General features: G+C 39.5%; 1 protein-coding gene and 1 long non-coding RNA gene across 6 annotated transcripts; both read right to left on the minus strand.

The window, feature by feature from the left end:
* Nucleotides 1-2: 2 nt before the first annotated feature.
* On the minus strand, nucleotides 3-24,971 carry CNR1 (cannabinoid receptor 1). Of its 2 annotated transcripts, none has more exons than XM_079939473.1 (2): nucleotides 24,412-24,971; nucleotides 3-2,691 (listed from the first exon to the last, which is right to left on the minus strand). In XM_079939473.1, exon 2 carries the CDS (start codon nucleotides 2,626-2,628, stop codon nucleotides 1,210-1,212), a length of 1,419 nt encoding a protein of 472 aa, XP_079795599.1. In that variant the 5' UTR covers nucleotides 2,629-2,691; nucleotides 24,412-24,971; the 3' UTR covers nucleotides 3-1,209. The 2 variants fall into 2 exon arrangements, with proteins under 2 accessions (XP_079795599.1, XP_079795600.1); XM_079939474.1 differs by having other exon boundaries at nucleotides 24,884-24,943.
* A 49,756-nt stretch (nucleotides 24,972-74,727) lies between these two features.
* On the minus strand, nucleotides 74,728-243,421 carry LOC307195132. 4 transcript variants are annotated; one of them, XR_013830723.1, is made up of 8 exons: nucleotides 243,151-243,421; nucleotides 241,557-241,645; nucleotides 132,638-132,715; nucleotides 128,729-128,832; nucleotides 117,264-117,415; nucleotides 114,039-114,180; nucleotides 100,643-100,712; nucleotides 74,728-74,939 (listed from the first exon to the last, which is right to left on the minus strand). It is a non-coding gene; the product is annotated as an uncharacterized lncRNA (long non-coding RNA). The 4 variants fall into 4 exon arrangements; XR_013830724.1 differs by lacking the exon at nucleotides 74,728-74,939 and adding an exon at nucleotides 89,274-89,808; XR_013830725.1 differs by lacking the exon at nucleotides 74,728-74,939 and adding an exon at nucleotides 92,284-92,537.
* Between the last annotated feature and the right edge of the window lie 372 nt (nucleotides 243,422-243,793).

Below are 243,793 nucleotides of genomic sequence, written 5' to 3' on the forward strand. Positions count from 1 at the left end.
CAGTTTTCTCACTTTAGGACATTACTAGAACAGTTACAGGATAGAAACACACACACACACACACACACACACATACACACACACACATTTATATTCACACTCACACACAGTATAATTTTACTGATCCAGACACTACTTCTTTTCAATTAAGAAAAAATGAAGACTGTTGTTTGGCCACCCAGGCATGAAATCTACTTAAACCTGGAATATAAGGATGCAATACTCTTCAAGAAAACAGCAATTGCACAGTGATAACAACAAACATTAAGATTGACACATGCTGTCTTAAGAGGTCCAGTAAGAGCTAAAGTCTAAAGGAAGTCGGAGGTGTCAGCCAAAGTCAACATGCAGTCTCTCTTCTGTTCTGATTGTAATCCATCACCCAACAGAACAGCTATAGTCCAGAAGATAACACAAGTCCTCGTATGAAAATGCTGGACTAAGAAATTTTTAAGTGTCAACGAATTCTGCTCAAGACTTTGGACAGTCTTCAAATTCTTCTTGTTGGATTAACAGAAAAATAAACCTTTATGGTTATTTCAATGTCAAATTTAAATAGAGATATTTGAAAAAAATATTAAGGTTTCTAAAGTTACATCATGGGCAGTAATGTTTTAAAAAGTGGTCTCATTGGCATATATCCACTGCTTATGTGCCATTGTTCTTGTAGAAGCCCACCTTGCAGTTTTGCTGGACTAGACAAATATAAATAACACATGGTAAACACTGATACACATCTCACAGGACACACTACATTTTACAAAATAGCTTTACTTTAGTACTATAACTGTTGTAAAAATGGACATCTCTGATTACTTCCGGACAAGTACATTTCACATTATAATGAAAGTTGTGATTACAAAGGCATTACTCATTTGATGGCCTTTTTCTATGGGTATTTGGGCTTCCAATTGTGTAGCCAAAGGTTCTCTCCTATTTCATTGAGACTTTGAAGGACCTTCCCGTCCCTTAAACAACAGCCTTTCTTCACCGTAAACCCCCGGAGAACTGAGTTTGAGGACCTACACTATGGAAACGTTAGAGAACTGAAAACTGATCACGGTGACAATCACCTTTTCACTGAGCGCGGTCAACTTAAAAAAATATAACCGATGAGACGACAGACTCTTCTGGGTTTTTGAGCTTTTAAAAAAAAGAGAGAGAGAGAGAGAGAATTTCTTTTCCTGTGCTGCCAGGGACGCGTCTGGCTCACAGAGCCTCGGCAGACGTGTCCGTGGACACAGACATGGTCACCTTGGCGATCTTGACCGTGCTCTTGATGCAGCTCTCCGCGGCCCTGTGGACGCTGGCTGCATTGTTGGCGTGTTTGTGCAGGCAGTCCGAGTCCCCCATGCTGTTATCGAGAGGCTGCGCGGTGCCTTCGCACGAGGGGAACATGCTCCGGAACGCATGTCTCAGGTCCTTGCTCCGCAGAGCGTAGATGATGGGGTTCACGGTGGAATTCAGCAGACAGAGCATGCTGCAGAAGGCAAACACTGTCTTAATGAGCTTGTTCATCTTCCCAAAGACGTCGTACACCATGATTGCGAGCAGGGGGCCCCAGCAGATGATCAAAACCACCAGAATCAGGACCAGGGTCTTGGCCAGCCTGATGTCCATGCGGGCTTGGTCCGGCCGGGTCACCTGCACCTTGCCGTCCTCGGACGTGTGGATGATGATGCTCTTCTGGGTACCGCGCTGGATCATGCGGACGGCGTGGCTGTGCGCCTTCCAGAGAATGTACATGTAGGCGTACACGATGAAGAGCAGCAGCACGCTGGTGACCCCAATCCAGAACATCAGGTAGGTCTCGTCGATGAGAGGGAAAATGTCTGAGCACACGGATTGCAGTTTCTTGCAGTTCCAGCCCAGGAGAGGCAGCACGGCAATCACAATCGCGATGGTCCACATCAGGCAAAACGCCACCACGGCCTTGGGCCGGGTGACGATCCTCTTATAGGCCAGGGGTCTGTGAATAGATATGTACCTGTCGATGGCCGTGAGGAACAGGCTGCCGACGGAGGCCGTGAATGAGGCTGTGACCCCACCCAGTTTGAACAGAAACACGTTGGGGCTGTCTTTGCGGTGGAACACGTGGAAGTCGACGAAGCTGTAGACGAAGATGACGCTCCCCAGGAGGTCTGCCACGGCCAGGCTGCCGATGAAGTGGTAAGAAGGCCGGCAGCGGAGGCTGCGGGAGTGGAGGATGACGCAGAGCACCAGCAGGTTCTCCAGGACCGTGAAGGTGCCCAGCGTGAGGGACAGCACGGCGATGGCTAGCTGCTGGCTGGGGTTCAGAATCATGAAGCACTCCATGTCCATAAAGTTCTCCCCACACTGAATGTTCTCGTCGTTCTCCTTGTAGGAGGACAGAGACTTGTTGTAAAACTCGGTGAGGTTCACCTGGTCTGCTGGGACTAACTGGGGGTGCTCTCCCGCAGTCATCTTTTCTTGGAAGGGACTTCCCCTGAAGGAAGTTAAAGGAAATTTCTGCGGGAAGTAACCTAATTTGGATGCCATGTCGCCTTTGATGTCTTCGTACTGAATGTCATTGGCACCCACGTAGAGGAGGTCTGTGGTGATCGTTCGGAAGGTGGTATCTGCAAGGCCATCGAGGATGGACTTCATCCCCTCTGTCTTCGATTAGGCCACACTCACAGTGACGGAGAAAGAGCCCCGCAGCAGGAAACCCTGATGGGAGGGAAAACAGATAAGCTGAATGGGGAGAGAACAGGGAGAATGAAAACACACGAACAACTCGCCCCCCGCCCCCCAAAAGAACGATGGTAAACATCCCAAATATGTCCCCTTGTGTTATTTCATTCCTGTCTCTGAACATAGGTAAAATCCTTGTCCGATTCTGTCAACAAAATGTGTCGATCCTTCAGTTAAAGAAAAGCTTCCCAGGGCATTCCCTGGTGGTCCAGTGGTGAGGACTCCACACTTTCACTACCGAGGGCGTGGGTTCAGATCCCTGGTCACGGAACTAAGATTCTGCAAGCCACACAGAGCAGCGAAAAAATAAATAAATAAAATAAAGCCACGCATTTGATCAATGTACAGAAAAATATACCATAATAAAAATAAAAACGCAATTAAGATTTAAAAAGGAAGGAAAAAAACAAGAAAAGCTGTCAAAAGTTGGTGAGGTAGGGCACACACCCAACACATCCATTTCTTTCATTATTTAAGCTCTCTGGACTTGAGTCGCTGTGTGAGGCCCGCGTGGACCTCCAGGGTCTGGTGGTCAAGCGAAAGCAATGTGTCTTGGGTGTGGCTGTGTTAGGCAGTGTCTGCCACCTGGCTTCTACTATCACACACACACGCACACGCACACACACACACACACACACAGAGTCCTGATGCTGGTGGGGAAAGCAACCACATGTCACACAATCTCTGCTCTTAAAGACTTTACTGCCTTGTCACATGCCTTGTCACACAGGTGAGCATATAACACAACCAAAGAACAACAGAGTGTGGAGTCAAGGACTGAGTCGTGTGGCCTGTGTGTTCAGTGTAAAGGCGGAGGAGGACATTGCTGGGAACTGTAGGAAGCAAGTGGCCTTAATGGGAAGATCCAGGTTCTAGCCCTGACTCCATCGGGCAAGTTTCCTCACCCAGAGAAGATGTTTGAACTGAGCCATGGCTGAGGTGAACTTCTAGAATGTCTACACCAGCCAAGAAAAATGTTACGAAGGGTAAATTTGCACTGATGCTCCCGGGAAGAACAAGATCTTTAACACTGGAAAGTAGTCACAATGGACCGTGCTTCCAGACAGCGACTTCCATGAGCAGCGAGGTGACACCAGCACACACTGGAGGACGGGAGAAAGACCCGATCATCCAGGCCTTTCCAGGTGGATGGCACTGGAAGTAAGGATGGCTGAGAGGAGAGGCCAGATTTTCAGGGCTCTTCAATTCTCAGCAAGGCAATTTGCCTCTGTTTCAAAATAAATGGCCAGAGAATTGGTGTTCCTATTTATAAATATTTGTTTAAAATGTGGCTATTGGGCTCTTTAGCTTATATATTAGAAAAACTGAGGGCAGTCCAAGATGGCGGTGTAGAAAGATCCAGAACCCCCTCCTCCCAGAGGCCCACCTAATCTACAGCTACAAATGGAACAATTCCCTCTGAAAAAGACTTGAAAACCAGCTGAATGACACTTCACAACAAACGATAAAAGGGCCACTTCAAGGTGTGTGGGAGAGGCAAATCATGATGTCGTATACCTGAAACTAAGACAATGTTCAATGTCAATGATCTCAGTATAAATAAATAAAGAAGAAATATTAGAAGTATGGAGTGATATCTACAATCATTTTAAAAATCATCAAAGCCAATATTTTACTCACTAATTGTCTTTTTGTTGTTCCTAAAAATATCACACTGTATTGAGGGGGGAAAAGATAGGCATTAGCTTGGATCCCATTAAAATGTTCTGAATCCTCCTGCTAAAATACAAAGATCCCACCTATCTGAATTAATAATTCATTTATTCATCCATTCAACAAATTGTGGTACACCCAGTATATGCCAGGCACTGTACTAGGCACTAAGAACAGAACAGTATCTGGAAAGAGCCCCTGACCACATGGAGTTCAATGTAGCAGAGGAGACAGGCTGACCCTGTAAGTATGAGAAAGCATTGTAACAGCTACAGTCAGGGACATATAGGATGCTGTGGGAGCAGCCGTCTGGGGGTTGAAGGCGGCTTCCCCAAGGAAAGGATGTTTGTGCCAAGAGTATGTAGAATTAATGTGGGTGGAGGCAGGACACGGAGACACAGAAAAAAAATTTTAATGAATACCTGAAGTGTCATGATGCGGTTTTTGTTCTGTTTGTCTGGTAATCGGAAATAGGCACAACATGCTAAATGTGGCCCAAGTTCCCACATTCTGCCACCTCTAAGTCCAGGCCACCATCACTGCTCACCAGAACCCGAGTGCCAACCACGTGGCCAGTTTTTTGTTTTTTTGGGGTTTTTTTGCGGTACGCGGGCCTCTCACTGTTGTGGCCTCTCCCGTTGCGGAGCACAGGCTCCAGACGCGCAGGCTCAGCGGCCATGGCTCACGGGCCCAGCCGCTCCACGGCATGTGGGATCTTCCCGGACCGGGGCACGAACCCGCGTCCCCTGCATCGGCAGGCGGACTCTCAACCACTGCGCCACCAGGGAAGCCCTGGACTGATCCCCTTTTGATCACTTGCCAAATAAATAGCTGCTGCCGTGATCTTCATAAAACAGGCGGCTGATTACGTCACTCCCCTATTTCAACCTCTGTGCCCTAAAGACCAAGTTCAAGTTCATTCACGAGGCTTCCCTTTCAGGCCCATGCTCTCCAGACCATCCCACGCAGCTCTTCTCTCTGCCATCCGTGTCAGCCCAGCTGAGGGCCTTTCAGATCTGACCCTCACTCCCTTGTGCCCAGAGCTCTCCACATTCTGTTCTCCCTGAGCAGGAAAGCTCTCTACCTCCATCCCCACACCCATAGGATGAAGTCCAGTAAAAGGCTTCCTTCCCAGGGTTGTCTAGCCCCTGCCTGTCTCTCCATCCCTCCTCTCGCCATTCCTGGACTCGCCACTATACCGGATAATTTGGTTCCATGAACACACCGAATCCATTGCTTTTCAACTTGGTGCTCTTGCTTCCACTGCTTTGCACACTCCTCTGAGCAAACACCCTTTCCCTTCCTCCACCTGGTCAACTCCTTCCCCCAGTTTGATGTAGCTCCTCTGCTCCCATCATACCCTCTTTGGGGCTCCTAGAATAGCCAGATAGAGTTCTACCATGGTGTCCATGGTGTTTACCAAATATTCTAATATTTCTCCGTGTTTGCATCTGTTTTGCCCCTCCCTCCCACCCACTAGGTAGTAAGCTCACTGAGGGAAGGAATTTTATTTATCTTAGTGTTTATTCATAGCATTTAATATAATGCCTAGTGTATAGCAGGGGGCCCTACATAAGCTGGTTGATTGACTATAGGTATTTCAAAAGAGAAAAAAAATCCCTTTCCTATTCAAGGTGGGGGAGGGAGTCACCCAATCATAATGGGAATAAATAAGCATGTAGCTTGAATCAGGGTATCTATCCTAAATAGATGCCCGATCCATTCGTGCTAGAAAAATGCTCTATTTAGATGAGGTAACTGACATTGTAAATGAAAGCTGCCTGTGTAGTGATTACCTAGCCTAAGTACTCACGGAATGAGCCACATGACCCAGCCGACTTTGGCTAGATAGAGGTGAAGGAGAATACGGGCAATATGTTACCGGATGGTGAACAAAGCAAGCATGACAGGTGAGTCAGGAGGGCACCCTTGGCTCCTGCATGGTCCTCTGGCCCTTTCGCACGGTCAGCATCGCCTGCAATGACAGTTCGGAGGCACCGCCGAACCGAGGGCCCCGAATCGTCCACGGCTAACTTCTGGCATCACTCAGGAACTAACTGCTTCTTCTCTGAGCCGGTTCTGCACACCCTCCCACACTGGCAAAGGGCAAGGCACACAAGGGCTGGGAACTGCTCAGCCAGAGGCAGGAACACTAGTGCACAGACCACACACGGACACCCAGTGTCCACTGAGAGTCTGGTAAAGCCCAGCCAGGTGTCCCGGGGAGGTTGTCTAGTTGTGGAGGATATAAAAATAAAGGATGCAGAAATAGAAGACTGAAGTTCAACAGCCACAACGGTTGCCCTGCGCTTCCTGGTTCCCCTATTACAATCTCTCCTGAGTCCCCAGCTCAGCCTGGCTCCACCTGTTCACGCTCAAGTGTCCTCAAGTTCCCTGTTCAGCCATCTGTCTGTCATATCCTCTCTCACATCCTCGGCTCTTCCAGAAAATGTCGTACATGTGCCCACCCCTGGGCTGTGTCTCTTGAGTCAAGTTTGCTCTTTGTGCAAACTTACATTCGCTCAACAACTCCACTTATATGGGAAAGTGTTCATGGAATAGGTAGGACACAGAAGATAGCCACAATCTGTGGGAGCCGTTAATGGTCCTGGCACATCCTCAAATCTTACTTTTGCTTCTCAACTGCCACCCATATCGAAACACACAGCTTCCTGGCCCGGGAGATGGCTCCCTGCTCCTTGAATCACGCTTGCACACCTTCCTCCTTTCCTCCTACCCCTCCCTCTGTCTGAAATACTCATTTCCAAGTTGTCTTTCTGAGATAAATTATCTTTACCTCCTTGACCTGCCCTTTGCACCAGGGAGAACTAGTCCCCCAGTTTTCCCCTCTATTATAGACCTCATCATAGCATTTATGCATAAGTTTACATATTTATTTCCATAACTAGAATGTGCTTTCCAAGCACAGGACTGGCGTCTTTTTTTTCTTATGTGACTCACTGACCTGATAACATGATAGCAGGCGTAGGGGGGATGGGGGAGGCTGGGCTCACTTCGAAATCTTCCCATGAACCTAATACAGTGGCAGTTGAATTTTATTAACTGATCCATGAAAGCCGTGATTTAATAATATATATTTGCCTTTTCTTAAAATTAGAAGAGAGAAAGGTAATTAGTTCAGTGGACATTTGGTCTGAAGATCAAAGTTTGAGCCCAACATTTCCAGGCAGCTACTGGGGCCCAGTCCATGATCTCCATCCCATAAATCATCTTCTCTCAAGTAACTAATTCTCCCTTCACACTGCCTAATTAAAACCTAATTTATCTGACATTTTGATTATTTATATTCCATTCATACAATTCAAAACGTACAAAAGGATATACAGCAAAGAGTCAACCTAACCTCTCCCATTCTGATGTTCCAGCCAACCAGTTTTCCTCCTTAGAGGCAAGAAGTTTCTTGGTACTCCTTGCAGCGATATTCCATGCATATTCAAGCAAATATATATACATTTATCCCCTCTTTCTTTTCTTTTTAACAAATACTAATATAGGTACTGTTTGGCACCTTGCTTTTCCACCTAAAAGTATATGTGAAGACAGTTCCACCTCAGTACACAAAACCTCCTCATTTAGCAGCTGCCTTGAGTATCTGTTAGATACTCATAGATGCCTCCTATGGACACAGGTTTAGCTTATTTATCATCTCTTACTATTACAAATAATGCAGCCATGTCATGTTTCACATTTCTTACAGTATTGTGAATAATCTCTCTAGTCACTCAAGCTCACACTCCACACTTACCCTGGATTCCCTCTCCTCAGCCTCTATAATCAGGTAGACCACTAAGTCTTGCTGATTTTTCCCCTTTTAAGCACATATGGAGAGCTTGTTATGTGCAGCTGGCCCTCTGAGCCTCTGATGTATATCAAATTATTTTCACAGTAGCCCTGTGAGGTAGATGCCATTATTATCTCCATTTTACTGATGAAAGGCACAGAGGGGGTAAAGTAATTTGCCATTCACACAGCTAGTAAGGGCAGAGCCAGAATGAACTCAGATATTCTGATTCTAGAGCAGTGTTGTCTGATAAAAATGGAATGCAGAAGGCTGCTGGACATCCAATATAAGATGCACATTTTTTTTGTTGTTGGTGGTGGGAATGTAAGTTGGTGCAGCCACTATGGAAAACAGTATGGAGGTTCCTCAAGAAAACTAAAAATAGCGTTGCCGTATGATCCAGCAATCCCACTCCTGAGCATATATCCAGAGAAAACTATAGTCCAAAAAGATACATGCGGGGCTTCCCTGGTGGCACAGTGGTTAAGAGTCTGCCTGCCAATGCAGATGACACAGGTTCGAGCCCTGGTCCAGGAAGATCCCACATGCTGCGGAGCAACTAAGCCCATGCGCCACAACCAGTGAGCCTGCGCTCTAGAGCCCGTGAGCCACAACTACTGAAGCCCATGTGCCACAACTACTGAAGCCTCCATGCCTACAGGCCGTGCTCCCCAACAAGAGAAGCCACCGCAGTGAGAAGTCCTTGCACTGCAACAAAGAGTAGCCCCCGCTCGCCACAACTAGAGAAAGCCCACACACAGCAACGACAACGCAACGTAGCCAATAAATAAATAAATGAACAAATAAAATAAATCTATTAAAAAAAGAAAAAAGATACATGCACCCAGTGTTCATAGCAGCACTATTTGCAATAGCCAAGACATGGAAGCCACCTAAGTGTCCGTCAACAGATGAATGGGTAAAGAAGATGTGGCACATATATACAACGGAATAGTACTCAGCCATAAAAAAGAATGAAATAATGCCATTTACAGCAAAATGGATGGACTTAGAGATTATCATACTAAGTGAAGTATGTCAGAAAAAGACAAATACCATACGATATCACTTATACGTGAAATCTAAAATATGACACAAATGAATGTATTTATGAAACAGAAACAGACTTACATAGAAAACAAACTTACAGTTACCAAAGAGGAAAGGGAGTAGGGGAGGGATAAATTAGGAGTTTGGGATTAGCAAATACAAACTACTGCATATAAAATAGATAAACAACATGGTCCTACTGTATAGCATAGGGAACTATATTCAGTATCCTGTAATAAACCATAATGGAACAGAATATGAAATATATATATATATATCAGTTATATATATATAACTGATACACTTTGCTGTACACCAGAAACTAACACAACATTGTAAGTCAATTATTCTTCAACAAAAAATTAAATTTAAAAAAATGCACATTTTTTTCACATTTTAACATCCCTGAAATTAGAGTGTACCTTATAGAGGGTATCATACTTTCGTTGTCACAGAGCCTCTCCAGCTGGGCCCCCCCCCGATGGGGTCAAGGAGATGCCCTCCCAGAGTCACCCTCCTCCAATTCCAGGAACTCCGTGGGCTTGCTCCTGGGGTCTGTCCTCCTGGAAGCCGCCGGAGGCAGCTGTTTGTGGGGGAAGCGGTGTGAGGATGGGCAGGCTGGGCCGATCACATGCGTGTGCCTGCATGCGTGTGTCCTCGTGGTGCAGTGTGGCTGGGAGCAGAAGGGGGCGGGCAAAGCTGGCTCCCCCGCACCGTCATGTTTTGCTAACTCCAAGGAGGCCAAAAATTCTAAATTTGAACCTGGCCTTGCAGGCCCTCGTGAAGGCATATTTGTCAAGGTAAGAGGCTGGAACATACTTTATTTAGTAGTTTATGAGCTTGATTTATAGCTTCAAAATATTTTTTTTTTAAAAATGGAATGCAAGCCACATAGGTAATTTTAAAATTTCCATTATCGAGGGTAAAAAGAAAAAGGTAAAAGGTGAAATTAATTTTAATAATATATTTTATTTAACTCAATACATCCAAAATATTATCCTTTCAATAGGTGGAACTAGCCACATTTCAAGGGCTTAATAGCCACATATGGCTAGTGGCGACCATATTGGATATTGACAGGTTTGGAGCTGCTTTAAACCTTTTTTTTTTTTTTTTTTTTTTTTTTGGCGGTACGCGGGCCTCTCACTGTTGTGGCCTCTCCCGTTGCGGAGCACAGGCTCCGGACGCGCAGGCTCAGCGGCCATGGCTCACGGGCCCAGCCGCTCCGCGGCATGTGGGATCTTCCCGGACCAGGGCACAAACCCGTGTCCCCTACATCGGCAGGCGGACTCTGAACCACTGTGCCACCAGGAAAGCCCTGCTTTCAACCTTTATGATACATCATTTCCCTAACCTAAGACAGGGATGCTACTATCTCCCTTCTTTCCCCCACTGATTCCAGCCAGTCCAAGCACCAGTAATGGAGAGAACACTGAATTAGGAGTTATCAAACCAAGATTAGTGTCAGACCTGTATTTGGGTAAGTAGTTACTCTTTCTAAAGCTCATTATTTCATCTGTAAAATAGGAAGGAGAAGGAGTAGGAGGATGCCTCCATCATAGAATTGTTCTGAAAATTACATGAAAAAAATAATGCATGGTGAAGAACTTAACATAGTGCCTGGCACAAAATTTAAGTCTTCAATAAATATTAATTATTATTATCATTACTTAGTATAATGGCTCTTTGCCATATACTAATAATACTTCCAGATAATGCATTGACTTAATTAGATCATAGGCTACTTATTCAATTTTTATTTTTGTCTCGGCACTTAAAGCATGAAGCAAGTATAAGATACACACATGGGTGAGGGAGGAGGAAACTTTATTGAATGTCTATTACATTCCAGGCATTTGAGAGACTCTGCATATATTCTATCGTGAAATTGTCATGACAACTCTATCAGGTGCTTATTTATAATCCCCGTGTCACAGATGAGGAAGTGGAGACCAGTAGATTTTAAATAAATTGTCCAGAATATGAAGAGCTTGTAGCTGAACCCATGTCTCTCAGACACCAGAGTCTCTGCTTTGGGACTTTATACATCTTTTAAGCATTAACAGTAACTAGGATAAAGCCATTTTGCATCTTATAGTATATTCTAGCCTTCCAGCTTCTTACAAACACGAATTATGGCATTTTGCCAATAGTAATTAAGACTACCTCCTACTAAATCGCTCTTTCCTATCCCAGCCCATCTAGGTACATCTGCCTACTGGCATGTCCTCAAGGATGAAAATTTTAGTATTTGGAAGAGGTATAAAGCTTCTTCAGTTAAGAAGAAGGATCACAAACCTTATTTCAATAATTCAAAACATGTGTGCCTGTGATTTACTCTATATTAAGATCACCACATATGTGATCACAATTTCCCATTTTAATGTGACCAAGCACTTTCATTAAAAAAAAAAAAACAGCTTGTTAAAACCTGAGTCAGGGCAGTGTGGTTACGAAATATAGAGTAACTTCTACCCAATATAAGCCAACTTTTTAATGAAAGAATACAGTTAAAAATATACATGGATGTTGTGCAGTTCAAGGATCTTAGCAATGTCAAAATGCCACTGTGCACAGGCTATTTTAACAGTTAATGGGATCATGGCAAGAAAATTGTGCTCTGCATTTCGGTAACCCTTTATTTTTACATTTGGATTACTACAGTAATGTCCACCTTACTATTATTTATTTATTTTTTTGTATTGAGAGTTTTCTTTGAGAGTTCATTAGTAATATAGTTCAGGCTTTGGGGGATGCAGCTACCATTAATTTTGTTTTTGTTTGCTACTGGGAAAATCTAATTGGAAATTTCCAGCAAGAGGTGTAGATGCACCTATTAAAGAAGCAGTTGGGTTTTGTTACCATTATAGTAAAAGAATGATTGAATGACATTTAAAGGGGATTTTCCTAGAATTCTGCTTTTTAAAATATAAGGAACATAGTCTAACGATTTAGGCTGTAAATCATGCCTTTATAACAATAATAAAAATACTTTAATATATTGAATCTATTATTTTTAAAAAAACTTCAAGTTTTAGAATAACATCACCTGTTCTTTTTGCCCACCTCTCTATGCACACCTGCTTTTCTCCATCCACTGCCTCCAAACTTATACATCAACTCGCAGGCTATGGTGTCATCAAGAAATTGTCATGGATTTGGAAGCAGTACGGAGTTTTTTTTAAAAGTCTATTCAGAGTCTGTATCTTTGTTTCTATAACCATTAAGGGTATAAAACATCCATGTTCTGATTAGGATGAACATGGAGTAGGTCCTCAAAACAAGACTTCAAATAAAGTCTTTTCTATACCAGTATAATTTAATAGCAGGCTATTTTAGACGTCATTGCCCCACTGAAGACCTTCTTTGTTTCAGAGGGACACTTCAGTAATTTAGATATTTGGCACTGTTGATTCTGGAGTCAAAATCCTTGCAGCATCTCTGGGGGAACAGGCACTAGAGAGTATTTGCTTCCTGCAGGATGTCATGTCCGGGAAGGCAGAAAACCCTCCAGAAGCATCGGAAGACCGGCGCTCCCAATATAGTTACAGACTGTATCAGCCGACCAGGCTCCTTTTCTAGATTCTAAGTTTATAAATGCTTTAAGGAAATAATCCCAAGCTCATCACGTCTAGATTGATAGACGTCCAGGATATCAAACGTAGGAGCCATAGGCCTTTTCTTAATCGTGTTGTTTTCCTTAGTTTGTTGGTTCTGTCTTGTTCTGCTTGGTTAACCTTATAAAAGAGCCTTGCGAATGGTTCAAGAGAAAGAAGGTGCCAGTGGATATATTTGTTTGTTATTTTCCATTCATTTCTGGGAACAAGTCTGGTTTCTCTTAATTTGATCAAGAAAAATAACTTGCTAATGTATTTCTATAAGTCAGTAGGGAAATTTTTAGTTGACTCTTATAACTGCATTATTTCTAAGGCACGTCCTTAATGTACACTGGCAGATCTCACGGGCCAACTTCACAACTTGATGAATGATGCTTCTGTTACAGCTGAATGGGCAACTGAGTCTGTTCTAACGCTTACCTAACCAGTTGAGTTTTGAATTATTAAAGTAGTTTGGTCACTTATTGCACCATCTTCCATAGCAAAGTCAAAGATTGACTTAACTATCCTGATAATTCAGGCAAAAATACATAATTCTTCTTCCTTGTGTTAATGTTCTCTCTCTTTCCCATACAGAAAAGAAAATTCCATTGTGCTCGTAATGCTCAGTTGGTTCTGAAAGGCTTAGCTTTTCTTATATTTTGTAACATAGAGCAGAAGTTATTAAATGTACCCTTTTCTCTGGTCTATTCTTACTAACAATATGAGTATTACATTTTTCATTAAAAATATCAATTATTATGGACCAGATAGACATGAGGACACTTATAAGGCTATATTTCTGTTCAAATTTAACCTGAAGTATGCCTAATTATTTAACATTTATAGGCTTCTTAAGGCATAAAGAATTTCAGGGCTCAAGAAATGATGCCTTTAAACTACATCAAATTAAGCACTCACTATCAGGTGAAAATGCTGGGAGGAAAACCATCACAAAAGCAAGTTAATGATACAGATGAACTGATTCCTTAGATCTGTTGACCTTTATAACCAATTCCATGAATCATTTAATGTTGCTCTGCTGTTTTGATGTTTCCTCCTACCAAGTGCCTTTGCTTGTTTGGCGCAGGGGGGAGTGGGGTAAAGGGAGATGCATTTTCTATATAAGCTGTAAAAGGAGCATAATTGAAGCAGCCTTCCCTTAAAATAGAATTTGCAAAGTTTTCAATTCAATAGAAGCCCTGGCCCATATACAAAATAGTCCATAAGATTGTCTTTATCTTGCATGAGGTTTGATCAATAAAGGCCGAAAGCAGTATGCAGAACCCAGTAGGCAGGTAATCTTGACAGTTCATTGCCAAGGACAACAGTGGTTTAAAGCGTGCCACATGTTGTCCAATGGAGCAGCATACTTTTCAGTTTCTTCATTCATCTTTCAACAAAAAGTATCTTCTCTTTGAATCCATGAACAGACACATGAAGACCAACTAAAAACAGAGTCTTGTTTCCCCGGGCTCAAATCTCAGTGACTGGGTGACTAGGATGATTAAATATACGACAGAGAGAATTCCAGTTCCCAAATATTTTCAGTTGGAAACATGTTTATGTGCCATGCATCATGCTAAGGATATGTATTATTTTTAATATTTACATGAATTAGGTGCTATTACAATTCCCATTCTACATATGAGAAAACTGAGGCTTAGAGAGGTACAGCTTTGCCCAGCGTTGCCCACTAGAGAGAATGGAGTTAGAACTTCAACCCAAGTCTGTATAACTCAATGTCCCTGCTCTCAACTTCGAGGTCCAGGAACCATTTAATAAGACAGTCTTCTTTCCACTTCTAAGGAAAGGGAAGAATCAATTTTGAGAAAGGAGGTAATAAACAGTACTTAATAATTTTACACAATGAACAACTAAAATCTGAAGGAATGCTCTGTTGACAGAAAAAGTTGCCCGTAGCACTTGCAAATCATCCTTGTCCCATGGGCTTTAGGGACAAAGTATGAGAATTAACTCTAAGCTATAAATCCTAGCCTTGGATTAGCACCTTATTTGCAATCAATGGCTGTTGGTGAGTAATAAATAAAATCTAACTTGTCTTTGCCACTAATTTAAAAAATTACGTATACATATTTTTCTTCAGTAGTCAATTATAAAGATTATGGACAGTTATGACAGTTTCCACGACACCAGCGAGGAACAGAGAGGGCACCTTCTTTAGGTCTGAATGAGACATGACTGTTGTAAGTCGACAAAAGCTTGAAACATCCATTGCCCATACGGAGCTCTTCAAACTCAAAGGAAATCACTCCACTTCCCACCGTGAGCAGGGTGGTTTTCTTAAGGCCCAGAGAGAGGATGCCACTCTCTGGTCAGTTCTTAAGAACTTGCCTGGAATCAAGGCAGAAGAAACTATGTAATCGTCATTTGGGCTCCAACAAGGGAGTGCCTGTGACTCACTCTTGGCGCCCAAATGGCACACAGCTGTGTTACTACAGCAAGGCAGCAGATGGATATAAAGTTATTGGCCCCTTACATGCTTCGTGTAACATATTTTTGTTGGGCATGTGCTCTGTGCTAAACACTGTAGACATTGTCTATTCACGTATCCCACCTGGATGATGGATACAGGTCAAGGAAGCAAGGGAAATGATTCTCCATTCCAACCAACCCATCCAATAAAGCCCATCCATCTGCCCTTCCCCTCCCACAGAAGACAGAGTTGAGTAGGATATGAATACAAGTAATAGACAGATGATACTTCATCATCAAATAGTACTGGCTTGGGTAAATTCCCTTCCTATATGTACTTTGAGGTTTTCTCCCTGGACAGATGATTGGCAATGCTGAGTCATCCCATAGCAGTCTTTCTTGTGTCTAAACCCTTCAGATCATGAAAACCTTGAGAGTAGGGACCTGTATTATATGGTCTTGAATGTCCTCTGCCTGGCATAGTGCCCGGCACAGGGTATGTACTCAATGCCTGTTTACTAAATGAATGTTGGCAGTAGAGCAGAGCTATCCTAGCAGAATGACTTTTAACTGTGAATAGTTTCCCTTGGCGTAAAGTCAGTTGATCATTAGGGAAGTAAACCTGAGTCTTGGTCTCATACAAACATCCAGCTGGAAAGAACTGTAACCAGATGTAAAAGTTACATGAAAGGCATCAACAACTGTGTATCCCAGGATCTTTGATCTCAGTATCAAATAGAAATTATATTGATGGCAAGTAGAAGTTATGGGCAAAGATCAGGTATTTACTTTCTATTCTGATCCTTCTTCAGCCTGAGTATGTACTATGAACCTCAATATTTTGCCATATAACAATGATATATAAGGAGATCTTTGTGAGATGCACAACTGTGAATGAATCCTAACTATATGTGTTGATAGACCTTTAAAGACGGTGTATGAAATTATGATTATAATGGACTTTTTCCTTCCCTCAAATGCATGCTATTATGCACTGATTTTTCCCAGATGGGTTTCTGCGTGTGTGTGTCTTCAAAGCAACTTATCAAGAGAAGTTATGTGAAAATTCAACCACTAGATGGAGTGGCTTTTATAAGCCCTCAGGAATCAATTTGTTACTCTGTTCAGTGGACATGGTTCTTGCTTTGGTTGAGCAACTTTTCCTGCTAACAACATTTTATGCGTTTTACAACTGACTTAATTTAAACATAAATAAGAAAATATGTTAAAGAGGGTTATTACTATTGCCTACAAAAACAAAATTTCTAATTGCTTTTCTGAGGCAAAAAGGCGTTGAGAAAATTTAATATATTGATAAAACTTAATTGTGAGTATTTGGAATTGTGCCTCAAGAAAGTAATTAAGAATGAGTAAAGGAAAGTAGTTATACTGAAAACAAATGACACGTTTATGCTAAGAGATGCTAAGAGTAGGAATGGAAGGTCTCAGGAGCCCAAAATCAATTCTAATAACAAACTCAACTCATTTCTATTTTATGAAACATTTGGCTTTCCAATTTTCAAATATAAAATCACCAACACAGGTCATAACTCTGTGATGAAAAAGAATGGAAAGTTATTTTCTATCATTACAGAAGCTAAAATGGAATATTTCACAAGAGAAGTTAATATTTGTTTAAATACTCATACAAATCAAGGATACACTCGTTTTCTAAATAATTCAATGTCCTTCCTATCATTTTCTCACTGGAGTAATTTTAAACATTTTTATTGTGTGTAAGTTCAAGATTCCATTTAAACATGATTTTAAAAACCTAGGTACTTACATATCACCTACTTTAATTGAAAGTCACTTAATAAAAAAAATTTTCAGTGTGTATGAACAATACAAGATATAAACAGAAAAACATGCTTTCAAGATATAAATTATAATGTACAAACAGAACTAGAAGAACTTGGTTTCAGTAATGGTGTAAAGTATGCTTTGGAAATGTAATAACAAATCGGATGCAAGTACAGAGCTTTTATGCCATTGAAACCATGAGGTAGTTCTATTATACTTAAGAGTTTGACCTTGAATCATGGTTTGTGTGCTACAACTATGTGATTTTGAACAGAGTTGAGGAAGTAAAAGTATTCAGAAAAAGTGACGTGAAGATAAAGAACTAGGAAATAAGATAGTTGAGCATAGGCTGGACATCCCAGGGTACACCTTAAAGAACAGTCTGAGAAGTCACAAGTGGTTTGGAAGAGCACACAGAGTTAGTTATTTTATAGGTCAGTGGTTCTCAAAGGATGCTCTCCAACCAGAAGCATCAGCATCATCTGGGAACTTGGGAGAAATGCAGTCTCAGGTCCGACCTCAGACCGACAGAATCAGAAACTCTGTTCCTGGGTGGGGGCACATCTGTGTTTTCACAAGGCCTCCAGGAGATTCTAAGACACTCTAAAATTTTAGAACCATTGTTAAAGATGGAAACCTGTGAAAAAGACTAGATGGGGGAGGAAAATAGAACTAGCCTTTAAGAAGAATTGAGGTGAGATAGGAAGAAAGAATATTCTATGAGCGTAGGTTTTTCGATCATTGAAATGGATGGTGAAGGAAGCCTGTTCATGATAAAGTAGTCTCCCACAGAAGATCTTTAAAACCAAGCTTTTTCTATTTGATTGGAGTAGGACACTGTAGTCTAGCCCGAAAATGAGCGTAAGGAGTGAAGAACCTCTCAAGGATTTTCAGTCTACAATCCAGAGCTTCTCTGCACTTTTTCAGGTAACTTATTTGCTAGATCTTTTGTCCAGCAAAGAAAAGTGGCTTCAAGACATAACATGCACTTACCCAGTAAGCAGACACAAATTAAAAACTGCATACCATTTTCTCTTAATTCTATTTACAAAGTCTATGTAAAGTTTGATAGGACTGCTAACCATGTCTATCAACACCGTTGTGAAGGAACCCATGACTACTGAGCATAAAAGAACAGGAAAAAAGTAAAAGTAAGTAACACTCCAGCTTATTTCCTTTTTAAGCTGGAAATGTTTCTATTTGTTCTTCTTTTGCCAAAACCATAAAATAATGTATCACGGGAGGTGAACCCAGAAAATGACGAACTAAAATGGAAATTTTGCAGTAGGCCCAAGTAATGCAAATCTACTGCAAATTATCTTACAGAGTTACCCTGGTAATTATGCAATTTGTACTGCTTATAGCTGGCAGGGATCTTTCAAAAATACCTACAAGTTATAAATATATGGAAATGTATCCCAGAGCACTTAAATATATGACTCTGGGCAGACTGTTCCCTCTCTAATTATTTCATCAATAAAAATGGATCATAGATTACTCATAATTAGTTTCCTTAGCCGAGGACTAAAATCATTCAAAGGTTTCCCTTTTGAAAAATTTGTATGAACTTAGATCTAATTTCCAAAAGTAGTTGTACATTTTCCAAAGCCAAGTTCCCACATAGACAAAGATACAGATTCCTTTGGACAATCTTTTGCTTACTTTAGTTATGAGTTAAGTTGTTTAATTTTTTTCTTTTTATTTTATTTTTTCCTTTTTCTCCACATGCATATCGCTTGTTCACCACAACTTGTACAAAAGCTAGAGAAAACATTTACAAATTCTGGTAGCAATGCATTAAAATGAGTTGAAAATATGGTCCATTTAAGAAGTAACACTGGAATAAACCAAAATACACAGATCACAGTGGTATTAAAATAAGCTCTCTTACAAAGAATAAATCAAGTTGATTTATTTTTAAATATAGCGGGGTTAAAAGCAAACAAGAGTGACAAAGGCACACTACCTATGGTTTTGGTTCACTTACTATATTAAAAACATCTTTTTTAGCCACCTGACCAACAGCAATCAATGTTATAAAATTTCCTAGTACAACTGTCCAATGTGAAAGTAGAATTTTTTTTTAAAGCATACTGGAATTTCTCACCAATTTAAATGTAAAACTCCTTTTAACTCAATTTACAGAACTCACATTGACTCCAATTTTCTTCTCTAAATATATGGTCTCAGAACGAATAAAGAAATGATAAAGGAAAGAGGGGAACCCTCCCATTTCAACATAAACTTTGAAAAACATTATTTCCTAATAATATTTTATTTTAATTATATTTAAATATACTACTGACATACACAGTTTGTGAAAGCATTTGCCAGTATATTCAACTCCCACAACAGATTGCTTGGCATGTCTTTGAAAAATGCTTCTGCTTTTCCTTAAAAAGCAATAGCATGGAATTTGCTAGTGGGAATAAAGAAATAGATATCACACTGTCAAATTTTGGAAACTATGCTGCACTTTACCTCCTGAAGTTAAAAAAAAATTTTAATGCTATTCAGAGTTTATAATGGTGGTAAGGAATCATGCCAAAGGTATCAAATTTCTCTTCAACGAATCCAAACTCTAAACAATTAGGAATCCAAATGTGAGTGGAAAAATAAGACATCAGATAATAAAATATCGTACTCCTAGGGAAAAATGATTTGCCATCTGTGTTAGGAGAAAAGGGAACTTAAATCCCTTGTTGCATTCAAAAATGCAAAATTTATTTTAATAAATTTATTCAAAAATACAGACTATAATGCAATAACAGCGCAGGGGGTTAAAAAAAAAAAAGAGCTGGCTAAAAAAACACTGATTCCCATCAGACCAATCTCAACTGGCATGTTCAATAAGAAAAGAAGAGAAAAGAAACAAAGCAAAACTTTTGAAAGCCTTCCTAAAGTGCAGGTGTGAACATTTCTCCAGTTGGGGCTAAAACAGAATTCACGGTACTTTGAAACAACTGCTATGACTCTACCAGGCCTATTTGCTCAGGTTTGGGGTGTAAACAATTCTTTCCTCAAAAACCCATACGAACACAACTCTGAACCTCAGAATTCCATGCTCGCTAAGTTATGAAATTAACCTGTCCAAATGAAACTTTCAGAGGATATCCCAAAGTTATAATCTATATGGAAATAATAATTCCATATAGTCTATATGGAATAATCTATATGGAAAGTACTTCAAATATATGGAAAATAGCTATAAAAACTAGATCAAGAATATATTTGTAATCTCAACTGCCCTAGAAAAACTGTTATAATGAAATGTACTTTATTTTCCATAAGGCACTCTGTTCAGTGAAGAAATATGACCCAGGATTTTCAGTAAATATTTTATGTTAATAACTAGAGGTAATCACACTGATTACTTTATGTAATGGCTTTGACCTCTGATTACTGATATGTCATAAACATATCTATTATCCATGCAAGCCTGTTTGAGATAGAAGTTCATCTAACCTCAAACCGTTTGAACAGCACCAAGGGAATCACTGGAAAACGACTAAAACAGCCTTCCCCTTTCCCCCTCACGAATTTCCTATAGTTTTAACTTAGTTGTGATAGCATTATAATGTGTTATATCCAACAAATATACCTATACTAACGTGTATCTTGTGACACAGTAATAACCTTGTATATCTTCTCCCAACTTTCTTCCAAAATTAATAACCAGTCAGCAAGATTGGTGAAAACTGTGTTAAACACATCCATCGGTGTTTATGAGAAAACTATCATCGAATGTGGTTCTGCCCATCCTAGCATCTTTGCAAGCTTTTTAGAACACAGGACACTGGAACAGATTTCCACTATCCTGGAAAATAAGAACAGCCTTGTTTTGATTCAAGCTGGATACTTCCTTTTGCCTTGAGTTTTCCATGTCCTCTGCATAGCTGCCTTGAATCTGGACGTTTCCCCAAATTTGTAGTATTTATTTAAAATCTGAATCATATGTTCAAATATATCAAGGCAACATGTCTCAGTTTTTATTTCGGTCTTGATATATGTCTTTGAAAAAGTTTCTTCAGACATATTTATAAAAGTGTATTTATATATCCTGGTCATCTTAAATGATGCAGTATATAACTTGACATTTTGTAAACTCTGGATGACATTATTTCTTTTAGTCCAGAAAATATTTGGGAGAAATCTGAGTTGATCTGTAATATGTTGTAAAGTTAACCTAATCTAATCTAAGAATATACAGATTGGTGAATTAAATGGTTATCAAAACATTAAACAGCAATTCAGTTACAAAGTGTTGAACCCTCCAGTCCCTCAAAAACAGCATTCATGTGGTTATAATATAAGGTTAACATCATCATGAGCACAGGATTAGGAAAGAGCTGGAGATTCAGGGGGGAAAATAGGAAGTTAAAATTTTGCCAACACAAAATACATCCATTGGTTTGGATTGCCTCTTATTCTTTAACTTCTCGACCAACTTTCAGTAAAAAAAGCAAAATCAGCAGAGCTTTCAGCCCCTCAAGATATAGATATGCAATATATAAACCTGTCCTGGCATAGTTTTTCACAACAATGTTAGGTCCAGGTCATTTCAGAGTCAGAAGCAGAATTATAAATAATTTAAACCCAAAGGCTGTCTTCACTCTCCTTTGTTAGTTCAATTAGAAAATGATGAATACAAAAATAAAAGAGACAGACTTACACTGGTGGAGACAATGGCATCCCTTTAGAATGAAAGAGGAATGAAAGCTCTCATCTGAGCTAACATCATTACCCCAAGAATAACAGTCAGCAAACTAACAGACAGGCTCCATCTTCCTAAGCAAATTCAAGACCCTATAACCAAATCTCGTTTTACTCATCATGTGTTGTTAGGTATTTCCAAATTTGATTTATTACTCTTTTTTGCAGCATTCCTGGAGAGCTAATTATGGGAAATAATCCCTCTCCTTATTAGGCCAACTGTTTTCTGGGAAGAAACATTTGGTAAGCCTGGTGAACTATAAACTGCTATTATAAGTTCCATTTCATAACAGTTTATTCTAATACAGCCGAGAATTCCAATTCTAATTCCACATACTAATGTGTAAGACAACCTAGGAGCTTGTCTAAATATCCTGGTGGTTCAGATTAATTCAGTCAAAGCAAAGAAGAATGTCACATGATTGTTTTGAGTGAGTTTTTCAGGCTTTGCCTTAGTAATTAATAAGGTGACACCGCATACTAAATACATATCAACACAATCACTGGGACTGCTTCTTTCTTGAGAAAATAGGTAAACCGATTCAAGGAGTTTTCTTTTGGAAGAGACTGTGATAGGCCACAAATGTAGTGGTTCTTCTGGAGAATTTCATTCCCAGCAGTTTCGTCTTGGTAACATTTAACAATTTCACTATTTTAACATTTTGAAATGCCAAAAAGAACACACTGATCCTGCAGCTAGGCTTATTAGAGAAGAACAATCTCACAAGCGAGACAGAGAGGCATGTGGTCCACTGGGAAAAGGGTAACAGAAAAAGAAAACAGTGGATAACAAACAAAGCCAAGCACTACTCCAACGTGAGATCAGATTTTTCACTAGAAGGTGAAACTTCACACACCAAAGTAAATAATATCACCTAGGGCTTGTTTAAGGGACTAGGCATAACATTCTTTTTATATGCACAGGTACTGATGCTATCTATTAAAAGTTGGGGGGGGTGTCATGAATATAATTTGCCTTCCTAACAACGAGTATGCAAGCATAGTAATTTTATTTTTGAAAGGTCAAAACTGAGCAGTTGCCCCCTATGGCATCATGTTACCCCCAGGGAGACTAAGGAACACAATGAGACCTTTCCCCATCAGACACTTGATACCTACCTCAGCCAGGATTGCTCCCTGCCAGGAGTGGGAGACATCTTTGGAACAAAAAGAGTTCGTTTACAGTAAGTTCTCTTGATAACCTAAAAATGGATTTGTTTTTAAAAACCATGTCCAAGCGTCTTGCCCAACGGTGGTAACGGCTATTGTACCTACAGAAACCGCCTGCAGTATGCAACGTTTAAAATTCTGGAGGTGCGTGGATCCTGTTCAAGTATGGATAATCAGAAAATAATCTGTCTCACTTAAGAAACTATACGTGGCCTTTTATTTTGAGAACACGGCTTTTAACTGAGTTAGAGAGCGGGGGAGGGGCAAGGAGTACCAGGAAAAAAAGGACAGAGAAAAATCAATCAGTATATCTTCTCTTGCAAACTGTCAGTAGGGTGGGATTAGAAAAGCAACACCTTAAAGCAGATAAAGTCCTATGGGAACCTTAAAGGTTGGTTGCTCTGAGCTTCTCAATATTCTGCAAAATCGATTGATGGCAGTGGTCACCCACTGATAGAGTTTCCCCAGAGAGATTCCATTTCCCCCATTGTTCAAAAGATACTAACTTGGTCTTAAAAATGAGAAGAAGTTATGGGACCCACTGAGATATATTTCAACACCTTTAAAACCAGTAGATCTGTCCTAATTTCTTATTGGATTAAATGCCCGAGGGTGCTAATACATCGAGAAAGCAACAACAAAGGCAAGAATAGCACTTATCTGAAGGAAAATAAAAAACATGGGAGACACAATGATTAAAAGGTGACTAATTTTTTTCTCATCTGTTTAATTAAAAACTAAAATCAGAAACATGCATGTTGCTTCTAAACTTTCAAACGACCAAATGACAGTTTCTCACGTCTGTCATAGCAAAACACATTTTCATTCAGGAGCTGATCCGTTTGTGATTGTGAGCCTTGGCCAGAAATGTCTCTTAAAAACACAACGTCAACTTTTTTCATCTAACAGCTAGTTCTGAATTAAAAGGTTCCATCACTTCAAATTGAGATATCAGCTAAATGCTCGTTCATTTTTCCTCAAAGAAGAGTGTTTCCTGTAGCTATATTTTTATATGCAAAAGTTTATTATTTGATATACATTCCTTTATATGACATTTAATATTTGACTTTAGACAGTTTTCAGGTTTGGTGCAGAGATCGATGTATTTCTCCGGGAAGACTTAGTTGATGATATGGCTTAGAAGCATCAAGTACCAACTCAAGCGCCCGTTTTTCAAACATGCACAATTACACATTTTCCACAAACAGACGTCAGTGCATACAGAGAGCCAGGTGCACACACATTCAATAACTAGTAAATGGTAGAAACCTCCAGAAGTAGCACAGACCACAGTTAACAGGCTGGGGCTCTACGGCTTAGTAAACACCGATGCACAATTCGCTCACACGGAATAAGAACTCCACGAAGGACACTTGGGGACCACACTGGTCAGCACCCGAGGGGGCGGGAGGCGGAAGAAGTATTTACAAACGCAACTCTGCCAGGTCTTACCCTTCGCATCCCCCGGTCCTCGCGGGAGAAGCTCCCTCGGCACCTCTTGCCCAGCGCAGGGCTGCTTCTCTGCTAGAACGAAACGTCCCCGCCCCCCGCCCCGACTCTACGGAGAGCTCTGCCGGGAGCCGAGGCACCCCGCCCGGGCCAGGGGAAGGCACTGGCGCCGCGGGAGCCGAGCAGAGGCGGAGGCGGAAAAGAAGTGGAGCAGGAAGGGGTGGCCGAGGGAGTCGCGAGAGGGAGGCGGCGCCGGCGCGGGGATGCGGGCGAGGCCGGGTGGGGTGGGTGGAGCGGGGTGTGCCTCCGTCGGTCGGTCAGTAAGTCGGTCGGTCCGCGCAGCCCGCGCGCCGGCGTCCCCTGCCTCGAGCGCCCGCCCGCGACAGAGATCGGGATTGGCGCCCCCTCCGTCCGCGAGCCTCACCCCTTCCCGGGGCTCTTCGCTGGTTCCTCCCGCTCGCCCCGCCGGGCCCACCGTTTTCCGCCAGCCCGGGCGCCCGTCGCCTGGTCGGTTCGTGCGGTCCCTGCCTCTCCCTCCGCTCGCGCTCTGTCTCTGGCTCCCTCTCGCTCCGGTCCCATTTATGAAGCGCGGTCCCATCACGTGTTAATGAGCCTTTGTCCTGCCCTGGCAGCAGCGGCGGCACAGACACCGCCGAAGGAACTGTGCGGGGAGGGACGGGCGCGCGGCGCCCGTGGCTCCAAACTTTGCTGGCGCTGGGGATCCGCCGCGGCGCCGGCCCCGGGGCCAGAGGGGACGAGCCTCTCCGGGCCGCGTCACCTACTTCTCTTCCTCCTCCTCCGCCGCCGCCGCCGCCGCGGTCCCCAGGGCCCCCACCGCCATGACCTGGCTCTCCTCCCGGATACCCTCACACCCTGGCCGAGCCAAGAAGGGGCTCGTGCCTGTGCCGTCCCCGACCTCGGGCCATTAATCACACGCGCCCCGGCAGCGCCAGCACCTTGTGCGGGGGTCACGTCTGGGCCAGCGGGCTGAGCCTGAAGGGAAGGGGGGACCTGGGGAGGTGGGGGCCGAGGCGGCGGCGCACCAGGACCGGGGATGCGGCCTCCAGCCCCCCCCCCCGCCCCGTTCCAGGCCGCCCCCCGCGGCGGCCGGCCACGAACCGGGCCCGGGGGCAGGCAAAGGCTGGGGACCGCACCGCGCAGCCTCCGATACGTTTGCTACCTGGCGGCGGCCACGCGGCCACCTGTCCTCCGCCCTCGGGCACCGCCTGGCTTCGCGCCGGGCGCCGCCACCAGCCCCCTCCATCCCCGCCCGGCGTGGACCACTAGGGCGCGCCCCACCCGCCCGGCCCCGGCTGCAAACAGTTGGGCTCCGTAGGCGGCTGGCTCTGCGCCTCCCTGCCCGGCGCGCCCCCTCCCCAGCCGCCCGGGGGACCCGCTCCTTGCACCTTCTAGCTGGAGGAGGACGCCCCCCTCCAGGGCCTGGCGGGGGGCGCGCGGAGCTCGGGGGCAGCCGCCTCAGGCGCCTGGGGATCCTCGGTGCGCCCGGCGGCCGCGGCAGGAATTAGGGGACATGCTCGTTAATTGGTTCCACTATCAGCCGCCGTCTGCCTCCTGTGTGCACGGATCAAACCTTAATTGGTCTTTACATTTATCATGGTGAATTGCGAACCTACAAACAAGCCCCAGCCGTGGCTTCAGCAGAAAAGGCGCTCCCCCTCCCCCCGGGGCCCGGGCAGTGTTGCTGTGGCAGCGACCCTGGTTATTTAGACATCTTTATCTCTCTGGCGTTGGGTCGGGGGAGGACTTCATGGTTTCCACCTGATGGATGGAGCCATGTCAATCCTTCCCCAGGAGCCCCGCTGAAAACTCTTGGTTCAGTTCCCAAACTCTCCTCTCTGTGGCCACTTCGGGGTTCATCTTATGACACCCCGCTGGGCATCTGGCAAATTCTGCCCCAGTCTTCATCCCACACTCGCTCTGGTACCGACCTTCACTCTCCTCTTGCCCGAGCCCAGAGACCAACAGCAATCGACACATATCTGGGCCCCATATTTGGACTACGTGGTGAGAATCCGGAAAAGCCAGCCTCGCAAGGAAGGGAGGAAAATTGGTGCGGAGGAAGCCCAAGGATGGTGAGTCCAGAGTCCTGGAGGAGAGAAGGCTGTTGAGCGCCTTTTGGGAAAATCAGGCCGAATCCTGGAAAGGCACAGAGCGCCGGTGAAGTCTCTGAAAATCCCCCTAGACTTCTTTAGGTTAGAAAAAGTATTTTTCATTTCTCCATCAGAAAAATGACCATTTGCGATAGAGTTCACAGCTGAAATGATCAATTTCTACTAGGTAGGTAGATGGAATAAGTTATAAATAAAGATCTGATGGACCCATCAGTCGATGGAGGTTGGGTAGATGTGGGATTAAACCTGATGCCTCAGGCAGACTCTGCTCGTGCCAGAAGAAGCCATCTTCAACCCACTGGCACTGCGGACACAGCTCCACCTAGAGATTTACAAGGGGGGGTGGGAGGCGCTTCAGCATCTGTTCCTTTTTTTTTTTTTCTTTTTAGGGGTCATGGTTGTTAATTTTACCTTCACCTCACACCCTTGGCAGGAGGAAATATTCGCCAAGTTTTGCCCCCCTTGTGACCTTACAGACTCTAATTTCCCAGGTGACCCGGTGACTTGACAAGAAATAACTTCAAAGTCTGCCACTTCCTGGTAGCATAGGTTCAGATGATCACTGGTATTCAAAAGAGAGGATCTAGGCAGATCTCCTTCTGGCTATGATGAGGTCATCTTTCAGGTGACAGGAAAAGCTAGGGAGCTGGGCTCCTGGAGGGCTTTTAGGCAATAGGATTTCATGTGGGTGCTGCCGTCTTTCCCTGTAGCCTGGCAATCGATGCTCTTGGGCTGGCCGAGGTTTTTAGCATCCCTCGGATACACAACACTGACACATCCTGGGGGTGCCCCTTATAGGGCATTCTCCCACTTACCAATCTACTCCTTGGTGCTGAACATCAAAAATCTAAGGGTGGAAACCATTTACAACCTATGGAAGGAATTCTGTGGAAATCTCATATCTCAGCTCACCCACACCGACTTTTGCTTTCTCCTAAAGAGGAGCAATCTAATTACCTTAATTATCTCTAAGTCATCCTAAATCTCTTTTGATTGATGGGGGATCTCTTCTGAATTCTATGAAATTCCAAGCAGAAACCTGGGATCCAAAATGACTTGAAGTCTATTTGTTGAGTGACTGGCTGAAGTGACCTGTGGACAGAGACACTCATTAAGAATCTAATCAAGTAGTGACTCCAGCAGCTATAACTGTTTAGCCTGTTAGTCTGTTGTTGTTCAGGGCGAGGGGAAGGCTGGAGCCTGACAGCTGGTGAATTGTACTGACTTTCCATTTGGAGCTCAAGGATAACGCTCAGTAATGGAGTCAAAATTTGACTTGTGACCTGGCATTTTATCACCGTGAGTGAATGCTTTGTTGAAACTGAGACAGTTATTATGTTGCTTAGAAAATACCTTTCTTGTGGACATGCTTGTAAGTCTTTAAAATTTAAAGCCTGTCCTGGGCTCATCAAGGTGTTGGACTGTCAGTCAAAGAGTGGCTCTACTTTTCCCTTGGAGCTGGAAGATGGGCAGACAGCAGACAGCGTGAAAGCAAGATGCTCCTTGGTGCCTCGGAGTTCACATTTGGCAAGGATCACGTTTATATGGGAGGAAGTGATTTAGTTTCCACATGTGGTTGGCCAGCCACTGTCCTCATGAGAGAGTCAGCAAGCATGACAGATGCAAGCTGTCAGCATTCTTTTGGGAACATTATGTTGAAGACACACATATATTTAACCTAAGACATTGAATGGTCCTTGGTCATCACAGACCTAGGTTGAATTTGAACCCATGACCTTCTGGGGAAAGACACTGAGAGCCCCTTAGCGGGCTTCACTAGTCCCTGCATTGCTACGTGTGAGGCTGTCTGGTTTTTTAGTTTCTTATCCTTTTAAAATTAGAACAGGGCTCTATGATGAGCCAATTTACTGCCGTTCTGTGTAATTTAGGTTATTCACTCAGTGCAATGTAGAGGATGAGAGCACAGTTCAGGCTGCATATTTCAACTTCAAAGAAAAAGAGATCTCCATTAATTTCTGCCAAAGTATTGATAGTTATACTGGACATAGAACATTAGAGAAGCATGTTCTGCCTCCCTGAGATAGATGCTGATCCGAAAGGAGCCGTACTCCACAGTTTCTTTTTTTGCTTGTTTTGGTTTGTCGTACCTCTCGCCCACTCCCTAAAGGAGTGATCTGTTGGGATTGATGAGTAATGGTTTCCTGGTTTGGGAAGTGGAAGCAAAAACATCACTCTCTCTTAGAGTTTGGGAGTTCTGTCTGAGTTTGGGCTTCATGTGGTTGGTTTCTTTGTTTTTGTTTTTAGGGTTTTTTTTTTTTTTTTTTTTTTTTTTGTATTTTCAGTGTGATGCTCACACCACAGGATTGGAACGCTCGGTGATTAAAGACATTTTCAGAATGATGTTATGACGACAGGATTCATTCTCATTCGGCACGTTGCTTTAGAGTTCGACAGTTATTATTGGCTCTCCTTCGAAGCATTAAAGCAGTGTGTTTTTCAGTGGCTCTGCATTGTGAGATGGGAATTTATTCTTCATTCCCAATGTAAAGGGTGAGTGTGAGTGAGCCTGCAGACTGGGCTGGGTATCTGTCATCCCAAGCTTGAGATCTGAAATGTGCACTCATGAGATGCTCAACCAGTGATGCAAGCAACCGAAAGACCCTCCCGCGCCACTTCTGTGTGTTTCTCAAGAGCTACAAGCTGGTGATGGGGAATGACATTCTTTTTCACTCCACCATCAGAAATTAAACTTTATGATATATGCTGTAGGTGGAGGAGCTGGTTGCCAGGGTAGGAAATGAAGGGGTGGGGAAGGAAGGATGATGGGCTTCTTTGACCTTGGGGGACACTGCATTATGTTAGGCACAAAGAAAATCACTGCCGTGTCTCGGTGATCTTTCCATATAACTAAACACATGCTCGTTAGGGCTTTTTTTTTTCACCTTCTCACCTTCTTTCATTAAACCCCACTCTTGAACGTCCCAGCTGAGAAGCAGCAAGGAAGGCTGAGAAATGACAGGAAGGCATTTTTCCTTTGTCCGTATGTTTTGTTTTGTTTTTCATCACCAAGCAGAGGATCGGTAATGAGGAGATAGATCATCCTTTCATTTCAAACCATATGAGGAGTTCGTTCTAACGGATAATAAATAAGCACATAGTGCAAATAAGGGGAGTGAGAAAACAGGTTCATAAAGCTTTTGTTCCCCCCTGATTAAACTCTTGCAAAATAGTCATCAAAACTCTATGATTAGGGAGGGTGGGAGGGAGGGAGACGCAAGAGGGAAGAGATATGGGAACATATGTATATGTATAACTGATTCACTTTGTTGTAAAGCAGAAACTAACACACCATTGTAAAGCAATTATACCCCAATAAAGATGTTAAAAAAGAAAACAAAAAACTCTATGATTAAAAAGGCTGCAAACATTATATGTCTAAATGTTTCCTTGTGAAAAAAATAGGGCAAGCAGCAATATTATCGTATCAAAATATGGCAAATAATAGAAAAATAGTGCTAAAAATATGTACACCTTAAATAGTCACTTGACCTGCCTTCTGAGTAAACTCTCTTCTCAGTGTTCTTCATGGTTCTTTCAACTTCAGGTGGGAACTTAGAAGAAAAAACGACTATCTGTCTTGGGTTATGAGGATTAAAAGAAATAATAAACATAAAACTCCCAGGCTGGTGCCTGGAATTTAGGCTCTCAATAAACGACAGCTGTTTTTCTTGCTCTCACTACTATGTTATATTGTAGCTGCATCTGTATTCACTATCTGGAGAGGACCAGAGTATGGCTGGAGGCTCTTTAATTCTCAAACCAGAGGGCGGGCAGCTGATTCGTAAACAAAGTGTGCACCTTTTGAGGGTTTCTTGGGGCTCAGCTGACACTTCTTTGCTGTTGCTCCCATTCTAAACAGATGCCGCCGGTTATCTGCTTTCTGCGGTGGTCTGGATGTACCGATACCCAGAGAGGTCCCCATTAGCCACTGCCTGCAGTTCACCAGCTTTTTCTTGAAATGCAGCTGCCAGTAAAAATGAGAATTGGCAAAAGCCAATGGGGTGTATGATTAGTCTGTGGGTTTGTTGTCTTGTCCGTTGAATCCAAAACACGTTAAACAAACAGGTACAGCTCAGACTTTATTGTTTCAACAGCACTGAAGAATTGAAAGGATCCTACTGTCTTCTAATTTCAGGTGAGATGGGAGACCAGAACATCTTGCGGATGTAGATTTGAATCCAAAGGTATGGCACCAATGACCCAGACTATCGCTTACCATTTCTAGACCTCACTTTTCTATTCTGTGAGATGCGAGTACCACTAATTTGCCTAAATTCTTTTACACTGTCATTGAAAATGGCTAACAAGACAATAAAGGTAGAAACACATTGGAAAAAACTTAAAGAAAAATTCACTGAAAGATTTTATCACCATTGATAATTTATCTGATATAATGGTTCACTGATTTCTCAGTTGTATAAGATTACACAGAATATTTTAATTATTCTGCTCATGTCGAGAGAATATAATAAATAATGAATCTTAGAGCTGCGAAGGCATTGATTTTGTATCTAAGCCCCAGAGAAGAGGATGTAGTGTGCTAATAACCAAGTAGAAGACTCTTAGGCAAGAATACTGGACAGAGGTAATAGATAATTATGTACATTGAAAGGAATTTCAGTCCCTGGCATGATGGTATGTCTCTCTATGCTGGTGAATTGACTGATCCACCTGTGCTTATCGCTACTGCTTGCTGCAAATTGTTGCCCACTGGGGGTCACTTTTTCCAGTCAAGGGGATATACTTTCCTTATGCTTAAAAATCTGGAAAATGTGCCATTTATTACTCCTATAAAAATATAACTTTCCGGGCTTCCCTCGTGACGCAGTGGTTGAGAGTCCGCCTGCCGATGCAGGGGACACGGGTTCGTGCCCCAGTCCGGGAAGATCCCACATGCCGCGGAGCGGCTGGGCCCGTGAGCCATGGCCGCTGAGCCTGCGCGTCCAGAGCCTGTGCTCAGCAACGGGAGAGGCCACAACAGTGAGAGGCCCGCGTACCGCAAAAAAAAAAAAAAAAAAAAAAAAAAAAAAAAAAATATATATATATATATATATATATATATATATATATATATAACTTTCCTCAAAACTGGTTGCTGAGTGTTAAGGCAGTATAACTAACATCCTCCCTAGAGTAGGGATTGAGTAAAATAAGAGTAACTTCATCTCCATGTAGTGTGTGGTTTTCAGGCATCAGAAGAACAACTGGAGGGGTAGAAATCTCATATGAGAAGTTAATCTAAAAGCTGTTAATAATTTGCCAGATATGATCCAATGTATCAACTCAACAGTCTAGAAAAAGAAATCATGTGACAATTTTATACTGTCAAAGTTATTAAAGAATATAAAAGGGTAAAATGAACCATCAGTAAATGGCATTTTTAAAAAAGCTTCAGTTCTGAAGTTTTCTATCATGATCTGTTATGAGGAGAATCCCAAGTCAAGGCCATGCCTCCACTGCTCTGTCACCTTCTAGAGGAAGGCTTTCATTTCCCCTTTCTCTAGTTCTCTAATCCTTTAATAGACATTTTTGTTAATAAGGAGTCTGTTGGGTGGGTAGGTGGGAGAGATAAGAAAGGAAAAAGAAACAAGGAAAAAAGAAACAGGAGGAAAGTAGAAAATAAGAAAGATTTCTCGACAATATCAATATCTCTTAGAGTCCCTTAAATAGTGAAAATGAGAAATTTGCAATGGTCTGTGAAATTTGTGATCTGACGCTTTGCCTAATATGAAGCTGGTAATAGTCCTCAGCTTTCACAGGCAGCCCCAAGGGTGACTTTGGAGAATTCCTGGCATATTCCGTGTAAGCAGCTCTTAACTAATTCATTTCTGCTCTAAGAGACCTCACAGGAACGAACTGGTCTAACAATAACCCTGAAAGTGAGAGCACACTGAGGTAAAGTTGGACATTTCATTTTATTTTATTAAGAAAATGATTCAAAGACAACACAATGTCAAGATGACACCTTTTAGTGACATTACAGTAATACGTTGGGTCTAATGTACTCAATGGGTTGGGTCACTACTCAAGCTGATCATTTCATTCTCAGCCTTTATTATTATTTTTGAGTAAAAATGGCATTCAAAAAACTACTGTTTTCATAAAAGTGAAACATACTCATTAGAATGAAAAATTATGTGATAGAAAGTACAAAGTCAAAGTCCGCACCTCATACCCCAATCTCCCAACTCTTCACTCAAAGGCATTTGCTGTTAAGGGTGATATATATCCTTCTATCCATTGTTTGTATATAGAATTGCTTGAGTGAATGAAAAGACAAAGTCCTAGGAATGGAATTTTGGAGTGAAAGTTTTGTGTATTTCAAATGTTGAAAGAAAATGTCAACTGTAACCTAAGCCTTTTAAATGGACGTGATCAATCCATATAAACGCACAGCTAGAGTGAAGTGAGAACTCAGTCTGGCCCCATCTCTCCAACAGCTTTGGGCCAGCTCAAAGATGGTAGATGAGTACTGCCCTGCAGAGGCTTTGGAAATTTGTAGGAGAAAGGGTGTTCTGTTGTCACAATGATTGGGAGGGCGGAATAAGGGGCTGGGACATTAGACATGCTGCAGTGCATAGGGCAGTCTCACCAAATGAACAATTGTCCTGTGTCCCACACAATCTACAAATGTTTTAGTGGGCATTCATGTTGATGAAGAATCTTTGTTATCCTGGGCCCAGAGCCTGGCTACATTGTACATATAAATTCATCCACAGTTTTTTTTTTTTTTTCCTTTGTTGTGTTTTCAATATACATTGAATTTTCCAGGAATACAGCCACGATGTGAATAGACAGTTAAACGTTTTGGAAAGTTGCGTCACTGTGGCATTTTAAGTCCTAAACCAACATATTTTTATTGGTCTCTATTTATAACTAGTGCGTTCACAGTGATTCTATTTGTAATCTGACTATGCTACCACTATACCCAAGTTTATACATAATGATATATATGTTTATTTTATAAATTACTTGCCTTTTGGTTCCTTTTATATTGTGTTTAGGGTGTGATGTTCATTTTTTTTTAAAGTATGTGTATAGTAAATTATACTATCTATAAATTCTATTTCACTTTACTTAAGGTTATACTACAAAATATTTGTCATAAAAAGAGGCACTGTGTCTGCCAGGGATGGAACCCACTGTGCTGGGGAACATTCACATTCCCTGGTTCAAGAGGGACCTGCTGGCCCATTTGGCGTCTGAGCTTGCTTAGGCTCTGGGATCCCTTCTTCACCCTCCAGGCCCCTGAACCCACAGGAAGTTAGTTACTCCAATCCTACACAGCAGCTCCAGTGAACCAGCCCAGCCAAGACGGTTCTGCCCAGCCCTCTCCAGAGGGACCGTGCAATCTGTGGGCAGAAGAGCTTCTCTCTGTTTCTAGGAGAAAGCAAACTGGCTAACCTAGTGACCGTGAGCATATGAAAAGGAGTAATAACATGAAGATGCTCGCTCACTGCCCTGAGACCCGCCCAGTATGTAGAGAACATGTGTCACTGGTCATCCAGGGGACGAGAGGCTGCATAGATCAGTGAAAATTCTCTCCACTACTAGAAGTAGGTGGGTAGTAAAATCTTCATAAGCGAGCAGAGAATTGTTGTTGCTATTGTTATTCTTTTCAATTGGAAATAGTGCCATAGATTTTTTTCTCATTATAAAAGTAATAAATGCTTATTGTAAAAAATGTAAAGTATGAATAATAAAATTTAAAGTAATTCATAATCTGATTACCCAGAAATGATCATTAATATTTGGAGCATATTTGTCTAAACTGGTTACTCGGACCCTATACATAAGTATTTGTGTGTATTTTACAAGTATGATTAATATCATACAATCTGATTTCACTTTAAATGGAATACATCACCTAAAAATACATCCTCGATATTCATGTAATTATATATGCTAATGCTACTAACCTTACTGTGTTACTTTTTTCCTTTATGGCTGCTTAAAGTTCATCTCATGCTAATGATACTTCTAAAAATATTTATCCATGTTTGTCTTTTAATTTCCCTAAAAGCACATTTAAAAAAAAAAAATTATTTATTTATTTTTGCTGTGTTGGGTCTTCGTTTCTGTGCGAGGGCTTTCTCTAGTTGCGGCAAGCGGGGGCCACTCTTCATCGTGGTGCGTGGGCCTCTCACTATCGCGGCCTCTCTTGTTGTGGAGCACAGACTCCAGATGCGCAGGCTCAGTAGCTGTGGCTCACGGGCCTAGTTCCTCCGCGGCATGTGGGATATTCCCAGACCAGGGCTCAAACCCGTGTCCCCTGCATTGGCAGGCGGATTCTCAACCACTGCGCCATCAGGGAAGCCCAAAAGCACATTGTTAGTGCAGAGACAATTCCTTTTTATTTGTTACACTCCACTAGAACATAGCTGTCATATGTGAGTAGGAAACTTGTAACCTCAAAGCCTAGAATAGAGCTTGCTAGGTAGGTGCTCAATAAAAGTAAATGAATTAAAATATGTATCCACCCATTCCCCCCAAAATAAGACATTGCATGTCTTATATAGGAACCTAATGAAACACATTTCTTTTATCTCATGTAAGACAAAACTCTTTTGGAGTCATGAACAAAATTCACATTGTATGGAAATGTTATGATTCCATCTGAGAGAGTTAAAAAACCATGGTGTGGAATGAGACTGAATAGTCAGGGTGGCAGCACCTCGATGCGGGCTCCGTGGGCTGTGGTCTGACCCTTAGCTCTGCATGAGGAACACCAGCTTGTCCTTAGGTCCTTAATTGATCTAGATCCCTAAGAGATGCTGCCTTATGGTAGCCAAACTCGCAAGAGACTGATGTATGTAAGCTAAAATGACAACGAATGATGAGAATGCACACTTGTGATTCTTCTCATCAGCACAGTCTCTTTCAGAGCACAGGAAGTTAAATTACTATCAGAAGGGAGCTGGTAGGCATGAGAACCTAGGAAGGAGGTTTGGTGACCTTACCAGCCGCTGTCATGAAGCTAAGGGAGCCTAAAACCGCCACGTCCATTACAAGAACCTACTGATGGAGTGAAACAGCCCTGTCAGCTACCCAGGGCACCTCTCTCCTGGACCGCATTCAGAGAATCCCCTCTCGTTCAGACCTCATACAGCTGCCTCACTTCCTGGTAGTGGAAAGAGAATATATGTGACATAAGTAAATGATGAAACATTAATAAAATAAATGCTCATGAACATAACTACCCAACTTAAGAGCCAATTTACTTTTTAAAATGTCTATTTGTAACTCCTTTCCCTTCCCATACGCCGTCTCCCCCATCAGAGTAAATGACATCCTGACATTCGTATTATCATGCCTTGCTTGTTTTCTTCTTAAATAAATTTAAATCACATATTTATCACCAAAACTACTGTTTTCAGTATTTATAGAAATATGGTACTGTAGATTGCATATTTCCCTCAGTATTATGTAGACAAAATTTATCCAGCTTGGTTTTTTTAATAGTTGTATTTATTTTTACTTCTGAATAGTATATCTTTGTATGAACACACACCCCAGTGATTTTAACTGTTTTCTTTTGAAGGATGCTTGTTGCTATAAACATTCTTGTGCACGTCTCCAGGTAAGATATAAGAGTTTTTCATGGATAAATATACCTAAGAATGGAAATGCTGGGGTATAGTGTATGGACATATTTGACTTGTGTTTATAATGCCAAATTATTTTCCCCAAATGCCTGTACTCTTCACTCTCCTATATTCAGTGTAGAATACTTCTGCTTGCTTCACATCACCATCAAAACTTGGTGTTGTCAGATTTTAAATTTTTTTCTAATTTAGTAGTTGCACTTTTTAAAAAGTTTTTATTTTATATTGGAGTATAGTTGGTTAACAATGTTGTATTAGTTTCAGGTGTACAGCAGAGTGATTCAGTTATACATTTTACATGTATCTATTCTTTTTCAATACATTTTGATATTAATATGACTTTTATTGATTACCATTGAAGTTGAACATATTTCATATGTTTATACACGTATCTATTCCCCCTTTTGTGAAATTCCTGTCCATGTCTTTTGCTTATTTTTATTGTATATATAGGATGTAGTTTTTTGTTTTCTTATTGATTTGTGGAAGAGAGAGAATGAGCGTGAGAAAGAAATTGATTCTGGATAATCGTGTGGTATTGGTTACATGTGTTGCAACTATCTTCTCCCATTTTGTAGCTTGGCTTTTTACTTTCTTTACAGTCTTTCAATACATAGAAATTCTAATTTCATCCTTCTACAGGAATGTCTTGGCTATACTTCATGCTTTGCTTTCCAATATAAATTTTAGAATTAGCTAGTCAATTTTCTCTGTGTACCTTGTTGAGATCTTGAAGGAATTACATAGAATGATTAGTTTAGGTAAATTTCTTCCTGGGTATTTTATTGCTACTATAAATGTCTCTTTTTTCAAAAAATTACTTTTTCTGTGTATTTATAGAAATGCAGTGAATTTTATATATTGATTGCATATCCCGTCACTTGGCTAAACCTTCTTATTTAGCCTAGTAATTTGTCTGTAGCTTCTTTTGGATTTTCTATGTAGACAATCATATCATAGGCAAGTAAGGGTGAATTTGTTTTTTTTCATTTCCAGTCATTCTGCTTTTATTTCTTTCTCCTATTGCCATACCATCTAGGATTTCCAACTCAATGTTGAATGGAAATGAAGTCTTCCTCCTTGCCGCAAACCTAGTTCCAATCTCCAGAAACAATGATCATTTGTTGTCTCCTATCTTTAAAGATATTTTATACATATAAATGTATAATCTTACTTCCTACACCACCTTGATCTTATTGTTTATGTGATTCTTCACCATGCTTTTTTATTTAATAATAGATTGTAGAGATTTTCCTTATTAGCAATCGTAGCTTTATTTTTATGTCTACCTATATAATTTCATTAATTTCTGCTCTTATCTGTATTAGCTCTTCCTATCTACTTTCTTTGAATTTACATTTTTCAACTTCTTTACAGTGGATACTTAATCTCTTAATTTTCCAGTCTTTTTTTTCTAATAAATACTTTAAAGCTATACAGTTCCTTTTTTTAAAAATTTATTAATTTATTTATTTTTGGCTGCACTGGGTCTTCATTGCTGCACGTGGGCTTTTCTTTAGTTGTGGCAAGCAGAGGCTACTCTTCGTTGCAGTTTGCTGGCCTCTCATTGCGGCGGCTTCTCTTGTTGCGGAGCACGGGCTCTAGGCACGCGAGCTTCAGTAGTTGTGGCACATGGCCTCAGTAGTTGTGGCTCACGGCCTCTAGAGTGCAAGCTCAGTAGTTGTGGTGCACGGGCTTAGTTGCTCCGTGGCATGTGGGATCTTCCCCGACCAGGGCTTGAACCTGTGTCCCCTGCATTGGCAGGTGGATTCTTAACCACTGCGCTACCAGGGAAGTCCTATACAGTTCCTTTAAAGCACATGTTCAGTGTATCCCATGGGCACTGATATGTTGCTTTCATTTTCTATTATTTCTATGTGTTTTAAAATAAATTTACATTTTTATTTATTTTTTGCACTATGAATTTTTAGAACATTGTTTACTTACCAAATACAAGAATGGAGAGTTTTAAAAATTGATCTTTTTGTTATGGATGTCGAACTTAATTGCATTGTTTGTGGTCAGAGAACCTGATTATATGACACAAGTTCTTGGAAATTTATTGAGTCTTGTTCTATGGCTGAGAACATGGTCAACACTTGTAAATGTGGTAAATAGTGGGCACATTGTACTATATAAGTCCAAAAGACCAAGCTTGTTAATTTTGGTGTCCAAGTTTTCCATAGCGTTACTAATTTTTTGTCAGCTTGTTTTGTTAATAATTGAGAGAGGTGTGTTGAAATTTTCCACTGTGATGATGGATATATCAGTTTCTCCCTAAAGGTTTCTCAATTAAAAAAAAATGTATTGTGCTAAGAACACTTAACATGAGGTCTACCCTCTTAACAGATTTTTCAGTGCACAATACAGTATTGTAACTTAGGCACAATGTTGTACAACAGATCTCTAGAACTTAATCATCTTACATAACTGAAACTGTATACTTCTTGATTAGTAATCCCTTATTTCCCCTTCCCCTCGGCCCTTGGCACCTACCATTCTACTCTCTGCTATTGAGTTTGACTATTTTAGATACTTTATCGAAGTGGAATCATGCACTATTTGTCCTTCTATGGCTAGATTATTTCACTTACACGATGTCCTCAAGTTTCATCTGTTGTCACATATGGCAGGATTTCCTTCTTTTTTAAGGCTGAATAATGTTGCATTTTATGTATATACCACATTTTCTTTATTCATCTATCAATGGACATTTAGGTTGCTTTTTGGTGTGATGGTAGATGGGACTGTTTCCTTAATTTCTCTTTCTGATATTTTGTTGTTAGTATATAGAAATGTAACAGATTTCTGTATATTAATTTTATATCCTGCAACTTTACCAGATTCGTTGATGAGCTCTAATAAGTTTCTGGTGGCATCTTTAGGATTTTCCATGTATAGTATTATGTCATCTGCAAACAGTTTTACTTCTTCCTTTCCAAATTGGATTCCTTTTATTTCTTTTTTTCTCTGATTGCTGTGGCTAAGACTTCCAAACCTATGTTGAGTAAAAGTGGCAAGAGTGGGCATCCTTGTCTTGTTCCTGATCTTAGAGGAAATGCTTTCAGCTTTTGACTGTTAAGTATGATGTTGGCTGTCGGTTTGTCATATATGGCCTTTATTATGTTGAGATATGTTCCCTCTATGCCCACTTTCTGGAGGTTTTTATTATAAATGGATGTTGAACTTTATAAAAATCTTTTTCTGCATCTATTGAGATAATCATATGGTTTTTATTCTTCAATTTGTTACTGTGTTTATCATATTGATTGATTTGCAGATACTGAAAAATCCTTGCATCCCTGAGATAAATCCCACCTGATCATGGTGTATGATCCCTTTAACGTATTGTTGGATTCAGTTTGCTAGTATTTTGTCGAGGATTTTCGCCAGTGATATTGGCCAGTAATTTTCTCTTTTGTGTGATATTTTTGTCTGGGTTTGGTATCAGGGTGATGGTGGCCTCGTAATGAGTTTGGAAGTTTTTTACATGAAATTTTTATCAATTTTTATATGACTTTTAACCCCACAGATTGGACAGCATCATTATTGGTATTATCATTTTATGTGGACAATATCAGTCTATATTTACTAATATATTTACTGATTTCTTTGTCCATTACTTATTATTTTAATAATGTAGTATTTTCTTTTGTCCTGAAATACACCTTCATTTAGACTTGTACTATGCCTGAGTTCAAGCCCTGGAATTGGTATTTACTTGCTGCATGACCTTGGCCCTTAATATCTCTGTAAAATGTGGATAATGATAGTGGCTACTGCACAGGATTATCTTGAGGATCAATTGGTTAATAAATAAAAGGAACTTGGCACATAATAAGTGTTATATAAGTGTTAGGTGTAGTTTAGAAGTTAACTGTTCCTTTATTGAAAGTCTGCTTGTGAAAACTTTCTCAGTTTTTGTTTGTCTGGAAATATGTTTACTTTGCTTTCATTTTTGAAAGACAGTTTTCTTGAAAGATAATCTAGTTGAGTACACAATTCACTTTAAAGGTAAATTACACTGACACCGGCTTCCATTTGCTGTTGAGAAGTATGCTTTGTCTAGTTGCCATTCTCTTTTAAATGATTACTTTTAAGGTGACTTTTAAGATTTTCTATTTTTCTTTGATATTTGTATTAGTCAGAGTTCTCCAGATAACAGAACTAATACAATTATAGGAATTGGCTCATGTGATTATGGAAGCCAAGAAGTCCTATGATCTGCCATCTGCAAACTGGAAAGCTAGGAAAGTCAGTGGTCTAATTCAGTCCGAGTCCAAAGGCCTGAGAACCAGAATGTGAGGGTGGCTATGATGTAAATCCTGGTCCAAATCTGAAGGCCCAAGAACCAGAAGCATCAGTGTCCAAAGGCAGGAGAAAATCATATCCCAGCTGAAACAGAGAGAGTAAGTCACCCTTCCTCCACCTTTTTGATCTATTAAGGTCCTCAATGGATTGGATAATGCCCGTCCACATTGCGAGGTCCGCCTGCTTCATTCAGTTCATGAATTTAAATGTTAGTCTCTTCAGGAAACATCCTCATAGACACCCTCAAAAGTAGTGTTTTACCAATTATCCGGGCATCTCTTAGCCCAGTCAACTTGACCCATAAAATTAACTATCACACTATTCTACACTTTCGCTACATTGCTTCTAGGTATGGACTTGTTTGTTTATTTATTCTGTTTCAGTCATGCCTTCTCTTTTTCTGGGCTCATGTCTTTCATCAAATCTGGGAGTTTCTCCAACATTATCACTTCAAATATTGCCTGTCTTCTGTGATCTCTGTTCTCTCTGTCTGGGAGTCTAAATAGATGCAAGTTAGACCTTCTTATTCTATCCTCCAAGTCTCTTAACTTCCCTTTTATATTTTCCAGCATTTTGTTTCTCTGTGCTGCATTCTGGGTAATCGCCACAGATCTATATTTATGCTAAGTCATTTTCTCTTGAGCCGTGTCTAATCAAAAGTGTAGCTCATTTATATTTGTTTTTATTTATAATTTTCATCTAGACATTGTATTTAGTTCTCCAAGTAATACCTGGTGTTTTGGACAGTTCCTTTTTCTTTGCTCGTTTTTTATTCCACTTCCATTACTTAAACATATTAATCATAATTGTTTTACATCTGTTGCCTAATAATTCTAATATCTGAAGTCTTGGATGGCCGGTTATCTTTTATACGTTGTTTCTGCTCACTTTCACTCACTGTACTTTGTTTCATATGGTTTGTTTATTTTTAATTGAGAGCTCATATTCTGTAGAACTTAATCTGAGGAAATTTTAAGGACCTAAACTGAAGATACTTTCCTTCACAGAGGATTTGTTTTAGCTTTTGCCTTTACTAGAGGCCAGGGGATGCTACTGATTTAGATCTACTTTAATCCTCTTGTAAGGTCCTGGCTTAGTATGAAAATCTTGAGTTCTGCTTTCTCACTCTGCAGGATGTCTAAGGCTCAGTCTTCAGACCTTAAAGTTAATACCCTCATATGTAATATTCTCCTATATATATGATAGATATATCTCTGTCTATCTATCTATCTATGGAGAGAGAGGTCATTTTTCTTCAACTTATGCTGTGTAATTGGTGCTTTTTGTAGTTTTAGGTATGGAAAGAGAATTCAAGTGCCAGATATATATGGCTTACTATACAAGGTGCTAACCATAGCCCAGACTCCCATATTTTCAGAATGAACTTAACTACTGTGTTAAATTACATAATTAAAATATTATTCAGTTGCACTTTAAATATTTTTCAGTCTCTCTCTCTCTTATCCTCCAAAGATGATTTATTACTGTTTACTTTCTTTTTACATAATGTGAAAATCCTTTCTCCAAAATGTTGACTACCTATAATATTACCATAAAACTCTAAAATTTAAAAAAAGAATTAACCAACACCAAAATGTCAGCTCAATCCACCAGAATGCAAGTTCCATTTGTATAGGGTTCTGTATGTTTTGTTCTTTTTTTTTTTTTTTTTTTTTTTTTTTGCGGTATGCGGGCCTCTCACTGTTGTGGCCTCTCCCGTTGCGGAGCACAGGCTTCCGACGCGCAGGCTCAGCGGCCATGGCTCACGGGCCCAGCCGCTCCGCGGCATGTGGAATCTTCCCAGACCGGGGCACGAACCCGCACCCCCTGCATCGGCAGGCAGACTCTCAACCACTGCGCCACCAGGGAAGCCCTGTTTTGTTCATTATTTTAGTCCCTGCTCCCACAACAGGGCCTACAAGGTTCTCAATAACACTGAATTAATGAGTTGGTGCATTCTATAAGGAACCTCTTCGTTCTTTTGCAATTATGGGGAGATGTGATCTAGTTACTGTCATTGAACCGTGCAACTATGCTTACATTTCAAAGGTCAAAAACCTTTTTGTATAAACTTTTATTTAAGCCTAATCTGCTAATCTACTCTAATGGTCATGAAGAATCAGTATGGTGCTGGATCACTGTTCAAAGAGTTATATTTCAAAGAGTTATGGCTATTTTCCTAAATGAGTATGATCTAGGAATCATGAAATCCCTCTTATGGCATTTCATTCTTGATACTGGTTTTTGTTTTGTTTTGTTTTTCAGTCTTCCTATTACAAATCAACTCTGTTATTCTTGTTTCTCTTCTAAAGCAGCGTAAAAACTGAAAGTCCTCCTGTTTGATGGCATTGATAAAATGGCATTGTATTGTTTAGGGGGGTTTGGTCCATTACCTGTGTTCCAGAGGGCCCTAGAGTGTGTCAGGCAACTCTCTCTCAGCCTATACCGTAACTGGTACTTTTTGCAGTTTGTTTACTGCAAGGAGAATGCACATAGCAGTGGACTAATGACTTTACAATGTTCTCAGCCTGCTGTGCTTTATCAAAGGTACATGTTTGAAAGACTGGTTCTCTATCCCTATGGTAGGTAACATATTTCACGGATTATCACTTAAATCAAAAAGGTCCGTATAGGAGTACTGATTGATTCCAAAGGAAATGGAAAATAACAACACTTTTCCTGTGTGTCTACATTTATTTATCCACTCAAACTCAAGGACTCTTTACTTTTTCAACTTCTTCTTCTTGTTTAAACTCACGTCCTTTTGTTCCCCCTTCGGTACAGCCAGAGATCATTCGGGTTATTTATTTATTTTTTTCTCATTCTTGAAATGTTTCATGTTCTTTACCTTCTAACTCAAAGAACATTTTGTTTAAAATTAATACAGCACATGAAATTATAATAATAACCAGAACTAAAATTTGCATAGCAACTTCACAGTTAAAATGCACTGTTGTCCCCTTCTTTTGAGTTAGATAAGGCAAATTTTTCAGATAAGAGAACTGAGACTTTGCTTAAATGACACACCCAAGTCATATGGCTAGATGCTGGAAGTGGGACTTTGGTTCTACTCTCACAAATCAGTTTGCTCTTTTCTTGACACCGTCGTGCCTCCCATGGCCTATTTGCCAGTCAGATGATTCATTTTCATATTTGTTCTCTCCAAGTACAGAGAGAAAGAATATTGATTCAGGACTTAGAAAACAATAGCATTTTAATAAAAATGACACTTTAGGACTTCAAAACATTAAATTAATCTTTTCTTTAAACCCACAATTTTGTAGAGTTGACAGTGTGTTAAAATAAAAAAGTTTGATTTTTTTAATATGGAAATTTCAGTGACCACTTTTAAAACTCTAGAACTTTGAACTCATTCACTCCAACCATCTAAACTGTTTTTAACCCAATATTGTGCTCGTAGTGCAAGGAGAAATAAAACATGGTTTCTGGCAGCAACTCAGGCTCCAGGTCACTTCTGACTCTCTCCCTGCTGGATTCTGCTGGTATCTTCTGAAGCCCCTTTTCCTTCATTTTTTTAATCCAGACCCTGATGGCCCTCTGAATGAAGGATCTGGACAGAAACTTACACCAATCTCTGATAGAACCTAACTTAAGTTTTACTTAATTGTAAGCCAAAACTGGGAAGCATATAGCACCCTCTGAATGATGAGTAAACAGAGAAATATCATTGCCTACAAAGATATTTTTAAACCAAGGAAAAATAGGGGGTAATCCAGCTCAGAGAACTGCCATTTTCAGTAAACTGCTTTGAAAAATATTTGGTTTGTCTTCTCATTAAGATTCAAGAGAGATTGTATTTATGTAAGTTGAATAAATAATTATGAAAACCTGAAGTAAGGAAGGATTGCTTGAATTTGAAAAACACAACTGCTAAATTTAAAAGAGACGGAAGCAGCCAATAGAAGGAGAGTATTGCAGGAAATCAATTAGTGAAGTAGAAAGAATTTGCAAAACTCTCCCAGAACACAGAAGAAATAGATAAAAGATTAAAGTGACGATGGAAATAGTGAAAAAATATGGGGAAAAGATCACGGAGATTCAACCAAGGGATATAGAATTCCCAAAGCAGATAACGGAATAGATGGACCAGTACCAAGATCAAAGAGTTAATGGAAGAAAACTTTGCTGACCCAAAGAAATTCAGTCTAAACATCTAAGGATCAAAGTATGGATAATATTCCAGTCAAATGCCATAACAAAACAACAATACTCAATAATACTTGACAACTTTCCTTCCCAATAAAGGTATGTAAAAATTCTAGGCACTTTCAGTTACCCCTCCCCACCCCCAATACACACACAAAGTAAAACCAACAACAGCACATCAAGTTATCTACTGTGTCGGTATGATCACTGTAGGAAACAGTAACCACTTCTGATGGTTCAGTGAAGAGACTTTAATAAATATTCCACTTACAGAGAGGATTCAAGGTACAAAAAAAGGAAGGTGAAACACCCGGATGTTAGCAATAAGGGGAAGTTTTCAGTACCTTGGGCTGAAGAAGCCAGGGGAGAAAGTGGAGTTAGCAGAGTCCAATGAGCTGGAACCCTGAAGGAGGGGTTCTCAAATTGCAAAGGGACAGAGCTACTACCAGAGATGCTGAACTGAGCAAGGGGGGAATGGGGAAAAGCTAACTTTGACCTCTCTCTCCCCTCCTACCTTCTGATTTCCTGCTGGTACCTCCCATTTGCCAAACTCTATCAGGAGCAAGCCAACAAGAATGCCAACAGGGACAGAAGACAGCTCTCAGAAAACAGTGGTCAGAAAAGGTAAAAAAAAAAACATGGAATGGACAAAGAGGAAGGGTGAGGATGTGGGGAAGGCGAATAATAGGTATATTTAACAAGAATTAAATGCTAGTCTAATCAAGAAATATCCAGTTAGCTTTGGGGGAGAAAAAGACTATAGTACCATGGATTCTAATTCCAATTACTTTGTTGTTCATGTGTGAATGAAGTGAAAAAATAGTCAAGGATAAGCAGGGATTTAGGGAACCTTCTAGGAGATTCATGGAGTACAAGACAGACTCAGTCTCTGCTTTCAGTGAGCTCATAGTCATATTAAAACAAATTTGTAATAAACAGAGCGATGTGTTGAGAAGAAAAACATTTCTACCAACTTAGGTCAGACTAGTCAAGGGCCTGCAAATTAACTGATGACAGAAAGATTAACAGCAGGGAAAAATTACTATGCATGCAAGAGTATCCTAATAGAAATAGTAGCTCCTGGAACAGCTAAGGGTAAAAGTATATATACCAGCTTAATAAAGGCTGGAATGGGGAAGTGTTTAAGGGTTTCAAAGGATGGAGGGTTCCGATGAGACTTGTTTATACAATTTTTTTGAACGTCCTGGCGCCCAAGGTCAGTGTCTCCCTGACTGGAGACCTTCCTGGAGGTTGGCAGTGGGAGGGCACTGGGGGTGGGATGGCTGGGATTTGAGGCAGCTGGTTCTCATAAAGTTCCATCCTAGTCGGATATGGGAAATTCAGATAAGGATGTTTTCTGCATCTTTTGTAACTCAGATGTTTCCACTTTGAAGCAATCTCAATACCAGTTGGGTGGGTTGGTCCCTCTTCACTTAGCTTTGGAAGCAGAAGCACAGGATGCTATGGGAACACCCTGGCGGGGAACAACCTAGTCCAGGAGGATCAGGGAGATCTTAGCTGAAACTCCAGGTCTTGGTTGAGACTGAAGGCTGAGTAAATGCTAATGAGGCAAAGCAGTTCAGAAGAAATCTAGGCCAAGGTGTCAAGCTGTATGCACTATCAGGTTGACACTCAAGAGGGATTGAACAACCATGATAGAATTTAATTAAAATAGCCTTATTAAAAGTCCTAAGAAAATTTTCGTAGCGAGCTGTCTTAGTCTGTGTGGGTCGCTATAACAAAATGCCCCAGACTGGGTGGCTTACAAACAACACACTTTTATTTCTCACAGTTCTGGAGGCTGCGAAGTCCAAGATGGTGTCACTAGCAGATTCAGTGTCCGGTGAGAGCCCACTTCCTAGATGGCCATCTTTTCACTGAATCTCACGTGGTGGAAGGGGGTAGCTAGCTCTCCGGGGTCTTTTTTAGAAGAGCACTAATCCTACCTCCCAAAGTCCCCACCACCAAATACCATCACATTGAGAATTAAGTTTTAACATATGAATTTTGGGGGTATACCAACATTCAGATCATAGCAGGAACTGATGTCTTATCTACATTTCAGAAGCATTTACTGATCACCCATTAAGTAGGTGGCACTGAGAACACAAAAGCAAGTAAAATATACTCAATTCCATGCTTTTGACTGAGCAGCACCAAAGGGAAGCAGGTAAGCATAACACCAAAGTGCTCTGATGAGAGCTGTGTGTTCAAAGCACCATGGGAGAATGTGAAAGCTGGGAGGCACCCAACCTTCTGACGTACAAGCTGGCAAGAGGTTCGATTTGAGATCATCTTGTCCTCACAACTTGGATGCTGTGTTTAAAGGGACCCTAATAAAGTGTCACTAGTAAATTTCACATTAATATAGTCCTTGTCAATGACCGGATTTATTCTCCAAGATGTGTCAGCAAGTTGGCAATATCGACTCCACTGTGTCATTTTTCATCTCATTTCACCACTAAGAGAAATAGTGCAGCTAACACTTAAGTTTCCCAGAAATTTTAATAAGTAAAGTTACTGAGAGAATGCATTGTCAAAAAAAGTTTTTTAAGTTTGTTCAAATGAAAAGGACATTGGGAGTTCTTCAAATATTGCTACGTAAGAAATATATCCTGTATTGGCATGCATTTTAGTAGATATCATTCTTAACAATTCTTTAGGACATTGTCTACAAACTGGCATTTTCATTGGCACTTGCCATCTACCTCTACAAGGATTAAATCATGTCCTGCTGCAGCTGCTGACTTTCAACACCCCCTGTAAAGTGTTCGGGTGGAGAGCAGAAATGAGGCACTCTGTGCTCTGGGAAAAACTGGCAGAACAGGTCTTCAGATAGTTAGATATTTTCAGGAGCCCATTTTGTGAACCCAATTCTTGTATCTCCTCATATCTAGAAAAGCACTAAAATCCTTCATGATGACGTCTGCTCCTTGTGACTAGCAGTAACCTGCGTGAGACTAGCAGAAACCTTCTGCAAAAAATATGTGCTTGATTGCATGCCTTCCCCCTTCACCAGAATCACATATATACTGACCTTCCCCCCTACCTTTTGGAGCAGGTTCTCAGAGCTATGATGGGAGCAGTTTCTCCATCATAATGGGATGCTGCCTCCCTGGCTGCCGTCCTCATTTTGCCCCAAATAACACTTAACTCGCAACTCTCACATTGTGCATTTTTTTTAAGTCGACAACATATACAAAGGAAAAAAAGGCACAAAGAAAGCAAATAGTCACAAAAATGTATCTGGTACTAAACTACATATAGCCTGAAATTCAGATCAGCAATTAATTAGAACTGTTCAAAGTATTTTGCCCTTGGAAAAACAAGACATTTATTATATTTATAATTCAATTTATAATTAATACTCTTTGTATATCATATATAAAGGCATGTTTATACAATGTAATTTTAATCATTTTTATATTATTTCTCAATAAAAATTTAAAAATGTAAGAGGGCTTTGGTGTTTAATATACAGAATCTTAGCTCTCACATGCTTTCACTTCTGTGGGAAAATGTAAACTGATAAGAAATATGCTGGTTTGGCTTTAAAGTTATGATGATAGTGTGATTTTTTTGGTAGCTCTGAAAATAGCTCTCTAATGAAATATATGCATGACTGGGGCCATTAAGTCATACTTTATCTTCTTTATCTAGGCTTGTGATAAAATGTTCCCTACTGGTAAAAAAAAAAAAAGAAAGAAAAAGAATGCTGTGAATTGAAGAGCTGAGCTCTCCATCAAGGGACTAATGATTCTTGTGTTAAAATGTAAATGGAGCACACTTGAGTGCTTTAAAATTTGTGAGGGAAGACTGTGGAATTGTCATTACTTCGTCATTACTGTGGCTCCCCACAGGAGCCTTTGTAAAGGTGGGGCGGGGCGGGGGGAGGAGGTGAACTGAATCTCTAAGGGCCAGGGACTCTTCCTGCAGACTTGAGAGGTGAGGAAGAAGCCTGCAAGGATCTTAGGACTCAAAGATTCCGGGAGATAGTAAATGGCTCAGGTTAGACAGAAAGATCAAAATGAGGGGCAGAAGCCCAGGGCGACTGACTAGATGTGTGAGGCCAGGGCTGAAAAGACTATATGATTCATTTGGAAGTCAAATTGGATCAGTCTGGAGTTAGGCTCCAACTGGGAAGGACTTTATTCTTCGAGAAGAAGGAAGGGGCTCAGTAAGTTGTCTTTGGCCTGGGAAGTAAAAGTGGAATGAAAGTAGAGGTTCATGGCCCAATGGAATTATGTGTAAAAATGTGTATGTCTCTGCATTTTTCCTGGGGAGAAGCTCAGACCCTTAGAAAGTATCAGATTCTCAAAGAGAACAATGACTGCTCCTTCCTCCTTTCCTTCTTCCTCTCCAAAAACAAAAGCAAAAACAAAACAAAGTAAGACAAAAAACAAAAACCCACTGACCTAGAAATGAAACTTTACATAGGGGGAGTTCTTATCATCTAAAAGTGAAAAGTCTTCAGGGACCCCTGGAAGGCATTTATTGTTTTAGATTTGTGCCAAGAGAATTCACCCAAGATTACATTGTGATTTTTTCCCCCACTCAACCATGTTGTTTATTTCTAAATTCCCTCACCCTTTAGTGAGATTTAATTGTGCATTTGAAATGAATGTGTTAAACTAATGGAAAAGGTGGAACGAAGGCACATCTTCTGAGAAGAAATGAAAGCCCAGAGCTCAAAGATTAGACCTCCAATCTATTCCTGTACCCCTCTTCCTCCTCTCTCCACCTCCACCCCCCGTCCGGGTATGGTGCCAAAAAAAGCCAGCTTTTTCCTACCAAAGTGTCCTACCCACATTCCTTTAATCTTTACTTGTTAGATTCATTTTCCATTTTGATATACATATATTTGGACCCTTCTCCCTCTGTGCACATCTTACTTAATGTGGAGTGACAAAACCTGGGTACTACCCATGAACAAGATGTCATTCTCAGTGTGGCATTTGCTGTCCCTGACACTTTAGGTTTGCTAGATGGTTTGTGGTCCAGGCATCTAACAACTGCTCTTCGTGCAAGTTTTTCTCACTTCCAAGCCACTTTCTCAGGAGACAGGTGGCATCAGAGGCCACATAGAAATGGAAATGGTGGACGCTGAACTTGATGAGTGGGCTTCTTTTAGATTATTTAAGGATTTATTCATCTTCTATCAGGAGGGGAAATGTATACGTGTTCTCAATAGTTATGAGTTAAATGCCAAAGCACAGGCATACATTGCTGGCAGTCTTTTTAATGATAGGATGAAAAGCTTTCAGAGATGAGAAGGTAATGGTGGGGAGCAAGAGACTGTGACAAAAATAGAGACTTCATAATTTGTCTCTCCTCCACACTCCTGAATTAGAATGTATGGGAAATTGACTCTGGGGTAAAGCTATTTCTGCTCTTTTCTGCACGCATCCATTTGAAAATGGATGAAAATGCATTGTACAGATGAAAGTGCTGAAAAATTATGAGCCCCCAAATTTTAATGCACCATGCTGTGATGAAATATACAAAAAAATGAACAAGGATGTCTAAAACATATTTTACTTGATAAAAATCTGATACAACCAGGAAATTTGATACGGTTGGAAATTAATCAGCCTATTATTCTGGAAAACAAGACTAGTTAGTCTAAGGATGCAGTGATTAATGTAGAAAAAAAGCCCTTTTCCCTCTCTGGAAATACTGTTATTCAAAATAAGTTTTCCAATTTTTAAAAATGAAAATTGATACTAGGATTTTAGGTACACATATCTTTGATATGTGAAGATTTTTAAAGCAAAAAAGCTTAATATACTCCCTGAATTTTATATTTCTTACAAAGGATATTGAATTAAGTATATTTATTTTCAGTGGAATTACACTTTTCCAAAATCATTTTGTGAGGTATACACTTTTTCACTCTTCATATTTTTACCAAATGTAATTGTATATTTATTTCAGTTTAAGATGATTTTGTATTATGAGCAGTTCTACTCTTCATAAATTCATTTGTAAGATTTTGAATATGCCTTTCAACTGAAGAGTTTGTTTAAGGAGGGACCTCATATCAGAAAAACAATTGTTCAAGAGGAACTCTTTTCTCATACATTACCTCCTACTACTGTAGTTTGAAGTTTGGAAATCTTTTTTTTCTTAACATTTTAAAGTATATATATTTTTAAATTTTTTATTTTATATTGGAGTATAGTTGATTTACAATGTTGTGTTAGTTTCAGGTGTACAGCAAAGTGATTTAGTTATACATATACACATATCTATTCTTTTTCAGATTCTTTTCCCATATAGCTTATTACAGAGTATTGAGTAGAGTTCCCTGTGCTATAGAGTAGGCCCTTGTTGATTATCTATTTTATATGTAGTAGTGTGTAAATGTTAATTCCAACTCCTAATTTATCCCTCCCCTTCATCTTAAGGTTTGGAAATATTTAATAATGTCACTCTAAAAGCATATGTTAAAATACTCTGTTTTAAAAATCAGATCACTTGAGTAAAATATATGAAAAGTATTTACAATATTTGCTTATATTCTTAAGTGTATTTTATATACTAGCTCTAGCTACTAAAAAAGGCCCAGAAACAGTGACAAAACCAATAACAATGAACACCTTTAGGACCCAGATTGTGGTCTCTAAATAACCATTTCCCACTAAAACAAAGACTTGCTGGAGAAATGGTTGGTTTCATGTCAAGGAGAAGATAAGCCTGGCATATCATATGTGAAAGCCAGGAAGCTATTAAAATCTATTGGAGTTGTCTCAGAAAATCTCAGGAGCCAAGGTGAAGAGGCCTCTACACCCTCATGCAAAGATGGGATAATTGGAATATCAAATATATTAGATGCTCAAATTAAAACTCATCAAGCATATTTAAATTCTTACGTTCATAAGGACACTGAGGGGAAAACTCATCGTGGAAAGAAAACCTCACTGGTCAACTTTGAGGAGACTAGGGAATCAATTCATTATTTTGAAAACTCATAAATAAAGGGAAAGAGTCAAGCATTTATTTTGATTTTCCTATATAAACTACCACAGGGCAACCAAATGTTGGAAGAGGGTAAGTTTCTTTTTACAAAATTGCAATAAATAATTGTAGAAGAAATAACTGGATTAGAATATCACCATTTTGCAATCCCTAATGAAATAATAGATCTAGGCAATGATTATCATGAGCTGCTAACATCACAAAAGAGGCAAGCAGACATTACGTGCCTCCTGATGGAAGTCACGCAACCAATCTTGATGTATTCCTGCCAAAAATTGAACCTGAATCAAATTAGCCTCTACATACAGGTACCAAATTACAGGAAATACACACATAGGATAGGGGAACATGTTAAACTACGTCACAGGGATGCAATCAGCAAATCGAGAAATTAACTGTACAGGACAAATAAACCAAAGCTCTTTTCAATAAATAAATTGCAAGGGAAAAGGAAAGGGAGGGGCACTTATTAAAATGAATGAGATTTGAGATATCAACCAATTGCAGTGCACTGACCTTATTTGATGCTGATTCAAACAAACCATTTTAACATTTTGGGATAAAAGGAGAAATTTGAACGCTAACAGGATATTTGATGATAGCAAGGAATTACTGTTAATTTGCTTAGATGTGATCATAGTATTGTGGCTATAATTTTTTCAAGAGGTCTTATCTTTTAGAATTATGTATTTTCAGGTAAGGTTTGCTTCAAAACAATCCTGGTGGTCAGCAGAGATTGGAGGTGTGAGCAGGGTTAGAGATGAAACACGTTTGACCCTGAGTTGATGATCATTGAAGCTGGTTGCTTGTCCACAAAGATTCACTATTCTACTTTCTCTACTCTTGCATGTGCTTGAAATTTTCCATAATTAAAACCTTAACAAATATTTGAAGATTTTTCTTAAAAATTGTTTAAGTACCTTTTCTTACCTATGTATATTGAATTTAAAAAAAAATGACCAAGTAAAACAATCTCCAGAAGAGATGACTCAAGAATCTTATTTCTATTAAATAGTAAACAGTCCAAACTAAGCTTTATTTCTGAAACTCTTTTTCCTCTGCCAAGACTCCTGTCAGTCACTGTCAACCCCAAGCATTTACAGAAGGCATGTACTTTTGTACTTTTCCAAAGGGAGACAAGCTTGGTTACAAAAGCAAGCTCTGTTGCTGTGACATGGAAAGTAACCTTTTACTCTCAGGTTTTTTCTCAGGAGCTCAGGAGGTGCTGAAGAGTAAGGATAATAATTTAATAATGTACATTCACTTAACAAATGGCCATTTAGTTAGACGTCTTCAGAAGAACATTTTCAAAGGGAAATATAAATATACTAACTGAACTCAAAATTTCAAAATGTCATAAGGGAAAACTTTGTCTATATATTTATTTATTCATATATCTAACCACAAACTTTCTTTGAGAACCTATCATATTGGTAAACAGGATAAAATCTCTGTCCTCAAAGAATTCATAGTCTTAAATCAAAAAAAAAAATCAATGATTACAATTTACTGTTATAAATATTATAATAGTGTCTACCTTTTCACCATTTTGCACCTAGCAATATCTGGCACATGAAGAGTCTAAATATTTCATAGATGGATGGATGGATGGTATAAAAGAGGGATGTGGTAGGAGATAAGGCAGGAAAGAGAGAGGAAGGTCAGATCAAAAAGGGCCAGAAATACTGTGCTAGGAAAATAATCTTTATTTTGAAGACGAGGGTTTATTTGTTTTTAATAGACTTTATTTTTTAGAGCAGTAGTAGGCTCACCACAAAATTGAGAAGGAGGTAAAGAGACATCCCGTATACTTGCCTTACACATACACAGCTCCCCCGCGTTCTGTACCACGTGGTACACTACTACAATCAGTGAACGTACATCATTATCACCCAAAGTCCGTAGTTTACATTAGGTTTCATTCTTGGTGTTGTACATTCTATGGGTTTGGACAAATGTATAATGACACATATTCACCATTATTGTATCAAACAGAATGGTTTCACTGCCCTAAAATATTCTCTGTGCTCTGCCTTTTCAGTCCTCTCTCCTCTAACCCCTGGCAACCACTGATTCTTCCACTGTCTCCATAGTTTTGCCTTTTCCAGAATGTCGTATAGTCAGAGTCACACAGTATGTAGCCTTTCCAGATGGGTTTCTCTCACTTAGTAATATGCATTTAAGTTTCCTCCATGTCTTTTCATGGCTTGACAGCTCATTCCTTTTTAGAATTGAATAATACTCCATTGTCTGGATGTAACACAGTTTATTTACCCACCTACTGAAGGACATCTTGGTGGTTTCCAAGTTTGGCCCATTATAAATAAAACTACTATAAACATCCATGAGCAGGTTTGTGTGCGGACATAAGTTTTTGATCCATTTGAGTAAATATCAAGGAGTGCAACTGCTGGATCATAAGGTATGTGTAGTTTTGTAAGGAATTGCCAAACTGTCTTCCAAAGTAGCTGTACCATTTTGCTTTCCCACCAGCACTGAATGAAGAGCTCCTGTTGTTCCACATCCTTGTCAGCATTTGGTGTTCTCAGTGTTAATGGGTTTTGGTCGTTCTCATAGGTACAGAGTGGCATCTCATTGTTGTTTAAGATTGTAGTTTCCTAATGACATATGATGTGGAGTGTCTTTTCATATCCTTATTTGCCATCTGTATATCTTCTTTGGTGAGGTGTCTATTCAATCTTTTGCCAATTTTTAAAATTAAGTTGTTCATTTTCTTATTGTTGAGTTTTAGAGTTCTTTGTATATTTTGGATAACAGTCCCTTATCAGATATGTCTTCTGCAAATATTTTTTTCCCACTCTGTGGCTTGTCTTCTTATGCTCTTGACAGGATTTTTCTCAGAGCAGAAGTTTACATTTTAATGAAGCCCAGTTTATAAATTGTTTCATTCACAGATTGTGCCTTTGGTGTTATATCTGAAAGGTTATCTCCATACCCAAGGTCATATAGATTTTCTCCTATGTTATGTTCCAGGAGTTTTGTAGTTTTTGCATTTAGGCCTGTGATCACTTTTGAGTTAATTTTTGTGAAGGGTGTAACGTCTGTGTCTAGATTCATTCATTTTGCATGTAGAGATCCAGTTGTTCCAGCACCATTTGCTGAAAAGACTTAGAAGGGATTTTTTTTTTCTTTTAATTTTAGGAACAAGATGATATCTCTTAAGAAACCAAAGGAGAAACTTTTAAACGATCTTTCATTTAATGTTTCAGGGTAAAAATATACTCTTCATAATCAAATAAGGAACTAACATCAGTATTAGGCATTAAAGCAATTAAGTTGTCTATTCCATTTCTCCCAAAATGCTTATTTATTCTACTGTCCTCAAAACAGAGGTGACCTCACAGTTTCTACATGTTATAATGGGCTGAGGCATATTATTATGAATTTAAAATATATGATTCAATTAATAAAGAAACAGCCACATATGAGATTTCTAACTCAAAACAATACAAATATTTTTAAAACTAAATTACAGGAAAACTGTGGATTCACAGTATGATTGTCGCTCATAGTAACTGTTTTAAATAACAACATGAGATTTTAATTTTATTAACTAAAAATGCAAGCTATAAAAGATCATTCTTTCTAATAAATTTATTATCATTAATAACATGGAATTGTTAGTGCCACTCAGAAACTACAGTAGAAGTGCTAACTCCGCTATGCTAAGGTATACTAAGGAGAGACAAAGACATTACCATTAAATACAATTCATATGGCACCGTGATCTCAGACTGCAAAACTTAAAGTTCACAGTTACAGTTACTGTAAATACAATATAGATAAAGCTAGTTCATAACATGATCGATTCTTTCCACTAAGATTTGGGAACAAAAAGTAATATTCATTCATTGATTCAATATTTATTATGTCCCTACCACAACTAGATAAATGAAGAGACAGTATTAACGGTAGATACAAAGATATATTAGCCAGAGTTCCACTCTCAAGGAGCAAATATTCTGCAAGAGTAGATAAGAACCTACAGAAATGACTTACAGTTCGAATAGAAAATGATCTGAAGATAAAAGAGGCACAAATTCATTGCTAGAGATATCAGGGAAGAAATGAATTATTTCCAGGTGGGAAAATCAGGATATACTCCATGGAGGAGAAAATATTTGAGTTAAATCTTAGAAAAGGAAGAGACCTTATCATCTCTCACCATCCTTTCATATGGAGTCTGCTTGTTTTCCAGATGCCAAATAAATCTGTGTGAGGAGATGGGATTGGCGTCTTCTTCTTGCATCCCATTCTTGCTTCTACACCATTAGTATTCCTCCATCTTGTAAGAGCTCTGTTCCTCTGACGCTCATGCCATTGTATTTTCTACCTTACCCCCATCCTTGTTGCTGTCAAATAACAGCCTCTGGTCACTGTCTTTTAATCACTGCCAATATTGGTTCCTGGAATATTTTCCTCTTCACCCTGACTTCCTATTATCCTTCCTGGATTCAACACATACCGACAGGGCTCCTGCCTAGACTTTCACAAGTCCAGGGGATGGTATCCTTCAACATCTCTAACATTGATTATCTTTGTTATTTTGACAATTTTGACAGATGATGGTAAAGTGTCTTAAGGAAGAGGTGACATTTTCTAATTTGCACAAAGTCACCATAGTGACTAGTAGCAGGGTTGTATACGGATAATTCATTCAATACCTGGCCCCTTTGTTCTTTGACCTCCTCTCCACCAGTTACCTCAACCATCGCTACACCATACGGTCCCACAATCACACCCTGGATTTTATCCCCCACACACACAGAGGTTAGACTACCTTACAATGACTCTAGAGACCCTGTTTTCCTACTGTATCCTCCTACTGTGTTTTTAGCTCAATTACTCAAGTGTTTCTTTGCAACAGTTTTTCTATGGATACCATTAATTCCATCTCTCTTCTATATTTTTCTGTTCATTAGTTCCAGTCATTTATTCTTTCTTATCTAGCTTAGATTTCATGATCTATTCTGAGAGATCTATTAGAACTATTCTGTTACAAATACTCTCAACATTCTTGCCCTCTCTCCCTCCTTCACATTCCCTAGGGGGAAAAAAGCAATCCTGGATGAACCCAACATCTGCCTTCTCTGGACTAACACTCGTGCAAGAGTGTGGGAGAAAGCCCACAACCACTGCAGGGTTATCTCCCTCCCTAGTTCCGTAGCAGACTTCCCCTCACTCATGCAGTTTCAGCCATGCCTTTTCTTAGATCCTACAACAAGCTCTATTGCCTTTGTACATTCTGTTCCTTCTTCTTGGAATGCTTTTCCCCCAAACTCTTAGCCTGGTTCACCCTTACTTGGCCATCAAGTCTCAGCTTAATAATAATACTCATTAGTAGCTAATATTTACTGAGCACGTTCTTTGTGCCAGGAGTTTTATATAAATTAGTTCAATCTCAGTATCATTAGGAATAGATGGTGTTATCATCTTCATTTTAGAAAGGAGAAAATTAAGGATTAGAGAGGTCAAGTAACTTACTTAAGTCACACATGTAGAGAGTAGTAACTAGAATTTGGATCTGTGCTAGTTGACTATAGGGCCTGTGTATTTATGTAACCTACTATTCTCTTTCCCTGTTCTGGGCTGTCTCCTACTCTCTTCTGTTATTCCTCCACAGAGAGAGCTTCCAATGACACCCTAAAAATATTTTATAATAATTTTCTCCATTTGTAACTGTACATTTATTTACCTCCTTATGCCTTGTATTTTCATTGTCTCCTTTCTCTAACTAGACTTAAGCTCCATGTGTCCATTTCACCTTCACTAGCAACGTGCCTGGCCTATGACAACCATCAGTCAGTGTTTGTTAAATGAATGGAGAAAATTGAAAACAAGTAAGACAGAGTAGGGCACTGTGGCAGAGCTAAGCATGAACAAAGGCTGGGCAGGAAGATTTGGGACACGCTGATGTGATGACCTCATGTAGTTGGGACATAAGAGACTTTTCCACCCTGGCATCAATGAGAATAATGAGGCTAAAGAATTGACAAATACCATGTGAAACTAAAAAGTATAAGGCATCCTATCTTCCAGGGCTGAGGAGCATTTGTGAGGTCCCTGTCATTGCTGGGGAAGATGGGGACAGGTCACTCCACCCTGAGTTGTGGGCTGAAGTGATATCAGAGTTTCCTCCTTCAGCCTCCCATGGGGTCCAGCTGAGACTCAACGGCACTTCCCAAACAAGCACAGATAGAGCTATCAGGGCACAGATCGCCTCAGTGGCACCTTCTGTAGAGTAGGCAGGAAGTGTGAGACGGAGAAGAGAAGCAAGATAAGTAAGCTACAATCGGGTAAAACTTTATTACATTTGACCAAAAGTCATTTCAACACACTTAACACAGCAAAAGGAAAGTACAGGTAATCTTTAAAATAACTTACAAAGATCAAAACAGAGCAAAGCTAAAGGGAATTCTGGGTGTACAGAAAGGTGACAATTGCAGCATTAATGTTATGAGAGGAATCTTCAAGGCAATAGTATATCACCAGGTCATTTTAACTGCCATGTCTAACAAGCTTTAACTCTAAATTTTAAAGTAGCAGGTGCAAAAAGAGAGTCTTTAAAAGTTGCGTACATATTTATGTGCTACAATAAGTCATTTATCTTTTCTGATCTTTCTAAAAAGTTATCACGGTTTTACAAAGTCCTCAAGAAAACTGCAGCTTGCTACCACATATATAGGGCAGAATAAAAGGTACTGAGGAGGTGTGGGCTTCATAGGGTAAGGAAACATAGAATCAACCTGGGGTTGTAGTAAACATTAAAGCAGAGAAGACAGCAGGATGTGTCTCAGAGTTGATTAAACCAGAGTGCTCAGATTTCCACCCACATCTTGTGCAGAGCTGCAACTTGCACTGTGGAATCCAGAACTCGTCTTGGCTACCAACAATGTCTTCTGTGAGAATGAGGTCCTCAGGAGTCTAATTTGCCTTGGCTTCCAGGAGGGGTTTATGAAGAAGAGGAACAAGAAGAGTCCAGGGAAACTTAGCACAGGTCTGCCTTCCCATTGATGACACCAAATACCATGGAAGGTGGAAAGTGCTTCTGAATGCTGCCTCTGTGCTGGTGTGTGCCTGGGAGATTACATCTGGAATGCAGAAGACCCCATCCTTGTCTGACCATAGCTCCATGGTCTTATTCCTACAAGCATCTGCAACTCTTGGCCACAGGAGTGTGCTTGGCCCAGGCAGGGCAGGCCAAGTGTTGGGGAGCAAGTGCCCATGGGAGCATCCCTCAAACAATGTCAGCTGGGAGATGGTAGAGAAAATCCATCTCTCTGGGACATCACTGAGGTGTGTTGTACCCTGAAAGATTGAGCCCCATACACCCCAGCAGTCCCCTCTCACTCCTTTGTGCTGGCTTCCTTCCACCCTCATCCCTGTCTCATTTCCCCACTGCCCCCGCTCTTGCTCCCTGAGATCACCTCCCAAACAAACAGGCTGCACTTGAATCCTTGCCTCAGGCTCCACTTCTGGGGGAATCCAACCTCGGACAAGAAGCAAACAAACATGAATTTGAAGGAAAAGAAGTAGAAGCATTTGTCTTTGTAATTTTGCAAGTAGTGGTAAGGTTCTAGTGATCTGCTATAACTCTATGGTTAGAGTGTACTTGTCTTAGTCTGTTTGAGCTGCTATAACAAAGCATAGATTGGGTGGCTTATAAACAACAGAAACATTTCTCACACTTCTGGAGGCTGAGAAGTCCAAGGTCAAGGGGCCAGAAGATTTGGCTGTCTTCTCGCTGCGTCCTTACATGGCAGAAGGGATGATGGAGCTCTCCAGGGTCTCTTTTATAAGGGCACGAATTCCATTCATGAGAGCTCCAATCTCATGACCTAATCACCTCTCAAAGTCCCCACCTCCAAATACCATCACATTAGGGGTTAGTTTTCAACATATGAATTTTGGGGGGAAACTTTCCATTTCTAGCAGTACCTTTCCTTTTTCTTTTCCTTCTTTCCTGTCTTTCTTTCTTTTTCTCTGCTTTTCTTTCTTTCTTATAGGTTCTTCTTCAGTAGATTGGCAGTAACCTGTTACCAATGGAACAAAGTCAGTGTGGTATTTGTTTTGACACTTGAGGGTCAAGGTGATTTCTAGGGGTTCCTAAGTGAGAGTTTTGACAGCTGAGGACGGGGTCTCAAAAGTGATTTTGGTAAAACAAACAGAAACTTATGAAAGTTAATCAACCTTCTTTTCTCTCTCAGGTATTATCATCATTTTTGCAAATATGGAAAATAAGTCTTAATAAGGTAAAGTAAGTTAATTTTTAAAAATAGCTTTATTGAGATATAAGTTACATACTATACAATTCACCCATGTAAAGTGTACAACTCAGTGATTTTTAGTGTATTCACAGAGTCATGCATCCATCACCAGAATTTAATTTTAGACCATTTTTTGTCACTCCAAATGGACTTTGTTTCTGCAATAATCTCTGTGTGAAATCCTGAGCCAGAATGTGTGCCAGGCACTGGGTCTTGGGGGTGAACATGAAAGACACGTTCCAGCCCTCACGCAGCCTGAATCCCAGTGGGAGGGACGGGTGCTTACAAACGAAAATGGGGTAACAAGAGAATTGTAGGCTGTGGTAATAAGCAGGATGAATAAGAGCAAGAAAAATAAGGACAAAGCTTTATATTACAGAGTCAAGGACAACTTCTCTGAGGAGATAACATTTAAGCAAGGCCAAAAAATGTTAAGGATGCATCAGGTAGGTGCAGACAGGGATAAGAATGTTCCAGACTCAGAGAACAGCAAGAGCAGAGGGTGGAGAGTGGCCTGAATTGACCTTGGAGAAATAAGAAGAAGGCATCATTCCATCATGAGAAGGAATTTGAGTTTTTTTCTAAGTGCTTTGAGATGCCACTGAAATACTTAGTTTTCTTGGCAACTACGACACTACTTGCCAAGAAGTAATCTGCTTGGCAAATCTCTCTCTAAATTTGAAGGCATTCGAAGTCAAACCTAGAGGAAGCAGTGTTTTCAACTCTTTTTGTTATCTACGACTCACAGATATGCCCAGAGTGGTAGAAAAGTGTGTGGCAAAGAACTCTTAAGCTTCCACGAGGCCAGACTCCAGCCAGCTGGGTTTGTTGGAGGAACTCAGGCTGACAAGCCTGCTGGTGACTTTGCCAGGGCTCTGGGCAGGTTGGGGAGGAGCTGGGGCAACCTTCACATGCAGGCCATGGGATCCACTTTGGAGATCGAGTCCCCTCCGGGAAATGTGTGACTCCCTGACAGTTCCTTCAGCGGGGGGCAGCCCTTTCCAGAGGCAACATTTCCAGATGTTACTGAATTGGCTTTTTTTCAAGTTCCTCTGAATAGGCGGGTCAAACACATGCAGGTCACCAGGAACAGTGCTGTCACCTCCTAGAACACCCTGACCTTGACTTGGGTAGGCCTTGGTGAGGGGTTCTGCTCTGCCCTAGCTCCGATGCTCTTCTCACCCTCATTCTCGAAAAGACCCTGTCCTGGCTCTGCGGGCATTATCAGAGCATCCTGACTGCTCTGCTATTCAATGCCATGAGGCAGTGGGCAACTCACACAACTCATCTGCAGACATACAAACATATTCCAGCATGGCAGAAATAAACAAAAGAAAGATATCTCCTTGTGATCGTTTACAGACAAAAGTTTTATTAATTCTCATGAATTGTATTATTTAGCAAAGAAATGTTTAATAATTTATTCAATGAATATTTAAGGAGCACACCATTTGCCAAACACTGCAAGGCGCTGGTAAAATAAAAAAGAGTATGATTCCCACTGTCTTCTGGAAAAGACAAATAATTATGGTAGTAAATGCCCACCGTAATGGAATTAACTATAAGAGTTATGGATGCAAAAAAGCAAGGGATGAACTCTGTCACAGAAACTCAGTGATGATTTCATAGAAGAGAGTGGACTGAGCAGGGCCGTGACAGATGCGTAGGAGTTTGCTAGGTAGAGAAGTGGCGAAAGCATTTTCTGGATTTATGAGAAAGTGTACAAAGCCATGGAGACCTTAAAGGAGTCAATGTGTCTGAGACGCAGATACTTCAGTATGCCCTGGGTATGGGGCAGGCCCAGAGACAGGCAGGGATGAGGCTGGGAAGGGTGCTTGGGTCTAGATTGTTACTTTCTATGCTAAGGGTACTGCTGAAGATTTCTAAGCAAAGAGAGAAACAGGATCTGACTAGAATTTTAAGAATATCCCTGTAGCAGAAGAGGCTTAAAGTGAAGCTGGGAGATCTTAAGGAAAACTGTCACCATGGCCCGAAAGATGCCACTGTGCTAGGTAAGGCAGGTGCAGGGCAACGGGAGAAAGGGAGATAGAGACCTGGAGGGGTTAGATTGAAAGATCTCAAGAAGACTGGCTATGGAGGGTGAGGGAAGACTTGTGATTGACTAGTTTTCTGCTTTGGTGACTAAAAGTAAATCACAATACCCTGAACTAAAAAAAGTGGTAAGGGAAGAGAAGCTGGTTTAAAGAGAAAGAAGCTTAGGATTTAATAATTATGTGTGCAAACATCTGAGCACATGTGCTGTATTTAATATCTACATATAGATATTACCAAGACTTTTACATTTCGTTTGATAGTCTTTTTGGCCACCATTGATTTTGAGTTCTTTTTCTAGAAATAAAGATAGATTTGCATTGAGTCTTCTCCACTCACCTGTCCTTCTCCTTTGTAGTCACATCTGTGCAAAATCTGGGACCAAGACCAGGACTGTAATCCATGGAGGAGAAAAATCACCACAAGGGATGGACCCCCAGCCTTCCAGAGGCTTCCTCACCATCCTCTCCCCAGGGGTTAATTGACTATGGATAATATCACAAACAGTGCATTCCTATTGCCACTGGATTTTTTTTTTTAAATAAGCATTCTGCTATTTCCACATCAAAGCTTATATGAAATAAGCTGTAAGTGGGTTTCACACCATTTAAGAAGCTCCTGACATTTTCGAAGTTCCCCTGGGGTTTACAATGAGAACCTTTCTAGGAACACTGATCTCTGGGAAATGAGAGGAAAATTCCTTGCAAAATTTTGTCTAAATGAAATAACAAAAGGTATACTCAGTATTCAAACTCTTCAAAGGAATTGCATTTAAAAAAATAAAAGCGTAATAGTGGCTGCGGGTTGCAACTTGCGTTTTGCTTTTGCTTTTTTGCAGGGAGTGGGGAATTTGATGAGAAGGGATTGAGTATAATGAGCAGAAAATTGCGGGTGATCAATCTGTTATACACATTATCTCAGTGCCTAAGTGAAGAAGGGGGTGGTGAAATTATCCTTTGAATTCAAAACCATGCTAATCGTTCATCTAGATAATTTTTCCAGTGGTGTGTTTTGTTTGCTTAATTATCCAAACTGGCCATCCAGTGACTTCAAATCCATTATGAACTGCACAGCCCCCTGCTTTGTTCTTGTTGAGTAGACGAGTATTTCATCTTTCCTTTCAAACAAGGGTGTGCTTTTGATGTGCTGACTTAATACTTAGCTGTCAGAGTATGATTGAGTAAGCAGGGAGTTTACAATGTTTTATCAAGTTCTTGAACTAGGAAAAAATATTGAGAGATCATATAACGCATGCTTAGTTTGTGCTAATCGTTATTCAGGGAAAGGTCCATGAGTGTATCTGTGCTACTCATTACTGTACAAACAGCACTTAGCACAGTGCCTGGCACGTGGTAGAACCTCAGTGAACTTTGTTGAATGAGTGAAGAAATGAATGAATGAATGAATGAATGGTGACTGGCTGCTCCTGCTCTCTACACCCACAATTGTTCCAAATATTATCACCAACAAGAGATATTCATTTGTTGATTTTCTTCACAGAATATCTTAATAAGGTGAGCATATGATTTATAGTCCAAACCAGGACACCTTTGAGAGTGAAAGGGATGCTGTTAACGATTACACCAGAGCAACTGGCATAAACTGGACCATCTCAGGCAAATTGGGACATATGGTGACTCTATACACAGAGAATTACAAAACCCTGGAGGGCCAGAGAGCATTTTTCTTGCCCATATCTCATGTCTTGTCTATTTTCTTGACACCTTACTTGGCTTGATAGAATTGATCTGACCTTTTGAGCTGATTACTAAATGTTCCCTAAACTGAATCATTTTTCTTTTTTTGCCTTTAGATTCGATTTTTGCACTAAAGTGGCAGAAAATAAGTTTTACGAGGAGAGGCCAAGAGCCTTTTGGGGCACTATTGTAATCCTCATGACTAGCTGTGCTTGATACATAGTTGGCTCAAGAAATTGTTGCTTAAAAAAAAAAAGAATATAGTTCTGATTTCAAAGTGGCCGAATGTAGAATGAATAAATACTGCTCCCGTGTAAAATCCATTAAAATGATTAAAAATACATAAAAATTGAGAAATTTTACTTGACGAGGAACCAATGAAAACTTGAAAAGTGGAAAGCACGTGGTTTAAGAGGAAATTGGAAAATCACTTCTCAGAACATGTATAGGAGTAGCGAAGGAACTCTATTGCTAGAAGTGGTTAGAGGTAGAGGACAGGAAGGAGACTCGGGGCAATTAGCAAGGGTACCAGCGTGGCAGCAGCCATACACATTGACCCCCTACACGCGCACACGCACGCGCACGCGCGCGCACACACACACACACACACACACACTGCATATCTGTCTTTACCCAGGAGCAGTAGGAGCTGGGGATAGAGTGACAAGGCAGTTCTCCCAAGTGTCTACAGCATCCCAGAGGAATCAGGTATGTCTCTACCTCGCCTAGTACCCTGGCTCATTCCTCCATCACTCTCACTGAAAATAAAGCAAGCCTCTCTCTCACCGGGCTGTGCAAAGAGAGTTAGAAAGTTCAATAAAGAAGCTCAGCTACCAATAAAAAAATTCATAAGAAAGATGCGAATATTCTCAAAGTTTGAGGAACACAAACACTTTAAAAGGGTGACTTTTCTCAAAAAAACTAGAAACTAGACATATGAAAGAATTTACCCTAGTGGAAGTAGTGCAGGACTGTAACATAAGCTTATTTTTATATCATCTGGAAAATAAAGAAAAATATTGCCTTCAAAAAACTAGGATGAATGATTATGAAAAAGAACCAATTAGATATTATGGAAACACAATAAATAAACCTTTTGAAATAAAAAAATCTCAAAAGTGGGCTGAATAACAGAATAAACACAATTGAAGAGCAAATTAGTGATCTGAAAGACTGCATCAAGAAATTATCCCAAAATGTATCAAAAATGGGGGGACAAAAGCACAAAAGAAAAGTTAAAAACAAACCAACAAACATGAAGAACAGGTCTGGAAATCAACATCAATCCATTAGGGAGTCCAAATGGAGAGGATATGGAGAATGCAAGGAAACAATATTTAGTGACATAAAAGCCAAAAAATTTCTAGACCTGAAGAAAGACTTAAGTCTTAAAATTGAAAGGGCCTACCAGGGAAAAAAATATAACAACAATAGAAACAATGCTTACAAAACCCAACTCTAGACATTTCAAAGTTATGTCAAGTCTAAATGAAAATCCTAAAAGCTAGCACAGAGAAAAAAATCAGAATACCTACCAAAACATTAGAATCATATTGACACCATACTCAGCAGCAGCAGCATTGGACATAGTATTGGAACATCTTCAAAGAGCTAAGGGGAAGTAGCCTTGAGTCTCTACCTTTATATACAATGAAACTGTCACTCAAATATGAGGGCAGAGTAAAACATTTTCAGACATGTCCTCAGAAAGCATATTCCTCATAAATCTTTTCATAAGAATTACTAGAGGATATACCCCAGGAAGAAGAAAATAAATTCCAGGAGGAAACAGTTGAATGCATTAATTGTGTAATTTACAACTGATAATAAAATGACATTTTTCCTAGGGAAATCATGTTTAATTTTTTAAATTGTAAACTTGAAATTAGAATTCTATTAATATAATTTGCTCCAATTATACAATATGTCACAAGCCCATCAAGGTACACACATCAGAGGCTTGGAACCCTCTGATTAAACCAGACCATGCTCTTAGGGGAGTCCCCACTTGTCCTGATGCCAGAGAAGGGGGTGGCCAGAGTCCAGGACCAAAGCAAGATCTAAACTCTCCACATAGAAGACATGAGAACTAATGTAGCAGAGTAGCCCTGACACAGAGCCACCTCTAATATTTAACAGAGCTTCGTGAAGATCTATATTTTTAATTTCTGTCAACAACTAGTTTTTTCTCTATGCCATTTTCAAGGACTCTTCCAAGGTTAGCAGGATTTTTATAGAGTGTACATATGATAAACCAAATTGAGTATTAGCAGAATATTGAGATCCCAGAAATGCTTTGAGTTGAACTATAACTCTTTACCTAACTTTCCTCACTCTTTCCAAGTGAAGACATGAGGAGTTCTGAATTGAAACTGTATACAAGCTCCTGTGTCCCTGTCCCTTGAAGTAAAAGACTTTTGCTTTAGTCCCCCAGGTCTCCCCTGAGTCTCAAAAGGCTGGCTCAAGAGTCAATGAGGGCTTCCCTGGTGGCGCAGTGGTTGAGAGTCCGCCTGCTGATGCAGGGGACACGGGTTCGTGCCCCGGTCCGGTAAGATCCCACATGCCGCGGAGCGGCTGGGCCTGTGAGCCGTGGCCGCTGAGCCTGCACGTCCGGAGCCTGTGCTCCGCGACGGGAGAGGCCACAACAGTGAGAGGCCCGCGTACCGCAAGAAAAAAAAAAAAAGAGTCAATGATTAGGAAATGTGAAGATATAAAAACAAAGAATAGCTATTGGGCTGGGAAACTGGTAACAATTTAGACAATAAACCAGCCACATTGCAGATTCACCTAACTCCCAGTTCCCTGAAAGTTATAGAGAAAGGTCTCACACACATTCCTAAGTTATTTTTATAGGAAGCAGACCCCCACCAGAAGAAAATTGCTGACTGCAAACATGTAGACCCCCGCCCCCAGACCGGTTGAAACCAGAAGACTGGCGACGTTCGAAACTTCACCTTGATGCCAACCAGTCTGAATTGTGTGCGCTGATCACACACACTTACAGTCCCCTCTCTCACACTCCCTTTAAAAAGCCTTCCCTGAAAGTCATCAGGGAGTTTGGGTCTTTTGAGCATGAGCTGCCCATCCTCCTTGCGCTTGGCACCTGCAATAAGTGCTGTACTTTCCTTCACCCCAACTTGGCGTGAGTAGATGCGTGAGCAGAACCAAGTCCAGATTTAGTAAGAGAACGATACAATTTTTCTTTCCTTTGGGCATTGCCCCCTACTATCCAGGTGACAGATGGCCTCAAGGGAAGAGTTCTTTCTCTTAGCATCATGGTGTAAAAGCAGAAGTTTGGTAAACAAGTGTTGCTTGTAATTACTGCCCAAGTCAGTAGAATGTTAGGTTTCCCTCTCATTAATGTCATGCTGGCATCATTCCTTTGGTGGACCTCTGTTGTTTGAAACACCTGGCTCATCTCCATCATCCTGAAAGCACTGCCCCACATCTTCTCCCTTTCTCACAGCAGGAGCTGCCCTGATCCTGCCTCCCAGGCCTCAGTGATTGGCCCAGGAGATGAGCTCTTACTCTGTGGGCCAAAATTCTTGTCCAGATCTTTCTGTGCACCCCTAGAATTGAGAGAGGAGGGGGCTCTTCTTCTCTGGAAATCTGTGAGGGTGTGATCCTGGCACCAACTCTATCTCCCAGTACATGGAAGAAGAAAGTGTGCGGATGAAGGGAATGAAGCCTGAGAGACAGGGATAAGGGGCAGAGGGATGGAGTCCTGGTGGAACAGGTCCCTGGCTCCTGTGTCATTAGTTATACCCCTACCTAACCTGGATCCTGGGCCAGTAAATTCACCCTCATACCTAGCTAGTTCAAATCGACATTCTATCATTTGCAGCCAGAAAAGTCCTGTCTAGTTCAATGCCTTCCCCAGAACAGGTGCACAATAGAGGTCACTGGATCCAGAGGAGCAGGCCAATAATTACTTCAGCATGAGATCAGGCTCCGGAAGAGGAAGGTGAGTGGGCCAGAGCATCCTTCTAGGGGCACGTGTGTGGGGGCAGGGGTAGACCATGTGGGAACAATTTTGCCAACAGGAGGCAAATAACCTAGCACATGGCAGCAGCTCATGCCAACAGAGCACAGCAGAGGTGACAGGAGGTCCCAGTAGGAAAAGGTCTTTTATCCAAAAATTGAAAATGACATTTGGGGACTTCTGTTTTGAGTATTGTAGGATTGGGGACAGCTGTGAGCTTTCTATGGCTGAATATTTGATTTGCGTTGCTTTTCCTTTCTCTTATTAAGGCTCTTTTCTTACCTTGTGCCAAAATTCTTATGTGTAAGTTTCTGGGTGTAATTCCAGAGGAAAAGGAGAGAATTGATGTGCCAAACTGTTGGGCTTCCTGGTGAAGAAAGGATTCCCAGGTTTCTGGGGGAGGAATCAAGCCAAGAAGAGTGTAACCACCCAGAAGGTGATTCCAGCACTTGAGGGCACAAGAATCTCTGACCAAGGGTCACCTCTAACCTTTAGTGTGACTCTCTTTGGAGCTACATTTTGCATTCGTGACAACAACTAATACTTCCTCTATGCCAGTTTCAGTGATCATTCAAAGACTGGTGGGATTTTTATAGGAGGAATATTGTATGAATCATATAAAATTGACTATTAGAGGACAGTTTAGATTCTGGAAGTCCTTTGACTGGTCATATATTTCTTATGCACTTTTTTGCCTCCATTTCTTCATTTGTTTATAGGTGTTAATCAGCTTTGATCTGAACCAGGAGAATGGTAGAGCAATGGTTATTTAACAGGATGTTAGGATGGGACTCCTTCTGTCTCAGTTTTGAGTCAAGTGCCAATAGAAAACCAGAGTGAGTGAGAAACAAACTCGCATCTGCAGAATTTACAAAGGAAATTATAAAGAACTACTACGACTTACAGAACCCTCAACCAAATGAGAGCCATAAATAGAGAAAGTACATGAAAAGGGGAGAAAATTTGGTGATGACATTTCTTTGAAAGAGCTGTTGCCACTCTGTTCCCTACAAGAGGGAGTGAGTTCTAGCCCCATCATCTCAAGCTTTGTGGAAAAGGGTCTTATGGAATGACTTGGAGTATTTTGAAATGTGTGTGGAGGTGGGATACACAAAGACTAATGCCTGAGAAAGTTAAGGTATCCCGGTGTCAGCATCAGGAGCAGCCTGAACTTCCAGAGTTTTCTGAGCCAACAGATATGTGAGTGTTTCCTGTGGATCATATATGAGTCATATAGGAGACAGAATTAATGTGGGGTCACCTTATGTCCTGTCCAAAAGGGCCACACAGAGGGATATTCCCAGTAACAAACTGGAGGTGAATTCAGAATTCTTAGGGGCTGTAAGAGTAGTTGGAACTGGACTTCCCTAGTGGTGCAGTGGTTAAGAATCCACCTGCCAATGCAGGGGTCACGGGTTCGAGCCCTGGTCCTGGAAGATCCCACATGCCATGGAGCAACTGGGCCCATGCACCACAACTACTGAGCCTGCGCCTCTAGAACCCATGAGCCACAACTACTGAGCATACGCACCACAACTAATGATGCCCATGTGCCTAGAGCCCATGCTCTGCAGCAAGAGAAGCCACTGCAATGAGAAGCCCAGGCATCGCAACGAAGAGTAGCCTCCACTCGCTGCAACTAGAAAAAGCCCACGTGCAGCAACGAAGACCCAGTGCAGCCAAAAATAGATAAATAAATTTATTAAACAAACAAAAAAAAGAGTAGTTGCAACTGACAGCCCGGAAAAGAGCTGCAACTACCACGTGATAAAAAATGCCATCAGAGAGGGCTTCCCTGGTGGCGCAGTGGTTGAGAGTCCACCTGCCGATGCAGGGGACACGGGTTCGTGCCCCGGTCCGGGAGGATCCCACATGCCGCGGAGCGGCTGGGTCCGTGAGCCATGGCCGCTGAGCCTGCGCGTCCGGAGCCTGTGCTCCGCAACGGGAGAGGCCACAGCTGTGAGAGGCCCGCGTGCCGCAAAAATAAAAAAGTGCCATCAGAGAGGTCGACCACGGAACCTCTGAAGAGACCATGAAAACATCTTCTGGCACAAAGAGCTGGCTTTTCTCATCAGCCAGGCTCAGAGAACATGAGGCTTACAACAGTAACAATGTGAGTAAGACCTTTTCTATTCACCACTCATCTTTCTCCCCAGAGAAGGGTCACAAATTGGCTAGTAAGTGAGAATGAGGGAAGAAGAAGCCCAATGTGTGGAAAAATGGAGAAAATTCCATCCTGTCCCTCCCTCTACATTGCAGGTTTCCAGGCTCAGGCAGCTCCAAGCTAAAGAAGGGGAAAATATTTCCAGTTTAATGCTAAATTAAGTTTAGTGATTTAAATAATATCTCAGACTGGATGTTGTAACTTTTGAATTAATATTGTTTGGGGACTTCAGGTGACTCTAAAGCTGTCCATTACTTTAGAATGAGTACAAAGTCAGGGCTCTTGACCAAGTTTCCATCCTCAGGCAGGTTAGAATTAACCCCACTTAATGCATTTAAAAAATACAGTTGCATATTGAATGCACCGTCACTTAGATTTGTTTAACATGGCAGTTGAAGCAACACATATAAAACCAAACAAACGTAATACTGACTGAAATATGTGAGCAATCTTGTCAATAAGCATAAAGAGGTCATTTTAGTTATTCTCAGAATTAGTCTGGCATTCTTTCAGATGTTGTATTTATTCCTGGGCTTTACAACTTAAATCACAGTTTGCCTTTAGAAGCACGATGAGAGGACAGAAAATTAAGCCCAGGAAGAAAAGCTAGAGGACTTGGCTTATTTAACCGAGAGAAATGAAACTTCTAATGCCACCAATTCTTAAAAGTTCCGTGTCACCTAGGGTTATAAGCACCAAAGCAGTGCACCCATATGTCACAGATGAACTTTAATTACATTCCTAATATAGTGCTGCACTGAACAATCCAAAGAGCTTCAGATATGGCAATAGTGAGGAAGAAAAATCATAGAACCATCAAGTATCCACGGATCATAATTGACAGCTTATAATTAGTTGGTTGCCAACATCCATTATTTATTTATTTAGCAATTATTATATACCAGGCTCTGTAGATAAAGAGGCAGAGAGGTACAAAGTGACCAAAGAGTTAGAAAGGAATACCAAGTGGATACAAGAGGTGTGAGAGTCCCTGTAGACACTGGGACAGCCGTACAGGGGAAACTGTCTTAATCCACCTCTATTCAACTGACTAGCTAGATTGATACACCGTCTTGTTCCCTCTGCAAAACATACTGACTGAGCACTCTGAAGTGATTTCATCTAATCGCTAATATGCTATACACATCTGTTCTCATCTATTGAGTTTCTGCTGTTGTTATTGACCAAGAGTTAGTTATGTTCATTTCCCAAATTTATTTATGCTGATTATACTTATTATTGTAATGAAGAAATTAAAACAAATAATATACAATACAACAAAATATGAATATAAAAATAAGTACAATTGTTGCTTTTGAAAATGGAATTGAATGCTTTGGAAAGGTACAATAGAGGCAAGTCACTAAAAAGATCACTGTTTAATAATCCAGATTCTTAGATAGTTCTTGAAGGTTTACAACTAAATGGCAGAACGTTCCTGCCATTCTCTTAACTTTTCTACCCAAAATGCAGTGTGAATGAGCCAATTTTGTAGCTCTGTTCAACACCAAAACAGAACAAACATTGGCAGAGAACATACTGTCATCTTCTCACATAGAGGAACACCGTCAGTTGCAAAGCCATTGTCTTGGCCACCAGCTAGGAAAAGTAATACCCTCCAGAAATTCTATTATTTGTGTGCCAGTAGGGCCATATGACCATTGCAAGGCAAGTCTTTCAGCATCTCCCATCCCATACTTCATGTCAGTTCATTCATTCATTCAATTAATATTGATTGGGCTCCCACAGGGAAACTGGCAGAGAGACAATGCCTCTTACTGAATGAGCAGGAGAGAGGATCCCGTGACCCATCTGACTCCATCAGTATGCTTCAGTGGAGGAATCCTGAAAAAGGATATAGCTTGTGATATCTTCTCTCTTATGATGAAGCTCACTGTGCTGGAAGGGTTACTATCCCAAGACTGGCTTCTAGGGTTTAGCATTCAATGATTTATATCCACTCTAGCCTCTTCCTGGTGGGAGGATAGGCTTCACCACAACACAATGGAGTGTTGATTACACAGGAGCTTACACACCCCTGGGAACGGCCCCCAGCCTGACTGGTAGTGCAGAGCCAAGAAGCCCAGCCCAGGTAGTAGTAGTAGAGAGTCATCTTAGTGACTCTGAGTGTACAAAGGCACAGCTGGTTCTTATGCGTAAAGCAAATTTTATCATCAACTTCTATAGCACTGATCAATTTCTATTGAATGTTAATTTTCCATGACACTCTATGTTTATGAAATGTTGAAAAATTCTCATAAATATTCATGATAGAGGCTGTAAGATTACTGACTTTTAGTTAACTCTGTTTCTAACAGAGTTAGAAAGATGACTTAGATACATGCAGAATTATAGGTCAAACCCTTTCCAATCTCAGGAGGGGTTTTAAAGACTGAGACCTTATTCACATAGCACATATAACTTCTTTGAGACATTTTATTTGAAAAATAAATTGATATAAGGATTTGCAAATAATCTTGATAGATTTGGGAATTTAAAAATAATTCCACCTCTGAGTGTTATATGGTTCTAAATATGAAATACAATGTCTTAAATTTGGGAGATTGGGATTGACATATATACACTGATATGTATAAAATAGATAACTAATAAGAACCTGCTGTATTAAAAAAAAGAACCTGTTGTATAAAATTAAATAAATTTAATTTAATTAAAAAAAAATAGGTCCTGGGGCTTCCCTGGTGGCGCAGTGGTTGAGAATCTGCCTGCCAATGCAGGGGATATGGGTTCGAGCCCTGGTCTGGGGGGATCCCACATGCCGCGGAGCAACTGCACCCGTGAGCCACAACTACTGAGCCTGCGCGTCTGGAGTTTGTGCTCCGCAACAAAGAGAGGCCGCGATAGTGAGAGGCCCGCGCACCGTGATGAAGGGTGGCCCCCACTCGCCACAACTAGAGAAAGCCCTCGCACAGAAATGAAGACCCAACACAGCCAAAAATAAAAATAAATTAATTAATAAAAAAAAAAATAGGTCCTGAGGCTACATCCTATTTATCTCAAATCATGTGGCTACAAGTTTTTATTTTGAACAAAGATCATTAGGATAGACAAAATTAGAATGGATATTCCACCACCTCTGTGCGTTGTCTCAAGTCAGCTTTTAAAGTAGAGCAAATCAAATTGTGCTAATGTTTTCTTACTATTAATATTAATTTCAAATTCTCTTAGAGTTCTTTCTCAGTTTGTTACATGCCTATATATATAGGAATGAACTTTATTTGTAAGAACACTGGATTCTTACCAAATGTGTATTTGGTGATGGGAGGGAGGAATGAGTAGGGATAGCCAGATACTAGATACTCCTGGTGATCAGCAATCCACACCAGTTCTCTCATCTGCTCATTAATGGACTCATTCTATGCAAGTTGTGGCTTATGGAAGAGAAACAGAGGGGTTGAGGAACTCCTTTAGCTCATTCCTGACTCAGGACCTTCAAAAGAGGGATCAGAAGGAAGAGTATGCAAACACGAGCATGGACAATTAGGCTACACTTTATTCTGATGTGACCTTGCACCTCTATTTGTCTTTGCCCAGTCTCTCCTGGTTAGCCTCGTGTTACCGTGAAAATGCAAGAGTTCCTATATTTCTCCTTAGTCCCTCTTCTAGGTTCTTCCCTCCTCTGGGTGAACTCAGAGGTGCTTACTGTGGTGTCGAGGCTGTGAGGAAGCCTAGGAGGGCATGTCTGTGCATCTACTCTCCTTGAATGGAGGGGACCATTCTGGTAGGAGAAAGTACACTTGCATACACACACAAAGGACATGGAAAAGGTGATCAGGAAAACTCTAGCTAGGCAGAATTAGAGACAGGCATTTTTTAATGTGGTTGTGTGGCAGTCAGCAGTAATTGTAAGTAAAAAGAAAGAATGTATAAAACTACTGTATGGGAGCATTTGATAGCTGCCAGGGGCAGTACTACAGGTGTTACACACACAGTCACATTCTGTCCACACAATGTCCCCGTGAGGTTGGTATTTTTTTCTAGTTTGGTATTATTTTTATGGCCACAAGGCAACTAAAGGCCAGAGAGTCTACATGAGGCCCTGTAACTAAGAAAAGGAGAATCTTGACAAAAGGACAGAACAATTTGAATTCAAAATCCACACTATTGACTTATACCAGGGATTATAACTAAATGGGAAAGACTCCAAAAGCAATATTCATCCATGAAAAGATTTCTCTAATCCAAAACCATGGAGGTATTCATTAGGTTGAAACATACAATATTGACAATGTTCAACTGTCTGACTCTCAAAAGTGGCCGTTTCGTAGGGTTCAGTCTGGTATTTATAACTTCTTCTGCAGAAGATATTCATAGATGGGGGATACACTGCAAAACATATTCATATTGAGGAACCCCCTACATTTCCTATGACTCACAGACTTTTATTGTATAAAGTGAAAAGGAAAATAACCATAGCAACACAAATTCACTTAATGAAATCTATATAATTACGGCCGAAAGTTTCTATGCATTAAAAATGAAAGTTATTCCATTTGGAGGTAAAAACTGGGAACACTTTGTAATGAATGTATCAACTCTGATAAAAACTGACAGTTTGACATAGAGTAGCCCAGAATACCAAAGTAGGACAACAAAACAAGATTATCTAAACCAGGCCTAGAGAAGAGATGCTTCTCCAGCCGCTATTTGTTAGAGTTATTTATAATTTACTATGCATTTGTTCGTGACTAACTTAACTGTTTAATAACATGAATACAGTTCTTTATACACATCTTCACAATACACATCTAGTTAATTTTAGTTCATGTTTTGTCCTTATAAATTTTCAAGGTAAAAGAGTCCTTTCAAGTGCTGTGGTTGTCATTCATGCTATTGGCCAAATATGTTGCTTTTCTCTCTCTCAGACACAAGAAAATGGGAATGGCATTTCTGAGGCCCCTGTGGCTGGGTGCGCCCTGTGATTAATTCTGGCTGGTGAGTTGTGAGCAGAAGTAACATATGTCACTTCTGGGCTAAATGTTGAATTGCTGGTGTGAGACCTTCCAGAGCTCTCTTTTTCCTCTGGCATGGTGGTTGACAACATTTGATACATGGCTGCTTTCTCAGCCTAGATCCTGGGAGGGGAAGATCTGAAGTGAGGCTCTTAGCCCATCTGTGATGAATATAGACAGAAGAGACAAATAAGCTTTATTATAGTCATTAGGTCATTAGGATTTGGGGTTGCGTATTATGGAAGCATACCTTAGCCTACCCTGATTGATACAGATGTTTTGAATGACCCAACTATTCAATACATTTTTGATTCCCATTCTGAAAATTAAGATCGGGTCTATTTGGTTCGGATATTTCTACTGGTTCTGAAGGACAGACCAGAGTTACAAAATACTGCCTGAAAAGCTCATATTTCAGCATGGGTGTAGTTACCCTTTCTACCTCAAAGTAGGAGCCTTCATGTCCAATGACCAGTTCCCCAAATGAAGTACCTACTGATTGAAGCAAAGCCTTCACAAAGGTAGGAAGAGTAGAAAGCTTTATAAGAAATAAAATTTCAGAGGAAACAGAAGCTCCATCTGGGAGGGAATATTGCTCCCCCCTGCATCTACCATGGAGTCAGATGATCTCCATCCATATCTCTTATTTAATCTGCAACACTGTTAGCAGAAGAGTGTGATAACAAAGATGATGCCTAGAAAGCTAGAAGTCCAACCTAACCCATTAATATATTAGCAAGAGTTGTTCATTAACTAGAAATCCTTAGAGCCTAGAGGGAATAAAATATCTTATAAATAAATCTTAATGCAAGAAAGAGCAACTGAAGGTTCTAAGCACCGGGGGTCTACCCAAATGAACTGATCCCACACTGTGAACAGTAACACTGGAGACGTGGAGGACCAGGAAAAACTGATTTTGCTAACTTCATGATTTCACCTTGGAGAAGAGCCAGTTTTAACATTGATTCCAAATGAGGTTTTTCTTGAAAAAAAATCCCTGTAATTGGAGATGTATTATCAGTTAATGTGTTAGAAGGGGGGAAACAGCTTTTTGTTAAGATCTCTGAGTCTCTACAAATGAATTTATATATTTGCTGCCAAATATGCAGCATTTATTCCAACTGATAGAAAATTTCTGTTAAAAGGTGTAGCTTTAGGCCTGCCTCTGGAGCTTCTGTTCAGCAGAACAGCGTATCTTGTCATAATGCCTTGATACCTGCAAGTTTCAAAGTACTATTACAGGTCAGACCATGCCTAGCAATCATGTGATGAATTGGAGCATATCACAAAAAATAAAATATTTATGAAGACAACATTCATCTCAAAAAAAAGCATGGACTAAAACATGACAAACATACTTTGTTGACAAGAAAAAGTGGAGAGAGAGAAAGAGAGATTCCTTTTCTCCTCCCCACACTCACCATATCTGCCAGCAGGGATCATTGAAAGAGCTTGCCATTGCAATAGGTAATTTATGCAGCTCTTGTCACACCTCGACACTAATTCAAATTCCCTACTTGAGAATGCTGACCTTCATAGCACCAAACCAGGGAGCAGCAATCAGAAATCTCCCTTCAATCTTGCGTGGAAGAGTCACATTTAACTGTCATTTAACTGTCATTAATATAGCTTTTAGAATTTAAATTGAATAGCATATAAAATACTCCTTAACAACGGATAAGTGTAGTTTATAATTTGTTTCCTCCTTTGAATGTTTCGCTACACGATTCTGAGCCTTATGCATTGGTTTTCATTGTGAGTTCTCAGCTTTGAGGGATCGGTCAAGAAATAAGATTGTATAAAAAAACAAAGGTTAAACCTTTAGATCCTAAAAGTTTTGACTTAAATCTCATGGAATTTTTAAAAATGTATTACACTCATTTTTAACTGCCTTGGTGTAATATGTAAAATGTAATATTTTGCTGTGGCCGCCATAACAAAATACCAAAAACTGGGTGGCTTAAACAACAGAAATTTATTTTCTCATAGTTTTGGAGGCTAGAAGTCCAAGATCAGGGTGTCAGCAGGCTTGGTTTCTTCTGAGGCCTCTCTCTTTGGCTTGCAGATGGCCACCTTCCCTCTGGGTCCTCACATGGCCTTTTCTCTGTGCGAGCACATCCCTGGTGTCTTTCTGTGTGTCCTAATCTCCTCTTTTTATAAAGACACCAGTCAGCTTGGATTAAGGCCCAACCCAACAGACTCATTTAACTTAATCACCGCTTTAAAGACTGTCTCCAAAACAGTCACATTCTGACATCCTGGGGGATTAGGGTTTCAACACATGAGTGGGGTTGGGTACATAATTCAGCTCATAGCACTTAGCAAGTGTATTTCACCAAATGAAATACATTGTAGCCTTTTTTTTGATTACTCAGGATTAAGCTTTGAATGTTCATGTATTTTTCTGTGGCATTGACATCTCTAGAAAGAGTGAGGAGTAAAGGGGGTTATAAAATGTGCTTTTCAGAGAAGTCCCTAGAGTTCTTTTGTCACCTGAAAGTCCTAGGACTTTGCTATGGGCCAAATAACTAGCCCATAAATAACACAGCAATCACTAGCCACATGTGGTTATTTATATTTAAATTAATTAAACTTAAATAAAATTAAAACTTCACCTCTTCATTTGCACTGGCCACAATTCAAGCGTTCAGTAACCACCTGTGGTAGTGCCACATAATGGGTAGTGCAAACACTGAACATTTCTAAATTTATCACAGAATTCTACTAGGCTGCCCTGCTGGACTGTTACTATTGTCCTGTTGACAGGAACTCACCCCTTTTGGCTCTGTGATACCCTCAGGAGACCTTGACACAGCTGGAGTCTTGGAGAACTGCCCCCGTTTTAGCTGCTGTTTCTTTCCTTTTGTCTTCATCACATTCATCGCATTCCCTCACTGCCATTGTTTTTGGTCACTGCCTTTACTCTTTAGCACATTTTCTCCTAAATCCTCTCTCTTGCCTTTTAATTTCCTGTTGTTTTTTTTCCTTACCACCCATTTCTTTGTCTTCATCTGCTCCTATCCTTTTTGTTGATGGAACGGTGAATTTTGCTCTGAAAGGTTTTGCCAGAGAATGAGAAATCTCCTCACTTCTAATCAGTAAATGCCATTCATCATCATGTCTTTGGCCTCTCTTGGCATTTTTATTGGTGTTTCATTCAGATACATCTTAGTGTAAGTGGGCCTGTTGCCTGACAGTGGATAAGATGGAGCCACTTAGTCTGTCTGGAAAGCACAGCAATCACAGGAAGTTTCCTGTTACGCTTCTACTATCATCTCTTGGGAGGTGGGCTAGCCTAATAGTTGAGGACTTTGAAGTCAGCCTGCCTGAGTTCAAATTGTGGGGTCATCACCTGTTAGTTATTTGGCCCCGACCAAATGTCTTAACTTCGGTTTCTTCACCTGGGTTGTGTAAGATTTACAACTTCATATGTTCCTACTGCCTTGACATCCGACAGGCAGGTTCTGAGCACCCGCCCAGGTGACCAGGTGCACCAGTGTGATAAGGCTGACCCCTGTGACAGGTTCCCCTCTTGCCTCCCCTAACCGTGACCTATGATGTTCAAATGCACCAGTGAAACCCCCACTTGCCTTTTGCTCATGTACCCTACCCTGAGCCCCCAACTAACCAGAACATGAAATAACCCCTGTGTACAGGAAGACTTAATAGTTCATGATTCTTCTAGGTGAGTGTACATGAGGAGAGAGTCAAGCAATCACTTTATCTCAAGTTGACATTCATTTGATACCCACAATACACTAAAGAAATATACCTGGCATTTTGAAGTATATAATAGAAATATAAGAAATATCTTCATCTTCAAATGGTAATAGCACACTTAGGCAAAGGAAAATAACGAAATAGTGTTGAAGAGTTTATGTTTAAATGACAAAGTGAATAGTAGAGCATTAAATGATATAAAAGCTTATTAATAGAGGACATTAATGAAGTGAGGAATAGTTAGAAGTATAGTCATAAGAGTTGCTGATATGTGAGTGTACCTCAAAAATGTGTAGCATTTGATTAGGTGAAAAGAAAAAGACCATTCTTTTTGGTAGCAAAAAGTATTATGAATAGACCGCAGAGGCAAGAATAAGCCATGGCTGTCCTGGACTGCATGCAAAATAGAGGGCAGGATCACACTGAGAAATCCCAGAAGATAAGGTTTTGGGATAGCAAGTTAAAAGAGGACCTTCAATGCCAGATTAATATTTCTTTCTCTGAAAGACAAATTCTCAATAAGTCTTTACTCCAGGTGCCTAAGCATGACTCCCTGACAAAGTCATAGAAATGTTCCAAATGATTCAAAGTGCCTGTTGTAATGCAGAGTATAAGTGTCAGGTATTACAGTTTTTTAACAAGTGCCTCTTCTCAAAATTAATAGTCTGGGATAGAGAGCTGTATCTCCTAGAATATACTCTCCTTAGTAGCACCTCAGATACCAGTTAGTTTTGTCCAATTTTGCTTTATCCATCTTAACATTTCTCTTAAATTCTCATCTTTTTCAGTTTTATTTTCCTATTTGTTTCTTATCCAGCTGCCTTTTCACCATATGTCTCCCTTAGCATCTAGAGACATCCAAGGGCATTTTTAGCTCCAAACTGAAGAAATTCCTTCTCCCTGATTCATTTATTCAGCAAATATTTATTGAACACCTTCAGTGTTCTGAAAAACTAGTCTAACTGCTTGGATAGATTAGTGAACAAAACAGATAAGTCCCTACCTCAGATGGCTTTCATTTTGGTTAGTAGAGAGAGACAATAGAAGTAAACCACAAGAGATACTCATTATTATCCCATTTTGCAGGTAAAGAAACATATTCAGAGAGATACATGAATTTCCCAAGATTATACAGTTACTGAATGGTAAAATAAAACTAAAACTCTTTCGTCTTCAATCACAGTACTCACTGTGAAGTAACTGACTACTAAAATGTAGAAATACAACTTTTCAGTTGGCTTTTGGCATCTAAGATGCACATCTTTTTGCTCTCACCAATTCTATTCATTCTCTATGTCTTGGTTTTGAAATATTGGAGCTAGTTTGTTTCAAACGCTCGATGGGAAGTAGCATGAAGATCTCCAGGGTTTGAGTCTATTACTAATCCTTAACCTCTGGAAAATGCACATATTGAGAACAGGTGGTATTTTGATCTCTGATCATGAACTCATTGACCACTTAGCTCCACACTTGTCAGTTACTGGCCATCAGTACCATGGACAGCTGCTCTCCTTCCAGACTGATTCAAACAGATTTTACAGAAAATATTGCACAGTCTTCTGTTTCTTGCACTTTAAGTATCCTATGGCTATTATGACAATTGTTTAAACATTTTTCTATAATTCATCATTCAGAACATTTATTACCTCTACATTCTCAATTAGGAAGCTGCAAATAGTGCATGAGAGTCATTTGAAATTAACATTCCAAACAGAACATCTGGGGTTTTTGTTGTTGTTGTCGTATGTATGTGTTAACCAAATAGTAAAATTTACACATTCTATAGGACATTATGTTATATTTTTATTATTACACTATTTCTGTTTACTGAGCATGGTTGCCTTAAATGAATTATCAAAATATTAAAGTTCAAACAAATATTTGGATGTAGAAATCAGATGACAACGAAATCCCTTGATCTAAGTACACTCTATAAATATGAACGTTCTCAGCATCATTTCACTGGCTGGCCTAAGATTATAATTTAGGTGACTTCACTGCAGTGAGATTATTAAATAAAGCCATTGCAAAAGGGAGGCCAACTTCCCAAAGTAGAAAGGACTGTTTACAGAGAAACTCAGGAAATGAATGCAAGATAATTGGTTTTCTTCATTTTTGATTTGGTGATGGCTAGGGAATTCTTCATTATTTGTAAGTGGAGAAGTAGACTTTCATGTTGGCATTTTGATAAATGATAAGAATTAGTGGAGAGAAAGCCTGTGAATGTCAAGCAAGAACTTCTATCAGTTACTGCATGGTCATTCATTTCTGGAAGGAATGCTTTTCCAAACAACCCATGCTATGGTCTGACCTTTGTGGTTGGCTGTGGTGTGATTTACACATAGAAGAACTGATGTTTGTAACTTTTAGAATGCAGGTACACATGCATATAAATCCTTGCTGAAAGATAGGTAAATAAGCTAGTCAATGCAAAAGAAAGGAAGAAAGGAAGGAAGGAAGGAAAGAAGGAAGGAAAGGAGGAAGGAAGGAAGGAAGGAAAGAAGGAAGGAATGGAGGAAGGAAGGAAGGAAGGAAGGATCTTATCTTCCATTGTGGAGAAACCATAGTAGCAAAATGAATGAAATCAATTTTCTTATTTCTGCAGTGTCATCTAGTTTCATGTGCATTATGTGTACAACAAATGATTTTAAGTACCAATATGTGTCAGGCACTATTGAGAACAGTGTAAAAGTTGTTATATAACCTGCAAAAATGTTTTTGCAGCCCTGAAATCTGTTTCTTTCATCTACTGGTTGCTTTGATAGAGTAGACAACTGACCATTTCCAAGGCTGGTGATGCCCTTGCATACGATCAGCATCTCAGAGAGGGCCTTCAATCATCCTATAACCTAGAGGGGCAATATGACCATGAATCAGCTGTGGGATTGGGCACTAGGATGTCATGACTGTGTTTATGCACTTGAGCTTTCCTGCAAGTAGTGCCAGTGAGGACTTGTGGTGACAACTGAAAGCAGAAATTAAAGGGGATTGATCTTTCAAGCAGTTCAAAGTGTAGAAATGCCATCCATTGATTCATGGCACAGCCCCAGGGAGGGGGGCAAATATGAACAGAAGTCATTTAGAAAAAGCAAATACCTTTGACTTGGTTTGGAATAGTAGAGCTGTTTCTTCCTAGCCATGACCCTTTGACAGGCCCTAAAACTCCCTGAGGTCTTGAGACCTCAGGGAGTTTCTTCATCTGCAGTCATACCTACCTCAATACCCCACTGTGAGGATTACATAAAACTGTTTGTGTGAAAGCACTATGTAAATTCTAAATCACTCTAGAAATATCATGGGAGATAGTATATGCCTGAGAGATAAGCAGAAAGGTTAAGGTATAAATAGGACAGTGTTTCTTTGCATTTTTTGTTTCATTACAAAATGCACTGAAAATTTCAGGCCTCCGCTTTTACCACGGCTTTTAAGTGACATGCAATATGGGTGGAGAGTCTGGAAATATCAAGTCCAAATATCCATTACAAATTTTTGTCAATGCATACAGTGGAGAAAAAGGAATGAAATGATGGAAAATTCTTCTGAGTCCATTTCATTTATTTATCTTAGGCTAACAAGTGATTGCGTATAGAAATGTGTGTGTGTATCTGATGCTTATATGTGTGTGAGTGTGTGTGTATGGCTACGTGTGCATGTGTGTGGTGTGTATGCTTAAGTATATATGTGTGTCTGCTGTGTCTGTGATTTATGTGTTTGCATGGTTGTGGTATCTGTTTCTGTGTGTGTGTGGTATATGTGTGCCTGGTACCTGTGGCATGAGGGTGTGCGTGTGTGTCTTTGTATGTATGTGGGGAGGTCTTCTTGTGGGACATGTGTGTGGCAGTGTGTGTGGCCACGTCTGATGTGAGGCTCTGGAGTTGACATTTTAATTAAATTCAAATGTTCTACAGGAACAGGATTTCCATGGATCCACATCATTTTTTATTCTGGTGTCACAACTTGAATTCTACTCATTTCCCATGTCCTTGGGCCTAAAGTTGCCCTGGCCTAGCAACCGTAAACAGTCAACCTCGAAATTAAACATGAAGGTTTGACCTTTTTTCTCCCATTCCATAAAGGATGTATAAGAGCTAAATACTAAGACTGTGTGAATAAAGCCTTTCCTAAATGTTCCTGAAAAATATCCTAAACTTTTATCACCTTCAAACCAAATAGTTAATTTAATAGTTGATTTAATTCATGCAAGGGGAAAGACAACTGAGAGAATTTAGCAGACATTTGTTTAACATGTGTATTTTTCAAATTTCTACTGAATAAACATTAAAATGATACGGGGCTCTAACTTTTCTAGAAGATGGTTTCTTTTTCCATTCTCTTTCTCTGATTTATTTCCTGGAGTAAATAACTATTGATTGATAGTCTTATAGCATGAAGTAGTAAAATGATGCACTTAACACTTCTAGCACTAAAGAAAGAGTTTAAATATATTTCTTGATAGTAACCATTCCCTCTTTTATTTTAAAATTCGTATTTCTGAAAATTACATCCTTCTGATCTCAAGTGGCATCCTATTCAGCTCTCATGCAACAGTAAGCACCGAATTGAGGTAGAAAGTACATGCGCAGAGTTTATTTTTTATTAGCGATTTTTAAAGGGCACCATAGAAAGTAGTCAACAGAAAGTATGACTTAGACTGTGCATTTGTTTGAAACATTAGGCAAAGTAAATGGAGCTCCTTTACTGATTTAACCATTGTATAGACTGGTGGCTTTACCCTTATTATATCAGTATCCAAGATCATACATTCTTTGGTAACACTGTACCAGTGACTGATGTAATATTTCCAAAATCCTTGTAGCCTCAAGAAAGGTCAGAAAATGTCCTCAAGATAGACCAGCGTAAATATTCCTAGCCTAGGATTTCCTTTCAGTTATTGCAATGTATACATACACATTAATACACGTTCATTAGGAAATCAGATATTTTCTATGTGGTATTGTCGAGATGAACTACCAAAAGATCATATTCCTTTGTCCTAACGCATTGCTGATTCTGTGTGTGTGTGTGTGTGTGCACGTGTGTGTGTGTGCATGCATGCATGTTTGTTGTATTATTTCACCCTTATTCTTTACTCTGTTTTCAACTATGACTACTGCCAAAGATACCTTGGGGTCCAAACCTATTTTCCAAAACAAAACTATTTTCTATATCTTTTGATAAACAAATTGATGACTTCTATAAACTCAATAAGTACATTTTCTTCCCTTATTTAAACAACCAATTAAAGGGTTAGAACAAACACAAAAAGGCTTAACTATGGTGTGTATACTAAGGCTAACATTCTGGCTGCCAAATGGCAAAAAGCATTAGCAAGTCCCATCAATGGGACAAAATATTCATTACTTATGCCTGGTGGGCATAGATAAAGAATGCAGGCCATTAAAAAAGCTAAGTTTCCATTTTCTTCATACCAGACAGTCTAGGGGATACATCTTCCCAATTTCCTTCACTGCTCTTCAATTTTTCTTCAAAATAAAAATCTAAAGATAAATATTCATAAAACTGTTGGGAAGTGGTAAATGAAGGTAGTTTCAAATCCCAAGGCACAAGTGCAGTAATTTGTTCTGTGGTGAACGGAGCAATGACACTGGGTTTCATTTTACTCAAGTCCTTCATCTACATCTACAGATTTTATAATTTCCATGTGTTCATACTAAGAGATGCTTCTCTGATTTTTTTTTTTTTTTGCCATACGCGGACCTCTCACTGTTGTGGCCTCTCCCGTTGCGGAGCACAGGCTCTGGACGCACAGGCTCAGCGGCCATGGCTCACGGGCCTAGCCGCTCTGTGGCATGTGGGATCTTCCCGGACCGGGGCACGAACCCGTGTCCCCTGCATCGGCAGACGGACTCTCAACCACTGAGCCACCAGGGAAGCCCTTCTCTGATATTTTTAACACCTGAGGGTCACAAGTGTTTTGGAGATTACAACGTGATTATTGGTTGATTGTTAAGAACACCAGTTCTTTCTCTCCCCACCCACTTACAGTTACCCCTGAATCATGTGCACACACCTCATTTTTTTCCTCTAAAGGATCCACATGGCAAAGACAGACAAGCTACCAACTAAATCCGTTTTCCTGTCTTCTTGGGCTCACAGATCGACTGTATTTCTCAGCTTCCCTCATAGCTAAATAAGGTTATCTGACTAAATTCTGGCCAAAGTAGTGTGGGGAGAAGTGATGACACCCATACCAGGCATGGCCCATAAATACCTTCAGTGGGATCCTCCACTCTCTCTCTTTTTCCCCATCTGCTAGCTCTATTGATACCAGGTCCATCTAGGAATCTATGTGTTGAAAATGGTAGAACATTTGTCAGCCTGAGTTTCTGAATAGCTGTGTGGAGCAGAGATTCTTTTCTACCACAGATTAGACTTCATATAAACAAGAAAAAATTGTCACCTGTGTTAAGCCATTGAGATGCCAGCATTGACTGTTATAGCAGCTAATATTATCTTAACCCACACAATAGACCACACTCAAATGAAACTAATAAATGGTTCACCTAGTGCTTGGTACACAGAAGATGCTTAATAAATTGGAGTTCCTATTATTATATAAATATAGGAAAATATTATTTGACCTATCTTGATTGCACAAGCCTCTATAAGATTGCAGCATATTATAATAGTAGGAGACAGAGGCATGCAGCCACATGGGGTTCTGCTTTGCTGTCATTCATGGAGGTTTCAGAATCTATTATAAGTAAAATGGGAAAATAAATACAAATGGGCACAGTCAGGGTTAATATCCAGCCCCTTTGTGGTGCATTTTATATAGTAAGATACTAATAATTTCTTTTCCATTGCACCGATGAAAATAACCATAAATGCCTCCATTCTCCAGCCATTAGGTTGTGATGTGGTAACTTCTGCAACAGACTGTCCAGAAGCCTGAATGGCCATGGTGAACCTAGGAGCTTAATTAGAAGCAAGGGCTTCAAATACAAAAATATAATTTTATATTAGTAGCAGAAAACAGTTGTTATGGTTGACCTTTAAATCATATCTAAGTATAAGGCCCCCAACACAAAAAATAGTACATAAAGTCATAATTGAGAAAATGTCAAAATTCATAGCTTATTTTCACTTGGGAGAGGCATTTTGTCAAAAAACTGAAATACTTCTTCCGGGTTTGGTTGTGTCAGATAAGCTAAATTCACACAAAGTGAACATTCAGTGTTAAAGTTTCCTTTCTTTACAATATATTGCATTGGAAACATAGAGCAGCCATTGTTGTCTTAACACACCATCTCTGTGTGTTCAAACAGAGGTATTAGGGTTAGGGTTAAGGTTAGGGTTAGGCTATTAGACAAGAGCCTTTTTGAACAGAAGTTTTAAATGCATTGACCTATTAGACGGGAAGATTATTTTTGACAAACCAGGATTTTTCACTTAAAATAACAAAGCAATTATCCAACAGACTCTGCAGTTTGGCTATTATTTACCATTCCTTGACATACAACTGGTTCCCCAAAGGGAAGTAATACACTGTTGTTTGAATTTGTTACTATAACATGTATTGCTTTTTTGTGGTGTAAACTTTTTATTGACATGTAACACATATAGAAGAGTGTACAGATCATAAATACGCAACTTGAATTTTGCAAAGCCAATCCACCAAAGTAACCAGTACTCAGATTGAAAATAGGACATTATCAGCATCCTAGAAGCTTGTACCTCCTTCCAGTCATTAACTGCTTCGTCCCAAGCATAACAACTGCCCTGACCTCTCAAACTGCTAATGCTTTTGTTTCTTTTTGAACTTTATGTAAATGGCACCATACAGTAGCTTTAATATATATTGGCTGTTTTCCAAAGTGATTGCACCTAATTATACTCCTATCAGCTGTGCATGAGAGTTCCAGTTGCCCCCATCCTTACCAAGACTTGATAGTGTTCATATATTACTTTAATAATAATGACAATAATAAGGATGGTTTATAATTATAAATGCATCTCAGTTTGGAGGGAAAATAGGAGACAGACCATTTATAAGAAAATATAGTAAAAATCATACTCAAGACCCCAACTATTTTATTTGAATTTTTAAAAAATGTATTATGAATATGTTTACACATATAGAAAATTAGAGAAAATCATCTATATTTAATAATAGCTAACATGTTACCATAATGCTTCAACTTTTTTTGCTGAAATATTAAATTACAGGTATTAGGACATTTCAACCTAAATATTTCAGCATACATCTCTAAAAAGAAAAATTTCCTACAGAACCACAATGCTATGATGACATCCAACAAAATTTACAATTCCCTTGTAACAGCCAATATGTAATCTCTATTCAAATTTCCCTTACTTATTTAAAATATATCTTTGACAGTTGATTTATTGACCAAGGATTTACTCAAGGACCATGTGTTCCATTTGGTTGTTATGTTTCTGAAGTCCCTTCATCTGAGTCCATGCTCCGCCCCAATTTTTTAATGACAACAACTGATTTGTTGAGTCAACAAAGCCAGGTGTCCTGTAGGATATCCCACCTGCTGGATTTACCTGTTTCCTCACAGTCTCACTCAGCTTGTTCTTCTATCCCGTGGATTCAAGTAAACTGAAAGTTAGATCAAGAACGCTTCACAGAGGGGCAGCAACCTTCACATCTCATTGCCCAGGAGGCAGACACCAACTCGTATCTCACCATCAGAGATGCTAAGACTGATCATTGGGTTAAGATGGTGACCCCCAGATCTTTCATTGTAAAATTACACATTTATCCTTCCAGTCTTCAATTAATCTGGAGAATGACTCCAACTATCTTTATATTAACAAAAAAAAATATTTTAAGGAATATTAAGATTAAGATGTTCCCTGGCAAAATTGTCAGGAGTTTATCTACAGTATATGTTTCCCCAAATTTCGTCTCTTTGACCCTTCTTTTTCTTCTTCCCCAACACCTCCTATGCTCCCTCCTTACTTCCTAGGTGTATAGTGGTGCTAGAGAGAAGATGACAACTAGGTAGGAAAGGTATACCAGAAGAACTCTGGCTCTAAACTCCTAAATACAACCTCCACAGGCTGGGAAAAGATATGAACATCCTTTTGCATTTATTGCCTGTGCAGTGGTCTTCATTCTCAAGATGTTTTACAAACATGGTTTGTTGGAGCAAACCACTTTCCTTACATGTAACAATGTTCTCTAAAAATTTATTTTATAAATATGGAATGAGCTGTTAACTATTAAAGATGATAATTATTATTAATCCCACAAGAATACCACCATCTGATGGGACCAATAATGATATAAGACATAAGAGCATAAAGAGTGTTGGGTTGGGTTTTTTTTAGTAGTGTTTCCATAGTTCTGAAGAAGCCGTAGTAAGAAGACAAGATTCTGATTCTGCCAGTACACATGAGCTGCACATTCTGCCAGTACACATGAGCTGAACATTGTCTTTTCAATGCACTGTGTCGATTCTTGATGTTGTTTTATTGTCTCATGAGGCATATTACTGGGTCTCAAGGGTAGAAAAATGCTAGAAGAATATTAAGCCCAGAACATGAATGATGGACATTTACCATGTGCTGAGCAGCCTGGAAATTATTGTTTAATATTAATTTATTAGATGATTGCTGCCAAAAGGACACAATATCCATTATGTAAATGTTCAGTCATGGACACTGTGCCCCAACACTTATTAACGCCAAGCTGAATATTGAATGACGTGCATCCAGAACTAAACATGTTCAAATAGACAAGGACTTTGTCATGAAAAAGCAACACCATTCAGTAAGGAGTACATGATACCCTACAAATGAGAGAGGGTTTTTTCTTGAACAATATTAAAGGCTCAAGCCAGAAAAAGTGGGCACTGAAGGAAAAAGCAAATAATGAGGTGGAAAAGAAACAGCAGTGGGCTTCCCTGGTGGCGCTGTGGTTGAGAGTCCGCCTGCCAATGCAGGGGACACGGGTTCGAGCCCTGGTCTGGGAAGATCCCACATGCCGCGGAGCAACTAAGCCCGTGAGCCACAACTACTGAGCCTGCGCGTCTGGAGCCTGTGCTCCACAACAAGAGAGGCCGCGATAGTGAGAGGCCCGCGCACTGCGATGAAGAGTGGCCCCCACTTGCCACAACTAGAGAAAGCCCTCGCACAGAAATGAAGACCCAACACAGCCATAAATAAATAAATTAAAAAAAACAACAACAGCATTTCATTACTATACATTAGTTCACATTTTCTCCTTTTCTCCTGCCTCTATATGAACAAATGTTCTAAAGGTGCAGAGAAATTCCACGTGCAGAGGGCTTGAAATTACACTCTGCAAGTCTTTCAAGGGTTTAGAAAAGATACTGTCCTCTTTGTAATGCTATACATGACAGTAGCACTGTATAATTCACTGGTTTATCTGCTCACTTTAGCATTTTCAAAAATGAATTTGTGACCCTGTGATGCAATTTTTGTGGAGCCTTGAGTTTTATGTAGTTGACCTGACAACCTTTTATATATAGTTGCCCACAGACAACAAAGAGATTTTTCTATTTTATGAGTCTTCCTGTGGCTCTGAGGGAGTCCCTGTTACACAGAATTGCCTGCATTAGTTAAAAAACCTATACATCTTTATTTATTTATTTATTTTTTTAAAGTTAAATCTTCTTTACTATTATTATTAAACTAACAGTATCACTAAAATCTGTAAATACTTCACAAATGACTGTATTTTATCATCAAATCATTGGTTTATCTTACTCTTTGTTGATCAAGTAATATGGACAAACCCCATAAAAAGGTTTTGAGGTTATTTACACCAGCAATTTTGCAAAGTTGTAAGTTGTTATATAGTTCAGTCACCAAAACCAGATTATATAATGTTAAGATTATGACAGAGAAAAAACCTATACATCTTTAAATGACCAGTGCAGGAAGAACTTTTTGCCCCTGTTTCCCATACCCAAGGCTTATCTTTCTTTTTAGATTCTAGTACAGTGTTTAGCATGAAACAGGTGTCAGCGGAATGACTGTTGAATGAACACATGAGAAAATGTATTGCATGATGTTAATTCAGGAGTGTGTGTTCAGGGCAACTCCTAAAGCTTAGATGGCAAGAATGTAAACAATTTGGCCAGTTTAATAATTTAATAATTCCTGAGCGATTTTCAATTTAGCCCTTCAGATGATGCCTTTCAGTGGTCGGGGGGGCAGGGTGTATAAGTAGAGTGCCCTAAGGGTGCTATTTTATAATTATGTTCTTTTGCTCTCGGAAGGAAGCGCAGCATGCCTGTGGATCTCATATGGGCAACTTGTGCTTTCAGAAAACACGCAGTGACACGTGACCTAGAAGGAAAGAGCAAGCATGAGAATTTTTATTGGTGGAAGAGCTGATTAGCAGACATGGCAGATAGATGCATGACTTTGCCATGCATTTTCTGGGGAGGAGACGCCCTACCCCTGCAAACTTTTGTGGCTCTGTGTCTTACCTCCTGGAGAAGACTCTCTCTTGTGGCCTTCAGCTAGATCTCTCCAGGACTGACTGTCTCCTTCTGGTTTTGCTGAGAGCCATTCAAATCATCTGTCACAGGCCACATCAGTCCTTTAGGTCCCGATCAGCTCTCAACTTTCTAGATGGCGAATTGGCCGGGATGGGAGATAACGACAATTCCTGGAGGAATCTATTGAATACATTTTTACTATCTACTTTATTTGGGGTGTAATTCCTACCTGCCCTGTATAAACTGTAACATCCCATTAACCCTGCTCCACCTTGCCATGTTCACTGGCCCCTGGCATCCACTGCCGGGCTTGCCATCCCTTGGTCAGTGACATGCCAGGGGCTCCACAGTGAAAAGTGTGCTTACCTCTTCAAGCCCATTTGGATCCTACCAGTAACGCAGCATAAAGCGGTGTTGGATTACATGTTAGGTCTGTCCTTCATTTGTTGGTTGTGATTATAATAAAACCACCACTTTCTGGAGACCAGCCTTCCAAAATCAGTCAGGAGAAGAAGAGAGAATGTGAATATAAAGAGCCTCTGAACACCCCAAAAGAAATGATGAATTCAAGAACCAAAGGCCTAAATATTATAAAATTGCTGCACAGTAAAAGAGAAATCTCTTGACCAGTGGCCAGTGTCTCTAAAAATGAACCTTCTGATGTGAGCCCAAAAGTAAGAAGCAGTAGATAGGAGAGAAGTTGGCAGGGGGAGAAAATGGGAATAAATCAATGAAACTTAGCAGTAAATGTGGGACTGGTCAATTAGAAGTGGTGATGGTGGCCGTGAGAAGGGATCTTTTTGACCATTGGAAGAAAGAGAGCTAATGGGCAGAGAGAGAGAGAGTTTGGGGCCACTCGGGCTGAAACTTGGAAGTGTTTGAGGGGAGGGCTGGGACAATTTGTTAATCACATGGAAAAAGCTGAAAATATATCTCTACTTCACAGTATACAGAAAACAAATTCCACATGGATTAAGGACTTTAAGGTGATAGCCAACACTTTAAAACTTTTAGAAGAAAACATAGGATACAATTTTATGACTTCAGGGCAGGGAACGACTTATTAAACAAGTTATAAAAAGTGTACAGCTCTTACAGGAAACAATTGATGTTTGACTCCCTTAAAATTAAGAATTTCTGTTCCTCAAAAGACACCCAAAAGGGGAGTAGAAAGGTAAAACACCAACCAGAAGAAAGTATTTACAACACATATGAATAAAAATGTTATTCAAAAGATTTAACAACAAGTATAGCATAGGCATCACCAATTAGAATGGATGCCAACCATAAACTACAAATGCATGCATCCCAGCTTGGTATCCCTACATACCGCAAAGGATTAATAGCCGGAATATATAAAGAAGTCATAAATATATATATATATATATTACACATACAAGTAGAAAAGTGGGCAAAAGATCTAAACAGGCATTTCACAGAAGAGGGAACACGAAACACCAAAATAATGTATGAAAAGCCAGCTAACCTCATTAGTAATCATGAAAACATAAATAATAACCCACACTAAAGTCCCATTTCTCAGCCACCAGATGCAAAATTGTTAAAAAGTTTAGCCAACGGCAGTGCTAGCACGAGTGTAAAGTAATAGTAATGCTCTTTCGTGTCGATAGAAAGGTAAACTAGTCCAGTTACTTTGGAAAATAACTTGGCATTACCAAGAACATTTGGGCATGCATGGCATTCCCACTCCTAGGTCTAAACCTGGAAAAATTCTTGCCCATGTGTATTGGAGTACACTTACAGAACTATCTTTAAAGCATTGATTGTAATGGAAAAATGGAAGCAATTGAAATGTCCATTGGTATTAAAGTGGGTAAATAAATTGTGGGATTATATATTTATACAGTGGAAACTCTACATACAACAGCAGAAATGAATGAACTATGGCTACATGAAGGAGTCTCAACAGCATATCATTGAATGAAAAAGTAAGTCATAGAATATGTATATTCATTCCATTTCTAGAAAGTCAAAAGCAACGAAAACCAAATAATAACTGTATAGGGAGATGTGCAAAAAACAAAAAACAAAAATTAGTTGAAGAAACACAAAAGGGATAGTGCCTAACTCTGGGGACAGGAGGGTAGGGAAGGAGGTAGTGAGATGTAAGATGGGAACCCATAAATTGGGTGGGGAGATAGGGTGTTTTATTATTATCATTATTCATATGTGATCTTATTCAAATATACATATGTATATTCAGATATACATATATATGCACTTTAGAATGTTCACATTTAGAATTGATCACTTTTTAAAAATAAAATAAAGCAAAACAAAAAATAAAAGGGTGGTTGTAGAAAAGTGGATATAATATAAACTATTAGCCAATAAATGCATCAGCATAAAATGCATTAAAAATAATCAGAACAGGGATTCCCTGGTGGCGCAGTGGCTGAGAGTCCGCCTGCCGATGCAGGGAACACGGGTTCGTGCCCCGGTCCGGGAAGATCCCACATGCCGTGGAGCGGCTGGGCCCGTGAGCCATGGCCGCTGAGCCTGCACGTCCGGAGGCTGTGCTCAGCAACGGGAGAGGCCACAACGGTGAGAGGCCTGCGTACCGCAAAAAAAAAAAAATCAGAAGAGTAACTACCTGTGAGAAGGGAGAGTGGGAGAATCATGGAAGAATAATAGGATGGGGTAGGTACAAAATGGATTTTGTGTCTGTAAGATTTTATTTCTTTAATAAACTCTGCAGGAAATATGGGGAAACATTATGATTTTTAAATTTAGATGTGTGACTAGACTCATGCTTGATACATTATTTTCTACACTTTTCTTTGTATTTTAGTAAAAAAGAAGAATTCCATTAAATAAAAGTCAAAGCGTTGATCTTTTGGCAATTGAGCAATGAAGTCTCAATGCTTTGGAAAACTCACATATCTAGAATGACTTGATCAAGAGATCAGGAAGACTGGTGTGGGGAGGCAGACAATAGTTCTGCAGGAAATCAATCTTTCAAATGTGATATATATTTCATCATCCAATTCATAGAGTCATCAATTTAAATAAAATTGCAGTTGGTTGAATTTAAGAATTTTGTTCATTTTACACATATTATTTTGGTCCCAACAAGTCAATGTGAATACCATTTTAAAATCCAATTTGCATTATTAATTAAAATATATCACCTTTATTGGTTCTTTGCCTTATAACTAATCTTTTTTATTATCATTTTGATCATAATTTAAGACAAGTTTTTAAAATTTTTAGACCCCTTGCAGCCAGCGTGACATGCATGTCTTTAAAAATTTTATCTTAAATTGTTCTTTCTATATTTTAAATAAGGAAAATAATTTTTAGATTTGTGCATTGGGTGACTTCAGTGTTTAATGCATACCATTATATATCTATTTTTTAAAGGTTAGACTGTCTCAGCTTAAAATTAACATTCACAATTTATATGTAAAAGTTTAACATGTTTATTCACAGCTAACATAATTATTTTTAACTTAATTTAATTTCTAGTGTTGAATATTTCATTGCTTTCATGAGATACTTTAAAGGTTAGATCATTTTCAATTACTTGAAGAAATCTATTAAAAATTTGACATTGCTCTTAATTCTAAGATAAGTTTATTTGCCAACTGATGACAATTTTAATCTTTCTGTATTCAACATGGAATTAACTGGCTTGATAGAAGATGCTCAAATTGCAAATTGATTTATTAAGTATGAAATTAACATTTACTACATATCTATTAAAGTGAGCTTAAAAATATGTAAGGCAATTATTTTTAAATTATTGTAAATAAAAAGATGTAGGGACTTCCCTGGTGACGCAGTGGTTAAGAATCCGCCTGCCAATGCAGGGGACACAGGTTCAATTCCCGGTCTGGGAAGATCCCACATGCCGCGGAGCAACTAAGGCCACACACCGCCACTACTGAAACTGCGCGCCACAACTACTGACACCCGCTCACCCTAGAGCCCGCGTGCCGCAACTACTGAGCCCATGCGCCACAACTACCAAAGCCCACGCACTCTAGGGCCCACGTGCTGCCAACTACTGAAGCCTGCGTGCCACAACTAGAGAAAGCCCGCATGCAGCAACGAAGACCCAACACAGCCAAAAAAAAAAAAAAAAAGAAATGTAGACACATACCTAGAAATATATCCTTATAATGATGTTTTCCCCACCTCATGAAAAATAAGTAAAGAAAAATAAGTCTACCTGTATTGCTCTAATAAACTGACATATTTGAGTCTTAGCTTTGATCTAGGATGGGGAGAAAGTTTGTAGTGCTTTCAAGATTTGAATAAATTTATTTTACATTTCTATAAAATGTTAGTTTAATACTTTGTAACTAACTGATTTATAATTTCCAATATGCTAAAAGCATAGTATGCCATGAAATACCCCCATTTTAATTTACAGATGATTTTCTTCTTACATTTATGAGACGTAGACCATTTGCAATGCAGTGGCATTGTTATATTTCACCTTTTAATGTTTTTATGATGAAAAGGCAATGATCATTGTGTTCTCAATTTTCCATTACCAGACAGGTAATTTTATTCTGGCGTTCAAGCATTATGTCTCTTCCAGAAGTGTTGAAAAACTGTCATGTTGTACATGCCTTTTATTCTTACTAAGTCTGGCATTTGGAAACTCCAGAATATACTGTAAGTGAAGCTATTATCAAATGCAGAATCAATTCTCTACAGAAACAGATTGAGATCTGGGACAAGTGAAAGAAAGAAGACCTACCGTATGGAAATTAAAATAGCCTCTGAAAAACTCAACAATGAAGCAGCTCAAATTACACTCCCAGGCAGAAACACTGCAAATGGCTCCTGGCTCACAAAGAAAATCAATCCAAGAAGATGTGCTGATTTACATAACTGATATGGCTGGAAAATGGACATGGGGAGGACAGAGCTTTCAACACAAAAAAAAGCAGGGGAAGAATTAGATTTGTGCTAGGAGATGCATAACAGAGAAAGAGCTCTTCAGAGTGAGTGCCATGCAAAAGGGACGTGGTCTGGAGCTAGGGCGAGGGCAGCTCTGCCTGTGTCCCAGCCTGAGAGCTGCTCTAAGAAACCCCTGGTGAAAATGATGCTTTAAGAGGGATTCATTAAGCTCCGTAATGGGCACCCAGAGGTGATCATAAACTTGCAAAGAAATTCTGTCACTTAGTGCTGTCTTATTGTTATGCAATTTGCCATTCCTCTGACAGATTGCAAAAGCACACTTTGATGTCCCTTTTTCAAATTTCACTGGCTTTTAAATTGTCTGAACTGTGGAGACGCACTATAATGTATCAGCCTGTTCATTACAGTTCTTGTCTATTCACAGTTTCTGGAGAATGGATGAAACAGCCTAGAAATGGAAATATGTACGATTGTTAAATTACCCATACCGGACAGTTTGCCTGCGTCAGTAAATGTACAGGGATATATACATGTAGAAACTGAAGCATAAAGAAATTAAACACCTTCCTGGAACTTACACAGCTTTAAGAGGCTGAGCTTGGACAGCAAACAGGTATTGGGCTCCCAGTGTGTACTCTTTACCTCTACTTTCTATTACATGGGATGTTCGCAGCACCAGCCTCATTGAGCTGTTGTGGACCTTTGGTGACTCAGTGACTGTACAGGCTATCACTGCTGGGGTTGCTGTGGTCACTGTCAAGAGCACAGCTCACCCATTCTGCAAGGCAAGGCTGTAACCCATGGAACTCAGAGCCAGATGATGCCCATCCACACACCCAGCCTGTGCCTCAAGGGAAGGAAGGATGAAGCATCCCTATTGAACTTCCCTCCCCATCTGCCAATTCCCACTTCAGATCAGTCCCACCCTCCCATTTCCATCACTGTTTTTTTTTTAATTTTTATTGGCGTATAGTTGATTTACAATGTTGTGTTAGTTTCAGGTGTACAGCAGAGTGATTCAGTTTTACATATACATATACACATATCCACTCTTTTTTAGATTCTTTTCCCATATAGGTCATTATAGAGTATTGAGTAGAGTTCCCTGTGCTATACAATAGGTTCTTCTTAGTTATCTATTTTGTATATAGTAGTATGTGTATTTCAATCCCAATCTCCCAAATTATTCCTCCCCCCCTTACTCCCCCGTAACTGATTCAAAGATTCAGAAAAATCAAAAAAAAGACTACATATTCAGAAACAGAAAGGGACTTGATATAGAGCCAGTGGTCCCCCAAATTTGGTTGCACACAGTAATTACCTAGGGAGGTTGACAATAACACCTCGTGCCCAGGACCCTCACCCAGAGGTTCTGATTTAACTGGGGTAAGACCCGTGTACTAGGATTTTTTCAAAGCCTCTCAATGTGGTTCTAACATGCAGCCAAGGTTTGGAATCACTGACTTAAGACATCTTTTCTGCAATAATCTATCAGTTCATGTGATGTTAATACAGTTTACTAATTAAGTATTATAGTTTACTGATTAAATTAGGGTGCTATTTTTATGTCACTACAAGGTAACTAACCTAAAATTTACTCAGTAAAAATAACCTGGAGCTTCCCTAGTGGCGCAGTGGTTGGGAATCCGCCTGCCAGTGCAGGGGACACGGGTTCGAGCCCTGGTCCGGGAAGATCCCACATGCCGCGGAGCAACTAAGCCCGTGAGCCACAACTACTGAGCCTGTGCTCTAGAGCCCGTGAGCCATAACTAGAACCCGTGCGCGTAGAGCCCATGCTCCACAACAAGAGAAGCCACCGCAATGAGAAGCCCGTGCACTGCAACAAAGAATAGCCCCTGCTCGCCGCAACTATAGAAAGCCCGGGCGCAGCAACGAAGACCCAATGCAGCCAAAAATAAATAAATAAATAAATTAGTTAATTAATTAAAAAGTAACCTATAATCATTTGGCAATTGAAAGTGTACAGAAGGGAATGAACGCAAGAAAGAAGAATTAGAGTTTAGATTTGCTCTTTTCATGAATGCTGCCCAGAGGGTGATCCAATTTCAGATGAATAGCCCTGATACTCTGAACAGAAACTCAGCAACAGTGGACCAGGGGTGGTTTACCAAGTGAAAAATTAAAATAGAGACTTCAATGTCTAAAGATAAGGGATTGACTAAATAAAGTAAAGGTCATATTCTGAAACACCCTGCTCCCATCAAGGGGGTTATTCTGAAGTAAATACACTGACACATAAACATTCTCACAATGTGTTATTCAATGAAAAAAAAATCATATGTTCCCAAACGTTTTTTTTTTCTTTCTAAAGTAAAAATACATATCCATAGAAAAACATCTAGAAGGATGTATCCCAAAATGTTAAGAGTGGTAATTGCTGGATCCTGGGGTTGAAAGTGATTTTTTTCTTCTTCCTGCCTCTTGATATCTTATAATTCCTCCATGATACTTAAGTATGACTTGTGTAACAAAAAGTATAATTAAAAATAGAAAGCCAACTCTCTTGTTCTAATTTCATGTTCATAAAAGCGTTCTTTGGGTCTATAATTTAATGGATCTAACCCCACACCAATTTAATGGCTCTAACCCCACACAAAAGGACTATCTTAGCTGGCTTCATTCATCCAATCTCGGGTTGCTTAAAACTACCAGTATAGTTTTTAGGGTGAATTTCTGCTGCTGTCAAGATTGGGTCTGCACAAGTCAATGAACCGGGGTCTAATCCCCCAGCCTGCATGGGGGTACCTCTCTGGGAAGCTGCCTTAAAGCAGCCAAGGCGTCTCTCCTTCCCTCTTTACACACTTGATCACAGGCACGTGGCTCTGTGTGTACTTTCATTTAGAGACCTCTCTTCAGCATTTGTTCTCCTGGTTGGGCCACTGGAAGATTCAGGCCACTTCAGCATGAGGTTCATTTTGAACTAGATCTGGGCTTTGCTTTCCTGTTAAAGGAAATAGTAAAAGCAGCTAAAGACTTGCTGCTGGAAACGACACCATCAAAATAGAGAAAGCCAGCTTTCGCATCAGCAGTCTTTTATTCTGAAAGCCAGTGCCTAGTAAAACCATATCACCAACACAGAGCTTTGCATGAGATCAATATTCCATGAATGAATAAATGAATGAATGAGCAAACCAACAAACATAATCAAAAGTCATCCGTGAAGAATGAAAATGACTCTTGCCTCGTGTGGGGCAGCCCCTCAGTGAGCCAGGCTTATCTTTTTTTGCACTTTTAGATACAGACTTCTTCACAGATGAGTGACAAGGGACTCCTGTGGTTAGAAGCAATTCACAGACTCCTGGTGCCAGAGTTCATATGAGGAGCCATGTGAAAATACCTTCTGAAAGAAAAGGAAATGTGGAGAAAAACCCTTTCTCTACAATACGTGCGTTTGTGGGATTGTTGCATCATTTTCAGAAGCAGTTTTTGTGCTCTGATACATTAACATGCATTATTCTCCAATACTGACTTAGTCACCACATTCAAGAATTAGAAATATCTCCAGAAAGTCATTTATTTCATCTACCCATGTCTGCCCCTCCCCCATCTGTGAAGAAAAACACCTAGCCTCTTATACACAGGATAGGATGTCTGATTGAATCTCAAAGACTTCCCAGGAAGGAGATCCTATCATTTTTTCCTAGTAACCTTTACCAAAGTCTTATTTATCAAAGTGAAATTAAGGGTTTATTAATTTGATCCCAGGTATCATGGTTTATAATCATCATCATATGTTATCATCTTATTGAAAAAAACTAAAAATAATTTCCTTAATATGGTCTTTCTAATCTGAGTCAAATCTAAAATTAATCATCTATAATGATCAAACCTAATTTAATTAAAACTAGCTGTTCACCATCTGGTCTTATTTGTGTAAATTTAAGAATCTACCATTTCATAAGAAATTCCTTTATTTAACCAATTATGTTAAGCATAATTATTATGTAATTAATCTCAGTTCAAATTACATTTGTTGTCACTTGACAGAAAAGTAATTTATGTGATAAAAAAGCGGTTGACCAACTAATTACTCTGCCAAATTGGGGTCTTTTATCTCAGTGTCTCACCATTTTTGTAAAAAAAAGGTATTTATAGGAAAACAGTCCTTTTGAAATATGAGACTAGCTACTGTCAGGGCAAAAAAAACATAAGAAATAATATTTGGAATGAATCATCATTATGTTTTGTAGTTTTCAGACCTTTATCCAGATAAATTAGGAAGGAAAGGAAGAAATAAATGGTGGAGACAGAATACAAATTATAAAGTTAAATACAGTAAACCAAGAAAATTCATAAGGAAATAGGAACTAGGTAAGAACGTATGTACTCCCCAAAGCAAGCCTCCTGCAGGATTTTTGATGGCCACTACTTTCAGACACCGGTTTCCCTCCCTGTGATGGATAAACCTGCTAATAGAAGAGATGAATAGTTGCTGATTATGAAAAAGATACCTTTATAAATAATGCTTATTTCTATGCATTTCCTTTTGAAGACTTCCAGAAAATCAATGACACTATCCTAAGGAATCCAAAGAGTACATGTTGTTCATCTAAAATGTTATCCTATGGGAGGGAGTTTGATCCCTGAAAGAGTGGATGGATTTCTGAATGAGAAGAAACAATTGTAAAGACAAGACTGTCTTGCTTGAATACGTGCTGGGAAGAGAAACCAGAGGTTAAGGCAGAAAAAATAAAACATTTAAGCTGCAACCTTGTACTAGGTAAGTGGGGACAAAAAGGGAAGGAGAGAAGTAAGAAATTGATATGTGCCCAAATCTGAGAGACACTCTGTAAGACAAAGGAAGAACTTCTTTCTACAAGGTCAGTAAGAAGTCAAGTGTACAGTGTTTCTCTATTCGTTCCATACTTATTTTGTGCTACAAGTTGGGATAAGTGTACTGGGCATTCAAAAGTTTCAAGTTTCCATAGAAGAGGTCAAGAAGGGTTATAAAAATTTTTACCAACCTGATTAAACTCAGAAACATGGTGGAGAATTTTTTGTAACTTTAGCCCTGGTTTTAAGTCTTAAAAATTTGAACTACATGTTAGATAATAGTTTTATATCAACATTAAATCTCCTGAATTTGATAATTGCGTTGTGGTTATATAAAAGAATGTCTTTCCCTTAGGAAATATACACTGAAGTATTTAGGGGTAAATGGGGTAAAGTTTTAAAAATTAACTCCCAAATTGATCAAGATAAATATATGTAAAGCAAATATGCCAAAATGTAAGTCATTAATGAGCCTAGGTGAAGGATATACAGGAGTTCTTTGTACAGTTCTTATAATTCTGTAATTTGAAATTATTTCTGAATAAAACACTAACAAATAAAGAGGATGACCTGTAAGAGCCGTCCACCACTAAAAAACTAAAAATTCATGATCAGTGTATTAGTCTAAATCATGGAAGAGCTTTAGGTTCTGTGGTTGGAGCAGTTATTCTCACTTCCTCTTTCTCCAACCTACATCCCAGCCCCGCTCCATAGAGTGTAGTGGGCTTCCTAACAGTTCTGCTAAAACAACCCTAACAATAAAGGTATAAGCTATGAGAAAATTTGATACAAAGAACACAACAGCTGATGCTCTGTCCCTAATGGGAGCGGAAAATGTTCCATTTTTTTCTCTGAACACGCATCTCAGCGGTAAAACATAGACCCCCCACTTTTCTACCGGCTTCCGTGAAAACCAGATGGCATCTCTCGGATAGAATACTCATGACTACAAAGGTGGCATATGGGTCAGTGCCAAGATGATCACTTACACGGCATCTGCAGATGGTGGTCCACCGCATCCTGAGGCGGGAATAATGAGAACAACATCCACTTCATCATCTGCATATCCAAACAAACACCAGGGGAAAGTTAATGAAAACAGCACCAGGGCAGGTCCCAGGAGGGGAGTCGGGGGTAGGCTGGCCTACCTGAGATGAAATGAGAACTGCAGCAAAACATATGCAAAATACTGAGTTTGGCTTTTAATTGAGAATTAAGGAAGATAGATCTAAAAACGAGTGTTGCAAACTGTAAAGCACTACCCAGAAGGAAGAAATTATTTCTACGAAGCTGAAAAATGAAAACAAGTACTTCTCTCAAATGTTGCAGAAGTCAGTAAATCTTCTCTAAAATTAATAATAAACACATTTCATCAAGAAAGAGTTGACGGATTTAATATACTTTCAGAACTGAAATGGCAGTTGCCACAATGTGTACTAGTCACGCAAATGGTAAACTGAAAATGTTATTGAATGAAGCTTGATAATTATAGCTGACTGTCTTTAGTTCTGAACTGCAGTATGATAAACTAACTAGATGGCTATCAGGACCATAATAAATGATGTAATTATACATCCTCCGACTTGCCTGAAATTACACACCAAAATGCATCCTTGATTTCCAGTGCTATTTATTTTTACTTCTGATTATCAACAAGCAATTTTTGCTGGACAGGAAGAATAAAAGGATTGTTGGATGGATGAATGGGCAGATAGATGGATGAATGGATGAAGGGATGGATAGAAGGATGGATGAATTGAAGGATGGGTGGGTGCTAAAATGGATGGATGGAAAGATGATGGGTTGATAGGTGAATGCAAGGATAGAAAGATAGATTAAAGGATGGAAAGATGGATGGAAGAATAGATGGAAAGAGGCTGTGTCTAACAGCACAATGGATTTTAACAAAGCACATTTTTTGGATGAAGTACAGTTCTCAAATAATCCATTGTTTGTATACTAATAAAACTGAACTGGCAGTGAAATCATCCAAGGGGAATGGCTACGGGTTTAGCAGAGGTTCTGCTTTTGTCTCAGTACCTTTTCAATTTCCATTTTCCTTGGTTTTCTTTCAGTTACACAAATCATTTGTTCAATACAACATGATATACTGCCTTTGTGAAAGATCTATGCCTATATTTCAATTTCTTCAGTTAAAATTATCCATTCATTTGTTCATTTGACATTTTATTCAATAAATATCGAGTGCCTACTCTGTACCAGGCACTGTGTCAGGCCTGGAGATACGATGGTAAGCACACAAAATCACTCCTTCCCCCACTGAGCTTAGTTGTGGGGTGGGAGGAGAGGGGACAGGTACTAATCAAAAATTCATATAAAAGAATGCTTAGTTACAAATCTTGATAAATGCTATGAAGAAGTGGCGTATTGAAATTGAATAAGGTAATGGGTTTTCAAGAAATCTGCTTGAGACATCAATTCACAATCAATGCAAGGTTATTTTTAACTAAACCTGTCTTTGGTGAGCTGAATTTACACACCAGTTGAAATGCTAAATCGCTTCTATTTCCCAGGGCGTTATGTATTACTGTGGTGTCTTCCACGATTTCATGATGGTTTAGGCATATACTTGATTCATAATCATGAAGCTATCCATGAAAACAAATGTTACAATCAGCTAGGTCAAGTCAATATTATTGTTTCTTGCAGTGGAAAGATAATCCAAACTGTCAAATTGTATATTTGCTTTATACAAATATACAAATGTGTATATTGCTTTAATGTCTGGCCCTCCTTTTTCCCCTTGAAACTGAATCTGTGTTTGTTTTTTTCTGTCTTTTCCCACCTCACCTTGACAAGACCTCCTTTTTAAGATACTTGCTACACAAAAAGTTCTGAGAGTCCTCTCTTCTCTCCCTAGGCTTTGAGAACATGTCTGCCTGTTTTCGTCTTTTTATTTGTATTGTTTTCTGGTCCAGGCTATAGCTCATATTTCTTTCTGTTGACTTAATTTTTTTCAAAGATGACTGTCTATCCAATGTCAACTTCTCCCTTACCAACTCCAGCCCACCCACACTACTTCTTACTCCAGGATTCAGCCTACAGATTTCCATCAATACTTAAATCTGCCTTTTAATAGTGTGATGGAAAGAGCACAGGATTAAGGGTCTGGAGACTTGGGTTAAATTGATTAGTAAATCTTTACGAGTCACTTAACCTCTGTACAACTTACTTGTCAGATGTAGATAGGGCCTTTCATAGAGCTATTGTAATAAATAAGATAAAGTATATTCAAATCCTTGAAAAGAAATATGCTGGGGCATTTATAATGTAATTATTATTTGTTTATATTCCTTTCCACTGCCTTTGCCCATTTTCATTAAAGAGATTCAGCAGCCTTTAACAGAGTAGCACAGTACCGACCACATCATAGGCACTCAACAAGTATTAACTTCCTCCTCCTTCCCTATTAAAAATGTCAAGTGTCAACTCTCGTGTAGAATAAACATAGATTAATGGAGTTAGTTGCATTAATTCCCTTAAGCTATCCTCTGGATGCAATTTTTTTTCTACTGGCAGGTAGGTGTATAAATATGGCATTTGGCCATAGCCAAACAGGGTAGATGCTAGCATATATGGCACTTTTGTGCAAATATCAAGAAGATGGCTCTTCCTTCCAGCTCAGCTCTGTGCCAGTTTCAGTGTCACTAACATCCAGATGAGCCTCCTTTGTTCAGTGCACAACCTGCACAACCACAGATGGCAACACTGTAACCACCCTAGAAGCTTCTGCCATTTAGCCATCACAATAATATCATTCAGGCTAAAAATATTGGCCCAGATATTCCTAATTATATGGATCTTTCACAGACCCTTCTCTCTTACATCTGTTGACTTAAAGCCATACCATATATATACATATATATATATATATATAAGCGTCTAAGACAAGATTGTTTGTCCCATCATGGAACTTTATCTTTTGATATATTTCTCTGTCATTTTATACTATGATAGCCATCAGAATGCTGCCTTATTATTGAAACAGAATTAGTTGGAATTAACAAGTATGCCTTTCACTTGATTGTTCTCCCAAAAAGTGAAATCATCCCCTCTATTGAAACAACACAAGAATTTGCAGTGGAGGAATATTACATGGAGACCTCTAACTTACAAATCTCCCACTGAAAATATTAACTCATGTGCCTGTTTGGTCTGTGCTAAGGAAAGGAGTTTCCTACTCACTAAGATTTTGAGAGGAACCAGACCCCTTAAGTCCTTTGATTACTTCCTCTGGCCCCTCCCTCACAGGAGCTGGAGTTTCTAAGAGTCATGATAGAAACATTCCCTAATGGTTTATCTCCTTATGGAAAAAGAGATCTACCATAGAAGCTGCAAGAGTGGAAGGGATTCACCACAAGGCTTACCCTTTTCAAGAATTTATTTTCAGGGACTCACCACAACCCAAGCAGGAGGTACAGGACAAACAGAGAGGAGCTAAGGACTTCCAGTGCAGTGTGTGCTGGGGCAGACAGTGCAGTGTGTACAGGGCAGACAGGCATGTGGATATTCCAAGCAGCCATAGTCCTGATCATGTCCTGGGGACATGGAGAGGACACAGCCACTATCTGAGGCTCCAAGAGTCCTTTGTCCCAAGGACACAGAAGCCCAAATGATCCCCCAGCCTCTGAAGTCCTTCCTTTTACTACATGGCAACACTACAAAGTGGTTAGGTCCGGGACCACCTTGCAAAAGCCAATATTTCAGTCACTTTGGGTAAAGTAGTCTTTATCAGGTATGCTGGGAATTTCACCACCATTCATATCATTTTTTCTACAGGAAAATATGCCATGCATTTCAAAAACTAATTTACAAGTGGATTTCAGAGCACAACACATGAGTAAATTGGAATTTACTTTAAAAAATAATCCCCATTCAGGGTGGAATTAAATAAGCACTTGAATATGATTATGAACTTATTTGCTCTTCCTTACACACTAAAAATTCTAACTTTTGATTCTCAGCACCAAAAAAATGTTAATACTTGCATCGATAATTTAGGGTATTTTTAGTTCACGGTACCCTTTGATATCTGAAATTTTCACAACAACTGAGTAAACTAGGTGACTGTTCTTCCTATTGTGTAAGTGAGGAAACTGAAAGAGAGTTTGCTCAGCATTGTACAAGCATTAAGCGAATAGAACGGGAACTCAACCCCAGATTCGGTGGCAAATCCCACGCAGGCTGCTTCTACAACATCCCACTGTATTGCACAAACCTTCGATGGTAAGAGAGCGAGAGAAATCAGATGATGCTGTTGTCTAAAGGGAAGTCCTTGATCACTTTTTCCCACCAGAAAACTGTTAGCAGTTGCTTCATTAACTAGCTGGAAGCCTCCTTTCCTTAAAATCAACCCTTGGCTCGCTCTTGTACCACATCCTTTCCTGAGCAATCAGCAGCTTGCCTCTGATGCAGAGCTGCAGCATCTTCTGAAAGCAGAAGTATATTTTCAATAATGAACTATTCAAACCAAAAACTTCAGGCTTCTAAACAGAGTCTTAGAGCCACTTACTTCCCTTTGAGCAATATCCACATCCTTCTCTGGTTACCAACACACAACGTTAATAGAAGGCTTTGCCTCCAGCAAATGTACTCAGAGGTCACCCACAGACACGGATCCCCGTGTGAAAACCAATTGAAACAAGACAGAGGTAAATGGATTGGGAGGTGCACTGACTCTTATTAGTATGATTTTGCTTTGGTCCTGAATTTACTGCTTATTTCATGAATAATCAAACTTATTCTTAAAAATGTTCAAGGAAGGAGACTCTGTAAGCAAGTAACATACCCTATTCCATTATTTGACAGATGTTGCCGTCAACGAGCTCATCTTTACTGCATTTATTTCTCTACAAATAAAAGCAGATTTCTTAATCTTTTTATCTGTGAAGTAAGCAGATCAGAATTCTTGTTTTAAAAAGTTACTTGATAATCTTTTTTGTTTTAAATGTGAGAACCTTGATTATCTCTTTATCTCCACTGACCTTTGTCTAGCACGTAGCATGCACTGGCTAAATAATTGTTGATCGAATGAATGTTGATATTATTTATTAATTCAGTAAGTATTTATTCATGCTATACTATCAGTACATCCTATACAAGATATTGGAGTCAGAGAGAACAATAAGAAAGTTATTGTTACAGAAGCTTCAACGGAGTGGTGACAATGACAGTCAATGAATGTGAGAGGTACTGCAAAGGCAGAACAACTCTACAATTGAATCTAGAAGGGTAAAGAGGGAGAAATCCAAGACAGTCAATCTCTTTGAGCCGGGGTGACTAGGAAGACAGTGATACTAACAGCAGAGTCAGGGAACATAAAATGAGAAGCCGATCTTGTGATGGGGGAAACAATTCTTTTTTAACCCCCTTAAGCTTGAGGTACCATGGGGACATCCAGGGAGAGTGTCTAGTGGGCCAGTGTGAAGATGGAGCTGGGAAAGAACTCAGAGCAAGGCGGTGATTTGGGCCTCTCTCCACTGAGGTGTCAGACATCCTGAAATTGTATAAGATAGCTATGTGAAGGAGTGAAGAGAGAAGACAGATGGTGACACCAATGCTGAGAGGCAGAAGGAGAAGAAAGGGCCAGAGAAGGAGGGGAAACAGCAGAGCTGAGGGCCACAGAAACCAGAGGAGACAACCATGCCCTGCAGTTTCTAGTGAGCAGTGGCCAACAGGGAAATGCGTGAGAAAAAGCCCGTGGGAAAGAGACCTGGGTAGCCTTCTGCAGAGTGATCTCCAGGGATAATGGAAGCTGAAACAGAGGACAGGGAATGAATGGTGAGGATGTGACAGCAGTGTAGATTGCTCTCAAATCACTCAGAGATTCAGGGAAAAAGATAAAGGATGTCTCAGAGATGACCCCAGAAACCTCAGGCATATCCACTATTCTAAAGGTTTGCTTCTCTAATGTTCCAACATAACTTTTACTACATCCTCTTTGTAAATCTTCTTTTTAAAAGTCTCCTTTTATAATCCTTTAAAATGTTCCCCTTTTCCATTCTGTTTCCCAGCAATTGCCACATTTGCATTCCTTTCCCGTAGTATTATTCTAAAATAATTTTCTTCCTCAGCCTCACAGCCAAGACATTCTTCTGCCCTTATTATTTCTCCCCTTGAATACTGCAAGCTCCTGCTTTATTGTGTTTTTCCTGCTCCGGACTCTTTCCTATGAAACTCTGCCCACCTCTTTGGGGATGGATTCTACTTCCAATTACACCCTTCCTTAAACCTTGGCTGGGTATGTACATTAAATCCTATTCATGACCCTTTGAAGTTTAGCCTAAAAGCTCTAGAGAATGATAAAATTGATTATTGACTTTTCTAATCATTGCATTTACTTTCTACACTTTGCAGAACCAACATAATAAATATTTACTGGGAATAAAATTTAGGCAAATACAATCTCACTAATGCATCAGGGGTAAGCGCTGACCTTCCACATTTTCTGAATCATCTGTCTTTAGCGCTTAAGAATTATTTGTAGAAAAATAAGGCCACATAGTAGTATCATCTAGTTTTTAGTGTGATTTTTGTCCATTCTTTAACAAAAAATTAACTAGTAGACTATCTGAGCTAATAGAAACTTACCAGTCTATCAGTTTTGAATTTTGTAGCATAACTTGTCCTTCTTTAAAGACACAGACATGGACTGTGTATTATAGGACCAAAAAGATTGGTGTCAAATTTCTATAATTGAAATAGTTAATACTTTGAACTTTCTTTTCTATAAAAAGATAATATTCAAATTTTGCTTTTAAATAACAATCTCATTGACTATTTTGTCTTTTATAAGCACTCGTAATTTTTCTTCAGTTTTTAGGAGACTTGAAGCCAAGACACAGATAATGATGGTTAGACATAAACAACTTTGAAATATTACAGGGTCTGGAGAGTGGCTGCAGTATATTAATAAGCACAAAGGATATCTGGATTGCAACCATATTATGTAAATTCAGAAGTATTTTGTAAATTTTATCTCTGGGGAATATTTCACAAAAGGCACCTTCTCCTACTCTGGATTAGCACTTAACAATTGTAAAAGTTGATTTTCCCCTTGCAAATGACTCAAAACTCTTCTTTACTTTTGCATCCCTGGAGATAGAAAAATGTTTTACTAAAAACTCAGCTGTAGAATTTATTCCAGGCTAATTATCACTGCAAGATTTTCTGAAGAGTAACTTGCAGCCAGGTTTATCATTGCTTCATAGTTTACTGTTAGCATACACTAATGAATCTGAAATAAACCTGGTCCTAACATGTTAGGAGACAAAGCTCCATTATTACCCAGCTCTAAGCTATCATTTATTCACTGGGAAAAAAAAAAAAAAAACTTGGGAAGAAGCTTGCCAACAAACCAGATGTCACCATCAGTAGACAATTATGTTCCACAGTTTGGCACCTGGGGCCCACCGTCATCGTCCAAGGAGGAGGAGAAATAAAAAGTGGAGCATTCTGGCGGGCTCCAGATGAAAAGATTCCAAATGGCTTGTAGGAAAATGGAGGCTGAAGGGCTGCTTCTTTCATTCTCAACAAGGAGACCCCAGGACGCAGACCTGCTCTCTCCTACTTGTTGAGGATGTCTTGAGCCTGACTGACAACCCAGAGTCTTAAAAAGGCATCTGATGCTCACAAGGGCTGCCACGAAGCGGGTATGTCTGTGTGTCACACCCCGTAAAGTTTGCCACCTTGTATAGAAAACAGACTCTTTGGGGGTAGATTATCAGTGGAATCTAAGATGTTCTCTTCTTTGATAAAGTTTAAGGAATGAAAGGAAGGAGCTGTGATCTGGACCTGGCTTCCATGAAGCACCGCCCAGAACATGTGGGGCTGCACTGCATAAAACACCTTGTTAAAGCCTGTCTCATTCCATAATTAATCTGTGATTAAGAAATCAAAGATTGACACTGAGAATCTCATCAAGGCCTCCCACAGGGTCAGCTGAGAAAAAGAAAATGAACTTCCTCTTTCGAAATGTATTTCAGTCTAAGATAGAGATTTTACAATCCTGTCATGGCTCCAAATGAATACCTAGATGACCTAATACATATATCTTTCTTACTTTTATGTAATCTAAGAATTAAGTAAGTTGAAATTATTCATTTTTCTTAAATTTTTGCTAAACACTTCTTGGTATATGTATATACCAGTTTACCCTTACAGGAAAACGGCCCATCTGCCCATATTCAGATAAAAATGAAGGATTGTCACTAGGTTTATTGGTTACATCTGCACGTAAACAGAATAAACAGAATCCTGGTCAAGTGGAAACAACTTTTTCTATCTTTCCCTGCCTTTAACCAAATCCTGGATAGCACAAAATACAGTATAATTTAGTTTAAAGATTATGTTTATTGTGCTTTTCATCTATTTCCATGATCAAAATCATAGTTTTATAAATTGAGGAAATATTTTTGTGAGTTTTGAATACTTCTTAATGTTTTGTTTCAATACATCTAACCGGCCCACTTAAATTAGTCTATGAATTCACAAACAGATCTTGTCCACAAATGAACCTTACCACGTTTCCTAAACTATACTACACTTTGGGCAAGGGGGCAGATTTTCCTTTATGTATGATGTATATTGTACTAAGCATCTAGTTAATTAATAGGTATTAACTGATATAAATATATATAATACATATTGTGTAATTAATGTAAACAATATAATTAATTACATATGAATATATGTCTAAAGGTTGTTGTTCTACAGTATATCTTTCAGGCTTTCAATAATTATATTTGTTAATTCAGGATGAGGTAGCACATTAGTTTGTTGCTGGAAATGCCACGCTTTTAATGCAGTGGTTTTCAAATGCTTTGGTTTGTGAATCATTTTATCAAGGGTTAAAAACAAAACAGTGGGTCACAAGTCCCGCTATTACCATCACCTCCCACTTCCGTGCCATCAGCATCCCTCCCGCCCCCTCCCTCACCGAAACCCTCCACGAGCATTACTAGCAAGAACATCGCAGGGTGTGTAAACGATACACGAGTTATATCATAAATAATTTTCTAGTTTGTCACCGATGTGAATAAACATTATGATCTTCTGGCGACCGTCAACATTAATGTTATTGGCCTGCGTGGCACACTTGATAGATGGGAAACTGTTTGCCTAGTGACTGAAAACAACAAGCTGAGAATCAGAAGTCCCCAGTTCTATGTCAGGATTTGCACGATCACATACAGAGCCTTTCCGTGCATCTGGGTTTCCTCAGTTTACACGGAGAATCGTTCATCCTGCCCCTAATTCACAGCACAGAAATAAGGAACCGCATTCCCAGGGCAGTGGAGAGCGCTGGTCCTTCCGCAGACCTGCGGAAGTTGAGAGGGGATTAGGAACAGCTCCACAGCAGTCCCTGGGTCTTGCTGCTGAAGCCTCACGACCCCACATCTGTCTAGGCTATTTCTAAAGTGAAGGGAAAATGCCTGGAGTTAATGGCCACACTCATCACCAGCTCCATCAGAACGATTCTTGGAATTAATGGGAAAATAAAACAAGGACCGCTTTTGCTCCCCTTCAGCTCCCGCGGGAACTCTGTGGCATTCAAGGTCAAGGAGAATACTGAAGTGGGTGGAGAGTTTCTGCAAAACACTTCAAGGCCCACTGATAACTGAAAAGAACATATAATAGTACATTCAGTATTGTAAACTCTTCTGCAAAGTTTCTTGACAGAAAATGACAACTTTGTCTTGACAGACAATGACTGTGTATCTCTGATACATAGTCTAGAAGTGTAGGGAAAAGGCTAAAATAAAAGACAAAAATAGTATTTAGCCATTCATGTCAGCTTTTTAAAAATTAGTATACATAATCTTTGATTTAAGGAATTTCTACCCTTAGTTTGAAGCTCCATGGTGAATTTCTTTATATAAGTTACAATCTAAAATGCTATTAGAAGTTGTGCTTCCCTATGGCTGACTAGTTTTCGGTAGAGGAGGGGAAGGACAAAGGAAAGTTTTAAAAACCTACATGGCACTAACTATATGGTACGATGTTTTCTGACATTAAGAAGATGACTTTCTCAACTTCTCAGTTTCTTATCCTGTAAAATGAGAGTAATTGGGATAAATGCAGGGAATTCTTCATAGTATAGTGGAAAGTAGGAGAAATCAAAAGACCTGGATTTTGCTTCCTGCAACATCATCATCTGTATGTCATTGGGAAAGCCATAAACCTCTCCAGACCCTAGTCTGTTACACTGTAATATAACTGACTCATTTATTCATTCATGGGAAAACATTTGTTAGGCCCTCACTAGAGTGAGGCACTGTGCTAGGCTCTGAAATTAAAAAGCCAAATAAGATGCTTTCCTTGTCTTCAAAGAGCATGTGGCCAAGCAGGAGGTGACAGCAACATAACCAGGTACAGGAGAGAGATAGATACTCTCATGGAAAAGTTGATGGGGAACCAGGGCAACCCAGGAGACACATGGGTTAGAGTGAGCATGGAGTCGTTTCTAGGGTTGGTGAGTCTAGAATTAAGGCTTTAAAATACATAGGTTTGAGGACTGTGGTAGAGAACTGACCTGGGGGATGCCAAAGGACTTTGCAAGTGCAAGAAGTAGTAAGAAAAAAAGAATGGAGGTGTGAAAGCATGTGGCCTGCTAGGAAATCCACAGGGGTTCAGTGTAGCCAGAGGGGAAGTTAGGAGCCAGATGGTAGAGCAAACTAAAGGTTTTGGGTTTTAGTCTATGGGCATAACTATTCAACGTGGTCAAGCAGAGCAGATCTGCATTTGGAATGATAATACCAGTAACAAAATGGAGGAGATCTGAAGGGAAAATTAAAAGCGGCATGGTCTTGCCTCATCTTCCAACCATTCTAGAAAAAGCTGCCCCACCCACTGCCCCTGATAGAAGCAAATCAGCAATATTATCTACCATGTGACTCCAGCCTTCCCTGGCTATACATGATTGAACGAGGTCCAGGCACCTGATCCAAGAGTGACTTATTCTGGATCTGACTGAACTGGCTTGGAAAGAGCTGTGTTACAGGTCCCCTTTGGCCAAACACAGAAAGCACTATCATAAGTACTCATGAGGACATAGGAAAATGGGAACCCTCAAGCACTGGAGGGTAGGAATGTAAGTTGGTAAGTCTTTCTGGAGAATAAGTTGGCAATATTTAGCAAAATTAATTATGCACATATCTAGCGATCTTACTGCCGTATATGTAAAGCAGAAGATTGATGTCACCCACCAATAAATGGACTTATACAAAGTTGTTTGCTGCAGCATTATTTTGGAAGCAGGGAGTGATGTCTGTCACTATTGGGAATGGATAAATAAAATATGATAGATGCGTACACCGAAAAAGCCTGCAGCAGTCAGGGCTAGATGTATATGCGGAAACAAGAATTTTAAAAGCAGTATTGACTGAAAAAAGAAAAAAATAGAAAGAGAGCAATAATATAGCATCATTTATATATATTTCAAAAACACATACCATCCAAGGACATACGTTATATACATCAGGGTCAATGCTTTTGATGCATTTTCATTAAAAGATGGAAAGAGTGAGGATGAGAATTGAGAGAAAAAATTAAAACAAATAATTTGGCCTTGCATAAACAACTTGTGACGTGCCTGAGTATGATTAACTCAATTCCATGCACTTGAGGTCAGGAAAAAAAAGTAAAATATGAATTTAAGGAGTCATATTCTCTCTTAAGAAACTAAGAAATAAGGCAAGAATACGCATTTCTAAGAAGTTTAACAGGGACGTGATTAAGTCACGATGGGACATCAGAATGAAGATCTGCAAGTCTGCACACTCTTGCCTCTAGCCTCCAGAGCCTTCTTAAAGGCAGAACTATCCTCCAGCTCCAGTCTCCTTGAGGTCTTTCCCTGCTGTAGCTTCTGTTTCCTGAACAATCTTGAGTAGTTCTGTGTTCCTGCTCACAAAAGAGCCAAAATAAAATAAAAATGTGCACAAATATGGCCACAGTCAGGGATACCTATCAGGATTTTGCTGACAATCCAAGAAGGAAATAATGAATAACTAAGGAGAGAGGTCAGTACTGGAGATGCACATTTGGGGGACCAACAGATTACAGAAGATTATTGAAATCCTGTAAGAATAAGTAAGACCACAGTTATAAATGTAGAGAAGAGAGTAGCCTTTTAAGGACTATGTACAGAGAGAGAAACCAGCAAGAGACAAAAAGGCAATAGCTGGAGAGGGAGGGAGGGAACACCAGTATGGAAACCAAAAAAGAGAAAACAAGTGGCCGGTTTTGTTCACTGTTACACCACCAACTACGTTGACAAGTCAAAAGGTTCCATCGATCTTCCAACTGCAAGGTCATGGTGACCTTTTCCAGAGTAGTTTTTGTGCTGTGATAGTGGCAGGAGTCCACTACCCCCCGAGCCCAGGGGGTCAGTAATCAATGGGGTGCTACTCTGGCCAGTACCCAGGCTGAGGTTGGCTTACTCGACCCCAAAGGGCAAAATCCAGCCCTCCCGCTTTCCTATGATGGCACAAGGAGGAAAACAACTGAGTAAATAAAACTTAATAAGATTAAATTAAATAAAGATACTTCTAATAAAAATGAAGTCAGAATTATTTTAAGTGTAACCAGGAGGTAAAGCATTGGAGACAATAAATGTAGACTGTCCATTAAAGGATTTGGCTAGGAAAGTGGCACTTGAAGTCTAAGTCTCTTCCAATTCTGGTAGTGAATGATTATAGCTCATAAACTGTAGCTGATAAACATGAAAATGAACTTAAATATGTTAAGAACTAAAACAATCATTTACTTCTTTATTTCAGGATGCTTACTGTAAAAGGAATACATGCTCACGGTAAATTTAAGCAACACAGAAATGTATCCAGTCAAAATTAAGTTCTCACTTCCACTTTTACCCCACCCACATCTCACTCCCTAGAGAAACCACATTTTCTAGGCACATACAAACATATATGTATATGTACATAATATTTTATGAAATAGAATCAGTCACTCCATTAAAAAATATAATATGTATAGGATGAGTGATATTAAGAGTATTTTTTAAATCAGTGTGATGGGGCACCCACTAATTGGAATGGATGCCGGTGGTAAGTAGTTCGTCTGCCTGGTGTACCATACTTCCTTTCACCAGTCTCAGCAGAGACGCGGGACAGGTGGCATGGTGGTGAGAGCCATGGTGACCTCTCCACTGGAGCCATCCTCTGTGTGGTTTGGACACGTTCCTGGCTGCAGAGCCTCCCAGCTTTACTCTCTGGTTCTCTAAGATTCTTCTACGTCATACATGACATACTTTAATAAATTCCCTTTCTATGGAAATTATAGTAGTTTGGTTTTCTGCAAGCAAAAACAGAGGTATATGAAGACAATTAAAAGCCAGATTCTCACCTCATTTAAACCAAGAGTTTTGAAGACCAGGAAACTTTGTGATCTGTGGCTATCTGCAAGGAAGTGACCAAATCCCTGAGATCTGTACCTCTGTTTCTTTTCTTCTCCACATTGGCATGTGGCGGCTCTTGATTGCCAGATCCTAGTTGGAGATCGAACTGTGATCAGAACAATTATTCTGCAAAACAATTTCTACCCTTTAGCTTTAAATTTTTAAAAAAATACATATTACCTTATTTTAGATTTTCCTTTTGTAATTTAAAAAGAAAAAGCAATCGAGAAAAATAAGGTAAGATCTTCATTTGCATTTGTCTGCTCTGGAGGAAAAACCTACTCTTTCAAAAATTTTTTTCTTGATTACATCAACAAAAGGCATTCAGGACACAGTGTTTTCCCATCACTGCTTCAGGTCCTGATTATTTTTGGAGTCTCCATGAAATAGTAGTTAAAGAAAAAGTGAAGAAGGAAAATTTCCAAATTTTCTCAAACATACCAACTATGCATACCTCCCTGTTAAGAAAATCAACTTTTTAATTTTTGATGCAATGTAATACACTGAGAATTGTTCTGTATATGAAGAAAAGTGGAAGGGAACATTCCAAGGGCAGAAATATATTTCATATGTTCATTGTCTTTGGTTTTGATATATGCTTAACTGTATTGCATTCTAGAAGCAACTAATTTCCATATAAAGTGTAACTACTTTCAATTTTGCTATGTGTTGTCTGCAGTGGAGGCTTTGATTTGCGTGCCTTAGGCTAGATCAGAGCAATACATAATGTTTTTTTAAGTTCCTCTGTCATGCACAGTCCCTGAGTTCCAACGCCAATTAGAACATGGATGTTCAGGAAGACATTGCCCAAAAGGGGAGGAAATAAGACAAATGGCATCAAGAAAGGCTAGTAAATCAAAGCAAAATGATCAGAGAGAACCTGATGGCAACTGTCCTGAACTGTATGCATTTGGGCATAGGCCCACATGGATCTCGCTCTGTTTTGGTGATGACAACAGTCATTTCAAGCCTAAGAGCAGAAGGGAAATTGTGCAGGCATATCAAAGCATCTGCCGTCATTCAGTCCTTGTATGATGGTTATTGCATGCTGGTGAGGGTTTTCTTTCTGACAGTGGTGTGCACACAGGATCATTGGTTTCACGGAGGTGTGACTCGGGCAATAGCATGACACTTCACCCCCAAATATTTCCTAATGGTGTTCTTTCACTCAATGTTCCTTCAGTTCCTCTTGAAGATGTGTACTTTTGAAGCAGATTAAGGAATGCTATTCCCTGGAGGGACAAAATCAACTAGTCACACAATATCAACCTTGCTATAACCTAATGACTTCTGATTACCATTTAATAGAAAGAGCTCCAAGCTGAGAATCAGGAGACCTGAATTTTAGGCCCTGCTCTGTGGCCATGCACGTCTAGACAAATCCCTGATCTTCTTTAGGTCTCAGTTTCTTCATCTCTAAAATGATGAGATGACCATGAAGATCTCTTATGGTTTGGAAATTCTGAGTTTGTGACTAGATTATCATCCTTGTAATTTAGCACCCTGAAAGAATGGGAATCAGAAGACTTCAATTTTGATGGATTTGGGCATGAGAGAGAGAAAACAGGAGGGAGTCATTCCCAGGTCAGGAGCAAGTAGGGATTTGTTAGGGAAGAGACACGAACATTGAAAAAATTAAAATTGGAGAAGAAAACAAACTTCCCTTGCTTCTACACCTTGAGTTGTCATATATTTTTGAAGTGTTTTTCCTTTTTGATAATATAAGTAACATTGGAATCTGGTTGATTTTCCTTTTGAAAAATCTTTATTGGGTTGGATTTATTAGTATTATTATTTAAAAAAAGAAACTGTGTGTTCCCATCCTGATTATTGTGCATCCTACAAGATAATCATTGTTAACAGGTTGGAGTTTCTTCCTGCAGACTTTTTTTCATGCCTATATAATATGTAAGGAGATTGATACATATTTCTAAACTCCCCCTCCCATAACTTGGTCCTTTTCATTGAATGTTATAACAATATGATTCCTTCTTCCTATTATAAGGAATATTGCAGATGCACATCCCTGTATGTATATCTCTGACACATTTTAGTAAACTTGTCCACAGGAATGATTCCAGAAAGTGAGAATGCCAGGCTAGGCACATGCACTAAAGCACACTAGCTAGTACCTGCCTTAGCCCGGTTTCCACAGAGCTTGAGACAAGGCTTCCATGTTAGTACTTTCTGGGGAGTGTGATCCCAGGGACCAAGAATGAGAGGAGGGAGTGACATGGGGAAGGAAGGAAAGCCTATACTAAGATGCCTTATTGAGTTGTTCACTGCTGCAGGTGGCTGGTTGCTTAAATCTGCAAAGATTTCTGAGAAGCCACATGAAATGTATTTCAAGACCATCTATTTGGGCAGGGGGCTGGGAAAGAGGGAGAGGGAGAAACACTTAAGCATCAGTTCTGTCCCCCACTGCTCAGAGATTTGCCTCACAGTTTGTTCACTGCCCAGAACTTCCGGTTTGCACACGTGTTGTCCCTTGTGCTTATTCTTGTGGAGTCCTGAGTTGTGGGTCATCTGAGAAGCTCTGGGGTGGGGCACGAGATAGGTCAACTTGCACCTGAGCCCACACTGAGTCACCACCAACTGTGACTGGAATAAGATACAGGTGAGGTCAAGAAGACCAGAAGTGGTACACAAAAAGTTTCAGATACACTAACAACCTGTTACAGAAAAAGGTACCAAGTTACACTTCCACCAACCATGCCAAAGTGGCAACAATTTTTGCCTGTATGAGAGAGAACATTGGTATTGTTTCCTTTTCTTTTGCATTTCTGTATTATTGAGGTTGAATATCTTTGCATATGTATATTAGCCTTTGTATTCTGTCTTCTCTGCATTGTCTACTATTTTCTTTCTCTTTTTTCTATTGGGTTTTTCTTTCAGACCTCATTTTTTTAAACCAAGAAGACTGTTTTATGTAGTTCATTTTCATGTAACTTTGTAAGTACTCTCCTTTATAACCTAAAACATGAATGTACTGATCCCCACTTGCCCAATTTTTAACATCTAGTATGAACGGATGGCAGTATTTAATCACATACACATTTTTGTATTAGCACAGTGACTACTGTATTTTTTTCAGTATTAGAATCAGAACGCATCATCTTTCATATGTAATAGCAGGTATGGTTTTTATTTAAGGATGAATGCATTCTACTTACAAATGCTTTCCAGAGCACCACAATTTTAAGCTCCTCTTTACATTCTTTGTTCCTTCGGATAACAACTGCATATCATTTTTCTTCCTCGCAGAGAAATCTATTATCCTGTCATAGTCCAACTCAGCTCATATTTGCTACTTCTTAAATTGCTTCTGAAAGAAAACAAGGACTTTTCTATAACATGCTCATGATTTCACGTCAGATCTAATAGTGCAAATGCCACATATGATCTTGTCATTCAGCTATCAACCAACCAAGCAAGGTCTTCTTGGTTTGATCCCTTATTCTACAAATCTAACTTTTTGTTCTCCTCTGCTATTTCCATTGCCCTACTAAAGTGTTAAGTGCCTGGAGTTTCAAGTGAAGCACACTTATTGCAGTAATATTATAAAAGATAAAAACAGGAGGAGCTCCCCTATAATTTTATAAACTGTATGTGTATTTGTGTGTGTGTAATTGTAAGAATGATGAACCTGATTTTCTAACTATGGGTTAGAACAAAACACTAGAGAGAAGAATTGTATGGGTGTCATTTAAAAAAAGTAAGTACATCCAGATAGCACACCTCCTAGGCAAATCCTTCTTTGATAAACACCATCTATGACAAATTCCTTTTCCTGGTCTAAAGAAGTTGGTTGTGACTCAAGGGAAGATGACCCTACCTCCAACTCCAGGTGTAAGAGTAATTCCATCTTCCTTGCCTGTTATTGGTTCAAGAGTGAGCTTGTTTCCCAACTCTGACTAGTAAGACAAAAACATAAAGTCATGCTGAGGGGCTTCTGGGAAAAATTTCCTTTTCCCTGAGAGAGAGGCACAGAAAGTTACTTTCTCTTTTTCTCTGTGGGCTGTCATTCTGGATATTTTGCCTGATATGGCTGTACTTGGCTTGCTACCGGTTTGAGGGTGAAGCTGGTACTGAGAATAGCAGTGACGGGGCATGGAAGGCACCTGGGTCTCTAATAACATCAGTGAGTCACTGAATCAACTGCCTTTGAAAGCTGCCTTATCTCTGGATATCCTGTGAGATGATACGTTTTCTTCTTGCTGGAGCCAGCCTGAGCTGTGATTTCTGTTTCTTACAACCCAAAGCACCTAACTAAATCAGTTCCTTTCCACATTGGATCAGAGGGATGTAGGATTAGTCTGCAGAAATATCTAGGTACCCATTTTCTTTTGAGGTCCAGAGAGACCATGTACTGAAACTGACATATCACCAGGCTTACGGAGGATAGAGTCTGCAGACTTCCCAAGATAAGACCACAAGACTCACACTCTGTTACTTAAGGCCTGTGTTACCTTGAGCAAATCACTCTGAGCTTCAGTTTTCAATTGCAACATAGACGTAATCATCATAATAGATATCATTATCTATATCTTGTTATTTATCTTATATTCATATATAACATATTAAGAATTTTACATATGCTATGATTATTTCTCAATTGCAACACGGGAATAATAAAATCATGATAAAAATTATTATTAAGATATATAACAATAATAATAATAAAGTAAGAGGTGTCATAAACGTCTTACAGATTTTTTGAGAGGATCAAATAAGATAATATATGTGAAATAAATATACAAACCCAAAGCATTTATAACTTTTAATTATTAATTATAATGAAATGTTTCTTTAACTCTAAGATTTCATCTATTAAAAGGCACACTATTAAGAAAGCTAAAATGCTGCCAATTTAACTATGCCTTTACATTGTGCAACCAGCATCTTCTGGCCTTGACTTCCGTTTTCATGTATTCCAATGGATTTGACAATATCTCCTTCAGTCACCTTGGTTGGCATGTAATAGGCAATCCTTTTGTATGTATCTCAGGTAGGGATAAAAATAAAATAAAACTCAGCTTCATCTATTTGTGGGTTCTTCCTCAAGTCCCATAAAGCACTGAGCCATTGCTTTGCAAATAAATGGAATTGTGGTTATTTCTCCAACAGTGAATATTTGCTTCATCGATATCAAATTTATGCCCTACTGTTTTGTTTCCATTCATGTCTCTGTACACAAAACTTTCTATATCAATCTCAAATTATAGTATTATCTTTTAAAATACATTTAAAATGACAAACTGAACTGCACACCATCGACTGTAAGATGACAAATGTAAAGATCTGTGTCTTCAAGTTGATGAAATAGGGTATTTAGGGAATGACCACAAGAAAAACGAAAGGGTCAAGTAACAGGGAGATACTCAAGTTTTTTTCCATTGTCCGTTTTCTCAAGGGAGAAGATTTAACTAATTGTGCAAAGATGTAGAAACAAATATAGATAAATAATTTTTTTAAAAAGATTTTTAAAGAAAGATACCATTTTCCCCTCTACTAAATTACCAAACATTAAGAAAATGAAAAATATTCAATTTGGTGCAGTAAAACAGAAAAGGACGTTTCTATGCAAGTATTAATTTTTATGGAAGAGAGAGCTGAAGCCTGCCTGACATAATTTCTTTTGTACTTGAGTACCTGACAGAATAATTTATTTGACCTTAATTTCTCTCTCTAATAGAAAATACAGAAAAGTACAGGTAATGAGGTGGAGAAGAATATTAACAAATGACACAGATTCTCAGGGAGAGGACCACCTTTGGAAAGATGCTCCCACCCTGACACCATGTCCTGGGTGTGGGCAGGAGACCCGGCTTTGAAGGAAGGGAAATTACTCTTGGTGAGGCAAGGGGAGGAATTTTTTTATTTGTTCTTGAAGCTCCCTTCAAGAGGGAGAAAGTGGCAGACAGGAGAAGAGAGGGGAGGGAGAGAGCCAGAGAGGTGGAGAGCCACTGGAAGCAGGAAACCCACGGTGATGAGGGGACGCAGCACTCTAAGAATGAGGAGGACTAACGTTTGTCCTGAAGTCGTTTGTTCTTCCTCTCCACTTTCCCCAGGAAAGCCTCACTAAAGTCAGCTAAACCAACAAAGGCTTGCTGTCAGTGATTTCTGACGGCAGTTTTTGAGGAAACTGAAAAAGAGTTTCAGGACGTGTAAGGATTGCCACGTGCAGGGCAGAACAGGGGGAACACAGTTAAAGCCCAACCCATCCCAACCTGCCCCACCCCCAAGCCCCACACCCCTTTCCCAACCCCACCCCTGGTCAAATCTGCAGAAATGGGTGGGTGGGCTTTGTTCTGCCAGCTGTGCATTGGGCAGGAGGTTGATTCATTCATTCCATACCTATTTACTGATCACTGGCCAGCCGTGGGCCAGACACTCTTCTCAGTACCAGGAAGGGAGCAAAGGAGCTTCCATTCCTGTGAGAGAGACAGATAATAAATCTGATCTAAGGTCCTGTTTTCCCAACTGCTATGCAGAAAGATAAGGCAGAGTCAGAGAATACAGATTGATGGGGTAAGTGAATGCCTCCCTGGGGAAGTGAGCTTTTTAGCCTCATACAGCAAGTACAAAGGCCCTGTGACAGGAACCACCGGATTGATGTGTGTAAGAGGAAGATCTGCAAGAAGGTGTGCAGGCAAACAGAAGAAGAGAATTCTACTCTCTTAACAACTTTCCTATGTACCATACAGCAGTGTTACCTAGGGCCATGATGTTGTACATTACAGCCCTAGTACTTATTTATTTTATTAGAAGTTTGTACTTTTTGACCACTTTTCTCCAATTCCCCCATTGGTTGCAGATTATTTTCTCTGAATTATCCTGGCCTCTGGTGGCCCTTTTCAATGCCCAGTCTCATCTGAATGTCCTTCTCTTGGGTTATTGCTTTGGCTCATTTTTTCCTGTGTTCTTCCTTGGAAATATGTATCATTTGTAGGCTTCACCTCTGTTATATATCCTTCAGGGTCAGTATCTTGCCTGTGTTTCCTTTTTTTTTAAGGTTTCTTTTTAAGTTAATTTTTCTCTTTAGCTCATCTTTTTTTTTTCTTCAGAACTTACTAAAAGTTTGTAAGTAATAATTATCAGATATATTTGGTAATACTTTTTTTTTTTTTTTTGCGGTACGCGGGCCTCTCACTGTTGTGGCCTCTCCCGTTGCGGAGCACATGCTCCGGACGCGCAGGCTCAGCAGCCATGGCTCACAGGCCCCAGCAGCTCCCCGGCATGGGGGATCTTCCCGGACCGGGGCACGAACCCGTGTCCCCTGCATCGGCAGGTGGACTCTCAACCACTGCGCCACCAGGGAAGCCAAGGAGGATATCTTCTAAGGTATTCTTTATCTCACGGAGTAGGATTGGTTAGTAATTTTGATTCTACCATTGCATTTTTAGGTTCCTTTAATATGTATACTTCATCTTATCCTATATTCTTCCTGTCTAAGCCAACACCTAAGCCTGTTAGCTTCATATCAAATACAGCCATCTTTTCATTTCAACTCTGCAGAGAAACCGTATCTTTTTGTATTTAGCTTTGAGCCAAGTAAAAATATCTGGAAAAAAATTTCTTTTGCTTCTTGTGGCAAATAATTTTCAAAGATTTGTGTTCTTCCTCTTCATTTTTAGATAATGCTCCCTTTCTTAGGAGCCATGTCTTCCTCCTTTTTTGTTTTTTCTAATATCACTAACTTATCTTTTTAAAGGGGTGGGAAGTCCATATATAAATCTACCTTTGTAGGCAGACATAACCCGTGGAATGTCCCCCCACCCCAACTGGCTGCTCTCAGCCATAGAACGATTGATTTCTAGTGTACATGCGCAGCCTCTCTCTCAGTTCCGTTTATTCACAGTCTCTGGAGGGCTGGATTAAATCTGCCCCTTTCTGGAAGCTGCCCATTAGGAGAAAAAGCATTCATATGTTAAAAAAGCTGAGATTGTATTTCTTCTTTTAAAAATCACTGAACATGTAAGTTATATAATTACATGATACATTATAAAGACATATAGAAATATCCCTAAATAGAAAATATGTCCTTATTATTAAAAAGTATAAATCAAGGCCATATTTTCTGATCATAGTTCAATACAAGTAGCTATGAATAATAAACTTTAAACAAATATCTCAACCTCCATTAGGATGTCTTGAGATACTTTATATGAAAGTGTAAATCCTTAAGTACTATTCAGATGTAAAGTACAATGAGTACTATGGTTATTATTAAATATAACAAATTTTTAGATGAGAAAATAGAACTTTTAAACGGCAAGTTAGTGATGAAATTTGAGTGAAATTGGAAGGTAGCAGTCATGCCGTTTTTAACATTAGAATAACAACCCACAAGTGTGTCAACATGAGTCTGGGGTGCTGCACCCTTGTTATGCTGGAAATATAATGGATTCTTTTATCCTGTTTACTCTTGACTAATGGTTCCCACACTCTCAAGTTCCTTAGCAAAACAGAACTTCAAATTGACATCAGAACGTAACTTTATACGTAAGTTATAATTTGTGTATTAATGTAGGTTCACTAATTCTCAGGTAAGCATTTTTCTGTCTCTTTTTTTATGTCCTCATTTGAAGAACCTCTCCAGGTGTTGTTACGGAGAGACATCTAGGCTGACAGGGGCCTTCCTGACTTTTTCAGTCAATATCCTGGTGTCCACACAGATTTCTAAGGCAGCTACAAGTTGCAACTGTCCATTTCAAAACCTCAGAAGACTACGGTTTTTAAAAAGCAGCACCAACTCCTAACGAGCATTTAGCAGCACAACCATGCTGCTTATAGAGAGACACATAAAAGAAAAATCAGGCATCCATCATGATAGAGGGAAAATATTACATAACTTTGATGCATCAGAAGCACTTTTAGAAAAAAAATTTATTTTATTGAAGTATACTTGATTTACAATGTTGTGTTAATTTCTGCTTTACAGTAAAGTGATTCAGTTATACATGTGTATACATTCTTTTTCGTATTCTTTTCCATTATGGTTTATCACAAGATACTTAACATAGTTCCCTGTGCTATAGAGTAGGACCTTGTTGTTTATCCATTCTATATGTAATAGTTTGCATCTGCTAATCCCCAAGCTCTCGCTCCATCCGTCCCGCAACCACAAGTCTGTTCTCTTTCAGAGACACTTTTTTTCCCTTGAAAATCTTATATTTTTGTCCTGTGGAACCTACGTCATAAATTTTAATAATCAAACAGCAGCAACCAAATAATGACAACAACAAATTCTAAAATCACTCATTCAGAAATGCAGACCAGAAGCTAAAACGGCATCCTGGGAAAGCAACTGCTTCTATCCAAGAGCTCTGACAGCTGAGAAACAAGATCAAATCAAGAAAATACAGAAAAGTAGAAATGGCACATACTGTTTAACTAAGCACCTAGCAGACAGCTCTTGATTCTCTGTGCAAATTAAGGAGATATGAGCCAATCCACTATTAGTAATAAATATATTATTTAAGGATTCCTGAAGATCTCTTGCCCCAAGGGCCTCTGCCTCTGTACCAACTCTACTCCTTGAATGTTCTCACTGTTGATGCTTCTGCTTAAGGTACTAAAGGCTTCTGTTTAAATACAACTATATTAGAAAAAAATTATAACTCCTTCCCTCCCTCCCAGTTGTTTCCTAGAAGGGGTCATATTTTCAAAAATAATCATCCTTTAACCTCTTAGTTTATCAGGTTTGCTAGTCAGTCATCTACCAAGGACCTGAAGGAATGGATCCCTAAAGAAAAAACCTTTACATATAAAAAATCTTATTAAATTAATGCATGATGTGGTTAACAAAAATCAACAATACAGAAAGGCTTGTAATAAGAAGAGAAGCTACATTTTGATAGAGCTCTTTGGAGAAAGAAATAGTCTGGAGTATCCAGAAGGCTGCCTGAGTGCCCTATATAAGGTGAGGAGACACAAAAAGGCAATAGAGAAGTGTGGAGGTAAAATTTTACCTACTTAGCCATTTTGCTGGATGTAGCTCTGAGGGAGAGAGACATAAGGAAAGTGCATTTGTTGTTGTTTCAACTATTTGATGCAGTCTTCCCTAATTAGACCTATAAAGTGTTGTTTCACTTCTCTTACTTTCAGATAGATGTACTAATCTGTAGCAAAGTGATCTTAAGGCAGCCAGATAAGCAAGGAGAGGGCACAGAAAAATGCCCATGGTTACCTAGTGGAAGCAAGTGGTGCCCCTATTCTTATACCAGAGTAGTGTCAGCAGGGTCCAAGGGGCCACTGAGCCTCCAACCCCACCTAGAATCAGTGAGGTGGAATGAAGTAGCACAAGATGAGACTAACTGGCACTCTGCTGCCCCCATTTCCAGAGCCAGCCAGGCCCAGTGGGGAGCGGAGCCTCCACTGCCAACTTGTGTCAGCAAAATGGAAAGAGGAGAAGATATTTAGTACTCTGCTTCCTACCAGAAAGAAGTGGCACAACATTTTTTAAGCGCTGAAAGGAAAGAACAGTCAACCCTGAATTCTATACCTATCAAAAATGTCCTTTAGGAACAAAGGGAAAATCGAGACATTTTCATATGAAGGATAACTAAGAGAATGTGTTGCCAGCAGACTTGCCCTTAAAGAGGGGCTAAAGGATTTCTCTAAACAGAAAGTAACTTACAGAAGGAGAATGGGGCTTCTAGAAGGGAGAAAGAACTATGCAATGGGCAAAATCGGGGTAAAAATAATAAACCATCCTTCTCTCAGGAGTTTTCAAAATTATGAGTTTAGTGCTTGAAGCAAAAATTATAACATCATCTGAGGTGGTGCTCAATACATGTAGCGGAAATACTTAAGATGTATTTTAAAAGTGGGGAGGGTTAAGGAGCCTAAATAAAGTAAGATTTCTGCACTTAACTTGAAGTGGTAAAATATCTAAGCCAGTCAACTGTGACATGTTACATATGTATACATAATATCAAGAACAACTTCTTATAAAAACTATAAGAGATATACTCAAAAGCACTATAGATCAAAATATAATTCAGAAAAATATTCACATAATCCCTAAGAAGACAAGAAAAGGAAACAGAGAAAAGAGACAGAATGAACAAACAGAAAAAATAATTAAATGGCATACTTAAACCCTAACATAGCGATAATTACTTTAAATGGTCTAATATGACAGCCAAAACAAGATTGGCAGAGTAGATTAAAAAACGTGACCCAACTATATGATGCCTGTAAGAAACTTCTCTAAACAAAACAACATAGGTTATTCGAATGGAAAAGGATGGGAAAATATATATCATGCCAAATATTAAATTAAAAAGTAGGAGTCACTCTGTTAATAGCAGCTCAAGTAGAATTCGGAAGGAAGGAAATTAGCAAGGACAAAGGAACATTACACAATGATAAAAGGATCAATCCACCATGAAGACTTAGGGACCCTAAATATGTACGCATCAACAACACAGTTCCAAAATACATAAAGCAAAAACTGAGAGAGCTGAAAGAAAAGTGCACATGGAATAAGAATGGCTGTTATTTGGATTTTTATTATTAATTGAAAATAATGAAGTAGTAATAAATTGCAAAGTCTTCTATGGCCATGGAAGGTTTAACAAGACTTCAGCTTTCTCATCTGCAGAACTAGACCAGCAATTATGATTTGTACTAGACACAAAATGGCACATGCCTAAACCCATGTATTGCCCAACTCTTCGCATAGTCATACCTGATATTATGAATTTATACCTTTCACTTATTTGTTGAGTATTTTTGAAGCACCTGTTATGTGTTGGTGGTGATGCAGTGGTGCCAAAGGACATGGAATGAGTGCTATGAAAGCAGATAGCAGGAGGTACAGAAGAAAGAAGTAAAGAGGATCCTACAAATTACCATAAAAGAGAAATCTCTGAGGACAAGAAGGCCTTAACAACCTGGGGGGTAGAAGAAATACTTACCTGGGACAGAGAAATATAATTGTGGATGAAGAAAACAGAAAGAGGGTGAGCTTTTGAGCCCTGTTCTTTTCTGTACCCCACGTGACCTAGAGTAGTTCCCAGTTCCATTACTCCTATGGGAGAGCTAGCAGCATCAGCCGTCCAAATCACTTAGTGCTGGTGTTGAAGTGGAGTAACATCAGGTCAACCTGATTCAGGTGAGGATCTGATTGACAAAGTTGTCTGCAGGGCAACCAGCATTCCCATCTCCTCCTCTCCATATGCTCAGAGCTAGCAGATTAAATCAAAGGAGGTTATCAACTCAGAGTGTGCTATCTTAATGGGTTTAAGGGAAAGTCCATAAAGGACATGATCACTGAATAAGATGAGATCTAATATGAGTGCTGGGTACTTGAAGCTCTTTCTCCATGAGTCCATATTCCTTCCTCCTTAACCTCAACAAGGGAGATACAGGCTAGGACTTAGACTAAACCAGAGAGGACATATGCTGAGACATGTCACCTGAAAGATTGACTGATGTCACCAGAGGAACATGAGCTCATGAGAGAAAGTAACTAGACACTGGAGGATTACAGCTAACATAAAGGGATTACAGCTAACATAAAAGAAAACTCTTCCACACCAAAAAGAAATAACAAAACAGGAAGATCAAAAATTTAAACAAAACATAATCCTTACCCTTAAAAAGATAAGAAAAGATAGTGGTAAGAAAAAGTAATTACAAGAAGTCAAAAAGATGAACATGACAATATTACTTATCTTTAAAATGTCATTCTCTTTGAAAGCAAGTATATTTCTGTGAATGCAGACTTAGGAAATAATGAAATATAAAGGAAAAAGAATAAGCTTAAAATTGGTAATCTCAGTAAGATATTTATTCTATATTATTATTTACACTATTCTGACCCACTGGAACTTCCATAAAATTAATTTTAAGTGAAAAGTAAATAAATAAAATGCAAGGGTAAATATCAAGCATATAAAGCTTCAAAGGTTGCCATATAAAGACCCTTTTTAAAAACACTCTGTGAAGCAGTATCTCAATAAGATGAGAAAGAAATCTAGAAAGATGCTACAAGAGATATGGGAGCTTAAAGGAATCAAGTAACTTTAAAAATCTATTGTCTAAGAAAGTAAAGATCAAAACATTAAAAACTAAAACAAACAAATTCACAAAAAAAGTAACAGGACATCCATAACAATCCAGAGCTTAGGTTCTAGATGATAACATCTTGGAAGAGGGATTGATAGAGACACCAAAGAAGATGACAAAGTGCTTACGTGCTTGTTGCACTTGGGGAAAGAGATGATATGGATAGATTAATGGACACATTTGAGAAACTCAATTTTTTAATATTCATAAGTGTAAGTCTTAAGTAGTTAGGCAGAAACGTGAGAATGACAAAAATAGAATGTATAACTTTCAAAGTAGAAGAACGAAATTTGATCTATCCAATGGAAGTTTCCAGAGCAGGAGAAAAAAATACAGTAAATGTAAAATATGAAGTAAGGTCATAGAAATAAACAGTAATATAATAATTAAAGTAAACATAAATGAGTTAAACTCATTCTGAAAACACAGAGAATCTCAGAATGGATTTAAAAGTAAAATCCAGTAACACACTGTCTATAAAAGACATACTTTTATAAAAAGAACATAGAAAAGTTGAAAAACAAAGGATGTGAAAAGAGACACCCAGCAAATATGAAAGGTAACAACTTTAGTATGCGACGATAGAATTCAAGACAAATATAAATCATAGAGAATGACAAAGAAACATTATATTGGTAAAAGAAACAATATATTATGGGAGGTGTGGAAATAGAGACAGGAAGTGTAGATAACTCAGGAAGTTTGCCTCTAAAAGTTATGGGAGGATTGGGTGGTAGCTGGAGGGGGAAATAGGAGCATATTTTTAGTATGTAATGGTAGATGCTTCTTGAGAAGTTGACAGGACCAAACATTGGAGGAGAGATCATATTTCCACAGTAAAAGGAAAGGAAGAGGAAAAGACAGTGTGTGCAGAGGGGAGCCTACAGATTTCGTGGTAGAAGAATGTGGTCTTCTGTTTTGTTGAGCCTGGGTGGGCTTATTACCTGAAAACTAGGTTCCCCTTTTGGTGGGTGTCAAGCCAAAAGACACAACAAAGCCAAAGAGCGGGAGAAGGAAGGATTTATTATCTGCAGCAAGAAAGGAGAACCCCAGGGATCTTTCCCAAAGCAGTGTCTCCCCTAACAGCAAAATTGGGAAGTTTTAAGCTCAGGGTACATGCATATTCATGAAGGGGTTTAAGCAGAGGAGAATTCAGCACGGAACTGGGGCAAAGGTCAACAGAGTCCAAGGCTTAGATGATTGAAGTCGTGAAGGTCAACTTCATAATTCCACCCTCCACTTGGCTGAGGGCCTTAGTTCCTGCACAACTCAAAAATATGTTATTATGTATATCCGTTGAGGAGGAACTAGGACTCTGTTTCATCGCTGAACTATTGCTTCTTGACTCCTTGACTGTTTTTTCTTTGTTCCTGCATTCCCTTGCTTCCCTGAAGATCACTGATCACTGAGACCGTTTCAAGGGCAAGTCTCGTGGCCAAGCTTCGATCACAAAATGGCTTGGACCAAAAATGGCTTTTTTTTATGTCGAGAAAGCCATTGCTTGGTTCTCTTTCTCCGGGGACACCCCCATCCTATCAGCATACAGGCTTTCACATACCTTTCAGCCCGGCATTTAGCCTGCAGTCAGATGAACCCTGTGTGCCATCCCCCATACATCTATGATGTTCAAAGATGAACTCCAGGAGTCTAAATGACTATTACCTTGAACAAGAAGCAAAAGAAAGAAAGAAACATTTTACATTCTGCAACCAAAATGCTTATCACATCTCAATAAGCTCACAAAGCTTGCTTTTTTCTCTCCTATTGACATATATATTTTCCCCATTACTCTGGTCTCTCTGCTAGGTTTAAAGATTGAAAAACGGATTGTTTAAAATGCAGGCTAAGTCAAGAAGTATAAAATATAAAACCCAGATTTCCAATCCAGTTTTCAAATCCCAGAGGTGTTGCCAAGCTTTGAAAGCTTGGATATACATGCGAACTAAGCCTTTGAAACTTCTGACGTTTGCCATCTCCGATGGAAACGTCTGTCTCAGGAATCTCCTTTATTACACTGAGAATGAAAATCATCCATTACAGTAAGTGGCCTGTTGTCTTCATGAAATACACGAAGGAAATCTTGCCCAGTGAACCACAGTAATGGTGTGCCAGTGCGGAGGCACAAAAAACCAGAGACACAGACGGCTTGGTCAGGCTTCCTTAGTCTAAAAAAAAAAAAATGGAGATTTTTTTTTTTCCTGGAAACAAAAAACCAGTGCAACGTGTTGTGCCTGGAGGAGAGAACAAAGGTTGCTATTTTTCCTTAATGACGGCACTGCGTTCTGAAATTGAGCACAGCAGGGAGGAAGAGCGTGTGTAGATTTCCAAAGATATCTAAATGTTACCCAGGCATCTCCCTTATGAATGAACAGCACAAAACGTATGAACAATTTTCTTTATTTTTCAACCCCAAACAAGACATTCTAAGAAAAAGAACCCCCTCTTCCTGCCTCTCTCTGCCTTGATTTACTGTCAGGAAGGAGAGATTTGACTCTGATGGAAGTTGGGGGCTGGGAAAGGCCGACCTGCCTGTCCTGGTAACTTCTCACCTTCAATTAATTCCCAGCCTCGGGGAGTGCCTCTCTTGCTTCTCTCTTTGTTTTTATAATTGTCATTCTTGTTTGCTAAATGTATCCTTCTGTGCTCTTTACCGCAATACACTGCTTCAGGGTCATACTGGATTCCTCTATGCCAGGACATTTCACAAGTAAATCATGGAGATGGAGAAGTTCTATTTCCCAATCTTGATATTATTTGATGCATTTATAATAGACCCTAAGAAAGGAGATTTTTTTAAAAGCATTGATCAAATATCCAAAGTATAACAAAAATTAGGCAACTAGGTAACATTTTTGAAAGGATGTTTGTGACAAGAAAACTTGATCTGCATGAATTAGAGATGAGACGGAAGAGAATGGAATTTGTCAAAGTAGGTACAGAGGAATTCAAGGAAGACGTGAGTGTCCCATTCACTGCTGGATGTAAGAAACCAGAGGCTGTACCCGAACAGTGCATCAACAGCCTGTATCGATAGCTGGTGAAAAACAAAGATGAATATTCAATGCCATGTCATGACTGGCAGTGTAAACGTGGGGCTCAGAGGAGTGATTCCAGATGTTAGATATTTAAGAAAAGATGCTTTCCTTTATTTATTTATGGCTAGATCCGCAGACAGATGATGAGTTTTGTGGGAGGGAAGAAGCATGTCAAGTGCTTCTCTGAAAGGAGTGGCGGAGAGGGGTTATAAACGGTAAACGAATGAAATCCTTAGTGGTTAGGCTAAGAGAACAAATCATTCCGTCGAGGAAGAACTTAAATAGAGGTTTCCAAGTTAGGATGGATTCATTTTGCCATCATCAGATGAAATTAAATCATAAAAACATCTGTTTAGACAAGGGTGGAGTGGATAACAATGAAAATATGGAGACAGAAAAACAGGCGGATGAAGCAGGTACAAAGATCACCAAAGTGTAGGAATTAAAATGACTGGAGATTTCTAACACAGCCTGACAACTGCATTTTTGCGAAGGTCTACCGCTCCTATGGTAAGCTTCACTGTTCTCCCCTACCCCCAAAACGAGTAGGAGGGAAGTGTGAATGCCCAAGACATTCTTACAATCCCTGACAATTCTGTGACCTCTCTGTGCACAGATAGACTTCTTTTTCTCCATACTGCAGTGAGAAACTCCAGTCACGCTGAGTTTCTAACCTGCAGCTTATGTCCTCGGAATTGTGGAGTTCATATTCTAGGCTGGCTGTCTCTGACTGTGTGGGCATTCATTACGTCTATAAACCCATCTGGGGGAAGCGGGGTGACAGGGGAGATGTTTCAAATGGTGGCGCACAGAGGCAAAGCTACAGGACAAGGGGTATTTGATCTCGAGGAGGACTCTTCAGCCTAATTTGGCCTCCTAAGTTACCCTATTTTCTTTTTTATCTGTGAGGATTCTCAGATGAGGTGGACAGATGGTATATTGGGAAACAGGCTGAAAGGAATGGGAAAAAAAGTGGGTGGTACTTCAGTAGAAGGTGAAAAAGATGAGAGACTAAAGTGGACCAGATTCCCAGTCTCCTAGATATCATATGAGCAGCATCTGTTTGTTTTCAAATCAATTTCTTTCTTATTTCTTCCTCAATAAGACTTTGTAGACTGCTTTCGCTTTAGTGTTTAAGTGGAAAAAAAAAGAGCACCTGGGTTATCTAGTGCCTCACCTTAATGAAAAAAGATTGCCTTTAATATTTCCTGTGTGTTAACTGACTGCCTTTGCTCTTGTTGTGATGAAAACAGATTATCCAAAGGACCATTCCACTGAAGGCGGATACCATTGGACTGACTGTCCATTCGGATAATTCAGCCTCTCAGTTTGCCTCCAACAGAGGTTAAAACACTCAAAACAGAAGGAAAAATGGTAGTGGGGGTGGTGTGACAATTGTAGCTCCCATCCAGTGGTTAAAATTTCTCATAACACTATCACTGGAAACTTGTTTACTAGGTTTATGACAGTAATATCAAGATTTATCTTAAGGCTGAAAAATTACAATAATTTCTCTTCTTCTCTCCCAGGAAGTCAGCTAGGTAAACACTGTCATCTGCAAAGCAGATGTAACCTTCTGAAGGAGGGAAAAGCTATAGAGATGAGTATAGGACAAAGGGGCAGGCACCAGGAGAGGATGGGGCTGCCAGTTCAGCAGAGGGACCGCTCTCTCATGCCTCCCACTCAGGATGCCTCACAAGCTTGCCTTTGGTATCCTACTGGAACATGGTGCAATTACTCTGACTATGACCCTGCAAAATGGCTTAAAGGACTATCTTCGCAATACCACCCATCAATTGCATGATGCCAGAAACTACGTAGAAATCTCTCCAGTAGGTGGTCTTGTTCAGAATTGAGTTATTTTTCCAGGATTAGTTTACTCTCTGTATTCGTTTCCCAGGGCTACGGTAACAAAGTACCACACACTGGGTGGCTTAAACAACAGAGCTGTATTGTCTCACAGTCCTGACATCTCGAAGTCCAAGAGCAAGGTGTCAGCAGGGTTGGTTCCTCCCGAGAGCTGTCGGGGAGAACCTGTTCCATGCCTCTCCCCAAGCTTCTGGCAATCTTTGGCATTCTTTGGCTTGTAGGTGCAGCCCTCCAATTTCCGCCTTCACCTTCACTTGGCATTCTCCCTGTGTGCATGTCTCTGTATTCAAATTTCCCCTTTTTATAAGGAAACCTGTCATACTGGATTAGGATCCACACTATTGATCTCATTTTAACTTGATTAACTCTGTAAATACCCTAATTCCAAGTAAGGTCACGTTCTGATGTCCTGGGGGTTAGGATTCCAATGTGTCTTCTTTGGAGGACACAGTTCCATCCATGACACCACCTCAGTTAGCTGGGGATAATTCAGCTGTTTGTTTTTTTTTTCAGCCATCCTTAAATAGGAATAACCACTTGCCCCTGAAAATGAGAATACCCACCGAGAATTCGAATGTAAAGCTGGCTCTCAAACGACTGGTTCCAAATCCTTCCAGAGCTGAGCTGTGCCTCTTCTGGACCTAGGGAGCAAAGGTGAAAATGATTGGCATTAATCCCATGCCTCCTTTGCAGGTGGCTACCAGGGCTCCCTCCTTTCCAGTGCCTTGCCTCTGCTGACAATCAGAGGCGTCACGAGGGGCTGATGGTGGTAAACGTGTGTAGTATCAGCCATGGAAGACCTACCTCTCCCACCAACAATGCCACCTCCACTGTTATAGTTGTTCACGGCCCTTTCTCTTGAGGTTGGAAAGGACCTCAATATTGGTACCTTGATGGTATCAGCTCTTGGAGATGTTAAAAAATAATCCCGTACCTTCAGCTTGTTAACGCCTCTACTAAGAATATTGAGAAAACTTCCCAGGATTGGGGGTGGGGACAGTTGAGGACATCATTTAATGTGTCTCTTCACCTGGTATTACTAAGATAATGCAATATACCTCATGAGGCTCTTGAAAGCACAGCCATGACCAGTAGCCTGATAAGCTATATCTGGCTTGGACTTACAGGGAAGGAAGGTGACATCACAGAGTTTCAAAGATGATTGCACGATGGCACGATGATAAAGTGGTGTGACAACACAAAGTGACTATCTAGGCATCAGATGAGTCATCCCCTCATTACTGCACATAATTCTCCTCCTGTACTTGGGCCTCCTCGCTCAGTAACCAGAATGCTAACAAATTTGAAACAAGCGTGAAGACCTTTCCACGTGAGTGCCTGTGTATCACATTCTTATCTGTGTCCCAAGGCCAATGATTGCTGCTTTTCCTTTAGCTCTTGACCTACCAATGCTCCGCCCCACAAACACTGAAAACACCACTGTGGAGACTTTGCATCCAGCAATTCAGGGATTTGGGAAATGGGAAATCAAGATGGAAACCTCAGAATGCTGGAGGGATTAGCTATGGGGTCACAAATACTGATTCTGGCAATCACTCGCCTTTGATAGTAATATATAATCTGAGTTCACCCAACCCAATGGCAATGAGGACGCTCTGCAGACGTTCAGAGAGCTGTGCGTGTGGGTTTTGGAAACCATAGTAATAAAAGTCACTCTTCTTTATCACTGTGGGAAGAAAGAGATATTTCTTGAGAAAAATGGCAGTTTTCCACTTCAATTATTCTTTTCATGAGTCAGATGGCTATATCATGTGGGTTTTTAAAAAATAGAGAGAAAGGTAGTAAAAAATAATATTATCAAGAGAAGAAAGCATGTTTCAGCTTCATCTTTTAAAACCTGTATTGCAACTCGTACATTTTGTTTTTCTTGTAAATACAAGGCCATTATTTCTAGCAAAAGAAAAAGAATGCTATTTGTGCTGAGATTCAAAGGAAGTAAGAAGGACTGCATTGCATTGTCATTCAGTGAAAACTGGCTGCTTCTCTTGATTGACATCAAGAATTTTTCCTACAGTCTGTTACAAAGTCACCTGAAGTAAGTAAAATAGATAAGCCAGGTTCTCAAGGTGAAGAGCCGAAGGTTGAGAGTTGAGTCTGTATACTGCTGCTGTGCCATCTATTTTCACGGTACTTAGAACAGATTCAGCAGGTACAAAAAAACATACTTCTGTCTCAGTGATAAATGAAGCAGAATCAGTCATGCAAGGAAATAAAAGATAAAAGAGAGAATACAGGAGAGATGCTGGGGAACCAGGGTTTTGAAGCACGTTCATTCTGATACTTCCCCGAGGCTGCTGAAAACTCCCTGTCGCCCAGGTCACCTCTGAACACAGAGGCTGAACAATAGTTACCGAGATGTCCTGCTTTGGGAAAGGAGCTATAGTAGCTTTATTCTTCGTTCCAGTCACAGGAGAGAAGGAGGGATCACAGGGAAGCCCACGTGGTGAGCAAGTGATAACAGAAAGGCTGCACATGGCAGAGCGAGATCCTGCCATCGCTTATTATTGGCAAGAGGAAGAGTGGCTAGAAGTGGCCCTTCTCTCAGAAAAGTGCTGGCCATCTGGTGTGGTGACTGAAACTCAGAAACCCTGAGAGGCAGGTCAAGTTCCATTACTACCAGTCGTGTGATCTTGGGCAGGTCACAGCTGGTTTTGAGTCTCAGTTTCCTTCTCTAATTCATTACACTTTATTGGTGAGACTCACTAATGAGGATTTGCAGGGACACACACACACACACACACACACACACACACACACACAACAGTAGCAACAGGAGCGGAGACCACCTCATTGTTAGCTGGGTTAGTGCCTGTATCCCGTAGTAATCTGGACTGCAGCCGTGTTGCTTAAGGTCAGTTAAATTTAATGGGTCTTCTCCCCTGCTCGAAGATCAGTTCTTACTGTCATTTATTCCCTGGGGACCAGAACATGCAGGGTTTACACGTGAAAAAGAAAATTAAACTAGAGAAATGGCCAGCCTACTTCTCAAATCCAGAACTGGGCAAGCTTGTCCCACGAGGTTAGATGACAAAGTCCAGAGGTAGCATTCCTCTAATGCAAGTATCTTTTAAAACATGTTTACCCTGATCACCAGTAAGCATGGCCCGGTCAGTATGGAATTTGGAGGTGATGGAGACGGGAGATGGAAGGGGCAGGAGATTTCCCATACATTCGTATACACCTACCTACTTATCTGAAAGGACTGTGGTTGTAATAAGATCCAATGGTAAGGTGAAATGCCTTTGTAAACTGTAAAGTACTATAGAACTATCATGGGTTATTCTTGTCATCGCTGTGAGGGGCAAGAGAGAGATTTTGCTAATGAACCACCATGACAGAAACATGCCTTGACATATCACTGAGTCTCCCACTTTGGGGAATGGTAATCCAGTCTTAGTGGTGAACCTCTAGAAAAGGTTGGGTTTTCAATTCTATTGAGCAAACTAAAAGTAAGAGGTGATTACTTGAAAGCCCAGCTCCACACAACGACATTGACAGTGATATTAACTTTGACATGTAAAATTAGAGTTCTGGGACCTGGGACCTGCCCCTGAAGGGGCCCTTAAAGGAGGCTGATGCCATATACTGATAGACAACCACGGTCTGCAGAGAAATGGAAGTGATTGGTTCCTTGGATACTTTACTCTGCGGAGCAATTCTAATTTACTATTCAAATTTAAGGGTATTGAAATTTAACATTTGAATATGACATTCCCTATTATTCCCTTGGCTTTCTCTTTTCTTTGTTATCAGAAAGACTTCAGGAATTAGAGCCAATCCAAATGTTGAACCACATAGAAGTGGGTAAATGTGCTATGTCACGTCCATACGTTGGGATACCATGCAACCAGATAGGAGGTGATTGTGTTATAAGAGCGTAAGTGAGAAACACAACTTACAACACAGGGGGTAGGCTTTCATTTAATTTTAGTAAGACAAACAAAACCCACAGCTAGATGGGAAAAAAAGCTAAAAGTATATACATACACACAAATGTTAACAGTAGTTACTTACGGATATGAAATATTTATTTTATTTTCATTTTTCTCCATATTCCATATTTTCTATAAAGAATATATAGAATCACTTTATTATCAAAAAGAAATAACCATTACCTTACAAATAATACAGTTTTAAAAAGACATAAATCTGGTTGTACTCATGAAAACGTAACTTCAATTCTAAAGTGAATCTTGGCAAATGTGGCACCTCAAACCATCACACTTCTCAGATCAATTCATACTAACCTGAAAAACACATCGTCCACACACAAGTAGCCCTACAACTTGGGGCCTGATGGCTGGGTCTGAAGAGTGGCAATGAGGAGTGAGGTAACTTCTGGAGAGGCTGGGAGAAGCCTGACCTGAAAGTCTCTAGCATGACCCCAGGGAGAGCCAGTGGGGTTCTCAAGTAAGATTCTCCCTTGTGCTCTGAAAGAGCTCAGAGTATGCCACTCTACAGTACGCCACTCTGGCACAAGGGTTATTTTGAGCTGAAGGCAACTGAGAAAAAGCAGATACACGATGGGCTGTCAGTCCCTGCCCTCTTTGTTCCATCTGCCTGAAATCAGAACATAAATTCCCCTTGCGAAAGTGTCCCCTGAAACTTCCCACACTAGGAAGGGGATAAAAACCTTATCACTGGAGACAGAATGACATTGAGAAAGAATCTGCCCAAACCTTTCCAACTAGCCCTTATCTTCCACGAGTTGCCCCATATATCCGCCTTCCCACAATTTGCCAGCCCCAGAAGCTCAAAGCCCTTTTCTGTTGTCTTGTCATTTATCTACAAATAGATTGTTCTTTGCTAAGATGCTATATAAGCCCCCGTTCTAGCTGCCCCTTTGAGATGCTCATCATTGAGCTCTCCCACCTGTATGTATGATGCACGCGTTGATAAACTTCTATTTGTTTTTATCTCCCGGTAATCTGTCTTTTGTCAGTCTGATTTGCAAGGTCCCATCAGAGAACCTAAGACAGTTAGAGGGGAATAGTTTTTCCTCAAATACAGTGCCAAGATTCAGACATCCTTTGTGGAAACAATGCTTTCTTTCACATAACAGCAAGTCCAGAAATAGGGAGAGCCACGTGACTGGTTGATTTGGTCAAGAACCCAGTCATTCCACCTCTGAGCTCAGCCATCCTGTGCTGGAGGCAAGCTGACTGCCACAGCTCCAGCCACCATACCCAGACATGACTCAGTCAGGAGAACAGGTACTGTCTGACCCTGTGGCTCGCTAAGAGTGAGGAAGACTCTCAGAGCCCCTCCACCAGGCTTCCTCCCTTGCCTATTGGCCAGATTGGGTCACTGGAAAGGAGACTGGGATCACCCTCAGACCAATCAGACCCCCTTGGGGACAAGCAGCTTGCCCTAAGGCATCACGTGGCTACACGGGAGATTGCAGGATGCCTCACAAAACCAGCGTTCATTAGGAAGGACGGAAGGGTAATTGATTCTAGGTGGACCACGAAAGTGTCTCCCACGCCCCACTCAATCTGAACTATCTGGATTCTCATGGTGGGTGGGAAACTGTAAGTTTGAGGCTGAGGAGCTGGGGACTCAAGCTCCAAAGATGGATGGGAACCTGGCACTACTTATTTTACATGAAAAACTTACACATGTAATATATTTCTATTGTTAATGATTCACACAACACAGAAGAATGCAGAATAAGGCACAAAAATACCTGTGCAGGAGGTATTTCACTTGCCCTTCCAGTCCCACTCTCTATGCTTTTTCACCTGATCTCTGCTCTGTATGGGCTCTATACATAAACGGTAGTTTTTAAAGTATTTAAGCGTACTTGAAAACTATTTTCAAAAGTCATTTAAGCATTTTCCTTACAATCTTGTCCAACTTAATTAGCCTAGTAAATGGTAGATAGTGCAAATCAATCAAAAATAAACTTCAGGCTATCCCTTGTCAAATTATCTAAAATTATGAATTAATTAAATATCACATTGCTAATTTTTTCAGGTACTAGAATAAGCTACCATAATTAGAAATCCCAGAGATTTTCTAAACATATGAAAACTCTTACAAACATTTAGAACAAACGTATGGACACCAAGGGGGGAAGCGGCGGGGGTGGTGGGGTGGTGGGGTGATGAATTGGGAGATTGGGATTGACATGTATACACGAATATGTATAAAATGGATAACTAATAAGAACCTGCTGTATAAACAAAGAAATAAAATAAAATTCAAAAATTCCAAAAAAAGAATATATTGTGTAGAACAGGGAATTATAGCCATTTTCTTATAATAACTTCTAATGGAGTATAATCTGTAAAAATGCTGAATCACTATGCTGTACACCTAAAACTATTATAGTATTGTAAATCAACTATATTTCAATTTAAAAACAAAGATTAAAAAGTGGGTTGCTAGTGAAATAATAAATAAATTTAAAAAAATAAAAGCCTTACTGCTAGAAAACCCCAAACATTTCAATAGTAACAGACAGCACTGACAAATGACTTACTCCTGATATCACTATTCCACCAAAGTCATTACTCAAAATAAAATGACAAGTAACCCTTTAGCAGCAGTTAGTGTCTAGGATGACAAGGAAGAGCCTAATGAATTACCTATAGTGGCAGATGGAGGCTCATTGGCCTCCTGCTACCCGTAGCTGGGACTTGATTCCTCCTACAGTCTCTGTTTCCTCCTCTGACCACACAATGAACTCAGACTCAAGCCAACCCTATTCTTGCTCAGTTTTAAGGGACATTTAAGAAGACCCTGACCAAAGAATAGAGGCTCATGCTTAAGTCAGCTTTAAGGCTATTTTTGCTGTGACTTGTTCCTTATGATGAATTTAAGGTCCAGTTTTAACTACCAAAACTCCTGACAAAGTACCTTGGACCCTGAGGATGAGGATCTGGCCTAACTCCGCAGGCTCTTAGGTCCAGAGCCTTGACCCTGAACCCTGGTGCTCGTGTCTGAGCCCCATGGCCTATGCTACAGCCCCTTGGTGCCAACTGCCCGACTGCTCTTTACCTACCACCAGACTGCCTTCTTGTGCTCGCTCACATCCCAGGACATCCTCCCGATGCAGGTTGACCTGTGTCCTAAACATTCATCTTCTGTCTTCTTCTGGGACCTCCCCAGATCCTGCACTCCATCTACTCGAACAGGAGCATCTAGATTCCAGAATCAAGCCTTCCCTCAGTTGCTCTGTGGGCTACCACTTCAGCCTCAGGACCAGCAGATCCTGAAGACCTTCACTGATAATGCCAATCCTTTCTTAACAATTAGGCAGAATTGTTTCTACACCTGGAACCTACATCACTTTCTGTGAGCCTCTATTATAAGATTTTAACAAATGTCATTATAATCATTTACCCAGCTGAACCTTAAATGTAGGCATTGCGTTCTATTCTACCTTACGTTCCAAGTGCCTAGGCATACTTCTGAACCTTCATAGATACTCAATAAATGCGTGTAATAGTAAAGGTGAGGTAGAATAATGCCTCAACATTTTTCTCTATTTAATAGTATATTTACCATCTCCAGTTACCCAGAAGAACTATAGATCACTTCTGTGATTGGTAATCTCACATGATAAAATTTTCTCCCTCTCCTAAGCACCATGGTATCCAGGGAAAAGAAACAAGACCACTATTTCACTCCATCTAAATCTGTCTTGAATACCTGTAATGATGCCAACATTCTTCAGACCACAGTAGTAGGGAATTCAAGGCCAATGCTGCATTCTTCCAACCTACTTCAGTGCATGTGTGTTTGATATTTTTCTCTTGAGCATTCAGCCATTTTAACAATTAATTCTGGCATATGGGATATCATAGTGATGACATTAAAGCATTTATGCTAAAATGTCAACAACGCTTATAAATGATAGAAATGTGTGGTACAAAGGTGAAGATCACAGGAACGTATGATATAAAGGTTAGGACCACAGAAATGAGCCACACCTGTGATTAAATCCTGAGTCTGACTATGTAACATTAAGCTAATATGGGTTAACCTCCGTAAGACTCAGGCATGTCTTCTTCAGATGGGGACAGGATTAAAGGAAGTAATGTATTTAAAGTGCCAAGCATAGTGCTAGACCAAGCACATAGAAAATGCTTTTTAAGAAAATTAAAGCTATTGCTTACTGTTAGTAGCTATTATAAGCTTTTAGAAGCAGTGAAGTTTCTTTTCTTCTTGTCTTGGCATTTAAAATTCACAACTGTTATTGAGCACCTTACCAAATGTGAAACACTAAGCAGAACACCTTGGAGAATACGAAGCTGTGAAATGCACGGTGTCTGCCTGCTTGAGTTGATAATCCAAGGGAGGGGTAGTACATGGTTGAAGAACTACACATGAGGATGGTAAATAGGAGGTGCCCCCGAAAGCCACCAACCAGCTGCTCGGGGAGTTTAGCAGATGGAGGGAGAGGACACACATGTCTCAGAGAGAAAGGGCACTGTGTGCTCCGTGCAACGATACGCACATAAAAGGAGTCCCATAAGTGGCTGCTCTTTGCCCAACACCAGGAATGTTCTCGACTGGGGAAAAGTAGCTGCTCTGAAAAAAAGTGCCAATCTGAGTAACTTGAAGGATTTTTTTTCTGCTTCTGCTACTTATGATTCTACCACAGAGATGTTTAATTGTACGGTATACTTCCAGAACGTGTGATGGCATCCTTGCGTGTCTGCCTAATAGGTACTCATTAATTCAGCCAAGCTAAACGAACTGTAAATGCAACTGACAAGTGCTATTATCCCACTTGCTGTATTTTTTTATATTTTTCTTTTTATATCCAGCAGAAGAGAGTTTGAGGATCTCAAAACTCCTGACACTGTTCAGGGAGCCAAAGGGCCACAGATAATTAATGTGGACAGATGCTGAATCCATTTCTCTTTCACTTTTAATGTGCAGTAAAAGCCACTGGAATATCAGTCCAAAGGCTTGGATTCAACAGTCCTGATGTCCCTTAAAAGGCCTGGGATTTAATTATCCCATTCCTATATCCTCCCCTTCCTGACCTGCAGCTGGCAGTGAGAAAGCACCAGTATTGTAGAGGAGAGCTAGCTTTCTGTGCTCCTTGCCCTAGAGAGGAGTGAAGCTTCTGTACCCACATGGCTGAGTAGGGAGAGAGATGCCTTCTAGAAGTTTCTGCCCTTGGGGGTGACAATGACTATTTTAGTTGATACCAAGATCATGAACTCTGTGCTGGGTTTATATAGAATCAGAGTTTGTAAGTGACCATGTGACAAGTTTGGAGGACTCAGAGCCAGTCCCCCACCCATCTTAAAACACCAGGGCCCCCAATTACACCATTCGACATTTATTCCAGGTTCTGCATATCTTCACTTTGTAGTCCTCCCTTTAAACACCAGTGCCTCTGGGAAAATCAAAACATTGCTGCAGTATTGCTATGCTTTATCAGGTACTCGTTTGTCAGTATCCCTCTAATCATTGCCATCATGTTGTCATGATCACAGCCATCATTTACTGAGTGGCTACTTTATCCCAGGCATGCCGTATCTGGGCTAGAAATGGTGAGTACACCGAGACTTTAACACAATTTTAAAATTATTTATAGCAGTTATGGATGGAGCAGACAATTCTAAATTATTTATTCAAATTCTTCAAGCCAAGCAAGTTGTTTTTCACTGGTCAATTTCTAAATATCCAATTCCATAGACTAGCACAACATAATCTGTAATGAGGCTTGAAATGAACTTTGCGTTTTGTTTATCTGTAAATATGCCCATTATTCTGGGAATTCAGGAAGACTTCTGCCGTGGTTTGAATGTTTGTGACCCCCCCACAAAAAAAAAAAATTCATGTGTTGAAATTCTAATGCCCGGGGTGATGGTCTTAGGAGTTCGGGCCTTTGGGAGATGATTAGGTCATTAGGGGTTGAGCCCTCAGGAACAGGATTAGTGCCCTTATAAAAGAGACCCCACAGAGCTCCCTAGGCCCTTCCACCATGTGAGGACACAGTGAGAAGTTGGCAGTCTGCAACCAGAGAGAGGGTTGTCACCCTGCCATGCTGGCACCCCGATCTCGGTCTTCCAGCTTGCAGAACAGTGAGAAATAAATGTTTGTAAATGTTTGCCGTTTATAATCCACCCAGTCTGTGGTATTTTGTTACCGCAGCCCAAAAGGACTAAGACAACTTCTAAGCAAGCAAGAACATCGCGCTCTATGAATGTTTCTCTCCAGAGGAGCTGGGGAAACTGTTCGGATTCCAAGCAACCTTCTTGACGCCGACTGGCTCAGCACTCCACTTCGGCAGGGAAGAGTACACTGCCTTCCAGACTGCTGCAACCTCCACTCAGACTTGGTTGTCCATGTGGCATACTTCTGGACGCCTGCCTGGGGCAGGGCCAGACTGGGAAAAGAAACGAAGGAGGATCATCCCACTTTCCCAGGGAAAGCAGGTATTGTGAATGCATGACTATTCTATCATCTATCTGTCTATCTATCTTTACCAAGAGATACAGGCTGCGGTGCAATTTTCCCCTCTTGTCACAAATCCTTGTGCAGAGATCTTAATCGGAATGGTATTTTATACAGTCACAGTTGGACAGTCCAGGTTCATTTCAGGGCATCCGCTGGTGCCACTGGCTCTCTAGGCACTTAGGTCCCCATCTAAGCTGCTTCCCATGCGCACCAGAGTCTGCCTTTTCTGTGATTATACGATGATGCCTGAGTTACTCTGTGCTTAATAATGATTTACTTCTTGAAACCACCTGTGGCCACCAGCAAGGATTTGAAATTCAAATACACTCAGGAGAAATGTATACACTTAACCATCATAGAGCCTTCTCTTATTTAAAATTGCACTCCCTTCCAGTCCCCAGCACGCCTAGCTCCCCTCCCTGGTTTTCTTTCTTTTTCTCCCCAAAGCATGTATCACCAAGTGATATACTATATATTTCATTTGTTTATTGGTTTGTTTTCTGTGCCCTCACCCCACTAGAAATAAGCTCTGAGAGTAAGAAAATTGTCTTGTGTTGACTCTTGTGTTGTCAGTTTACCATAATATCTGGCACATGATAGGTACTTCAAAAATAATTACTGAGGAAATAAGTAAACATTTTTCATAACCATTTGTTCTCTGAATACAAAAGTAGTATGAGATGGATGGGAATTTTTTAAAGTACAGAAAAACACGAAGAAAAAAATAAAACCACCACTCATAACACCACCAAATGTTAACATTGTGGTATAAATATGTCCAGTGTTTTTTTTTCCCCTCAATTTCTTGTGGACAAGATTAGAACTGCATTGCACATATCGGCTTGTACCCTGTTTGTCATGCGTGAGAACTTTCTCATATGACATTTTCTTCTACTGCACAGTATTTTTTTTATTGAAGTACAGTTTATTTATGATGTGTTAGTTTCAGGTGTACGGCAAAGTGATTCAGTTATACATATATTTTTTCAGATTATTTTCCATTATAGGTTGTTATAAGAAATTGAATATTGTTCCCTGTGTTATGCAGTAAACCCTTGTTGGTTATCTATTTTATTTATAGTGGTGTATATTTGCTAATCCTGTACTCCTAATTTATCTCATCCCTCCTCCCTTTCCCCTTTGGTAACCACAGATTTGTCTTCCATGTCTGTGAGTCTGTTTTTGTTTTGTATATAGATTCACTTGCATTATTTTTTAGATTCCACATATAACTGATATCATATAGTATTTGTCTTTCTCTGTCTGACTTACTTCACTAAGTATATTCTGCAGATCCATCCATGTTGCTGCTGTATGTGTGTGTGTATATATATATATCACATCTTCCGTATCTACTCATCTGTTGGGGGACACTTAGCTTGCTTCTATGTCTTGGCTATTGTAAATAGTGCCACTACATGGTATTAATGGCTGCATGATATTCTATGGCATAGCCATACCATAATCTATTTAATTAATCACTTGTTGATTATTGTTTTATTATAGGAGACTTCTTTGAAAATCCCCTTTGCTGCCATGTATCTAATTCTACTTCTCTATAAGAGGCATGTGGGATGAATAAACTGAGATGATTTCTAATATTCTTACATAAGACTTGCCATAGACCATGTACTCTTCCTGGAGAGAGCTTACATATACACCATGAAGTAAGAGAATGTCTGCAAATCCCATGCTTAAAAGTTCCTCTTTGTTGAAAAAACTCTGCTTGTTCACTTGATTGCTTACTTTTAATTTTTGTAATAAAAGAGGGAGAAATCTTCCCTTGGATGTCCCAGATGAGATAAGAGACTCCCTCAATCTCTGTTTAGGGAAAAGCAATAGCCTCAGTAAAGGGATCAGATCATCTTCCTTCTGCCCCTTGCAGTGGGTGCTAAAGACTTGCAGAGAACCCACTGAGCCTCAGTCAACCTTGCCAAGGTCACGTCCATCACTAGGTGAGGCTATCTAGGGCTCAGGACCGCAAAGGTAAGACAGAGTCACACCTTGGGCCAAGGCCAAGGGCAATGGGGATGAACTCTACATTACTGGATATTGCTGGACATCCCATCTTATAGGGATGTAAAAGCTTCTAAGGGGGTCTACTCTTCTGGTGTCCTGCAATTTTCATTTGTTTCTATACAGAAAATGTGATCTTACCCAGAGAAGAAATTATCCCTAATTGTAGCAGCCCTCTAATGGGGTGGTTTCTAATTTTTCACGTTTATAAATAGTGCTGCTTGATTTTCTTTGTAATAGATTTTTGTGCACATCTATGATTGTTTTCTTAGGGTAGATTTCTGGAAGATGAATTAATAGGTAAAATGATATTGAGGGTTTTTTTTTAACATCTTTATTTGATTAAAATTGCTTTACAATGGTGTGTTAGTTTCTGCTGTATCACCAAGTGAATCAGCCATACATACACATATATCCCCATATCCCCTCTCTCTTGCATCTCCCTCCCATCCTCCCATCCCACCCCTTAGGTGGTCACAAAGCACTGAGCTGATCTCCCTGTGCTATGCAGCTGCTTCGCACTAGCTATCTATTTTACATTTGGTAGTGTATATATGTCAGTGCTACTCTGTCACTTCGTTCCAGCTTAGCCTTCCCCCTCCCCGTGTCCTCACGTCCATTCTCTACGTCTGTGTCTTTATTCCTGTCCTGCCCCTAGGTTCTTCAGAACCTTTTTGTTTTTTTAGACTCCATATATATGTGTTAGCATACAGTATCTGTTTTTCTCTTTCTGACTTACTTCACTCTGTATGACAGACTCTAGGTCCATCCTCCTCACTACAAATAACTCAATTTCATTTCTTTTTATGGCTGAGTAATATTCCATTGTATATATGTGCCACATCTTCTTTATCCATTCCTTTGTTGATGGACATTTAGGTTGCTTCCATGTCCTGGCTATTGTAAATAGTGCTGCAGTGAACATTGGGGTGGATGTACCTTTTCGAATTATGGTGTTCTCCGGAATGAAAGAAATATTTTAAAATTAGCTAAAAGCAAGGATTTAAGTCATGGAACTTTCAATGCTTTATAGATCACAAGGTTTAGTGTAACCTAATATAAAGTGCAATTTCACGTCTTTCAAATCCAATTTTCTTTTGGAGGCAGGTGTAAAAGCCCAAACTTACTTATTATTATGTTATTCCACCTTGATACAAAAAGTATTTAAGGCAGATTCAATAGACTGAGTACTGCGTAAACTAGAAATACATCATGAATAAAAATAAGGGCATGATTTGGAGTCACTATTTAGATTAATACACAAATGGCACACCATCTGTCTGATAAACTTGCTGCAGGTAGACTCTTGGCTTTCTAGCACAGGACAAAAAAGGAAGATGGATGATAGATATATTGATTCAATGTGCATGAAAATAAGACAAATCAATTGCTTAGATGGCAATTAGGGAAAAAAATTTGTCCACTGGTCCCTTAAATGAAGAAAAAGGTGTTCCAAACACCATCAACATTTACCATTAAGGCCTAGAACACAACATATGCTCAATAAATGGGCATTATTAACATGACTTTTTTTTTTTAAGTGTTGCTTGTGGCTTCTGGTCTACAATGACATCTCTCCACCAGTGACAAAAATACCTATGAAGCAGGAGAAGACGAAAATTTCATATCAATGCTTAAAACTGAAATTGACATCTAATCTATTGCAAGTAACAAGAAAATACATCAATTAAATATAAGCCTTCTGGAGATAAATTGAGCAAAATAATCAGTGCCCAAAGCATGCCATTTTGCCAGAAACAAAGCAAAGATCCATTGTCTGCTCCCAACTAACTGCCTCTGTCTCAGAGTTAGACTCTGTTCCAACTAACAGCCTAGCTGTCCACTGTTTTTGAAGAGGTCAGAATACTGTGGTCCAAATAAAAATATTACTACCTCAATTCACAGAAAACAACAGGTGAGAAAGCAGGAGTTGGACTGGTACAATGCATGGTGCCCTACTCAGTGTAGTTCAAACAAGTCAAAAGTAGAATCAGAAACAAAGTGCAGAGGACAGAGAGATGACCAGCAGCCAGGGACACAGGCTTGGGGAACTCCAATTAGTCAGGTTTCAGAGAAACAGTCAACGGGTGTAGAAGACAATCCTGTCTCAGTCTGCCAATGCCACATGAGTATACCTGTCAGAGCCTGAAGATGAAGCTAGAACTGGGAATGGCAAGATAACCATAGACAATGGTCATCAGCTATAGATTGAAGAACATTCACAAGGAGAGGGAGCAGAGCCCAAGGAAGGAGGGTTTCTTGTCAATGTCTGCATCTGGGTGGAGCTATCTGATTGGGGTTAAGGAAGGAAAAATAGAAAAAATTACAGAACCAGGGAAATAAATTTTAATAAAACAAAAAAGGAAAAATACACTTCTAAAACAAACAGACTCCTAAAACCAGAAAAATGAGAAAACTGTCATTCTCAATTGTATACTAGATGACACAGTCTTTATGATGCAAGAACAGAAAAGCCTAAAAAAGGCCAATTATATCAATTAGAACAAAGATTAGTTCATTTAAAATGTCCCGTTCAAACATAACTAAACCCATCTGCTTAGGTTAAGGGGGAAAAAGTAATCAATTCTATCTACTTATAAAAGAAAACAATACTGAAAGGTCAGAAATTATGTATTTCAAGACCTTCAAGATGGCAGAAGAGTAAGATGTGGAGATCACCTTCCTCCCCACAAATACATCAAAAATACATCTACATGTAGAACAACTCTTACAGAACACCTACTGAATGCTGGCAGAAGACCTCAGACCTCCCAAAAGGCAAGAAGCTCCCCACGTACCTGGCCATGTGGCTGACAGGGTCTTGGTGCTCTGGCCGGGTGTCAGGTCTGGGCCTCTGAGGTGGGAGAGCCGAATTCAGGACATTGGACCACAAGAGACCTCCTGGCCCCACGTAACACCAATCGGTGAGAGTTCTCCCAGAGATCTCCGTCTCAATGCTAAGACCCAGCTCCACTCAATGACCAGAAAGCTCCAGTGCTGGACACCCCATGCCAAACAACTAGCAAGATAGGAACACAAACACACCCATTAGCAGAAAGGCTGCCTAAAATCATAATAATGTCACAGACACCTCAAAACACACCACCGGACACGGTCCTGCCCACCAGAAAGACAAGATCCAGCCTCATCCACCAGAACACAGGCACCAGTCCCCTCCACCAAGAAGTCTATACAACCCACTGAAACGACCTTACCCATTGGGGGCAGACACCAAAAACAATGGGAATTACTAACTTGCAGCCTGTGAAAAGCAGACCCCCAAACACAGTAAGTTAACCAAAATGAGAAAGAGAAATGCGCAGCAGATGAAGGAGCAAAGTAAAAACCCACCAGACCTAACAAATGAAGAGGAAATAGGCAGTCTACCTGAAAAAGAATTCAGAGTAATGATAGCAAAGATATCCAAAATCTTGGAAACAGAATGGAGAAAATACAAGAAACGTTTAACAAGGACCTAGAAGAACTAAAGAGCAAATAAACAATGATAAGAAACACAATAAATGAAATTAAAAATTCTCTAGAAGAAATCAATAGCAGAATAACTGAGGCAGAAGAACGGATAAGTGACCTGGAAGATAAAATAGTGGAAATAACTATCACAGAGCGGAATAAAGAAAAAAGAATGAAAAGAATTGAGAACAGTCTCAGAGAACTCTGGGACAACATTAAACACACCAACATTCGAATTATAGGGGTCCCAGAAGAAGAAGAGAAAAAGAAAGGGACTGCAAAAATATTTGAAGAGATTATAGTTGAAAACTTCCCTAATATGGGAAAGGAAAAAGTCAATCAAGTCCAGGAAGCACAGAGAGTTCCATACAGGATAAATCTAAGGATAAACATGCCAAGACACATACTAATCAAGCTATCAAAAATTAAATACAGGGCTTCCCTGGTGGTGCAGTGGTTGAGAGTCTGCCTGCCGATGCAGGGGACACGGGTTCGTGCCCCGGTCTGGGAAGATCCCACATGCTGTGGAGCGGCTGGGCCCGTGAGCCATGGCCGCTGAGCCTGCACGTCCGGAGCCTGTGCTCTGCAACAGGAGAGGCCACAACAGTGAGAGGCCTGCATACCGCAAAAAAAAAAAAAAAAAAAAAAAGAAAAAATTAATTACAAAGAAAAAATATTAAAAGCAGCAAGGGAAAAACAAATAACATACAAGGGAATCCCCATAAGGTTAACAGCTGATCTTTCAGCAGAAACTCTGCAAGCCAAAAGGGAGTGGCAGGACATATTTAAAGTGATGAAAGGGAAAAACCTACAACCAAGTTTACTCTACCCAGCAAGTATCTCATTCAGATTCAACAGAAAAATTGAAAACTTTACGAACAAGCAAAAGCTACCAGAATTCAGCACTACCAAACCAACTTTACAACAAATGCTAAAGGAACTTCTCTAGGCAGGAAACACAAGAGAAGGAAAAGACCTACAATAACAAACCCAAAACAATTAAGAAAATGGTAATAGGAACATACATATTGATAATTACCTTAAATGCAAATGGATTACATGCTCCAACCAAAAGACATAGACTGGCTGAATGGATACCAAAATAAGACCCGTATATATGCTGTCTACAAGTGACCACTTCAGATTTAGGGACACATACAGACTGAAAGTGAGGGGATGGAAAAAGATATTCCATGCAAATGGAAATCAAAAGAAAGCTGGAGTAGCAATTCTCATATCAGACAAAATAGACTTTAAAATAAAGACTATTATAAGAGACAAAGAAGGACACTACATAATGATCAAGAGAGCAACCCAACAAGAAGATACAACAATTGTAAATATTTATGCACCCAACATAGGAGCAGCTCAGTATATAAGGCAAATGCTAACAACCATAAAATGGGAAATTGACAGTAACACAATAATAGTAGCGGACTTTAACACCCCACTTTCACCAATGGAAAGATCATCCAAAATGAAAATAAATAAGGAAATACAAGCTTTAAATGACACATTAAACTAGATGGACGTAATTGATATTTATAGGATATTCCACCCAAAAACAACAGAATACACTTTCTTCTCAAGTGCTCATGGAACATTCTCAGGATAGATCATATCTTGGGTCACAAATCAAACCTTGCTAAATTTAAGAAAACTGAAATCATATCAAGTATCTTTTCCCACCAAAAGGCTATGAGACTAGATTATCAATTACAGGAAAAAATCTGTAAAAAGCACAAACACATGGAGGCCTAACAATACACTAATGAATAACCAAGAGATCACTGAAGAAATCAAAGAAGAAATCAAAAAATACCTAGAGACAAATGACAACGAAAACACGACAACCCAAAATCTATGGGATGCAGCAAAAGCAGTTCTAAGACATTATAGCAATACAGTCCTACCTCAGGAAACAAGAAAAATCTCAAAAACACAACCTAAACTTACACCTAAAGCAATCAGAGAAAGAAGAACAAAAAAAAAACCAAAGTTAGCAGAAGGAAAGACATCATAAAGCTCAGATCAGAAAAAAATGAAAAAGAATTGAAGGAAATGATAGCAAAGATCAATAAAACTAAAAGCTGGTTTTTTGAGAAGATAAACAAAGTTGATAAACCATTACCCAGACTCATGAAGAAAAAAAGGGAGAACACTCAAATGAACAGAATTAGAAATGAAAAAGGAGAAGTAGCAACTGACACTGCAGAAATACAAAGGATCAGGAGAGATTACTGCAAGCACCTATGTGCCAATAATATGAACAACTTGGAAGAAATGGACAAATTCTCAGAAAAGCACAACCTTCTGAGACTGAACCAGGAAGAAATAGAAAATATAAACAGACCAATCACAAGCACTGAAATTGAGACTGTGATTAAAATTCTTCCTACAAACAAAAGCCCAGGACCAGATGGCTTCACAGACGAAGTCTATCAAACATTTAGAGAAGAGTTAACACCCATCCTTCTCAAACTCTTCCAAAATATAGCAGAGGGAGGAACACTCCCAAACTCATTCTACGAGGCCACCATCTCCCTGATACCAAAACCAGACACAGATGTCACCAAGAAAGAAAAATACAGGCCAATATCACTCATGAACATAGATGCAAAACTCCTCAACAAATTACTACCAAACAGAATCCACAGCACATTAAAAGGATCATACACCATGATCAAGAGGAGTTTATCCCAGGAATGCAAGGATTCTTTAATATAGGCAAATCAATCAATATGATACACCATATTAACAAATTGAAGGAGAAAAACCATAGGATCATCTCATTAGATGCAGAAAAAGCTCTTGGCAAAATTCAACACCCATTTATGACAAAAACCCTCTAGAAAGTAGGCATAGAGGGAACTTATCTCAACATAATAAAGGTCATATATGACAAACACACAGCCAACATCATTCTCAATGGTGAAAAACTGAAACCATTTCCTCTAAGATCAGGAACAAGACATGGTTGTCCATTCTGACCACTATTATTCAAAATATTTTTGGAAATTTTAGCCACAGAAATCAGAGAAGAAAAAAAATAAAAGGAATCCAAATCAGAAAAGAAGAAGTAAAGCTGTCACTGTTTGCAGAGGACATGACACTATACATAGAGAATCCTAAAGATGCTACGAGAAAGCTACTACAGCTAATCAATAAATTTGGTAAAGTAGCAGGATACAAAATTAATGCACAGAAATCTCTTGCATAATTATACACTAATGATGAAAAATCTGAAAGCGAAATTAAGGAAACACTCCCATTTGCCATTGCAACAAAAAGAATAAAATACCTAGGAATAAACATACCTAGGGAGACAAAAGACCTGTATGCAGAAAACTATAAGACACTGATGAAAGAAATTAAAGATGATACAAACAGATGGAGAGATATACCATGTTCTTGGATTGGAAGAATCAACATTGAGAAAATGACTATACTACGCAAAGTAATCTACAGATTCCATGCAATCCCTATCAAACTACCAATGGTATTTTTCACAGAACTAGAACAAAAAATTTCACAATTTGTATGGAAACACAAAAGCCCCCGAATAGCCAAAGCTATCTTGAGAAACAAAAATGGAGCTGGAGGGATCAGGCTCTCTGGCTTCAGACTATTCTACAAAGCTACAGTAATGAAGACAGTATGGTACTGGCACAAAAACAGAAATATAGATCAATGGAACAGGATAGAAAACCCAGAGAAAAAACCATGCACATATAGTCACCGTATGTTTGATAAAGGAAGCCAGAATACACAATGGAGAAAAGACAGCCTCTTCAATAGTGGTGCTGGGAAAACTGGACAGCTACATGTAAAAAAGAATGAAATTAGAACACTCCCTAACACCACACACAAAAATAAACTCAAAATGGATTAAAGACCTACATGTAAGGCCAGACACTATCAAACTCTTAGAGGAAAACACAGGCAGAACACTCTATGACATAAATCACAGCAAGATCCTTTTTGACACACCTCCTAGAGAAATGGAAATAAAAACAAATATCAACAACTGAGACCTAATGAAACTTCAAAGCTTTTGCACAGCAAAGGACACCATAAAAAGCCAAAAAGACGACCCTCAGAATGGGAGAAAATATTTGCAAATGAAGCAACTGACAAAGAATTAATCTCCAAAATATACAAGCAACTCATGCAGCTCAATATCCAAAAAACAAACAATGCAATCCAAAAATGGGCAGAAGACCTAAATAGACATTTCTCCAAAGAAGTTATACAGATTGCCAACAAACACATGAAAGGATGCTCAACATCACTGATCATTAGAGAAATGCAAGTCAAAACTACAATCTGGTATTACTTCACACCAGTCAGAATAGCCATCATCAAAAAATCTACAAACAAATAATGCTGGAGAGGGTGTGGAGAAAAAGGAACTCGCTTGCACTGTTGGTGGGCATGTAAATTGATACAGCCATTATGGAAAACACTATGGAGGTTCCTTAAACAACTAAAAATAGGGCTTCCGTAGTGGCGCAGTGGTTGAGAGCCCGCCTGCCGATGCAGGGGACACAGGTTCATGCCCCGGTCCAGGAGGATCCCACATGCCGCGGAGTGGCTGGGCCCACGAGCCATGGCCACTAAGCCTGCGTGTCTGGAGTCTGTGCTCCGCAACGGGAGAGGCCACAACAGTGAGAGGCCTGCGTACCGCAAAAAAACAAACAAACAAAAAGACTAAAAATAAAACTACCATATGACCCATCGATCCCACTACTGGGCATACACCCTGAGAAAACCATAATTCAAAAACAGTCATGTACCACAATGTTCATTGCAGCTCTGTTTACAATAGCCAGGACAGGAAGCAACCTAAGTATACATCAACAAATGAATGGATAAAGAAGATGTGGCACATATATACGATGGAATATTACTCAGCCATAAAAAGAAAAAAATTGAGTTATTTGTAGTGAGGTGAGTGGACCTAGGGTCTGTCATACAGAGTGAAGTAAGTCAGAAAAAGGAAAACAAATACCATATGTTAACACATACATATGGAATCTTAAAAAAAAAAGGTTCTGAAGAACTCAGGGGCAGGACAGGAATAAAGATGCAGACGTAGAGAATGGACTTGAGGACATGGGGAGGGGGAAGGGTAAGCTGGGACGAAGTAAGAGAGTGGCATGGACATATGTACACTACCAAATGTAAAATAGATAGCTAGTGCGAAGCAGCCGCATAGCACAGGGAGATCAGCTCAGTGCTTTGTGACCGCCTAGAGGGGTGGGATAGGGAAGGTGGGAGGGAGATGCAAGAGGGAGGAGATATGGGGATATATGTATAGCTGATTCACTTTGTTATAAAGCAGAAACTAATGTACTATTGTAAACAATTGTACTCCAATAAAGATGTTTAAAGAAATGTTAAAAAAAAGAAAAAGAAATTATGTACTACCTAGCCTAAAACGGAAAAAACATAGGTTGAGCATATATATTGGGTCAAACAAATGACAAAGAAAGGATGAAAAATAATACCCACAATTCAAGACAAAAACATTGAAAAAGTGAAAAATAATCATTTATGTGGATGAAAAGTAAAATTCATAACAAAGATATTATATATGTATTAGTCTATAAATCCTAGATAGCATAACATCATTATAAATTCTAATATTCCTTTAGATATTCAGAGAAAAATGAGAGAAAAATAATTTGTTAAGTGTTAAACTAAAAGCAAATCTTGTACGCCTTAAATTTCTTTTCAAATATCATGCAAATTTTATGAAAATTTTCATGTATTCTACTACCAAAAGCCTCAACAGCTTCCAAAGAATAGAAGTTAAAGTAGGCCATCTGTCTACTGTGTATTAAAATAAATTAATAACAAAAGTTTAAGCAACAATGACAACAACCTTTTTTTGTAACAGCAAACACATATATATCTTCCCCCAAATGACACTGTTGAAAAACTCTCTGAAAACAAACAAAAATAACTACAGAATATTTTTTAAACTACAATAGTTGAAACCATAGTTTCAATGTTAAGTTAGAAAACAGGTTAAAAACTAAATAACTCAACATTTTAAGGAAGAATACCAAAAAAGGTAAAAAAAAGAGAAAAAGCTAGAGTGACTAAGGTACCTTTTAAACAAACAAACAAAATAAAGAAGGCAGAATAATGTTGACAGAGCAGACTTAACCAAGAGAAAAACAGCAACAGTGGAAACAGCAAATAGATCTATGTAGGAATGATATGGAGGATGTTAACAGCAGACACAATTTAAATTAAAATGTTTAGGGCTTCCCTGGTGGTGCAGTGATTAAGAATCCACTGGCCAATGAAGGGGACACACCCAGCAATGAAGACCCAACACAGCCAAAAATAAATAAATAAAATAAATAAATTTATTTAAAAAATTAAAACATTTAATTTAAAACAATAAGAAAATGTGTTGTATTAGTCAACTATAATAAGCTTGTCTTTAAAAACTAAGTCACTAAAACTGACTCAAGAAGGAGTCCAAATCAAATAGACATACAACCACAGACGACATGGAAAAGGCTGTGAAACCAGATGGAGTTTTTTCAAATGTTCAAGGAATAGCTAATGCTACATAAATTGCTCCAAAGAACAAAGATATAGATAGCTACATAATTTATTTTCTAAAGCTAACATAGCTCTGATACTCAAACAAAAAGAAAATCCAATCCATTTTTGATATATTCAAAAACCTGAAATAAATTCCTAGCAAACTAAATGCAAGAGTATGGTAAAAACCAACCAAGCGAGACTTATCCCCAGAATTCACAGATCTATTAAATAGATTCAAAATATATATATTATGGGATAGATAATGGATACATGCTGAAAGAGATTTTGCTACAACCCATTCTTACTTTTTTAAAGATTAGAGAACTAGGAGTTGAAAACTTTCTGAACATTATTAAATCATCAAAGAAGGAACCCAACATTACATTTCAGGATAAAATATTGCAGGCAGCCCCAATAAAATCAGAAGCAAAGCAAAAATCCCTGCTATAAATGTTATTGTACAAAATTATACATTGAGTTTTACCAATAAAATAAAATATGAAAATTTAAAAAACACTGGAAATATAGGAGACAAAATTACTATTGCTTATTGATGACATGATTATAGGCCAAAAGCTAAACACAATCATGTTTAAAATAAAACCTCTTGAATTAATAAGACAACTGAATAAATTAGTCAGAGTAGGGAAAAATGTATTTTTTATATCATTGGCTCTCCCATATGCCAGTAATCCCCAGTCACAAAATGTAATGGAAAACTATCCACTCATTAGTACCACACTAAGTTCATGATCTTCAACCTCAATTGTGAACTCCATACTCCTGAGGAATCCTATTCTCATGGCCCACTTCCTCTCCCACCATGGTTATCCCCCCCACCTACCCCTCCTCCAGCTGAGCAGGTAACTGCCCCTACTTCATCAGATGGAAACCCTCTCAGCTTCCTGCTACTCATCCCACACACCTACCTGCCTCTGACCCCATCCCCTTCCTTCCCATAAAATGCTAGTAGTCTTACCCTTCTCCCTATCACAAGCCAGCCTCCATCTGTCCTTAATCCTATCACTTTCCACCTTCTAGGAAACCTTACATTATAAACTATCCCTTCTTTCTATTGTACCATTAACCTTTCCTTCCTTCTGTTTCTAGTCTATTACCTTTTAAATATGATAAAATCTCTCCAATCTTTCCACACTCCCCAATCCTTCTTTTCTAGTTACATTTCCTCTCCCCCTCCACAGCCTTTTCTCCTCTTAAAGAAATCTGGAAAACTTACTTATACCTGTCATCGGGAAGATCTCTTCAATAGGCATATTGGATCATGTAACTTCTCTCTTTAAAACTCCTTCTTGGAATGCCCTCCCACTACCCCAAACTTGCACCCAGTTAACTCTTCAGCTCTATGGCACTGCCTCAGGTACTGTGATCCAACATCAAGAGTGAAATACATGGAGAAATAATATGTTCCAAGATTAGAATACTAAATACTAAATAGATGGAAATTTTTCTAAAATAATTTGTAAGTATATCACAAGTCAAATCAAAATCCCAGTGGAAGGTAGCATTGACACTAAAACTTAACAATGGTAGCACAAAATGATAAACTGATCTCACTTTTAATAAGGAAGTTAAAATTCTTTAATAAAGTTGTAGCAAATAAGATCCTCTCCTTTAATGAAAATAATGCATTATGGTCTAGGAGGATTTAGGAAAAGAAAGCAAAATGTTTCAACATTGGGAGCTGATTTAAATTTCTGTCACCAATTGAATAAAGGAGAACTATTTATATGTCAATCACTGTTTAAGAGGCATTTGATAAAAGTTATGATTTATTCATAATAAAATCTCAACCTAGAAACAACATCAAATGTAATACCAAAATATAAAAACCAAGACAAGAATGACCACTGCTTTGTCTAATATCAAAGAACAATGCAACAAGGCCAAAAGAAAATGAAGGACATAAATACTGGAGAAGAGGAGATAAAATTTCTATTACATGGTGATAATAGGGTTGTCTCTCTGTAAGACCAATGACAGTCAACTGAGTTAGTTCTCATAAATAGAGATCAATATCTTCATGATCTACCATTATATTCAGTTAAAAGAGTTAAAAGATTCATTTTGAGTGGAATCAAATATATAGAATATCTAAGAATAAACCTATCAAATAAGGTACTAAAGTTATATATATATATACTTAAAACTAAAAACAATTTTATTATAAGACATAATAGAATATTTGAAATGATGTAAAGATATATCACGTACCTGAAAGTTTTAATAATATCAAAATATCAATTCCTTTCTTAAAAAACTCACACAAAAAGAATTTGACAAGAGCAAAACAGTTTTCTAAAGTTATCTAAGATACATTTAACTAATGAGAAAAGCTAAACATTTTTGAAAAATAAAAATGATAAATGGACCTTCCCCTGTCAGAATTTTAAATATATTAAGGAATAAAAAATAATAAATCACAGTAGAACTGGCATAGAAGTTTTCTAAAACTCAGTGAACTACTATAGAACATTTGCAAAATTTTAGTATATGATAAATTTCCTACTTCAAAACCATTAAGAAATAATAGTTTAATAAATTGTATTGAGAGGCCTTCAAGATGGCAGAAAAATAAGATGTGGAGATCACCTTCCTCCCCACAAATACATCAGAAATACATCTACATGTGGAACAACTCCTACAGAACACCTATGAATGCTGGCAGAAGGCCTCAGACCTCCCAAAAGGCAAGAAACTCCCCACGTACCTGGGTAGGGCAAAAGAAAAAAGAATAAACAGAGACAAAGGAATAGGGACGGGACCTACACCAGTGGGAGGGAGCTGTGAAGGAGGACGAGTTTCCACACACTAGGAAGGCCCTTCACTGGTGGAGATGAGGGGTGGAGTGGGGGGAAGCTTTGGAGCCACAGAGGAGAGCGCAGCAACAGGGGTGCGGAGGGCCAAGTAGAGAGATTCCTGCACAGAGGATCAGGGCCGACCGGCACTCACCAGCCCGAGAGGCTTGTCTGCTCACCCGCCGGGGCGGGCGGGGGGCTGGGAGCTGAGGCTCGGGCTTCGGAGGTCAGACCCCAGGGAGAGGACTGGGGTTGGCTGTGTGACCACAGCCTGAAGGGGGCTAGTGCGCCACAGCTAGCCAGGAGGGAGCCCGGGAAAAAGTCTGGACCTGCCTAAGAGGCAAGAGACCATTGTTTCGGGGTGAACGAGGAGAGGGGATTCAGAGCACCGCCTAAACAAGCTCCAGAGACAGGTGCAAACTGCAGCTACCACTGTGGACACCAGAGACGGGCATGAGACGTTAAGGCTGCTGCTGCAGCCACCAAGAAGCCTGTGTGCGAGCACAGGTCACTATCCACACCTCCCCTCCCAGGAGCCTGTGCAGCCCACCACTGACAGGTCCTGTGATCCAGGGACAACTTCCCTGGGAGAACGCACGGCGCGCCTCAGGCTGGTGCAACGTCATGCCGGCCTCTGCCACCACAGGCTCACCCCACATCCATACCCCTCCCTCCCCCCGGCCTGAGTGAGCCAGAGTACCCGAAGCAGCTGCTACTTTAACCCCGTTCTGTCTGGGCGGGGAACAGACGCCCTCAGGCGACCTACTTGCAGAGGCGGGGCCAAATCCAAAGCTGAACCCCGGGAGCTGTGCGAACAAAGAAGAGAAAGGGAAATCTCTCCCAGCAGCCTCAGGAGCAGTGGATTAAATCCCCACAATCAACTTGATGTACCTTGCATCTCTGGAATACCTGAATAGACAACGAATCATCCCAAAATTGAGGCAGTGGACTCTGGGAGCACTGTAGACTTGGGGTTTGCTTTTTGCATCTAGTTTTTGGTTTTATGTTTATCTTAGTTTAGTATTTAGAGTTTATTATCATTGGTAGATTTGATTATTGATTTGGTTGCTCTCTTCCTTTTTTTATATATATATATATATAGATATATATAGATATATGTACTTTTTCTCTTTTTGTGAGTATGTATGTGTATGCTTCTTTGTGTGATTTTGTCTGTATAGCTTTGCTTTTACCATTTGTCCTAGGGTTCTGTCTGTCTGGTTTTTTTTGTTGTTGTTCCCTTTTGTTTTTTTAGTAGAGATTCTAGTGCTGGTTTTCATTGGTGGATTTGTTTTTTGGTTTAGTTGCTCTCTTCTTTCTTTCTATTTTTATTAATTTTTCATTTTTAAATTTTTAATCATTTTTAAATTATTTTTATTTTAATAACTTTATCTTATTTTATTTTTTTATTTTTCTCCTGAGCCATGTGGCTGACAGTGTCTTGGTGCTCCAGCCAGGTGTCAGGCCTGTGCCTCTGAGGTGGGAGAGCCAAGTTCAGGACATTGGTCCACAAGAGACCTCCCAGCTACACACAATATCAAATGGAGAAAGCTCTACCAGAGATCTCCAATCCAATGTTAAGACCCAGCTCCACTCAATGACCAGAAAGCTCCAGTGCTGGACACCATATGCCAAACAACTAGCAAGACAGGAACACAACCCCACCCATTAGCAGAGAGGTTCCCTAAAATCATAATAAGGTCACAGACACCCAAAAACACACCACCTGATGTGGTCCTGCCCACCAGAAAGACATGATCCAGCCTCTTCCAACAGAACACAGGCACCAGTCCCCTCCACCAGGAAGCCTACACAACCCACTGAAACAACCTTACCCACTGGGGATAGACACCAAAAACAACAGGAACTATGAACCTGCAGCCTGCGAAAAGGAGACCCCAAACACAGTAAGTTAAGCAAAATGAGAAGACAGAGAAACACACAGCAGATGAAGGAGCAAGGTAAAAACCCACCAGACCTAACAAATGAAGAGGAAATAGGCAGTCTACTTGAAAAAGAATTCAGAGTAATGATAGTAAAGATGATCCAAAATCTTGGAAATACAATGGAGAAAACACAACAAAGGTTTAACAAGGACCTAGAAGAACTATAGAGCAAACAAACAATGAATGAAAATGAAATGAAAAGAAACTAAAAATTCTCTAGAAAAAATCAGTAGCAGAATAACTGAGGCAGAAGAACAGATAGGTGACCTGGAAGATAAAATAGTGGAAATAGCTACTGCAGAGCAGAATAAAGAAAAAAGAATGAAAAGAATTGAGTACAGTCTCAGAGACCTCTGGGACAACATTAAACGCACCAACATTTGAATTATAGGGGGTTCCAGAAAAAGAAGAGAAAAAGAAAGGGAATGAGAAAATATTTGAAGAGATTATAGTTGAAAACTTCCTAATATGGGAAAGGAAATAGTCAATCAAGTCAGGAAGCTCAGAGAGTCCCATACAGGATAAATCCAAGAATAAACACACAAAGACACATACTAATCAAACTATCAAAAATTAAATACAAAGAAAAAATATTAAAAGCAGCAAGGGAAAAACAAATAACATACAAGGGAATCCCCATAAGGTTACCAGCTGATCTTTCAGCAGAAACTCTGCAAGCCAGATGGGAGTGGCAGGACATATTTAAAGTGATGAAAGGGAAAGACCTACAACCAAGATTACTCTACCCAGCAAGGATCTATTTCAGATTCGATGGAGAAATTAAAACCTTTCCAGATAAGCAAAAGCTAAGGGAATTCAGCACCACCAAACCAGCTTTACAACAAATGCTAAATGAACTGCTCTAGGCAGGAAACACAAGAGAAGGAAAAGAGCTACAATAATCATCCCAAACCAATTAAGAAAATATTTAGGAACATACATATTGATAACTACCTGATGTAAATGGACTAAATGCTCCAACCAAAAATATAAACTGGCTGAATGGGTACAAAAACAAGACCCATATATATGCTGTCTACAAGAGACCCACTTCAGACCTAGGGACACATACAGACTGAAAGAGGGGATGGAAAAGATATTCCATGCAAATGGAAATCAAAAGAAAGCTGGAGTAGCAATTCTCATATCAGACATAATAGACTTTAAAATAAAGACTATTACAAGAGACAAAGAAGGACACTACATAATGATCAAGGAATCAATCCAAGAAGAAAATATAACAATTGTAAATATTTATGCACCCAATATAGGAGCACCTCAATACATAAGGCAAATACTAACAGCCAAAAAAGGGGAAATCGACAGTAACACATTCATAGTAGGGGACTTTAACACCCCACTTTCACCAATGGACAGATCATCCAAAATGAAAAAAATGAGGAAACACAAGCTTTAAATGATACATTAAACAAGATGGATGTAATTGATATGTATAGGACATTCCACCCAAAAACAACAAAATAAACTTTTTTCTCAAGTGCTCCTGGAATATTCTCCAGGATAGATCATATCTTGGGTCACAAATCAAACCTTGGTAAATTTAAGAAAATTGAAATCGTATCAAGTATCTTTTCCAACCACAATGCTAAGAGACTAGATATCAATTACAGGAAAAAATCTGTAAAAAATACAAACACATGGAGGCTAAACAATACACTACTAAATAACGAATACATCACTGAAGAAATCACAGAAGAAATCAAAAAAACCTAGAAACCAATGACAGTGAAAACACGATGACCCAAAACCTATGGGATGCAGCAAAAGCAGTTCTAACAGGGAACTTTTTAGCAATACAATCCTACCTGAAGAAACAAGAAACACCTCAAATAAACAACCTAACCCTACATCTAAAGCAATTAGAGAAAGAAGAACAAAAAACCCCCAAAGTTAGCAGAAGGAAAGAAATCATAAAATCAGATCAGAAATAAATGAAAAAGAAATGAAGGAAACGATAGCGAAGATCAATAAAACTAAAAGCTGGTTCTTTGAGAAGATAAACAAAACTGATAAACCATTAGCCAGACTCATCAAGAAAAAAAGAAGACTCAGATCAATAGAATTAGAAATGAAAAAGGAGAAGGAACAACTGACACTGCAGAAATATAAAGGATCATGAGAGATTACTACAAGCACCTATATGCCAATAAAATGGACAACCTGGAAGAAATGGACAAATTCTCAGAAAAGCACAACCTTCTGAGACTGAACCAGGAAGAAATAGAAAAGATAAACAGACCAATCACAAGCACTGAAATTTAGACTGTGATTAAAAATTTTCCTACAAACAAAAGCCCAGGACCAGATGGCTTCACAGGTGAAGTCTATCAAACATTTAGAGAAGAGCTAACATCTATCCTTCTCAAACTCTTCCAAAATATAGCAGAGGGAGGAACACTCCCAAACTCATTGTACGAGGCCACGATCACCCTGATACCAAAACCAGACACAGATGTCACCAAGAAAGAAAAATACAGGCCAATATCACTCGTGAACATAGATGCAAAATCCTCAACAAATTACTACTACCAAACAGGATCCACAGCAGTTAAAAGGATCATACACCATGATCAAGTGGGGTTTATCCCAGGAATGCAAGGATTCTTCAATATAGGCAAATCAATCAATATGATATACCATATTAACAAATTGAAGGAGAAAAACCATAGGATCATCTCATTAGATGCAGAAAAAGCTCTTGGCAAAATTCAACACCCATTTATGACAAAAACCCTCTAGAAAGTAGGCATAGAGGGAACTTATCTCAACATAATAAAGGTCATATATGACAAACCCACAGCCAACATCGTTGTCAATGGTGACAAACTGAAACCATTTCCTCTAAGATCAAGAACAAGACAAGGTTGTCCACTCTCACCACTATTATTCAACATATTTTTGGAAGTTTTAGCCACATCAATCAGAGAAGAAAAAGAAATAGAAGGAATCCAAATTGAAAAGGAAGAAGTAAAGCTGTCACTGTTTGCAGATGACATGATACTATACACAGAGAATCCTAAAGATGCTACCAGAAAACTACTAGAGCTAATCAATGAATTTGGTAAAGCAGCAGGATACAAAACTAATGCACAGAAATCTCTTGCATTCCTATACACTAATGATGAAATATCTGAAAGCGAAATTAAGGAAACACTCCCATTTACCATTGCAACAAAAGGAATAAAATACCTGGGAATAAACCTATGTAGAGAGACAAAAGACCTATATGCAGAAAACTATAAGACACTGATGAAAGAAATTGAAGATGATACAAACAGATGGAGAGATATACCATGTTTTTGGATTAGAAGAATCAACATTGTGAAAATGACTATACTACCCAAAGCAATCTACAGATTCCATGCAATCCCTATCAAACTACCAATGGCATTTTTCACAGAACTAGAACAAAAAATTTCACAATTTGTTTGGAAACACAAAAGAACCCAAATAGCCAAAGCAATCTTGAGAAAGAAAAATGGAGCTGGAGGAATCAGGCTCCCTGACTTCAGAGTATACTACTAATCAAGAGAGTATGGTACTGGCATGAAAACAGAAATATAGATCAATGGAACAGGTTAGAAAGCCCAGAGATAAACCCATGCACCTATGGTCCCCTTATTTTTGATAAGGGAGGCAAGAATATACAATGGAGAAAATACAGCCTCTTCAATAAGTGGTGCTGGGGAAACTGGACAGCTACATGTAAAAGAATGAAATTAGAACACTCCCTAACACCATACACAAAAATAAACTCAAAATAGATTAAAGACCTACATGTAAGGCCAGACACTATCTCACTCTTAGAGGAAAACATAAGCAGAACACTCTCTGACAGAAATCACAGCAGGATCCTTTCTGACCCACCTCCTAGGGAAATGGAAATAAAAACAAAAATTAACAAATGGGACCTAATGAAACTTAAAAGCTTTTGCACAGCAAAGTAAAACATAAACAAGATGAAAAGAAAACCCTCAGAATGGGAGAAAATATTTGCAAATGAAGCAACTGACAAAGGATTAATCTCCAAAATATACATACAGGCAGCTCATGAAACTCAATATGAAAAAAACAAGAAACCCAATTCAAAAATGGGGGCTTCCCTGGTGGCGCAGTGGTTGGGAGTCCGCCTGCCAATGCAGGGGACATGGGTTCGTGCCCCGGACTGGGAAGATCCCACATGCCATGGAGCGGCTGGGCCCGTGAGCCATGGCCGCTGAGCCTGTGTGTCCGGAGCCTGTGCTCCGCAACGGGAGAGGCCACAAGAGTGAGAGGCCCGCGTAATGCAAAAACAAAACGAAACAAACAAAAACAAACAAAAATGGGCAGAAGACCTAAACAGACATTTCTCCAAAGAAGATATACAGATTGCTAATAAACACATGAAAAGATGCTCAACATCACTAATCATTAGAGAAATGCAAATCAAAACTACAATGAGGTATCACCTCACACCAGTCAGAATGGCCATCTTCAAAAAATCTACAAACAATAAATGCTGGAGAAGGTGTGGAAAAAAGGGAACCCTCTTGGGCTTCCCTGGTGGCGCAGTGGTTGAGAGTCCGCCTGCCGATGCAGGGGACATGGTTCGTGCCCCGGTCTGGGAAGATCCCACATGCCGCAGAGTGGCTAGGCCCGTGAGCCATGGCCACTGAGCCTGCGCGTCCGGAGCCGGTGCTTTGCAACGGGAGAGGCCACAACAGTGAGATGCCCGCGTACTGCCAAAAAAAAAAAAAAAAGGGAACCTTCTTGCCAGTTGGTGGGAATGTAAATTGATATAGCCACTATGGAAAACAGTATGGAGGTTCCTTAAAAAACTAAAAATAGAACTACCATAAGACCCAGCAATCCCACTACTGGGCATATACTCTGAGAAAACCTTACTCAAAAAGAGTCAGGTACCACAGTGTTCATTGCAGCTCTATTTACAGTAATAGCCAGGACATGGAAGCAATCTAAGTGTCCATCAACAGATGAATGGATAAAGAAGATGTGGTACCTATATACAATGGAATATTACTCAGCCCTAAAAAGAAATGAACTTGAGTTATTTGTAGTGAGGTCGATGGACCTAGAGTCTGTCATACAGAGGGAAGTAAGTCAGAAAGAGAAAAACAAATACCATATGCTAACACATGCTAACCACATGCTAACACATTCCATATATGGAATCTAAAAAAAAAAAAAAAAAAGTGTTCTGAAGAACCTAGGGGCAGAACAGGAATAAAGATGAAGACGTAGAAAATGGACTTGAGGACACGGGGAGGGGGAACGGTAACCTGGGATGAAGTGAGAGAGTGGCATGGACATATATACACTACCAAATGTAAAATAGATAGCTAGTGGGAAGCAGCTGCATAGCACAGGGAGATTAGCTCTGTGCTTTGTGACGACGTAGAGGGGTGGGGTAGGGAGGGTAGGAGGGAGACACAAGAGGGAGGAGATATGGGGATATATGTATATGTATAACTGATTCACTTTGTTATAAAGCAGAAGCTAACACACCATTGTAAAGCAATTATACTACAATAAAGATGTTTAAAAATAAATAACGATGTTTAAAAAAATAAATAAAGATGTTTAAAAAATAAATAAAGATGTTTAAAAATAAATAAATAAATAATATTGAAGTATCTAGCTACTCATTTGAGAAAAGAAATCATTTCCACACAACAAAATCATATAACCTTCAGATATTTAAATGTTTAAAAAGAAAAATATTATAAGAATATTTACATAAAATTGAACTGTAGAAATTTTCTAAGCAAAGTAATAAATTTATGAAAGAAAATATTGAAAATGTAAATAACTAAAAGTTAAAAATGCCCCTACATTTTGAGACTTCCCCGGTGGCGCAGTGGTAAGAATCCGCCTGCCAATGCAGGGGACACGGGTTTGAGCCCTGGTCTGGGAAGATTCCACATGCTGTGGAGCAACTAAACCTGTGCACCACAACTACTGACCCTGTACTCTAAAGCCCGCTAGCCACAACTACTGAGCTCACATGCCACAACTACTGAAGCCTGTGTGCCTAGAGTCTATGATACGCAACAAGAGAAGCCACTGCAATGAGAAGCCCACGCACCTTAACAAAGAGTAGCCCCTGCTCACTGCAACTAGAGAAAGCCCGCACACAGCAACGAAGACCCAACACAGGCAAAAAATAAAAATGAATAAAAACTTAAAACCTTAAAAAGAAAAATGTTCATACATATTGAAAACAAAAACAAGCATAAGGGAAAGAAACAATAAATGTTTGCAATATTTATTACAGGAAAGAGTATTTTTCTATCAAAAGAGAGAGAACTTACAAATCAATAAAAAGATGAACAATCCTACAAGAAATGGAGAAGGAATATAAATTGGCAGAATAAATACACAAATATCCAAAATACTCAACATCAGTAATGATGAAAGACCCTAATTGAAATAGCTTTGATATCACTCTCCACATATTAAATTGGCAAAAACATATAAATTATAATAATCAATTGTGATTAAAGATATAGTAAAACATTCGATGATGAAATTACAGTAATTTGGTAACTTTATATCAGTCCTCCTAAAATTAGTCTTTACAGTGTATATCATAAAAATTTTGACAACTTTTAAGGAAATAATTTAAAATGTGGGAAAAGTTTATATATTGTTTATGTATATTATTACAACATTATTTTTATTATTGAAAAATGTTAGCAATTATGATCAGTTATAATGGAATGATTAAATACATAGGGGACATCCACCATGTATCTATTAAAATTCACATTTTTGAGAAATACGTGGTAATATACTGATGTATCAATTGAAATAGTTTTAGTTCAAGTAGCAGAATCTGACTCTATTAATAACCACCATATTGGAAGGAACCTGCGCTATCTCACAGAGCCAAAATAAAAGCTGAACAAGGAAGCCTAGGGGAGGACCCAAGCAATGATTACCTGGAGGTCCTTAGCAGCAGGAACTCCCAAATCTCATGAGAACACAACCATCAGAAGTGTCTGCCACCTTCCACCTCTGAATGGCTCCATGCAGTTCCCATGAGAGGATCTGGTTTGTTCAAGTCTGGTTAGTTTTCTCTCTGCTTGACTCAGTCAGTCAGGCAAAGGTTTAGGGTGGTTTAGTGGCTACGATAAAAAGAGAGCCACTCCGATTTGTGTGTAATACAACCTGTCATTTTTCAAGACAGAGTCCTAAAGTGTATTGGCTTTGTTTGTGGGTGTATATGTAAGACTATTAGAAGGAATTTGGAAGAAGATACTTCAGAATGGTGGCATGGTTGTCTATGAGTGGCAAGTTTATGAGTGACTTTTATTATCTTCACACTTCATGCATGTACAGTGAAATTCTTCATGCAACAATATGAATTAGGCTACAATGCCATTAGCAGTTGGTTACAGTCTGCAGCCAAGTCCTCATTTTGCTAAAGTTTTTACAGTCTGGGAGTTGGGGGATAATAACAAAATTGAAGGGAGGCAAAGTCTGCTAAGGAAATGGAAAATAATTCCTTCTTGAGAAATTGAAGGCTTGGAGTGTGTGTCCTATTGTCCCCGGTATTCTCACAGCCTGAGTTCTCCAGATTGAATTGACAAAATGGGCACCAACTCATTAGGATGTTACTGGAAGTCACAGTCAGCAACAGGACCCAGAAGCATCCTCATCAATATTTATGTCAGAGTGAGCATGTACCACCAGATGGCGCCAAACCTCATTTGGGACAATGTGGGATTTGAGTAACCTGGTTGGACTTCCAGAATACCAGGTGGGCTAGTTACATAAACTTGCTCAGGCCATTTTGCATGTTTGATTTTTTTTTCTTAGAGCCCACTTTTTACATTTCAGTGGATCCTACTGAATTACTTTTCTGAATTTTAAAAAAATTCCCTTTCATTAATTTTTTGAATAGATGATTCATTCACTTAGTTCAGATCCCCAGGGAAATGATGGATGTAGACAATATTCAGCAATCTGCTAACATCACAAAAAGAAAGATAACTAGGGCTTCCCTGGTGGCGCAGTGGTTGAGAGTCCGCCTGCCGAAGCAGGGGACACGGGTTCGTGCCCCGGTCCGGGAGGATCCCACATGGCGCGGAGCGGCTAGGCCCGTGAGCCATGGCCGCTGAACCTGTGCGTCCGGAGCCTGTGCTTCGCAACGGGAGAGGCCACAACAGTGAGAGGCCCGCGTACCGCAAAAAAAAAAAAAAAAAAAAAAGAAAGACAACTGGATATTTTCTATCCCCTGATGGAAGAATTGAACACCATATATAAAGTCTTATTGTCAAAATATCAAGCCTGTATCTGCTCCAGATCTAACTTTGACTTTACAGATACACTGGGGACAATGGAACATGTAAAATGGCACCATGGAAGCAATCAGCAAAATTTAAAATACAGGAAACTGTACCGATCTCTTAAAAAATAAATTTCAAGGGTAAAAGGGAGGAAAAGTTATAGATCAAAAGAGACTTAAGAAATTTAGTAATCAAATCCCATCCAGGAACTTGCCTGGATCATGACATAAACAAACCAACTGCAAAAAAAATTATGAAAAAAAAATGAGGACATTTGAAACACTATTTTATGATATTTTAAATTAAGTTAAAATGTTAATATGTGATAATAGTATTGTGCCTATATTTTTTAATGTGTTGTTATATTTTAAAGATAAATACTAAATATTTGTGGATAAAATTGTGTGATGTCTGGAGTTTGCTTGAAAACAATCCAGTGGCAGTTGGAAGTAGAGATAAAACATGATCGGCCATGAATTGACAAGTGTTAAAGTTGGGTAATGAGTATGTGGGGATTCACTATATTATTCTCTCTACTTTGTTTCAAAATTTCTGTAATAAAAAGCTAAAAAAAGAAACTACAAAGTTTCCATTCTATTCTCCCGTCTGCCAAGTTCCCAATTCTCCCTATGTAATAACTATTTGTAGTTTCTTGTACATCCTTCTAGAGTTTTTATGCAACCAATTCTTTTAATAATTAGAAAAGCATTAAAATATGTATTTTTAAAAGGTAGATTTTTTAGGAAGTATCTGACTTTCAACCTATCCGTTGACAGTTATTTGAGTTCATTCCGTGAGACTGATGCTCATTTCTTTTCTCACTTCCCTGGACACAGCATCAGATCCCTGGGACCAGGGTAAATGCTTGAAAATAATGACAGCAGAATCATTCCTGGTGACTGTTTCCATGGGAATGGGAATGAATCAGCGGCAGAGCACTCTTAAATTTCAGCCTGAGGGTCACAGAAGGCCATTCCATTTCAAAGGGCTGTGGCTACTGACAGCTTTTATGTTTGGGGGGGATGAAAAAATATCAACCATAAATTTATTTTATTGAAGAACATTACCTAATCCTATGTGTGAAGACTCAGCCATTATTCAGGGAGATCTGCTGAGCGTTCTGCCTACACAGAGCTCTGGTTGTGAGTGGCTGCAAACACCATCATCTTCAATGTGGCTGTGATTGTTCTGAAATTCCGCTAGTCCGTAATGTTTTAAAGTGAAGGGTAGATTTACCGGGGTCTTGAAGAGTCCTGTTTTACAACTTTGCATGGTTCTGTGGAGGCTTCTGTGAGCTGATTGGAATGCAATGGATGTAAAGCTGAAAACTGGGATTAACTCAAATTAATCTCTGACAAGAAGCAATACAAAAAGAGTTTGAGGAAAGATTGCAATGTCATAAATTCTCAAATGGAAATAAGTTTTGAGAAAAGCTATTTAAGGATATTTCAAATAATTTAAATAATTATACTCAATCCAAAAGCTGTTTGTACATCTGTCTTTTCATTGTTTAATAATACTAGATTGTAGTGGCAGAACAATACGTGGTCTCTTCCTTATGCACAACCAGCAGCGTGAATCTTGGCAATATATCATCCGGGAAAATTGTTTTTTGGGTGATGAATTTCCAGGTTAAGAGTATTATATTCCTGATATTATGCTGTCGTTTTCAGAGCGTTTTAGAAAATATGTTTTTTATATGATACAGGGGCACTGTTGTGATAAGAACTAATATAACACTAAGCCAACAGCTTAAGAAAGTCAATGTATAGTAGCTTTAGATGAATACTCCAGGGTAATATACAAGCAGTGTAAATAATAATATTAATAGCATCTTTGTAAAAAAAACTGTGCAGTTAACACCTACTCCTACAAGTGAAAATAAGCATAGGAATAAGATGAAGGCATTTTTTGCTGATTCATTAAAATAAAGGGTAAATGAGCTTTATGTGTACCGCCAGAGACAATAAAATTAATTCCACTTTCTTGGCTTTGGAAAGTGTGTGTGTGTGTGTGTGTGTGTGTGTGTTGAGAAGAGGGGGCAAAGACAGCAATGCTGCATTAAAGGAAAATCATCATTTTCTTGCTCCAGTTGAAAGCAGTAAGTAATCAAGTAATGCAGTGACTGTTCATGTAGGTAAACTTCAGAACCTCCTTTGAGGTGTGAGACATTTAAAACTAATTAACAGTTATTAATATTGAAAAATTCCCCAGGCATTAAATATCTTCTTGTAGAAACATGTAGTGAAGATGTGTTGGGGAAGAGTTCACCGTTTTCTCCAAGTGAGAGATACAAGACAAAACAATGGAACACAACAACTAATAACTAACATGAAACAAGCTAACGAAACAATAAACAGCTACCCGATTCTGGGCAGAGGGAAATATAGGAGCATTAAACAATGGGCTGGAATCATGAAGAACAGGAATGTTTGAAACATGGTATAAACTCTCAGTGGCATTCCTTAGATTATTGTGTCTTTTCTCCATTTTTTTCTAGTTCCATGGTTCTCATGTAGAAAGCACTATGCAAATATATACAAAAGCAATATTATTTTTGCCTTTTGTTTGTTTGTCCTGAGACTTACGTATAAAGTTTTTTCACAACCAGTAGCCAAATGGAGTTCAACTACCAAAACAAAAAAAAAACTAGAGTTTCCCTGGTGGCACAGTGGTTCAGAGTCTGCCTGCCAATGCAGGGGACACGGGTTCGAGCCCTGATCTGGGAGGATCCCACATGCTGCAGAGCAACAGGGCCTGTGCGCCCCAACTGCTGAGCCTGTGCTCTAGAGCCCGTGAGCCACAGCTGCTGAGCCCATGAGCCACAACTACTGAAGCCTGCACACTTGGAGCCTGTGCTCTGCAGCGGGAGAGGCCGCCTTAATGAGGGGCCTGCGTACCGCAGCAAAGGGTAGCCCCTGCTCCCCACAAATAAAAAAAAAAAAAGAAAGCCTGCGTGCAGTGGGCGAAGACCCAGTGCAGCCATAAATAAATAATAAATAAATAAATAAATAAATTTATATATTTAAAAAATCTATTAAAAAAAGTACACAAGTTCAAAATTCACTTCCTAATTTTCAAGCTCGTCAGGTGCCTATTCACATGTTTAGAGTATGGCTTTTGAGTATTCTGGTAACCTTTGCTATCACACTTTTTTTTTTAATAACTTTTTTTTTATGTTTTCATACTTTTAAACATGCAGACTAAGAACTGATTTGGGGTAGAATCTGAGTTATTTTCTATTAGGAAATAGTCATTTTTTTAGTCCTTGCCACGTACAAAAGAAAAACACCAAAACCTTGGGTGTTGAGTGCTGGCTGTGTTTCAGCAGGCACTGTCTATGTGAACCCTACAACAGTCCTTTTCTGTTGACATAATGCTCCCGTCTATACAAAGCCTGGCACTGGGCTAGCCTGTTGTGGACACTTGATAAATATGTGTTGACCTGTTGAAGAAACTGAAGCTAGGAATGGTATAATTTATCCAAAATCATCTGCTGAGTTAGCGGCAGAACTAGGATTCAAAACTCAGGTTTTTAATTCAAAACCCACGTCTTTCCACTCTCTAGAGCTCTTTCTTTGAGAATCATAATGCAGGCCAAGTATTGGACTAGAGTCCATTTAAAAACAATGGAGTCACAGGAACAACTGTTTATGAAAGCACTATATCAAAAACAAAGCAAGCTTTTTTTAATATGTAAGATGTAAATATATAATTTGTCTCTTTGACTTTAGAATTCAGCAATCAGAACTTCCTACTCCAGGAAATCAATAAATCACTGGTCAACTAGACTCCAAGATCGGGGTTCTTTATGGGAAAATTGTTTGGTAGCGTATTACAGGCATATGTCTGGAGTATGCTCTGGAATCAGAAGATGGGCTAGGGTAATGGAAATGGAAACCTTCTCCAGATCATAAAATGCAACAGTTTATGCCAGAATAACATATGGGGCTGGCAGCCTTCCTGCAGTGAACTAAATCCAGAGGGATATTTCAGGGTCTTATTCCCAGGGAGAGGACTGAGTAGCTGGGCATTCATCCATTTCTTATCTTTCATTCAATAAATATTCGCCAAGTGCATTTCAGTGCATTTAATTATAATTTAAGTAACATTTCCCCATCAAGTTGTGGAGGGGGGTACAGAGCCTAGCTCACAGAGTTGTGAGAATTAAATGAGAGTGTGTGCAGAGGACTTAGAACAACACGCAGTAAGTAACTCCTCAAAAAATGTGAACTGTGACTATTTGGTCCTTACCATGCCCTTGTCACTGTGCTGGGTGCTGAAGATTCAAAGACGAATTTGACATTAGTCCTTTTCTCAGGAAACTCAGTTCAGTAGAGGGAGAAACATGTCAACTCAGGTTATGTAGCTAAGCCAGTAGATGGTTCCATAGGGTGCAAAGGGAGCACAAAGGAGGAAGAAGCCACATGTACTGGGTACGGGGGGCCAGGGAGAGTCCACACAAGCTCCATGCAGGAGGTAACTCTCTGAGAGTCTTGAAGGATGAGTAGATATTCCACAGGCGGGGCAGGAGGTGGAGGGCATTCCAGGCAGAGGGACTTGGAGTAGCAAGAACAGGCTCAGAGTCACGGAAACCCTGGTCTGGAGGAACCGCTTGTTTATGAATCTGGCTGAGATGGGTGCTTCTTAGTGAGAGGAAAGAAATGAGGCCAGAGCTTGACCAATTCATGGAAGCCTTTGTTCTGTCAGCAGTGAGAAACCACTGAAGCTCTTTCAATAGGAGAGTATAATATTATAAACAGATGTGTGCTTTAGAAAAGTCATAAGTGAATGTGTAGAAGACAGATGTGGGGCAGAGAAAGGTATGCGACTGGAGGTGGGATGAAGAGTCAGGAGATTAGTGAAACAGATCTGGCAAGATATGAAAATGGCTTGAACTAAGAGCAAGTGACAATGGACTGAGAGAGGATGACAGATTCAAGAGACATTAAGAGGGTAGGATGGGATCAGCTGGGCAGGGTGGCAGTGAAAGTAAAGGCTGGGCACCACTGTTTCTGACTTAGATGTGTCAAAGTATGTTCAGCAATGTGGGGAATGGAAGAGGAGGAACAGGTGTGGAAAGATAGTTAAGGAATTTTTGAACACAGAACATTCAAGATGCTGGTAGAATACCCTGATGAAAATGTGCAGTAAGCCAAGGATATATGACTTCTGAATGTAAAGAAGAGGTGAGACTGGAAATATAGATTTGGATGCCGTTAGCATATGGGTGGACATGGAAACTGCCAATAAGAGTCCCCAAAGGGACCATGTAAGCAGGGAAGAGCAGAGCATTAAGGGCCAAACATTGGAGAACCCAACGTGTAAGCGGTGGTGGAGAAAGAGAAACCTGAAAACAAGGCTAAGAAAAATAATAATCAAGGAGGTAGAGGTTGAAGCAAGAAAGAGAGGTGTCACCAAAAGCCAAAGGGAGCCTGGAATCTCAAGGTCATCAAAATGGTTATCAAATACCATAAAAAGTACATGAAACCGGGCTTCCCTGGTGGCGCAGTGGTTGAGAGTCCGCCTGCCGATGCAAGGGACGCGGGTTCGTGCCCCGGTCCGGGAAGGTCCCACATGCCGCGGAGCGGCTGGGCCCGTGAGTCATGGCCGCTGAGCCTGCGCGTCCGGAGCCTGTGCTCCGTGGCGGGAGAGGCCACAACAGTGAGAGGCCCACATATCGCAAAAAAAAAAAAAAAAAAAGTACATGAAACCTAAAGACGTCTATTGGATTTGAAGCTTATGCTTTTGTTGTCACTGTGATTTCAGTCTTTACTAGGACAGTCTCAGTGGCAGCCAAACTGCACTAGGTTTCCTGGATTATGTTGTCATATGTTTGTGTGTACATGTGTGTATTAGTGTGTGTTTGTGTGTGTGCGCATATGTACATATATATATTTCCTCTTAGGTAAGCTGCTGTGAATAAAAGTATTCATAAGACTGCTAAAGTATTTCTTATTGTATGTGTCCCTTCTACTCATGTTTCTATAGGTTTCTCATATATCTATTGCCAGTTTGATAGTCTAAGTATTCAAACGTTGTGTTACAAATTTTCGGAGACTAAATGTTGAAATTGGCAGTGTTTTTTACGGTTTCAGCTGTGATACGTATGGACGAGTAAAACTACTTCCTTCGGAGTTCTTCCTCTTAAGGAAAATGACGTTTAGCTAAGAGGAAAGAGACACTTTTTTTATGATTTCAGTCACATCTACTCAGAAAATGCCCTGAAAGCACCCCGTCTTAGTAAGAAGATCCAGCAGATGTGCCAATTGTTGGTCAAGTCAGTTCAATATGAAGCAACGTCTTCCAACTTCTACCACAGGATGAGTTGTTTCAAAAAGTCTTAAGAAATTCTAAAGAGATGATTGTTATGTAGATTTCTTCATGGTGAGAGCAGAATCTCAGCACCACAGGCCTCTAGACTCCAATTTCACTCATACAAACTCAAAAACGTGAACAGAAAATCCACATTTGAATTTTTAACTTTTAAAATAATTATAGAAGTACTGGAAGTGGGAGCGATAATATAGAGAGGTCCCCGTTACCTTTTACCCAGTTTCCCCCAATGATCGCATCTTACATAACTATAGCACAATATCAAAGCCAGAAAGTTGACATTGGTGAAATGTGTGTGTATAGTATATATTCTATGTGGTTTTATCACAAGCATAAATGTGACAACACTGTAGCCACCACCGCAATCAAGATACAAAACTATTCCAGCACCACAAAACACTCCCCCATGCTACACTTTTTGTCATTTCAAAAATGTTATATAAATAGAATTGTCCAGTATATGATCTTTTGAGATTGGGTGTTTTTGACGCAGCTTAATGGACTTGAGATCTATCCAAGTTGTTGCCAGTATCAACAGTTTACTGATTTTATTGCTGAGTGGTATTTCATGGTATGGATGTACCACAGTATGTTTAACCGTTCATCCAGCGAAAAACACTTGGGTCGTTTCCAGTCTTTTAGCTTTTACAAATAAAGCTGCCATGAATGTTCATGCACAGATTTTTGTATGGATTTAAGTTCCTATTTCTCTGAGATAAATGCCTAGGAGTGCGATTGCTGCTAAGCATATATTTAGTTTTCTTAGGAAATTGGGGAATTATTTTTCAGAATGGCTGTATACATTTTACATTCCCAACAGCAGTGTGTCAAAGACTCAGTTTCCCCACATCTTCAAAAGTATTCCATATTGTCACTATTTTTTGTTTGTTTGTTTTGTTTTGTTTTGTTTTGTTTGCCGTACGCGGGCCTCTCACTGTTGTGGCCTCTCCCGTTGCGGAGCACAGGCTCCGGACGCGCAGGCTCAGCGGCCATGGCTCACGGGCCCAGTCGCTCGGCGGCATGTGGGATCTTCCCGGACCAGGGCACGAACCCGCGTCCCCTGCATCGGCAGGCGGACTCTCAACCACTGCGCCACCAGGGAAGCCCTGTCACTATTTTTTATCTTAGCTATTTTGTCAGGTGTGTAATGATAGATCACCATGATCTCAATTTGCGTTGCTCTGATGGCTAGTGATGTTGAACATCTTTTCATGTGCTTATTTGCCATCTGTATATCTTCTTCAGTGAAATGTCACTTTATGTCTTTTGCTCATTTTCTAATTGAATTGTTAGGGTTTTTCTTTTTTACTGTTGAGTTTTGAAGATAGATAGATAGATGATAGATAGATAGATAGGCAGATAGATATAGAGTTATCTACATAACCTTTGTCACAGTTGTAATTTGCAAATATTTTCTCCCAGTATGTAATTTTGTCTTTTCATCCTCTTAACAGGATCTTTCACAGAGCAAAATTTTTAATTTTAATGAAGTCCAATTTGCCATTCTTTTCTTTTATATTTTATTCTTTTCTTGTCCCGTCATATTTGGGTTTTAGGATTGAAAATTCATTTGAATTTCTGGAAGACAATAAGACCATCAGTACTGAGTCCAAAAAATTGTCATAACTGAAATTATAAATGTCTAGGGTTTGCTTCAGAATAATAGTTTGGAAAATGAGGTGGGAAAGAAGTGAGTGTGGGTATAGATGAACAAGAATGGCCATGAGTTGATAATTGTTGAAGCAGGAGGATAAGTACATCAAGTTTATTATATTATCCTTTTTGCTTTTGCATATGTTTGGAATTTTCCATAATAAAATTTTTAAAAAAACAGTGCATATATTTTGACTAAATAATCCAGTTTGGGGAACTTTGCCCTAAGGAAAAGATTGAAATGATGGAAAAAGAAAACTCTTTGTACAGAGGTGTTTATAGCAACATTATTTGTGAAAGTGGAAGGAAAAATGAGAAATATAAATAGCTAACGATTAGGGAGTGGTTATATAATCTATGGTATATCATCTCAGGGGACCATTATGGAGCCATTAAAGTGATGAACATGAGGCTGAAGATACATGAAAAGTTCTTTTACAAAATAACCTTAGACGGAAAAAAACAAAACACCATCTTTCAACTGTAATTTAGCCAGCCATAGTATTGGAATAATGTGATTTTATATTTCTGTAGCAAAGTTTTAGTCCATTCCACTTAAACAATTTAATGATAATTTCGTTTGCCATAAATAAAGAATATGGCAACAAGATTCAGGCTCTCCTAGACAACACCAGCAGGTCGAGACAGTAGGACAGGCAAAGGGATCTCTTTGCTCCACCTCAGTGTGAGGGCAGATGGCAGCCGCACACAGAACCCACCCCTCAAATATACACCCTTAAGTATCTTGATAACGTGCTGAAATTCCTGGCAGTTACACAAGCATTTTACTAAAGCTTAGAAAAATTAAACAAAGGGGAACTTCCCTGGTGGCGCAGTGGTTAAGAATCCGCCTACCAAAGCAGGGAACACAGGTTCGAGCCCTGGTCCAGGAAGATCCCACATGCCGCGGAGCAACTGAGCCTGGGCACCACAACTACTGAGGCCGAGTGCCACAACTACTGAAGCCCGCGTGCCTAGAGCCTGTGCTCTGCAACAAGAGAAGCCACTGCAATGAGAAGCCAGCACACCACAACGGAGCATAACCCCCCACTCACTGCAACTAGAGAAAGCCTGCACACAGCAACAAAGACCAATGCAGCCAAAAAATAAAATAAAAAATTAAACAAAGGGAAATGCAAGTGCAAAGACATTAAATTTTAAACCAATAAAAGGCAAATTCTTTTTAATGGTAAAGATATATAGTTTATTTATAATTTCATTTACTTTATAACTCAAAGGAAGAATCTGCCTTAGAGTATTGTAATACTTCCTGAGGAATACAAATACTTCCTGAGGAAAATATGGTGAATAAGAACCCACCAGATCACGTTCTTTAAAGTCAACAAATCTCGTTTGTGTTGGAAACCTTGATTGTTTTAAATGCTGTCCACAAATTCTTTAATATTCCTTCACTGGAAAGATGAAGCCCAATTCCCCTCCTTTAAAGTGTGTGATGTACTTAGTAACTTGCTTCTAAGGCCTGGAGAGAGGCGGACGTGAAGGTGTGTGATCTCCAAGATTAGGGATTCAAAGGCATCTGGCTTCCTCCTTGCTCTCCCTCAGTTCATTTGCTCTGGGAAACACAACCACCACTTTCTGAGGACACTCAACAGCCCTGCTGAGATGCTTGTGTGAAGAGGAGCTGAGGCTGCCTGCCAACAGCCATGTGAGTGAGCTGAGAAGCAAATCTCCAGACCCAATAAAGCCTTCAGGTGACTGCAACCCCAGACGACATCTTGACTGCAACCCCATGAGAGACCCTTAGCTGGAATCACCTGGCCAAGCTGCTCCTGAATTCATTATCCCACAGAAACTGTGAGATAATAAATGTTTGTTGTTTTAAACCACTAAGTTTTGGAGTAACTTGTTATGCTGCAATAGATAATACAGCAATTTCTAGAAATTTTATTTAACATAGTTCTTAAGGATGTATGTTCAGGGGAATTTTATTGATTTCTCCTAATCCCTCAGAGTCTCCTATGAGACTGTGGTTTTGCCAACAGAAGTTTTGCCAACTAAAAAGATTTTCAGAAATGTAATTCTACAAATGCAAAAACAATTCTGTATCAAAATCTATATAGCCATGTGATATGAACTAGAAAATATCAATGATATCAATAATAATGTTAAACTGAAAAGGACTTGTGACTACTTTTAAGTTGTTTAAACATTAATAATTTAAAATATCTTTTATAATACCATTAGTTTCAAACATTTTGTCTATAAAATGTTTCACTGTTTGAAATCTATTTGTAGTTTTGCTTTTAATATTTATACCGAAGAGAAGGAAACACAAAAGAAAGATGAATAGATTCTAAAGCCTGAGAAAAAATCAAACCCCTCATTTAAGGAAAATATTTACAGAAAATATTTCTCATGTGACTAGTACCACATTTTTTTAGATGTTTAGGACAACGCCCTTCCTTTTTGGAGAGACAAAAGTATTATGGTCTAAAATGTATACCAGTTTTAAATTATTCATTTTTAAGAAAACAACATAATGGGACAAGTCCTAGCTAAGATTTAAGAATCAGTCACTTTCAAGGCTTTCTGTGACTGTTGGTCAAATTTAGATTCTTTCCCTTCATCAAGAGAAGTGTTCTGGATCTTGAAAGAAAGGCTACCAGCCTCAAAGTCTTTGATTCCTTCATACTAGAACATGAACAGGCAGGGTTATTCCATAGGAACAATATTCCATAAGAGAAGCTTTGAATTTCATTTTAGGAAGTAATTCAATGAGAAACAGACTCTCTTTCAAATACTTCCGTAGAAATAACCTAATGGAAAGTCTTTCCACTGAGGGTGTGAGGATATTCATCCATATAAGGTTGGAGGGGGAAAGCTGAGGTTTGGGATTCAAGATTACACATCACAAAAGCCAGACTTTGTTAATCCAGAGCAAACAAAAGCCTTCCTGATGCTGAATAACTGTGAAAATGATAAATTTTAATGATAAAAACCAAACCTGATTAATGTCTCTGGGATTAAGAAGCGACTTAATTAATGTAAATGAGATATGATGGAATAATAAATGGCTAGTACCAGAAATTATAAAATAACCCATATTAAATAACCTAAAGATACCAAAGAAACTTCTAGACCCAGGAGCACCTGCTTTTGATTCCTGGACTTTGGAGAACACAAAGGTAGGAAAGCAATGCATTAATTGACAGGATGATGGAACACCTCCACGCTGTCTTTTAGTGATGAGTGAAATTGTTCAGAATACCTGCTTATGCCCACAGATGTTAAACATATTCCTAAGTAGCTTCTATGTCATTGAAAGTATACTAACTAAACTTGCAAAGAGATGACATCATTCAAAGCATAGGCTTAAACCTCACAATATGGGAGAATTAGAAGTCAATGCAGATTGCCAATAAAAATAATGTTAAGTCCCCTTGGGAAAAATAATCAGACACAGATGTAATGTACAGCGTGAGATTTGTCAAGGACAAAAATATAGGATTAACAGTTGACCAAAGGTTACCATAATTTATTGTTTTTAAGAAGAAAGTGGTGGTAAGATGCAAAATTAATGGAACATTTGACACAGACTTACAATTATATTATGTCTTAGTCATATTCATTACTATTGTTTGCTAAGCAATGCTATATATGCAATACTCTAGTCTGTGCCATACTTAATAAAAACTGAAAAACATAGTTAATCTTAAAAATTAAACATAGAAAATAGTGTTTTACAATGGTAGCTCTATAAATTAGGATGCACAGAGTACCTGAAGCAAAGTTCCAAGGGGTAACTAAGATGACCACATGCTGCCTTTTATCTATGAAGTTAATTCTATTGTCCTTCTATGAGGAAGCTTTGAACTTTGAGCTGTTTCCAGGAGTGGGATTGGCTTATTTGGGGTCTTTCTTTTGGCCTAAGTCATGTTTTTATTAGCTGACTGATGGGGTGGAGATGAAGGTCAGCAGTGCAGAACAAATGGAAGCTGACTGGGTCCTGCCAGGGTCACGTGCACACATATCTCACAGAGCTCTAGCTAAATTCTTTGACTTGTAAGAAAACTCTGAAAGAATTGAGTTTACTGAGTTTAGAGAATAGAAGTCCATGGACTGTCCTGATGACAATCTTAACACTGCATTTGAAGCTGCTAAATAAATGTTGTCCTTGATTCAACACAAGATCATGACTGACACAGAGGAGATGATCTTTAAAACCAGAGCTGAAGAAACCTCAGATGCATCACGAGTAATTATTGCAATTTAGAGGTTACCTTCTTGAAAATGAAGGAATGAATCTCAAGGGACTCTATGATGCCCAAAAGTACAGACTTCTGCTTCTAAGGGCAAGAAGAAATAAGAAGTAATGTTGCCATTGATTTCACACCCCAAAATATCAAATGCCAAGTTATTTCATAAAAGCCATACTAGTTCATATACAGAGTTTCGTTTTCACAGAACTTTTTTTTTTAATCTAAAAAACAATTGCAGATTGGTTAAAGGTGGCAGAGTAGAAGGACGTGCTCTCACTCCCTCTTGCAAGAGCACTGGAATCACAACTAACTACTGAACAATCATCGACAAGAAGACACTAGAACTAACCAAAAAAGATACCCCACATCCAAAGACAAAGGAGAAGCCACAATGAGATGGTAGGAGGGAGGCAGTCACAATAAAATCAAATCCCGTAACTGCTGAATGGATGACTCACAAACCAGAGAACACTTATACCAAATAAGTCCACCCACTGGAGTGAAGGCTCTGAGCCCCACATCAGGCTTCCCAACCTGGAGGTGGGCAACAGGAGGAGGAATTCCTAAAGAATCAGACTTTGAAGGCTAGTGGGATTTGATTACAGGACCTAGACAGGACTGGGGAAAACAGAGACTCCACTCTTGGAGGGTACACACAAAGTAGTGTGCACATCAGGACCCAGGGGAAGGAGCAGTGACCCCATAGGAGACTGAACCAGACCTACCTGCTAGTGTTGGAGGGTCTCCTGCAGCAGCAGGGTGTGGCTGCATCTCACCGTGAGGACAAGGACACTGGCAGCAGAAGTTCTGAGAAGTACTTCTTGGCATGAGCCCTCCCAGAGTCCACAATTAACCCCACCAAAGAGCCCGGGTAGGCTCCAGGGTTGGGTCACCTCAGGCCAAACTACCAACAGGGAGGCAACACAGCCCCACCCATCAGCAGACAAGTGGATTAAAGTTTTACTGAGCTCTGCCCACCATAGCAACAGCCAGTTCTACCCACCACCAGTCCCTCCCATCAGGAAATTTGTACAAGCCTCTTAGATAGCCTAATCCACCAGAGGGCAGACAGCAGAAGCAAGAAGAACTACAGTCCTGCAGCCTGTGGAACAAAAACCACATTCACAGAAAGATAGACAAGATGAAAAGGCAGAGGGCTATGTACCAGATGAAGGAACAAGATAAAACCCCAGAAAAACAACTAAATGAATTGGAGATAGGCAACCTTCCAAAAAAAGAATTCAGAATAATGATAGTGAAGATGATCCAGGACCTCGGAAAAAGAATGGAGACAAAGATTGAAAAGATGCAAGAAATGTTTAACAAAGATCTAGAAGAATTAAAGAACAAACAACCAGAGATGAACAACACAATAACTGAAATGAAAAACACACTAGAAGGAATCAGTAGCAGAATAACTGAGGCAGAAGAACATATAAGTGACCTGGAAGACAGAACGGTGGATTTCGCTGCTGCAGAACAGAATAAAGAAAAAAGAATGAAAAGAAATGAAGACAACCTAAGAGACCTCTGGGACATTAAACACAACAACATTCTCATTATAGGGGTCCCAAAAGGAGAAGAGAGAGAGAAAGGACCCGAGAAAATATTTGAAGAGATTATAGTCAAAAACTTCCCTAACATGGGGAAGGAAATAGCCACTCAAGTCCAGGAAGCACAGAGTCCCATACAGGATAAACCCAAGGAGAAACACACTGAGACACATAGTAATCGGATTGGCAAAAATTAAAGGCAAAGAAAAATTATTGAAAGCAGCAAGGGAAAAATGACAAATAACATACAAGGGAACTCCCATAAGGTTAACAGCTGATTTCTCAGCAGAAACTCTACAAGCCAGAAGGGAGTGGCATGATATATTTAAAGTGATGAAAGGGAAGAACCTACAACCAAGATTACTCTATCCAGAAAGAATCTCATTCAGATTCGATGGAGAAATCAAAAGCTTTACAGATAAGCAAAAGCTAAGGGAATTCAATACCACCAAACCAGCTCTACAACAAATGCTAAAGGAACTTCTCTAAATGGGAAAAACGAGAGAAGAAAAGCACCTACAAAAACAAACCCAAAACAATTAAGAAAATGGTAATAGGAACATACATATCAATAATTACCTTAAACGTGAATGGATTAAATGTTCCATCCAAAAGACATAGGCTCGCTGAATGGATAAAACAATATCCATATATATGCTATCTACAAGCGACCCACTTCAGACCTAGGGACACATACAGACTGAAAGTGAGGGGATGGAAATATATATTCTATGCAAATGGAAATCAAAAGAAAGCTGGAGTAGCAGTACTCACATCAGATAAAATAGACCTTAAAATAAAGAATGTTACAAGAGACAAGGAAGGACACTACATGATGATCAAGGGTCAATCCAAGAAGAAGATATAACAATTATAAATATATATGCACCCAACATAGGAGCACCTCAATACATAAGGCAACTACTAACAGCTATAAAGAGGAAGTCGATGGTAACACAGTAATAGAGTGGGGGATTTTAACACCTCCCTTATACCAATGGACAGATCATCCAGACAGAAAATTAATAAGGAAATGCAAGCTTTAAATGACACAATAGACCAGATAGGTTTAATCGATTTTTACAGGACATTCCATCCAAAATCAGCAGATTACACTTTCTTCTCAAGTGCGCATGGAACATTCTCCAGGATAGATCACATCTTGGTTCACAAATCAAGCCTCAGCAAATTTAAGAAAATTGAAATCATATCAAGCATCTTTTCTGACCACAACACTATAAGATTAGAAATCAATTACAGGGACAAAAACAGAAAAAACACAAACACATGGAGGCTAAAGAACACATTACTAAATAAACAAGAGATCACTGAGGAAATCACAAAATACCTAGAGACAAATGACAATGAAAACACAATGATCCAAAACCTATGGGATGCAGCAAAAGCAGTTCTAAGAGGGAACTTTATAGCAACACAAGCCTACCTCAAGAAACAAGAAAAATCTCAAATAAACAATCTAACCTTACACCTAAAGGAACTAGAGAAAGAAGAACAAACAATACCCAAAGTTAGTAGAAGGCAAGAAATCATAAAGATGAGAGCAGAAATAAATGAAACAGAAACAAAGAAAACAATAGCAAAGATCAATAAAACTAAAATCTGGTTCTTTGAGAAGATAAACAAAATTGATAAACCTTTAGCCAGACTCATCAAGAAAAAGAGGGAGAGGACTCAAATCAATAAAATTAGAAATGAAAAAGGAGAAGTTACAACAGACACCACAGAAATACAAAGCATCCTAAGACACTACTACAAGCAACTCTATGCCAATAAAATGGACAACCTGGAGAAAAGGACAAATTCTTAGAAAGGTATAAGTTTCCAAGGCTGAAACAGGAAGAAATAGAAAACATGAACAGACCAATCACAAGTAATGAAATTGAAACTGTGAGTAAAAATCTTCCAACAAACAAAAGTCCAAGACCAGATGGCTTCACAGGTGAATTCTATCAAACATTTAGAGAAGAGCTAACACCCATCCTTCTCAAACTCTTCCAAAAAATTGCGGAGAAAGGAAAACTCCCAAACTCATTCTATGAGGCCACCATCACCCTGATACCAAAACCATGGGAAGATACTACAAAAATAAAATTACAGACCAAGAGCACTGATGAATATAGATGCACAAATCCTCAACAAAATACTAGCGAACAGAATCCAGCAACACATTAATAGGATCATACACCATGATCAGGTGGGATTTAACCCAGGGATGCAAGGATTCTGTAATATATGCAAATCAATCAATGTGATAAACAGCATTAACGAATTGAAGAAGAAAAACCATATGATCATCTCAATAGATGCAGAAAAAGCTTTTGACAAAACTCAACACACATTTATGATAAAAACTCTCCAGAAAGTGGGCATAGACGGAACCTACCTCAACATAATAAAGGCCATATATGACAAACCCACAGCCAACATCGTCCTCAATGGTGAAAACTGAAAGCATGTCCTCTAAGATCAGGAACAAGACAGGGATGTCCACTCTCACCACTATTATTCAACATAGTTTTGGAAGTCCTAGCCATGGCAATCAGAGAAGAAAAAGAAATAAAAGGAATACAAATTGGAAAAGAAGAAGTAAAACTGTCACTGTTTGCAGATGACATGATACTATACATAGAGAATCCTAAAGATGCCACTAGAAAACTTTTAGAGCTAATCAATGATTTTGGTAAAGTTGCAGGATACAAAATTAATGCACAGAAATCTCTTGCATTCCTACACACTAATGATGAAAAACCTGAAAGAGAAATTAAGGAAACACTCCCATTTACCATTAAACAAGATGAATAAAATACCTAGGAATAAACCTACCTAGGGAGACAAAAGAGCTGTATGCAAAAAACTATAAGACACTGATGAAAGAAATTAAAGATGATACAAACAGATGGAGAGATATACCATGTCCTTGGATTGGAAGAATCAATATTATGAAAATGACTATACTACCCAAAGCAATCTACAGACCCAATGCAATCCCTATCAAACTACCAAACTACAGAACTAGAACAAAAAGTTTTGAAATTTGTATGGAGACACAAAAGACCCCGAATAGCCAAAGCAGTCTTGAGTGAAAAAAATGGAGCTGGAGGAATCAGGCTCCTTGACTTCACACTATACTACAAAGCTACAGTAATCAAGACCATATGGTACTGGCACAAAAACAGAAATATAGATCAATGGAACAGGATAGAAAGCCCAGAGATAAACCCACACACCTATGGTCAACTAATCTATGACAAAGGAGGCAAGGATATACAATGGAGAAAAGACAGCCTCTTCAATAAGTGGTGCTGGGAAAACTGGACAGCTACATTAAAAGAATGAAATTAGAACACTCCCTAACACCATACACAAAAATAAATTCAAAATGGATTAAAGACCTAAATGTAAGGCCAGACACTATAAAACTCTTAGAGGAAAACACAGGCAGAACACTCTATGTCATAAATCACAGCAAGATCCTTTTTGACCCACCTCCTAGTGAAATGGAAATAAAAACAAAAATCAACAAATGGGACCTAATGAAACTTCAAAGCTTTTGCACAGCAAAGGAAACCATAAACAAGATGAAAAGACAACCTTCAGAATGGGAGAAAATATTTGCAAATGAAGCTACTGACAAAAGATTAATCTCCAAAATATACAGGCAGCTCATGCAGCTCAAATCAAAAACACAAATAACCCAATCCAAAAATGGGCAGAAGACCTAGATAGACATTTCTCCAAAGACATACAGATGGTCAACAAACACATGAAAGAATGCTCAACATCATTAATCATTAGAGAAATGCAAATCAAAACTACAGTGAGGTATCACCTCACACTGGTCAGAATGTCCATCATCAAAAAATCTAGAAACAATAAATGTTGGAGAGGGTGTGGAGAAAAGGGAACACTCTTGCACTGTTGGTGGGAAGGTAAATTGATACAGCCACTGTGGAGAACAGTATGGAGGTTCCTAAAGAAACTACAAATAGAACTACCATACAACCCAGCAATCCCACTACTGGGCATATACCCTGAGAAAACCATAATTCAAAAAGAGTCATGTTCCAAAATGTTCATTGCAGCTCTGTTTACAATAGCCAGGAGATGGAAGCAACCTAAGTGTCCATCGATAGATGAATGGATAAAGAAGATGTGGCACATATATACAATGGAATATTAGCCATAAAAAGAAATGAAATTGAGTTATTTGTAGTGAGGTGGATGGACCTAGAGTCCGTCATACAGAGTGAAGTAAGTCAGAAAGAGAAAGACAAATACCGTATGCTAACACATATATATGGAATCTAAGAAAAAAAAAAAAAGGTCATGAAGAACCTAGGGGTAAGATGGGAATAAAGACACAGACCTACTGGAGCATGGACTTGAGGATATGGCGAGGGGGAAGGGTAAGCTGGGACAAAGTGAGAGAGTGGCATGGACATATATACACTATCAAATGTAAAATAGATAGCTAGTGGGAAGCAGCCGCAAAGCACAGGGAGATCAGCTTGGTGCTTTGTGACCACCTAAAGGGGTGGGATAGGGAGGGTGGGAGGGAGGGAGATGCAAGAGGGAAGAGATATGGGAACATATGTATATGTATAACTGATTCACTTTGTTATAAAGCAGAAACTAACACACCATTGTAAAGCAATTATACTCCAATAAAGATGTTAAAAAACAAAACAAAACAAATCAATGAAGCTGCATTCACATGAATGCTCGCTATTCTACTCTGGGTCACCAGACAAGATACTCATGTTCTTTACTTTTTTTTTTTTTTTTAAGATACTTATGTTCTCCCTTGGTATGGAAGCAACTGCTGATCTGTGAGGTTTCTTCTAAACTTAGGGTTCAAGTATAAAGATATAGATGGGAACATTCTGCAACCGCCTCTGGGTACGTGAAGTATTTATTATCATCACTGGTTAATGATCATGAAAAGTGTTGCCTTTACCCTTCTTATCTTTTCCCAAAGCTCTTCTTGACTCTATCCACTCTCTTGGGGAAAATACATTGATTTGGGCTAGCTGATCTGTCAGGATTAATGAAAACTTTAAATTACAGAACCTATTAAAACCATTACAGGCGAGAGAGTGGCATTGACATATATACACTACCGGATGTAAAATAGGTAGCTAGTGGGAAACAGCTACATAGCACAGGAAGATCAGCTCTGTGTTCTGTGCCCATCTAGAAGGGTGGGATAGGGAGGGTGGGAGGGAGATACAAGAGGGAGGACATAGGGGGATATATATATATATATATATATATATATATGGCTGATTCACCTTGTTATAAAGCAGAAACTAACACACCATTGTAAAGCAATTATACTCCAATAAAGATGTTTAAAAAAAAAACAACATTACAGGCATCTGTGTTGCAGTGAACTTTGGATCATGCATCTGAAAATCTACATTTAATTAAGTCCCAGCTTTGCCACTTACTAGTCATGTGTCTTTGAGCTAGTCTGTTAACCCCTTTGAGCTACTGTTTTCCTATCTGTAAAATGGACATAATGCCTAGCTCACAGGGTAGCTGTGATAATTAAATATATTATAGGCAGTTGTTTAGTAAACTGTACAACAAAGCACTATGCACATGTAAGGTAATCATAGTCATTTAAACTAGATAAATAATATTGCCTAGATTTCCTTGGGAAGCTGCTTTAGTATATAGAAAAGAGTGTGTTATTTGCATATTTATGTTCATGTCCATCCAGGTTACTGGGTAACTGTCCTTCTACATAATTAAAAATTTTGCCATAGTAAGTGGCTTAAGAAATTCTTTCTTCCAAAGAATTGTAAAAATAAACTTTAGGCCAGTTCCTTGTCCAAATTATTAGAAATTTCAAACAGATAAGTTTTATTACAGTTTTACTTTTTTTTTAATTTAGAAAAGCATAAAGTTGTCACTCTGAAGTAGTAACATTACTACTGAGAATAACATTACTGAAATAACAGTGGAGTTCTGGTGACTTGAAATAAATAGAACCTTTTTATTATTACTTGAAGCTGAATTGGATTTTTAAATGGAAAATAAAATAGGACAGAAATGACTTTAAAGAAGAAAGGCAAATTTTATTTTATTTTTTAGGTAGAATTGTACAGACGTTTCTCATAAAAAGTCCCAAACCAGGAAACAATGACTAAATATCCAGATGAAACAGGTTTCACATGCCAGCTACATCTGACATTGTACCTCGAAGATTCCTGCCCTTTCTAGGTACTGCTGTTCAGGTCAAAGAAATAAACAAGAAGCATCTGAGAGGTCTGTCATTCAGGTAAGAAATACAGCTGAATACAGGCATGCCTCGTTTCACTACATTTCACAGATACTGCATTTTTTACAAATTGAATTTTTGTGGAAACCCTGCATTGAGCAAGTCTATTGGCACAATTTTCCCAACAGCATTTCCTCACTTGGTAATTCTCAAAATATTTCAAACCCTCCAACAGCAAGAAGATTATGACTTGCTACAGGCTCAGATGATGGTTAGCATTTTTCAGCAATAAAGTATTTTTCAATTAAGGTATGTACATTTATTTTAGACATAATGCTGTTGCACACTTAACAGACCACAGTAGAGTGTAAATGTAACTTTTATATGCACTGGGAAACCAAAAACTTCATGTGACTCACTTTATTGTGATATTCGCTTTATTGCAGGGGTCTGGAACCCAACCTGCAATGTGTCCGAAGTCTGCTTCTACTGCTAGATATATGAAAGGGGATTCATCCAAAATTGAAACCAAATGAGAAGGCTACAGGAGTTGTCTTTTTTCCTCCTATCACACATTTCTCTTGTCAAAATGTCCTTATTTCTAATATTATCACACATTTATGAGACGAATTTGGTATAGTTCAGTCTGATCAAATCCTATCATTCATTCATTCCACATGTTTATTGAGCACCTTCTGTGTACCAAGTATAGTTCTAGATGCTGTGAGCGCAGCAGTGAATAAAATAGACAACGTTTCTGGCCCTCGTGGAGCTTGCATCCTAAAAGCACTCCGAGTTGCGTCAGGCAAGGCATGGATATGCGGCAGGCATTACAAAACCTGAGAGGAAAGGATTCATTTTGTCTCGAAGGCATGAGCTTTCTTTTGGCGCTTGAGGGAACTAAAAGCCTTGGGAATCCTGGGGTTCCAGACCTGATTCCCAAACTTATACTTCTGTATACCTCTGGAAAGCAAGGAAAAGATTCAAGGCATGGGGGTCTAAAGAAGCTGAGTGAATATGAAGAAAGCAGATTATTTAACTGGAAGACCCACCGGTCCTCTCCTTTCTCCAAACAAAGGATGACAAGCTGTCAAATTGATCTGGTGTACCAGGGGTGTCCCAGAACTGCCTTAATTTCTCATACTCTGTCCTAGCCTCCTCGTGAGTACATTCATACTTGTCACACCATGTTTTCCTAAATTTTGGTTGGGAAAATATGGCCTCTGTCACCGTAAAGCAAAGGCTGGAGCAGCTGCTCAGCTATCGTAACTCTGCTCTGGCAGCCCCACACAGCAAGGGCAAAGAGGGGAGAGCAGACTGATTAACCGAGGCAGCAGAGGCCTGAGACCATGAGGCAAGCATCCATAACTCTTAATATGTCAGGAAGCACAGTGGCATCTGGGCAGAAGGAACGACTGTGTTTTTGAAGGGAGAGGAAGTTCAAAACACCTAAAGCCATTTTGAGGGCCCTTAGGAACAATATAGGGCTACCTACAGAGTAACATTTGCTTCCCGTTTCCTGTGGCTTCCCAAATTGGGTGAGAAAGAACTCTGCCCTTCTTCCTGGGACTCCCCAGGTGGAATTTCTGGCCCCATCTAGCCCTTTCTGCCCGGCTGTTTTCCTATTGCAAACGTGCCATGCAGATTCTCCATTAGGGAACGAGGTCACGGAGGTGGAACCACAATCGACATCCATCCAACCTAAAACAGAAACTCTTAGTTTTGTCTCATTTGACTGAAGGTTCTGTTTCCTTTGAATAACGAAAATTACAACGGACTTATACATATATTTGTATTTTTTGAAGTCCACTTTGGTCTTACAAAGATGGCTGTAATTCTGTCCTCCCCTCTCCTTTCTAATCACATCCAGAGAGGTAAAGTCTTACTTGTTCAAGTTTCTTGATTCCATTAAACATCATGTCACAAGATGAATGGATAAAGAAGATGTGGCACATATATACAATGGAATATTACTCGGCTATAAAAAGAAATGAAATTGAGTTATTTGTAGTGAGGTGGATGGACCTAAAGTCTGTCATACAGAGTGAAGTCAGAAAGAAAAAAACAAATACCGTATGCTAACACATTTATATGGAATCTAAAAAAAAGGTTCTGAAGAACCTAGGGGCAGGACAGGAATAAAGATGCAGACGTAGAGAATGGACTTGAGGACGCGGAGAGGGGGAAGGGTAAGCTGGGAAGAAGTGAGAAAGTGGCATGGACATATATACACTACCAAATGTAAAACAGATAGCTAGTGGGAAGCAGCCGCACAGCACAGGGAGATCAGCTCGGTGCTTTGTGACCCCCTAGAGGGGCAGGATAGGGAAGGTCGGAGGGAGATGCAAGAAGGAGGAGATATGGGGATATATGTGTACGTATAGCTGATTCACTTTGTTATACAGCAGAAACTAACACACCATTGTAAAGCAATTATACTACAATAAAGATGTTAAAAAAAAAATCGTCACAGACGATATAAGCCAAATCAGACTTGACAGGTCACCTGGCCCAAAGCCTCATTTTACAGATGAAGGAACTGAGACCCCAGGAAGTTATATAACTGTCCCTGGCCACAAAGGCAATCAGTAACAGGGTCAGGGGCCATTGACTCCAACCCTATAGTTATTCCACTAAATAGAAGAATATACTCAATAACGTTTCCGGCAGATTTCTTGTATCCCTAAGACCCTCTACTGCTTTGTGGAGGAGGTGGAATCTCTGGGAACACAGGGAGGCAAGAAATGGAAAGAGCAAGATTCCCCCTGCGAGTCCCTTAAAGCTCCCCATGACATTGGAAGTGTTTCTTCAGCCTGTAGACGGCACAGTTGGGCACAGAGCGATGGAAGGTAATTGTCTCTGTGACCTCCTGTGCTTGAGGACATTGATTCATGTAAGAAGCAATAATTATTAATCAAACTATAAAAGTTGCATGATTCTTGACACGTAACATAGTCCTAGCCAATAGCAAAGACGACTTGGACGAGTGCGAACAGATATCCTTTTACATTACAGTGGATTTCTAAAACTGATTTTGTGTAAAGATAACTGCAACAAAATGGGCTGTAGTTGCCATAGAAACACAATCTCTGGTGTTTGGTAGCAGTGTTATAAGTGTGTGTATGAGTGTGTGTGGAGGGTGGGGGTGTGTTCTTGACCAAAAAAGGAGCCCCAGTAGATGGGTGGTACCTAAAATGGATAAAAGTAATTTGCTTACACAATAGTCCTGGATCATTTGTCTTAGAGATGATCTCTTAACTCTAGCATGAATTATTTAATTTGCCATGATTTGATTTGCCTCCTTAGAATTTAAAAGACTTTGAGGTGTTAATTTGAATAACCCAGTTCTCTTTAATATGTTACCCACCAACTTTGAACTGCTAACATTTTCGCCCTTGCAAAATGTCTCCATAACAAACAGAATTATTCAAAATAATTCTGTCGCCCAGAGTTTCTTTCAAAGTGGTGATTACTCCACAAATCTCTGTCGGTGATAGTAACTGAAAAGATTTCTGAAAATCATGAGTTAATCCTACAATTTTCCCCATCTCCTCCTGCCTTCTCGATGTATTTAAGCTACAAGTTAGGGCAAACGTTCACTGATCAGTCAAAAGGCACCGTGGTCTGGAAACGGTCAGAGATGCTGAGAAGACTTCCTTGTCATGGGACCAACCTGATACTTTGTGGCTGAGCTTTTTGAGCACTTCACACCCCACTGAAAAGCATCAAGCCCATTACCAGACGTTTAGAATGGGCATTATATAAAGGAGTTCACAGCATTACTGACACATGCTCAACAGGCATGAGCAACAGTCTGGCTGCACTGGTACTTTCTTCTAAAGTGGGTACATTGTCACTGGAAATGCTGAATAAAGGGAAGCAAACGTGGAGAATTTAATTAAGGGTGTTGATTAGGCATCTGGATAATTGGGACTGACTATAGAGTCTGTACAGCGCAAGACAGAAATAAGCCCGGTTAATGTAAAATCGCTAACATTTGCTGGATTTTTCTGTCTCTGAAGATCTGAATTATGACTGCAGTAGTCAAATATGTTCCCCAATTGTGTGTCCTATATATAAATGTATCTGGAGGGATGTTTATCCAGGGACCCTATGAACACCTCAAAATCTAAATTGTTAGTCAACTTTAAAAAGGGTCAGTGTGGTACTTAATAAAGAATATAAACAAAAATGATAATGCTCTAGCTTTTATCCACATCCATCCAAATACTGCCACGGATGGGGTTAGCAGGCACACGCATGCTACAAATATAAGGAAATATACCTTCTCTGTTAAGCAAGAAGAAATGTATAATGTTTTAGCCAGTAATCACACTTGTAGGAACCTTAATTACTAGTATTCAGCAATCTGTATTTTTATTATTCTAGGTTAAGAATTATCCTCTCCTCACTAACAACTCAGAAGAACACAATGTTCTAAAGCAGGGTTTCTCAAAGTCGGTTTCACAGCACACTAGCCCTGTTCTTTTGACTAGCTTTTAGTCAAAAAGAGCTCTAAGCAATCCTGAGTCCTGTGGGGGTCCTCTATAGACGTTCACAGTGCATTTTCAACATACTAAAACTTAATCCTGCAGTAAAAACAACTTGCCTAACATCATTTAACTTTTTCCCCAAACTTACTTGGCCATGGAATCCATTTGTCAGATTACAGCTATCAACCTTCTCAGGTACCATGTAAAACCCTATCCTAGAGCAGAAATTCATAAAATATTGTCATGGAGGATGTAGTCATCTGGTCAACCTTTTATCCAGGTTCAGGAATCTCTGCTATTTTATTCTCAAGATGTGGTCACACAAGTCTAGTAAAAGTGAACTGTATTTCACAAGGATGTCATTACACTGCAACTAGAAACTTCTTTATAATATTGAGCCTAAACTTATGTTCCAGGAATTTTCACCCACTGCAGCTAATCCTAGTCCTTAGAATGACACAAGGTAAAAAATTTTTTCCATTTGTCAGTCTTTCAGAAATCTAAACGTAACAATCATGTTCCTACTGATTTAATACTATTCCAGGCTAACTAGCTTCATTTCTTCAGCCTTTGTCCTGTGACATGATTTTCAGTTTTCAACATTCTAGTTGTCCTCCTTTGTCAAACTCCATTTTGCCAATGTCCTTCTTAAAATGTAGCCCCAAAGACTGAACATAACTCTGCAGGTATGACAGTACTTTAGATATAATTTGCACATCAAAGAGGGCAGTGAGATTATTACCTTCCTTGATCTCACATTTATTTCACAGATTGCCACAGGTTGGGTTTCCAGAAAGCAGACTCTGAGATAGACGTTCGTGTGGGGGAGTTTTATTGGGGAGTGTTCTTGGGAGCAACACTCATGGAAGGGAGAGGAAGGAAGCATGACTGAGCAGAAGGAGAAGTGGGGCTGTGATACAGTATCAGCAGAGGTATCAACTGACCCTGTGGGGTGATTCCTTTAGAGTTGCCCAAGTTTAAGTTGGCCACGTTGGAATGAGAAGTCTGGGTGTTTATGCCATCCTCCCCCATCATCAGTCAGTTGTTGGATGAAGGTCAACCCAGAAAGGGGGTCAACTCCCTGAGAAAGGCAGTTCTTTTCAATTGAGTGAATCCCCAACGGGAACTGCCAGCTCAGGACTGGCCACTGGTCACAATCCCAGCAGTTGGGAGAATAAACCTTTTATTCCTGAAGAGTATTCTGGGCAGCACATGATGGCGTCCACCACACAGCTCCTTCTGGTATTATAAACTTTAGTTAGAACTTTATCTTAAATGTAACTGAAAACCAATGAAGAGTTTAAAGTAGGAGAGTGACATGACTGGCTTTGCATTTTTAACAGCTCATTCTTGCTAGTGTATAAAAGAAATGAAGTGGAACAAGGGTAGAAGCAGGGTGAATAGTTACGGGGCTCCTGCAGGGGCCCAGATGAGAGATGGTTATGGCTTGAATTAGAAAGATGGCAGTGAACATGAAGAGAAGCGACCACATTTGAGTTCTACTTCAAGGGTAGAAGGGTTAGGTCTTGGAAATGGGTTGAAGTTGACTGTGAGTAGAGGGAAGGGGTTAGAGATGACTCCAAGGGTGTTGACATGAACAACGGAGTGAATAGAGATTCTTTTTACCAAGATAAGGAACACTACGTGAGGGGTCACTGGGAATAAGTGTAGGGAAGGGTCATGCTAAGTTTGATGAATACGAGACATCCAAGCCAAAATATAAAGGAAGCAGTTATAAATACAGATATGGAGCTCAATAGAGAAGTCTGAGTTGACAGGATAAATCTGGGAGACCCTGTATGCTTATTGAGTCAATGGAAGGAAATGGAAATTCCAGGAAAAGTCTATAAAACAAGAAGGGAAGAATGAAAGTAGACCTGGGACAGGACTTAAAGGACCCCAGCATTGATGGGATGATTGGCAGAGGGTGAAATACACAAGAGACTGGGGAGGAAGGAGTGGTAAGAGGGGTAGAGGGGAAGCCAGAGGGTGTAGGGTCACAGAAACCAAAGGAAGAGAGTACTGAAGAGGTGGGAGCTTATGACAGCGTCAAATGCTGCTGAGGGGAAGTGACGTAAGGATAAAGATGGCCAAGGGTAGTTATTGTGAACCTTGGTATGTAAGGGAGAGTAGAAAATGTTTTCACTTTATTTTGTTGGGGGTTTTTTTGTTTGTTATTATCTTTCCAGAATCTTCCTCTTCTTGAACCGCACACATAGTTTTGGTGATGCGTTGTCATCACATCTCAGGTTTGCTGGCCTCTGGGATGGCATGTAATCTAGGCTGTGCCATTCCACTACTGTATTCATTTCCTGTGGCTACCGGGACAAATTACCAACAACTGGGTGGCTTAAAACAACAGTAATATACTGTCTCACTGTTCTGGAGGCCAGAAGTCTGACATCAAGATGTCAGCAGACCCATGCTCCCTCTGGAGGTCCTAGGGGAATATCTACGCCTTGCCTCTTTCAACTTCTGGTGGCTACCAGCATTTTTTAACTTGTGCTTGCATCACTCCAATCTCTGCTTCTGTGGTCACATTACCTCCTCCTCTTCTGTGTGGGCATCCAATCTCCCTCTATATCTCTCTTGTAAGAACACTTATGATGGCATCTAGGGCTCACATGTTGCTCATTTACATTCATCATTTACAATATCTGCTTTCCATTCAACTGTAGACACAGCTCAGGTAAGTTTCTGCCACTGCATAACAAAGATCACCTTTCCTCTAGTTTCCAATAAAATGTTGAGTCCTCATCAGACATGACTATAATGTTTGTATTTCTACCAATATTTGTTTGGGACAATCTAGCTTTTTTTCTATCATGAACCTCAAATTTATTCCAGCCTCTGCCTGCTATTCAGTTCCAAAGCCACTTACAAATTTTTGGTATTTATTACAGCTGCACCCACTTCCTGGTACCAAACTCTGTTTCATATGACTGAACTTCTTCTCCAGTCACAGGACTAGTCTGAGGAGAAGGCACACAGCCTTAGGGATCTTCTCTGAGATTTTAAAACTTTACCTTGAGAGATAAGATCCTTATTTATTCTCTTGTTAGGACTGTTAGGCTATCTGTCTAGGTTTTGGTTATCCAGGTCCCCTATAATGTAGAGAAAGTCTACACTCACTAGAAAAGAATGAAGCCAACACACTAAAACCACTAGTAAGGGACAGATATGGAGAGTGAAGTTCCATTCTGAGTTCTAGTTTCTGCATCCTTTTGCCCTTGAGGTCAAGACCAAGCCATCCACCTCATTTAGAGGTTGGTTAAAAGATGAGGGACCAGCTAAAGAGACTGAAAAGGAGTGGGCAGGGGAGCAGGACACCTGGAGTATATGATCTTCCAGAAGCCAAAAGAGAAAATTTCTCGATAAGAAGGAGATGGTGGGGTGGGTCAGCTACTGCAAAGATATCTAGAAGGGAGAACTGGAAAGGTTCTCCTGGCTTCAGTAATGAAGAGTGATTGCTTACACTATTTATAATAGCCAAGACATGGAAACAACCTAAATGTCCATCGACAGATGAATGGGTAAAGAAGATGTGGTATATATATATATATATATATATATATATACACACACACACACACACACACACACACACACACACACACACACACACAATGGAATATTACTCAGCCATAAAAAAGAATGAAATAATGCCATTTGCAGCAACATGGATGCAACCAGATATTATCATACTAAGAGAAGTAAGTTAGAAAGAGAAAAACAAATACCATGTATCACTTGTACATGGAATCTAAAATATGACACAAATGAACTTATCTACAAAACAGAAATAGACTCACAGACATACAGAACAGACTTGTGATTGCCAAGAGGTGGAGTGGGTGGGGGAGGGATGGATTGGAAGTTTGGGACTAGCAGATGCAAACTGGTATATATAAAATCAATAAACAACAAGGTCCTACTGTATAGCACAGAGAACTATATTCAATATCCTGTAATAAACCATAATGGAAAAGAATATAAAAAAAATACATGTCTATGACTGAATCACTTTGCTGTACACCAGAAACTAACACAACATTGTAAATCAACTATACTTAAAAAAAAAAAAAAAAAGAAAAGAAAAAAAGAGTGACTGCTGAGTGCTTAGGAAGCCCATTTTAGGGAATGATGTGAACCGAGACAGGACTAGAAATGGCTGAAGAGTGAGTGGGAGGTGAGGAGGCAGAGAAGGATTGAGAGCATATGCAGAGAGATAACTTTTGGTAAGAGAATGAAGAAAATGGAGTAAATGCCTGTAGGATTGGCAATTTGTTGGCAGGAATATGAAGACTTCTATTTTCTCTGTAACATATGAGGCCAAGTCTATTGTGGGAAAAAAAAAGAAAAGCGGTAGATGGAAAAAGTTTGATGGAATAGGAGAGGGGGTTGATATTCAGAAGTTCAGAGGGATTCCCATCCATTTTCTTCAAAAATGGAGAAGACATTAAAGTTATTGAGGATGATGGAAAAGTACCTTTCTCGAAAAACACCCAAAATTGCCTAGAAATTGTGAGAGCCTGGTTGAGTAATTCCTGTAAGCCAAGTCACACTGTTGCTCATGGTGCAACCAGAGTCAGACAAAATCTCAAGGTCTCAACAAGGGTCATGAATCCAAGCCCTCTTCAACCAGAACCCTTTCAACTAGAGAACTCTTTCAGATTCCTTTTTTTCCATAACTAACAACCATCTGGGAGCAATATTAGAGCTCTGAAGCCTTGGAAAAGGAAGAAGAGAATGAATAGAGGACAGAAAAGGTAACTTGGAGGTCCGGAAGACATCCTTAGTCAGGGACAAAAATTCCTAAGATGTGAATATTCTCAGCCTTTCTACCCTGCTCATTAAAGAAAACCTGGTCTTGCCATGTTAGTCCTGAGCTTTTGTGATATTGAATGAAGATTGAGTAGAAAGAGGTAGAAGTGGGAAAATGAGAGGGAGTTGAGTAATATAGTGTTGAGATGTATTTTTGGTCAAGAATAAAGAATAAGAGCAGAAAGAAAAGGAAGGAAGACCAAAATCCATGCTGGCAGGGACAGCATGGTTTGGGGAGTTGAGAATAAGAAGGAAGATTAAGGGAACCATTGGCTGCCAGTGGAGGATGTTAAGAATGAAAGAGGTAGAGAGAGATGACTTTTAAGAGGGTTCATTCTGCACTTAGAATGTACACCTGCTGGGGGTCTATTTTGGATGGATGGATGGATGGATCTTGCATGTTTCTGGATCTTGCATGTTTCTGCATCACTTGCAGATGTTCCAGGGTATCTTTTCAAGGATGTTTGTCTGGCAAAGATCCTTTGAAGATGGAGATGGTGTCTCCCTCCAGAACAATGAGGGGGCATGCTTACTCCCCGGTACAGCCAGCCCTTCGTATACGCAGATGTGGAACGGGAAGATATGAAGGGCTGACTGCAAGGGACTTGAGCATCTGCAGATTTCGGTATCCGCAGGGGTCCGGGAACAAATCCCCCATTGATACTGAGGGATGACTATAAAAGACTCAGATTCCTATTCTGTAATGGAACCCACTGTGTGTGTAGGTGTATCGTTTGACCCTCTTTGCATCACCATGTGGAAATTGAAACCTGGGGACCTGCAGTTGCTGTGAGTAATAAACTGTCCTTCACCTCTGACCCAGGGATCTCATGTCTTCTACTAGTGCCGATGACTCAGTATCAAGCCGACTTGTTAACTTGCAAGTAGGTTAAATCTCAGGTCCGCCACAGTTCTGGACAAGAGCATCTATCCATCCATTTGTCAGCTTCTTAAAAGACTAAAGCACAAATTTGAATTTCTCAAATCCTATTTTTCTGTCAAAAGTTATTTCTTTGAGTTGACATGGTGAAGAGGCCAGACTATCTCAATAGTGCCCAGGGGGCTCCACTTACGTTTGGGTTGTATCTTACCTCAATCTTTTCCTGTAGTCAGATCGTATTAGTCCTTAACAGTGAATTATCCACACAATATGCTTTGTATTTCTCTCATTATGTTTACCCTGTCACACTCCAAAAGAGGGCTTGCAGTGCCTTACAAAACTTCATAGAATGCAACAACAAAAAAAAAACAAGTTAAATGAGGAAATCAGTTTAAAAGAAAATAAGGATAGGAGAAATCATTACGAAGCCAGGTATGCACGCGGTCACATCCTAGAGATAGGTCACAGATTTGGTGCTGAGTTTTCTTGCCATCATTGCAAAGACAGAACTATGTAAGATTCAAACGTACTTGTTTTTCATGTGCTTAAGTTAATTATCAGCTCTTCCCTACAGAACTTTTGTATCCTCATAAGTCTAGTTTAAGCGTGAACTGCTTAAATCCAAAGACTGTTTCTGTTTTTCTTCTATAAGTATCATTGGAGATAGGAAAACTAGTTCAAGACTTTACTACCTACTATTTGTATGAACTTGGTAAAGTCGCTTAGCGTTTCTGAATCTCTAGTCTGTTAGCTATAAAATAGGGATAGGGCCAAACTCACAAAGCCCATTCATTCATTCATACACAAATTCAAACATTTACTGACAGTATGATGTGCAACTCTGTTCTGAAAATTAGAGATAGGAGTAAACAAAACAAACATCCTGGGCTTCCCTGGTGGTGCAGTGGTTAAGAATCCGCCTGCCAATGCAGGGGACACGGGTTCCAGCCCTGGTCCAGGAAGATCCCATGTGCCGCAGAGCAAGTAAGCCCATGTACCACAACTGCTGAGCCTGCGCTCTAGAGCCCACAAGCCACAACTACTGAGCCCGCGTGCCACAACTACTGGGGCCCGTGCGCCTAGAGCCCGTGCTCCGCAACGAGAGAAGCCACCTCGGTGAGAAGCCCGCGCACCGCAACAAAGACCCAATGCAGCCAAAAATAAATAAATAAAATAAACAAATTTGTTTTAAAAAAAAATCCCTGCCCTCATGGAGTTTATATTAAGCAGGAGAAGTATGCAGTAAATGATATAACTAAATAAATATAGATTATGTAAGATGCTGTTACTAGGGAAAAAAATAAATCAGAGAGAGGGATAGTGAGTGCCCAGAGAGGGCTGAAGGATTGCGATTTTAAACAGAGTGATCAGGAAAAGCCTTATTGAGAAGGTACAACTCAAGAAAAATCTGAAGAAGGGAAAGAGGGAGCCATGTGAATACGTGGGGAAGAGCATTCCATGCAGATGAAACCATCAGTGCAAAGGCCCCGAGGCCGAAGAATTCTTAGCTTGTTTGAAAAACATCAAGGAGGTCAGTGCAGCTGGAATGGAGTAAACAAGAGTGAAAGGTGGAGAAGATAAAACTCAGAGTTAACAGGGAGCCTGGATAAGTAAGGGCTTCTAAGCCATCATAAGGGTGGTGATACTCTGAGTCGGATGGAGAGCCATGGTGGATTTTTGAATAGAAGGGTGACATTATCTAATATTTATTTAAACAAAATCACTCTGGCTGCTGTGTTGAGAATGAAATGATGTGGGATTAAAGGTTAGAACAGGAGGACAGTCAAAAGCAAGGAGGCCAGTTATGAGACGATTGCAATAATCTGGGCCAAGATGAATTGCTGACTCCATCCAAGGTGTCAGGAATGGAAATGGGGAGATGTGGTGGCGAAGAGCTGATGAAAAGATTAAAATGAAATGATGCATAGGAAAAGAAATTTGAAGCCTATGAACTCCCATAAGAAGAACAAGAATTATTTTTACATTGCACTTTGAAGGAAACTTCTCAGTATAATCATCCGAAGAAGTGGCATCATCAATATAAAGGTCTTTGGCACCTTAACTAGAATTAACTAGAATGAACTAGAATTCAACAGGATAACTTGAAAGAGTAAAACAGAGAAGGAGGGAAACCCAATCCAAGGTACGTTACTGAGCTACAATTTATCTGTGAGTATTTTCTATACTTTAGTTTCCTTTTTTTTCCCTTTTCTTTAGTTGACCTTTTCTTAATGTATATTAATTTCATAACTGGAATTTTCCTTATATACGAACCCACTGGGGACCGCTCAGGAGCCATGTAGAGTACGCCTCAGGATGGTCCACCCAAGAGATGGGAAAGGGGAATATTTATCCATGTGCTCTGCCCCAGTGGCCCATGGGTTGCCCTTGTGTGTTAGCTCCCTTGAGCACGTGACGAACGAGCTCCTGCTGGCACCCAGGTGATGTGGCAGGAGTGTGGCTAGTCACTGCAGCCCCAACTGCATGAACAGATGGTTAGAGAAGATGTGAAATATGCCACAGGCACCTGCACATGCATAGCACGGAGCACACTGGAGTTTGCAAAGTTGAGTGTAGAAATATTTTCCAAGCCCAGAATCAGGAAATAAAATGGTGATTCCTTAATAAATGTAGCTGTGATTTTGTGACCAGCGCCCCAGACTTGGTCAAGAGATTTTGTTTCTAGGGGGCTTCCCTGGTGGCGCAGTGATTGAGAGTCCGCCTGCCTATGCAGGGGACGCGGGTTCGTGCCCTGGTCCGGGAGGATCCCACGTGCCGCGGAGCGGCTGGGCCCATGAGCCATGGCCGCTGGGCCTGCGCGTCCGGAGCCTGTGCTCCGCAACGGGAGAGGCCACAGCAGTGAGAGGCCCGCGAACCCCCCCCCCAAAAAGGGAAGAAGTGAAACTCCTAAGGGACTATTAACAATTTGACATTCTCAGTTGGTATGGATTATAGATTTCACTTAATGTGGATCTCAGGAGTGAAAATGTCATACCCTAGAGGGGGCTGGACACCATCACTAGTTTTCTTGGACAAAATAAGTATAGGTGTGTAGATCTTTGGCAGAGCTACCCTGCATCTTGTTGTAAAGGAACATCTTAGTGGCCACACTCAGATTCTGTGATGGGCACATTCACTAATCAGTGTCAGAAAGGGGAGATGCTGGGGAGGAGGAAAGACAACGGAGTGGGAAAAACGGGTGCCCCCACCGACCTCTGCTGCTCCTCAGGACTTTTACTTGCTTTTGTAAGTCTATTTTTTTTTTTTTACTTGCTTTTGTAAGTCTATTTTTTTTTTTACTTGCTTTTGTAAGTCTATTTCCTTAATTTGATTTTGATATATTTCAAGCTATATCTTATATACTGTATGTGAGGAGAAAAAACACATTCAAGTTATAAAAGTATGTTTGTCGTTTAAGAAAAGAAGGGAAACTAGAGAAAAGTGTAAAGATCAAAATACTCTCAATGACTACTAATATGTTGATGTATTTTCTTCCAACATAGTCATTTTTTGTATCTTTGGGATATTTTTCAAAAGTACAATTTTGTATTCTGTTTTTTTAAATTGAAGTACAGTTGATTTACTATGTCATGTTAGTTTCAGGTGTACAGCACAGTAATTTGGTTATATATATATTCTTTTCCAGATTTATTTCCTTTATAGGTTATTACAAAATATGGAGTATAGTTCCCTGTGCTATAGAGTACGTCTTTGTATATTCTGTTTTACTAAACAACTTTATGGTGAGATCATTTTTATATGTAAGTGTTAAATATCAGAAGTTAGTGGTAGAAACGTGAATAAAAGGGGAACGTGGTCTGCTGAACTCAGCACCTCTGGCTGGACGCAGATGGGTGCTGTAAGACATGGCCATAGAATAGGGGTGGCAGCAGGGGGTGAATAAAGATGGGCCACAGGGAATAACCAAAGACATAGAGGCTTCTGAAATAGACAGAAGGGATGGGAATACTCCCCCAGTTGTCCATCACACATGGCTCAATTCTAGCCAGGCTCAGAGCAAAATCCCACATACCCACTTGGTAGTCTGACGCTGTTTCTAAATGAGTCTGCTGTCCAACTTTTTCCTGTTGGCTGTCCAGATAAGGTTTTATTGTTTATTGCTACACAGACCTCCAGAAGTCAGATTTATGCTTTTGGCTTCACATAGTACCTCGTGTGGAACTCAAAATAAGCTAGAAGATGTGGGAGGGAAAACGTGATAAGCTAAGGGAGTCTCTATTCAGTGAACAGTACCCTCATTTTCATTGACTTCAAGGTTATATTGACTTTCATAGACCAAGACACTGGTCTTTACATTGGAATTTCAAGGAAGGCTGCACTTATAAATTAGTAAAATGTATGAGTCATTGCAAAGTTGTGTTTGATCCAAGATTCAGCTACCAGCCTAGCATAACACTCGGCATCTGTCCTAAATTCAGTGGGTCCTTCATTAAAACACCACTCCTGGAATCCAACCAGTCTTGGGGTTAAACTACAGAATTTTCGGTGATGTCCACATTAATGTTTAGTCAGTTAAAATGCTGGGTTTTGTTAGAGGTTAGTTGCTACCTGAGCATGTGTATTAATGTAAATGCATGGTTGGGTTATAAGGCAGTGCTACTCAAAGGACCACAGCAAGTGTAGTTTGTTTAAAAATGAACTTTCGATAATAACCTTGACCCCTGTGTTCCAAAGACATTAGCAAGATGCGAACCACACTGATGTGTGGTTGTGGCTTTTGGAACATAATCAATCTATTGGGAATTACAAGGTTCGAGAAAGAAAATCATGAAGTACTGGATAACTCAGTGAAAAAATATTCAAAGGTGGGCTCCATCAAACCAGTAGAAAGTTTATTTTGGTGACAACTAACCTCACAGATCATAAAGGTTATTAAGCTGAATTGTTTATTCAAAGGATAAAATTCTGAAAGGAAAGGAAAAAGATCTTTAAATGGCACTGCCTTGCAGATTTTAGGCACTGAACCAATTTCCCAAACAATTTCACTTATTAATGGGCTCAACTGTGTTAGATTATCAAGTCAAGGGGAAGACGGCACATTCCACATTTGGCACCCAGAATGTATGTCCATTACTGCATTCATGCGTGTCTCTGCTGGTTTAGGAAGGGAAGCATATGTTTCGCAGGTCGAATAATTTTCCAGCTTTTAGTCCAAAACTGACACAATGCTGACACGAAGAACATTGGTAGAATATCACTGAAGCTTAAATTCTGTAAGTATGAATCTAAACGGTGTGTTCCTTTTGCATCCTGTGCAAAAAGAAGGGCTTCTCCTCAGAGATTAGGGTCTGCAGCAAGGGACCATGAGCGAGCCTGAGATTGGCAGTTGTGTGCTTTTATGCAATCAATATTGTTTATGGATTTCTCTGACATGGCTGCATCCATTTGAAAGGGAGAAAAAAGAAACTACAAACACACACACTTGAGAATTTCAGGAAATTACCCAAATGCTCAAATCCTTCCCAGGGGGCAATGGTTTTCAATAGGAATTTACGTGATAAATCCAGGCGGTGAATACATTTAAAAAAAAAATAATCTGGCAGCCACACGGAACAATAGAACACCCATATCGGCTGCTTATTTTGAAAAGAGTCCTTAGAACGTGTGTGAAATTAGGCTATCAAAAAGGAAACAAGACAAAGGAGGCCCAGAATGACTGAACCAGGCAAGGCGGCTTATCCACAAGTCGTTGACAATGCCACACACACTGCGGAAACTACTCAGAGCAGGGCTTACAAAGAGACACACAAAGCCAGCATGGAAATGGATGATAAGCAGAGCTCTGCAGCCATCAAGAGGGGGAGAAGAGGAGGCAGCTGCAAAGAGAGGAGGCTGCAAACGGTAGAGTCAGGTTGTCAATAAAGGCACCCATAGGAACAACCCTACGAAGGCCAGGATTTGCTAGCTGGGTGTCACTACCATTAGCTGGCTTCTTGCCATCTCCGCAGCATATACACTTCTGACAAACAAGGTCACCTTCTATGGCCAAAGCTGTGTTAGAGTTTTGATCAGGTGAGAAAAGCTATTGCAGATTCCAAGCGTGGTCCTAAAAGATATCATGTCTGAAACTAGAGTAAACAGCAAAGACTAAATTTTCAAAAACAAAAAAACTAGGGCCAGCATTTGTGAGAAAGCCCGTCCACACCCACGCTCTGGCTGGCACCAGAGATGTGGGCATAACTTGCAGGGAAGTTGCTTCCAAAGTGAGAGCCCACTGACAACCGTCATGACTCTCCCGGCACAACCTTGCCGTTTCAGCTGCATCTTCTCTGAGTGCAAGATCACCACGTTTTCAAGAACTTGCTTTTTAACACGCGAGTCATCTCTTTACACAAGGGACAAACGTTCCCACAAGACAAGTGTCACTCGAGGTATAAGCCAAGAGAAGATATTTTTTAAAACATTAGGAATGTGCAAGGATCCTATTTCCAAAACCTCCCCTCTGTATTGAAACTCTCCATTTGCATGCCTGCAATTTTCTAGGGGTGGCTTGAATGCTCCATTTAAAGAAACTTGCTGCTGTGAGGTAGGGGGATAAATTAGGAGTTTGGGATTAACAGATGCACACTACTATATATAAAGTAGAAAAGCAACAAGGACCTACTGTAGAGCACAGAGAACTCTACTCAATATCTTGTAATAACCTACAAGGGAAACAAATCTGAAAAACAATACATATATATGTATATACATACACCTACATATATACGTATATATGTATATATGTAGGTATATGTGTATATGTGTGTGTGTGTAGATATAGGTATATAACTGAATCACTTTGCTGTACACCTGGAACTAACACACATTGTAAATCAACTATACTTCAATTTAAAAAAATAAATATATTACTAAAAAAAGAAACTTGCCAACTAATCGTTTGGTTTTTTTCCCCACTACTGTGGATGAACGAGAAAGCAGGTCTAAGCCTGAGGAATCAAGGCTGTCGTGCCAAACCGAGATTGGTACAACATAAACCATCCCCTCTGGATTCTCAAATGGATGTCAGCCTATTTCAAGTTACTTTATATTTTCAGCAGTAAAGGAATAATTTAACAAAAGCACTGTCAGTAGCACAGTTCATTCGCTGGTCAAAAGGTTAAGGGAAAGGAGTAAAGAACTTGCCCTGAAGAAAAAATAAAAAGAAGTCTTCCTGATTCTGGTTTTATAAACCACTCCTTAGCTCCAGCACAAAAGAATGATGGCGGAAGAACGGACAGAGGGCATTGTTTTCTCCCCATTATGTCTCACTCCTGGCTCTTGGAGCAAATCTCATGTTTTATAGCTCCACGCTGAGTCAACATCAGCAGAATCACGACTTGTGCTGTGCTTTCCCGGCTCAGAAGATGCCCTGGGCATTGAGAAGGGGTGGGGCATCAGCCCTAACTCAGCAAGGTGGCGGTTTGGGGGGTGCAGCCGTGGGGGGAGGCTTGTGACTGCGGCTTCGTGTGCACAGGGTGAGAATTGCCCTTTGAAGCACAGCCTTCTTTTTCAAGTGAAAGGCAGTCTTTGAGAAAAGTGTCTGTGGAAGGTGGGCTCCTAATAACAGCAAGGAATTATTTCCGCAGCATTTGGGGCTCTGATGATTCATACGACATCTCCCAGTTCAGCAGGCTCCATCCCTGTTTAGATTACAAAAAGGTGAGAGCAGGTCTGGGGGCCTCATTATAACAAGACCCCAGGGCGGGGGGACGAGAGAGGTTTTCTCCAGTCTATAATAATTGTGTCAGCTGTAAAAGCTGTGCTCGACCCCCCTTTTTTATCAGAGATCATATTGTGATGAAGAGGCATCTTTCTTTCTTCATTGTCAATTTCTTCCCAGCGCTGGAAGAAAAGACTTCCCCGTTGTTACCTTGAGGGAGACCAGTGATGTTAATGACAGGCCAGTCCAGCCCAGATTCTAAATATTAATAGACCGACTGGCCTGGGGGAAGCAGTTTTCGGCCGGCCAGGCCAGGAATGGAGCTGGCAACGGCCCATCTTGCAGGGTTGACTCATGCCTGAATCACAGCCAGGCTGGCAGGATGTTGTTTTGGGGGAAGTTCGCAGGCCTGTCAAAAACCTGCTGTTGCCATTGGTTGATATTATGCAAGATTCCAAATGATATTTATTTATATTCTCCTTTTGGGTTTGTTGTGTGTGTGTGTGTGTGTGTGTGTGTGTGTGTGTGTGTGTGTGTGTGTGTTTCTCTCCCCTTCTCCACAGGCACTAGAGCTTCAAGTGACCAAAAAGCAAAAAAAAAAAAAAAGAAAAGAAAAACACACATTTAAGAGATAGGCAAGAACCCATTAAAAATAAAAAGCACTTTGCCCTGAGCTCTCCTCAGCTTTCAGGTCAGAGCAGTGCCAAGCAATTTGCTCTGATTCACTAAAGCCTTCTCTTCTCTCCTCCAGATGGATGCAGTTGGGAGACAGGGCTGGTGAATGAGGCCCCGTTTAGAATTCCATTGATGGCAAAGAGCAGCTCACAGCTCTGTCCAAGCATATTCCTTTCCACACTTGTAGAAATCTTTCCAACTTGCTGGACTGACAGTGTCTCACATTAAACATGTAACTTCCCTGATGAAGCTGGGCTGAAGACTAGGGGGATTTCCTTTGCTTTTTGTCTGACTGATGATGGGGTGGGATGGGACATGCAGCTCTGAGAAGATTCAAGGAGACTGAAGCTTTTTCATCTGAGTTTCTCCCACTCCCGGAGTCCGTAGGAGTTCAACTGTAGAGCTGAGGAAATTCTCCCAACTGTATCATGTAGCGCTGAGAAGTTCCTCTGCAGAAACTTGGTAGGCAGAAAGAGTGTGAGTGAATTCATTTATGTGCCTAATTTAAGACACAATCGAGAGGCACAGTGTTCTAATAGATGGAGTTCTGGCTGAGGAGGTAAGAAGCCTGAGTTCTATTCTTGGCTCCGATGATGGCTCAAGCTTGGTGACATGGAGGGTTGGCACTTTCCAGAAGAATTTGAACTCTAGAGACAGTCAACTCAGGACAAAATTATATATAAATCCATTATCTAGAGCTTTCATTGTTCTGATAAAACCCAAATTTTGCTCTCCCTAAATTCTCAGAAAAGTCCTAATGAAAAATGTTCTTTGAGTTGAACCTCTAGGGGAAAAAGGAGTTGTTTAGCATTCACCGAGCGAGGGGGAGATTTCTTTGGAACGTTGTTCAAAGCAGGCCTGTGGGGCAGGGGAGGGGCACTTCCCCAACCCTGGCAGTGGGGAGACAAACAGGATGCTTTCAAGTCCTGCCTAAGGCACTGAACACAGCTGCATCGCTGACTTGCTAGAAAAATGACCTTGGCCATTAGTTTGAGTGCTTGGTGGTTGTTTCCCTCTGAATAGCACACTCTGGGAAGATTTTAGATTTAGAAGACAAAACAATCTATACCCATAGTTCCACTGACCTTACATCCACTGCTATCTGCTCATTGGCTAAAGTTTACTTTCTCAGGCCTCCATGATGTCATAAAAATAGATCTCAAGTACAGTCATAACCAAATTACATCACCTAATTTTCCCCTCAAAATAATGATCTTTCCACCAAGTAACACAGTGCCCCAATAAATAATACTGTAATATATACAATGTTCCACTCAAAGTAGTCTTTCCCCCTCTGACACTTAGAACACCTTTCGATTCCTTTTTCCCCCACGCATTTTAATTTTTCTCAACTGTCAAAAAATCTGTCTTTGTATCCTGTTTGACTTTATCAATGATAAACAGTTTATTTTGTTATAATTAATTGATTCGATCATTCAATAAATATTTATCAGTGCCAACTATGGGTCACGCACCTTGTTAGGTATTCAGGATACAAAGATGATGTCTGTCCCTGTCCATAAGAGCTGACAGTCGAGGTGGGAAAACGGACCAATCCGAATAGACTGGGTCACAGGTGCTCTGATAAAAATCTGTGCAGGCTTGGAGGGGTGCAAAGGCAGGAGAGGATGGGAAAGCGGCTCAGAGAGGGAAGTTAATGAAAAGATGTTTTCTAGGCGGAGAAATAGGTATTTTCAAGGGTTTGGCTTCCTGAGAAAATTCAAAGCAGAGCATAGTATGAGGTGTTTGGAGAATCTCAGTGGTTGAAGCCAAGGCAGAGTATGAGACGTAGGCAGAGGTCAGATCTTGGAGTGTCACTCATGCTTTCCCAGACTTTATCATGTAGGCGATGAGAAATTATGCAAGGATTTTAGTAAGGGAAGGATGTGAGTCAATGTGCAGAAAAAGATCGATCTGGTCCCTGGGTAGAGCTTGGGTTAGAGAGAGTTTTACACCCAAGTATGCATTCTCTCTTCTGCTAACAAACCCTGTATTTTTCTTGAGGAACCAACTGTTCCCCATGCCCAATTAATGGGGTTTGTGTGGGCTCCTCTCCTGGCTCAGTTGGGCATTAACATGGTGAGAGTCAAGAAGAGCTGATCCCAGGACGTTTGCTAAAGCACCTAAGGAAGAGGCTGTCTCCGAAGTGAGACTGGTAAAGGAACGGGCCTCGAACTGAACTGCCAGCGTGATCCACATTGGGATCATGCCTGAGAGCCAGCCTGAAACGGGGCCACAGAGAGGAAAGGAAAGTATAAGAACGGAATGACACAGAGCCATAAATAATTTTTTTAGACCCTGAATTAAGCTGTCCCTGAATCTTCTGACTTCTATGTTATATAAGCCCATTAGTTTGAGTTTTGTCACTTGCAACCAAAAGATTCCTAATTCAGTGAGGCAAGGAGATCAGTTAGACGATTAATGCAATAGTCCTGGTGAGAGATGAGAAGAAATCGAACTAAGGCAGTAGAAGCAGATGTGAAGAATATAGTGTAAAGAGTGAATTAAACTAAAGAGGTAGAATTCTCTCCCAGAATTTAGTGACAGATTAAATGTGAGGGTGAGGAGAGGAAGGCACCTAACTTGACTTGCCAAGGCAGTACCATTCGCCAACACAGGGGGTATCTGAGATGAAAAGGATTGAGGGAGAAGAGGATGAGTTTGATTTTTAGGTGAGCTGAATTATGGCCTCTGGGATATCCAGATGGAAAGGAGATGTACAGTAAACAGGTGGATAATGATTCTGGAAGGCAGAAAAGAAGTCTGGATGATCTTGAGATATGAAATATCAAATGCGGTTCACAGATTCCCACAACAATTATTAGACACCCAAAGATCCCAAGATGGGGACAATCAATGGATATGAACCAAAAAATAGCTGCTTCTCAAAGTGAGAGCAATTTACGTTTTTGGCATGACAATTCTTGTTTGTGCAGAACTATTCAGGATGTTCCGGAATTTTTAACATCTCCCTAAGCTAGGCACTAAATGCTAGAGCACCTTCCATCCTTCAGTCAATGTGGCAACTGGAAATGACCCCATAGCGTTCCAAGCATCCCCCTGGAGATGCAGTCTCATCCTCTGTAGCCCCTGTGAATCACTGTATTTGTGTGTGGACCTGTATGCTAGCATGTGGGTAGTAGCCTTCCACTACTGTATCATTCACACAGATATAGGTGAAATGGCTTATCTGCAAATACAATGGAAAAGCTACACAATGAACCTAATTCTGAGAAGGTAGTGTACTTCCCCACTGTATCATCCTGCTTGTCTGTTCTGCTCTTCTCAGGACTTTAGTCTTCTCAGACCACTCAAAAGTTCTATCTCCAGCCATTCTCATCCCCTGCACCACCTGAAGTGCATCATTTTCAAATGCAAAAATGACCATTCGTGTAAAAGTGCACAAGCACCGTGTTACAAACTGCATCTGACTTTGTACTTTCAGATGGGCAACATTTATGACCTCCTTGTACCATTGCTAAGTTTTGGGAACTGGTTAATATCTTTCAAAGCCAGACAATATGGCAGTATGCTTTGAAAGTGAGATTCTAGTAACGTAAGTCACTTACCTGCAAATGAGCAGGTTTCCATGTGTGATAGTAACGTACTTATGTGTTGGGAATGACATGTGATATGGGGATTATGAAAACCTCCAATGATGATGAATATATGAAAGATATTACTGAAGTATGCTCTGATTGGCTTCTTGATTCAATGAATAATAGGTGTCTCTCAGACTAATTTGAAAGCCTTCAGTTTTTTGACAAGCCCTTCAATTTGCACAGTACCATGAATTAACTTGTATGTAAACATTGCAATTAGATGAATTCAGTAAAATGCACCACATGCATCCTATTTTATACACTTGCTCTTGGAGTAAGAGTCTCAAGGAAATTAAGAGGTCTTTATCTTTTAAAGCAGAAATGGTGGGAGGTTAATTTTTTCTCCATTTCTACTGGGATAAAAGAGAGCCTGAGAAAAAAGTACAGGGGTGATAAACTCCTGCCAGTGTAGACCACAACTCTGGGTTGACAGTGGGGGAAGTGTCATTGTCTGTCTCTGCCATGTCTACACAGGCTAAAGGACAGTTTTCAGGCCCAAATCCTGTGCAAAACAAAGAACACGAAGGGGGGAAAAAACCCTAACCCAATATGCTTGTGAACAACCTAACATCTGTCTAACATTTCATGGTGTCTTCACTTAACTACCAAATCGAGTCACCTGTGTAAGTGGCTAGTTTAGACTTTCCTCTCCAAATCATTACTACTGAAACAGAAGACAATGGAAGGAAACAAAATGAACTAGAAAATGTCTTCTCTCCACCATATTTGGTAGTGGGTTCTGTAACGCGGTGGAGAGACTGGAGCCGAATACACTTACTTCTGGGTATTTAAAGGAAGAGAGGAAGAGCAAGGCATTTCCTCTGGTTTTTTGTTTCCAGCTGGGGAGCTCTCCAAGGGCAAAGCCCTTTACTAGGAAAGAGAACGGCTTGTAAGTGAGTAGTGGAGAGATCTGACAATTCTTTGAGTCTTATATCTCCTAAAGCATGAAAGAAGGCCAAAAAGTAGGGATGAAAAATGTTTTTGATGCACGCTCAGCCATTTTCTTCAAAGAATCGCCCTTTCTCTTTATTCAGTGGTTTCATCTTCAAAGTCCCAGGATATGGTATTTGTCCTGAGCAGAATTTTACTCAGGAGAAGCTGCCACATGGCTATGCTCTCATCAACAGGAAAGCCTCCTATGAATGGACAAAGCCAGCAATATTTTTAAGTGTGCTTCATAACTAAACAAATGGAATCAAGACCATTTTTGTGATATCACATGGACCAAGGAAAATTCTTTACTTCTCATTATTTCAGGGAAAATTAGATTTCTAAATCTCATTTTATTTATAAGATGATTAACTATAGGGATTGTTCTTCCTATTTATTGTTGAGAAAACTCAACATTCAAAATCAAGGGACTTGCCCAAGATTACCCAATTAGGAAGTAGCAAAGCAAGGATTAAGGCTAACTCCAAAGACAACATTTTTTCTGCTACAAAGCTTCCTTGTGCCGGTGGTTATCAAACTTCAGCATGTTTCGGAATTACCTAGAAGACTGGTTAAAACACAAACTGCTGAGGCCACCACAGAGTTTCTTTTCTCAGTAGGTCTGGATTGGGGTCCAAGAATTTGCATTTTTAGCAAGTAAGTGCCCCAGAGATGCTGATGCTTCTGGTCCAGAGATTGCACTGCACTTTGAGAAATTCTGACCTATTACCTGTGTATATTTTTTGTCAGCCTTTGGTTCTTTGTAAGCTGGCTGCCCTTGTATCCAGAAAACAAAAGTACTAATTACTACCTGGCGTTTCTTTCTCCAATGTAGTTTGGAAACATAGGTAAAATACGGGTTCATACTAAAGATGGAAAAGTATTTGGTAATAAGGCATTACCAAAAATGTTTGCCCCTGATGTTTAACAAGTACCCAGACTATGAAAGGCAATTGGACAAATACCATATGATGTCACTTAAATGTGGACTCTAAAATATGACACAGATGAACTTATCTACAAAACAGCAACAGACTCACAGACTTCTGGTTGCCAAGGGGGAGGGAGGATGAGGGGAGGGATGGATTGGGAATTTGGGATTAGCAGATGCAAACTATTATATGTATCAATAGAATGGATAAACAACAAGGTCCTACTGTATAGCACAGGGAACTAGATTCAATATCCCATGATAAACCATAATGGAAAAGAATACAAATAAGAATGTATGGGTAACTGAATCACTTTGCTGTACAGTAGAAATTAACACAATATTGTAAATCAACTATACTTCAATAAAATAAGTTTAAAAAAAGAAAAGCAATTGGATACGTGAGTCTCAATGAAGTTGTTCTTTCAAAGATTTCCCTTGGGAAATACATGCTAACTCCAAAGATAATTTATGCTACTAAATTTTTGATACTAAATCTTTATCCTTTGAGGAGAAAAACCAAAAAGCCACTTGAAGCCTAATGTAGCAAGCAAACAATCAGAATAGAATATATTCTTCAGGATTTTTAAAAAGGCATATTTCCTTTACATGCCCCTTAGACTAATCATGAATAAAATTGTGAAGGAAGAGGTTCAAACACTCATGGAGTTGTAGCAGATTTCCAATGAAACTGCTTTGTGTATGTGGAAGGATTTTGAACTGTATGGAAACAGTAAGTTTCCTTCAAATGCTGAGATCCTATACAATTCAACAGCAGTCTAGATCAAAATTCTTGATTTTTATTACTTTTCTATTGATAATTGTAAGATCAACAAATTCCAAAGGACATCAGTTTTATGGAACATTTTTAAGTAAGCAGGTATTGAAGCATAACATACATATGGAATGTAAATGAATTATAAGTGTGCAGGTCAATGTATTTTCAGAATGAACACATCCATGTACTCAACAGCAGGTCAAGAAAAAGAACATTACAAGCATCCCAGAAGTCTCCACCTTTTTGTTCACTGCCTGTCACAACTCCTCTTAAGGTAAACTCTCTCCTAAAGTTTATCACATTTGACTAATTTTGCTTATTTTTGAACTTTCAGTACACTTTTTTTTTTTCAGTACACTTTTGTGTCTGGTTCATACCACTCAATATTATGCTTAAGAAATTCATCCACCTGTATGCAGAAAACTATAAGACACTGATGAAAGAAATTGAAGATGATACAAACAGATGGAGAGATATACCATGTTTTTGGACTGGAAGAATCAACACTGTGAAAATGACTATACTACCCAAAGCAATCTACAGATTCCATGCAATCCCTATCAAACTACCAATGGCATTTTTCACAGAACTAGAACAAAAAATTTCACAATTTGTATGGAAACACAAAAGACCCCGAATAGCCAAAGCTCTCTTGAGAAAGAAAAATGGAGCTGGAGGAATCAGGTTCTCTGGCTTCAGACTATTCTACAAAGCTACAGTAATGAAGACAGTATGGTACTGGCATAAAAACAGAAATATAGATCAATGGAACAGGATAGAAAACCCAGAGATAAACCCATGCACATATGGTCACCTTATTTTTGATAAAGGAGGCAAGAATATACAATGGAGAAAAGACAGCCTCTTCAATAAGTGGTGCTGGGAAAACTGGACAGCTACATGTAAAAGAATGAAATTAGAACACTCCCTAATACCATACACAAAAATAAACTCAAAATGGATTAAAGACCAAAATGTAAGGTCAGACACTATAAAACTCTTAGAGGAAAACATAGGCAGAACACCCTATGACATAAATCACAGCAAGATCCTTTTTGACCCACCTCCTAGAGAAATGGAAATGAAAACAAAAATCAACAAATGGGACCTAATGAAACTTAAAAGCTTTTGCACAGCAAAGGAAACCATAAACAAGATGAAAAGACAGCCCTCAGAATGGGAGAAAATATTTTCAAATGAAGCAACTGACAAAGGATTAATCTCCAAAATTTATAAGCAGCTCATGCAGCTCAATATCAAAAAAAGAAACAACCCAATCCAAAAATGGGCAGGAGACCTAAATAGAAATTTCTCCAAAGATTATATACAGATTGCCAACAAACACATGAAAGGATGCTCAACATCACTAATCATCAGAGGAATGCAAGTCAAAACTACAGTGAGGTATCACCTCACACCAGTCAGAATGGCCATCATCAAAAAATTTACAAAGAGTAAATGTTGCAGAGGGTGCGAAGAAAAGGGAACCCTCTTGCACTGTTGGTGGGAATGTAAATTGATACAGCCACTATGGAAAACAGTATGGACGTTCCTTAAAAAGCTAAAAATAGAACTACCATATGACCCAGCAATCCCACTACTGAGCATATACCCTGAGAAAACCATAATTCAAAAAGAGTCATGTTCCACAATGTTCATTGCAGCTCTATACAATAGCCAGGACATGGAAGCAACCTAAGTGTCCATCGACAGATGAATGGATAAAGAAATGTGGCACATATATACAATGGAATATTACTCAGCCATAAAAAGAAACAAAATTGAGTTATTTGTAGTGAGGTGGATGGACCTAGAGTCTGTCATACAGAGTGAATTAAGTCAGAAAGAGAAAAACAACACCGTATGCTAACACATACATATGGAATCTAAGAAAAAAATGGTTCTGAAGATCCTAGGGACAGAACAGGAATAGAGATGCAGATGTAGAGAACGGTCTTGAGGACACAGGGAGGGGGAAGGGTAAGCTGGGACGAAGTGAGAGAGTGACATGGACATATATACACTACCAAATGTAAAATAGATAGCTAGTGGGAAGCAGCCACATAGCACAGGGAGATCAGCTCAGTGCTTTGTGACCGCCTAGAGGGGTGGGATAGGGAGGGTGGGAGGGAGACACAAGAGGGAGGAGATATGGGAATATATGTATATGTATAGCTGATTCATTTTGTTATAAAGCAGAAACTAACACACAATTGTAAAGCAATTATACTCCAATAAAGATGTTACAAAAAATAAAAATAAATTAAAAAAAAAAAGAAATTCATCCAAATTGTTGATGTAGCAATAGTGGTTCACTCTCTTTGCAATATAGTATTCCACTGTATGAATATACCATGATTTATTTATCCCCTGCTGTTAAAGGGTATTTGAGTTGTTTCCAGTTTGGGGCTATTACAAACAGCACGTCTATGAATATTTCACATACATATCCCACCCAAGAATGAGGCTGTTGGGTCTGCATATGTTCAGCTTGAGTAAATACTATGAAACAGTTTTTGAAAGAGTTGTATCAATTTACCCTCCTTTCAGCAATGTGCAACAGCGGTCCCCAACCTATTTGGCACCAGGGACTGGTTTCGTGGAAGACAATTTTTCTACAGATGGCGGTGGACGGGGGGCGGGGGGATGGTTCAGGCAGTAATGCGAGTGATGGGGAGCAATGGGGAGCGGCAGATGAAGCTTTGGTTGCTTGCCCGCCACTCACTTCCTGCTGTGCAGCCCAGTTCCTAACAGGCCTCGGACCAGTACCAGTCCATGGCCCAGGGCTTGGGGACCACTGGTGTGCAAGACACCACTTCAGGGCTTCCCTGGTGGCGCAGTGGATGGGAGTCCACCTGCCAATGCAGGGGACACAGGTTTGAGCCCTGGTCCGGGAAGATCCCACATGCCGCGGAGCGGCTGAGCCTGTGCACCAACGGCTGCTGAGCCTGCATTCTAGAGCCTGTGCTCCACAACAGGAGAGGCCATGACAATGAGAGCCTGCGCACCACAACGAAGAGTGGCCCCTGCTTGCTGCAGCTAGAGGAAGCCTGCACACAGCAACAAAGACCCAACACAGCCAAAAATAAACAAAACAAAACCAAAAACAAACAAAAAAGACACCACTCCACATCCTTGTCAGCACATAACATTGTCTACATTTTTAAGTTGATTCTTTCTGGTAGGTGCATGGTGGTATCTTGTAGTTTTCATTTGCACTGCCCCATTAACGAAGGACTAATTACCCTTTCATATGTTTATTGATATTCTTGGTTATTCTCTGTTGTGAAGGATCTCTTTAAAGTCTTTTGCCCATTTCTCTACTGGCTTGTATGCCTTTTTCTTATTTACTTTTCAGAATTTCTAAGTATATTTTGGATATGAGTCCTATGTCAGATATATGTTTTGAAAATCTCTCTCCCCTGCTTGCCTTTTCACTCTCTTAATGGTGATTTTTAAAAATCAGAAGTTTTAGATTTTAATGTAGTCCAATTTATCATTCTTTTCCTGATTTTAAGACATTCCTTGTTTTATTTGTATATGAGCCAATAAATTTCTCTTCAAACAAGCTTTAGGCTCATACTACAAATTTTCACATGTCATATTTTATTACCACTTAACTCAAAAATATTCTCTCATTTTCATTTAATTTCTTCTTTGGTCCATGGATTGTATAGAAGTATGCTGCTTAATTTCAAAACTCTGGGGGATATTCTACTTGTTTTATTGTTGTTTTTATTGTTATTTATTTCTAGCTTAATTTCAGTGTGGTCAGTAAGCATATTTTTAACTGCCCCTATCTTCTAAAAATCTTACATTTTGCTTTATGTCCCAGAATGCAGTCAATTTTGGTTAAATGTATTTTAAAAGAATGTGGATTCTATTGTATGGCTGTTTTCCATATATTTCATTTACATCAAGTAATTGTGTACTTCAAATTTTTTATATTTTCACTTTTTTCTCCTTTTTTATATCAGTTATAAAAGAATTGTGTTACTGTGCTCTTTTCAGCATTTTCCATCCTTTTTTCTCTCTGTGCTTTAGTTTATATGTTTCTTATTGTCCTCTCTTCCAGTTTGCTAATCCTGTCAACTGTATACATCTGATACTGGGTGTTTTATTATTATTGTACTTTTTAGTTCTCAAAGTTCTACTTTATCTGTTTTAAGAGCTTCCAATTATCTGGTGAAATTTTTCGTCTTGTAGCCAGTTTTCTTAGACCTATCAATCATAATTATTAAAAGAAAAATGTATGACTGATAAATTTAATAGCTTGGACATCCATAAGTCTGTATCTATTGTCTATTTCTCTCTTTCTTCTGTTCCTTTATATGAATGCCAAAAATTGTGATTGAAATACTGTAGACTTGCAATGTTATCTTCCTCCATAGTGAATTTATTCTATCCTTTGCTAGGAAGTGAGCAGATGACTTTTGCACTCTTTGACAGCTTAGTCTACTTAGCCCTTATGGTGTAGTCAACTCAGAGCCTAGGGTATTGACTAGTTCCCACATCTTTGGCAGGTCGTGGACTCCAATTTTTATCTTCTTAGCATCATGAAACAGCTAAAACAAAAACAAACAAAAACTTTAGTCTGCTTTTTATCTGCTTTCTGCTCAACTTCATAGCCTCTGACGCTGCCTAGTTTAAGAATCAGAAAATGTCTCAAGGGGAATATTGGTGCCAAGTGTGAACTTACTTCCCTGTACCTCCTTTCTCTCTGGGACCTTGGCCCTTCAAGACCTAGCTGCTTTAGCAGGCCCAAAATCCAATTGGCCATCCCAGCTCTTTGAGATTGCCCATAACTCTGTTTAGCAACTCAGCCTCTTTCTCTAGCCCAAGAAATGGAAACGTGCTCCAGGAGAAAATCATCATGCAGAATATCTGGCTCACCATAGTAAACTTGTCTTCTCTCTTAGATATTGGTCCCTCAGATTTTCTGTTCGTGCAGTTGTCTTATAATTTCTTTCTTTGCCACATCCCCCGACTGCCCTGACTGTGTAATTCATATCAGAATCATAAATGCAAAGGAATGCAGAACTGGCTGGATGTTGTTGTTTGATAGTAGAAAGAAGCTGTCTTGGCTGTTCCTAATTCTTTCAAACACCTACTTTGCTTTTTACCCCTCTCTGACTTTTCTAGTTGTTGTCAGTGGAACCATTAGTCTTTTATAAACCACGCCATCATTTCCAGAAGTAAAGTCCTCAGTTTCATGGAATACTTTTGCTGTATAACACCTGCCCCCTTTCCCATGCTAACTCCAACACTCTTATATATACCTGTGGGACAGGATAATGCTCTCCATATCTCCTCTAACAACATGGTTACCCCAAACTTATTATGAAATGACTCTAACAAAATAAATAGAGTAAACTTTAAGACTGGAACTTGCATAAGAAAGCTGAGTTTCACATGAGGCAACCATGTAAGTGTGTCTTCAGGATCTACTGTAGTATCTGAATTAAGGACACATGCAACCCTGGTCAATGACAGAGCATGGCAGAGGGTACTACATCCTGGCCATTTCTACCCAACATGGGACTCTTCTACAGGGAATCTTATATAGGCCTAGACTCTCTTAGAATAATACCCATGTCTTAGGCACTTCCTACACAAACATCCTTCCTTTCTTCTCTCCTTTCACCTGTGTCAAACCTGCATTGCCATCTAAAGACTTTTCTTGTCTGCTTCTGGTCCCTCTCCCTTTATCCTTCATAGGAGATCCCCCAAAAAGCTTTTGTATCAATACTTCTGACTCCATCGTGGTGTCTGCTCCCCAGGGAACTTGAACTGACACACACTCACATAAATCCCATTCTTTTAGATATGTCTCCTTAAATTATTCATGATGGCTAAAAAAGTAGAAACCTTCTTGGTTGTGCTTCCCCACTAGTTTTTTTTTTTCTTTGCGGTACGCGGGCCTCTCACTGCTGTGGCCTCTCCCGCTGCGGAGCACAGGCTCCGGACGTGCAGGCTTAGCGGCCATGGCTCACGGGCCCAGCCGCTCCGCGGCATGTGGGATCTTCCCGGACCGGGGCACGAACCCGTGTCCCCTGCATCGGCAGGCGGACACTCAACCACTGCCCCACCAGGGAAGCCCCCCCCACTAGTTTTTGTTGCACGTAATATGGCAAGATTTATCTCACTTCTCTGGGAACCCAATAGTACAAGACAAAACTTACCATCCAGTAGGTCAAGTTCAACCCCTTTTTGATGTCTCTCTTACCCATCGGACACAGGCTCCTCTATACACATCGCAGATTTGTCATCCTGAGGTTTTAGTCTGTTTTAGTCTGTGAATAGGCTGTCTGCTTACTATCTATGGCCCAACTGCAGCCATGTTTCAGAACAAACACCTAGTGCAATTTTGGTTAAGCTACGTGAGTGGCTGTGGAAGTTTGAGTATCACTTCTTTCTACTATCAACAACATCCAGCCAGTTCTGTGTTCCTTTGAGTTTCTGATTCTGATATGAATTACACAGTCAGGGCAGTAGGGGGATGTGGCTAGGAAATAAATTATAAGACAACTGCACTAACAGAAAATCTGAGAAAAAGCCTTGCCAGGAAGCAGGACTTAAAGGGAATAAGACATCAGGCAAACACCACAAAGCCAATCATCTCCCAGGGACCGGCGTTTTCCCTGGAAGTATGGCCAGGGAGCAGACTCCTGATGGCCTGTGTGAAACTCATAATGACTTCCTTGTTCCCTTCCATTACCCAGGCTAAAATGACTCTCATTTCAGAAAACACTTTTCTCCGTCATTCTCCTAAAATCCGTGGAAATCAAGCTGAACAATTTCATTATCATTACATGGCAGAGAGGAAAAATAGGTCTCAACAAATGCCTGCTCAAAGGCAGTCATGAGCACAAATGGAGCAGTGTCAGAATTGAAAAGAGAGTGATATTATTCTAACACGTTGTACATATCGAGGTTTGCCATTCCCTTCCATGGTCTCATGGCCAACTCTGCACTGCTGAATAATTTTAAAGAAAAAGCTGGGCCCTGACAACTAGAGTCAGATGAGTTTTCATTCCTTCACAGTGTCTGACATCAGAGTTCCAATTTTGATTGGCTTACATGGATCAGTAACTTTCTTCCTTCTTAACAGGGACCCCACACTGAAGTCTACTAAATTGTATGTGGTGAAGTATGCAATAAAATACAAGTATAATAAACTCCAATGAGAAGACTGAAAATACATAACTGATAAGCTGAAGGACCACAAGATAAGGAATTGAAATACCACAAAGAAATTATTATAGAAGGGCTAAGTGTTTAGAAGACAAGCACAGTTTAAAGCTCACTGATTCATTTTCCCAGACCTAAAAGGACAATAAATCAGAAATATTCCAGCCTCGGGCTTCCGTGGTGGCGCAGTGGTTGAGAGTCCGCCTGCCGATGCAGGGGACGTGGGTTCGTGCCCCGGTCCGGGAGGATCCCACGTGCCGCGAAGTGGCTGGGCCCATGAGCCGTGGCCGCTGAGCCTGTGCGTCCGGAGCCTGTGCTCCGCAACGGGAGAGGCCACAACAGTGAGAGGCTTGTGTACCGCAAAAAAAAAAAAAAAAAAAAAAGAAAGAAATATTCCAGCCTCTAAAGATGAGATGATACTGAAGCAATTTTGCAATCTTCATTACAGTGAATCCTTTCTTTTTGACCTTACATCTCTCTGTGGATGAGTCAATGTTTCTTCTTCCTTTTAAATTCAGTAGGAAATTTATGGTTGAGCTAGATAAGGAAAATGTGCAGTATTTGTCTGCTCTAGTTTACCACTAGTGTTTGCCCTTACTGGAGAGCATGTGTATGTGAGGAACTATTCCTGACCAAACTGTGAGGTAACCCTTTGTAGCACCCTTCACCACCCCTTTTGGAGTCCCTTCTGGCGAAATATCCAGATGTTTCCACCCCAGGGAACCAATTCTATGTACTCTTCTTACTCTTCACTCCCTATCATCCTTGACCTACTGAGGTGTTAATTCTACCGAGGTGTCAGAACACAGCATGGCATTTTGGCCTCCAAACCTTGGCATGACTCCTTCTCTGCTTAGAATTCCCTCCCTGCCCTTCTCCATCTGTTTAATTTCTGCCTTTTCTTAAAGGCACACATATTGGCTTGGACTCTTTTGATCATAAGTAGCTAAAATCATACTTAGCTTAAGCCCAAAGGTACCCAAGCCACGGGCAGTATAGAATCTAGGTGGCCACAGGATATCTGGAACCAGGCTCTCAAATGCTGTCAAGACCTACTACCTCCATTTTCTTTCGTGGATACCTTCAAGAATTCAGCTGCCTTCTCTTAAAGAAGCTTTTACATAATGTGGGAAACATGGTCTTCTGCAGCCCAACTCTTCCCAGCTTTGCCAACAGAGAATAACTGCTCCCTTTCCTTACGTCAATTTTTTAAATGCTTTAGACGTTTACCAGGTGGCCTAAGTTAGATCACATACTCATATTTATATGCGTGGGAACAGATCAGTAGAGTTTTCAACCCTTATTAGGGCTACATGGTTGGAGAAGATTAGAGGGAGAATTCTCTAAAAGAATTTCCTGAAAAGATGGAGCTTTTTATTTCCAGAAGAAAACTGTGATGAGTGGACCAAAAAATGAGTGTCCTCCTATATCTAGTTTGGTTCTGCCTCTTTTCAAGGTAGTAGCCTCACATACTTGGGAAAGTCACTTGTACTTTCTTGGCCTATAAAATTAGGAAGTTGAGCTGAATTGTCTTCAGGATGCTTTAAGATTTAAAATTTTATAACCCTTCATTTCTAAGTCCCTTTAGACTTTCTTGAGCATCTTATATTACTCTCTACCTTCTCTGAATCTATGCATTGCTGACATAATTTTTATGGGCTATATTAAAAAAGCTTAGGTTGAACTTTATAATAAGCCTGAGTTAACTATTTAGACTGCTAATTTAGGATACTGCAAGTGTCAAATGTACATGACTTCTGAAAAATAAGTTGATAAATTACTCACGCAAAGAATCTATGGAGGCAATAGGGGCCAAATAAAAACAACTAAGATAAAGTTACCACTATGAAAGGAAGAAGGAGTTAGAAAGACAGGAATTCCTCTTGCAATCACAAGGTAAGAAGGTAACTAAGCCCAGGTATTAAATCTCTCTCCAAATCATCACCGTGTTCAGCCTGGAATAACCAGTGGAATGGAGGGGATAGGAATACAGGAGAAATTTCTTGGAAATGGAAAAATTAAAAAGTGGACCATCTACGAGGCACAAACTCCAAGGAATTTTAGCTAGACATATTGTGGATAGAAAGAGAATTCTGAAAGGTATTAAGATACCTTCCCGAGAAAGCAAAGCCTAATTATAAGAAAAAAAAGAAAAATATCAGAAAAGCCCCCACAAATATGTTATAATGGGATTTTGGCTAAAGGCAAGTAGAAAACAAGAGAAAGACAGAAGCCAATTCTTTGAAACTTATGTCAACAATTTGGATCAAGAATATTCAGTAGTATTACCTTCACAGGCTACTGAATAAAACTGATGAAAGCTAATAAGAGGACTTCTTAATGCAACAAGGTTTTCCTGGGAGGGAGCTAGTGGAACTAGGATACAGGCAGACAATTTTTTTTTTTTTTTTTTGCGGTACGCGGGCCTCTCACTGTTGTGGCCTCTCCCGTTGCGGAGCACAGGCTCCGGATGTGCAGGCTCAGTGGCCATGGCTCACGGGCCTAGCCGCTCCGTGGCATGTGGGATCCTCCCGGACCGGGGCACGAACCCGTGTCCCCTGCATCGGCAGGCGGACTCTCAACCACTGCGCCACCAGGAAAGCCCCAGGCAGACATTCTTATCCTGACTATCTGGAGTGGAGACTGAGACAAAATTGAAAATTAGATGCAATGAGCCTGTCCCCAGTGCAGTAGCATCACTAACAGAGAAGCTATGCAGTGTTAAGTTTACCCTTTGAAAACGCAGAGAAAGTGGAATTAGAGATGAAAAATACAAAAAAAGAGCTTAATAGATACTGTGGGCAATGAACTGAAATCAGGAGACAGGTACAAGTGCTCATGAGAATCCACCAGAAAAAAAGAACAAAACAATTATTAAAGATATAATAAAAACAAACTTAACTAAGGTGGAGAAAGTTGAACTTAAAGCTGAAAGAATTCCATCAGTACCAAGCAAAATTCAATGAAAGGGGAATCATATTTAGACATATCCTGGTAGATTGTTGAACAAAAGAGAGAAAAAAATATCTCCAACTGTCCAAGACAAAAGTGACCAACAAAGGGAAAAAAATGTCTTTTTTTTTTTTTTCAGTTTTCTTTCCTGCCACATAAAATGAAGGAAATTTTGTCAGACTGAAAGGAAAAAGTTGTAGCCACGAATTCTATACCCAAATCTACATCTAAATAGGAAAAAGAAATGTACTTATAAAGAAAACAGAGAAACATTTTCAAATGTTCAAGGGTTAAAGAAGTTATAATTGGCAATTGAAAAAAATCCAAGAAAAGGGGAAGCAATAGAATTAAGAGCTCTGAAATGAACAAAATAAGTTCCAAATAACTGTTGTTATTTGGAAAATATGGTAACATTTGGTAAAATTCAAATATCACAAATAATTTTTAAAAATAAAGACACTTATCTAAAAATGCTAATTTAACAATGTCAATTTAATACCAATAACAAAGCAGGCAAAAATCTTAAGGTATGCCAACCCAAATCAAGATGTGACAATGGAAAAGTAGGATGAAAACAAACTCATTAAATAATATACTAAAATTGGTGAATTGTATTATATGTAAATTATATGTCAATAAATAGAGCTAAATACATATGCAAGAACATATACATACATATAATTACACATATATACGGAGAATATTATGGACAACTTTATGCAGATAAGTTCAGCTATTTAGATGTAACAGACACTTTTTTGGAAAAACACAACTTTGCAAATTTGATGAAAGTATTTAGAAATAGATAGTAAAATTTGTCATATATCTACTAAAAAAATTGAATCTGTAATTCGAAACTTCCCCATGAAGCATTTGACAAAATTCAATGCTAATTCACAATAAAACTTTCAATGAACTGGGAAAAAATAAGCTTCAATAATCTGATTTAAAGTATTTCAAAATATCCAGCAATCAAAATCATATTAAATAGTGAAAATTGATATCACTCTGAGATCAGGAATGAGACAATGATGCCCACAACCAGTACTGCTATTCAACATTGTACTGAAGGACCAAGCCAGCTCAATAAGGCAAGAAAAATAAGTAAAAGATTTAAGGACTGAAAAGGAAAACATATTCAAAGTTGTGTACAGATAAACTGTGTGAATCAAAAGTAAATTCAGGGCTTCCCCAGTGGCGCAGTGGTTGAGAGTCCACCTGCCAGTGCAGGGGACACGGGTTCGTGCCCTGGTCCGGGAACATCCCACATGCCGCGGAGCGGCTGGGCCCGTGAGCCATGGCCGCTGAGCCTGCACGTCTGGAGCCTGTGCTCCGCAAAGGGAGAGGCCACAACAGTGAGAGGCCCGCGGCGTACCGCAAAAAAAAAAAAACGTAAATTCAGCAAAATTGCTGGATACAAAGTCAATATACAAAAATCAGTTTTACTTCTATTATCAACATAAAACAATAAGAAAATGATATTTGAAAAGCAATAACATTTATGATAGTATCAAATAAAAACATCAAATACCAGTAATACATATAACAAAAAACATGCAAGATTTCTACCCAAAAACTAAAAACTTTTATTGAGACAAAGTGAGAAAACCTAAACAAATGGACAGATATATCATATTTGTGAGCTGGAAGATTATATATGGTAAAGCTATCATTTTCTCTGAATTAAACTGTACATTCAATTCAATCCTAATAAAAATCCAACTAGGTTTTCATTGTTGCAGTTGTTGTTTCTAATTGACAACATAATTCTAAGCTGTAGATGGACATTTAAAGATCTAAGAGTAGTAAAGTCATTCTCAAAGAACTAGTGTGGAAGACTTATAACATTAGCTATCAAGATTTATTATAAAGCTACATTCATGACACAAAGGTATGCAAATAGACCAAAGAAACAGAATAGGGACCACAGAAACAAACCCACAGTTTTATGGTCATTAAATTTATGACAAAAGTGACACTGCATAAGAGCATGCTGCTTTCAATATAGAGAAAAACAAATAAATCATGACCTCACACCATACTTAAAAGTCAATAAATATTATTCCCAGATGAAAGTTAGATCTAAATGTAAAAAAAATTTTTAAAGCCTCCAGATTATTGTATTGGAATAGATTGTTATGACTTGGAATAGGCAAACCTTTTTTTCATGACATGAAAAGCCATAACAATAAAGGAAATAATTGAAAATTGTGTATATTAAAATTCAGGACTTCTGCTCATCCAGAGACACCTATAAAAGAGTCAAAAACAAGCCAAGGTATACAAGAAAACATTAATATACATCTATCTGACAAATAACTCCCACCCAAAATATATTAAAATTCCTAACAATAAATTTTAAAAGTATTTCCCAATAGAAAAATGAGCAAAATGCTTCAACAGGAACTTCACAAAACAAAGTATCTAAATAGTCATAAATATATAAATATATATATATATATTTTTTTAAAGTGCTCTGCCTTTTCTATCTCATGAAAATACAAATAGCCATGAGATGCTAATACATACCCAGCATAATGATTAAAATTACCAAGAGTTGACAAGTATGTGCAATGACTGAAAATCTCATACACCACTCCTAGGGGTGTAAACTGGTACCAACACTTGGGAAAACTTTCCTGGCATTATCTCCTAAAGCTGAACATATGCATACCCTGTGACCCAGCAATTCCACTCCTTAGTATACAGCCAACCAAAATGCATACATATGTACTCCAAAAGACATGTATGAAAATGTTCATGGCAACACTGTAATAGCCCCCACTGGAAATAAACCAAAAGCCCATTCATAGCAAAAAGGAAAAATAAATGGTGTAGTCAATGTAATACAATAAAAATGAACACCACTAAAAAAACGACATGGAGGACCCTCACAAACACAATGCTGCACCAGAGAAGCTAACAAAAAAGAATATAGAGTGCGTGGCTCGCTCACATCACGTTTGCTAATGGTCAAAATTAATGGGTAGTACAGAAATCAGGAGAGTGGTCATCCAGGGGAGGGAAAGTAGTAGTTCAGGGAAAGGTTTATGGGAGGCGTCCAAAGGGCTGGTGATATTCTCCTTTCTGCTCTGCATTGGTGGTTACCCAGATGGGTTCACTTCATGAAAAATTAATCAAATTTCACACTGATGATTGGTGTACTTTGTTATATACATCAATAAAAAATTACTTAATATCAACTTATAAAACATTGCATTATAATATCAATTTTAAGGACAAAATGGTTATGTGTATATAAGAAAAAGTCAAAATGTGGTTGTTCCTGTCTATCAGAAATACTTAAGAATTAATTACTTCAGAATTAATTGCTTTAGACTTTATTTGAATGTTACTAATTTTTTAATTTTATTTTCTGTGTTGTTTTCTATTTCCAATTTTTCCACAGTGCCCAAGAATCACTTTTCTATTATAAAAGAAAAATAAAAATAGTTTAAATACAGGAAGAAGGCCCTCTTCGGGCTCGACCCATCAGATGGCTTGACCAGGAAGCCTGTAGTTAACAGATGGATCTAGAAGAGAAGTTGCTCCTTTAAAAAAGTTACTGAGCTGAGCAGGAGTGACTGATGAGCAAATAAAAAATGAGTCCAACCAGACAAGTATAAAACATTGTACTTCAGGTTAAAGTCAGTGAGAAATGATAACATCTCATATTTCAGTGGCTCTTTATGGTTTCAATGTACTTTCATGTCCATTTTCTGATTTTAGCCTTGCAAAATTCTGTGAAATAACTGGGGCAAGGTCTATTATCATCATTTCATGAATAAGAAGTGAGCCCTAGAGAGACAAAGTAGCATGCCAAAACCTAGAACTGGGTAAGTGACTGAGGGAAAATAATAGTGACCTAGCAATTTTTGTCCCAGTTAGGTGGTCTTTTATGAGCAATGGTGATCAAAACTTTTAAATATTCAAAGACACCCAAAATATATCCCTCAAGTAACCATTTCAAAAAAATCACTCAAACGCCCTTCTATACAAAAAAGCAGTAAGGAATCATTTAAAAGCAATAAATAGTAACAAGAATTCAGGAATTAAAAAGAAAGCATGTGGGCTTCCCTGGTGGCACAGTGATTAAGAATCTGCCTGCCAATGCAGGGGACACAGGTTCCATCCCTGGTCCGGGAAGATCCCACATGCTGCGGAGCAACTAAGCCTGTGCACCACAACTACTGAGCCCGCAAGCCACAACTACTGAAGCCGTGTGCCACAACTACCGAAGCCCATGCACCTAGAGCCCATGCTCTGCAACAAGAGAAGCCACCACAATGAGAAACCCGCGCACCGCAACAAAGAGTAGCCCCTGCTCACCGCCCGCGTGCAGCAACAAAGGCCCAACGCAGCCAAAAATAAATAAATTAATTAATTTAAAAAAAAGAAAGCATGTGAAAAGATACACATCAGCACTATAACCAAATAAACTTATGGAATTAAATACAAATAATGATAATAAATATTACCAAATTGAATCTAGAAAATTTTTTTAAATCTTAGCGTCTTATATTTCTAAGTATATAATAGTCTGGGTCCAAAGTCATTAATATAGCTAATATTGGCATGTGTTTGTCATATCAGGAAACCAAAATTTATTCCTTTATTTTTAAACTTTGAAAATTAAAGATATGCTTAAGGTATTTAAAAAAAATTTTTAAATCACCAAGAGAATTTGAAACAAGACGTCCTCCAAAAAGAGTCCTCCTTATTATATTTTTTATAAAGTATATAAAAGAAAAGCAAATGCAAAAGGCAAAACACGTTAACGTAAAACAAGGTGACAGGAATAAGAATTACTTGGATCAATACAGATGATGTAAACTATAATCTAAAGACAAAAATTCTAAGATTGGATTAGAAAATAAATTCTACCAGATGATTCTTACAGAAAACACTCAAAAATGAGGCTGAAATTTTAAAAATTTTTCAGTGGGTTTATATCAGGCAAAAAGAAAGAAAAGTCAAGAGCAGACTATTAATATCAGGCTAAGTCGATCCCAAGTCAAAGACACTGAATATGGTAAATAAAATAAAAGAGAATTATTTTATAATGAAGTATCTTCATAATGAATATACAGTACAGCAATTTAAAAATATATCAAATGAAACAAGAAGTATATAAAATAAAACCTTTTTGAAAAGATTGTCAGAAAAGCAATTATAGTGAAATGTTTACTACAGCAGTCTCAGTCTCTGACAGGTTAAAGTAGATAATAAATAAGGACATGAAGCTTTAAATAATTTAAATATTAGCCCAGAATTAATAGACTTATAATATGTATTCCCTACAGGTAATATACCATCTTTTTAACTGTCTATGGATCATTTACAAAAATTGACTACAAACACAACTCTTGAATTCAAACAGTAGACATTCTATGACCCACATATTCAGGAAGTCAGAAAGGGCAATATGTCCATGGCCAGCAAGTAACAAATGGTAAAGCCAAAAATCTCCAACAACCTGAACATTTTTTTAAAACTCTGTCCTAAATAAATATCGGGTCAACGAGGACATCAAAATTAAAATCACAGGCGCTTTTTAAAATACTAAAACTGAAAACATTACCTTTCAGAATTTTGGAAATGGGGCAAGAGCTGTACTCAGTATTTTAACTTAAAGAATTTTTTCTCTATTTCCAATAAATGGGGTAAACATTTTTTTAACCTGCATCTTTCTGATCATGTTCTCTTAGTTGATGAGATTTAAACTCAATCATCTAATTGTCCCTTATAAAAGTTGAAAAATGAGACTACCTTCTCTCAGGGTTTCTGGATCTGCAACTGATCTGAAGAACCAACTGGACTTTTGCAGTTGGAATTTTGCAGGTGCTGGAAATGACCCTGTACAGAATTTGTGTCCAATGACCAGAATAGTCATCCCTAATAACACCACCCTGTGCTCCTTGCACAGGCTTCTTAAGCTGCCTACAAAACTTGAGAGAGTGACACCTGCCTTTCTAGAAATGATGCTCTTGGAAGACATCGTCAGGGAGATAGCAGAGAGGACAGGAGAAGGGGAGTATTGTCTAGCTGAGGCAAGTTTAGCGTCTCTGGTACCAGATTAACCTGAGCAGCGGGGCTGCAGTGGCCCATGGGGTCCCACTCTGGCCAGGCAGTGATAATGCACTTGGAGCAGAGAGGAAAGATGGCACATCCAGCTGGACGGATCTGATAACTGGGGAAGTCAGCTGTCGCATGTGGCCACCCGTTGACAGACATAACAGTCCTATAATGAAATTCACTAAGTACAATGATAAGCAAGTTTCATCTGCTCCATTTCAAAAGAGGAGTTAAGAAATGTGAATCTGAGGGACTCTTTTACACCCCACTGAAGGCAATAATCTCAGTATCAGACAGGGCCAAATTTTCTCCATACAATTTGGAATGAGAAAACGCTTCTGCTTCTGGAATATCTAATATCCCTATGCTGCTTAAAGTCTGTAAAATACAGGTCACTGGGTACCATTTTTATGGTGATCACAGCAAATAGGTGCCTGACTCCAGAATGCTCCCAGCAGCTACCTCTGGTTCTCTTCAAGCGACAGCGCAGCATTATCTCCTGGTGTGACGGAGAGATTTGCAGAGTAGAAAAGTCTGGTCATGTTCCCTAAAATGTGACCTGCCTTGGAAACCCTGGACCGGAAGTCAGAAACCAAATTAGGGTAGTGGCCAAATACCTTTAGTTATTTAACAGAGCAGATGGTAAGTACAGTGATTATGTTCGCAAAGTGCCTCCAAATATTAAAATGTGAATGGAAATCAGTGCCCCTTCATTGGGGAGAGGAGAGGCAAGGGTGTTTTTGCAGAAACCCCTAGTTTGCTGTCCAAACATTTAACCAAGATTCTATCCTTTCAAACCTCGCTTATTACCTGGTGCTGCTTAAATACAAAACCAAACAAATCTTAGTTTCCTGTCTAATACTCTTACCTCTTAGCAAACTCTTTCCCATTTACTCGTTAAATATATAATTTGTCATTGATAAACAGCGTTACATCATGCCTTGGATTTTCCTATCCTTTTTATCCTTGATTTTTACAGTTGATATGAATTATGAATTGTGCTGTTCCCTTATCTCCCTTGAAAACAAGTGTTCTGAGCCATGCCCATTATTTTGCTGAGCCCACTGGGAGTAAGGGCCCACAGTTTTGAGGTGATTAGCTGGAGTTGGGGGTGGGGGGTTGAATTTAACCTTAGGGCAGTTTTTCTTCCAAGAGAAGTCAATGGGCTGGTGTGGCCCTGAATGAAGACTCTGACCCGTAGATTTCTGCTGTTGCCTTCTGACTTGTAATGTTTTTTTCATTGCTTTTTCTATTACACTTGGAATCCTGTAGAAAGTGGTTTATGGCTCATAAAGCTGAAAATTGTAAAATTATATTGCAAAGTAAGGTAACCGTGGCTGAATCAAAGTTTTATATATTCTCATGGCATTGAGAGAAAATATATTTATGTTATGAATTCTTAGAGACAGCCACATTATCTAGCAATAGCCATATGGACCTCTATAACTTGTGTGTGAAAAGCGCTGGACTCCTGTAATGTATTTGCAAAAGCAGCTTTATTTTTGTCTTCAACTGTCACTTTAAATTTACTCTGTAGAGAGTTTTCCCTTTCTTTTCCCTTAATTACCATTGGGACAGACCCCCATGATTTTTCTGTTCCTTTTTTAAAATAGTTTCATTAAAGTATTATTTACACACCATAAAAAGACCCACTGTGAATGTACAATTCAGTGATATTGTTAGTAAGTTTTAGTGAGCTATACATATATCATAACAATCCAATTTTAGAACATTTCCATGACTCTCCCCAAATTCCTTCAAGCCCGTTGCAATGAATTTCTGTTCCCTCCCCAGCCCCAGGAACCACTGATCTACTTTGTCTCTATAAATTTGCTTTTTCTGGACACTTTATGTAAATGGAATTTTACAATTTACTGTCTTTTGTATGGCTTGTTTCACTTGCCACAATGCCTGTGAAATTCATCCATGGTGTAGCATGTATCTGTATTTCATTGCTTTTTATTACTAAATACTATTTTATTCTATGGGTATGCCACAGTTTTATTTATCCATTCAACAATCATTGGACTTTTAGGTTGTTTTCATTTGGTGCTATTATAGATAATGATGCTATGAATACACATGTACAAGTCTTTATGTGTACATAGATTTGCATCATCAATTGACCAAAAATAGAAGGTTAGTTTTTGGACTCCCAATTCTGTCTCATTGATTTATATACCTATCTTTCCACCAATAATACCAAACGGTCATAAGTACTGTGGCTTTATATTAAGTTTTGAAATTGGGTTATGTAAGTCCTCCAACTTTGTTCTGTTCTAAAATTGTTTTACGTAATCTGGATTCTTTGCATTTCCATATAAATTGTTATATCAGTGTGTCAGTCAGAGTTAAACAAGAGAAGTAGAGCCAGTAGGACAGATATATATGAAGAGATTTATTATGAGAAATTGGCTTATGGGATTGGAGGGGCTGACTCAGCAAACCTGAAACCATAGGTAGGCAGGCAGGAAAGTCAGCCTGGAACTCATGGATATGGGCTGAAGCTACTGTCAGCAGATAGATTTTTTTTTTTTTTCCTCAAGAAAGCATCAGCCCTGATTTTAAGGCCTTCCAACCAACTGAACCAAGCCCACTGAGATTATCCACCTTAATCTCTCTTACTTAAAGTCAAAGGGTTAAGACATTAATCACATCTGCACATTTTCTTCACAGCAACACCTAAATGAATGTTCTATTTGAACAGCTGGAGACTATAGATTAGCAAAGTTAACACAGCAAGAAAAAACAAAAGAAAAAACCTACAATCTGGTTGGCAATTTCTACAATAAAAGTCTGCTGGGATTCTGAAAGGGATTGTGTGGCTTCTATAGGTCAACTAGGAAAGAACAATGTGTCTTCCAAACCAAAACGCCTCTCCATTTATTTCTGTCTTTGTAAATTTATCTTAGCAATGTTTTGTAGTTTTCCATATGGACAGATTTTTTGTTTGTTTTATTTTTGTTTTAATTTTTATTGGTTTTAACATTATATAAGTTTAATGTGTACAGTATTATATTTCGACTTCTGTACATACTACAACATGCTCACCACCAAAAGCTGAGTTTCCGTCATCACCATACATTTGACCCTCTTTACTCATCTCACCCTCTCTTCACTCCTCTCACCCTCTGGTAACCACTATTGTGTTCTCTGTATCTATGCAGGTTTTGGGGTTTGGGTTGGTTTGTTCATTTATTTGGGGGGGTTTTAAATTGTTGTTTTATTCTTGCCTAATTGCTCTGTCTAGGGCTTCCAATACTAAGTTGAGTAAGAGTGGCAAGAGTGGACATACTTGTCTTGTTACTGATCTTAAAGGGGTAGCTTTCGGATTTTCACGATTGAGTATGATGTTAGCTGTGACTTTGTCATATATGGCCTGTATTATGTTAAGGTACATTTCTTCTATACCCATTTTATTGAGAGTTTTTATTATAAGTGGGGGTTGAATTTTGTCAACTGCTTTTTCTGCATTTATTGAGATGATTATATGATTTCTATTTTTTATTTTGTTAATGTGGGGTATCACGTTGACTGATTTGATGACGTTGAGACATTCTTGCATCCCTCAAAGATATCACATTTGATCATAGTGTATAATCCTTTAACCATGTGGAAAGATTTTTAATCACTAATTTAATTTCTTTACTTATCCTAGAACTATTCAGATTTCCAATTCTTCCTGCATCGGTTTTAGTAATGTGTCTTTCTAGTAATTTGTCCATTTCATGTAAGTTGTCTAGTTTATTGGTATCAGATATTTCATAATATTATCCTGTAGTCATTTTAATTTATGTAGCACCAGTAGTGGTGTCCCCTCTTTCATTCCCGATTTTGGTAATCTGTGTCTTCTCTCTTATTTTTTCTCACTCTAGCTGCAGGTTTGCCAATTTTGTTCATCTTTTTAAAGAACTGGCTTTAGGTTTTATTAGTTTTCTCTACTATTTTTTGTTTTGTTTTGTTTTCTATTTCAATAATTTCTACTATACTCTTTGTTATTCGCTTCCTTCTGTTTGCTTCTAGTTTAGATTGCTCTTGTTTTTCTAGTTTTTAAGGTAGGTATCTATATTTGTCAGTTTTCTGCTCAGCACTACTTTAGATTCTTTCCATGTTTTTTATGTGTTGTGTTTTTGTTTCATTCAGTTCCAGGTACTTTTCCTTTTGATTTCTTCTTTGACCCAGAGGTTATTCAGAAGTGTGTTATTTAATTTCCAAAGAGATTGGAAATTTACCAGATAACTTTATGTTGTGAATCTCTAATTTAATTCTGTTTCGTATCAGTGTATGGTCTAACCTAGAGAATGTTGCATGTGCACTTGAAAATAATCTGTATTCTGAAGTCTTTGGATGTTCTATAAATAACAGTTACAGCAAGTTGGTTGATAGTGTTGATAAGTGCTGAAGATTTATATAACCCTGTTGATTTTCTGCCTGGTTGTTCTATCATTTATTGAGAGTGGGCTGCTGAAATTCCAACTATTATTGTTAAATTGTCAATTTCTCCTTTCAATTCTGTCAATTTTTACTTCATGTATTTTGAGGTTCTGTTTTGAGGTGTGTATGTACATTTATTTTCTATCACAAACTTTATTTTTTATTTTTTTAATTGAAGTATAGTTGATTTACAATATTATATTAGTTTCAGGTGTACAGCGTCTGATTCAGTATTTTTACAGATTATACTCCATCAAAGGTTATTATAAGATAATGGCTATAATTCCTGTACATTTTTAATTGTTTGATATATTGATCCTTTTATTATAATGAAATATCCTTTTTCCTTCAATCATATTTCAGCCATTATAGCCACTCCAGCTCTCTTATAGTTAGTTTCATGATATATCTTTTCCATCCTTTTACCTCCAAACTATTCATGTCTCTGAATCTAAGGTGTGTTTCTTGCAAACAACATATAGTTAGATCTTGCCTTTTTGTCCAGCCTGACAATCTCTGCCTTTTGAGTAGGGTATTTAGTTTATCCATATTTAGGTAATTATTGATATCACTGGATTAAGTAGACAACTTTGCTTATTGTTTTCTATTTTGTTTTTATTCTTCTGCTTTTCCTTCGCCAACTCCTTGTGTATTACATAAATATTTAAGTGTTCTAACCCAAGAGGAAGAATGTTCTGAGCATAGAGCTAGGTTAAGAGTACTAGACATGAATCCAAAAACACAGTTTCTAAGAGAAAAAAGTAATAAATTGGACTTCTTTAAAATTAAAATCTTTTGTTCTGTGAAATACCTTTGTAAGAGAATGGGAAGATAGGTTACAGACTGGGAGAAAATATTTGCAAACTATGTTTTACAAATAACTTGTATCTCGAATGTATAAAGATATCTCAAAATTCAACAGTAAAAAAAAAATTTAATTAGAAAATGAATGAAAGTCACGAACAGACATTTCACCATAAAGGAGTTATGGATGACAAAAAGCACACAAAAAGATCTTCAACATCATTAGCCATTACGGAAATGCAAAGTAAAACCACAAGATATTACTACATGCCTATTAGGATAGCTAAGCTAAAAAATAATAATACCAAATGCTGACAAAGATGCAGAGAAACTGTATCTCTTATACATTGCTGGTGGGAATGTAAAATGATATGACCACTCTGGGAAAGTTTGCCATTCTCTTATAAAACTAAATATGCACTTATCATACAACCCAGCAACTCTTGGGCATTTATTCCAGACAAATGAAAACTTATGTTCATACAATAACTTGTACATAATGTATATAGCATACATGAAAGTTTACTTGTAATGGCTCAATACTGAAACAACCCAAATATCTTTCAACAGGTGAATGGTTAAACAAACTCTGGAACAATCATACAATGGAAAACTACTCAGTAATAAAAAGAGACAAACTATTGATATAGCCATCAATTTGGATAGATTTTAAGGACATTATGCTTAGTGAAAAAAGGCAATTTCATAACGTAACATACAATATGATTTTGTTTATATGATATCCTCAAAATGACAAAACTGTAGAAATGGAGAAGAAATTAGTGATTTCCAGGGAACAAGGATGTGATGGGGAGAGTCTGACTATAAGTGTATAGCACACAAGATTTCCTTCATGGGGTTAGAGTAGTTCTGTATTCTGATGTACTCTGATTATGATGGTGGTTACACATTTATACTTGAATTGTACAGAACTACACACAAACACATACACACATGAGTACATACGAAACTCAGTGAAAACCAAATGTAGTCTGTAGTTACCATTGTGCCATTGTCAATTTCTTCGTTTCTCATATTGTTAAATAAGATATGACTATTGGGGGAAGTTGAGTGAAGGGTATAAGAGGCTCTATGTACTACTTTTTGTACCTTCCTCTGAGTCTAAAACAATTCAAAATAAAGAGTTAAAAACAAAACACACTCGAACATATGCATACAGAACGTGTCTAGTCCAATGTATTAATTTACATTTCAGTTTTCATCTGATGGCAACTGGTCTCTTCCTCCATCAGAATCAAAGTTGGGGCTTGGGGATACAGAGTAAGGAGGAAGGCAAGAAGAGAGGATAGGACAGTTCCTATGTGATTGGTATTGTATTGGGATGGCCTCATGTTCTTCAAGGCTGGAGGGAGTTTGAAAATGGATACTCTCTCATCAGAGCTTTTGGCTTCCTGAGTAAAGGTAGGGCATCTTCACTGGCCTCTGCTCCCATGCTACACTCACAACTTCTGAATGCTGACCCTGGTGTCTCCCTCCTTGGGAAGAATCCCTTTTAGAGCAACCTTATGCCAACATTCTCTGTGATTTCCACCTCTGGTAACTGGGACTCCTATACCTTTGATCTGCTGAGAAAAGTGGGTGAAGTTACTGCCCAAAGGCAGTATCCACTGTGTGGCCCCAGGCCACTTGAGCTTTCTCAGAAGTGAATTGGTCATCAGTTCTTACCACCCTGGTAAGATTTTTCTAGAACACTCATGGAAAACTCATAACAACATGAACATGAAATACCACCAGTACCTCAGCAAACATCGAAATTGCCTCTGAGATCACTGCAGCATTCGATTTTAAAAACAAAACTCAATGGCTTGGTTGAATTAGTGTTAATTGCAAATTGTCTGATTTATTTCTCATACCTAATAAAGAAATAGGGCAACATCTTGAATTTAGATGGAGCGGGTCATTTTTATTCATACTACAAAACATGCCACCAATCCTGAAATGTGTTTCTGGATCATTATAATACTACAGTTTAGCGACCAATTAAACACACACACACACAAATCAACTTTAACCAGACGAGCTGTACATAAGCATAGATCTTTGCAGAGCCTGCAGATGGCATGAAACTCTAAGGTCTGAGCAACACTCTGTAAAATGACACACTAATAAGCAAAAAAAAAAAAAAAAAAAAAAAAAAAAAGAAGAGGGAGTTACAGCAAAGATCAGCAGAGCTTGTGAGAACTAACAGGCAGAATCCTAAATTGGATATGTCACATTTTGGCAATAGCAGATTAGTGTGATTATGATTAGTGTGAAATCAGGCGCTAACCTGCACTACAAGGCCCACATTAAGCCAAAATAAGTGGAAAACAAATGAACCTCCAACAAAGGATGAAAATGAAGACAACTCAATCATTGCAGGCTTCCTTTTCTTATCAACAGCTACATGACTCCCCAGTATACAGATGTGAGCTCGTTTTTTTCATTCTTTCCTCACCTTCACACCGTGCAGTCTTTCTGTGCCCTGAACTTACCTCCTCAAGCCCACCTTCTGCCCCTCTCTTGGGGCTCATCCTTGCCACCTTGGTCCCTCTGTGTTCCATCTGCTACCTCTGGTTTTCCTGCACCAATCAACAAAACTTCCTCAAATGCCACTTTTTCCTCATCACTCCGGGGTCAAAGAACTTACTGTTTTCTCATTGGCTACCTCACTCTTACAAACTCTTTAACTCGATTTTAGGAGTAAAACAGATTACCTCTATGAGAGTGTACCTTTACATTAAGGCACAGACTCATGGAGAATACATAAAAACTCAAGCACATTTTAATGCTGTCTGGTTATTTCCAAAGACCCAATCAGGGAGAAAAGTAAGATCTCTAGCCAGAGGGCGCTGGGAGGTTAGGGCCTCACTACCACCCAAAGCAATATGCAGCTCATGCTGATGGCATAGAAGGGCACAGACATGGTTCTGACCATCTGGGTCCTCCCTTATGTGGACTGAAAGGATATATTCCCACCTCACCCTTGTACTTTGGCACCCAGCTTCAGCAGTACAACAGGAGCAGCCCAAGTGGCCAATGCATGTTCTACTGTCTCAAGATGTCCTCAAAAGTTGGCCATCTTACCCTCCTTCTTATGGCTAGAGAAGCTCTGAATACAGATAACCATCCAATGCAGAATGTCTAAGTATTAACATTAATATATGACCAAAGCCACCTGGGTTGAATTGTGTCCCCTAAATAGATATGTCCAAGTCCTAATCCTCTGTGCCTGTGAATGTGACCTTATTTGGAAATAGATTCTTTGCAGATGTAACTAAGTTAATGATCTCCAGGTAAGATCATCCTGGATTTAGCGTGAGCTCTAAATCAAATAACTGGCATCCTTATAAGAAAAAGGAGAGGGATATTTGAGGACTTCCCTGGTGGTGCAGTGGTTAAGAATCTGCCTGCCAATGCAGGGGACACAGGTTTGATCCCTGGTCCGGGAAGATTCCACATGCCTTGAAGCAACTAAGCCTGTGTGCCACAACTACTGAAGCCCGAGCTCTCTAGGGCCCCCGTGACGCAACTACCGAAGCCCTTGTGCCTAGAGCCCATGCTCTGCAACAAGAGAAGCCACTACAATGAGAAGCCCATGCACTGCAATGAAGAGTAGCCCCCGCTCGCCACAACTAGAGAAAGCCCATGTGCAGCAACGAAGACACAATGCAGGCAAAAAAATTAATAAATAACATTTTTTTAAATAATTAATTTAAAAAAAGAAAAAGGAAAGGGATATTTGAGACACACATGCAGAGAAGAAAGCCATTTGAAGAGACAAGCAGAGATTGGAGTTATGTAGCTACAAGCCACGGAACAGATTTTAAGTGTACATTTGATGAGTTTTGACAAGGTACACACTTACGTAACTATTACCAATCAAGAAATATTTCTGTCAGTCCAAAAAGTTTTCTCATGCCCCTTTCAAGTCAAGCCTTATCCACCCCATGAAAGGTAACCACTGTTTTTATTTTTTCACCATAGAATTGTTTTGTTTATATACTTCAAATAAACGGAATCAAAAAGTATATACTCTTTTCCATGAAACTTCTTCTGCTTGGTAGTATCTCCTGGATTCTTCCATGTTGTTAAATGTATCCATAGTTCATGCCTTCTTATTCCTGGCTAGTTTTCTATTGTATGAATATACCACAAATTGTTCATTCATTTACCTGTTGACAAACATTGGGTGACTCTAGTTTGTAGCTAATATGAATAAAGCTGTTATGAACATACTCATGCACGTTTTTTTGAGGACATATGCTTTCATTTCTCTTGGTTAAAAACTAAGGAGTTTATTTGCAGAATCACTGGGTAGATACATGTTTTATTTTTTAAATTGCCAAACTCCTTTCCAAAGTGACTGTACCATTTTACACTTACATCAGCAATTTTTTATTAGAATTTTAGTTGCTACATACACTCACCAACATTTAACTTTCCATTTTTAAATTTTAGCAATCTGATGGATAGGCGGTGGTATCTCATTGTGGTTTTAATTTGCATTTCTCCAATGTCTAATGTTATTGAGCACATTTTCATGTGTTTATTGGCCATTTGTATATCTTCTGTGAAGTATTTGCTCAAGTCGTTTGCTCATTTTTTAAAAATTGGTTTGCTTTTTCAATATTGGCTTTTGGCATTATTTATATATTCTGGATAGAAGTATTTTGTCATATACATAGATTGCAAATATTTAATACCAGTCCATGGTACACTTTTTCATTTTCTTAATGGTGTATCTTTATGATAAGCCATTTTGATAAAGTCCAATTTATCAATGTTATGCTTCTGGTTAGTGCTTTCTGTGACTTAACTAAGATTAAGTTAATCTCTCCCAAAATTGCAAAGATATTCTCTCATGTTTTCTTCTAGAATCTCTATAGTTTTGGCTTTTCTGTTTAAGTCTGTCATCCATCTTGAATTACTTTTTGGTGTGTGGTGTGAGGTAGGGACTGGGGTACATTTTTTTTCCTAAGGACATGCAGTTCTTCTAGCAACAGTTTTTGAAAGTGTTTTCTTTTCCCTTTCAAATGCTTTGTACCTTTATTGAAAATCAATTGTCTATATGTGAACCTATATCTGGTCTCTCTAGTTCATTCTGCCAATCTATTTGTCTAACCTTATACCACTACCACACTGTCTTGTTTACTATAGCTTTACAGTCTATCTTAATATAACTTGATTTTAACACAAAATAATACATCATGAACATCTTCCCAGGACAACAGTTCTACTGTGATACCTTCAGCTTTTATGAATACACAGATTCTGTTCTATGGATGAATTACAATTTAGTAAAGAAATTCCTCATGGTTGTAATTTCTTAGCCTTTATATTTTTATGACTCACTTAAAATACTGCAATGAACATCCTTGGCATTGTTCTAAATTATTTCCTAAGAATAAACTCCTAGAAGTGGAATTGCTAAATTAAAGTGCGTGTTGATTTTTAAAGATTTTCATATGTATTGCCAAACTACTCTATAAAAGCTGTGTCAGTTTACAGCTGCCACCAGTAGAGTATGAGAGAGCAATGCCGTGTATTATCATTTAAAATAAAAATTACTGTGTAATTTTAATTGATAGACAACACTAGTATATCACTGATGCTTTAATGTGCATTTGTAATTCGTATTTCTAGTAAAACTGAAAGAATATTTTATGCATATTGGCCATGCAAAAGGCCATGCAAATACATATTTCTTCTTTTTTGAATTGCCTGTTCATGTCATTTGGTCATTTTCATATTGCTTTTACTTCCTTCATAATGGACTTCTGATCAAAGCTAATTGTAGCCTTAGTGTAGAAGTCCTTTCAGGCCAATAACAGGATAAATAAATATATCATTTTTTCTAGAAATAGTATAAATGAAATGAAATCAGAGGAGAGATTTTATTAAATGTAGCTATTAAAACAATTTATTCATTATAATTATATGACAACCTTGTCCCAAGTACAAACTCATTTTCCTTAACTTTTGAGTGAAACTATGCTACCTCAGGGCTTTGGCACCACACTCAGTCTGTCCAGATGGCTTCTGACTTCCTACTTCATCCTTGCTTTGCTCTGAAAACTTGTCTTTTTCGTACTCTTGGCCTATTCCTTCTAGGTGTGTTTCTTTGCTACTCCCTACTTGTCCCTTTCAAATTTCTCCTAAAAATTATTTTTTACCCAGTCAAGGTTTTGACCAATATAGCCTTACTGCCAACTTTTTGTTATTGAAAAACAGAATGGAAAAAGAAATACTAAAAAAAACCCTCAAAAACATTAGAGGGGAGAATTTTATGTCACTTATTCAACTGTCGTGCCTGCTTCTCTTAATCACTTGAGTGTCATTGTTGAGAAAAGGAAATTTCCCTCTGATCTTAGTACCAAGAATAGTTATGCTTTGGAGCAGCTGGTTTGTTTTAACGTATTGGCTTCGTGAATCATTTAACTGATCATGCTCTCCTGAGCTGGCTGCTAGAAATCTCAGAGTCAGATTTGCAATCCATCTGTAGCAAGTGAATTGCAATTCTCAAGACATACTTTCTGTCTGTTAATTCCACTCTTATTTTTCATCTTCTTATTTTTTCTACTTTTCTCTTATTTTTTCAACTACTTATTTACGCTTTTTTTAACTCAAAAAATTGAAGTCTTATATGTTTTGAACACTGACTTAAAACTATTTTTTTCGGAATTAGATGGATTATCTATAAATAAGCATGTCCTATTTTCTAAGAGAGAAAAAAGGGAAATTTTGCCATAGCCTAATGCCACAATTCATGTCTCATCTATCATAGGCTAAAAGCTCCTAAACGCAGTACCTCTTGTACCCCAATCTTATCCCCATTTGCAAATAAAGAGGCAGATATCAAGAAGTTAAGTGAACTGCCCAAGATCACAGACTGAGTCAGTAACAAGAATTCATAATGGCCTTTGCTTCCTCACCCAGCATATTGTTTATGAGTCCAACACTCCACACGCACTCAGGTCATGACTATTGGGGGTAGTTAATTACTTTGAAAATTAATTCAAAGAATACCAGTCCATGGCTTTTACATCTATGGGTTTTAGGTCTATGGAGATACAGACTAAGGTTATTACAAAGTTAATCATTTTGAATTTTATTTTTTTTTTGGAACAGCTACGGTGGAGGCAAAAAATCATTGTATCTTGACTTTTCCAAAATCTATAACTCAGGATTTAAAAAATTACTTTGATTTTGTTGGTCCTCACTGCTCACAGAAAAATACGAAGGACTGATATTCCAAAGGAAAATACTATTATATTAATGAAAGTATAACCCGGAGTGTTAAAACATACAGAGATGCTTAGGAAATTCAAAGGTTAGGCCGAAGATGATTTTGGTTAGTTGTCAGGGGAGAGCGAAAAGCATATTTGAGTTCAGATTTGAGAGAAGGGAAGGAATTGAAATGTTTAAGTCAGGGGGGAAAGGCTTCCAGGAGACAGTGAGGGTACAGAAGCAGGAACGAGGCATCATTCTGGAGACCAACGAAGGACATCATTTGGCCAAAGTGGAGGGACCCTTTTGGGGATCGTGGGTTTAAATTGTACTTCTCACCTTCATAGGGCAAAATGAAAGCCCAAGGGAGATTTTTCATTTTCTCAGAGGCACCTGGAATCACCATAAGTTCCTGAATAAGACAGTAATGGGCTGACCTTTTCGTTGTTTGGAAACACAGCTGAGAGCAGAATGTGGACATAGTGTTGGGACGGGCTACGTCAGTTAGAGTTGCCTCACAGTGACCCTATGAATGGAAAAGAAATGTTCAATTTCAAACTCATTTTCCAGTAGAACTAGAGAGGACTTAATGATTGATCAGATAAGAAGAAAGTGGAAGAAAGATCATTGTAAGACCTCATATGTTGGCAGTGATACAGTTTTGAGATGTTCAGAAAGCATTTGGAGACAGGGGCCTGGGCCCTTGTTATGAAGTCTAAACTGGAAGTGATGATGTGACAGTTTTAAGTCATTCAGTTTGGTAACTCAGCTACTGAGTTTCCACTTAGTATATAATCCTATGTTAGACACTATAGAAGATACGGAAGAAAGGGAAGACATGGTAATGGCAAGCTTAAGGAGGTGTGCAAAGGAGAGTGAGTAACATGGATCTAAATTAGGAGCCCAACTGAAGTATGAAAAAAGTCATAAATAGAAGAAACCTCTGGGCAGCAAAGAAAATAGCTAACAGAGTGAAAAGGCAGCCTACAGAATGGGAGAAAATATTTGCAAACCATATATTTGACAAGGGGTTAATACCCAGAATATATTTAAAAACTCCTACAGCTCAACGACAACCAAAAAACAAAGCAAAACAAATAACTCAATTTGAAAATGGGCAAAAGACTTTTAATATAAATTTCTCCAAAGAAGGTATACAAATGGCCAATTAGCATATGAAAAGATGCTCAACATCAGTAACCATTGGGGAAATGCAAATCAGAACCACAGTGAGGCTCCTAGGCTCCCTCCACAAAGGAAGCTCTTTCTGGACTCTCCTCAGCCTTCCTTATGAGTACCCATTAGGATCCAGAGACAATAACGCTTCAGGAGTATGACCTGCAGCCCCCAGGAGCTTCACATGTTCTTGCCTGCCGGAATCTACCTGTCTGTCAACTATCACAGCTGAATTTCTCTTACCGGTGTTCAGTAGCTTCTGTCCCAGAGACATACAAGAGAAGATGGCGGAAGAGTAAGATGCGGAGATCACCTTCCTCCCCACAGATACACCAGAAACACATCTACACGTGGAACAACTCCTACAGAACACCTACTGAACGCTGGCAGAAGACCTCAGACCTCCCAAAAAGCAAGACACCCCCCCACATATCTGGGTAGGGAAAAAGAAAAAAGAATAAACAGAGACAAAAGGATAGGGACGGGACCTGCTCCAGTGGGAGGGAGCTGTGAAGGAGGAAAGTTTTCCACACACTAGGAAGCCCCTTCGCGGGCGGAGACTGCGGGCGGTGGAAGGGGAAAGCTTCGGAGCCGCGGAGGAGAGCGCAGCCACAGGGGTGCGGGGGGCAAAGCGGAGAGATTCCCGCGCAGAGGATCAGGGCCGACCGGCACTCACGAGCCCGAGAGGCTTGTCTGCTCCCCCGCCGGGGCAGGCGGGGCTGGGAGCTGAGGCTTGGGCTTCGGTTGGAGTGCCGGGAGAGGACTGGGGTTGGCGGCGTGAACACAGCCTGCAGGGGGTTAGTGCGCCACAGCTAACCGGGAGGGACCTGCCGAAGAGGCAAGATTTTTTCTTACCTCTTTGTTTCCTGGTGCGCGAGGAGATTAAGAACGCTGCTTAAAGGAGCTCCAAAGACGGGCACGAGCGGCGGCTAAAAGCCCGGACCCCAGAGACGGGCATGAGACGCTAAGGCTGCTGCTGCCGCCACCAAGAAGCCTGTGTGCGAGCTCAGGTCACTATCCACACCCCTCCCGGGAGCCTTGCAGCCCGCCACTGCCAGGGTCCCGGGATCCAGGGACAACTTCTCCAGGAGAACGCACGGCGCGCCTCAGGCTGGTGCAACGTCACGCCGGCCTCTGCCGCCGCAGGCACGCCCCGCTCTCCGTGCCCCTCCCACCCCCGGCCTGAGTGAGCCAGAGTCCCGGAAGCAGCGGCTCCTTTAACCCTGTCCTGTCTGAGCGAAGAACAGACGCCCTCCAGCGACCTACACACAGAGGCGGGGCCAAATCCAAAGCTGAGCCCCTGGGAGCTGTGAGAACAAAGAAGAGAAAGGGAAATCTCTCCCAGCAGCCTCAGAAGCAGCGGATTAAAGCTCCACAATCAACTTGATGTCTGTGAAATACATGAATAGACAACTAATCATCCCAAATTGAGGAGGTGGACTTTGAGAGCAAGATTTATGCTGTATAGCTTTGCTTCCACCATTTGTCCTAGGGTTCT

The sequence above is a fragment of the Stenella coeruleoalba genome (genome assembly GCF_951394435.1).
Source record: "Stenella coeruleoalba genome assembly, chromosome: 12".
Lineage (NCBI taxonomy): Eukaryota > Metazoa > Chordata > Mammalia > Artiodactyla > Delphinidae > Stenella > Stenella coeruleoalba.

Excerpts from the sequence above, each read along its gene's own strand:
- CNR1 (XM_079939473.1), bottom strand. The coding sequence starts at position 2,628 with ATGAAGTCCATCCTCGATGGCCTTGCAGATACCACCTTCCGAACGATC.